A 287,070-nucleotide genomic window follows, 5' to 3' on the forward strand; every position below is an offset into this window, starting at 1 on the left:
TGTTATTTCATGCGGAATAAGTATGATGTATGCAGCCCATTACGGGCAAGTTTGTCCCGAGGAAATTGCGGGACAACTCCGTAAAAAGTATCCCTCTCTGTACGATGGAACTCGTCCGGGTAGCTCGCTGCGAGAAATGGACTTTTTTTCCATCGCGGAGAACGCCCATCGCGCGTTCCTCTCGTCTCTCGACGATGTAAATTTTCTTTGCGGTTCGAACCGCGAAGAAAAAGCGCGTTGCTTAACGACACTCGGCTGCGACCGAGACCTGTAATTTCGACTTCTGGCGAACAGTTTTGCGCGACGACTTCTCGTTAACGTTTGACTAGTTCCGCTCGGTTCGAGTCGTTCCTTTTTCTTTCGAATATCGTGTTTCGAAGCCGAAAGAATCTCCGAACGAAACTTTCGACGCGCGTCGAGACGCAACTCGCATCGCGTCCTCGGTATCGCTCGAAGGGAAGGGACGTCGATCGTGCAACGTTCCCGTGAATTTTTTAAAAAGGCTCACCCGGAAAAGACGGAAGAAGGCTGCGTGCCATCCAGCCACAGAATATAAAACGAGTCGCGCGGCGTAGCTCGTGGACGCCCCCGTGTCCAGGCTACTCGACCCTGCATAAATTTTCGTCGGACCAATTTCTCCCGACTGCTTTTTCCCGAGAAGACGGTTCCTCTAAAGCGCCGGTGCCTTATTTCGTGTCACGCGGGCTCGTCGAGGTTTCTCCGCGTTTCCGCGTATATACCGTGTCTCGTCGCTTCCACGGAGGAGATAAAAATGCAAATTTTTATCGCTTAAGCTGCCGTTTAAATTCACCGTCGAATGTACCTTTGATTATCCGAGGTTGTACACCCTCGGAGAAGCGAGAATTCGACTCGGCAAAGCGGAGTAGAATTAAATTGAATTTCATGGAAGTAACGCGGTACGCTTTTTTTTTTTTAAATTCTAGTTCGCTTATTTCTCCCGTTCGTGGCCGCGGTGTTTACGTTCGATCGTAATTCACACGGAGAAGCGGCAGCGAAGAAGAAGAGAACGATTTCGAATCGGGCCGTCGTCCCCTTTTTAAAGGGGGAGTCGGCGGGTAGTTTCGATCGCGCGATACGCGCTTTACGGTGTCGGACATCTTCACCAGATGGAGATCTCCCTCCTTAGTCAGACACGCGTTATTGCACCCAAGGAGGAGAAGCATCTTCCAGTCCCCCTTTCTCCTTCTTCTTCGTCGCGGATCTTCGATCGCGTACATCCCCTCGGTTCTCGGGACTCCTGCGGGGAACAGGCTTCATTACGCTCCCATAAATCACGGCCAATGTACCTTATACGCATCGGACCACCGGTAGGCATCGCGCCGTTATTAATTACCACCACGCGATGCCAATAAAAACGAGGCCCGTGTGGAAGACGTACCGTACTACTTGGCGAGTCGCCGTGGGTGGAGATAAAGGGGCGTAGTGAAAGATTACAGGGGGGCAGTTACGATATACAGGGTGTTCGCGAACGTTACCGGCGTAGTTTCTCCGGTGAACGACCGAACGAACTTGAATTTTCTTCCCTCCTGTACGCGAATCGAAACCGGCCGAGAGAAGTTCACGGGTCAAACGTCGATCGCCCGAAAAAAAAAATACCCGATCGACCCCGAACCAACGAATATATTATACTTATTTTGGAAAAAATTTGCCTCGAACGACCCGAGGGCATTGAATCGCGTCGAATTACGTCGGTACACTCGTCGTCGTGCATAAATCAGCGAGCGCGTTTGACCGTGCACACAGTTCTCTGTTACTTCGCCGCTTTGACACAGGGTTTACAACGGTGAAACCCGATCGAAACGCGTCGAGAGGGCGGCCACGATCAAAATATCATTATTCCCCGTTTTACACCCTTCGAAACTCGATAATGCTCTGCCGTAATTGACTCGCCTCAATGAATGACCGCGGCATGGGTGCTATCGTCATTGTGGGTAATGACAGGATTAAAACAACGTTCGAACCAATCCGGCCGGCATTTAATTATTAGCGACGTCCCCCTCCCCTGGCTTGGCTGACACCGGCCCGGTTGCCGCGATATATATTCAGAATGCAGCATTTTATTGACCGACCGGACAATCGAGTCGCGTATTTACACGTACGAGCGACGTGGCTCGCGCGCGCTTACCCCCCTCGGTCTATAATTGAAATTTAAAACGTCCCGACATCCGGGGATCGAATCGCGTTCGCGCCGCGTTTCATCGAACTCTTCTCCTTCGTCGAGTCTTCGCTCCGAATCGGGTCGTGTAAACTGGCAGCGAACGCAACGAAAGCTACTCCCAGTCGGGACAAATTTAATTGGTTCGCCGAAGGGCGGTACCTCCGTTTGGATAGCTCCTCTCCAACGTTCCAACGTTTCTCCCTTTACGCGTAAGTGCAGGCGGTAAAGGTAATCGTCGTGTATTTATTTGCCTCGAGTGGTTCTACGTTTAATCGCTCTTTAAATTCGAATCTCGATCCTTGTCGCTAGATTGCTCGATGAACGTCTCTACGTATCTTGGTACACGACGGAGCAACCGTACGTCGAGGTTGCGTCGGAATTGCGTTCGATGTAAATTAAAGGATTACGAGCAAAGAGGACAGTCCGTGTTCTCGTCTGGTTGGTTCGGGGACGAGGGCTCCCCGGAGTAGTGATTATCGCGGGAAAATGTACGAAAGCTTCATTATACCGGCGGTTACATTATGTACGCCACTTGAAACGGCCGGAACGAGCACACTGGGCCGCAAGGTGGACCGTAAGCGTCCGGCTGTGCCGTCACCTTCCTTTTCAACCCGCTCCTTAGAACGCGAAAAAGCCTCTTCGAAGGGCCGAGGTCCACTCGTCCATTGCGCAATTAGTGTCGCCGCCGGGTTTTCTTTCTCCTCGGGTCTCGGCATTCGTCTTGGCCCGCTTTTACCGGCGGCCACGCGCTGGAACGCGCGCATTCACCGCGTGTACACACCGCGAGGGAGGAGCGCGCGTTAATTGCGGACCAACCCTCGTGACTGCGGACCGACGTCTCTAATCTTCCGAGCGGGCGAAGACCGGACCGGGCGAAAAATACAAAAAGAACTAGGCCACGGTGTGATCGCGGCTCTCAAAAATGTAGTAGCTTTGCATACGAAAAGTTGTCCCAACGCGCCACTCCGATCCGCGACCGGGGAAATCGGGGCTTCTGCCCCCTGAAAGCCGCGAAAGATACGGTTGAACCCCGAGATTTCCCTCTTTCATCCTTTATCTTGCTCCTCGTCCAGGAGGATCGCGACCTTTTTAATTTCACCCCTACGCTCAACGCGGTTGGTAACGTTTCTCTTTTCCGCTCTCCTTTATCTTACGTCGTTTCCATATACCCGATGTTCTCTTCCGTCTTGTCGCAGCCAACTCCCTTCGTCGACGACCTGTTTCGAACGCTTTCCGTTCCGTTTCCTCGGAGAAGTTATTTCCGCTCGGCTAGTTCGACGAGTGAACATCGAAATCTCGAGTGAATTCAATTTCAGGATGGTCTCGAATTCGAAGGGCGCGCTATCGTTTTAAAGTTCCCGAATCCATCGCGCGCGAAATAATAGCCGATATCCGAACGACGCGCGGGCACGCAAATTTTTTCACGGATAGTACATCTCCCTCTACGAGGAGCAAATTTTATCAGAGGTAAGGAAGTGCGGGAGACGAGAGTCGAGAAACGAAGCAGGCCGCGTGCTGTTTGTACGACGTCAAGCTCCAAAAGTTGCTCGCGTCGTTTTGTATACCGCGTTTAATTTAAATAGAAACATTTCGCAAGGAACTACAAACTATTTAATTAAACGGCGACTTAGGACTCGACGGAACGGCCTGGTGTCGTTCGCGAAATTTAATTTAAGCCGAAATATTGCGGGGTTACGGTTAATCCTGGCGCTGAAAGAAGGCAACAGAGGCGGCAGTTTATGCGCGAGCAGCCCCGCCTCGCTCTACCGTTTCGCGTCTGATTTTCATTAATATTGATCATCGCGGGCTGCTCAGTCATGCGGTTCTTGTTTGCATCCAGCTGGCCGTTTTCTCGCACCTCTTCGCTCGGGACTTTCATTCCCGCGCGAAGCTTTCTCGCCGTTCGCGTTGTCTTAAGGAACGATAATTAATTTCTTTTCCTCTTACCTTAATTAATAATGTTCCGTTGCTTCCGAGTCGACGGTCTGGACTCGTAATGGAAGCTCGCAGCGAATATACATCCTGCCTTTCGAGGCTTAAACGACTCCCCGCCTCCCGAGAAGATGAAAAGCTTCTTAAAAATCATCGGAATTAACGAGTCGAATCGGTTGACTCGATTATAAATTTTACGATCAGCCTGTTGACGGAGAGTACTCGCAACTAGTTTCTATCTTCGGGTAATTACAAGTTCCCCTTTCTCTTTCCGTTCAATTCCGTTGCTCGATTACATGGTCCTTATCATTGACTTACATTTCGAGCAGCACGAAAAAATATTCGACGGCAAAGCGTGTACAGCAGTTTGTGGTTCAGTCCTATTTTCTCATATATTTCTGTGAATACCAGTCGCCAAACTATGATGTACTTCATAATCAGTTTTGATTAACAGATATTTCATTGATATAATATTCTAAATTCGCAGCCAATTAGCTCGGTACCAATCGCGACGAAGAATTATTGTTCGTCGCGAGTAGTACCGATTACCAGGTCTCACCACGTGGAGGTTGCTGCGAGCGGAGACCCGGAGAGAGATAGATGGAATCAAAGTTCCATCGATCTCCCTCGACGCGCGATACAAACGAAGTTACTAAACTAAGGAGATGGAAGGAATCAAAGTTCCTTCGATCTCCTGGTTTAATTCTGCCGAGCGATTACATTTTGGACAAAATTAGGCAAAATTGGGAAAGACGCGACGCGTACCGTGTAGTTGGTCCTACTAGGTCTATCCCGTTTCCCCTCGGTGGGCCCGATTGTCGAGGAAATGCGCGACGCCGTCCACTCCACTAGAGGAGTGCCCCGTTTCTCCCAACTCCGCGATCAGGAGCACGAGCAAAGCCCGGACCTGACCCACGGAGGATGACGAAGAGAGGGTCTTATGCTGGATCAAGGGCTTCCGCAGGGACCGGCAAAAATACCAGCCCCTGTGTTCGCAGCATGTTCTCTCTCTAAGCTGACCCACCAGAAGAGACGGCGATAGACCGTTCGGACCACCTACACGGCCGGTCACTTGCTTATGCAACAAGCAGTGGTGACCGGACTGAGAAACGGGGAAGCGAGAAAAAATAAGCTAAAGATTGGATAATTGCTCGGCAGATCACAGATATTCGTACATGGTGGCCTTAAAACTAACTTAGTCTTAGATTAACTAAAGATCCCACGGCGGATGCGACGAGGAAGTCCACTTGTACCTACCCGAGAGAAACCTAAAGTCAAGGCATGATAGAGAATAGAAATGAAGTTGGTTAGTGGTTAAATACAGTCATGCGGTAACAAAGAAAATAAACAAAGCAGTGACAAAAAAATAAACATGGAAAAACAAGTACAAAGTAAAATCAGAGAAGAAATAAATTAAATTAAACAAAGATGAAGGAGTACTGGCCACCGCCTACCAACGGTCAGTACCAAGTGGTCCGTGAAGGGTCCAGAAACCTAAAATGGAGTCATCCGTCCACCTCGGAGGCGCCCCGTGGAATGAAACTTTTGGCAACCGGGGGCCCCGTATATACCCACAACAAGGTCACTTACCCCTACTTCGATTGTCTTTGTTCGATCTAACCGAATATTTCAAGAAATTGATCGCTTTTAGGCCATTATTTATACTAGGACATTCTTAATAATTGTTTAAACTATGTTCCTACGACGGTTGTTAATAATTATGATAAATAAACATCAAGATATAGCGAAATCTGCAAAGGGAAACGGTTTCGGTGAATGTTTGTCCATCCACGCGATTGTTATTAACATTTACGCATATTCCCAATATTAATCGAACAATGTGCATCTTATTTAGGCATTAGAAATGATTAAGTAACTTGTAGAAATTGATTTTGATCGAGATTCGAAGGAAAAACGTGTTTCGTAAAGATTTAAAGCATGGAAAGTAATAATTGTCAATTTGCTACATTAGTTTAACATTTTTTTCATTCTTATAATTTACACAATACGCGTAGAAGTTGTATTTTTTACTGAAAAGCGGCGAAATTCAATTAATCGCTCTTTTAGATAGAAAAATCATCGTGATGAACACTTGGGAATCGATAATCGATATGTGTAGCCTTGAAAATTTCGGTTGAACCTCAATAACAATAATTCCACCGCGAACCAAAATTACCTGAACGAAATGATATTTTAAGCGTTTATTTATACTAGGACATTGTTAATAATTGTTTAAACTATGTTCCTACGACGGTTGTTAATAATTATGATAAATAAACATCAAGATATAGCGAAATCTGCAAAGGGAAACGGTTTCGGTGAATGTTTGTCCATCCACGCGATTGTTATTAACATTTACGCATATTCCCAATATTAATCGAACAATGTGCATCTTATTTAGGCATTAGAAATGATTAAGTAACTTGTAGAAATTGATTTTGATCGAGATTCAAAGTAAAAACGTGTTTCGTAAAGATTTAAAGCATGGAAAGTAATAATTGTCAATTTGCTACATTAGTTTAACATTTTTTTCATTCTTATAATTTACACAATACGCGTAGAAGTTGTATTTTTTACTGAAAAGCAGCGAAATTCAATTAATCGCTTTTTTAAATAGAAAATCATCGTGATGAACACTTGGGAATCGATAATCGATATGTGTAGCCTTGAAAATTTCGGTTGGACCTCAATAACAATAATTCCATCGCGAACCAAAATTATTTCAGCGAAATGTTATTTTAAGCGTTTATTTATACTAGGACATTGTTAATAATTGTTTAAACTATGGCCCTTCGATAGTTGTTAATAATTATGATCAATAAACATCAAGATACAGCAAAATCTGCGAAGGGAAACGGTTTCGATGAATGTTTGTTCATCCACGGGATTGTTATTAACATTTACGCATATTCCCAATATTAATCGAACAATGTGCACCTTATTTATGCATTACAAATGATTAAGTAACTTGTAGAAATTGATTTTGATCGAGATTCGAAGTAAAAACGTGTTTCGTAAAGATTTAAAGCATGGAAAGTAATAATTGTCAATTTGCTACATTAGTTTAACATTTTTTTCATTCTTATAATTTACACAATACGCGTAGAAGTTGTATTTTTTACTGAAAAGCAGCGAAATTCAATTAATCGCTTTTTTAAATAGAAAATCATCGTGATGAACACTTGGGAATCGATAATCGATATGTGTAGCCTTGAAAATTTCGGTTGGACCTCAATAACAATAATTCCATCGCGAACCAAAATTATTTCAGCGAAATGTTATTTTAAACGTTTATTTATACTAGGACATTGTTAATAATTGTTTAAACTATGGCCCTACGATAGTTGTTAATAATTATGATAAATAAACATCAAGATATAGCGAAATCTGCAAAGGGAAACGGTTTCGGTGAATGTTTGTCCATCCACGCGATTGTTATTAACATTTACGCATATTCCCAATATTAATCGAACAATGTGCATCTTATTTATGCATTATAAATGATTAAGTAACTTGTAGAAATTGATTTTGATCGAGATTCGAAGTAAAAACGTGTTTCGTAAAGATTTAAAGCATGGAAAGTAATAATTGTCAATTTGCTACATTAGTTTAACATTTTTTTCATTCTTATAATTTACACAATACGCGTAGAAGTTGTATTTTTTACTGAAAAGCGGCGAAATTCAATTAATCGCTTTTTTAGATAGAAAAATCATCGTGATGAACACTTGGGAATCGATAATCGATATGTGTAGCCTTGAAAATTTCGGTTGGACCTCAATAACAATAATTCCATCGCGAACCAAAATTACTTCAACGAAATGTTATTTTAAGCGTTTATTTATACTAGGACATTCTTAATAATTATTTAAACTATGGCCCTACGATAGTTGTTAATAATTATGATAAATAAACATCAAGATATAGCGAAATCTGCAAAGGGAAACGGTTTCGGTGAATGTTTGTTCATTTACGTGATTGTTATTAACATTTACGCACGTTCCGAATATTAACATTACAATGTGCATCTTGTGTGTGCATTACAAATCATTAATTACTTTACAAATATTAATTTCGATCGAAAATCGAGAAACATATGAATACCACGTTTTACATTAATTTTCGATCAAATTTAATTTCTATAGGCAAATCAATCATTTACAATGCATAACTAAGATGCATTCTCTAACATAAATGTTCGGAACATGAGTAAATGTTAATAACAATCGCGTGGATGGACATTTAAACAATTATTAACAATGTCCTAGTATAAATAAACGCTTAAAATATCATTTCGTTCAGGTAATTTTGGTTCGCGGTGGAATTATTGTTATTGAGGTTCAACCGAAATTTTCAAGGCTACACATATCGATTATCGATTCCCAAGTGTTCATCCCGATGATTTTTCTATCTAAAAAAGCGATTAATTGAATTTCGCCGCTTTTCAGTAAAAAATACAACTTCTACGCGTATTGTGTAAATTATAAGAATGAAAAAAATGTTAAACTAATGTAGCAAATTGACAATTATTACTTTCCATGCTTTAAATCTTTACGAAACACGTTTTTACTTCGAATCTCGATCAAAATCAATTTCTACAAGTTACTTAATCATTTATAATGCATAAATAAGATGCACATTGTTCGATTAATATTGGGAATATGCGTAAATGTTAATAACAATCGCGTGGATGGACAAACATTCACCGAAACCGTTTCCCTTTGCAGATTTCGCTATATCTTGATGTTTATTTATCATAATTATTAACAACTATCGTAGGGCCATAGTTTAAACAATTATTAACAATGTCCTAGTATAAATAAACGTTTAAAATAACATTTCGCTGAAATAATTTTGGTTCGCGATGGAATTATTGTTATTGAGGTCCAACCGAAATTTTCAAGGCTACACATATCGATTATCGATTCCCAAGTGTTCATCACGATGATTTTCTATTTAAAAAAGCGATTAATTGAATTTCGCTGCTTTTCAGTAAAAAATACAACTTCTACGCGTATTGTGTAAATTATAAGAATGAAAAAAATGTTAAACTAATGTAGCAAATTGACAATTATTACTTTCCATGCTTTAAATCTTTACGAAACACGTTTTTACTTCGAATCTCGATCAAAATCAATTTCTACAAGTTACTTAATCATTTGTAATGCATAAATAAGGTGCACATTGTTCGATTAATATTGGGAATATGCGTAAATGTTAATAACAATCCCGTGGATGAACAAACATTCATCGAAACCGTTTCCCTTCGCAGATTTTGCTATATCTTGATGTTTATTGATCATAATTATTAACAACTATCGAAGGGCCATAGTTTAAACAATTATTAACAATGTCCTAGTATAAATAAACGCTTAAAATAACATTTCGCTGAAATAATTTTGGTTCGCGATGGAATTATTGTTATTGAGGTCCAACCGAAATTTTCAAGGCTACACATATCGATTATCGATTCCCAAGTGTTCATCACGATGATTTTCTATTTAAAAAAGCGATTAATTGAATTTCGCTGCTTTTCAGTAAAAAATACAACTTCTACGCGTATTGTGTAAATTATAAGAATGAAAAAAATGTTAAACTAATGTAGCAAATTGACAATTATTACTTTCCATGCTTTAAATCTTTACGAAACACGTTTTTACTTTGAATCTCGATCAAAATCAATTTCTACAAGTTACTTAATCATTTATAATGCCTAAATAAGATGCACATTGTTCGATTAATATTGGGAATATGCGTAAATGTTAATAACAATCGCGTGGATGGACAAACATTCACCGAAACCGTTTCTCTTTGCAGATTTCGCTATATCTTGATGTTTATTTATCATAATTATTAACAACCGTCATACGACCATAGTTTAAACAATTATTAACAATGTCCTAGTATAAATAAACGCTTAAAATATCATTTCGTTCAGGTAATTTTGGTTCGCGGTGGAATTATTGTTATTGAGGTTCAACCGAAATTTTCAAGGCTACACATATCGATTATCGATTCCCAAGTGTTCATCACGATGATTTTTCTATCTAAAAGAGCGATTAATTGAATTTCGCCGCTTTTCAGTAAAAAATACAACTTCTACGCGTATTGTGTAAATTATAAGAATGAAAAAAATGTTAAACTAATGTAGCAAATTGACAATTATTACTTTCCATGCTTTAAATCTTTACGAAACACGTTTTTCCTTCGAATCTCGATCAAAATCAATTTCTACAAGTTACTTAATCATTTCTAATGCCTAAATAAGATGCACATTGTTCGATTAATATTGGGAATATGCGTAAATGTTAATAACAATCGCGTGGATGGACAAACATTCACCGAAACCGTTTCCCTTTGCAGATTTCGCTATATCTTGATGTTTATTTATCATAATTATTAACAACCGTCGTAGGAACATAGTTTAAACAATTATTAAGAATGTCCTAGTATAAATAATGGCCTAAAAGCGATCAATTTCTTGAAATATTCGGTTAGATCGAACAAAGACAATCGAAGTAGGGGTAAGTGACCTTGTTGTGGGTATATACGGGGCCCCCGGTTGCCAAAAGTTTCATTCCACGGGGCGCCTCCGAGGTGGACGGATGACTCCATTTTAGGTTTCTGGACCCTTCACGGACCACTTGGTACTGACCGTTGGTAGGCGGTGGCCAGTACTCCTTCATCTTTGTTTAATTTAATTTATTTCTTCTCTGATTTTACTTTGTACTTGTTTTTCCATGTTTATTTTTTTGTCACTGCTTTGTTTATTTTCTTTGTTACCGCATGACTGTATTTAACCACTAACCAACTTCATTTCTATTCTCTATCATGCCTTGACTTTAGGTTTCTCTCGGGTAGGTACAAGTGGACTTCCTCGTCGCATCCGCCGTGGGATCTTTAGTTAATCTAAGACTAAGTTAGTTTTAAGGCCACCATGTACGAATATCTGTGATCTGCCGAGCAATTATCCAATCTTTAGCTTATTTTTTCTCGCTTCCCCGTTTCTCAGTCCGGTCACCACTGCTTGTTGCATAAGCAAGTGACCGGCCGTGTAGGTGGTCCGAACGGTCTATCGCCGTCTCTTCTGGTGGGTCAGCTTAGAGAGAGAACATGCTGCGAACACAGGGGCTGGTATTTTTGCCGGTCCCTGCGGAAGCCCTTGATCCAGCATAAGACCCTCTCTTCGTCATCCTCCGTGGGTCAGGTCCGGGCTTTGCTCGTGCTCCTGATCGCGGAGTTGGGAGAAACGGGGCACTCCTCTAGTGGAGTGGACGGCGTCGCGCATTTCCTCGACAATCGGGCCCACCGAGGGGAAACGGGATAGACCTAGTAGGACCAACTACACGGTACGCGTCGCGTCTTTCCCAATTTTGCCTAATTTTGTCCAAAATGTAATCGCTCGGCAGAATTAAACCAGGAGATCGAAGGAACTTTGATTCCTTCCATCTCCTTAGTTTAGTAACTTCGTTTGTATCGCGCGTCGAGGGAGATCGATGGAACTTTGATTCCATCTATCTCTCTCCGGGTCTCCGCTCGCAGCAACCTCCACGTGGTGAGACCTGGTAATCGGTACTACTCGCGACGAACAATAATTCTTCGTCGCGATTGGTACCGAGCTAATTGGCTGCGAATTTAGAATATTATATCAATGAAATATCTGTTAATCAAAACTGATTATGAAGTACATCATAGTTTGGCGATTGGTATCCACAGAAATATATGAGAAAATAGGACAGAACCGCAAACTGCTGTACACGCTTTGCCGTCGAATATTTTTTCGTGCTGCTCAAAATGTAAGTCGTTTCAATTCTTCTTTCGAGCAGTTTCTTCTTTAGAACTGTCTACTGAATCCGATCTTGAGTAGAGCTTTCGTCTTAGGTAAAGAACTTTTTGTAAAAATATAAAAATAACGCACAGAACGAAAACAGATTGGCACTTTTTTAAAGTTTGACGTTAATTTATAACTATTTGTGATTAAAAAGAATAAATTATTTATCATTATATTCGAGAAACTTTCCTGCATTTTCGAAGACCAATTAGAACTTTGCAACGTTTTTACTTTTCAAGTGATACCTCGTTATTTTCGAAAATTCAGAGTTTTTATAGAAACTCGTGTTTTTTCGGAAATCGGGTTGAAAAAATGATACAGGAATTTGACTTTCGCATTCTTGTTTAGGAGTGGGGCTCTACAAGGATCGCCCATTGGTTATTGGAAAGCAAAATGTGTGTTGGACAGTGTTGTCTTTCTCTCGCTTCCTTTTGACCAAACGGACGAACCAACGGACGAACGGTTGCAATCGAAGTCGCCTGTGAGTACATAATTAGATTGGCACTTTTTTTTTCTTCTTGCCGTGGAAAATCGTAGCTGTGATTTTTGGTACCGTTCCGCGATCGAAACCCTATCTCCTGTTGTTAACGATGCAATTTCGATCGGACCTCGGGAGCGGTACCATTTCCCGAGCGCTGTCGGAATTTCGTAAACGCGCGCGGAACGATGAAAAGTTTATTCCGCGACGAACGATTTCGTGATTTGCATTCGTGCTAACCGATGCGCGGCTAATGAAAAACATGCGCGCAAAATTGGACTCGCGGTCGAGTTATCCCTCGTCGTTCGGCGTTGTTACACATTACTCGTGCTCGTCTCGTCTCTACCGATTAACGAATGTTTAACTATCGGGGCGTTCGGCGCGTCATATTTTTCAATTTAACCACGATGAAATTGTTCCGCTTGATTTCGGGAACAAAATTGCGCGGAATGTCGTTAATTGGTCGGCGAAATGTTGTTCGTTACGTTCAACCCGGTTTTGGTAGGAGGGGAACGAAATGACATAGACGTTCGATGAAATTGAATAGTAAATCGTTTATTAGTACGAAGGTGTGATAGTGTCTCGAGTTAGCCTTGGCCGACATTCGTGATTAGAGTGAACCTGTGGTACCATAAGGTGAACGAGTGTGATAGAGTCTTTTTTTTTTTCTTTCTTAAGTGATGTAAGAGATAGATGTTAGAGCTAGTTACCCTGTTCTGCGAGCTGGTGTTCTCCCCATCGATCGGGCCGATTTCACGTGCTCTTTCACGATCCCGCTACGATTCACCGGGCTTTCTTTCCTCCCCTTCGAACGATCGATTTTAACCCTTTTCTATTTACCCTTTGATTCATTTTTCCTCGATTATCCACGGTTTCGTTACAACGCGGCACGATGGAAAAGGAGAACGCCCGTGCAAGCTAACTTTCAAGAGTGCTACTTGTTATTCTTCCGAGGTACTCTAGTGCCTATGTTTTTTCTCTGTCCTCTGCATTTTTCTGCCTATATTGCTAAATCGCAGCTAAAATTAGCGAGACTAATGGGGAGGAACGCGATACCCCCGTTCTCCCATTCGAACGGAACAATAAATAAGAAATTTCGCGACTCGTATACGCGTTCCGAAATGGAAAGGAAACCTCTCGTTCGTTCTTCGCGTCTTGTTAAGATTACGCGCTCCTCTGTCTTCGCTTTCCGCGAAAACTCTGAAAGAAGGAGAAACGAAAGGCAAAATCAAACTCTTCGATTTCGACTCTGGTCGCAATGCGTAGCAATAATAATGACAATAATAATGTAATAAAAGGAATAGTAATAATAATAATAATGATAATAAAATAATAATAATAATCATTAATACACTATACGCATTCCGCATCAGTGTCGATATAACGATTCTTCGATTGCGATAAAGTACTTGGTAGCGAATACAGATTGCAGGCTGCCGGGGGATACAACGATGTCCCCGCTTCTTTAAATAAGAACAATGATAATAAATTAGATTTCGTCGTACCTACTGTACACGCGTATCTGTGTGTATATATCTATTTATATACCGCATATATTTATATATATATAAAAAACGATCTTGAAAAACGTGTTTGACTAACATGGACGTAAAATCGTACAAAAAGCGTTTGTCCCTCGTCTAATTCCGTCGTGCGTTTCCCTCGACACCGTTTCGCGCAAGAGCGTTTACCACGTCGTGAACGCGTTTCTTTTCTCTCGCACTCTTTGATTGTACGCATCTTTGATCATACGTGACTGGTCGTGCGATTTCGTTCCCCGCGATATAAGTACGTGTTACACCACCTACGGTTCACTTTTATTTTCGCTCGCGTACTTCGTTTCCCCTTTCGTGCACCCCTGAATCAAGGACTTTTGAATTCTCGGATACGAAATTGTTTACCTCGCTCTTATTCCGCGACGAAAATGTTCAATTACGAGATATACACGAAATCTCCAATTACGACGAACGCTACTTGTCTATTAGGGGGAAACCGATCTTTGAATTAGGGGGAGGTGCTCGATAGGGGTTGGTCTTCCGCGTGCGACTATTTGGTAGCGTGTTCGCTACTACACACACCTAATTCTTCGGGTCGTACATATAAAATTATATTTACAACAGAGTGATCTTTTCTTTGTCGCGAGGTATTCGCTCTAAATGCACCTAAAGAGTGTACAGTACCAAGAAGCGGAAGGGGAGGTGCACGGGAATCCGAAAGAATCGTTTCCGGACGACCCGTTTGAATAATTCAATATCCACTCTATGCCATTTTTTCGATCGTTCTTCCTCTCTCTCGCACTCCGTGTCGTTTCACTCTCGTGTCAACTCGTACACGCGTAGTCGCTGTTCGCGACGTACAATGCGCTGCTCGTTATAAATAATTTAAAAATTATACACTTTTATTTATCCATGTATACATACACGTGTGTATGTAAATGTATGCGCATACACATATATTAAATTCGATCTCCGTTTTCCCGTTTATTCATGGCACACGTCACACGTCATACGTCACACACGCACGCACACGAAAACGTTTGACAAGGATATGATACAGCTATGCTACACCGGAGGAATACGGCCACTTTTCCCACACCCTCTCCCTTCGCTTCCTGCTTCGTATTTACACGGGGTCGCTCGCGAATAGTTGTCTACTTTCTTACACTTAAAGTATGTATAGGTATGGTTGCTTCTGTATATTGTATGTATATGTACCGGTGTGTGCCTGTACAGTCTGTGGTCGAGACGAAATCAACCGACCGCTCGAGGCCGCTATCCCCGCCACACCGTTTCGCTTCTCCCATCGGTTTCCCATCTTCGCGAAAACGTGTCCGAACACACCCTCCGTGACTCCAGTGGCCGAGGAATTTTGTTTCGACCGCAGTAAGAATACCGTCCCTCGATTATCCTACCTCTCGTCTTGGTCTGTCTCTCTGGCAGCGTGATAGAGGCGTCTCGCGAGCGGAAAATCGTGCGACTACCAAAAATTAGAAATCCAGGGTCGTGCGCGACAACGTCGATAATATCGACGGCTAAAATTCTGCGAGAGTATTATTAAGGTCGTTCGGCGCGCGCGCGCGCGTCCTTCCTTCCGCGAACGCACATTTCGAAAGACGATCCCGTATCAAAGGAGCCGTTTCGCGTATTCAAAGAAACGACAGGCTATCGTTGCTTGATCCGTCGCGAAAGGAAACGTCGCGACACGCGGGCGAACCGTTGTCTGGAGGTTCTGGGGTAACCCATCTGCCGAGGAGGAGCTTTGAGAATGTCGGACGAGCGGGAGAGGGCTCGCAGAACGAACACTATGTATTCTCTTTGGACACGCAGACTTTGCAAAAGTAAGTCTTTCGCGAAAGCGCCCCGTCTATACTCCCTTTCTTGATGGTTTTTCTTATTCAAACGCGCCGTGACCTCGCGCGAGATTGCAAATACAGCTAGCTACCCTCCGAGCGTTCGCGTTCGAGAGCTTGCGCCTGCACGTTACGCTATCCGTGCTACGATAATTACCGTTTGTAATTGACGAAGGAAAATACTGCAACTCGACGAGTGCGCTTATTATACTGGGGTGAAACTACCGCGTGTGTGCGTCTGTGCGCGCGTATGGCTACTACGGTTTCGCTGTGAGTCGCTAGGTGCACGAGAAAGTATTTAGATCCTATTTTACAGTCTGATCGATGGCGTATGGGAACGTGCGCGCGAGACCATTCGTCTCTTCTCGCGTGGTCGTGTCAAATTATTTTGTACGAAACCAGTTGGCAGATATCTCTCAGTCGTGGGCAGTCTTTGCGGATTATTATTTAGGATTATTTGGCAGTGGATCGGTTAATCTCTTCCGACTGTTTCCCCTTTTCGCTTCTCTCTTCTTTTTTTTTTTATATATTTTTCGTTTTCTACTTTGCTTCTCGGTGAAACGCGTGGCAGCTTTACGAAAGGTAGTCGCACGTCTCGCACGAAACTCGTTAGCGTTTAAAATCGTCTCGCGAGTAGCTCTACTTGTATAAATTACAAACTAGAAGGCTAAAAAGTCGAAGTACTTGTTAGCGTCCTTTGGTACCAGCCTGAGTCTCATTGGATTACAAATAATTTGTTAAATAGTCTTGCTAAATCACTAAGAGATCACTGTTTGCGTGACTGTTCTTATCCCCCCTCCCTCCTCTCCTTTGTAGTCCGACCATCACGTTTACAGTCTTTTTATTGCTCTGTGTGGGATATTCCTCCGAACCGTCGTCATCCTGTTTCGAAGGTCTCTTCCGTCGAGTACCGTTCTTCCGTCGTTCCCGATACAATTATCGAGCTCCGAATACGTCTCGAAATACTAAAATACATCGCTACGTTACGCGCAACGATTAAAAAAAAAAAAAACAAAAAACATCGCTAGCACTCTGCCGCTTCGCGTACGAAAATAAAATACTCTTCTTCGCGGTAAGAAACAAAAAAGAAAAAACAATAAAGAAACGATCTCTGAAATAAATACGCGAAAGGAAACGCGGAATCGATACTTTTTAAAAAAGTATTACAAGCTTCTCGTTCATTTTCCTCCCGCCGTTCTCGGACTCGATCTTTCTCCGCGAACCTTCTCCGCGACCGAGCATTAGGACACGATGTAATCCGCGGAATGATGGGAATGATGCGAGTTTCGATGCTTGTCCTTTCTATGATTCGTCCTCGAGTTGCTGCTACGCGTCCCGGTGGTACCTGTGGTACCGGATGTGTGATGACTGTACCCGCTATCGCTGCCGAAACTACTGTCCGGTTGACCTTGGTACAATCTACCGGAAGTGATTTGTTCGCCGTCTCTGGGCCCGTAGTACACCGGTTGCGTGTACTTGTCCTCGTTGTAGAGACGATCGGTAGGCTGGGAATAGGTGTCCGAGTATTCGGCCCCTACTTGCGTGTAGACCGGAGCGGTGTCTTGATTCTGGAGCCCGTAATAGTCCGCTCCGTACTGCGAGGCGTACTTGTACTTCTCGCTCGACTTGCGAGACCTGTCCTTGTTGCTTCTGCCTTGGCTGGAATAGTGGTGCAAGGGTCCGAGCACCGGCACGCTCTCGTAGGGGTTCTCCTCGACTCTGAGGGCCTTGGTCGCTGGCATCGGGGGCACGAAATAGGGTAACCTGTGGGCCACCGACGGGACGGACTGTTGTCGTTGATTGCTATTCGTTCGTGTGCCAGCTACGCCTGAAAACCGAGTCCCCGCGTTAATCGAAACATTCGATCGTTACTCGCGAATCGAAGGAGTGTCCGATTTCGAATTGAAACTGACCAGCGACGCTAGGATAGAGCTGAAGCAACGCGTCCAGCAGCATCCCCTCGTGGAACTCCCCCACATCGTGATTCTTGTCTCTTCTACGTCGGTCGAGGCTCCTAGGGCTTCTACCGCGTCTTTCTCGCGGTGGCCTGCCACCGGCCGGACACGTGCCCCAGGTTGGTCCGCTCGAAGTGAGCATCCTGGCCTCGGACGGCTCGCCGACCGAGAGCTCGTCCTCGGCGAACTCGTCCTCGCTCGCCGGTTTCGACGAGGACGACGGCCGGTGATGATGCCGATGATGATGGTGCAGCCGGTTCCGAGCGTTCAGCTCGCTCTCTTCGTCCGTTTCCGGATGGTCCCCTGGAACGGATGAATAATTTATGAGCACCCGTGGCATTCGTCGCTCGGTTCGATAACGATAATTAATTGGACGGTACGTTAATTAATTAACCGGCAATCTCATCCTCGTGTCAAAGTTACGATCGCGCGGTGGATGAAACCGAATCGAATCGAAACGAAACGAGTCGAGTCGAGTCGAGTCGGTTACCGTGCTTTCAATTTTCAACGGGGAATCGATGTCAGGATCGATTTAGTCGAGGAGATCGACCGTCGTGTTATTTGGAAACTAGAGCAACGGGGACAGAGGTAGGGTATTATCGGGGGAAAGTATCCACGGGAAGCAAAGCGTGTTATCGTCGTTAGTCGTGGAACGAAATCCAGGAACGGGCGAGCGTATCGCGCGTACAGCTCGTGCTTTTAATCGACTCTGCCGATTTTTCCCACCTTTTTATCATCGCTTTTATTAACGCCACTTCTCCCTTTCCCTACTTCGATCCGGCACGGTTTTCAGCATTTAATCCCGATAATTGACCGGCGCGACTCCTGCGTGCCGGTCTATCGACGTCGCGCGATCGTTAACCGATCGTATTGTTGCGCGTATCAATTCGGCACTAACGAGAGCTGTGTTCGTTTACGTCGGCATCATTAAAGTAGCACGACGGGTTCGCGGTCGAAATCAAAATACGAACGTTCGATGTTGCGCGATTTGGCCGCGTTCTTTCGCGGTTCCAATTATCTCGTTGGTTCGGCGATGGCCGAGGGCAAAAACGGACCAAGACGAGAACGAGTAGCGCGTCCAGAGTATGCTTCCGTGGCTCGTACAGAGGGATACGAGGAACAAGGACCTATCGTCGGATACGAGCCTCGTAAAAGCGAGAGGCGAACGAAAACCGGTAAAACGAAGGAAAAATGGCGTTTAACGGTGAAACAATATCTTTACGGAACGGAACGGAACGGAACGGAAGTTTATCGATTATAATCGACGTTAAAGTTCGTTCTTTGACGATCCCTCGAATGCTACCGATCGGCGTTCCATCTTCGCTTCGTTGTACGTGTAGGTTCTTATCTACAAAAGGAAGTAGAAAAGAAGGAATACTCGTCCGTTTACCGTGGTTGCACTTTTAATCTCCGTCATTGTGTACCTTTCCTTGTTTGTCGCTCGGCGCTCGAAGCGATGGCGAGCGAGCCAGGATTTCCCCGGGGACGCTAAATTCCACGGAACGAGGAGGAATTCGTTACCGCGCGAAATAATTCAAAAACCGCAAAATACACGTTCCCTTTGCGCGACAGCCGACGGCCGCATTGTATTTCATGGTCGACTCGGTCGCGCGAGCGTCGAGTTCGACTCTCCTGGACGCCATCGTCGGGTCCTTTTCGAGTAAAAAGTTGCAAGGTTTTCGACGAGTTCGGCCAAACTTTTTTCTACGAAAAGGTACCCAACGGGACAAGAGCAGCCCACGGTGACGTTAACCAAGATAAATTATCGCCCCGAAGAACCGGGAATACAATCTCGCGTAACACCGTATCGCCGCGCGTACATCGAGTTACACGGTTTCGTTTCGCTCAAAGGGCGAACGGATCGCCGAAGCTAGCCCTTCTCGTCGTCGATACGCTTTCCGCGATCGAGAGGCGCGAGTGAGCCTAGATACGTACACCTGTACAAGCACAACGGGTTAGGGAGCGGCACGGCATGTATATTCGATTACCGTCTCTCCTCGTCAAACGTCGAAAGTCTCATCACCATGCTAATTAGCCATCCGACTAATGGGAAGTATAAGTCAGAGGTCGTGTCGCGCTTATCTCCTTCCACCAAAGGTTACGGTGGGAGGAGTGCCGTGGATGGATACCTCGGGAGAGGGAGGCTATCGAGATACTCACCGCGGGAAAGGAACAAGATACACGGGGAAGAAGATGAACAGCTTCCGATTCCGTTCCGACGGAGATTAGACACGGAACTTCGTTGTCGAGAGTTCGTCGAATTAATACGGAGATAAGCGCGGAAGAAAGAATCGCTTTCGAGGGTTTCTCGTTTTGGAAAGCGTATCGCTCCCTGGACTCGGCGAAAGCGTTGCTTCTCCTCGATCTACGAAGGGAGACGATCGCCCGAGTCTCGGAGAAAGTAGAAAGGGACCGACCGTCCGCGCGGAGGTGTACGATTAATTCAAGCCAGAGGATCCGAAACACAAGAAACTCGCAAGCCAGTGTTAGCTCTTGGTTAACATCAAAGTACATCCAGATTCAATTTAACCACACGTTAATCGCAAGTTAAGCCGGAGCCGACCGGCGGCAGTCCTCGAAAGCGCGTACTCGAATCCTACCTATGTTCTCTCTTGGCAGGATTGCGCGCGAGGATCGCGCTCGAGGATTGCGCGCGAGGGTCGCGCGTTACTCCTCAGAGTCCTCAGAGGCAAGTCTCATCTAGAAGGAGAGCGTGTAATTTGCGTTTGTGCGTGTGCTCGAAAGGTCGAAACGTCGAAACGTTCACCGTGTTCCGTGGAAACTCGCGCGGAATGGTCGGGCGAACGCAAAAATCCGGAAACACCCGCGTGAGCGTACGTACACGGATTCTCGATTAAATTACTCACCGTTGCTGAGCTCCTCGTAGACGGGATTGTACAGATCCTGCGACGTGTAAGGATCGGGACCCGGACTGCTGCAGACGAACACGCCTCTGCCCGTGTCCTTGACGTCCAGCATCTGTCGCGAGAAGGAAAAATCGTTAGTCGGTGTCGGGGTACGGTGGTATCTCGGAGATGATCGCGCGGGGGTGTCGAACGGGCGATACTGTTCGCGTCGAGGACCGTGCGGTTCCAGCGAAAGGAACCGTAACCGCTCGGTGCCGAGCGAGATGCAACCAGGAACAAAAGGAAAGCCCCTTAACGCTGTAAACTCCTGGCTTACGCTCGAGAAGCCTTCGAGCCGTCCGTAAACGTTCCTACCTTAAAGCGGAACGAGTCGTTCTCGCGCGACACTTTTCCCGCCTCGCGACTCTACTTTCGACGTATCGAAAACTTCCCAGCGTACGGCACAGTTTAAGATCGTAATTTCTTCTCGAACGGGTTCGCGTCGATGTCCTCGTCGATTCACCGGCTCGCTCCGCGTTCCATCGAAAGAACTTTATCGTTCTTCGAGACTCGTTTCGCGCAACCGATACGGATTAAAGTAGACATCAAAGGGGGACGGTGCTAACGGCGCCTTCGTTGCGTTCCCGAGCGACGATTGACTCGTTCTTGGCCCTCGAGACCCTCGCGAACCTTCGATTTCTCTCACCTCCGGGCGAGTCCCGAACCGAGAAACGCTGACTCGGCTGCGAATCGCGCGAAAACGAGGGGTAACTCGTCGGTCGATCCTCGAATCATCCGAGATCGTCATCGTCGCGAACAACAAGGAACGATTTTCGACGCTAATTTTATTTCTCCGGCCACGAAACGCGCCAACCCCTACCGAACCGTCGAGCGAACGGGGCGAGAAGTCGCCTCTCAAGACGTCCCGGCAACCCCGGATGAATTCTAAAAACTCCGGGACTCGTAATTAATTCCCGGGACATCCTGTTCCGCGAACTCGCTAAAAAATTCAACGAGGCGACAGCGACGGCAGCAATGACCTGGGAAGGAGCGAAGCGCCGAGATCGTCCGGATGATCGATACGATACAGCACGATTTAACCCCCGGGGTTCCGGTTAACCCAGTTTCGCGCGCGTCTACTCTCGCGACAACCCGTTTCCGGATTTCTCGTGTCCTCGCTCCTCGCTCCTCGCGCAGGAACTCGTCTAATGGGTCTCGTCATATCGCGTAACGGGTACAAATGGCGTGTCGTGGTTCGCGGAGCTTCTTGCCCGGGGTATCCGTCGCGGCGAACGTCTCCGTGCTCGCTCGTTCGATTATTTATTTACGGTAATCAGACCCTCGAAAGGTCTCAGGGAAGGACGTTCGTCTTCGAATCGGAGTCGATGGAATTCGATCGATGCGCGCGCGTAATTCGGGACGAGGAACGAACAAACGACAACGATAAATAATCGGGGATAGTTCCCTCTCGGAAAGTTTGCGCTCGCGCGCCTCCGTTTCGACACTTTCATCGAGAAAGGAGAATCGCTTCGGGGTACGAGAGGAACGCTAAGTGAACGAAGGGTCCGAGTTACAGCTTTGCAACAACGATGGCGGAAGGGAACAATAGCGAGGGAGAGGTTCGAGTACTTTCCAAGTACTTCCTAATAAAATTTGATGGGGTTGATTTTCCGGTGGCGTACACTCTCGTCGCTCGTCGACGTTGCAACAGGATGTACGTAGAGCCCGAAACGACTACGCGATGGCAAGTTACCGGCCGTTGACGTCGACGCAAACTTTTTAGCCCTCGTTAGCTCGAAATTACCCGCGACGGAAGACGAAGACGTAATTTCGAAACGCGATCGGGTATCCGGCGAACGATCCGTGACTCCCGTGACCTCGAATCGACGAAATCGAGTTAGCCCGATAATTCGGGTGAATCGCGAGGGAGTCGAGAGGAACGAAACCGACGGCTTTTCCCCCGAATCGAAGTCCCGTGGGCGGCTCCGTCGGCCACAAAGGAGGATCACTCGATTACTTTTGCTTCGCTTTTGCCGAACATCGAACCGAGGGTTCTCTTCCGGCCCTTCTGCTTGTCTTCTCGCATCTCGTCTAATCGGCCGTCTCGCCCTTCGCGTTTCGGCCGCTGCCAACTTTTCTTCGATCGCCGGGAGTCTTCCGACGAGTGGGTAACCGAATTATCGGGCCTCCCGAGAGAGCATCGGGCTCGAACCTCCTTAATCTCGGAGAAGAGCGATCAATTTCTAACGGGACGATTGTTAAACTCGCGTCGGTGCCAAAGAAGGACCGCGTCGCGTCGCGTCGCGTCGAGTCGAGTCGAGTCGAGTCTCTCGGGTCCTGTGCACCATGGAAACAATACCCTTTCGTTTCTTTTCGCTGGTGAAACGAATTCAATTCGGGCGCCACGCTCGTTTCGTTAATTTTAAGAAAATAATCGACGGAAAGACTCGAAGCAACCTCCGCGCGAACATCGATGGAATCTTCTCGGTAGTCTGGGAAATCGCGAGAAGAGGAATGTAAAGGATCGACGCGCTATCTCCCCGAGAATCGCGATTCCGTTTAACTACCAAAATCGAGATGCGCCTCGATGATAGACGCCTGAGCAAACGCCCGGAGCTCTTTGCTCTGAATACAGATTCCGAGAGCGATATTATCACTCTCGAAAGAGGATCACTCGATTACCGGCGTCTCGTTTGGACGGACGGGCCCCGGACGAAGGTAATTGTCGCCCTTAGCGGGCGTAGCCCGGGCAACGTATACCTCGAGGGTTCTTTCTAATAAGAGCGCATCGCGAACCGAGCGTTTTCTTCTCGAGTAACGGGTCCGCGTCGTCTGGTGAATTTCGAGTCCCGTGGAACTCGACGTCTCTCGGCCCGAGCGAACAAACCCACTCGAAGCGTGTTCCACGATCCGAGATTCGCGCCGAGCGAGAAACCCGGGGAATCCGCGAAAGCGATGGGATAATCGATCCTCCCTCCGGACGCCTTTCAATTTCCCGCCCAGGGATAGCCTATCGTTATCTCGAGAGTGGGAAACGATTTTTGATATTTCACGGATATCGAAGCGAGCGAACGAGCGAGCTAGCGAACGCGCGAGCGAGCCAACGCTTTCTCGGAACGGCGGCCGTAAATTTGCTTTCAGCGTGATTCGCGTAATAGAGGAAATCTCCGCGCGCGTTTATTATATCCCGTTTATAGAAACGCATCGGAGAACTAGGCGGATGGAGACAGAAGGATAGAGAGAGAAAGAGAGAGAGCGGAGCGAAACACGGACACCGAGAGAAGATAAAGCGACGGATAAAGAAGCGAAACCGGGAAAGCTCGGCTCGAGCTGCGAGAACGAGAAAGAACCCCGAGGAGCCGGAGAGAGCGAGATTGAGATAGAGCCTTGAGCCATCGTACCCAACAGCAGGAAGCAATATGTCCGTGGCGTAATAGCGTGGAGCACGGAGGTTAATGGGTTGTCCCTAACGCGCCTAACCTGCCCCACGTTCGCCGTATGTCTGTCCGTCCGCAGAGCGCGCCGTGCGTCCGATCCACCTAGCTGGACCGTCACATTGTATCGCGATAACGCGCCGTCCTAATCGACTAATTTACTACGTCTCTTCCAATTACCGGATGCTCGAAGAATACGACGCTATCGGCGAGGCTGCTAATTCTCCGACGGGCCGTCCATTCCCCGACTCTCGCGTTACGATAAACGTAACGAATCGAATAATTCAAAGACCTCTCGACCATTAATTCCGAACCGCTCGAACGATCGAGGATACGCCGAGAGAGAGAGACGGAGAGAGACAGAGGGAAAGAGACCTTAATACTCGAGAAATCCAATCATCGATTATAACGCTTTCCGAAGCAAACACCGACTCGTTCCACGAGCTACGCTCGTATCTCGTTCGTCTCGAGAAACGTGGCTCGAGAGTCTCGATTCGTTCGACCGTTTGCGAATAACGGATCTCCGGTTACGTTTCAATTTTTTAAGCCCGCTCCTTCGGCCTTTTGCGTCGTGGAATCTCCTCGTTCGAGTACGACGTTCCGGTTGTTCCGTGGATGGGTTTTTTTTTCCACCCGCGAAGAATCGTTCGAAATGCATCGAGAAGATTCGTTACACGACGAGCAAACGTTGTTTGAGCGAGTCGATGTTTCGGATATCCGAGGGACGTACGACGTCACGGTGTTCCGATGGATCGAGGTACCGTGCACCTCGATCGCGCAGGCGCGTTCCTCGAAACGAAGATCGACCACCCTTCCGGCCATGTCGGTGCATCGTGCGCTGCTAGATGCCGTGGCCACAGCGCGTTACCGTAACCTGCTAATTGTTAGTTACGAGCGGCAATTGCATTAGGTTCCTAAGTCCGATCCCTCCTCCTTGCCCCGCTGGCCATCGATGTTGCGTCGCTATTGCTGCGAAGCTACCGCGGTTTCGTGGCCTAACGACGTGCCAGGATACGGATTAGAGGCCCGTAATCGAGCCAACAACAGGTGGGACAGGGAATCGATGGTCGACCAACGGACAAGATTGGATGTTTATTGGCTTATTTTGCGCCGGAGAACGCAAGAACGCTTCCTCGTTCGAGCTCGAACGGACCATCGAGAAAATTGAAAACGCGACGAGCGTCGACGAGCGTCGACGAGATCGAGACCCGCCCGTTCGATGAGAACACGCTCCTCGAAGACCCGGGTTTTCGTCGCGTAGCGTCGTCATCGGTGGTTCGCGGCAATCAATGGCCCGATTGTTCAACGACGTGTCGCGACATCGATCGAACCGCGCAACGGAGTCGACAACAGGTGGATATTAAATCGCCAGACTTCCGGTGGCACGGATCGTCAATTTATTTGGTTATCCGACACCGGATGCGCGCCCGAAGCGGTGTCGTCGAAACCGACACGATCGACGCGCGAACAACGGGACGAGGACCGACCGATCGTCGATCTTCCCGCGATCTTTCCAGGAGATTCGAAGAAGAACGGTCGAAAGGATCGACCGCGACAACGCGCGAATCCTCCACCGGTGGCCAAACTCGGATACCACTGGGAGAAATAGAAAGGTGTTTCGAGCAATTAAATTACGTTCGAGGTAGATGGTCGCACCGGTCCCATTTGCGAAATTAGAGAGCTTTTTCGTTGGTGCGGCAGCTCGCCGAGGCAAACGGCGCCGGTGCACAATGGTGCGGCTGGTCGATCTTTTCCTCGATTTTTCCTAACCTCTCCTCCGGTTCTTCCCTTCGTTTCTCTCTACGTGGTCGTTTTCGCTTACGTACGCCTTTATTTGCGCGGGAAAGCCTTTCACGTTTGCCGGAGGATCTCCGAAAAACGGGCAACCGGACGTTCATTTTTCATTCCCTCAGAGAAAGTTTGAACACAGAAGTGGTTATTCCGCGGCCACGTGTATTGTGTCGGGGGACGATTGGTCCACGCGCGTCCGATACGATTTCGCGCGACTCCATCGTTATCGTTTTCTCTCTTCGTCGAGCGCGCGCAACTCCATTTTCACGAGTCCGTCATCGATCTTCCGCCCGATTCCGTTCTATCCGGCGGAGTGTTCGCTCGATCGAAATTCCGCGCGTTCGCGAAGGATACGAGGGATGCGAAGGATGGGATTGTGGACCGGGTCAATAACCACTCCTCGTCAAATTTTTCAGTAAAGTAATTTTATTTTCTCAAACTTTCCTCCCTCTTTCCTCGGTACTTCAATATACACAGGACTTTCTCTGCTTTCCCTTCTTTCTCTCGCCTCTCTTCCGTCTCGAATCTACGCGCGTTTATCTCAAACCCATCCGGGGTTTATTTACAAGACACAGGCTACCGTACCGGCTACGGTATGAGACACGATAACGACAATAAATAATAATTAATCTGCTCGATGATAATAATAATAATCATAATAATAATAATAATAATGATCGTTACCATCGTAACGATAATTACTCGAGCGTCTATATAAACGAGAAACTTAGGTCTGGTAATTCACCGTTCACGCGGGTGCACAGCTAATCTCTGACTGTCTTTTAATACTTTTATATTAATATATATTTATATGTATATATTCTCTCTCGTTCTCTCGTTCTCTCTCGTTCTCTCGTTCTCTCTCTCTCTCTCTCTCTCTCTCTCTCTCTCTCTCTCTCTCTCTCTCTCTCTCTCTCTCGCTCACCTTGCTTCTTCGCCTCGCTCTGTGTATATTATTTACAAATTTTTGCGAGTCTAATCTATTTACAACCATGGAGTGCATCTAGCTCTCGCCGTGCTCACACAATCGAAATTAATAAGGCCCCTCGCCCTCTTTTCTCGCTCCACTGGCACGCGGCCGGTTCGTCGAGCCAGTTCTCTCGCCTCTTCCCTCGTGAACGCGAGATTGTGCAAGCACGGCCGCGTAACAAAATAAATACTGACTAGTCCGCGCTAGTGTCTTCGCCTCGTCACCGATAGCGAGCAAGAGGAACTGAACCGAAAATCGTCGGGACTGATCTCGTCCGTAAGCAACGAGTAAACGAATGATCGAGATGATCGAGGTAATCGTGTCGGTTGGCACTCGATCGTGGAATGCAACGTAAAGAGCAACGAAACGCGTCGCGAGCTGCGGAGACGCTCGGAACGAAATCGAACGAACGGAACCCGAAGGAGACGATCCTCCGAGAAGAAACACCCGAGGAGCGCTGTCGCCTCGGTTTGCTCGCTGACCAACTGGAAAAGACACTAGACTACCCTACGACCTTACGATGGAACGTAACTACGACGACGAGTTTACACCGAAACGCGAGGGTCGCGAGCTCGAACGACCTTGAAACGATCGTGGCCGACGATATCACGGGATATGTGAACCGTCTCCTGTCCCCCGAACGGCTCCGAGGGTCCCGAGGACACCTGGAACCACCGGCCGGGTACAGACATCCGAGACAGGGCAGTCTCTACAAGAATATGTCGCTGGCGAACGACATGTGTCACGTGGTCTGGACGTTCAGATAGATGTCCTCGGGCTTGCTGAGGAGGCTGTGTATCTGTTGCATCGTGCAGAGCGGACACACCTCCTCCTCGGTGCCCTCGGCAACGATTCTTCTGGCCGTGCCCGGGGCCCTCCTGGAGTCCACGATGTACGAGTAACCGTCCGAGTCGAGGGAGTTCGACCTGATCGAGGACGAACGGAACAACCTCAGCGAGGAGATTCTCGTCCCGATCGCGTTATCCGGTTGACGACGATAACTCGGATCGTATCTCGCGGACTCCAGTTCCGTGTCCTTGAAGTCTATGTACGAGTACCCCTCGGAATCGACCGACGGCCTCCTGCCGTACGCTACCTCCTCCCTATGCGGAACTCTTTGGGCGGGTTGTTGGAGCTGACCGGACGAACCGACGGAACCGTGACGTTTGTCCAGGGACGATTGGAGGAGTCTGGGTCGATGGATCGGCGTGATCGGTAGCCGGGAGTCTATCGAGTAGCCGTCGCTGGGATACTTGTCGTTGGTCGGAACGATCTCCGCGTCCGGACGGCTCGGGATGCAAGGAACACCGGTCGAAGGGGTCGGAGGCAAGGGTTGTCGAGTGGTGATCAGGGCGTTCTGACTGGCCAGCAGCAGGTGACTGTTACGAAGAACGTTCCCGCCGTTCCTTAAGAGCGGACTGGACGCGGCGGTGCATCGAGGAGGCGCGTGAGTTGCTATCGAGAGCGGGACTTCCTGGGACTTGGCGAGAAGGGCTCGCGGCGTTCGATAGCCGCCTAAGACCGCCCTCGAGGGCTTGTCCTGGACGCGCAGTATCGCCCTCGGATCCCGGTAGTCGAGATAGTCGAGATGATGTGGCACGGGAGGCCGCGCACGCTGCAACTGTTGCGGCTGTCGTTCCCGCAGGTTGTGTCGCTGATCGGGATTTCGTACCTCGATCGTCGGCGCCTGGCCAGGGTGGTGGCTCGGCAGGTGATTGTGCAGCTGCGAGTGCGTCACCGCTTCCGGCAGGTCCTCGTAGAGCACACCGCCACCCCCGCTCCCGGTACCCCCGTGCGATTGTCCATCGGCCAACATTCGACTTCGGCCACCAGCCGCGGCTGCGGCCGCCGCTGCCGCCGCTCCCGCTGCGCTCTTGCACGGTAACAGGTTCTGCACTTTCCGCTTGTGTCTGCAACAAAAAGTCCAACGTCCTCGTTTAACCAACGGATATTCCTACAGGAGTACCGAGACGCGAGAAAAATCGATTCGCGTAACGGCGAACGATCGCAAATACGCGCTAATTCCGAAGAAAGCCGGAATCGGTCGATCGCATTGCGACGCTCGGAACTGGGCCGAATAAACGGAAAGAAATTGTTTACGATTTCGTTACGGCCGCGCAACGAAACTACCATCGAAAATTCCACCGGTAGCTGGACACCAGAGTTCGAGAAGCTATGTTGATATTTTACTTCGTTCCGCGCTTCGCTTTCCAGTGACTGGGAATCCCCCTGCCCGGCCCGGCCCGGTCTCTCTTTTCCGTTTTCGCTCCACCCTTGGCCTACGCTTGGTTGCCGCTCGTCGGCACACCAGATTAGTTGGGAGCTCGTTGCAATTGTTTGTTCAGACCGGCTTTGCCATAGCTGCACCCGGGAGCTTTTCTCAATGTAAACTTTAACAAATGGAGACCTGCCTTTGCCTATCGCTTCTGTGCCGGTACGACCGCGCACATATTCGCACCTTTCTCGGCCGGGATGTAGATTTCCGTAACGTTCTCGGAGTTTTGGTCAAAGTTCTCCGCGCACGGGAAACGATCCTCGGATCGAAATTCGTACCGGGATATACGCCTGGCTCGTCCCGGTTCTTCGAAACGAAACGCGAGAACACGTTTAAATTCAACCGGAGTCGTCTCTTGGAGCGAGGCGGACGCTGACGCAAATATCAATCGAACCGGTGCCCGAGCAGAGATTTCTCTCCGTGGAAACATCTACCTCTACCTCTAGCTTTTCTACGGAAAGAAAGCTCTGCTCGGACCGCGCGACGGAGGGCAAAGTTTGGACGACCCGAGGGAAGGTGGCGATAAAATGTCCCCGATGAACGATACAGAAACCTTCGGCGGCACGATAATTCACTCGGTGGGTCGGAGGAAGACCGGACAAATTTTCCTCGCCGTTAAAAAGACAAGACGGAGGAATTTCTCGTTAAGGATAGCTCTATTACAGTGGGAACAGGTAGATCTCGGTTCCATCCACGTCCCCGCGGAAAGTTCTCGGTGGAAGGTAGAACGTGGAAGAAGCACGATTTGCGGTACGCCGTCAATCTCGCCTTCCATCTTTCGAGGTGTACCCGTGTACACGAGCAGAGAGCCGGCTCACGGACGAACCGCGGCTACGTCTACGCCTTCCCTCGGTACGCCGCTCGGCAAAGTAGTTTACCCTTCAAGTTTTAATTATCTAATTAACTCCGGCAGTTCGATAATATTTGCCTGTGTAATTAAACCGCCAACTAAGGTTAACAACTTGCGGTGCACTTCCAATAGTAGGTCGTCGAGGTGAATGGCTGAGGGGAACGAGAACTCGATATCTGTGTGTATTATGCGAACGGATCGGGGATCTCGCGAATATAACGAGGGAATTAATTTGCCGCAACCGAGTCGGCGCTCGGTTCGTAGCGATTTTTCGGCAAACACGGCCAGATTGAAACAATATCTTCGATTAGCTCCGAGCGTTCGTTCGCTCGAGACGTCCATGGTACGGGAATGCCGCGTCCAAGTATCGAGGTTCCCTTAATTTCCCGTCTCGCCAATTAGTCGCTTCCCCCGACGTCTGAAATTTCGGTCTCGATACGAGCCGCGATGGTTACCCCGTCCCGTGTAATGAAACGCAAAGACGAAGGGAAACGAGATTAGTTCGAGAGGTGGTCGGTCTCGGAAAGATTATCCCGGTAGCGGGCAAAGAGCCAGTTACATCGTAAAACAGGAAGCAAAAGCTGTTAAACGGGGAGCAGCCGCAGAGACACGAGCTCTGGTTTCGAGGAACTCGCGGACGTTACCCCCGATATAGGTTCCTCGGGTTTCACGGGCCACGGTCAGAGCACCGAAACCATCGCGTCGGATTCGCGCCGAGCGGAGTTTCGCCCGAGACGCGAACGCAAACTGGACACGTGCCTCCTCTACCAGCAAGATTTCAATTTGCCTAATGCTCGTCGTCCGTCGAGCGTAGCGCGCGACCACACTTAGCGGTGCTCTTAGCGCACGGCGAGCCTCGACGCGCTCTCTTCTCGCTGCACGCGAAAATCCGATTCGGAGCGAAACGCAAAGACGACGATCCTTATCGTTTCCCCTCTCTCCCGCGCCCGCCTCTCGAATTGAATCTTCGAGATTTACGCGACCCTCGAGAAACGAGGAGATCGTTGAAACGGTTGTCAACGGTATCGCGTGCGGTTTCAACGTTACACCGGGTATCAAAGGAACGCGTAAACTCTGCCGTTCGACGAATCGTAGCGAGCCCTGGGAAAGCTCGTAAAGCGCGCATCGCGGGAGAAACACTGGGCCGCCGAATGCACCTGGAACGGGCTAGTCGCGTTCGCGTTCGCGTTCGCGTTCGCGATCGCGCACCCGTGCTAAACACGGTATCGCGAGCTTGCGGTCGTATAACGGATCGTAAAGCGCTTTGTGGACCGGCGACCCTTCGAGCACCGGTACGCGCTTTCGTCGAAGGGTTTCTCTGTCCCCCGGCGAGCGCGTTCGTTCGTTATTGTTTCGCGGATCGCGGGAAAATAGGTCGGAAAAATGTTAAAAGAAAGGCTCGCTCGTCCCGATCTCTCTCGGCTGGAGAATTCGCGATCGCGAATCGCGCGTCGCGTTGGATCGGTTCCAGGTCTTCCGGCTCGCATTCAAGGACTCAGCGCGATTCACGAGGTTCGTTATGGCGTGCGATCCGCTGATGGAAATTCACGATGGCGCAGCAATTAGTAGTCGGGATTGAATATCAGGACGTCGGGGCTATACAAGACGGGCCAAGTTCTCGTCGGTTTCTCCCTCCGGGGGCATCGAAAGCCCGTGCCGGGATTGCTCGTGATGGATTTCGACCAGTCGTGCGCTCGCCGCCTAACAGCCTCCGCGGAAACAGACGGAAACTTCCGGTCGCTCCTAATCAAACCCATTCCGGGCAGCAACCACGCGCCTAGAACGGACAGCTCCTGGCTTTTGTCCCCTCTGGGTTGTTCTCTGCTCTATATTCGTCCACGGATATCGTAATGATTTTTCATTAAGGTCGACGTCTGTCCCCCTCCAACGTTCGCTCTCCTCGTTGGTCCCTCCTTCCACGGCGCTGTGCAGCCTCTCGCAGCGAGACGTTCCATCTCCTGTCTCCTAATGGATTTCATTTAGTCACGACGGGAACCCGGCCGGAGAGGAGTTCTCCGGGCGAGAAAACTCCGTCGTCGTCGTCGTCGTCGTCGTCGTCGTCGTCGGCCGCGACGAAGAAAGAATCGATGCGGCAGGAAATTGTCGGTGGCAGCGACGCGGACCCGCGATGACGATAGCTCGTCGACGGGTAACGAAGACGCGTGCAATGGCCTCTTTCCGTCCCTACCCCGGCTCGATCCATTCTTCGGACGAGCGAGGCGAAGCGAATTCGCTCTCGCTAAACTCTGAATAGGTCATTTAAGCCGAGCTTTTAACTCGAGCCGAATTAACTGCCTTTTCTGTTTCTATCTGGGCTCGGCGCGTGCAGCCACTCGCCCCCCGCCACCCGGATTCGGTCGCTTTCACGACCCGACTGCTGCTCGTCCGGATTATGCGCCCCGTGTACCTACTCTGGAACACGCCGAGCGCCCTCGTGCATCATCGCGAGTCCTAGTCACCCGCAGACCTTCTCGACGATCGCGAAACGAACAAGGGGAGAGGCAGGCGTTCTCCGGGCGAACCATATCGACGATTCACGTTACCGTTCTTTGCAAGCTTTCGGTTCCGTCCACCCTCGATCGAAGCTCGGGATACGTTCTCGGAATTTCGAAGCGCTTTTAATCGCGACGGACGCATCGCGGCCCGTTAAGAACCCCCGAAAACTGCCGTCGGAATATTTAGAAGCGTATTAAGGGTGTTCTAGCCCGCGAGTCGACCGAAACGCCCAAGTTCGCGTACACGGAACCCGGCACCGGAAGCACGAACCGGTTACAGCCGCCTCCGTACCCGGTATATAACCTCGCGCCGACAAGCGCATCGGATTTTGAAGTTTACTTGCCGCTGGAGTTTCTCGTAAGCTTCTCGAAACTACAAATTTTGCATATCAATGCGCGTGGGTACACCCAGCCTGTCGACTCGATAAACGACTTTCCACCCTTACCTCCCCGCTCCGGCCCCTTTCACCTACCGTAACCCGTGGGATTCTCTATTCCTCCACCCCGTCGGTAATATCGTCGCATTTCCACCCTTGTATTCGCGGATATACAGCCAGTCCCGCCTCTTGCTCGAACCGAAGAGGGAGCGTGTATTTGTTCGGACGAGACTGTGCAGGAAAGATGTCGCTTCCTGGGTAGGAAATCGAGCCAAAGCGACCGAGTCGAGTACCCACGTATTTAAAGCACGCAGCCCTCCGGTCGTAAAAGGTGTCTTCGAAGCCCTCGGAACCCTGCTCGGCTGCTACTTAAAATTTTCATAACCCGAGCGAGTCGCTCGAGTTTTCAAACTCGGTCGATCTTGCACGGATCGTTGAAAGACGGTCACACCGTATCGTTCGATACCGAGCCGAACGGTGATCCATCTTTCCGAGTAACGCGCATGCATCCCGCTGCTCGTTTATCTCGGTCCGCGAGTAGTCGCGCGCAACCAAATCCATCCCCCGCGTCCAAGTCGTACGAGCAGGGGGATATTGTTTTGCCGCTATCGCCACGCTCGTAGGTGGGTGGTACACGCTTATCGGGAAGGGTTACCACGGTCGAGGCATTATTCCTATCCGGTCAAGTGACCTCCCACGCGGTGGTTATCGGCGAGGAACCGACCCGGGCGCCGTTCGTCGCTCGCCCTCGCTCGCCTCGTAGTTATCCATGCATGGTCGACCCCTTGTAGATACAGGACGCGTCGAGCAACGACCCGAGCCGTGTTTTCTTCCGCGATTTCGGGGATAACGGGGGAATAAAGGTCCCCGCGAAATCGCGAGTACAATTACGCCGGCCGCTATCCACCGTGAGCCCGAACAACCGCGTTTCGATTCGCAAACGCGTCCTACCTCCTCGGTGGACGAACGCGAGTTTTTCTCGGTGGTTTCCGAGTTCTCGAGGGGCGTGGCGGATGCTACTTAATATTTAACGGCGCGACGCGTCGACACGAAAATCCGTGGTCGTCGATACTCGGGGCACGCGGGAACAAGGGGGACGCGAAACCGATGAAAGTCTAAAGAGAGGAAAGTAATCTCGACCCGGTGTACACAGATGCGTACCTAGGTGTGCGCACGTGCCACCGCCACCGCCACCACCACCGCCACCACCGCCGCCGCGGCGCCGGCGCCGCTTGATTGAAACACCGCGGATATTTAAATTGCGAAAGTTTACGAATAAATTTGTGGCGTCGGGCCGCTTCTCGCCAGAGTTCGCCCTTCTTTTTTGGGATTTACCTAATGAGCTGCCGCGGCTACCCGAACAAACACAGCCGGCGCGGTTTCCGGTTCGCGCCGTTGAGAAACGCAGATCGTTCTTTTATCGCTTCGCGTTGCGATCGAGCACCGATGGTCGCTCGTTCGTGACTTTAATTTTCGCGGCGAGCTCGGAGCTCCGCCGACGAATCGCGTTTCTCGACGCGAACTCGCGCAGCCTCCTCCCGAACGGGTATCGGGCGATCGGTTTTATCGGCGATTCGATCGGCGGCCGGAGAGACACCGAATCCGAATCCCCGAGCGACGCGAGCAAGAAACTTGGTCGTCTACGACTAATCCGATACCGGGCCCGTGGATACGCGGATTCGAGGACTATCGGAGATCTGGCGCGGAACAGCGGTAGAAGTCGGCAGAGGCGGGAAGCGAGATAGTTCGGGGAGAACCGAACGTTTGGGGACGGCACTAAGAGAGCTACGAGACGGAGGGCTCGGGGTTGGTAAGTGAAACGGAGCTTGATTAACCAGCCATCCGACCGAGCCTCCGCCTCGAGTGGAGGTCGAAACACGATGGAAGCGAGCGCCGTAATGACCTCAAAGGTGCTTGGATTCGCGTGGAAGGTGTGCAGTCGCGTCAGACGTCGTCTCTGGAGTTGCACAGTGTCCCTCGAGTGGTGCCCACTTGGCGCAACGGAGCGTATTGTGCATTACCGGAGGATAGGCACGTAGACGAACCGGAGGATCCTTTGACGTAGGGTATTAACGTCGTTTCGAGAGCCACTGGGCTCCTTCGGATAGTTACGCTCGACCAGAAGGACGCGGCCGAATCCTCTGGTTGTTCTTCCCTTCGAGTAACCGATCCTTTGAGAGCCGTACCTGCGGGGGTGTTGCGAACCGTTTCGTCGATCGCGAATCGTTCGTCGAGGAGACGCTTAAAAAATTCGAACCTCCTCTCGAGGAGGAGCACCGAACGGGATGTCGGTGTTTGTCGCGGCTAAAAGCATCGCCAATATCGCGCGGATACACGGTATCGGATATCGTTGCGTCCTCCGGTGTCCGATTACCGTTTACGTCTCGAAGGAGCATCGTCCTCCGATTTCGAAGGATAACACGGATCTTCCGTAGCTTCGGACGAAGATTGCCGTCCGTAGGTACGGACCGTTTCCCCTTTGGCTTTCCGTCTCTCGTGCTCTCTTCTCCCCGTTCGGCGATCGACGCGAGTCGCTCGACGGGGGAGAGCTCGGTCGCAAATAGAAGGATTTCCACGGAATAGCCGCAATTTCAAGGACAGTCGGTTCGCGAGATGGAATCGCGTCGGGAAGATCGATCCGGGCCTCGATTCCTCCCCGTTCGTTTTTCGATCTCTGGGCGGAGTCCGGTGGCACCGATGGTGCCGTTGACGCGGACCATCGTCGAGGGCCTCGGAATCGCGAACGCGGGAAAGGAAATTAATAAAAATCCAGCTATCGCGTATCGACGAGCGGCCGTCGATTTTCATTCCGGTGACTTCCGTGGATTTTCACCGGGAGCGATTCAATCCCCGTGTCTGCTCGGATGTGGGTCAAGGGTCGAGCGGTTCGCTGGAAGGGAATTCGCATTTCAGGAGCATCACGTTGACGTCCTGGCAGACTTTAATCGCATCCGCAGCGTACGTTCAGCGGGCTGTCACTCGTCAGGCTCGAGCCTCGAATTCGATTTGCTCGGCCATCGGTCTCGCTCTCTCCGCCCGGGGATCGCCGATCTCCGTCTTTGTCTCTCCCCGGCCCTCTGGCCCGTTTCTCCGCTGAATATTCAGAAGGCGTCCCGTTCGATAGATGGCACGGCAGCCCGATAAAAAGGGGAAAAATCGGAAAGGAGAAAGGACGAGGAAACCGGAGGCGGCTCGAGGAGCGGGTATTATGCTCGGGAGGACGAGGAAATTAGCTCTCGCCAGTTTTAATATCCGTTTTATTTTATTTCGCGCGAGGGGACGGTCCAACGGAGCCGTTCCTCGACGCCTCGCGTATACGCGGAGACGGCAAGGATCGCGCGAGAGGGGATACAAGATCGACCGACCAATTTCCTACGCAACGATTATTTTCCGCGGCGGAGAAATTTAATTTTCGCATTTTCCGAACTCCGGGGCTCACCTCGCCGGCATCGTAATTCGAGACGGTATCGGTCGAGCTCGAAAGACCGGCGCCCGTTTTATCGGGGCTTATCGCTTAATTAGAATTTTTCGTCGCGCGCGCAACGTAAATCCTCTCCGACGTTCGCAGCCGTGAACTTGCTCTCTTCGATTCGAGAGCAAAGGAGCCGGAGGGTCCCGAGGCCAGCGAGATGGAAATTCTCCGAGCGGATGCCGGTTCGCGGAGCCGCCCTTGCTCTTTATCCCCGGACGTAAATTCGTTAAATGAATTTAACAGACGTCGAGGAGGACCCCGCTGTCTGCCTGGCTGGCTCTCGACGTCGTTTCGGTCGCTTGTATTTCTTGAGATTACTAAATAGACCGTAACGGAGGGGTGGGAGAGGGTGTTAGACGCGCAGCAAGAGGGAACTAAATCACCTCTAAACGATCCTCCCTCTTCGTCACTCGCGCGTCCTCCGTCCCGGCCGCTCCGAATGACGATCTCCTTCGAAACGGGGTCAGGTACGCTGCCCGTATTCTCATTATTGCTACGCGAGGGAATAATTAAGCCGAGAAGAGATTAAGAGGTTCGCGAGCGTCGGCCATCGTCGCCTCCCCCGACTCGTCCCTCCAATTTTTCCCTCCGCGACTCTCTCCAAGGAATCGATCTCGCGCGGTACCTTCGAAAATCATCGGAGAACGATCTCGCGCGTACCGGAAACTTCTCGTGATTCCCAGTTTTTCCGAGAGAGGCTGCGCGAAACTCGACGAACGGTGCATCGACGAGAAGCAACCTTCGCCTCGCGGAGAACGTTCAACCGAGTCTGTATTCGATTTTCCTTCCTATCTCGCCTCGGTGCCACGAGTAGTTAGCATAATTCTGTTTACGAAACTCCGCGAACTCTCCGACGTTGCCTTTGCTATTTTTTTCACCGTGCCCGGTTGTTCTCTCCGTTTGGTCGTTCCTCGCGGTAACTCCTCTCCTCTTTCTCCTCTGTCCGTTTCCTCCGTGAAACGCACCGGCAGGAGCTACGAACGCGACCAACGGGGACTATTTCTATTCCGCGATCACCGCCAATGAGCCGTAATTATCGGTGTAATCGAATTCCGTTCGAAACAGCGGGCGTCGAATATTAATTCGACCAACGACTCGCCGAAGAGTCGGTGCCGTCGAATTTCCATTTGTCGCGTTGCCGCGGTCACCGCGGATGCAGGCGCGCGCGACAAATGGAAATTTTCCTATGGTTTCTGCGACCGATAATTGCCGTTAACCGACGTTCTCCGCAGCGAATCGAAATTAAACGAATCGGTCGTCGACGGTACCGAAACTACTGCTTTGCGGATTATCAACGTTCGAGGTGCAATTTCCTACGAGGGCGGACGATCGCTTTCGAACGAATTTCGCGAGCCGTTCGTTCGGGCTGTAGGATCGCCGCGTAGGGTTCGATAACCGAAGGAATTCGACGCTTCCGGAAGACGGTCGCGCCGCGATGCGGGCCGACAGACGTCCGGCGCATCGCGTCGGCAGCCATGAATTCACCGCGGCCCGCAGAGAGAACAGAGCCGAAATTGCCGGCGATACGCCAATAATTCGCGAAATGCAATTGCGCAGCGAAGGGGGGCCGATATGCAGGTGGTCCTTGTCCGCAGGATGGACTCTGCGGTCCGGGAAGATCCGCTCTCGGATCCGCCTCGGTTGCATCGTTCCCCCGAGTGCGGTTCGCATACTCGACATAACATAACCGACGTAACGTCGCATTAGCTCGCGCGCGCACGGCCGCCCGCTACGCCCGCTCGCCCGCTCGCCCGCTCGCCCGCGCGAGCGCGACGTCGGCTCCTATTAACGCGCGGGAGAACCTCGGGTGCATTAACCGTGCTACGCGAACCGAGCGTGCACTCCGCCAGATACGCGTACAGAGAAATACCATCGAGTCTCGCAGGTGCATCGATGCGCTTACAGTTTCCTCGCCGCGCGTACCCCATCCACTTGGCTCGGGTATCCCTGGACCCTGCGTATGAATATGGATACCCGCCGGGACTGATCGCGGCGCGCCAATCCACCCGTGTATCTTCCCGTTGTTCGTATTTGTCGCTCGCTTCGGCAACGCTACGGCGGAGGATACCCGGCGTTAATTACTTTCCGACGTTACCGAGAGACGAGCACTCGAACGGAATTGTCTCGCCCGCGCGACGTTTCTCGTTTCTGATTGGAGGGGCTCTACGCGGTCGTTGGAATTTCAATGAACGCCGCGCCGCGCCACACCGCGCCACACCGCGCCGCGACGCGACGCGCCGTACCGCTGCTGCGGCTCGAATGGAAAATGGTACACACTCGGCGCAGGATTGCGCGTTCAACCGGAACGTTCGTTTTCGCAAGAAACCAGAGACATCCTTCTCGCGCGAAATCGCGATACCGATGTAGACACCGAGACGATAATTCCGGTTTTTGTCGCGGCGCGGTATGTGGGTCGGTCGGCAACTTTCTCGCAGGAAGAGTTCCTCCTCGGTGCGGCTCTGGAGGTTTTTCCGCGGGTTGTACCGCGCGGGCGCGGGAGCGGGAGCGGGCGGCCGTTGACGCGATATTCTTTCCCCAATTACGAGCCGCGAAACCCGGGGACAAAAAGCCCGGCGGGTGAACGACCGTCCGCGCGCGAAAGCGTCGAGTACACGAATGAAAACGTAACGAGGCGGGTGTGCACAGCCAGCGGTGAATGGGAGAGGGAGCGCGCGTCTAACGGGCCCGCGAGAATCACAGGTGCGCGGAATAAACGAGACACCGGAGAGAGAGAGAGACGACGACGGCGACGACGACGACGACGACGCCGTGCACACACGCGCGAGCGCGTCAATTTTGGCCCGACGAGCCAACGACGACGAATCCGCGCACGCGGACACGACCGTTTATGCACGTGCAGTCGCCTCGATGCCCTTTGCAAACGAGAAACGCCGAGAATCGGAAAGCAGGGATCGCGTTGCGTGCCGGGAGTTGCGAAACCCGAGGGTTGCTGCGCCTCCGTACCCGTGCTACGGGCTTGCGCGGGAGGAGACAATGACGATGACGTAATTATAGCCAGTTAGGGTAATATTCCCGGCTGCGAAACTGCAATGGAACGGGATTAGAACGACCCTGTCGTCCGGCGCGCGCTTTGTGCCCTCAGGGATTCTCAAACGGATCCGCGAGCCTCGAGCTCGCGCACCGCGGCTCGAAAACGCGCGCGAACCTTACCGAATCTGGCTCTTCGAGAGCCACTCGTTTCCCCCTCGAGATCGATGCGTTCGTCGGCTCTCGTTCGACCGCGTTTCCGACTCTCTCGATCCGATCGGCGGCTTTCCTCGTTTGAGAAGCACTGCTCGTTCGGATGTATCGCCGCTAGAGCGGAATTACGTCTACGCGCGGTACCACCGTGGAGAAGCATCCGACCGGTAGACCAGAGCTACGGTTACAGAGGGACGGGAATGCACGGTGCACCGCGGCTCGAGCAGCCGGCGTAAGGTGCATCGTTCCGGGGAACGGGATCCGGCCGTGGTGCACCGTCATAGGTGGCCCGCAAAACCAGCTTCGCGCGAATTAGGCCGACACCGTCGTAATTGAATCGAACCGCACACTTCCACCGAGCTGGTCCTGTCCCTCGATTCCCCTGGAACGAGCGGTGAACGTCGCGCGCTCTCGCCAACGGATGTCGAACGATTCCGCGATACCGATATCGTCTTATCGCGCGAGGGAGGTCCGATGGTAGCGCATCTGTTGCGCAACGACCCAATCTCGGTTTACGAGGTTTCGCGGACCGAACCGCGAGACTTGTTTCATCGCGACGCTGCGCGGTACGACGCGGAACGTTGGCCCGCGACGCGCGTTTCGGTCGAGGTTACGATCCGTAGATAGGCCCGGGGAAGAGTCTCGACGGTCCGATCGCGGCGATGAACGAAACGAGCGGAGACGTTTATTCGCGGACGATCGATTCGCGTCGTAAACTCGTCGATTCCCCTCGAATCGATGGACGTCCGCGAACCGGGTGGAAGGAACGCCGGAAAGGAGTCACGGAGCACCCGAAAGCGATTATACCGCTCGCAGCTCGCGTCTGGAGACCGACGAGCCATTCAAGGGATCGCAACTTTCCACGACAACCGGTTGAATCCGCGTCACCCACACGCGCGGACGGAAATCTGGCGGGTGTCTCCGACGTCTGGGACGACCCGAAGCGCCCATCCTCGAGAGCGACACTCTCGCCGCGTTGAATGCTGCCTCTCCTGACGGCCTGTCATCACCAATTATAACCCATTCAGGGCTGCCACGGGTTAAATTACCCATAGACCAGCGCTTCCCCTCTCGGTATCTGCCGCTACGTATACAGAAACAACGAGCACGATTCACCGCCGCGTACCCCCCCTTGTGCCGTGCCGTCTCTCCCCGAACGGTGCGCCTCGCTCGGCGAACACCCCCCCGTACGAAATTATCCCGTGACGGATGCGCGAGGTGCAACTGCACGTATGCGCTTCCGGTGGCTACCGTCCACGGTGTCTAATGGCCCCGGAGAACGGGTCACAATGGGCCCTTGATTACGCCCGACTCCGGGGACGCGCGGTTTAAAACAAACGTAAGTGAAAAAGCCGACTCCTCCCGTAGGAGGCCGGGACCGCGCCACGGGGGATCGGGGCTGTGTTTGAAGTGCGATCGGAAAGCGCCGCGACGCTAATTCCCGGGTAAATACCGGGAAAAACGAGACCGTCGACCGTTTCGAGGCCGACCGGAGGATTTTCGTCTTCCCTCGATCACCGAGCGTCCTTCCATCGAACGCCGACCGTCCAGCCTCTACGGGGCTTCGTCCGGGGCTCGACCGGCTTTCCGCTCGCTCGAGGAGGATCCTCGCGAAACGACCCTCGCGCGAATAAATCGTTTCCGCTCCTCTTCCGACCCTCTCGCGCCGGATTTTAATCCCCGTGGTCTCGCTGCTCGATTTTTCCTTTCCCCTCGTCGCGATGGAAAAATAATTCGGATCTCGTAGCAAATTATCGGCGAACGGTCGCCCGACCCTGCAACGCGATTTACACCGCGAGGAGGGTGCACGTACACGCGCGCGCGCCACAGATTTAATTCTTACCGCTCCGGGGGTCCTTTAACAACGGCTCCTGCGACTTTCTCTCCGTTTCTCGCGTCGGCTGTATTCCCCGGTAATATCCGTAAGTGCATCCCGCGATTTTCTTGCACGTGCACTTCTTACCAATGACTCTGCCGCGGAACGGAAACGGGCTACGAAAAGAGAGCGAGAAACAGAGACGACGGTACATTTTCCGAGACACCCGAGGCGCAGCGTTAACAAGCAATGACTGCAACGACGCCATCGTCGACCGAGACGACGACGACGACGACGACGACGACGAAGACGACGAAGACGAGCACACAGCGGCGAGATCCAGCGCCCGAGTACACCGAGTAAGGCCAGACGCCGGCCACTCTACATAATTGCTAGCTATTGTACGGTGTGTGCGCCTCCCAACCCCCGTACACCGCTCGTTCCGCGAACCCCGTGGCGTTTCCCGAGGCGCGGATACTTTTTACCGCAGCTCGCGACACCCCTGCCGAGCACCGACGCCCAACGTCCTTCATCGAAATCGGACCTCCGCTCCAACCAGCCCGAACCGATTCTCCGATTTCTTCCCAAAGAAATTTCTCACGATTCGCGAAACAATTTCGATCGTCTCGAGATCCGGTCGACGAGAGGTTCGACGACCTCGTAATCGGATTTTCGCGAAAGAAACGCGCGTCGGCGGGAGCGAGAGGCGGAAAGAGCGATCGGTCGTTTGCCAAACGAAATAATCAAAGTTCGTTCGTCGGTCGTTCGCGTACGATCTCGGAGCGCGTCGAGGCCGCGGGGGGCGGAGGTGCGAGAAGACGAGACGCGGGAACAGTCTCGTCGGCGGGTGAACGCAAGGAGGACGAGACAGAGGGGGTGGGTGTGGGTGGGGGTGGAAGCGAAGTGCTCGTGCAATGCAGATCGTTAAAGCATCCCCCGTTGCGCCGGTGACCCGAATGTGGCTTACGGAGACAAAGTGCGGGCCAGAAAGGTGGCGGGAAATACAGAAAGGAAAAAGGAAGAGGAAACGGACTGGGAGAGGCAACGGCGAGTGGCTCGTTCGCTTCCTCCCTCTCGCAATTCCCTGTTTCCCGTTTACATCGTCTCGAATCTGTGCCGCGGCAAGTGGAACGTAAGTAATGCCACCCCCTGGCCCTCCGGTGGAACTGGAAAATATCGTCGAACGGGGCATTTCCCCGAGTCCTCTCGTTCTTTCTTTTTCCCAAGCTTTCGTTTCGTTTATTTCCGTCCGCGCGCGGCAATTCTTCGGAATATCCCCGCGACGTTTATCGTTATTGCACCCGCGACCGGGCGCGCGCCTTTTCCGGCCCCGGGAAATCAAAGACTCGAATTAACGAGTACCCTCCTCCGCCCCGCTCCCCCTCTCTCTCGCCTACGCGCGAGAAACTCCCACGGTTCCCCGAGTGCTTTTTCCCCTTGCCGCGAACCAGCTCCCGTTAAATCCGATTCCCGACACCGTTATCCTCGCGGCTCGATGCCTCCTCGGTGACGATCGTTCCGACGATTCTACGCGGACCGCGGACGGGCCGCGAGAGTTACCGCGTTCTCGAGCTCGAACGGAGAAAACTCGAAAGAAAATGGTAAAAAGAGAGTCGTCTCCGTTCTCGAGCCCGCTCCGACCAACTTCTCGAGAGGCTCGGCTAAACGGAACGCGACGTACGTCTCGTTCGAGAAGAATTCGATCCGAGCCGCGCAAAGTGTCGGATCGGCGTTTAAAGCGGTCGATATTGCGCCTGCTGGCCGGCGTGTTTTCATCCACGAGCTTTTACGCGCACACACACGCGCGGGCATACCCGTTACGCGCGGTTTCGCGAAATTCCGAGTCCATTCAGCGCACCGGCGCGTCTACGCGGAACAGTGGGAACTCAAACGCTTCTGTCTAGACGTAGTTTCGACTCGTGAGGGGATAGTTGCCATGGAGAGGAGCGAAAGAACGGCCGATAGCCGGGTTCCAGGTGAAATGGAGAAAAATATAGGTTAGATTAGGCGAAGAGCTATTGCAGGGAACCGTGTAGCATCGAGGGTGCCGGTTAAATAAGGGCTGCGGGATCGCTTTACCTCGTCCCCCCCGCCTGCCCTGGTGTTTCCAGCACCTTTGGCTACGGCGCGAGGGAGCTCTGGTTCGTCGGAGGCGTTTCTCTGAGATTTTAAAGCTCGCTCGGCCGTTTCTCTTCCCGGCCGGGATAAGGAAAATAAACGGCGGAAAGAGGAACCGACGCGACGCGAACCGACGCACCAAGGTGGCTCCCAGTATCGATATCCTCGAACGATGGTCCTTCGGCGGACGTCGTCGATGTTTCGTTGAACGGGATCGTCGTACCTTTTCGGGCGTTGCGCGGGCTTCGAGGGATCGAAAGTGGCACCGGGTACTTCGACACGGGCCCGATTAGCACGTTAAACCTTTCCCCGAATCGCTGATTCCGCGAAATCGCCGCATTGCGTTTCAACGACGCTCCGACTCGGTGACCCACTAACGACTCAGCGGATTATTCGTTAACGATCGATTGTCCTCCTTTCGGTACTCGGTAACGACTCTGGCCACCGTATCGAAAGTGCAAACACGTAGCTGCCGAGCGAGATCGTCTTTCGCGAGGACTCCGCGACACCGCGATCGTCGAAAAAAAGAACACGGTCGATCGCGGTAACGTTCGAAACGAACGACGAGGTTCGAGCGCGCGTCCAAGTTTTCCGGGGCGGCCGTGGCTCGCGTTTCCGCGGTCGTAAATAAGAACGAGCCGCGGTCGTTTAATCGCGGGGAGATACGAGACTCCGGAACGAGCGCGAGGGTAGTGCGCTCGTAGGGCTGACGAGCGAGGCCGGACGATAGCGCGGCGCGTTACATCCACTTACAATTTGTCGCGGCGCTCGATTACGCTCGCCGCGATCCCCGTGGTTCGCGAGCGAAGGGCCGAGGATCCGGTCTCGCGTACCGTTCGCGTGGCAGTTTCGAACAACGCCGGCGAATTATCGCGAATTGCCTGGAACGGCCGCGACGACGGGGCATCGAGTCGAGCAGGAAATAGCATCGAGTCGGAGAGAAAGAGGAACCGAACGGACCGAGAGAGAAAGACCGCCGTGTATCGCCGCGATGGAACGAGGACGAGAGAACGCGGAGATGGGAGAACACGGCTCTGATTAGCATACAAACTACGCGCGGCCGTGTTGGTTCTCCGCGTTTGCTCGGGACACGAACGAGCCTCGCGCGTCTACGTGCCCGTATACACTCGTACGGGGTGTCCAAGATCCTGATTAAAGCTACGAATGGATTTCGATCCGCGCGACCACTCAGCGAAAAATTTACTCGGCGCCGACGCGACCAACGAACCAACCAACGAACAAACGGCCGATTCGAGTCGTCGTTTCCCGATTCGGAACACTTTTTCGCGAAACTGGAACCGCCGACCGTCGAGACACCCGTTACAACGAAACGTACGCGTGTTCTCGCGCGTTAAGAGATTCGAGATCGAGGAAGGCGACAGGACACGCCGTTTACCGCCGCGGAGAACGACCGAGAGCTCGAGAAGAAGAACAAGCACGAGGAGGAGGAGGAGGATGCCACCCACAAAGTCCGGGAACTCGGAGAGAAGAGTCGGAACATCGCGAAGCCGTAACGCTCGAGATACCGTGCTTGTGGGTCACGATAATGGCCGGCTATTACGATAAACTGAAAAAGCGACGCGCAACAGTGACGCGGTTGTACAAACGGACGGAGCTTTCGAGCCGCGTTCCTCGTTCGAATCGAGTTACTCGACGCGAGAGTCCCGTCGATGAACGTCGGAACGATCACCGATTGGTCGATTCCCGCTCGGAAAGTGTCGTCGACGAGGAGGGTTCTCGAGCGTCCCGTAATTTCGCTCGTCGAGAAAAAAAAGAGGAGATTAAAAATCGCGAGGCGTCGGTACACGGACCGACGACGCTCGAGATATTGCCGAGCGCCAGCGATAATGACCACCTATTACGATAAGCGCGCGAAAAGAGGGCCAGACAGGACCGGCATTGTCGCGGCGAGTGGACCTTCGAGAGGTTTGCCCCGATAAAAATACGAGGCGCTCGTGGTATCCTGAATACGGGCCTCTGTACGATCCAAAATCGTCTTGGCCCGGTGCCGATCCCTCGGTCCGAGTTCGTCGATCGCCGCTCCTCGTTCCTCTTTTTCTCCACGACTCTCGGCGTGCGCGTGAAATTACTCGTCGTCGTCGTCTCGTCGGACCACGCGGTAACAAAAAAGTTACCAACGCGTCCTCTACGTCCGAAACGCGCGCGAGAGCTTCCTTCCTCCTCGGTGGATTCGATTCGCGGGACGTTCGTCGAACCGTGACTCGTATCGCGGTGAACCGCGTCCGTTGCTCGCGAAACGTTACGTAAACGGCGATGTAGCGAACATCGATCGCAACGAGAGCAAAGGGAACGGTAATGCATTATATCGGGACACGTGCGCGGAGAAAATTTCCCCGACGAAAGAGCGAGATCGGCGCGGCGATGTCGAACCGGTCCGAGCGAAACAAAATACGAGCGGAGCTTTGATCTCGATTCGTCGATCGAAAGTTCTCCGAAAGGAAAACACCGTGGTCGGGGACCGTGCCAAAGAAACGTCTCGCGTCTCGTACGTTCTTCGACGAATGGAAATTATTTTCAGAATGGAAAAGTTATTTTCCCATTCGACGCGGTGAAAAGAAGCTCGCGGAGAGGGTCGGCTCCGGCTCCGGCTCCGGCTCCGGCTCCGGCTCCGGCGACGTTTCTTTTCTCCATTGTATTTCATTTTTTATTACGACGTCGGGCATAAAGCAGCGCGAGACAATGCCCGAACGAGGCGAGCCCGAGGCCGCGTAAATCTTCGGTCCGCGTACCGCGGTGGATGCATATTTCTTCCTCGTACGAGGCTCGATCTCGCGCGGATCCACGGCCAAGTTGCTCGCGCGAGCATGGAACGAGAGAGCCCGGTGCGCTCACCGTGTCGGAGATTATCAGTCCAGCGTTGTTCCGTCGTTGCCGGCGCGTAACACCCTCTCGACGCACGCCCACTTATTCGATGCCCTATTTTTGGCTAATTTGGGATCCGCCGAACGGTACCCTCTCGGCCCTTACCGACGGACAAAAGAGTCCGCGCGTTCTCGATTACGAATAAACTTCGTTACGATCCGTTTCGGAAATTTACGGCCCCCGTGTCTCCCGGTATGCATACATTACCTTCTCCCGGAGGATTCCGACGCGTCTCTATAGATTACGGGGAACAACCAAAACCACTACTGCCCGGAGCACGGACAGATACCGAGACAGGCTCTGGCTTCCGCAACGGCCTATTCTCGGTTAATTTACCGTTCACCGGAACGACAATGACGTCCGCTTCCCGTCCTCGTCTACAATTCTTTCTTCCTATTCGCGGTACTCGGTGAACCGATACTTTTCCGAGACGGAGACGCCGGATGACGCACGACCGAGAGACGAGGTACACCTAGCCCTCGTAAAACGGGCAAACGGTGTCGGTAGCAGGCTCGCGCGGCACACCGAAATGCCCTATTTTTGGCTAATTTAGTGGCCACTAGAATGCCAATGACGCGTCCACCGCGCGTTTATCCGGCCCATTCGACCGCCCTTTTTCCTCCTATCCTCCTTCGAGAGACCCTCTCCTCGTGGACGTCTACTTCGGGGCTTGAAATACGGTTAGAACCCGAGCGACCTCCAGCCACGAGCACCTTACGACGTCCAGCCGGAACGAAACCCGGCTCTTTATCGCCGAGAGGGATACCTCGGCGCACCTCGCTCGATCACGAACGATTTTACGCGCGGCGACGCGTCGCCGCGCCTACTTTCGTCTAAACGAACCGAATCAAGATCGTACTCACTTCCAGAAGACGACGGAGACGATCGCTGCCATCAGGAGCAGCACCACCGCGCAGGTGATGATCAGGGCGGTGCTCTGCAGCGATGGGTTCGTGTGGTACGATGCATCGATCATCTGGAAAGAAGGAAGAGGTTAGCGGCGCCGATCTCGAATTCCGTTGCATCTTTCTCTGCCCTCTTCCGCCGCGGCGGATGCTGATAAGTGCCTCGACGAATACAAATGAACGAGCACCCGGTGCACGGACTGCGCGACCGAGTACGCGCGAGTCGTGCATCGAGTTTCGAAACCGCGGCAACGGGATTAATCAACGTTTCCACGGCTCGTTATTATTAGCGGTTTCGAGAGTTGTCGGTAGACGGCCAATATACATCGATGGTAAGCTCGCGGCAATATTTGATACGCGCTCGTTTAAACTTACCGGTAAATTCAACGCGCAGCTTTCCAGAGTTGCGCAACGTTGACGCACGTTCGAAACAACGTACGCGCGACACTCGATATCGTTATATTTTCCGTTGCCTCGTCGATTCGCGAGAAATCCATTCGATTGCGGCCGATCGAATCGAAACGAACGGTACGGGTAGAAAAGGTCGGAAGGATTTCGGAAGACGCGAGTCGCGATCGGCGAGACTCGTCGTTCGATATTCGCGTCGGTATTCAAGGGTTCCTCTCGCGTCGCGTACGATTCGTCGGGAGGGGTCGCGTAGACGCAAACATCCCTCGGAGAAGGAGCGCGACGCGTGCCCGGTGGGAAGACGAGGGCTCGCAGGGCGTCGGCTGGTGCCCGTTACGTGGCGCGCCTGCCAAAAGGGAAAGTGATTTTTGCGCGAAAGGATCTCCGCGACGGGGAAACTTCCCGGCGGGTTCGTTCCGTCGTCTACCTAGGTTCGTGCCCATTGTCGCGAGCCCCGCCGATCGATCGACGCGCATTGTGAACGCGAGGAGACCAAACTCATTTTACCCGCGAGGTGCGAGCCGCGAGACGCGGCTGAAAAGGACCGACGACGCGCTTTAGACTCACGATTTAATGCGTATCGATAAGCTCGGCTCCTCGCCCGCTCCTTCGCTATTATACTCGCTCGATGGGATATTCCGGCGATTTGGCGACGCGCCAGGGAAACCGTTCGATCGCGAGACAGTACGATCTCGAGCGCGGCGATGCTTTCTCGCGAGTCTTTCGTCGACGGTCTTCGACCGCGTCGAATTGGAAATTTATGGCGGATAACCAGAATATTTACTTTAAATCTTACACGGAGGAACCATTTCGCGTCGAAGACGGAGTTTCCCCGGCCCGGATCCTCGGCGAGCCTCGCGTTCCGGAAACCAATTGTTTCCGACCGATTACTCGTCGATGCGAACGTTGACAACGATCGTCCCCTCTCGAACAATTTTGTTAAAAGATAACACGGGGAGGAACGTTGCGAATACCGCCCGATGGCCAAATAATTTAATAACAACATTGTAAATCCATGGTAATTGAAAATTAATGCAGCCCCGGTTGTGCGAATTTATGGAGCTCGGTAGTTGTTGGTCGTCGATCGGACAACCGTAAACATTTTCCCTGGAAATTGCCATCGATCTCGAACGGTTACCGCGATCAAGTACGGTCATTTTTACGATGTACGATTGGTTTCCGTTTCGAACATTGTTCGCCGAAACGGCGTTGTTCGACGTATAATCTCGCGACGCGGGAGTCGAGTAGGACGAAAATCGGGCCCCGCGATCACTTATCGGCGAACATTGGTCGTTCGATGCGTTCTATCCGTCGACGAGTCGGCTCCTCCTTTCGCGGGAGGAGTACACGCGCTACGGAATATTGTGGTACGCGTTGTTTGGCGGTGGGCCAAGGGAAACAGCATTTATCAAACGTTCGCGAACGGTTGTGTGCGTCTCGATACGATCGCCGCACGCGCGCGAGCGCGAGCGAGCGAGCGAGTCCCTCTTTGCCGAGAATCATCCCCTTCCCGGACGCACTCAGACGCGACTCGTCTTCCTCCTCGCGGTGGCTCATCGCTCATCATTACGGGGATATTAATGGCGTCGGCTAATGGATTCGGCCGAGAGCCCAGCCGCCGGAGAGAAAATTCCTTTCTCTCCGCGGCCTTTTGCCCCTTCCTTCCCCCGAACCTCGCATTTTTCCCCACCCGGGAAGGAATTTGTAAAATAAAGGCAACCGCGGCGGAGTCTCACCGTGAGATTCCGATGGCGCGCGATCGAATCGACGAGGACACGTTGCGCGGGATGAGAAACTCGAGCGGTTCGGGACACGTTCAACCCTCGAACACGAATCCGTCGCGGTCGTCGGGTAACGAACGAACATCGTATTTCGAAGAGGTCGCGAAGAACGAGGTTACGAATCTCTTCTTATCCGTGGAAGTTTCCGTCTACTTCCACTACGGAGAAACCGACGCAACTCCGCAGGGAAGCGACGCTCTGTTCGATAAAACCGCGAATCTGCGGCGAACCTTCGGACGGCGCAAAGGTCGCGGTCTCTCTCTCTCTCTCTCTTTGTTCCCCCAAAACGGAGAATCGGTGGACCACGCGGTGCACCAGGGACGAGAAGGAAACTGCGCGAGAACGACACACCTCTCGTTTCCCACGATCGACGGATTCGACGAGTCGGTAGGAAAAAATGGTACGCGTTGAAAGGGTTTTTCGTCCGCGACACGGCTTCCGATGTAATTAAAGGGGAAACGATACAACGGAGGTATCCAATTAGCGCGTAAAAAAGAGTAATTACGAGCTTCTAAGAACAACGGCCGAGAAAAACGAAGAGAGAAATCGAACCGCGAACAAAGCCGACGTATCCCCTTGTTTCGCGTTGTTATACCTACGTAGCCAGCCAGCCAGCCAGCCAGCCAGCCAGCCACCGCGCGGTGCAACTTTAGCCGATATCGACTCGAGGGCAGCGCGATATTCCCCATGCGAGAAACCATACGTTCCAGCGGCGCTATACGCGGTACTTACGACTGCTCCGATTCGGCATCAGCGGAACAGAAACCCGTAACCCGAGCCGGGATCCAATTAACGGAATCCTAGAGGATAGCCGAACGCGCGTGGCTCTACGAACGCAATAACGATCGTAAATTCCGAATGGAATTGTGGATGGAAACGCGCGCTACCTCGATCGGGCCATTGGGGCGAGGGTGGTCTCTCGTCGATGATCTCGTTCGGTTTTCGATTTCTTGCGAAAATGAGTCACGATCCCGGGGCTCGTCCTGGACGATATCGTCGAGTTTCCCATCCCGACGATTCGCGTAAAACCGACGCTCTCGATTCTCGAACGGTAAGTCACGGCTTTGGTAATTAGCGAAGCTTCGAGAGCCTCGATCGATCGGTAAACTCGCCAATACCTTCCCCGCGTAATCTACTTAAACGCGATAGCTGCGCCGTAGTTGGATCCTAGAGCAAAGGGCTTCCGGCCGTAATTCGCGAGTCCACGGCTCACCGTCCTGCGCAAAATCCATTCGTCCGGTCGATCTCGCTCCGATCGAGTTCGGTCTTTGCGGGTAACGTTTTCGCGAGCTGGAAATTTTTCGTGGGAGGACGCTCGTCCTCGTCCGGGCGCCTCTACCGTATTCTCGTAACGAAAACTCGATAGCTCGGGGGCGCGGTTCGGGACGTGCCCCCGATGACGGGATTGCGACAGAGAATAACAAACCGGCCGCGTTTACGGTACAGGATCCGCTCGATGCGCGTTCCGTTCGAGGGACGCACGTGTCCCGTGTATCTAAATGCGTCACCGTTCGCGTCTAAACGCGTCTCAGCGTTTCTACCTTGCGTCCAATTTCGACGCAAAGAACGTTGTCGAACGCGACGCGTCGCGTGGTTCTCGATCGGTTCGCTCGTCGTCGAGACAACGTCTACCTTCGATAAAAGGGATTTCGAAGGGAACGGGGTAGGTTGTCTGCGCGTTCGATTCGCGTCCGTGGGAATCTCGTAACGTTTTCGGTCCGGAGCGGCGCTCGGTGGATAATCGATGCCGATTAGCGCAAAGAGGGAACTGTGGGAGGATCGGCTCGCGAGCCGAAATCGAAGCGAGGAGGACTCTCGTTGGTCGCAGCGTGCATCGCAGGTACGCGTATCAGATCGTTCGGCGACGCAAAGGCGCCTCTCGGTGGTTTCGCTTCCGTCGAGTTTCGGCCCGAGCGGACACAAACGGTTACGCGGCATCTTGATTCCGCGGCAGCGTCTCTCGATTAATTAGCGCTCCGTGGTTAACGAAGTCCGGCCGAACGAGGCGCACCGGGCCAATGGGCCGAGGAGTTACGAGAAAAGGAGAAAAGGAGGAGAAGAGGAAGAGAAGAGGACCGTTCGTCTCCGTTCTCCCGACCCCGTGGAATCGATATCGCGTAATGCGATCTCGCCGGACCGGAGAGCGCGGATATTATGTTCGTCGGGTCGGTGGGCGCACGGGGGATGAAAAGCTGGGGGAGAGGGGGTACGGGGGCGCTACCAGAGATTCGAAAAGCGCGGTCCATTTCGGGTATAAATAACCGTTCGCGGCACCGGTGTAACGTATATTTTAATGTCACCCCACGGCGCTACGTATTCTCTCGCCGCTTAAAACGCTCGCCGCCGCTTTCCAAAAAGCTTCTCCTCGTTTATCATGCGAGTGATTCAGCGCCCGGAACGCGGCCAGTCCGAATTTCACTTGATTCCGGTTATTAATGGATTCGCGTTGCCCCGTATAATTTCCCCGTTCGACGCTGCGGCGACGAGCTGCTACGCGCCCGCCGCGAAATATCCTCCACGAGAACACGCGATAGACCGTTATCCCAGGAACGGTCGATACACCGCGAGGCTGGTTTCCCGGAAGGCGAACTCGATCGGGGGCAGCGACCAAAAGTCCCCCCTGGTTCGAGAGACAGGGGACTCGCGAAATCGTACGCGATCCCGGACGCGTGCAACGTGGATCGTCCACGCGCGCGAAAAAATACGCGAGCAGGAAAGTCGACGCGCGGCTCTGCGAAACGTTCGATTCGTCGGGGAAACGTTAACACGAGCGGCACGTCCGCGACAATAGCGACGGGACGAAACGAGGCACCGTTCGGTGGGCCCCGCTCGGATACCTCGATCGAAAATCGTCTCGTTGATTTAACAACTCTATCCGCGGCGTATACACCCTCGACGCTCGGCTTTGTCTTCTCGTCCGTGTCGCCGGTCACCGGAACACGTCTCCGCCCGGCCGGGACACGCTAATTACGCATTTGTTCAGGAATTTGCATGCGTTACGCCATCGCGTTGCCGAGAGTTTACGTGTCCGCGTCGTAACGAATCGTTACGAGCCGGAACGACCCCCCACCGTGGCAACGCGCAGACCTGGCCCCGGCTCGCGCCCCCGATTTTACCGTCCCGGAGGGTCGCGATCGGCACGTTTGCCCCGCGTTTGTACCGTCGACGACGGGACCAAATTGTCCCATTGAAAATCGTCTCGTTAGACCCTCGATTCTACCCGCCGTAACCCCGTTGAATCCGTGATGCGTCGTTATTATTTTTTCTTTCTTTCGTCGCTCGCGCTCGCGAACCCTCCTCGAAACGTTGCCGCCGATTCTTCGAAGTCGACGCCTCGACGTCGATCGGCCGTTTCGCGACACCACCGTCCCGCGGAGAGTCGCACCGTTGTTTCGGAACCACCTACCCGGCCATTTATCGAGCAAATATTTCCCGGTTATTCTACCGTTTCGTTTCTTCTTTATTGTTTTCCAATCAACGTCCGACATCGATCGTTTCTTTCGTCCGGTGGAAAACGCGGCAGGTTTCCATTGTTCGCGTTCGGTCTTCGCTTTGTTCCCCTCTCACCCTTCCGTGAGCAATTTGCAGAGAAAATTGGCCGCGAGACACTTTCGAGCGCGGAAGAAACGAAAGGAAGAAAAAAAGTGGCGCGAATCTCGAAGAATTCCTCGGCGATCGATCTTTCCGCGCGGGTACTCGGCCGCGGTCGATCCACAAGTACTTACGGTCGTTCCCGAAAGGCTTGTTTATTATGGATAATATCGGAATTGGATTCGACGAGACGTCTGGAAAACGCTCGGATTAGCCGGGAGCGAGAGGGTGGAAAAAAGTAGCGACCGGAGGACGAAAGTCGCGAACGGCTTCTCGTCGCTCGGACCGATCGTAGAGAACCCTTTTTATCCCGGGAACGGGTCGAAAGGACGAGGTCCCGGCGCTCTTGTTTGTTCGTCGGGCCAGCTTTTTATCTTCGCGGATTCCCCGCGACGGGAAAAAGTCGAGAAGCCAACGGACGCGTTCCACCCGCCCCGCCATCGCCAACGCCAACGCCAACGCCAACGCCAACGCCGTTTTCTTTTCCTCGCATCTCGATAAAACAACGCGCCTTTTATTGCCGCTGTTTTCTCGGCCACCGACGGAAGTAGTTCATAAATATTTGATGCGTCTAATGGAATCTCGTAGAGACGCGCGCAAGCTCGCCGCTCTTTACGCTTCGATCGCGTTCGAACACCGAGGCAGCAACCCCCGGCCGAACGGATCGTTGTTTTCGTCCATCGACGCGCCAACCTGGCTCGGATTCGTCGAATCGAACACCCCGGCCGAACCAACGGCCCGAGGAAAAAGAACATTTTCGCAAAACGATCGACGGATACCCGAGGACGATCGTTTCTCGCCACCCTCGTCTCGATTTCGGTGCGGTGCAACGAAGAGTTGGAAAATCGCTAGGGTGGCAAACGATAGAGATTACGTCGGAGGAGCGTTTAACGACGCGGACATCGACATTCCGGACGCGCTTTAATATCGACGCGTCGACGAGTCTCGTAAATCGTTCCCCGGCTAATGGAATTCGAGGCTTTTACCGATCGAGTCGGCTCGGTAACGCCGCCGGCGGGGTAACGACTCGTTGGATCGAAATAAAAATTCTTCGAGCGTCGCGGTCGCGGGCAACGCTCGGGAAAATTGCGCGCGACGCCGAGCCGGGTCTCGCGATCGCGAAGATACGTCCACGGTCTCGGAAGGTCTCGAGAAAAAGTTTGCCCGAACGCGAGAACTTGTTGCCCCGGCGCCCTTCGTTCGATCGAAACGCGCCGATTAACATCGAACCGCCCCAATTGTCCTCGACGTTATCGCCGGAATCGCTGGACCATTAGGCGGCACATTATTGCGAGGAGCTCGCGAAATGGCAATTCGAAGCGTATAATATCTGGTTCCCCCCTCCGGTGCTACGAAACGGCGTAATATCGCAGGGGATAACGGCGACGGCCGAGTGCCCGAGAGACGGAGGGACGTACACGGGGATGGAAGACACAAGGATGCTATGTAGGAGTGTTTAACGACACGGAGAGCAACATTCCGGACGTGCTTTAATATCGCCTACCGTTTCATTCGGGACGCGGCCGTGCCCGCGCCCGCGCGCGACGTTTCTCGTCATTCCCGTCGGGTATTTCGCCTAAAATCCACTCACCCTATCTCGTCGGTGGGGAACCGTCAACCCTTCTTCCTGGCCACGTGGCGCCGCGGGCCGAATTGTTTTTGATATTCGGAACGGAACGAACGCGGTGCCGCTTCGGTGAACGAGCGAACCGAGCCCACCCCTTTTGTATCTCTTTTCCGGTTTTATCTCCAACCCCTTCGCACTCTCTCTCTCTCTCTCTCTCTCGGACGCGGTCCACTCGAATCCGAGCATCGCGGTATTACGGCGCTCCCGAGTTTCGCTTTTCACGGTGTTATCGCGACAAAAATGATAATTTGCCCCTCGAGGAGGGAGCCGGCGCGGGAAAGGGAAACGGAAAGGGAAAGAAAGAGAAAGAGGGATCGTCTCGCGTCTCGCGTCGAGAGGCAAGGAGCCGGGCTCTTCTTATAATTAAACGACCGACGATGAGATCGAATCTCGGTTCGAACAAGTGCTGTCTGGTAAACGAAGCCACCGAATTTCTGGTCGGGTGACCGAGCAACGGGGAACCAGCGGAAGAACGCTCCTGAAATTGGATACATTCTTTTTCTGGCTTTTCGTCCGGTCGAGAAACGAAAAGCTCGACGAGTTATCGAACGGTGGTCCTCGAGGGGCCCTTTTTCTTCCCCGTATCGGTTACATCTCGCCCTTTCGCGCGCTCTTTTTGCGAGGATCGTTCCACCTCGTAAATTTCGCACGGTAGAGCGGACAAAGACGAGGAATCGATGAACTTTGACGTTCCACGGCGTAGACGTCGACGCGAGTTTTCGGGAGGGCGAGGAGAACCCTCGAAGGTTTTCGCGAGGACGGTAACCCCCGTTCGGCGCGCGGAGGTACCGCGGAGGTACCGCGGAGGACGAAAAGGAAGCCACGAATCCGGCTCGTCGTCGGGGGAAAATATTATTCGACCGAGATTCCGGGGCAGCTTGAAAAATGCTCCGAAAGATTGAATCCTGCGTCAGCGAAGCTCCCGGCGCGGAAGACACGAGGATGGAATTTTCGCTCCGAAAAAACTCGTTATCCCGTACGTCAGCCGCGACTGAGAATCAACCGGCGCGGCATTAATATTCCTCCCCGGTTTATTTCGAGTAATATCTGCGCCAGTGCAAACGGAAGTCCGCCACCGAACGAATTAACTTATTTCGCTCCGTCGTTCACCGTGCTCGCGCCCGCGCCCGCAGTTGCGCGGTTTTTCCAACGACTCGACTAAATCTCGCGTCGTATCGTTCCATTTTTCCACGTTTTTCCTCCTTCCGTCCGCGGCGCCTATAAAAATAACCGTAACGCGGAACCCCGGTAAATATCGGTAACGGAGGGCTGGTAGCGTTCGTTGGTCGAATTTCGATCGTCGCGTCTTCGTCAAAGGGTGCGCGGTGTCCGAGTTACCGAAAACGCGGACGGTACCGCGCGTCGCTGGGTTTCCGTATCGGTAAGCCCCGTAACGAGCGGTAAGCCCCTATTCCCAGGTGTGTTCCAGGAATCGAAGACAAATGAACCTTCTCGATGCAAAGTCTCCCTCTCGGTTCTCCGTGGAGCTCGGGACCGGCAGAGCCCCACCGCCCCGCGTTGCGTCTTCTCTCTGTCTGGCGCAAACACGGTTACGGGAGAGGCGGAGGGAGAAGAATGCCTCGCAGTCCGTAAATTGAACCATATTATTTGCCAGGAAATGGAAATCTTCGCGCGAACACGCGCTCCGGCAATTTCTCCCCTCCGTTAATTTCTCGTTTGTTGCAGGCGAGGGAACAAGGCGCGGAGCTGCTGACTTACAAATTCGAGTTTCGAGCGACCGGCAACTGGAAGCCTTTTGCAAATAGGAACGCGTTTACGAGCGTTCGCGTTCACGGTAAAAAATCCTCCGGTGAATCCGATGCTCGTTCGCGAATATTCCGATATTTTCGCGGTAAAGCGGCGTTTCAGGGTTCTCGGGCCTCTTTTTGATCGATTTCGCGGCAACTCTTTCGCGTAATGCTTTTGCCGGTTTCCCGGTCGGCACAAAGGGACGGCAAAAGGACGAGCGCGCTATTACGAGCGGGTTTCCACGGGGCTGGGGCTGGAGCCGGGGCTGGGGGTTCTTTACGGAAGATCGACGCCCATCGGCCGCGGCGCTCGCTTCCAACGCCGGGAGAAGTTCCAATTTCCCTTTTATCGGTACTCCTGTTCGATTTCGGGCGACGCGCGCGATATTCCGTCGAACCTTTGGATCAAAGAACGAACCCGACGCGCCCCTCCCGTCCCGTCCGTCCTTCTTTCTTTCTTTCTTCATCGCGAGGCTTTCGACGATCGAACGTCGCCCGATCGCGCGAGTTTACGAAAGATCCTTCGCGATCCGTCACGATACGAAAAGCGTCGCGGTCTCGCGAGAGTTTCCGACCAGTCGCGCTTCCGACACCGTTCACCGTGATCCGGCACGCACGATCATCGTTTTCTCCCCCTTCCTCGTGCTCCTTGTCTCGTCACTCGGCTGCAGAGGTGGCCATTATTTAAATTTCGTCCCCGCTGATTCATCGTTTCAACGTCAATCTCTGCTGGCTCCGTTCGCCGTGGAAATTTATCTGCCGCGAGACGGGAGGCGGGAGTCGGGAAACGGGGGAGTCGGGGGTGACGGGGGATACGGGGGAGACGGGAGACTGGAGGCGGGTAGGCGAGAGGAGGGACCGAAAGACCTCACCCCCCACGGAAATCGATCCGCCGGTCCATTTCGAGGAAGGAAACCGGGACGCGGTGGTTCGCGAAGAAGCGGAGAAACAGCCGCAATGGCGTCGTCCCTGGGAAAGGGGATCCCGCGGTTTTAGCTTTAATCCCCCGTGAACAATGTTACCGGCTTTAACGTTCGTTACACGCAACACGTAATTTTCTTTCTCCCTTCGGTCGCCTTCGAAACCCTTTCGCGCGACCGCCGGCAAATACGCAACCCCCGAGCCACGGAACCGAGGTATCGCGAGGGGCTTTGTTCGTTCGTTCCTCGAGCACCGAAACACCGAAACGCCGGCTTCGATCGCGAGCCACTGACCCGATAAACGCCGCGTTACCCCTATCGATATCGTCTCGTTATCGATTACGCAACGATCCCGCGAGTCCACGCGTCCGTGATTTCGAAACACCGTGTCAACGCCAGGTGTTTGGCCAACCGTCGGAAAATACCTCGCCCTCTTACCGCCCTTTCGGGGTTCGATCGCCCGCGGTGGAGAAGAATCGAATATCGGGGATCGGAAATTCCAGCAGCCGACGACGGGATTAGAAACTTTTTTTTTCCAACGTCGGGGACGAGGGTGGGCGGCACCCGATAATGAAGTAATCCGAGGAAAGAGAGGAGGTAGCTCCGTCCTCGGATCTTCCTTTTTCACGGGTGGCGGCGAATCGAGGGGCGTATTCGACGTCGTTCGGCGCGAGGCCTTCCGTGTGATATTCGAGCAGCCGCCAAAGGGATCGTTAGGCCGACCAGAGAGACGATTCTCCTCGAACGTATACATTCTCCCTTTAATCCGGCTCCGGGGGAGCTTGGAACGGGAGGTTCGCGGACCGGTACCGAGGGGACGAATCTCCTCGGTTCGATTTTTGTTCCATTCTTTTCGGAAATCGCGGTCGTTCCGCTGACGATCGAATTCTTTCACGTCTTCTCGCGCGACGAGCACGCTGGTAAAGAACGAGCCCTCGTTCGTAAAAATTTGTCACGGCGAAACGACGGTCGACGGAAATCTCCAACCGATCTCCGCGTCGCGTTCCTCGCGACGATCGGTCCTTCGGTTAACCGTGGAACCGTCTCGTCCGTGTATTTTAAAACCGTTCTTCTCATTCCGGTCCGAATAAATGCATATTTCTTTCAGCGGTGAACCGCGGACGCGGTTCTTCCTCGCTTCTTCTTCCGGAGGACGATTTGCGCGAAACATTGCCCGTCCTCGTTTATTCCCGCGCGATGGAAACGAAACGGAGCGAGGCTGCCCTCGAGGAGACTCGGAGGATTTATCGGTCGGTCGATGCGCGTCCGAAGACGTCTCGAGAACTCGGAGGAAACGATTTAAGTTCAAGGACGATCCCCGAGTCGAAATTCCCGTGAAACAGGATTCACGAGCCCTGTTGCGGTGATGGAGTTTCCCCTTGGAAAAGCTCGGAACGAGGGAGCTCTCCCCGCTAATCGCGCGCGCATCGTCTTCTTCCGCTACACCGAAACTCCGTTACTCGGAACCCCTTGCCCGAAGGAACTCTCGCTTTTCCCGAAGGAATCGCGTCGAGCCGAGAATGGATGTCGCGGTCTCGGGCTCGGCCTGCCGGAACGGCGCCGGAGTTCCAAAGTAGCCTCGTTTGCGGGAGTTCGACGCGGCATTAATTCCGCGCTAACCGCGAACGCCCTTGCGCGACCCCGCGCGCTTGCGATTTTTCGCCCGGAAACTACCGGAGAGGATCGACCGCGAGTCGAGGGATCCGTGCCGGTGACACGGAGAACGAAACGAAAACGGAGCGGGTGGAATATCACCGGTATGAAAGTTTAAGCCGCGCGGTAGCCTCCATCGTTCGATGCTCCGTCCGTCGGCCGCCGGCTACGCCGAGATTAAAACGCGCGGCCTCGCGAGAATCGCTCGACCGAAATCACCACCGTCTCTCGTCGGTCCGTTCCGCCCGCGACCAACCACGGGACAAAGCTCCCGCTTCTCCTCACTTTTCGTCGTCGGCCTCGCGCGCTTGTTTTCGCCGCAACCCCCGACGAATTGGATATTAGCTAGCGACAGCCGGCGCCCTACGAGGGGTGTTTCCTCGCGCGTGCTTCCGGTCGGAAAATTAAGACGAACCTCGCCTTCGTAGACACGACGCCGGTATTGTTTCGCGCGGCACCCTCCGCCAAGGGCCAATCGCGCCGGGTTTCTCGGAGCCAATATCGAATCTCGTCGCTGGGACCCCACCCGGACCTTTCGGTTCGGTTCGCGATTTCGTAGTCGAAGCTCGGCCAGGTTATCCGGGAAGCAAAAAGGACGCGGTGCCGGCTCGTTGATCGTTAAAGTTTGCGCGAGTGTTCGTTAAGAGTTAACGATGCCGTTAGATTTTAGCCGGAGGTTCGGGATCGTTAACGGCGTGCTCGAAATACCGCGAGAAAGGGCGCGTATAGTCCAGGGCCTCGAACGCGATCCAGGCATCGAGGAAGGGGAGGATCGATTCTCCGTGAGGATCCAGGGCTCGCGTTTCGCGAACACATTCGTTTCTCGATGGTTCCCCCGAGGAGAGGAGGACAATTCGTCGAGGAAACTGTCGCTCTCGCTTTCACGGCCTCGTTTTTGACGACACGCGTCGAGACCTCGAAATCCAGATCGCGAAAACTTTCCACCGACTTGATTGTTTTCCTTCCCCCGGCCCTCCTCCTCCTCCTTCTTCCCTCTTGCAGCTCTTGCTCATTATCATTCGACTTCTTGCCCGGCTCGCTCCGTGTTCTTCCGGCGTCCTTCGTTTCCTGCCGCGGACGCAATCTGTGTTTTTGCGCGGACGCGAGTTATCAGAGAACGGGTTATTAATTACGCCGAGGTTAATTGGCTTCCGCGAGGCGACCACCGAAAGCCGTCGATCCTCCCGAACCCGGTTCGAGTTCTCCTTTTGCGTCCCGGGTCTGGCTCTCTTCGGCTTCCTTGCTCCCGTTTCGCTTCTCCAAGGTCGTCCTCGAACGCCGGGCGGTTCGTCGAAGCTTCGAATTCCGCTCGCGCGTTTTTGCGCGCATTTTTCCTTCCGAGTTCGTAACTTAATTTCGAACGGTTGGGAGCTACGAAGGTAACAAACCGAGGGTCGCTCGTCCGCGAACGCTCCCGAGTTATCTCGAAGCGCGAAATTTCCACGAATTTTCCAACGCTTTCCTCGAATTCCCAGGATCGAGGAAGCGCAGTCTCCGAGCGGAAACACCGGGGCGATATCGTAACGAGGTTCTCCGCGTGTACGGGGAATCGGCTCGAAGGGCGAGCTCGAGCGATTTATACGCGCCGAAGATTTCAGCGTAGCGGGAAATTTTTCCGCGCGAGGAACTCCCGGAGCGACGACTAACGACGCTCACGGGGAGGAGGAAAGTGTCGGTGGTCGTTTCGTTCGCGCCGAACGCGAGCTCTCGGTCCGAGAGCGTACGGCTTAGCGGCGCGGCGGCGGCGGCGGTAGCGGCAGCGGCGGTAGCGGCGGCTGCGGTTTCGCTACACCCTCGTTACGATCCCCGGGCCAGCCCTTGATTATTCCGGATACGCGTAAACACCGCCGCCGCTCGTCTGGTCCGCGTAACTCGTCGCGCGGAACGAGAGAAACCGTAAACCCCGTCAACATTTCGACGACCAACGATCCTCTCCGAGGGCTCGCATACCCCGTTGGCGACGGAATTCCCTCCGTGACCGCAAATTCTCTCGCCCGACGTCCGATGTTTCGGCCAGCTCGGTTATTTTCACGAAAATTATGCATTCGTGGAACCCGCTCGGCGATAATTTCCGCGCCAAATCCCACCGATAACGGGGGGATTCGGGGAACGAGACGCGGCGGGAGTTATCGTCGATCGTTCGAACGTCGCGAGAGTTTCTCCGATCGATGGTTCGTCGCGGTAACGAGGACCTCGGTACAAGAACGACAAGGTCGAGAAAGTTTTCGCGCGTCGGTTTCCACGGAAGCGAACGCCGCGTAAACACGAGGAGGACCGAGGCAGCAGCATCGTCGACTCGGGTGACGTCTGGTTTCTGTACGACGACGAGGACGCGTCGCTACTCGTATCTAATTATAATTGTTCGCCGCTGGTCGAGCACCGAAAGTCTCACGGAACGTCTCGGTGTCTCCCCAGGACGTCGGCCGAGAGCCGCCGCTCCAGACTAAATATTTCCACAAGAACCGGCCACTTGGGAATCCGGTCCTTAAACTCGCGTCCTTTCGAACCGCAAAATGGGAAACTTGCCTCGTGCCGCGTATTTATTCGTCCAAAGTGGCCACCGACGCTCTCTTTCCTCGAGAAAGGGAACGACGCCCGCGTCGATGCGCTCGCGGTCGATTCACCGCGTTCTTCCAACGGGCGGACGAAACGGTTATCGGTCGTTTTTACGTTCGAGTAAAATCCGCGAGGATCGCCGGGATCGAGAGCGAGGCGAGCACAATAACGGCGCTAACGACGCTAAGGGATACCCAGCCGCGAGAAGAATCTCGACCAAGGGTTCTCCTCGATCGGCCCTTCCGCTGCCCGGAAGAGCCCGGAGGTCCCGAGCGGGCCCCGCGATGTACACCGGATTAGACGGCTACTTGCGCCGAGCCTCGGCTAAAACCCTACACGGATCCTCGGGGATCAAAGAGCATCGTAGAATTTTATATTCGCGCTCAAGGGTTTCAGCGGCGAAGATGGCCCTGCTTTAAAGTCTTTGTCGGGGAAGCAGCCGAGTAACGAGCGGTTGGAAGCTAGAAATTGCAACCTCTCTCGGAGCGCGAGTAAATCCCCTTTCGTATCGCGCCTTGTCCGTACAAACGCGCGGCGAGCGTTTATCGTTTCGTTGGCCGGGTGCTCGATGGTGTCGAGGAATCCGCCGTTTGTAATTCTGGCTACGAAACGACGCCGGATCCGTGGATCGATCGCCGTTTTCCCGCGAGCACCTGTCGTTCGCGTCGCGGTACACTCGCCGCTTTATTACGGACGCGTTGTTACCGTTTGCCGCCACTTCGAAGCGGCTCGCGAGCAAGAAAACCGATAACGGTAGGCCGCGAAAGCGTCGGATTAGTCGTTGATTTATGCGCGCCGATAAACCACCGGTTCTACGGCATAGACGCGCGGCATGCGCCCGTTACGCGCGACGCGAATGATTTACCGCGTTTTGCCGGGGAAAGTTAACGCGTTTCGCCGGACCGTGCCGCGATACGCGGCCCAGAAGAGAAACCTACCTAAACGCGCGTTCCGGACCTTTCGCCCGACGCTCCGCAACGATCGTTCGCGCGACCGATTAATAGCGAATTCGAGCCCCGATGCCACCGACGCTTTTGTCGCGACGAAACGGAATTCATTGGTCGCGCATCGACCGAGCGGTACCTCGAGCACCGTTGCGCCTTCGTCGACGATCGACTTTGTTTTCGATCCGTACACCGATTCGCCTTCGAAAAGAGGAAAACGCGAAGCACCTACGATACGCCGCGGTGCTCGAAAAGCGGAGAAATATTACGCGCGGAATAAATCGGTGGCTCGTACGCGGGAACGTGGCGCGCGACAGTCTTCCAGAGTTCTTTCCCGTTTTATTCCGCGTACGACGAAGTCTCGCGGCCGGAAAAAGAGGAAGAGACACCGTAGACCTTTAGCGGGATCAAAGGATTCCGCGTCCTGCTCGAGCGCTCGAGTGCGCGCGTCTCGCTCGTCCCGGAATAATTTCGCGATTCTTCAACGGCTATTTTCGCGCGACGAGGCGCGCTGCGCGAATTTCCGAAGCCCGTGCAGATCCGATTGGCTCGATACCTTTCGAACGAGTGCCCGAAGACGGATTCCTTCTTCTTCGGTCCGACGAGGGCTTCTCGCGAGAAAAACGCGCGCGTCTCCCTCGCCTCCTCGAATTCGCTAAATAATCGCGGATCGGGCGGAGCTTCGACCAGCAGGCATCGGTTATCGCGATAGGCAAACCGGGAGCCGCGCGCCGGTCCCCGGACAGACTGGCAGGAAATCCGGGCTATCGACGAAAGAGAAGAGACACAATCGGTTCGAGATAATCCGGACGAGGGTCCTCTGTCGATATCCAAGAGGAGGACGTCGACGTCTGGCATCGATTTGCTATCTGGACGCTCGAAATGACGATACGTTCCATCGAGCCGCGCCGATAAACGAAACCAATTCCACTCGTGCTGTAATTAACCGTAGCTGCAGCGATACAACCCCTCGCCGCCCACCTCGGCCGACCACCGCGAGAGACCGGGAATAACTACCCCTTTTTCTTCCCATTTTCCAGCCCGGTTCGCTTTTTAGTCCTCCGGCCGGCGGGAGCGGGAGCGGTACGCGCCGCGGCGAACTTCTGCCTAGGGGAACGGCATTCTTTTCCCTCCGCTCGTCTTTCTTCGCGTCCTTTTCCTCGCTTTTTCACCGCCGTATCCCGCTCGGAGTACCACCGCGCGTTTCTCCCTCTCCCTTCGTTTCGCGCTCTCTACGCGGCAGAAACAAAGCGGATTCCCAGGCGTAATAAAGAGACTCGCCCGGCGCAAAAACTCTATCGAGACTTCTTCTCGGGGTCTCCTCCCTCCGGTTCCCGGTCCGGGTGTCCGTTCTTCGATCGAAGTTTACGGTCGGTGTTCGATTTCGCCGCGGTTCCCTCTTTCGGTCTCTGTTCGCGGCGGAATTAGGCTGGCCGTACCGCGCCGCGTGATTTCGATCGTTAAACGTCGCCGAAGAAACGAACTCCGAGGAGACGCGCGCCGAAAACGATCGCGACGACGACGGAGCGCACTCGGCTGGTAGGACGGTCCCGGGGGTAGGGCCGAGACCGGGGAAACGGGGAGAAACGCGGCTTAATAAATACCGCGCGGCCGTATCGTCCTATAATAAACTCGGGACAACTTACGCGAACTGTATTCTCCTGCTGCTTTTTAATTACTATCATCCGGCTCGGTCCTCCCTTCCATCCCGACCCACCCTCTTTATAATTCTTCCGCTCTCTTGGCCTCTCTCTCTCTCTCTCTCTCTCTCTCTCTCTCTCTCTCTCTCGCCTGGTCCGTCCCTCGCTCCCCCTGCTTTTTTTCACGTCGGAGCTGAAACGATTCTTTGCTCGGCGACTTCCTCGCCGCCTTTTTTCCCCGGTGCTTCCTTCGGCGGAGGAAGTTCTCTCGGGCGCTCCAACCCCCGTCCTCGGTAGCCATCGTTTCCGTAAACTCCGCTGGCGCGGAACGACGCGGCCCGACGCAGCCAATCCATCCAACGAGTCGGACGCGACGAAGGTAACGCCTTCGAAAATAAACGATACCGAACCGGCTCGAACCGAAGGAGATCGTCTCGGTCCGCGAACATCGGGACGGACAAAATGTTTACCGCAATTTCGGTGGTTACCGCTCGGCCCGGTACAACGCTGCGCGACGGGGGCAGGGACGGAGAGCCAGAGAGAGAGAGAGAGAGAATTCAATTAAGGACGCCCGATGCGTTTAACGCCCCGTAAAGCCAGACGAGAGGGCGCAAAAACCAGCGGGGCTTTCCTTCGAAACTCGCGGGATTTGCATGTGCACGGCGAAATGTTCGCGCCGCAGACGCGGGCGAATGTGTGCACACGAGGGTGGGGGTGTGGGGGTGTGGGCGTCTCGTTCGGTGTAACCGGCTAGCCGACTCGCTCGAAGAGCGCCTCGCGAGCTAAATAATTATTTTAGATTAAACTCTCGCTCGCTGCAAGACACTGCTCGATATTAAAGTGATTTAATATAACGCGCAGCGGCTCGAAATTAGAAATTATAAACGGGGGTGGCTGTAAATAATACGGAAATTTTACGGGAAATCGCGAGATCGTTCGTTCCTTTGGAAAACACCGACTCGTTTCGCGGTTCGCGGAGGAACAAATGCGTTCGATCGTCGCGTTGTCGTTTTCGGGGAACGCCCTCGAGCGTCGCGTCTAACCGTTCGCGGCTCGGTGGTCGTCGAATCGTCGTCAGGGATACGGTCCGCGCGATACCTTCCGTGCGGGGGTTGTTCCCTCCGCGGGGCGAAGGGACGGAGGTTCTCGCGAAACGGCCGGCCGTTTAATCGAAACGAAACGGAAGATAAATTTCGAGTCACGGACCGCGTCCGGGAGGATTGTCCAATTACGCGTAATGATGTAAAATCGTCGGGCGATAATGGGTCCCTCGGTTACACGGTACGGTAGCGAGACACGTGTTCTCTATTAATAGGCCCGCGCCGTTTTTACCCGGGTCGGCTCGCGTCGCGGCGCGGCGCGGCGCAGAGGGAAGCGCGAGAGGACCGGAGTACGATGAAAAAGGGGAGGCGTCGGCAGACCGATGGCGCCTGTCAGGGGTAAATACGGTTTTTTAACGGGCAGCCTAAAGACAATAACAGAAACAGAGCCGTTCCGTGTCCCTCGTACGAGCGATGCCCTCTCTCGATTTACCCCGAGCGCCGCGAGCCGAACCGATTACTCTTCGCGGCCCGGGTTCTCGGTTTTAACCTCGCTCCCGATCGCCCCGCTCCTCCGCCGTTCGTTTCTCGCGCCGCTTCGTCGATTCGCTCGACGATCGAGCGTAACGGCCGAAACCACCGGACAGAATTATCGCCGCGGGAACTTTCGAGCGGTCTCGTCGAACCGTCTCCGGTGCGAGAAACGCCGAGCGATACGTTCGATCACCGGACGAGTAACAATTTTCGTCGAACGGTCGAAACCCTCGTCTCGCGAGGGACTCGTCCCGGCCGGTCGCGCTCCAACGAGGCGACGAGGCGTCGGGGATCGATCGACGTCCGAGATTTATCGGACCGTGGATGGACGCGAAGCCTCTCGACGTCACGGAATCCGCGGAGAATTTCATCGGTTCGTCGCCACCGCTGTCCGCGATTCGTTGGAAAGTTGGAGCGCGCGAGACGTCCGCCGCGGCCCGCTCCGGGCCGGAAAGAGTTCCGATCGGCCAACGGCCGGCAAAAAGTTACGAAACTCGCGCATCCGTGTCCGTGGCTGGCCACGTACACCCTCTCCTTCGGAGATTTCGAAGATCGAGCCAAGATTTCGAGGAACGGCTTTGTCGAGCAACCGTTTCCAACGGGGAAAAAGTAACGCGAAGATTAACGGAAACGCGGCAACGTTTTTGTCCGGCGAGGCTCCCGATTCAATTCGCTCGCGCCGGATAAGGAGCTCCCCGGGATTTATCCCGCACCGAAATCCCGTCCTTCCGATACGAATCGAGTAACCGTGGAACCGCCCGCGAGGTTCTTTCTTACGAGCTTTCCGTTCTTCCTCGCCACCTGTTCCGCTACCATCGAGCCGGCCAACCGCGCGGATTCCGTTTCTCCGGTCCGCGAACACCTCGAAGACATTTCTCGAGGACGAGCAAACGGGCCGTGTACCCGTGTAAACGCGAGTGCGTCGATTCGGGCCGCTCAATTTCGATCGAGGAAGAAAAGTTCGTTCCAAAGGGCGGATGGGAACTCTCCTTTCCCCGCGGTATCGCGATAAGGGGAACGATCGGGAACCGAACTCACCGGAATGGCGACGCAGTCTTCGATCTCGGTGAGGGGTTCCTCCGAGCAGAAGGTGCCGTCGGTGAGGAACGGCGGCCGAGGGGGTGGCGGCAACCGGAACTCGGGCGGTGGGCCGGGGCACTCGGGGCACTCCGTGCTCTCCAACGTCTCCAGCTCCTCCATCCTCCACCTCAGCGTGCTGAAAACCACAGGCGAAAATCAACGCCCGATCGATCTTATCGACGGAACTATTAATCGCCGCGCGAAAGAAACTTTATCTCCGCGAGCACGCGAGCCGTCTTGTGCCCGACCGGCCTCGAAACGGACAAATAGGATCGAACGTCGAGAAACCGAGGCGAAAAGAACAACCGGAGAGTACGCGATACGGTAGCTACGAAGCGACGAGAGCCTTGCTCGCTCGGACCAACTGGTTGGCAAAGGGTATCGTCCAGGGAGCTCGCGAACCGCGGAAAAAAATGCAACGTGGACCGACAAAGTTCGCGGCCTCGGGTGAAATTGATAACCGGACCGCGCTACCCGCTGCGCGCGCGACCCCTCCGAGAGTGGATTTCGTCGGCTAATTAAGAGATACGCGTCTGGTAGCCGAGCATTAGGGCCGGACCCAACCCGACGCCGCTTCGCGAGCAGTGGTAAACGCTCGATTCGTCGACGACGCCGCACACCGCGGAGGGTGCGTATCCGGGTGCCTCGTTAGCATAGGAAGCACCTTCGGGTCAAGTCGTTCCGCTCGGTGCCGACTGTCGGCAACGGCCTACCCGCTCGGTATGCTAATATTCGGGGACTCGATTACGCTCTCGTAACGAGTCGGTCGCGGGACCGGGGCCCTACCGGCCCGACGGGGTTCGATCGATCCTTTTGGTCTCTCCGCGCTTCCGGCCGAGAACGAGACGCTCGTATCCTCGGAACCGATACGACTTGATTTCTGTTCCGTCGTCGAGGCTTTCTTCGTCCCCGTTACGACCAGGGACGCGTCGTCCATTGTTCCGGATCGAAGGGGAGGCCTTTCGCGTCCCCCGGAACGGACAATGGATTTCAAGATCCGATCGGCGACAGGGCTACTCCGAGATCGCAACGAAGCCGCGAGAGGAGGAACGCGGCGAGAAACTTGGAACGATATCGAACGGCCGAAAACGTCCTCGGGTAACTCCCATCCAATGGAATTTTTCCACAGCGGAATCGGGAACACCGCGCGCAACAAGAAAGGAGAGCCTTCCTCGGTGACGAAGGGGATATCGAGCTACTATTTTACGCTAAGCGGCGCAATCGCGAAGGCTGAATCGTGAGAAGAGCGAGGTCCGCGTAGGTGGACAAAGTCGAGGAAGAAGAAGAAGAACGCGTCCGCGCTCGGTTTAATAAATGCAGCGTTCCTTCCTGTTCCGTTTCTTGGCTCGCGCGATGTTCCACCTCGACGCCCGACGACGCTGGAACCCCGCGGAGATACTCCGTTTCCTTTCCACCCCCTGCGAGCGGCTCTTCCCCCGCGCTGCTCTCATTCGCATGCGGAGCGGAACGCGGACCAGCAACCGTTCAAACTCCCCGAAGCGCTCCTCTCGTTTCTGGCTCGGCTTCGCGCGGACCGAATCTCCGTTTCGCTTGATTTTTATTTAATTCTCCCCGCGACGCGGGCACCGTGTTCCGTTTTCCCCGTATCCTCGCGAACGCGCCTCGAACGGACATCCTCCAGTGGCTCGTACGCGGAACGAGGTATTTCAATCGCGAGCGCGGGTTTTAAAAGGACTGCGATCGACTTCCGGAAAAGCCCAAAGTCCGTCGTCCATTGTTTCGAGCCGCGTTTGGACTCGCTTTGGAATCGCTCGCGAGTCGATCGAAGCCGCGACGTACGATTTCGCGCGATAAATCTCGCGGTAGCCGCGTCCGGGAGCCTCGACCAGCAGCTCCCGTTGGCTCGAAACGCGCGGCAAACTCGGCCGAATTCGGGAATTAGGAGCGACGCGACGCGTCGCGAACGAGGTACGCGGAAAATGTCGGCTCTGATAAAATTGTGCGTTCCGGAACGAGGACTCGGTGTAAAAAATCGCGGCGCCTCGTTCGCATCCGGTCGCGAAATGCCCGCGGTCGGCAATAAATACTCGCGTACCCGCGCGAGCGGCTCGCCCGGCGGACAGTTTCGGCTCGGTTTCGGAGCGTCCGTCGCGAGATGGAATTTTCCCTAATCAGCTATTTTATGCCGCGATTCGCGTCGACGGGGATGAATAATGGAAAACACGTCCAGAAGAATTCTCGCAGAAGGGAAAATGTATAGCCGTGTCCGCGGTGAACGCACTCGCGTATTACGCGCTCGTTATTATTGCATTAATTAAGCGTCGTTATAAACCACTGCATCGCGACGATAAGAGGATTACGTCTCGCGGAAAAATTCGAAGCGGCGCGGTGCTCGTTGAAAAATAGACTCGAGAAAGTTTCGTCGGATAGATTACGGCGAGCGCGGGTCCGAATCCGTAATGCGGTTCGCGAGCGCGCAAAGGACCGCGGATTCGGGCTCGAGTCTCGCTCGTAAATTCCGCGTTCCCGAATACGTTGATCTTGGACATCGCGAAACGAGAAGCGCGAGTCTTCGGGCGAAGATAGGTGGGTGTCGAGGACGACGCACGATGCGCGTAAAGTCGCGTGGGACGCCGACCGAGCGCGTTCTCGCGCACGCGACGCATCCGGTAATTTCGTTACGAAAATCCGGACGAGCGTACGCGTCGTTGACAGTTGCGAGCGCGTCCAACAGCAGCTTGGAAAAAGAACAAAGTCGAACGGGTCGGGGTTTCGCGAACCGCGTTGCGCGAAATTTCGTAACATCTCCTGCGTCGCGACGCCCGTCGCGCGGTACATCTTCCGAAAGGAACGCGGCCGTGGCGGTCGTGTTTTACGAGCGGCCGAATTCGTTGGACGCGCGCGATCGAACGACGCGAACGAGATCACCGGGACGATACCAACGCCACGACGAACGCCGCCCGGTTATTCCGGTAACAATGAATTCTAAGATTAGGCGACCCGCGGTGAAGTCGAGCAACAACCGAGACGCGTTCGGGACGCGGCCGGCTGAAAAATGTCCATCGAGTGGATCTTCGCGCGACGCCACCCCCAACGGAGGGGGAGGGAAAGTTTAAATTAACTCGTTTTAATCCCGCGGGAAACTCGGACGTTCCGCGAATCGCTCTTGTCGAGTTCCGACGTTAAGTAATCGGATTAGCGCGAACCAGCCTCGAAACGTCGCGGAAATTGCGTTAATCCACTTTCGAGGCCGTCGACGCCCGAAACGTTCGGATAATCGTTTTAAAAAAGCAAATTTTTTTCCGCCCGCTCGTCGGTCCTGCTCCGCTTCCCAAGGATCCCGGGCGAGCCTCGCGAGGGACGGATACCGGAAGTGGACCGGATCGATCGGGAAGGTCTCGACGCGCGATTCGTGCTCGGTAACTCGGAGCATCGATTATCGTCGTCGGGCATCCGACTTTTTAACGCGTTCGAGGTTCCTTCGAAAGAAATTACACCGCGAAACGAGCTCGAGTAGCCGTCTTCGGCGCGTTGGTTCGCTCTGGCCCCGTTCCCCTTTTCGACGAATAATTACGGGACTTTCGACGGCGAGTCGAAAAAGAAGTCCGGCACGGAGAACGAGACGGTAGGAAACGGCGTTAATCTCGTTCGCAGTTTTCCACGGAAACAGCGACTCCGGGTGCGCCCGGTCGCCGCGGTAATTGCGCAAATACGGTCATTAGCGAGCGTCGGCCACGAAAGAGAAAAGAGACGAAACGCGCCTAACGTTTGCCGCGTCCGAAACGACGTATGAATAATTTCCTCGGTAACGACGCGGAGAGCTTTTCTCTCCGGTTCGACAACGCGACCGACGAACCGAACGCTCGCGTACGCGCGAGCTTTCCTCGACGATTCGCCGCCGCGGAGTATCGCGATAGGCGTTTCGTCGTGAACGGTGCGGCATTATTTCGACGTTAGTCTCCCGCATCGAGTCCCCTATCAACCGGTTAAGCGATACAAACTCGACCGACGCACGCGTCGGTGGGTTATCGTTCCCGCGCTCGATACACCCGGCCAACGCGATTATTGCTATTTGCGAACAACCGGCGCGGCGCGGTAAACACCGTCGACCGCGCGCCGTTTTCACCGTTTCGTCGACACCCTCGCGTTTTTATCGTTTTTTTTTTTTCTCTCCCCCCGTTTTTCTCCGTTTCGTCGAGGGTAGCGAAAAAACAACTCGATTCGCGAAAGTCGGTCATCGAAACGCAATCCGAAATATCGTCGATGCGCGAGGAACTCCGCGAGCGCGGCTCTGCTCGTTTTCGAACAATATTTTCCTCCCACGCTGTGCTCAATTTGTCCGCTTTCTCCGAGCCGACAGCGTCGTCCACCGACGGTCGTCAATTCTCGTCCCCGCCCGCCCGTCCGCTCGCTCGCGACGCGCGCGCCGCGCCGCGCCGCACCTCGCCGCGCTCGACCCACGCCGAGGGGATCCATTTTCGTCGTTTTCGAGGCACGCCGCGCCGGTTTACCATTACCGGGGACTCTTTCGAACCTCCTCGACCACGGGAAACGTCTTTTCGATTTTCCTCTCGGGAACTCGCGACTCGCGTTGCTCCCGCAGCCGTGAAATCGCTCGAGGAGAGCTCGTCCGCTCCAGTTGCGGTTCGAGCGCCCTCCCATCGGAACGATTCTTTTCTCCGTTGGCGATATGTCTAATCAAAAGAACCAATTATCTCGAATCAAAGAAAAGAAGATAAAAGGGGAAAAAAAAGAGGAAAGGGGGAAAGATAGGACGAGGAGCGGAGAACAAAAAGCGATAACGAAATTACGATGCCGCGTTCTCCGCGAGAAACGAGCGAAACGTATACAGAGGAGCGCGCGCTTTGGTCGACGAGGGCGATAAAGGGAGCTACGAGGTCCGCTTTACGACGCGATGCTCGATGCAACGTAATTCGGCCGCGTCGCTCGCGGAACCGAGTCGAGCCGTTCTCCTCTACTTTCGTCGAAGCGCGGCGAACGCGGTGTCGAAGACCTACCCTCTTTGCGCTCGACCTCGAGAGCCAATAGTTCCACGTGCCTTTATCGTATCGATGTACTCGCGAACGAAGCCCCGCGGTCCTATCGTCCACCGATTTTCGATAAATTTACGCTCGGTCGCGTCCCGTCGCCTCGCGTTCGACGACCTCGACCGGTTGGACGACGAGTGCTCCGTTAGGATCGAAAACGGGATAATTCCGGTGGAGGAATTACGAAGGAAAGGACGAAACTAATTTGGAATCAATGGTGCAAACGGGCCGCGAACGCGGCAACTCGCGGTGGAGCTCGATCCGAGAGGAAGACGTTAATTATAGCCCGCGGCGAGGTAGCTCCGCGAGGTGGCAAAATCCGACCTAGAGACCGCGCAACGTTTATTTTACGTTCCATTAGAGTTACCCCTTGAACCGTGTCCATCGCGCCGCACCGCAAACACAATATTTGCCGCGTACCGAGGATCGCGGACTGTGGATATTTCCTCGATTCGATTTTCCCGTACCGACGAGATCGATTTCGAGGGAGATCGATCGGCGAAGGTTCGCGGTGACCCGCGACCGGTTCGAACCAGGGCGAGCGAGTTCCGGCGGTATTATTTCGATGGAATTTTCGTCGACGGCGGCGGCGCCGGCGCCGGCGACTGGTTACGATTACGCGGCCAGCCAGGATCGTTTCCGGCGGTATCTCCGCGAGAAAATTGCCCCAACGTGCGTAAGAGACGTTATTTATAGGTGGACACGGACGGCGGAAAGGGTGGTCGCGCGGTTACGAAACGAAGGGTCGCGCAAAGGGCGCGGCCACGCGCTCCTAGCTCTCGATTATTTCCGCAACAGCGGCGGTCCACCCTACCCGCTGCCGTGCCCGTAACTTTCGTTTGATTTCGAATCGACCCGCGACTCGGTTTTAATTAAGGACACCGACGAGTTCCATAATTTCGGCACGGAATGGACGCGTCGCAGGGTGCGCGCTACCGACGCGACGCGACGCGACGCACGTGCTCGAAATGAACCCCACCGGGTCTCGCGGTCGAGCCACCGATGGTCCGATGGTCCGATGGTCCGATCCGCGGACCAGCTTCTTTATTAAATTCGAAAACAGTATTTCGACGAGATTGCGTCGCCTTTAAAGCGAGGAACCGTCGTTTGGACGATCGCCAGAAAGAGCGAGCTTCGAAACCGAGAATTTTCTGGCCGGAAGCCTGGGAGACATCGATGATTCCTTTCCTACGAACGAATAATCGTTGTACCTTTTTCTATCTCTTTCCTCGGTTCGTCCGCGCTCGAAAAAATGTATCGAAGACGTCGATTTCCAGTCTCGTTCCTCCCGAGGCGATAGGCTCGGCCGTACGAACGCACGGAGCGCCGCGACGCTTCGCCGTTTTCCCGCAATGCGATTCGTTCCCGCGTCGTTGCGCTCGCGCACCGCGGCGAGTACTCTTCTCCGCCGATAAATAATAACGGGAATGATTTCGCCCGGACGGAAGAAAGTTTCGCGTCCCTCTCGCGTTCCAGGTTCGAGAGGTTCGCGAGGGAGAGACGCGCGCGACACCGCGCGCAATGCACGGGGGAGAAGAAGAGGGAGAATAGACGATTCGACGGGACGACGCGAGATACGAAATTATTTATAAGGCCGGCCAATAAGCTATCGGAAAGCTATTAAAAGTTTTCGCGATCCAGAAATAACCTCTGCGCCCGGCGATGTTCCCCGGAGGGTGATCTCCCGCTCGTAACGTTTCCCAAGATCCCCCGGAGCTGCGCGTCCCTACGAACCTGGATGCGTGCCGTCCGACGCACTCTTTTTACACTTTTTACACTTTTTACACTTTTTACACTTTTTACGCTCCGACGTTTTCTCCGACGGTCCCTTTTCGACGTCGCTTCGTTTCCCACCGGCGAAGAAAAAGAACGTTTCCGGACCTCCGTCCCGTCCCGTGCCACCGAACGCGGAGAAACTCCCATTTCCAACCAGACCCGGCGATTCTTTACCGGACTCGTTCGAAGCATCGAGCCGCTCGAGACTTCCGAGCTTCCTCCTCGACCTCGAAAATCCTCTTGGAATTTCCACCGCGACTACCCTCCGTTCCCTCCCTCTCGGTTGGCTTTCCATCGACCGACGAAACAAAGTCCCTTCGATTCCCTCGGCCGGGTTTCGCGCGTAGCCGAAGCAGCTCGCGGCGGAAGTAAACCGCCACCGTGTCCTCGATCGAGACGCATCGTTGCGTTTTCGCGTAGCTCGAAACGCGCTCCGTCGACGAGGCAACGAATCGATCGAATCCAGCTCTCTCTCTTCCTCGATCCCACGGGATCGTTGAATCGATCTCGATCGTTCGCGTCCGAAGATAAATTTATAAAACGCGTTAAGCGCGATCGCGGCCATGCAGCCGAGTGCTCCCTAAATATTTGTACTGCGACGAGTCGGCATCGATCTCCCGACGATACAACGACGGAGTGTTTGTAGCGCGCGGAGACACAGGAACGATCGGGGTTAGAACGGCACAGCCGGCAATCTCGCAGGATCATCCCCCTCGGGCAACATCGATACTCTCGTCACGAGTGTCACAATTGTCGGACGCCGCGACCGGCCCCCGCAAAAGTTGAACGCGATCGAGGGACGACCAACGGCAGGGGGAGATTCGAAACTGTCGCGAAACTCTCCTCCCCGCGAGCCTTGGAAACAAACTTCGTACCCACCCCGTTCTACCTCGCCTTCTCTCGCCTACTCTCGCCCTCCATCGCCGCGGCCAGGTTACGAAGGAGCGAAATTTCACGAGGGTCGTTCTCGCTCCCTCGTTTCGTTTTCTCGATCCCGGGGGTCCTCGGCCGTCGGTGTTCTCGCCTATCGCGGGGATCGTTTAATTCGACGCCCCGCGTCGGTGTTTCGCGTCGGCGTTTCGCGTCCGAGAAACGGAATTTAGGGGCGCCCGGTTGAAAAGCTCGGACCGTTCTCGGTAACGGGATTCGAGCGTTCCATTTCGACGTAAGTTCCCTCTATTTTCCAATATCCGAGTTTGCCGGGAATAACGGTACACCGGGCCACTTTCGAGGTATTTCGTCGTTAACCTCCGTTAGCCCCGTTACCGATATTGCGCGCGAGCCCGCTCTTTCGATTTCCCGCGGATCCCTCCTCCCGGTCCGACGGCTGGCCCGTTTCGTTTCTCGAAAATTCGAGATTCCACGGGAACGCCCCTCGAGGAACAACCTACCGCGATAAAAACGCGTTCCCGAGCCGTAGGGTGCGAGCCCGCACCGAAACGGAATATTACGCGTACGCGACCGAAAGGTAACGGGACATCTAAAACTACTCTCCCGGCACGACGTAACCACCCTCGTAACTTTCTTCCTCCTCCTTCGTTTCGTCCGTAGAACGCCGTTACACCCTACACCGTGCTCCGTGGGGAGAACTTTTGCACGCACGTGTGCCACGTTTCTCACCGGTGCTTTATTAAACCGAGGCCCTCGAGCACGGAAACGACTTCGAGAGTCGGGTTATTCGGCGACCGGTGCCGGAGAGGGCACGGAGGGCACAGAGGGCAGGTGTCGGGGGTTGCTGAATCTCGAGGGCGCCGAACGTACGCACGCACGCACGCACGCCCACCCGCGCGATTCCGTTACGAGGGAGTTTACGATCTCGTCGTCGCGTACGGTAGCCGGAACCTCGGTTTATCGGCCGTTAACTCGCTCCCGATTAGCGTCTCTCCTTCGACCGTCGCTTCTTCCTTCGATTCGAAACGAGACGAGAGGAAACGGTGCTCGGTTCCCGAGGGAAACGGTTTTATTTCGGGTCGAGAAACGAGCGGTCGGTGCGAGGTAACGATTTCGAAGTCGACGCGTTAACGACGTCCGTGCAACGCGATCCTTCGGCTCTCCCTCGCGCGGAGAAGGTCGCACGGGCGCCGAACGGTTCTCGTTGTCTCGACGATTCGCGAAATTACAGGAAAATACCGTACGACCTTCGAAGGGTTCGACGACCTACGCGTACCTCCCTTTCGAATCCCGGGCAACTTTGTTTTCCACGAGATTCTCGTATTTTCAACGGCAACTCTGCATCCTGCGCATTTTCGAGCACAGTTTGGCACGCGTTGCCGCGAAACTGGAACGACGGAATCGAATATGCGGAAGTTTGGAATTTTTAAGAGAATTCGCTCGGAAAGTTTCCTCGTCGACGGCTACGAAACGATGGAACGTCGCTGGTCCCGGTTCGGAAACGATTCCAGCGACGCAAAGTGGCGCTCGACGTTGGAAAAGCCGGGGTCTCGGCCGCAATTAGCGTTATCGACCCCGAGTATCGTTCGTACGCCGTTAGAGCGCCTACGCGATAGGTAACGCGATAATCGTTATCGCAGCGAATATTTTCGAAAACGGTCGCGACGAACGCGCGTCATCGGGAATTGGTCGCTCGAGGCGGAAAGTCGATCCGCGTGGTCCGCGTACCCGTGATCCGTCACGTGCCTCCATCTGCCGCCGTTTCCGGGGACTGTGCACCGCCAAGGGCGCGATCGGGATACCGAAACTTTCCGCCCGAAATATTTACCAACCAGGCGGTTTTTCGAACTGGTCGCGTTTCCGTGGAGCTTGGCGACTTTCGAAAAAGAAAATCGGTCCGAGGAGACGAACGAGGTGCTCGCGAAAAACAAAACTCTCCGTTTGAATTTCTCGTTTAACCGGATCTGGAAGTTACTCTTTCAATCGGACGGCTGCGAACGAGGTGTCGTTCTCCGAATCCCGAACGCGTTTTGAAATCCGAGGCTCTTGTTGCTCCGTCCGCAACAGAGGGCCATCGGGCACGGTTTTTTGCCCTTTGAACGTCGTATTTCATCGACGACGACGCGCACCAAAGTTCTTCCGACGAACACCGTTCCCCGATGCTTGGAAAATCCTCGCGAAACATTTTTTCCAGGGGAAATCGACCACCTTGAATTTTCAAATTCGATCACGGGCCACGAGATCGTTTCTAATCGTCCGGTATCCGGCCGGCATCGAGGGACGCGGCGACGAAGAACGCGGCTTCCAACCCCTCGTAATTTCGCAAATGGAACACAACAGGGCGCTGCACTTTCACGGCGGTCAAGGATTCGCTTAATTACCGCGATGAAAATTCTCCATTACGGCGAGCAATCGAGAGTAAACATCCCCGTGATTCGATGGAAATTAACCAACAGGTGAACGAGCGCGAACGTCGACGATAATTCGCGGAAGGAACGACGAAAAAGCTCCAACCACCCCTCTACGCGCGCACCACCGCCAATTTATACGCGGACATTCGATTATCGCCGGTAGCGACAGCAATTTCGTTTCCGCGAAAATACATTTTTCCCCCATTGATTTCGAGACAATCGACCTTTTTTCACCGACGAACCTAAACGCGTATTCTTCGTATCCGTGGATCCTTTTTCGGCGTAGAAAAGCGCGAGCCGAAGATGCTCGGGAAACGCGCGTTTCGCGAGATACTTGGAAGGAAAAGTACAAGGAAGCGTTTCGGAAAATGCTTACCGGACGATAAAACGTTCGAATACCTATGCGAATAAAGCGCACGCCTTATTAGGGAATTTCAAATGTCTCGCGCGGAATGCATTTTTCCGATACCTTACTTCGACGCTCGCAACGACGGTTTCGTACGCGGAACGACGAACAATCGATAGCGAGGTGGAACGCGCGCGGTTACGTCTGAGAAAAAATCGGGCAAAAGTTTGCGAAATATCGTGACGTTTCGGTCGCAACGGTTCACCGTGTAGATTCCGGTGCGTTAATCTCGCGACGGTTCGCGGCGAGTCGCGAATATCGATTTCCGCGGCGCGTCGGCTCTTTTCAATTCCCGTCGGAGATGCTTTATTTGTTTGCTCGCCGCGTTAAGTTCTGCCTTTCTCCGGCACCCCCGACACACGCGGAATTCCTCTCCCGACTCGACTCGTTTCGTCTCGTCTCGTCTCGTTTCGTTTCCACCGTCGGTCTGGATCGGTGAATTGGATCCGGACGCAGCAGCGGAGCTATCGCGTTACGTTAACCGCGGAAAAATGTCTGCACCGCGAATTCTCGCGGTAACGAGGAATCCGCTCGCGCGCGAGAGGAGCGAAAAGATTTCCGCGACGCTCGAAAGCGGGGCTCGGCCCCGTGGCCGAGGCGAACCATCGTCGCGTGACCGTCGTTCGATCCGGGAACGATTTAATTCCGTTTTTAATCGGATTTCGCCTTCGAGAACGAAACTCGTTCCCGGAGTTTCCAAAGGATCGCGGGGAGGGGAACCGACTGCTTCGCGCGAGCAGATTTTCGGAGCGGATCGAGTCGCCGGCGGCCGCTGTCGCAAATCCAAAATCGATGGGACGCGAACGGCCAGGGTCCGGTCTCCGCGTTCGCGATGGGAATCGTATTCTGCGGAACATCCGGTTTTCGGAATCGTATCCCGGATAATCCTCTTTACGGGTGGGGGAAAAAAAAAAATCTCGCGAAACGGCACTGTGCTGAAAGTTCAGGTGGGATATCGCGAGGACGGCCACGTGCCGAGAGAACGCGCACCGGTGGACGTTGTTTGCACGCTTCGGAGAGCTGCGTTTCCCGGCAAAACGAGCTTTCAACGTCCGCGACACGGCCCATTTCCCAGCGCAATTACCGTGCCGCTAACGCCCCGTTTTCACGTACGCGGTAGATACGCGGGGAACCGTGTCCGTCCGACGCCTCGACGCCTCGACGCCTCGACGCTCGGACCGAACTCGGAATCGGTGAGACGCCTACCTCAAAAATTCGGGCGACACCTTGCCGGTTTGTTAGCAGCGCATTTCCTTCGAGAACACGACCGCCCGTCCTCGTGGCTCGGAGCTCCGCTACTCGAACCGAGCACCGATCACTTTGCTACGATGCGCGCGTTCCTCGCGTTCACTGTTCTCGGGAGCCGACCGCTTCCGTCGCTCGATCGTCGAAACGATCCAGACGGGAATCTTCCCGGCGGACCGGACGACGAGATCGAGCGATCGTTGGCCACGCGTCCTCAACGAGCACGATAATCCAGACTGGTTGGGTGGAACGACTCACTTTTCGTCGCACTTTCGATCATTCTTGTTTTCTCTCACTGCGCACGAACGAGATCTCACTCCGTAACACGAATTCGACGATTCGCGACTACCGTCGTCGTCTTGTCGGTCGTTTCGCACTCGCGCACCGAAACCACGCGTTAGCCGTAAGGATTTGCGCGTTCGCGCGAGCCAACGTAAACGCAAGGTTCTCTTCGGTGTTTTCTCGCACCGTCGTACTCCTGCGAAGCACGCGCTCCTGCGAGCTCGATTATCCAAGTGACAACGCTCCGTTGTCGGCGGCGCGCGGCACACTGTTGCTCGCTGCTTTCGCTCGACGGCTCGGAGGCTTCGGTTCGCTCGGTGCCTATCCCCACCACTCTCGCTCTCTATCCGCTATCACGTTGCCAGCTTCCCCCACCGTCGAGCCTCTCCCCTCTCCTGGCGCTGCGCTAGCGATCCCCACTCCTAGCCTTGATCGACTCTTCTTTCTTCGGGTGCGTGGCAGACTCCTTTCACGCGAGCGCGAGAGAGCCGGCCGAGCTCCCGAGAGGGAGGGAAACAGAGGGAGAAGGAGGAGCAGGAGAACGGAGGGGGAGGGGAACCGAGTACGGTGTCGTCCTTTTGAGAGCGCGAACACGGTGACTCGGTGGAAAAAAAGAATCACCGGGCCGGAGGAGGAGGGTGTGCGCGCAGAGTCCAGCTCCGAAGGCTGCGTTGCCCTTTGCGACGAGTCTGCACCGTGGTGCCCTCCACCGTTCCGACGAGGGTTCAGAGGGGTGTTTCGCGTCGCCGGGCTGGGCACAATGCGTCGACGAGTCCGTGACGAGGCCGAACGACAGGACTCTCCGCGGGGGCTGCAACCAGACAAAGTCCTCGCGTAAAGTGACGCGCGTCGCTGTTGTTGTTCGCGCTGAAAGCGTTTAACGACCCCGCCGGCGAACTCGCGGCTCGCGGGGGATTCGTTTCTCTCGTTTTTCCTTCCGTGCTCGGACGCGATCGAAATCGAACTACGCGCCCGCGAGCGATCGATACCCACGAACGCTCGTGGAAGCGGTCGCGCGACGAGAAGGTTTTCCTTCCGCCGCGAAACGACCCGGTTGCTCGTTCGAGTCTCGTTCGGTCTCGTTTCGCGGCTTCGGGAAACTGGATTGGACCGTGGCATCCGTCCTCTTATCGTCGAGACGAGATCGCGAACGTTGCGCAACGCGAAGAGGAACGGAACTGGCGAGACCGAGATCGAATCGACGCGAGATTCGACCACCGGTACGATCGAGAAGGAGGGCCGACTCTCTCCCTCGTGTCCGCTCGGACGAGCGTTCATCGTCGCGGACACGACCGTTTCCGCTTTTTCCGGCGGTTCGGTTCGAAGCGACCGAAGTAAACGCTCGACCGACCGCGTGCTCCTACGCGCGTAAACGCAACCAGGCTATGTTCTACAGCTGTAGCGGCGCACTGGACGGAATTAATTAAACGGTCCTTCGGCTGCCTACCGGCGTGGGCGCGCGTATTCGCCCGATGGACTTTGAGGATCCGATTGCAGGCGCCCCGTGAGAGAACCTCCCGTCGTTTGTTCCCTCCTGGTTTACGCGCGATCTCTCTCCCTCTCGCGCGCTTCCTCGTCGCAACCCCGGTCCTCGCGTCCTCTCGGCCTCCCTTCTTCCTCCGGTGACCGGTGGCCGGCGCGTCGTTGCTTTCCAGCCGGGTGTTTCGAGATTCTGGCGGACGACTACCGTCGGATATCCGGAAATATCGCGAACGAGAGATCCTTTTCGTTCGGAGGACGCGATCGCGAAGGGAAATTATCCGCGGCCGCTTTCCCGATGGAAAATCGTGTCGCGCGCAACAACGTCCGAGTTTCGTTCGTAGACGGGACGGGCCCGAGGACCGTATCGAAATCGAGGGTTTAAAAGGAAGGTATTTGCGAGCAAATACGGTCCCTGGACGCGCGAAGGCCCTGGCCCGCAGCGGTGGATTCCATCGCGAAGGAGGATTGCGCAGTCTGTTTGCGAGGGACGATGCATCGTTCGACAAACACGGGTAATCTTCGTTGGTTTTCGGGCGTCGGGAGTTTGTTTAACCTTCTTCGAAAACACGCGAGATAGCCGGTGTATCTAGCCGGGTAAATAGACCGAGGAACTTGTCGTATCTCCGAAGAGGCGCGCTCGCGACAAAAACACGCGATAACCACTATGGGAACGGAAAGTTCGTTGCACTCGAGGGACCGATGCGCCCGATCGACCTTCTACGCGCCAATTTTTCCCGCTCTCTCCTCTCGAACGACTCCCGAAATTCCTCGAGGAGGTTATCGACGTCTCGAACGGACGAACGGAGCTTTCGTACGAACACCAGACGCGTCGCGTCGCGTCGTCGACGAAAGTCACGACTCTCGTCCGTGGAGTTCGACCGCGATCGTCTACGGTGATGGCGTCGTACCGGAGATCGTGTAAAGACGATAACGGGGGACATCGATAAGATTAAACGCCGCGGGTACAAAGAGCCGAGTTGTCCCGCGAGCCGTGTCGTCGCTGGAACGATTTTCCTCGACGGTGTTCGATCTTCAAAGGCGGTATCGCGCGAACGGGATCGGGGACCGAGGACCGAGGACCGGGGACCGGGGACCGAGAGGCGACCGCGGCGATCGGGTCGAGACGAGGAGAACCATCAAAGTATCGCGACCATCAACGCCGTGACTCACGCCGCGCCGACCTGCGCACGCGCTCCCCCGATCGCGACGATAAAATTGATATTAATGGACCTACGAGCCGGGACCGCTCGCGTTAATTCCTCGCGGTAATTTTCGGCTCGGCCCGTTTAACCCTTTGAGAACGTCGGCCACCGACTCGAGGTTCTTCGAGTGCGCCAGCTGGCGACCACGGGATACCCTCGCTACGGATTCCTATGGATTTTTCGAGCTGCGCGTCTCGTCGAGCGAGTGGCGTCGATCGCGCGCGAACCACCGAACGAACGACGATGAGATCGAGCCGCGATTCTTCGTTCCTGCCGCGTATTCGAGACCGCCGATAAAATCGATGCGTCGAGCGATCGTCCGGGTCCTTTCCCGCGACACCGGCACGGATGCACGCATCCTTCCGACGCGCGTGTCCGCGTTGGGTGCCGAGCCTCCGCTGATTTACGATCCAAAAAGGAATTACGAACGTAGGTGGACGATGATTTATCGTTCGGGTATAAATTGCTCATACCTATGCCCGGCAGGGGTCGTCGATCCGCGGAGGACGGCGCGAAGCTAGCCGAGACGAACGGACAGCCCTGGACGAAAAGCGATAAACTCGCCGGGAAAAACGTTCGGGTTCGAATTCGAGTCCGGTGCGCCCGCTCGCTCCTCCAGGATTCGAGTCGACGGGACGCGGTCCTTTGGCAACGAACGTTTTTCGCTCTCGGTCGATTACCGCGGTTAGAACCAGGCGTAATCCGGTACGTTTGCCGTATTTTGACAGCGCAATTTGCCAGCGGACATCCGTCGAAAATCCGCCCCCCTCGTTTTCGTTCCTCGAGAGCGTTCGTTTCCTCGGATAACAATTTCGACTCGGTATTCGGGGACAATGAAACGCACTCTCTCGTAATGAAAATTTCTCATTTCCCGTCCATTACCGTATCTATTTTACCGCAGCTGCGACGAAATGTAAATACGCCGGTACCATCCGCAATATCGTTATTCGTGTTTGTACTCGGGCTCGCAGTCGCGTCAGGATTGCCCGTGGATTTCTCAGACGCGGGAGGAACGCTGCTCGGCCGCTGTATCCACCAGCTGGTGTACGAGCCGCACCGAGCATCCGATCGTTAACCGACGTCTCCGACTCGGAACGACCCGAGGGATTCCTTTAAATCGGCCTTTCCTCCGGAATCGAGAACGAAACCCGGTTAATAATTCGCTCGCGTTACGATCGCGAATCGAACGAGTCCGGACCTTTGAGATTATTTCGCGAGGAAACGCTTCCGCGGTCGCGTACCTACTCGGAACCTAGTCGCGAATTTGAACCTCGCGCGGGCGGGATTGCGGCCGAGAAGAACCAACATACGGATCGGAAATGCAGCGAGACGCGATTCGTTCCGAGGTGTTGCGCGAAATAGATCTTGCGACGAATTTAAAAAGCTTAAACGCGCGCGAGAGGGACCGGGATGCCCAAAGGGTTCGAAAACCCTCGAAAGAGCGCGATCGGAGCGAGTCCGGTACTCGGATTCTTCCCGACGACTTTCAACGACTCCGAGTTTCCTCTGGGCGTTTAAGAAAGGCGTTTCGTTCTTTGCAAACAATAAGCTCGAATTTAAAAACCGCCCCGGGACGAACGAACGCGGAAAAACGGGCAAGAACGAGCGATAACGTCGGTTTTCGACGAGCGTCGCTATCGCCGCTCGAACGGCCGAGAGTTTCGTGAAACGGAGACTTCTGGCGCGGTTCGGTTCTAACCGTTAGAGACGTCTCGTTAGCTTATCTCGACGTGTAAATTCTCGAGGTTGCGAGCTAGGGAAAGGTCCGACGGTGTTCTCTCTTTCCTTTTTCTCGTCTCTTTCCCTCGGCGCGTTTTCCGTGCTCGGGAGGAAACGCGTCGGATACCGGTTCGTTCGAGTCCGCTCGGTCGCGGACGACGAAACGCGTCGACGCGGCCTTTGCCCACGGTTTTATCGCGCCGGCGTTGAAACCGGCAAAGTCCGGTCATCGGACCGACAAGATGTACGCGACTCGTTATCGATCCTCGGAACACGAACGACGCTCAACGGTTTCCAACTGGACGCATAAATTAAGGCCGAAAACGATTCCATCGAGAGGTTTCCGATCGATCGTCCGGTTAGCCCGATACGCGGTTCGAGTAGCTTTTATTTCGCGCGGCGATCGATCGGAGGTTGCTCGTACCGCAAAGGTTGGCCCGGGCAATTATAAATCCGTCTAATCCGCGGAGAGGCCACTCGCTCGGAACGAAATACTCGAGGAATCGCGATCCTCGAAGGGTTACGAGGATCCCGGCGTAAGGTCTCGGTCTTAGCGAAGCGGACGCGAAATCGCGGCTCGCCTTTGGAAATTGCGGCAATTATCGCGGTGAAGGATTTTTCGCGAGCTCGAACGGGCGCACTTTGCTCGAGAATCCGCTTTCTCGTCCCGTTCCGTCTCGACTTGTCCGCCGGTCCGTTTCGCGCTACCACCGATTAGCCCCCCGTGGATCGGGGCGACCGTAAATTCGTAAATCCGTCGACAGCGGGCCAGAAGACGTCTCGCGATGAGTACCGCGGCGGGGCGTCTTTGGTGGGAGAACAATGGCCCCGGATTTCGGTACGGGAGGAAATCGCGAGTCGGCCACGCTCGTCGCTCGACGTTTCGTCACGGGTGTTGTCCGTTCGGGGGCCCGATCGAGGCTCGACCGTGCGGGGTTCGGTCGCGAGGCCGCGGGAAACTCTCCGGTCGAAAGCATCGAGGCTGCGTTACGCTCGGTGAAAATATTCTCGTCGGGTACGCGCGAAAGACCGAGGTAATTCTTCGGTTCGGCGCCGAGAGAAACGAAAGAGTTTTCACCGGAGCGATGAAACTCGCGAGTTTTCCGAAAGTTAAGAGTTCCGGGGCTTCGCGGAGGGAGATCCCTCTCCCCGCGGATTAACCGAAAGTAACCGGCGGCACATCCTTAATTGGACCATCGTTCTTGGCCGCTTACAGCGCGCGCACCGAGCCGAGTTACCCGCTCGAACGTCTGGCGCGCGCGGTGCTCGGAAAGTTCCCGAACCGGTAAATTCTCGCCGGAACGTGCCCCGGCTCGATCGGCGTTTACGCAGTGCGGACTTTTTGCCACCGGTCCGGGCGATTTTATCGCGCTTCGCTCGAGAACGAGAATCACGGAGGAGGGAAGACCCGAGAAGCCGGGTCGCGCGGATCGTCGTCGAAAATCTCGGGGTTGCTCGATCGGCCGTGAAGAAGCCCGTCCGTCCGTCCGTCCGCTCGTAGATCCGGCTCGAACGCGTTCCCTTGGATCGAGGACATCGCTCGGTACCGCGCGAGAGAAATCCCTGAAGATCGATCCCGATATTGGCGCGAGGCTTCGCGCCTCGTCGCGAGCGGAATCGGCGCTCTTAACGCTTTAATCCCTCGGCGAGGCTCCGGTGTTCGAGTCACCGAGGCTCTCGAAAGGAAAAAGACCCGGCGACCGCTTCTCTTTCTCTCGGTTCGATCCGTCCCTCTGTCCCGGACTACTACGAATTCCCTGTTTCGCCTCGAAAAGCTCACCGTCCCTCGCCTCTCCTACCCTACCTTTCTCCCGGGATTGCTCCGCAATCGGCAGTTTATAATCTGGACCGCTTTGGGAGACGTCAGTTGGCACGCGAGCCCCCGAGGCACCCCCTCGTTCGGAACGTCGACGGGTCGATCCTCGTTCACCGGGATTGCCGTGGAATCGAAGGGACGATATCTGAATTATCCGGGCCGGTGTTTTGCCGCGGAGGTCCGTTAAAACGGGCCGAAAAACGGCGCTGGGTGGCGAGCAGTTGGCCGAGATGCGGGGATAATTGGAGGTCAGGTATGCCGGCACGGTCCGCTCCGACAGCTTCGCCCGTATTCGCTTCGACCCGACTCCCTTCGCTCGGCTGTTTACCCTCTCGGACCGTATTAAGCCGTTCCATAAACAACGCGGGTTTCTTCGCCCGGCGTTCGAGGCGCGGCCAAACAACTTTCCGTCGACGATCGTTCGACCGGAGCTTTCGCCGTTTTTTACCGATCTCTCTCGCCGTTTCGTCGCCTCGCCGATGCGTCCCCGCCCTCCTCTCGGACGATCCCGTTCGACACGGTTTTCCGAGCTTTTCGGAGCGAAATCCGAGCACGGTGCGAGTAACGCGACGAGACGCGACGCGACGCGACCTATTTTTCCGATCGAAGGGCATCGACGCTCGTACGCTCCGAGCTCCGTTACGACGGCCCGGTCGACTCTTCGGGTTTACCGTTTCGTCGCGTCCACCTCGTATTTGCATTTCGATAACCGAGTGTTTTAAAACCGAGAACCCGATCCGTTCGAAGCGATCGTTATCGCGGTTCAACGCACACGGGAGAGTTACGGTTTCGCGTCGATAATAAACGGTTCACCGGGGAGGTTCCGGTGGAGTCGGGTATCTCGCGGCCCGTCCTATTTGCATACACAGAAATTCATCGTAAGAGACCGCTACAAGGTCTGCGCAAACACTACGGAATGCATTTAGGTAGGGTCCCTGGGTCCACAAACGCGTCCCGATACACCGAGGTCGGTGTAAACGCGTCTACGCGCGGATGAAGTCGTCTCTTTCGAAAATCCTCTGTAAACTGTGGGACGGCGCACGGCTTCCTGGGACGGTCGGGACTCCATTAAATTCCCTTTCGCGCGGCAGAGAGCGTCGAAAACACCTGGATCCGAAAACTCGGACCCGGGGTGCTCGTCGCCGTGTTCGTCTCGCGGTTTCGCGCTCGTGGAACCGCGGCTCGGGAGTCGTCGAAGCGTCACGGTCGTTAATTATCTCCGTACGAAACGGATCGGCGGCTCGGGTCGGAGTCGAGGGAACGAGGATATGCCCTTTGGGGAGAGTGCGCGTTCCGAGAGGAGATTGAGCGGTCTTCGTTACCCGGCGGTCGCTCGTTACGCTCTCAGCGTGAATCCCGGTACCTCTCCGGTCGGTTGGCGTGCCGCCGGTATCGTCACCTTTCGCGGAGTTCTCCGCCGAGATCCCTTCTCGGCTTCTCGAGCGACTCTCGACGTCCAGGCGAGCTCCACGCTCCGCCGAACGAGCTTTTAATCCACCGCCCAGTTACCGTTTACAGGACCATCGATCTCCCTTCCCGTGGAAATTCCCTTCGATTCCAACGCCCCGACAACCTCCGCCGGACGTTTACGAACCGATTCGTTTATCTCGCTCGCTCGAGGGCGAACCTTCCGCGTCGAAGACCGAAGAGGTCCACGGTATCCGGTACCTGTCCTCGACGATTCGAACGCTGCGAGAGTTTCGATCGTTCCGAGCCAAAGTCCCTCCTACCGACGGATATCGGTGAGTATCCGCTATCGTACTTTGCGATCAGTCCGCGATTGTCGGTTACCGAGAAAGTGGGAGACGACGTTGGCAAATGGGGCAAAACTTTGCCGAACCCGGATGCTTCGACGTCGAATTATCGTCGTTACGGCCCACGAATACGTAGATCCCCGTATTCGGAGGTTCTCCGAAAATCTCGGGATATCCGACTAATCCCTGCCAATTTCGAGGATGTACGGCCGCGGCTTACGAGCCGTTCCGCTTCTCCGTCTGCGCGTCGTTCCGGAGAACTAGCTCGCGGAGATCTCGAGACCGATCGTCGAGGCCTCCTCGGAATACCGCGACCACGGCGAAGACTCGACAACCAATGGAACCGAGTTACGGAAACAAAACGAGGAGAACGGACGCGCACCTGACCAAAGAGAAGCGACGGACGAACTCGAGTACCTGCCGCCGACGACAAAGCCTCTCGTTCTTCCCCGTCTGGAAGCTGAAACGTACGCGCGCCTAATCGTTCGATCGCTTTCTCCGCTCGGTGTCTCCGTTGGCGTCGCGACGACCCAGTTCGCGACCGATACGATTCGTCGCTAATTTTCCTTACCTCGTTCCGCAAACGCGAGGCGATCGTTTCACCGTGAATACGACCTTGACGAGCGCGAGGAACGTTACTTTCGGGGCGTTGTCGCGCCGATCGTCCACGGTGGGAAGCGCGTGGGCGATCTCGCCCGTACACACGTGGACAACAAAGTCTCCCGGGCGAAGCGTTCCGCTCGAACGCGTCGCGCCGCGCGAAACCCCGTAAAAGGTTCCCGGATCGGACGCGTTTGCGCGTACGCCTTATAAGCGGAGGAGAAGCTCGCGACAAGGTCGAAGGTCGACCGGGGACGACCAGCCCGAAGGGTAGGAAGCGGAAAACACGAGGAGGTATTGTCGCGACCGTGGAAGACCGTGGCTGGCCATAATCCGAAACGCGCTTCGCTGCTCCGTTCGCCTTTACCCGGAAACCTCGCGTAAACACTTTGTTATTTACGAAAGGATTAGTCGAGACGGTCTCGTTTCTCCTCGCGATAAATGCAACTTTCTCGATTTTCCTCTTCTTTTTTTCTTCCGTTTCTCGTTCGCGCTGGTTCGAAGCTGCAGCTGGCCGACGAGAGCAACGAACGTATTTAGGAAGAGTCGCGCGCATTCGGGGCCAACTCGAACACCTTGGTTCGCGCGAACGTCGCGGCGGATCGCGTCGCGGCACACCTGGCTCGTAAATTCTGTGTCGTTGAATCCTCGGAATATTATCCAGGTTCGTTCGGGGATTCACCTCGAACCCCATTATTTTTTACGACCGTTATTATCCCGAGTAACCTCGACCGTTTCTTCGCGAGGGAGGGTCGGCGATCCCCGAAATCACGGTGCCGCGAAGATCCGCTCTTGTTTACGGTCTCCTGCCTCGTATCTCCGCGTCGCGCGGTGGGGGATAGCGACCTCGATCCGCGAGCTAATTTCGTTCCGACTATAGGTTTCTCGGTGGTTCGTTTTTCGAATTTCCGCGGAACGAGGCTGGCGTTTCTCGTCAACGGCACCGCGCCGGCGAAAGTTCCCTCGGTTTTGTTGTATCTGCCGCGCGCCTAGCGCTCTCGCGAACTCATCGCGAACAATGGATCCGTCATTTCCAGGTCGGGGAATCCTACTCGTCCTACTCATTACCCGGCGCAGCTCGAAAACCCGAGTGGCGGCTTTGTTCGCGCTTAAAATAATGCCGCGCCCTAACCCGCGACGGTTCGCGTTTGACGAGTAATTATAAATTTTCCTCGAGACACGGCCGAGCCGTTTCTTCCGGCCGCGAGATCGCGACTCGAGTCGAAGAATCGACCGTTTTCTCGTCGAAGGGCACCCGACCCACGACGATTCGGATTCGTACGAATCTCGCGGTCTGCGGCGCCGGTAATTGTTAATTTCCCCGGCACCGACGCGTTTAATCGAATCGTAGCGGGGCGTCGAGCCGCCCGGACCGATCGTCGAACGCCTCGAGTCCGCGAACGAACGCCGGGTGGAAAAAAAAAAAAATATAGTAATGAAAGGAATCGTCGAGGTCGATTCTGTCGCACGTGCGAGCTCGAATATACATAGCCGGTCCCGCGCTTGGTCCCGGTGTTTCTCCGTTGTCTCTCCGCGAAACGTGCGGACCGTTGCGACCGGGCGAGTACACACGCGGGGGAACGATAATGCCGCGAGTCGAGCGGGAGGCACGTTCCCGAGTTCCTGCTGGCCAGATATTTCTAATTTTCTTCCCGGTCGTTGGCGACCGAGGACGACCGGTCGAGCGCGCACGTGCGATCACGTCCTCCTCCGAGAAAGAATCCTACGACGAGGACGACTCGCTCCCTCGACCCTCGACGAATCGGCCCGATGGAATACCCGGCCGTAAACCGATGCAAAGTCGAGACACGGACCATCGGACGTGTCGGATCCCGGGAACCGCCTTACCTCGACTGCTACCGGTCTCGAGTATCCCGTAACGCCGTCTTTTTTCAAAAAGTGCCGATTTCGCGCCCTATCCGACGCCCTCGACGGTTCCTTCTCGTAGTAAGAACAGTACCGGCTGCGAGAAATTTCGAATTTCGAGTTCGGATAACAATGGACCGAATCGCGCTTTCGATCTTTGGACGAGGTTCGAGGGACCCCCGGAAAAGCCTCGTAATCCGCAACAGTCCCCCCCACGAGTTCCATCCAGGCTCGAGATCGTACAATCCGTCTCGAATCCTCCTAACCGGTTCCGGGCCAGGAGTCGACCGCGTAGCTACGGTTATCCCGCTCCGATCGGCGTCCGCTTCTTCGCGATTCCGCTTTCGTTAATAACGGGAAGCGCGATCCGAGCTTTTTTTCGTTCTTCTCGTTAGACGGATAGACGTACCGTGTCCCTCGAGGACGCGAAACGACGTCGGAATATCGATCGCAACGCCGGTAGGAAAAATTTAATACGCGGTGTCGTAGCAACCGTGTAAAAAAGAAAACCACGCCGAGATCGGCGATCGCCTCTCCTACGAGGTATCCGCGTCGAGGAATATCCGAGCGAGGAAGAATTCCTCGGGAATTCTCGCGGTAAGAGGCGCGCTCGAGATTCCCCGCGGGTCGATTTTTGCCTTTCCCGGAGCGTGGTCGCGACGGGAGGAGGAAGTTCGGTGGAACCGGTCCGTATTTTGTTTCGGGTGCGTTCGTCTTTCGCTCGGCTTACGCTCGCGGCCATAAGCGGAAGATAAGACGCGTCCGGGCCAGCTAGGCAAGGACCCCGTGACATATGGCGGGCGTACCGGCTCGGCCCTCTCTCGGTTTCCTTTTGACGCGCACTCTCTCCTCGTGGTCGATCTCTCGGTTCTCGGGTCTCCTTTCGTCGAGCGCGAGCTGCTCCGATCGGAAGGAAGTTCGCGCCGCTGGCTCGATCCCTTTCAGGAAGGATATTCCGCGTTGCGAACGAACGCACTCGGTCGATTAACGACCACCGAGTTCGATCGATCGGATTTGCCGTTTTCGGGTCGTTCCGGGGGTTTCGCGTTTCCACCTGTCGGTAGGTACGTCGTTTTCGATCGTCCTGTCCTCGTCCGATTTCCCGCGCGCGAGCTCCGTGACGAGATTATCCTACGTTTCCCGAGTAGGCAATTTTAGCGCGGGGCCGGTTCTCGAATTCCGAGGGTACGCGCTCGAGGGATCGTCGTCGAAAGACGTTCTTCCGCGCGAATTCGATCTCCGAGCGTATTCCGGAAAGTACGTCGAATCGAAGAGGAGAACGAGGACGCGGGTTCTTAAAGGACTCGGAGGAGATAGAGAGCTCCGCGAGAGATCGCGTTTCCATCGAAACGCGCCGCCCGAAAAACTTGTTCTCTTTAGCGAGCGAGGAGGCTGCGCGCGTATCGCGAGATCGAGCGCTCCGTTGCACGGAAACGCGACGCCGCCTCGAAATCGAATTTCCTCGCGGTCGTGTTATCGCGCCGTGTAAAATCGCGCGACGCCCCCGTCTCTCGGAAACTCGCTTCGCGCGATTTCGAGCGTGCCGAGCGTCAAAGGAAGCGCGCATTTCCGTGCGGGTAGTTCCCGGGGCTCGAGTTCGTTTTTCACCGCGTCGCGTATCGTCGTTAAAATCTGCTTCGCGGAAACGCGTCTACCGAGTCTCTTCGAGAGAGGACGGAGTCCGAGGGACCGAGGGGCGACGCGAAACGTCGAGTTTTCTCGAGCGACGCCGCTGCGATTTCTCGAAGCGTGGCTTCGATCCTCGGGGCGCCGGTCACCGGTGCCCGAACCTCGCTCTCGTCGATGTTGCGAACACCTGCGAACGAGGTTCCGGTCGACCGAGCGAACCGAACGGTACGGGCTCGGTGCTCCGAGCGGTTTCGAAACCCGCGCGGACCGAGTGACCCACCATCGCCGAGGAAACTCCTTTCTACCCGGAGAAACCGATCGATCGACGTCGGAGCCCGGAGCGCCGCTTCCGAGGTCGAAATCGGCGAATCGATCCTGGAAAAAAATCGAGCTCGCGCGGGCTCGATCGTCGGGTAACGAGGTTTCCGGGGGCAGTTAATTTCGCGGTATTAGACGTTCCCGTGGCGGGCGAGCTGGCGAGCGGGCGAGAGAGCGTCGCGTCCGAAACGCTCGCGATAGCTCCGACGAAATAACAACGGGAGGGCCGGTAATTGGAATTCCGGCGCGGACGTATTCCGCGGCAGAAATAATATTTCTTTCCCCCGGTTTTGATCCGTTAGAGGGCACGCCGGGACCGGTGCGGGGGTCGGCGTTATCTTCCCTCGACGGCGAGGCACGTGAAAAAGGAATTAGAATCCGCGGAGAGGTCTAGGTCGGAAGGAACGCGGGGAGGGTGGAAAATGGAAGGGACGAGCGGGAGGAGGAAAGAAGCGGGAAAAGAAACGAGGGCCGGCTACCAGCGTCGCGTAGCTCGATAACGCGGGACGAACTGGGAACTGGGAACTGGGAACGGCCGTGAACAAAAACGGCGGCTTTTATCGGCCTCTGTCCGCAATTGGAACGCGATGCGCAACGACCGATGCGTCTACTCCGGACGAGATAATCGCTTAATTACTCTCCGATGCCGGTACTCGCTCGCTCGCACGCACGCGATCCGTTCGCCGCGCCGCGATAAAAAGAGAAGAAGACGAAAGGACGCGACCGGTTCTCGAGGCACGAACCACGCTCGTTTCGGACCGTGGGTATCGAGAATCGTTTGCATTTCGAGGAAAACGCCCGAGAGTGGAAACACGCCCTTAATAAATACGCGTTTGCGTGAGCGGCGATAATGGACACACCCCTGCCGTGTCCGTGGGACACGCGAACGCCGAGTGCCGAGCGCCGAGGACGGTTTTATCGGGGCGTTTGCGGCGGGGTGTCGCGCCCGTTCTTTCGGCCGTCTCTTTCTCCGACACGATCCTCCGCTCGACTCGGTAATTACCGGTTTCGCGCGTTAATGTCTTTATGGGGAACGACCGAGGGGGCGAGCCGACCAGCGGAGCGCCGCCGATCGGCAAAGGGGGGCTTTACCGAGCCGACCGGTTTACCGCGTGGCACCGTTTCCCGAAATAAGACGTTTCCCGCGGCAGGGTCGAAGGGAGCGCGCGTCGACTCGCGTCCTCTCGCGTCTTTATCGGAGCATCGGTGCCGGGAGCGGGCCCGCGAATCGTCGATCGGAATAATTACACGCTCCGTTTCCCCGTATCGGGCGGCCGATCGCTTTCTACCGGGCGTCCGCTCCCTCGATTAATAACCCGGTGCCCGTGTTACGTACACCGGTAGACGAGCGATCGTCCGCGCCGAATTTAACGCTCTCTCGGTACCTTTTGTTTACCCGTTTCTCGGTCACGAGGAACCTCGTTCGCGGACCGTTACTCACGGGACGCGACGACTTTATCGCGATCCTTGCCCCCGGACGGAGAGGAACGCGCGTCGTTCGAAAACCGTCGAACGCTTACTCGTAACAGCGAATCGAACAAAGAAGAACAGACTCGCGCGCGAAATGTATCGTTGCGCTCGTTCTTCTTCGCGATCGCGCAATTTTCCGCCCGTCCGTCGAGATCGCGATCATTTGCCGCGTCCGCGCGGAATTTCTCCTCGAATTGATACTCGACGCGCTCGTTCGAAAAATACTTTTCCATTTACGATACTTTCCGAGTATCTACTCCCTGGACGCCCGACGTCTTCGAAGCTGCGAAAATTCCTCGTTTTCGAACGCGAAAATTTCCACGGAGAAGAATCGGTCGGTTGGTTTTTCAACCCGGTGAACTCTGTCCCGTGGTTCCGTCCAAGTGCGCGCGGAGAAGCGACGCGTTTAGGTGATTTTCGTCTACGGAAAATCGTCGTTCGGACGGTCCTAGTTTCCAACGGAGTGCTCGAAAGTTGTCGGTAACTCGCGGCTCTGGAATATTAGAGGGAAGGTTGTTCGAAGCTCCGCAGTCTGCGGGCTGTTCGCGATCCACGCTCGACAGGAGCGTGCGATAGTCGGGCGCACGGTAAACACGAGCCGGGTAGCTACGGTTGTGTCGCGTGGCTTCGGGCCACGTCTATCTTTCGGTCGGTGACCCCGACCGGCCGAGCAACTTCGTCTTCTTCGAGAACAAGCGATACCGCCGCGAGGACGGCTACCGTGGATCGCGACGTCCTTCGATCGAGACGATCGATGCCCTTTGCTAGTCGTCCGCCTCGTCCTCGATGCGATACCGTGTCGCGGATCGATGTTCTCTCGCCCGGGGAGTCGACTGGTTAATTCTTCGAACGAGGAGGACTCGTCCTCCGGAGATCCCTTTACGCGCGCGAAAAGTTGGTCGGCTCGAGGTCCGTCGATTCCGAGCAAACGTTTCTCGGTACGTCAAAGGCGCCTCGTATCGGAAGAAGCGGTCTTTGCCGATGAGGGATCCTTTCACGGTCGACGGGACGCCACGGGAGATTTAAAGATGCGCGGGGTAGACCCTGCTTTGTCCTCGAGACTCTTCTTTCCCCCCGATCGCGTCCTCTTTCGAGATTCGACTCTCGAAGGTGCTCCTCGCGAAGAACGGTCCCGGAAAAGTCCGCTCGGTGCGACCAGAGACGAACGATTCGCGAAGGGAGCTTCCACCTCGCGACTTCTTTTCCAGGTTCGAGCGTTTCGAAACCGTCGCGCGAAAAGCCGAAGACGAGCGACTCGAAAAGTTAACGCGCGTCGACGCTCGTAACGGATAGCTTCGACTTCTCCTCGCGGCGTTTTTCAACGGACGTGTCCGATTTTTAATCCGGCGCGCGCGATATTTTCCGCGGCGAAACTCCGAAGCAAAATTTCCACCGCGAATTACTCGTCGTCGCGTTCGATTTTACCATCGTTCTTCGTTCGGGGCCGGAAAAAGTTGGCGAGAGCGAAGCACGGACGGAACGCGTCGAGGATTTTCCGAGCGTCGCTCCTCTATTTTTCTTTTCGTTTCTTCGTTCGCTCCCCCCGTACCTACCCCGGTTACGGACCGTTCCATCGCGTCGTCGAAATAAATCAAGATATTATTCTTGCGTTCCCGGAATATGCACCTACATTTTGGAAGTAAATTTTTCTATAAATAACGCGAGCGACGTTCCCATCGCGAAACCTTGGAAACTTCTCTCCCGCGTTCCGTGCGCGAGAAACTTTCAATTTCCCGTCTAATCGTTTTCTTTTTTCTCTCGACCGACTCCCGCTCGCGATAAACGGACAACGAGTTCCCTCTTCCCTTGTTCCTCTTCTCCGAATCGAGCGCGCTACTTTTACCGTTCCGCGTCACCTTTCCCATCCCGGATCGAAAATCTCGCGAACGAGTGCATCGCCGCGCGTCCTTCGAGATTCTTCGAGAAACTTTTCCCTTCGGAAGAAACGGTTCTCTTACGGGAGAAAAGGTATCGGGATTTCCCGGCGGCCGGCCCGTGTCGACGAATCGACGAATCGACGATCCACGAGTCGCGTTGAGAGCTCGAAATCGAGGAGCGGACCGACTCGGTCTCGAAACTCTCCCGAGGCGCGGAAGAGAACATTAATCCCGTTGCCTCGAGCGGCGAGAACGCCGCGGGTCTTCTTTCCGCGAGACGAAGACGTACTCGCGCGTCGTGGCGAATATACGCGCGGTACGTTCGGACAGGTAGCCGGGAACGTAAGCGCGGCGGTGCGCTCGTAGGATATTCGCATTCCTCGCGCGTGCAACGGTATCGGACCGCTAGCTCGAGTTTCCGGTCCGGGAAAACGCGAGAGACGTCGGGAGAGCCGGAGGTGCGAAGCTGCCAGAGTCGTGTTTAAAATATTAGATCCGGTGGAAAGTTCCGTCCTTTTGTACCGCTGGCGTTCACCCTTCTTCCTTCGGGAAAGCCTCGGTTCGCTGCGTTGCTCGTCGCGCGAACGCGAGAAACGAGCGGAGAAGGGTCGACCGGCGTTTCCCGGTCCCTCGAAATCGAGACGCGAATATTCCTCCGGCGCGTCCAACGGACACGGAACGCGGATATCGAGCGGATTTCGCGGAGGGCCACAGCAGCTGCTGGGACTGGAAATTTGCGAGCCGTTTTCCTCGAGCACGGACGAAACTTGGACAGACTTATCGCGGTCGAAGAACGCCCGGAAGACGTACGCGGCCGCGGAACGACCGCTGGCTCGTATTTTCACGGGCGACGGCTTCGAGCCACGTTTACCCCGCCAAGAACGAAAAGAGGCGTCCGGCACTCTTCCGTCGGAACTCGTCTACGAAAGCTACGGTTTCTCGCTCCGAATTTTGTCCTCGCCGATAACTCTTTGCTCGCGGAAGACGCACCTCGGACGGAGCTCCGAGGCGGTTCGCGTTTCCGCTCGGATCGAGGAGAGCGAACGGACCGATCGATACGACGAGAGAAAACACCAGGGTGTCCCACCGCCGTGAAAAAAGCCGAAACGCTTCCCTTGCGTCGAACAAGGGGACGGAGAACGGCTCGGAGGAAGAGAAAGTGCTATTCCGGATAAGCAGGGACCGTGTGTGTTCCAGTTAGCCGCAAAAGTGCATTAGCAGTGGACGTCTGGTTGGGCTCGCGGAAGCAACGGGTCGCGATAACGTTTCCGAGGGGACGGGAAAGTTACGACGAATCCGATGCACTCCGGATCGAAGCGGGACGCTGTCCGAGCACCGAGAAACCAAACCGATCCTCCGCTCGACGTTTGACTTTTTTTCCCGCGCACTTCGGCCCGTATCGCCTCCCGGGTTTTTTTTTCCGCGTTTCGTCGGTCGGTTTCAGACTCGATCGGAAGTTTGGAAAATCGAGCTGCGCGAAAAGAACGATGGGAGGAAGACGAGGACGACGAAACCGCGCGTCGAAAGGCAAACGGAGACGGTGGCCGGGGAATCGAACGAGGGAAGAACGAAGGAGGAAGCCGCACCGGCGGAAGAAGAAGCAGAAACGTTCGCGGATAAGCAGAGAGCAACCTTGCTGCCGGACAGAGTGAATTATGGGACAATTAGTTCCGGCAGATATATAAGCCTCGGACGCAGAACCGGCCGGTTCGTCTTCTTCCCCCTTTTCTCGTCGTCGTTCTCTCGGCCCGCTCGCCGCACGGAGGGGGAGGTTTCTGCTCTTAAGGGACGCGGCCGAGCAACCGGAGCGGAGCCGAGCGGAGCTTTCGCTCGGTGTCCGCGCGGACCGAAAGCCAAGGAGACCGACCGGACGACTCATTAACCACCGTGCTCCCGCGTTCTTTGTGCACGGTCAACGTTCCGACGACCGTTCCCCCGTTTTCCACCCTTTTTCCCTCCCTCGCGTTCCCCGGATTCCGCTCGAATCCACTCGAGTTTTTCGCCTCCGCGATCTTCCTCCCGTTTCGCGCACCGACCGGGAATTCTTTTTACGGACGCGAACGCGAGCAGGCGGAGACGCGCTCGCGAACCACCGCGGGACCGAAATAACGCGATAAACCGAACCTTCGATGCGAGAGGAACCTTTTCTCCCGTGGCTCGTTAATGGAACGCACCTCCGCTACGGGCTGGCTACGGACTTTCTGATTAATGGCCGCGCTAATCGAACAAACAAACCTACATCTGTCGACCGAATGTGTTGCCAAGCTGCGGGTAGGTCCCCGCTCGTCCGATCCCCCTCTTCGCGAACAGTCGAGACCGAGCCACCGCGGGTCGTCACGGGTCGCGTCGTTACGCTCCGGACAACCGGACCGAAAGAAGCCGATCGCGCGACCGACCGGCACGGAACAGCGAGGAAAAACACGCGTTGACTCTCGAGTGGCAATTAGAACGATTAATGATTCCGCCTCGAGGGGCCGCGTCGCTTCGCGCGATGTCTTCCTCGGCGGTGTTGGTCGTCTCGCGACCGAGTCGGGCCACGAGGAGAACCGGTATTTTCTTCGCTCTTCGAAGAGACCAGCGCGCGTCGCGAACTTCCTTCCGTTCAACCTCGCGGCGTTACATCGTTTCACGGCCGCGTTTCTTCGTCGAATAGGCGGAACGAGAGACGCGCGACGAAATTCGAGGAATCGATCGGAAAGGAGACGCGTCCCGTTGTCCAAGGGCTCGAGGTAAACGGCCCGTTATCGCGTCCGCGCGTTATCGCGAATCGTAAACCGTGTCAACGGCGAAAGCGACCGGACGGGACGGTACGTCGATCCCGATGATTCATCGTTTTTCCGTCGATCGATCGACGAACCGGGGATCCGGATTCGAATCTCGATCGCCCCTCGAAAGTAACGAGTTTCGTCGTCGAGAATCCCCGCGAGTGGGAAAATTCCGTTCGGGCGTAAAACGGAGCGAGAGGCGGCGGGCGTAGTTACGCGGCTCGCAAAAAGAGACGAGTCCCGCGAGCGCGGTCGTAAACGCGGCAATTTTCACGGTCCCAACAACCGTATCGAGACGTCTCTGTTAGCGCGGAAGTTCTCTTTCCGCGGAAAGCTCGCCGACTCGCCGACTCGGCGGCGAGGCGCGGCGCGACGCGAGACGTCTCGGTTCGCGACGACGTTCCCGGAACGAAATTACCGCGAGGCACGTTCCTGCGCGACGCCGAGACGTTCGTCGAGCTCAAAGTAGATTTACGAACACGGAGATCAACGCGGAACGATATATGGGTAATCTCGAGAGCCGTTGCAAACTCGTTCGAAAGTGAATACTCGCGACAGCCGGCCGCCAAACTCCTGGAAACTCCCTCGTTTTATCCTCGCGCCGCGAGGACGCTTTTCGTCTTTTAACGCGATATTTTCAACGATTTCGCCTCGCCCCGTCTCGTCGCGGCGCTCGCTTCCTCGCCGAGGAAACGTTACGGCCGCGCCGTACCCACTAACGTCGGATTTCTCCCGAGGAACGAAAAAGAGACGATCGTTTCCTTCGCGCGACGTCTTTATCGTCATCGGTCGAAATATTTCTTCCGAGCAGCGACAACATCGTTCCCCGTGCTATTTTCGGTCTCTGGCAAATCCTCGTCGTGTCGCGCGCCGACGCGTCGTACGATTTGGTAACGAGCGTTGCAACGACTTAACCGACCGCGCTACTATTTGCGCGTGCGCCGCGGGATCGGTAACAACGCGACGTTAAAGTAAGGTCGTCCATTTTTTCGATTTACGAACCGCTTCTCGCGCGCTCGAGAACCGAGATTCGGCGTCTCGAGGCGCAGCGGACGTCGACGAGAATCGGACGCCTTCGCGAACGACGTCGCGAGTCGTCTCCCAAAGCGGGACCGTGCGCGCACCGTCGTTTGCCGGTGACACCGTCGGCTAAATATACGCCTCCGAGGCGGTTAAAACCGGAGGGAAACGTTTCGCGCGTCCATCTCGTCTCCCCGCTAGCTCGAGTTTCCGTCTCTCGTACTCCCGATTCCGCGCGAGTCGCGATTCGCGAGCCTCGTGTACGCTCGCTACCGGATTCCTCGCGATCGACCCGTTCCTCGAGGGTCTCCGCGACCGAGTTTTCGCGTTCGTCTAGACGGTCGGAGGGTTTTGGAAAATCGCGTTCGCGAACAACCGTTAAAATTACTCGGCGATATCGATCTCCCCGTGGTCTCCGTTCACTGAAAAGTTAACTCGGCGAAAAGGATCGACGTTCGAGGCCGGTCCGGGCGTCGAGGATCTTTTCTTACGGCCGTAACCTTGGAACGCAGCATGGCTGCGGTTGGGTCCGGGTTAGGCAAAAAAATCCCGCGAGTCCGCGAACCGTCGCGCTCCGCCCTCGTGGGCGGATCGATCCCTCGACGAGTCTCGCTCGTCGCTTCGAAAACGGGGAACCGATCGATTCGTCCACCGTGCTTCCTAATGATCGTAATAATAATAAGCATTTTGACGGCAGGGTTCGAGAGGGGAGGCGATGCTCATCGCGAGAGCCGTCGCGTCAATCGCAGATCGACGCTCCGAGCCGACGAGAGCCGCGTGTCGCGCGACGGAACAACGCTCGTCCGCGGTACCCGCCTATAATTAAGCTGACAAGCTTTGACGACGTACGAGGGCAGGAACAATACCGGTAGGCTCCGGTGTGACCGCAGAACGCGACGAGTAAAGCGCGTCACGCGACGCGAACCGACGCGACGCGACGCGACGCGACGGACGCGACAGGACGCGGTCGTGTCGCGGGCAAATGTACTCCGCGCGGAGACCGTCCGCGACACCATTATTTCGAATATCCGTCAACGATGGTACGCTCCGGCTTCAAAAATACCGGCACCGGACTCGGTTTACGGAATTTCGGCACCGTCGACGTCGACTCCGAGCCGCGCCCTCGTACAATCGAGAACCGAAACACCGTTTCTACGATTTCGTCGAGGACAGATTCGATACGAATCGGACACCGCGGTGTCTCGGAGAGCCTACCGCGAATTCCTCGCGACTGGAGTTTTTCGGTCGGTCGATCGTCGAACCGCGAGCCTCGGAGAATCGATCGTCCCGAGAACGGTCGGTGTCGCTTCGAGCCGCCGCGAGGTCGGACTTAAATAAACGATGAGACGTCGATGCATCGGTCTTTGGCATCTCGCGTAGGCGGTCCCCGAGATGCCGGAACGCCCGACCCGGATGTACTCCCGCGGGTCGCGGCTCGCGGATCGATCGTACGCGAATTCCGAAATAGCGTAGCTCGCGACTGCCGTCGTACCTTCGACTCCGTTTCGGGAAACCTCGCCTCGACTTCTCGACCGACCTACGGTCGAATTCGTTCCACGGGACCGGGGAACAACGCTCGATACGGAACTTTTCTTCGACGCGGGACGATTTCTCGGAAATTCGCGTCCGTTCGGGAAAGAACTCGGAAAAATTCCAGCAGGGCCGGCTTACCGACTTCCTCGAGCGCTCGTGAATCTTCGCGCGGAGAAATCTCGGTCGCTTTCGACTCCGTCGAGATTCGCGCGAATCGCAGCGTCCGGAGACGATGAATCTTTCGAGAGCTCAAATATCGAGCATTGTCCATCCGGGCGGAAAATTCACCTCCTCCTACTTCTACTCCTCTTCCACCTCCTCCTCCTTCTTCGGGCTCGGCTTTCGTCGAGTCGCGAGCGTCCGGGAGGCGGTTTTATCGGGAGGTCGCGATCGAAGCGCTCGTTTCTCCTCGGGTTTTCCACAGTGTCGAACCTCGAAGCCGCCTCGCGGAAACGAGAACTCTCGATTTCTCGCGGGCGAGAATAATTCGTCGAGCCGCGACACCGTCTCGACGGGAAACAATCGCGCCTCGGAAACCGTCGATCGGATACGCGGCCGAACCGAATCGAAAAACTCGCGAAACGTCGAAGGGAAGGACCGCGTAACCGTGGAACCCGATACCGATGATTAATCGCCGTTTCGTTTACGCAAACTGGTTTCCGCGAAAATTAAAAAGCGAGCAAACCCCGTGGTCGGTGGTGCGTTTCTCGCTCGTCCGGAAGTCGTTCGTCTCGGAAATAATCGACGAGAAATTCCGTCGCGCGGATTCGCTCGGGCGTTTGATTTATCGCCGCGGTGCGATATTCGCCGCCTATCTCGATCGATTCGACGGCTCGTTCGTTTCCGAGGTTCCTCGAAGGGAGCCGACGACGCCTCGCGGACCGTACCTATCCGAACGACCGTCGTCGATTTCGAAACTACGATCTCGAACGTTGTTCCGAATTTTCGTTCCGGTATCGTCGGAAGAGATCCACCATCTTCGTCGGCCGAGAGAGCCGAAAGAAGCCTCGAGGACGCGGAACGAACGAGGAGGAAACGATCGCGTCGAGGGAACCGGGGGTTTCTCGCTACGGCGAACGGAGACGGGCCGAAACAAAGCCCGAAGGAGAAGAAAGGAGGCGGAGGGTGGTTTCGCGAGGAAACGGGGGCAGATTTTGAAAGGCGCCGCGGAACGAGGAGGTCGAAGAGAGAGGCCCTGCGCGACCTCGTACAATTTCTATTGTCGAAAACGTCGGGGACTGCTGGAAAAAGAATCTCTCCGGGTACGGGGAACAAAAGGGGCGACGGACGAGGGCTGGAGCTCCGAGAGACCGAGGAAGCGCGGACCGACTCTCCCCGGTTAAGACGAGCCAACTTTTCCGCGGCTACCGATTGTTTTTCCGTCACGAACGCGCCGCTCTCGGGCCAATAAAACTCCCTCCCAACGGGAGCGACGGGGACGACTCCTCCCGCAGGAAGCGTAAAACCGTAAGAAAGAACCGCTAATCCCCGACGAACCGCACGAACGGACGAACGTTGCGTCGATCCTCCGAGACGAGTTTTCCTTTCGAAACCTCGCCTCCTTTCGCCGATTTCGCTCGACGAGTTCGAAAACTCTACCCCTCGATGGCGACGAGGAAACGAGGAAACCGTTATCGACTCGAAAACCCCCGACTCGTGTTTGCGCGGCATCCTTTCGTCCTCGAGAACGCGCTTAGAAATTTCCCTCTTTCGCGGAACCTGGATTCGACGAGGATGCTCCGAGATTTCCTGCAAGATTTTCTCGATGATTTCGGGAAACGGGAACGAACGGGCCGAGGCGCGAACAAAAGAGATTCCGTCGAATCTACCTGCCGAGCGTCGACCGCTCGGTGGATCGTGGAAGCCAGTGTGCCGGTTCTCGGCCGATCGGGCCACCTACGTGGATCTTGGAACTGGTCCCGGCAACTTGTTCCAACGATATCTAAATACGGCGCGCGACGTGTCGCGCGAAACTATCGCTGCTCGTAGCTTCCTGTTCCTCGGCCCGAGTACCGCGCGAATAAACGATCCGCGGAGTTAACGGTTTCGAACCTTCTCCTCTTCGTCCCGGCCACGATTCTCGCCGATCGGTCGGCAAAGGAACTCGCGACGACGAACGCGCCGTTCGGAGAAAAGAAATCCTCGATCGGCCTCCTAGCCGAGTCGTTTCGTTCGCGGTGAGACGTTCTCCCGGTTCGTTCGACGCGGTTTTCGTCGAGGAATCGACGGAACCGACTTCGCGGCGGATGCTCGAGGAACGCGAGAGCCCGCGCGAAAGAAGTCTTTGAAATCTCGTTAGCTCGTCATCGGGGAAGCCTCCCTTTGATCTCGAGGACATTAAAATCGCTCGCTCCGGCGAGCCCGTATCCTCGTGCGTCGCGATTACCGCTTCGGGCTGCGGCCGTCCGACCTTTCGTCCGCGTTTCCAGTTCGCTGATTGGAAACGCGAGCCCGGATCCTCCGCGAAATTGATATTTCTGGCTTCCGCCTCGGTCGAACGAGGCGACGTTCCTCCTCCGAGCGTCGAGGTACCCGTGAAACGTTTCACGGATCGCGGACGAAAACTCGAGACGGTCGATCTCGTTGACCGCGAACGACCGATCGGACGAGAACGGCTCGAGAGCTCGGCCGAGTACTTCCGAGGTCGTCTCCTCGCGATTAAATATTAGACGTTCGCGAACAAATACGGAGTCGGTCGGATAGACGCGAGTTTATTTACCGTTCCGTCTCACCGCGGCGGTGGTAAATCGCATCGATTCTCCTCGAAAACGCGCAAACGCGATTAGTGCCGCGTTCCGCTCAAAGACGAGGACGGTAATCCGGAATCGCTCGGAGGTACGCTTTGGAAATTAACGGTTGCTCCTTTCCTTCGTTTTCCGAGCTAAACGACCGGAGACCGACGACGCGTCTCGGATCTCTCGGATCTCTTCTCGGATGTCTCGGCGGGAGAACGACGAGATTTCGACGAGACGAAAATATTCCTCGGACGGTTCGCTTTTGTTCGAGTAGCGGGGCGAGATATCGATCCGGTGCGTCGCGAGTCGTGACGAACGCGTCGTTGGTGACGTTTACGGACCGATCGAATATTCTACTCGGCGAAGGAACTACGTCGCGATGCATCGGTCATCGGAGACCTTCGTCGAGCCGGTTATTCCTGGACGCGGACCTTTCGAGTTCGTCCCGCTTTCCGACCGCGAATCGAACTTTTCGCTTCGGTGACGCGTCCGACGTAACTTACCGGAAATTGTATCTCCGCGATGCAGCGACAGCGCGACTCGAACGAGGTCGCGACTCACCGCCAATTACCGGCGAACGGTGCGGCTCGCTTCCGGCCCGATCTCTTTCTCGACGCTTCTCGAATCGCGCGAGGGAACAATTACCGAGATCGTACTCCCTCGGATCGCGCGAACCAACCACCGCGCCGAGATTCCTTCCGAGGGAGCCTTCTTTGCGACGCGGTCCTCTGCCGCGATTCGCCCGAAAACTTTCCTACCGCGACCGCAATGCGGACTCTCGCGTTACTATTAATATTCCGCTCATCGATTCCTCGTCCATTCGTCATTGTCTTCGCGCCGTTACCTACGATCCAACTTTTCCCCGGTGGCGCTCGTTAAAAATTTCGCAAGACCGTGTAACTCGCCGCCACCGCCTCGTTTCCTTTATTTTCGTCCTTTCTCGCGAACCGCGTTCGTGAAATATGCACGCGTCGGAAAAAAGGAGGAAGCGGATGGACCAACGGGGCAACGATAATGTATTAATAACGAGATCGTTCCTCGAGAACCGCTTCTCTCTCTCCCCTCTACCGGACCGCGTTTCGCCGCTTCTCGAGGATCGATTTTCTCGATAGGAGATTCGCGCGGTGTACGGTAATACGAGAATGCGCGATTAAATTCTCGCACCGCGTTTTTCGTCCGCGAAAATTTCAGCGGCAGGTGGCACGAAGTATCGGTCACGCGAGAAGAGGACACGATTATCCAAACGATATTCCTCTTTACGACACCGGAACGTTCCTCGTCGATCGAGAGAGACTTTGAAGCGACCTACGTCCAAGTTTTCAGAGAAGAAATTTTCGCGCCGTTCGGTGCGCTCGTTTCCCGGAAGCGTCGCGGTCACCCTGGTCGCCGCGTTTCGTCGAAGAAGGGGGTAGCTTTCTTTTTCTCCGTATCCCTCCCCGGAGGATCCCCTCTCTCGTTCCGGCCGACGCGATTCTTTGAAATGTCTCGCGGTCGTTTCCTCGGCGATAAGAATCGATTCCCCTCTCCTCGAGGTAGAATTAGCCCGTTCCCTTAAGTGGGTTACCTTCGTTCGAGCTCGAACGATCGGCGTCCGTTCGGATTTCGTGCCGACTCTCGGCCCCGCGGCAGCCGGCAATTAATTATGCCAATTGATCGAGCGGCGTATCGGTCCGGCACGGCCATGCATGTTAATGTGCGAAAGGACATCTGTTTCCCCTTTCCGCGCACGCATATAGCGGCGCGGTGCGACGCGACGCGACGCGGCGTTCCCGTCGGGGCGTAGTAAAATCGAAACTGCGTCTACTCGTAACGCGACAACGCGGAGGTAATTAAAATTGCCGGTCGGAGTACCGCGTCTCGTACAATACCGGTCGATCCGTTTCAACGTTTTCCCCGCGTTTCGAGGAAATATTTTCCAACGCTCTCCCGTCGGAGCCAAAGGAGAAACCGTGGTAGCGATCTCCCGGACGAGAAAAAAAATAATCAATGCCCGATTCGCTCGATCGCGTTCCGCTTTTGATCGTTGGCTCGTCGAGCCGTCCTCCGTCGGTTATTTTACCCGGTTTAATCGCGGCCGAGGAAAACGAAATTTTCACCGTTGCTCCCAATTGATTTCCCAATTGTCGTCTCCGTGCCGGTAATTGGAAAATCGAAATCTCGTCGCTCGGCTGTCCGCTCGGCGTTCGTCCCGACAACGTCGAGAGAGCGGTTAGGGTCGACGCACGGTCGGTGCTACGGGCAGATCAGGTGGATCCGCATTGGTTTTACGGGGGATCGAGACGGGAGGTCCTCGAGCCCGGGGACATATGCCGCCAATTTTTGCGGGGGTCGCGCACCCTTCGAGCCCAGTCCCCCTGCGAACGAACCGACGTCGCGTCCATTGTGTACGGACAATTCGCGTTTCGACGCGAATGGGATCGCGGCGCTCGTTGTCGACGACCGATCGAATCTGGCACCGAGCGAATCGTCCACGGGGATCCCACGGACGCGTTCCTAAACCGCGTTACGACGCACCCTCCGGTTCGACGGCGCAAAACGACGCGTGGTACGGCCAATTTTTTCCAAATTTTTTTCCGCCAAAACGAGAAAAAATTTCTCTCGGTATTTCTCGGTTCGACGGTCCACCCTATCGGCGCGGTGTTCGGCTCGGTTGGCCACGGAGGCGCGCGTACACGGTCCTCGTGCCGGCATTCTTAATGCGAAAGGCCGGCGTATCCCGCGCGGCCCTTCTCGCATAATGCGCAACAACGGTGTATAATACGCTTCCGCGTGCAGTAGCTATTAAACGACCGGTTACACGGCCCGATAGGCGTGCCGCGGCTACTTCCTGGAGAGTAAGAGGACTCGGGGATTCGCGGCGCGCGTTCCGTTTCGATGAACGACGACGATCGGCATCCGCGGGGAAACTTTCTCCGTCGGAGGGAATCCGAAATAATCGTAACCGCGGTCTCGGTTTATCTCAGGATCGGTTGCGCGAACGCCGCGCGAGGATCGGAGAGGTTCCCGGGGGAGCGGAAAGCGGTAACGGTAACGGTAACTCGGGGCGCGAGTGTGTTCGGCCGGTTTCTCGTTCCCCCGGCGCGTATCCGAGCGTAGGATCTCCGTTCGAAGAAGCGTTTCCGAATCTCGAGAGCGAGAGCCGTCCCTTTCGGTGGCGAGATCCTCGAGCTCCTTCGTCCCGGGCGTGGAACGTGCCGATTTTATCCGAGAGGCTCCTTTCATCCCCTTCGTCCGGCGATTCGGATCACGTATATTCGTCGGCCGTCTCCCCGGTTAACGGCCCACCCTTTTCGGCCTTTCGAGCTCTCGCTATTTACTCCCGGAGTCGGAGATCCTCTAGATTCCGCTCCCCGATTATATTCGAGGAGCGAAGCGTCGACCGACGTACGCCCGAGCTCGGGGGCGTGGAACATTGACCGGGGAACACCTTTGCCGGGGGTCGACTGGAAATTACCTCGAGTAATTTTAACGGCCGGGACGCTCGAAATCCTCGACTCGATTCGCACCGATATCGTTGTCCCCGGAGAAAAGTCGGTAGCCGGTGCGCGCGTCGAGGAATCGTTCGAGGATCGATCGCTCTTCCTTCCAGCGGTAGTCGGATCTCCGTCGGCTACCTACACGGTTGCGGTTTCCAGCCGCGTAGGGTAACCCGAGGCGGAATCGGCCTCCGACACCGACCCGCGCCGGATCATTTTGTCCTCGATATCTAATTTCCTTCGCTCTCACCCGCCCTCCACCTTCTCGAACCCCATCCTTCTTCGGCCGTTTCCTATTTCCCGGGAATTTTCACCCGTTTGTACCCGGTTCCCGACCCCTCCCCGTTTTGCGACTCGCCGCGAATCATCGTCTCCCGTTCCCTGGAAACTCTCCTACGATTCCGTTACCTTCACGAAAAGTTTGCGCCTCCGCGTAAAATTTGCCGAACCTCGAGAACCTCGTCAGCCGCGAACGAACGACAATTATCGTCCTCGTCGTCGTCGTCGTCGTCGTCGTCGCAACGAGCTCGGTGTCGTTCGACGTTTCTCGAGAAGCTCGCGTTCGGTACTCGTCGTTGCTCGGTCCGCCCCCGGCCATCCGAGCGCACAATACCCAACTGCGGCGGCTCTCTCCTTTCCAACGTCATCGAATTATGGAAATGCACTCGGCGTCCGTTCTAATTCTTTTTTATTATTTCCCAACAGAGTTTTCCCGCCATCTCTATGGTAATGCCCGACCAAGAAATTTCCCATGCTCGCCGCGAGCACCGGAATCCGTGTCTCCGAGTCGCCGAATCGTTGCATTATTCTCCCTTCGCTCGACGGCCGACTCTCCGCGTCCGGTATCCTCGACGTTCCGCGTCGCGGATGCACGCGCGAACGAACGTACTTCGAAAAACGACGTACCTCCGAGGAATCGTTCCGTCCGCGACTGGTAACGCCGAGTCGAGCGACCCTTTTATCCGCGCGCGGACCAGCGAGTATCGCGAAACAATTTTCCAACTGCGGTGTTCGTCGATGCGCCGCGATCGGGTAATTTCGCGCGCGATCGAGTGCTTTATTAATCGGCGGATAAATTCGGCAACTGTCGGAGCAGCCCGTTTGCGCGTAACATCGATGCCGCGACGATCGATATCGGGCAATCCCGTCGAGCGTCCGTTAGCGGTTCGAAGGGACGACGCCGCGTAGAATCGGAAGCTCTCGTCCCTCGTTCCCGATGGGACTCGCCAACGGTGATGCATCGAATTATCGTCAAACCGGTAATCTCGTTGCCGCGCTAACGGTAATCGATGGATTCCCAAGGACCGTTATCGCGGTGGAAAATCGAGCGAGATGTCCGCCGGAAACGGGTTCCCGAAGTCTTCGCGCGCCGATCGCGAATCCGTCGACGACGTCCGCACCGAGCGGTGCGCAAACGCTACGAGAAGAGTCCGCGTTCGAGGGTCCACCGGTACGCACGGTGCACACGGTCGTTCGTGCTTCGAAAAGTTGGAAAATTTCGGGACACGGTCGAAGACTCGGAAATTAATCGAGAGAGTCCAAATACGGGCGAACCGCGAAAACGAGACGCCGCCGAACTAACACGGAGAGAAACGTAGCGAAACCGGTTCGCGGTTTACTCCGGATCGATCATAATGCGCGACCAAGAGCCACGGGACATCGATCGAGCAGCGAGAAGCTCGTACCGCGCGAGGAACGAACGCGCGGGTTGCTTCTTTTCCCGTAGGTAGCGCGGACCGCTTCTAGGGAACAATTTATGCGAAGAACTTCCGAAACGACGTGCAGTTTCAGCGGGAACGCGAGAATATTGGATTCTCTCGCGAGTTACCTTACGATTTGGCCAATAACGGGCCAAGAACCGAAAGCCCGACGCGATCCGGATGCACTCTCCGGTTATTCGGAACGTCGTCGAAGCACTTTGGAAAGCGGGCCGAGACGCGAAGCGCGAAGGGAATCGAACTCTACCGCGTCGACGTTCGAGAAAGATGTACCAACCAGAGACGGAAAGCGCGTATTCGCGTCGATCGAACGGGCAACGATCGACCGAAATAAAACGAACGAAGGAACGAGCCGTAGCGCTGGTCGCTTCGTCGGACGGAAGGAGCGCGCGTTCGTCGGCGACGGTGCTGATTTATCCGCGGGAATTAAACGAGCCGGCTTTCTAATAGCCCGCGTGCCTCCGGGAGAGCCCGTAATTGCGCGGAAGAAAGACGAATTCTCCGTAACTAACGAGGGCCACGTCGCGCGCCGCCTCTACCGCTAAACGATCGGATCGAGCGTCGCGACGCTTTCGGAACCAAAGGCCCCTCGAATATTTTCCCCTATCGGTGGCCTCTCGTACCCCGAGATCGCTCGGCCAATTTGCGCGCTTCCTTCGTCTGCGTCGGCACAGAGGGGGAAAGACGCGCGAGCCTTCGAGACGTCGGCAAACTTTCGCCGAATGCCGAGCGTACGGAGCCAAGCGCTCGGCTAATGGCCCGCGACCAGACGACGCGACGCGCCTCGCCGCGAGTACCAACGAAACGTTCGCCCCGTTCGGGCAACCTCGAGACCCTTCCGGAGGAAAATAATTATTTGGATGTTTCTCGTCGACGATCGGCCCCTATCGAGGATCCCCGTTTTCCCTGTCACCGCGCGGTGACACCCTCGAGGTTTCGCGCCACACACGATGCGCGACGATGCTCGACGATATCTCGAGGCCGCACTCGAGGATCTGCAACGCGGTAGATTCGAGCCGGCGGATGTGCACCGCGCGCTCTCGGGGCGGATGCTGGCTCAGCAGGGAGCGCGTCGCGAGCTTCTTCCGGGCTCCTCGAGGACGGCTCTGCCTCTTCGTCGAAAGAGAGCGAGGAGGACGGGATCGGGTCGCGCGTCCACCGCGAAACAATGCGGACGTCGATCGATCCCCCTCGAGACGCGTGGTTCGTTTTCTTCCCCAGCGTCGACGCGCTAGGTTCGAACGCACCCTGGGACGCGTCGCGGCCGATCGCGGTGGCTCGACCGGTTTCCGTTTCGAGGATCGATCGCTCCGAGGGACTCGATTTACGGAACGAACCTTCACCTCGCGACGGACGCGAGAGAATCGACGAGACGTTGCCCGAACGAAGAAACGAAAAGACTTCTCGATTTCTCGAATCGAGGAGCGTCGGTGCATCGACGCGATCCATCCGGAGAACTCGGTTTCTCCGTTTTGGCTTCGGTGAATTCCTCGAAGCGCGGTAGGTGTCGACGATGGATCGCTGGTTTCTCGAGCGGTCGACTCGCTCGCTCCCACGAGCGTCTAGACGGCCCCGAGCAATCGGAAAGGCGAGGCGAGAGGGGCTTTGGATAATCCGCGTTTCGCTTCGGCTATGCGTCCCTCGCTTATCGGACTCGTATCTCGGCTCCTTCCGTGGACACCGGATCTCTTCGGACGCTCGTCGAATCTTTCGACGCGAACGCTTTCGCGAATAATTATCGTCGCTGACTTTTGCGTCCGATTATCGCGTTCCACGGCGAAACGTTTCGACGAGCGGCCAGACGCGCTCGAAAGGGACGGCAGCTGGTCGTTTTCCTCGGTCTACTATCGCCGTTGCCCGTCGCCCGTGTAAACTCGTCTCGACCGAGATTAGGCGTGTTTACCGTCGGACGGGAACGTAACGGGGTGTCGCGCCCTTTGGGCGCGAACGACCACGAGGGGGACATCGCGATAAGGCCGTGCAATCTTCCGTCGGAGGCTACGTTCCGGGAACGCAAAGGTTCCTCGCGAACGAGAACCGCGTTCGAGTGACGAGCCTCGGTGTTCTCGACCGGTGTCTTCTTTCGAGGCTTGGAGCCGCGCGAGGAAAACGAAACCTCCAGTCGCAAAAAGTCACTGTTCCTCGGACGATTCGGACAAATTTTTTCGGATCGTTCGTCGAGAATCGAGGGCCGACCGTCTCGACGAGATACGATCTCGGGAAGAAATTTCGGAAAACGGACTCTCGAGAGGAACGAAGAGCGAGCGGACGATCTTCGCGAACGATTTCACGAGCGCGAGCTCGCGTCTCTGAGCTGTCGTTCGGCGGGTCGTTCGAGAACCGAGGTCGACCTTCGTAGAGGAGAGACCCTCCGTCCCTGCGTCTCCTCCAACGAGGAACGAACGCGATCGCGCGTATACGCAGCAGGTACGCGAGACGTTTCGTTATCGGGACGTCTCGAGATCTCGAGTAATCTACCCGTCGGAGGAGGATTCGCCTTATCGGCCGGGCGGAAAACGTCCGAGCCGGAGGCCAAAAGTCCCTTATCGATACGGGGGAGAGTGGATCTCGCACCGGGCCGATAAGTTAAAAAAAAAAAGACCAGTTTCGTTTTCCATCGTGGAACCTTTTCATTGGATTTTTCGAGCGGGTCGAACGTGGGCGAATCGCGCGAGAGAACGCACCCGTGGCCGGTATCTCGCGTTACACGGTGGCTCAGAGTTATTAGCGGCACCGAGGCGCTAACCGCGTTACGAGCGTCGCCGTCGGATCGCGTTACACTCGTTCGAGATGGTATCGAACCGCGAGACGCGGCCGTTCGTCTTTCGTCGGGGGACCGAAGCGTTTCGATTCGAGGAGAAAGAATCGCGAGATCGACGACCGGAAGAACGGAGAGGGTTCCACGGCTTCGTCTCGACGATTCCTTTCCCGAGCTCGAGAGAATCGCTTTTTCTCCCGCGGATCGAAATTTTCGCGCTCTCGACCGGGATCCGATTAATTTTTCCTCCTCTCCGACGCTGGCTCGCAATTAGCCCGCTTCTCGAGGCTCGCTCGACGACGGGATTTCGGGGAAATCGGAGAGCGAAACGCGACCTTCGGCCGTCAAAGGTTCCCTGCCGAGGGTTTTCGAGGCTCGTTGCCTCTCGAAATCGGTCCGTTACACCTTATCGATCGAATTACCTTGGACACGGATACCGTAACCTCCGGCTTAGACGCGCGCCAATCGGCCCGCTCGAAGCGACGAAACGGATTAAAGCGAACGGGGTTCTCGAAGGTTCGGGTTCGGTACCGAGAGAGCTCGAGGGCCCGAACAACGGAATTCCAAGCCACCGAGAGCAACCGGGATACACCCTCCGAAATTACCTTCTCCGCGCTTCTCCACGAATCCGTAAACTTTCGCGAGAGATTCTTCGAACGGAAGAAACGCTCGCGACGGATACTCGGCGCGGAAACGCGCCCCGTTAAAATTGCGATTCTCGGAAACGCGAGTTACGGAGGTTTAATTTCGGCGTTCCCTCGAGGGGCACGGGTACGAGCAGCGGCCGTGGCTCTTGTACTCGTTAACGCGGATCCTCCCTGCGGAGGATTCTCACCGTCCCGCGGAACCTACTCGTTTCGCGCTCGTCTCGCGTTTCCGTCGGTTACTTTGAGTCTCTACGTACGCAACGAGGAGGAGCACCGAGTCCGCGTCGTAGCGCTCACCTGGAAAAAGAAAGAAGACCAGGGGATAGAAAAATAAGGTAGGAACGTCGCGCGAGTGAGGCACAAAGCGCGTTCGCGGAAAGGCTCGCGTTGCGCTCCTTTCGGGAACGTCCGACGAGTTTCGCGCGAGCGGCGAGCTCCCGGTCGACGCTCCGAAACGCTTTGTATTTAAACGCTCCCCGAGTAACAAAAGGCACGTCCGCATCGGCACGCCGCGCTGGCGTTTCGCTCCCCGGAGTCGTCTCCGCGTCGACGGTTTCGAGTAAACGTAATCGTTCGTATTTCGGCGCGGAGCGCGCGTCGCATCGGAGCCGAGACGGTCCCGATTTACCTCGATCGGAGTGGAATTGAATTTTCTCGGCGGGGTTCCGTGGTTCTCGCAAACGTTTACGGAGCTCGCGAGCCGATCGTCGCGCCGGCCGGCTTCGTTTTAATTAATAAAAACAAACAAAGCGCGTCCGGACGTTTCCGGCGGGTCGCGCGACGATCCCGGGACTAATGGAATTTTTGAGCCAACGAGCGGAAATTCCTCGAAGCGTTCGTTTCTCGGATATCGTCGCGCGAGCCTCGTGCAAACACGTCCGCGAATTAGCCCGCGTATTTGCCTCTCCGGTCGGTCGCTCGAGCGGACGAAGCTCGCGCCGCTTTCTCGGTTTCCGTTCTTTCTCGAAACGAGCCGAGGAAAACCCTCCGAGGACACCTCGATCCAATTTTCACCGTCGCCTCCGCCGACGATGAAAACGTAACCGTTGCGCGACGCGAGTCACCGCGAACCGGTTCCCGGATCCCTGTCGAGCGTACGCCGCTCGTTCCGGACGACGGAACGTACCGCGAAAACGGCCGACCGTGCTCGGACTCGAGATTTTATCTCGCGCGAGTCGCGAGGAACGCCGTCGCGTCGGCTTGTAAATTCCTCGGCGTCCGTCCGCTAGCCAGCGAGCGCGAAAGTCGCCTACTTTTCCATGCGCATACGCTGCATAGCTTATCGGGCCGTGCAACGGTACCGGTGGCGGCGGACGATCTCGGACGACGGCCGCGCAAAGCCGCGGAACGCGTTCCTTCGAACGAGCTTTTCCCTCGCAATCGTGAATCGGAACGACGCGTTTCGCGATCGACCGGATATCGTTGGAAAATCGCGCGAGAACCGTCCCACCTTCGAGAAAGGGATTTCTCACCCTTTTCGATGGAAACTCGACCGAACGATTTTATTCCTCTCGAGGAGTCTCGAGAGCTACGAGCGAGGTGTCGTCGCAACGATCGCGGGAAACTTTTTTCCACGAGCAACGACGAAGCATCGAGAACGGGACCGACGAGTTCGTCGATCCTTCCGCACGAGTACGGCTAGTCGGACCACCGACGAGAACACCAAGGGCCGATAACCTCTCGACGAACCGGAGGACCGGATGCACCGGTGTATCGCACCGAAGCGACCGAGGAGCGCGCTTCCGACGATTGGAATTCCAATAGACTCGAATACGTTCGACGATAGAGGCAAACAGTTAGCGAAATGGAATTACGCGGACGAACGCGGACGAACGCGACGAGATCAATTTCGATGGACAAACCAAAGTCGCGGGAGAACTCGAGCAAACGCGAAGAGGGCTTTCCATCGGGAAAGACCTTCGAAATCGAGCAGAACGAAATTTCGCCCGAGACGCGCTCGTCCGCTCGCGAGCACGGAGAGAGAAATTTTTCGAGCACACTCGTGGAAAGAGTACGAACTCGACTCGTCCTCGGGGAGGTTCGTTCGCGGATCGGCCGATTCGAGGGAGAACGGTACCGAGAACGATCGTGCGCGGTTCGGCCTCGATATCGAGCGTTCGACCATCCGGGGGAAACCGAACGAAAGTTTATTCCTCGTCGGCGGGGGAGGGGGCGGCGCCGCATACGCGATTTTGACGAACGTACCGCGATTCGGACGTACGTGTATCGCGAACGAAACGAGCGGGCTCGGAATAAAAATTTCCCGCGTAACTTTATTTTCCCGAACGGACGATATAATTCTTCGGACGCGGAGTACGCGGCTCGAGGTACGCGTAATTCCGTTCCGCGTACGTATCGCGGCGGCTATCGCGAAATTATTTGCCCGCGGACGAGGAGGGCGGCGCGTAAAACGTCGATGTCCCGTAAAGCGTCGTAAACCCCGACGTCGAAAAATACACGGCGAATTCTATTTCGTAAGAACCTTACGAGCCGATACCGACGCGCCGCGCGATTTCCAGCCGACCAATATGCGCGCACCCTCCCGAATCCTATAAGTCGCGATATTTATTTACGACGTCCCGAATATTTTCCGGAGAGATACAGCCGTAACGGGCCACTTTATCGTGGTTCTCGCTCGCACTCGTCGAAACGATTATTGCGCCGCGATCGAAATTACTCGCGCGGTATTTTGCTCTCGGCTTCGCGGGAAATTTTCCACCGAGCGAGAGTAAAAGAAATTTGCGGTGTCTCGCAGCGGAGGGTGCTCGGCCGCTTCCGGTTGGACTCGGGGCGACGGGGCCATCGCCGGTCACGAGAACGTCGTTACTTAGTCGGACGAGACACGAGGCGCCGTGTTTCGCGGTATCACCGTGTTCGTGACGACGCGCTGACCTCTCTACGAGGTGCTGACAGACGGACGCGACGATTAGAGCTGCCCGGTTAAAATACCGACGGCCCCGGAACGCCCGGAATAAGAAAGAAAGAGGACCTCGTGCGCGAGATACCCGCTCTTCCGAGAACCGAGCCCGGATCGCAAACTTGGCGAACTTTCCCAGACTTTTAGCGACGCCTTTGCACCGTCGAAACAACGCTAACGGAGACGTCCACCGCCTTTTCGAAGTATCCTCTCTTTTCCCGAGTCGTTGGAAATCGTTGGAACGTATCGCGAGCAGTCCGCGGCTCGCAGCGATTTCACGAGTATCGTCCTCTTTACGACCTCGCGCCGCCTATCACAGCGGAGAAGGAGAGCAGCGTCCAGGAAGAAGCCACTCGGAGTACGTTGCGATACATCGAGGAGGGTTACGATCCACCAGGGACTCCTTCGAGTCGAAGGACACCGCGTTGATCGCGAGACGACGGTGTTCGAAGCTCGGTTTCTCGCGAAAGGCTCGGCGAACCGGATCGATGTCTCGGCCGCGGTCTAGACCGTGGAAAACGCCGAGAAAGTTTCGCTTCCTTCTGAACGGCGAAACGTTCCTCGAGGAGCGTCGCTCGCGGTTTCGCGGGTAAACGGAGCGACTCGCGGCGCCAGTTTTCACGGTCGTGCTACGGAGACCGCGGAAGACCGGCCGCTCGTTACCGGTCCGCGCTCCATAACCGGATAACCGGATTACGACGCCGACTCGCGTCACCGGAGAAAGATACTCGCTTCGCGTTGATAATAACGGCCGATGTAACAGATACTGCTACGGTCCCCGTTCGTTGTAACTATCCCGAATGGATCTCGTACAATGCCGGTCGGGTCGCGGTGGCGGTGGCGGTGGCTCTCACCGATACCGCTCGGTTACCGTAAACCGTAATAACTCGTAACGGCGCGGCGCGGAGCATCGAAAGGGAAGGACGCGAAACGTAGAGGCTCGCGATCGGCCAAAGACGAGGCAACTTCTACCAAGGGAGATCGAGAGAGCGCACCGAAACGAGATACGTTCCCCAGGTCGGGAAGAAGAGGGGTCGCGCGCGGTTTTTTCTCTTTTCGGAAATTTGCATGCGACCTGGACGCCCCCGCCGGCGGAGGACGGAGACGTCGTGAATAAGGGATCCGGGTTGTTCCTCGCGATAGAAAAAAGTTGGAGATCTTCTTTCCGGGCGGACGCGTTCGCCACGGGGCGAGGGTTACCAAACGATGAAATATTCAGGAAATTTTTTCCACCGAGCACGCCGGGGTTACGCGTGCCGACCGATCGATCGGAGAGCCGAGCAGCGGGCAGCTCGCGTTTCGCCGAACCGACGCGTCTTTTTCTTCTTTCGCGACCGCGTTTACCAATTTTCGGCGGACAACCTCGGACCCCGTATTTCCCTCCTCCCGTCGCGAAAAAATAACACGGAAAAACCGGATACGAGCGCGGCGCGCGATTTTGCTCGTTTACCCGTGCAACATCGACGCGTCGAATTTACGTAAACCGCGGGAATCCCTTTAATTCGGGATACGGATATCGCGGACCGAGCTCGCCGAAATTGCTCGCGATCGCCGAAACGAACGGTCTCGAGCGGGAATTCGGTAGAAAACGAGTAGAACGCGGCCAACACCGGTTACCCCGAAGATCCTGGAATCTCGTCGCCTCGTTTCTCGCGTTTCCGCGACCATCCTCCCGAAAAAAAATCCATAAACGTCCCGTTTGTAATTTCGTCCGCGCGCGTCGTTGAAATTGGTCACCGCTCGACGCTCGGACGGGAAGCGGTAAACCGGAATCGTATATTTTTCGGAAAACCCACCGGCCGGAAATCGCGAGACTCGTCGACGCGACCGGAACAACCCCGGGAAAAAGCATCGTCGAAATTTTCCCGGCCTTAATTTACGGGGCGAAACGCGTACCCTTTCGTCGCCAGCCCCCGGCCGTCACGGTTTCCCGTTGGAATAATTTCCTCGCCGGGGGATTAAAATATCGCGGCGCGTGCCGAATCCGGGCCAGGGGACCACGCGGACGGGGGGAAAAAACGGCGATGGAATTAAAAATTAACGATCCACCGTGAGTCACGAGTCGGAGGATTTCGCAGGATCGAATCTCACCCTTCCCCCGACCGAAATAAATCCTGGTCCCCTTCCAACGAGCGCTCCTTCCCCGAGCAACGAGAAAACGCTCGCTTTCGAGCCTCGAGACCCGTGCACCTACGAGCGGCCAATTAAGACGGCCAATTTACCGAGCTTCCTTAAAAGGGTATTCCTCGGAACGGTTTCGGGAAACGTACGATCGTCCTCGGCGAAAAAAGCGCGAACCGACTCGCGAACTCCTCGGAAACGGTGCTCCCGGGGGAGCTGCTCGAATTCGGCTAGCATCCACGCGTTGTTTCCCGGCGTCGGTTCGCGCGCGCCTCGGAGAGAGATTCGGCGACGAACGCGGCGACGAAGAAACTCGCGAGGAGAGAGGAGGTATTCGAGGACTCGAGGACGGAAGCCACGGAACGAAGGTCCTCCGCAGCTCGTAACGCGCGAGAAAGTCGATCGAGTCCCGCGGGATCGAGGGATTTACGGGAGAGACGAGCAGCGGCAGCCTCGTAAAAGAGCCGAGGCGAGGCGAGGCGAGGCGAGGCGAGGCGCGACGATGTCGTAAAAGAAAAAAGCTTAATATCTTTCATGGTTCCCGTAGGCTCGACTATCGCGCTAAATCTCGCGGCGTGCGCGGTGCCAGGGAATTCGCCTCGACGAGAGGGAACGCGACACACCCGAAGAAATCAATTTCCCGCGGCTCGGTCGAAACGCGGGCGGAAAACCGTAAAGGCCGCTCGTCACCGTAAAATCGGCGAGGCGAGCTACGTCCGAAGACGTTCTCGGCCCTCGATTCCGACCCTATACATATTTATACACCGCGCTAAGTAGGTTCCCGGATTATATGCACGTGCGAGCGCTTCGTACGGATCGGAAAGATCACGCCGGGACGATAATTTCCGTCGATCGAGGAACCCGATCGCGGCGCCGGTAAGTGCGTTCCCGCCTTTGAACTTCATGCATATGCACGAGCACCTTCTTCGCCGGAGAGCGCGTTATCGCGCCGTAAAAATGCTAATACCGGAATGGAAAATGCGAAGGGATCCCGAACGCGGCGCGGTTCGCCGTCGACGTAAATCCGTGAGAGATTCCGAGGGGGGTTCGAGGGGGGTAGAAAGGAACGGGATCCGGGAAGCTTCGGCCCATCGGAGAACTCGGTAGATCTTTCCGTAGCGGGAACCGCGTTGGCTCGATCGAGCGATTACAGCGCCGTTCGAGGCCGTACTCGCGATCGAGCTCACCGTTCGTTCTCGACTTTCGAGCGGACGCGAAACCTCCCGAGGAAGGAAGAGAAGAGACCTCCAGAGAGGAAAGTTTCCGCCGCGGGGAAGTTCCTTTCGTCGAAGGAATCGAGAGAGCTCGTTACCGAGATGCACCGCGGAACGATGGAACTCGCTGCGCGGGGAATCGGTCCTCGGTTCGCGACAATGGAGTCGGGACGAGTTTCTTCCTCGCGAGTCCTCGAACAACGGACTGCCTCTCGATTTGCCTTTACCGCGATTCCGTGTACGCCAACTTCGTTACCGCGGTGACTCCGCCTCGCTCGAGGTTCCACCGAGCCCGCCGCGAATACGGCGATCGTTCGATCTTATTTGCCCCGAATCGAGTTTCCGCGAGGATCCTCGGAAAACTTTCCGAGCGCCTCCTCGTCGACGGACGACGAATCGCCGACGCGGCGAAAAACGTTCTCCTCTTCCTCCGGCAGGGATCCGTGGCTCGACGCGCGGAACGGGACCGAGGAAGACGAGCTCAACCTTCGCAACGGAGAGAATTTCGAGAAGAGAGAGCTCGGGTTTGCTTCACCCGCGCGGGAAACGCGTCGCGAGGAATGTGCGCGGCGCGTTAAATTCGCGAACGAACCGAGCGTCCTTCTCGTTGTACTTGTCCTCGACGTCGTCGTCGTCGTGGTCGTGGTGGTGGTTGTTTCGACGGTACACAATGCTCACCGTCCGGAGAGGAGCGTTCGCCGCCCGATCCCGCCGGACGTTTCGTCCGATGAAAACGTTTACCCCGAGCGTCCGTAATTTCCGTCGACGGTCGCGCAACGCGCGGGCTCGGTCGTTGTCTCGATCCTTTGCGACGCGGTTCTCGGAGTTTCCCGTTTGTTCGTTCCCCGTTCGTTGGGAAACGGAACGACGTTTTGGCGCGCGACAACGACGAGACCGTAGCCTCGTTTCGCGACGTTCGTGTTCGAAAACCCGACGCTCGAAAACTCGCCTCGGAGGAGCAAGACACGCGCGCCACACCGGATCGATTTACGGGATCCAGTTTTTTAAATCCGGATCGGCAATTTGTCACGCTATCTCGTACTTTGCATCGGAATATTTCAATGCGGCGAGCGTTTCGGGCGTCGTGTTTTGCCACTCGTAAATCGGTCCCGGCGAGCATCGAGCGCCGCTATCTCGATTCCGCCGGGAGCGTAGCAACGACCGGGTGACCCGGCCGCGTCGCCGGGATTTTCATCGAAAAATCAACTCCGAAGAAACGACCTTTGCTCGCGGAATTAATTCCACGCCCTCGTTTCGCAACGTTTTCCCGCCTCGTCGTCGAATCGAGCGACGAACTTTTTTTCGCCCGTCGTCGCGTCCTCGTGCCGCGAAACCCCGTCTTTCGCGTTCGGTTTCGATCGCAACTGTTGCTTCGGCCGCGAACCAAAATTTATCGCTCCTGGCGGCGTTCGAGGGAAACTTTTATTCCGGCACGCGAATTCGAAACGCGCGACTTTTCGCGGCCGTCGTCCGTCTCCGCTCGAGAAACGACGAGAATCGTAAAACCGGCGATTCGAACCTCGTCCGCGTCGCGGATCCTACGGAAAAAGAGAAAGAACCGTCGACGTCGTATCGCTTTCGCGATCTTAAAATCGCGAGTCTTTCAACGTCGGGCCGAGCGCGAACTCGAACGTTTTCGCTAAATATCGCTGAATTTCCGAGGAGATCCTCGACGGAAGGGAAAACGCGAACGCTCGGATTTCGTCGACCGAGATCGAGGAAAGAACGAAACCGTGCCGGGGTGCATTAACGACGACCGTATGAAAAAACGATAAACGCGTTTCCATTCCGCGGCCGTTTCCATTGTTTTCTCGACTGGTGGACGCGAACCCCGCGCATCGAGGATCCACGGTACCGTGGAAAACAAAGGGCGGCCTGGTAACGTTATTCGGGGCTTGTTTATCGACAGACACTGCGCGCGGATGGTGATGGATGCGTTTTATTTCGGGCCGCGAGCGACTCTTCTCCCCCGTCGTGGAGAAGGAAGGAAAGAAAGCAGGAAGGATGGAAGCGGGAAAGACGAACCGAGAGGGAACAAAGCGCTACGGTGGCCGCCAAGGGGAAAAAGTTGAGCGGAACGAGGAGCCGCGCGCGCGGTGATGGATCGGCCGGGGCCAATCGCCTCGTTTGTATCCATTTGCACCGAATATTGTTCCCAAGATCTCTCGGCTCGTGCCCCTTTTTCCGTGCGTAGCCTAGCGCGATTCATCTTGGCGCGAGCGGATAGGAAAAAAGGAAAATCATCGCGAACGACCGGCCGTCCGGCCGTCCGCCCACCCGCCGGAACAATCGACGATGACATCGGCGAAAAGAATCCGCGACGTCACGACGCCGACCCGTGTTACCCCTTAATCGCGATTAATCGCCGCGATCGAGGGATTTTCTCGTTTCTCGTTTCTCGTTTCCGGCGGAGGCGGTAGGATCGCGGAGACGGGCCGAGGCGTCGAATGGAATTTTTCACCGGGTCCGAAGCGCGCAGCTCTCGCGGTATGGTAATTTCGGCGGGCATTAGCATAGTCGAGAAGGTCGCGGGGGTCGGACGGAGTGGATCGGAGAGGGTCGCGTCCCCGCGGGACACGGGGAGGCGCGAAATAGGTCGAAAATGGGCCGTCTAAGGTCTGCGAGTGGAGGAGGAGGAGGAGGAGCGAGAACCGAATGGAAATAACACGGTGGAACGCGGCCGGGAAGGGGTCTCGTAGTTACCGGTTAACGAGTCGACCGATTGTCTATAAAACTTGCTAACAAACTCTCCCCTCCGTGCCCCCTCGTTCTCGCTTTCTCTTCGCGCCTCTAACTGCCGTTCCCGGTGCGACCCTTATCGAGAGCAACGCGCGGGGAAGGGCGGCCCGTCTTCTCCGACGACTCCGACGACTCGCGGCAAATTGGAAAATATAAAATGCAAAATCATCCCCGCCTCCCGATTACCGCTCCACCGAGAATGCCTTTTCGAGCGTCTTCCGCGAGGCGGACCGTTACTTCCGACCGTATTATCCTCGGGTTCGCGCGAGAGAGAACGTGCGAATCGCGCGGCGAGGTTTCTCGATTCGAGGACGGGATAGGACGCGAGGGGCCCTTCGACCGCGCTGTTTCGCCAAAGACTCGAGCGGCTGCGAGCGCCGGAGTAAACATCGACGAGCGGCGCGAACAATCGCGGGGAAAACGTTCGCGTCGTGGAACGGGGCCGAAGAACGTAAGAACGTCCGATCTTCGAGGGAAGCAACGTCGGCCTCGATTGGTAAAAAAGTCCGAGCCGCGTGGAAATTCGGTGGTTCGAGGGCAAAGGAGCTCGGAGGAGCGAGCCGAGGGAGTTCGGAAATCGATGGTCCTTCGTCGCGTCCCTGCTCCCAGGAGCTTCCCCTTGGTCCGCGTCCTCTTCTTTCCAGCCGCGCGACTTTGCGCAAAGCACTGCTTTCACGCCGCGGTAATTTCATTCTCCCAACCGACTTACGACCGCCCTCCTGGCCCTACCTCCGCTCTTTCTTTTCTTCTCGAGTCTCGGCGGTCGTCGAGTCGCGTCGAGCGCGATCTTCGAGGGAAGACCGATCGCGGAATCGACGCGCCGGAGGAAACCCGTTCCCGGCTCGAATCGATCGATCGAATTAACGCAAATTCGCGTAATCGCGCGGCACGGGGTTTCGTTCCGCGGACGATTCCGCGTATCGATCCCGCGCAGCGTGGATAATCGATTTCGCGCGATTCGACGCCGCCGAGACGAAAAATATGATCCGCCTCTTGCGGTATTCTCGACGCGTTTTTCGGTAAATCGTGTTCGTGCCGCGCCGACGATGCAAAACTGCTCGAACGCCTTCGATGGATAACCCGAAACGAAACGAAACGAAACGAAACGATCGACGGAGGAGTATCGCGATACGTGCTTCCCCTCGCGGTTAATTCGTTGTTCCGGGTCCGCGTTCGCGGCGAGGGTGTCCTCGGAAACGCCGATATCTTCGCATCCAGGTTGCTTCGAAATCGCCGCGCGACCGCGTACTCGACAGTTGCCCGATCTACGGATCGAGTCGCGGTCTCGCGTCGGTTTCTTTTGTAATCGTTTCGCGTTTCGACGGTCTCGAAACGCGCGCAAAAACGACCGAATGCGGCCTGCGGGCGCAATCGCGACGCAACGCCAGCTCCCGTCGAACGAGCCGCGAAACGCGGAGACTCGGGCTCGAGAAAATTGGTCGGTAGCGAGAGGGGAAAGGGTCCACGGGAAAGGGAGAAAAATCGTGGAAAGAAGAACGAGAATCCAAAGGGCCGCGGCTTCAAAGGCTCGGCTCCGGCGAGTCGAGGGGTTGTTTTACAGGGTAATTGTTTGCCTCTCGGTCGAGATAACTTCCACCGCGTTACGCCGCGATCGGGAAGATGCACCGGCCGTGATCCGCGTAAATCGAAAGCGATCGATCGCGCGTACGGGAATCACCGTTTCCGATCGACAACGTCTTCGGAGTACGCGAAAAATCGAGAATCCCTCGCGACCTTCGATTTGCCGCGAAACGGTCTTTGTAAATAATTCCTCAGGTTTCGCGCGTTCCGAGCGCACCGTTCCACGGGTTTCGCTCCCACCGATAAGAGCGAGGCGGAAGTTTTCGAGGAGCATGACTTATGTACACGGTGATTTTCGAAGTCGAGGAAGGAACGGGGAAGAAGACGACGGCGCCAAAGTTTACGCGCGACGATGCCGCGTAAAGTCTCGTTCGCGACGTCGGCTCCATCGACGAGGACTTAACGCGCGTCGATTAAGTAGTTCCCGAACGAGAGCGCGCCTACACCCGTTAAGGAGACGGCCCAGACGAACGGGGAAACGAACGAAAGACGGAAGAAGCTCGTTTTACGACGACAATTTTCGACGCGGCGAGCAATTAAATCGACTCGCGAGCAACGACGGGCAGATTTATTCGCGCGCGTAGTCGTCGCCCGAAAATACCGCTCGGGCGAACGCGACATCGATTATTCGATAAGAGGAAAAAAGGCGCCACGGTTTACGAGATAATCCTATCGAGCCGGCTCGGTGGAAGGAGGGCAGGAGACGAGAGACGACGACCAACGAGAACGAGAAACGAAGCAAAAGTTCGAGGCCGGAGGAACAATATCGTGAGCGATTCGAGGCACGCTCTCCCCTCTCGTTCCCAGCGACTCGCCCCTTGCCACCTCTTGCCACCTCTTGCCACCTCTTGCCACCTCTTGCCACCTCTTGCCACCTCTTGCCACCTTTCCACCTTTCCGTCTCTTCGCCGCGAGACTTTCGTTCCTCGTGCGACCTCTCTTAATTCCTCGAACGCTCGTCGCGGACACCTCGGTTTCCGCGACCTTTAACGGAGATCCGAGCCGGGCCCTCGGAATCGACTTCCAGCTACTTTCCCGATCGTTTCGATCCCTCCGCGAGGACGGTGCTTCAAAGGGTACGGGGATCTCGTTCCGATCACCGTCCACTCCTCTTCGAAGATCGAAAATCGAATACGCAAAGGTACCAAGATCGCGAGAAAGGGAACGTTCGCTTCTAGATTCGAAATTAATATTTTCCAATTTCGCGCAGCTCGGAAACGTCGAGCGCGTGTACTCTTCTCCTTTGGTACCCGCGAAAGAGGAACGCGTCTTCGATATTGCCCGTTTCCATTGTATCGAGACGTCCGAGAGGTAATCCCGCGAGAAACGTATCCGCGTTCCCTCCAAGGATACCGAGAATCCGTAACCCGTGACTCTTGGTTGGCTCGCATCCGCGCGCGAGTAATTTCGAGAGGAAGTCGCGAAAGAGGCGTTTGCGATCCCCGTCGTCGGAAGAGGAATAGGAACGCGGTGACACCGCGTTTGAAAATGTTTTCGCGAACGCGACGGGCTAAATCGCGTTTCCTTTGTGCCGCGATTCCCGAGCCGTGGTCCCGCAACAGCTCGCGCGCATCGAAAATACGAAATTACCAGTCGTCGAGATCGTCGGGCGCGCTACGCTACGAGGGAGGACCGTGACTCGATAAGCCGGATGAGATTCGGGCAACTACTTTGCTCGGGAACGGTGGGAAGGGCGCGAGGAAAGCCCGTGGGAAGGGCCGCGCGTTTCGCGCGCGTAAAACCGAGACGGTCGGGGCGTTGGCGTCGAAAAAATATACGTCGAGGAGGTACGAGGTCGTTTCGCGTTCGTGGAAAGACGGAGCGAGTACCCGGTTCGCGAACCGGCTGAAAAAAGTACGGAAAAACGAACAAAGGATCTATCCGGGCTACGATACAGCCGGAGCGGAAAGCCTCCGACTCGGACTACGACGTCGTCGGGGTGGCGCGTAAGAAGATGCAAGCGCGAAGGGATAGGGAGAAGGGCGATAATAGCATCGGAGGCGAGGCGAGGCGAGGCGAGGCTAGGTGCGGTGGAGGCTTTGGGCGAGCGAGGAGCGAGGAGCTAGGGTGCGAACGACCAACGTGCACGGGCGAGCGAAGAATCCTGAAAGAGCAGGCCGGGGATCCGGAACCCGGTATCTATCGGGATACGGTAGTCGATCGATATTCTAGCCGTCGGTCCGTACACCCCGCTGGAGACGGAGTAGGTACACCTAGGTATGCCACCTCGGTGCCCTCCGTCTCGGTTCTCCGCCCTTTTCCACCACCCTCCTCGCTCTCCTCGCGCCAGCTGTCTTCACGGTATCCGAGCGCGTTCCGCGTACCCGCGTAATATCGGTCCGAAAGTCGATAATACGGTATTATTAAATTTGCATCGATTCTCGGCCGAGAACTCGACGAAACGAAAGCGAGCCGCGATCGCGCAATCGCGCAATCGCGAGCCATTTTTCTCCGCGCGGCCGTTCAACGAACGCTGTCCGTCTACTCGCGGGAGAGACTCGCGCTCGTTTCGACGAGAACGCGAACGCCTCGACGCCCTCCACCGCGCGAGTTCGAACGCGGTGATTAATCGCCGCGTTAATTACCTCGCGTCGACTCGCTGCGTTGCTCGTTTCACGAGGTTCCGCGAGGTTCACGGTGTCGCTCGAGCACGGTTCCTCGAAGCCAGCTGCGCGGACAAGATCTTCGAGGAACAACGACACGGCCGGTCCGTAGCGTCGAAAAATACCGACGAAATTTATACACCGACGACTCGTGTTTCTACTCCGTTCGTTCCTTTCGTTCGCGGAGGGTGGGTTTTTTTGCCATCGGGACGCGACCGAGTATTTTTCGCGTTCGCGGAGCAACCGAGCTCTCGGAACGAAGCGAGGACCGTGGCGCACCGTTTTACGGTACCCGCGCGGAATCTCGGTTGTTGGAAGACGCGGCTCGTCGCTCGACCGGGAGGGTGGTCTTAAAAATCGGGGTTTACGTCGCCGCGGTTGGCAACCCCCTCGCTACGAACCGAGCCACGAGGAGTCGCGCTCGAGTATCGTCTTTAAACATCGAAGCGTATCGCCGGCATAATCCGGCGAGACAAAGGGATCGAGCATTCGTGCTCCCGCGGGAGACGAGGGAACGCGGAACGAGACGGGGAAAGAACGCGAGGAGCAAAGACCAGGGTGAAAAAGAGGGCACGAAAAGTGGGAGAAGACAAACGGGGGGGGAGGCGAAGAACCAAGGTGGTTGTAGTCGTTCGAGGGGCGAGATGGGGGAAGGGGGGAGAGAGAGTTTCCCGTGGGTCGTCGACGAAGCGGGGAGTACTCGTAAAACCTGGAAGCATGTGATTTCCCCCAGGAGGGGCAGGGGCGGTGGCGGTGGCGGTGGCGGTGGCGGTGGCGGTAGCGGTGGCGGAGGAGGAATGCCGTCTTGTTCTTGCTCCCTTATTCTTCTTTCCCTTTCTTCCGCTGTTCGCGGCGTCCTTTCGTAGTTCTGCTGGCACACACGGCTCGCGGCTCGGTTCACGGTTTTCCGTTTCCTCGAATAAGCCGCTCGAGCCAGGGACAAAAACACCGAGCTTCCGCCGCTATTTGCCCGGTGAAAATCTCTTTCTTGCGTTTCCGCCGACAAAGTCCAAGTTTCTCATTTGGCTCCCTTGTCCGACGCGTTCCCCGGCTCCGTGGTACAAGATCGGAGAATTTAAATATTTTCCGAGAGAGACGGAGCGAGGAGCTTCGGGAGCTCGCCACGCCCTCCCCGCGGTCCGATTTTCTTTCGAGAGCGTCCTTGAGATATTCGGAACGGATTTCGCTCGGGGTTGCTTTCCGCTCCCGTCGACGATCCCCCTCGTTTCGTTACCGTTGCCGTTGCCGCCGTTTCAACGGCGACGAAACCCTCGCGACTCCGATCGACGCTCGTTCCCTCCGCGGAGCTTTCGAGGCGCGCGCGGACGTATCGCGTCGTCGAGCTCGCCTCGTAAAATTTCACCGGAATCGTTGTTTTCGATTTCCTCCGCTGGCGAGGAGGCTCGTCGCCCGGTAGAAAACGAAGCGCCGAAAGAACAAAGGAGCGTCGCGCGAGGGTAGGCCGAAGCGGCGAGCAACGACTCGGAACCGTGAAATGCTCGCGGGAACCCGAAGCGCCGCGATGTTTGCAATTAAAGCCGATTAAGCGCTCCCTCTTTTCTACTCGATTCCCCGAACAGTCTCCCCTTAAAAGGCGGGAGGTTTCGCGCGCTATCCGGCACCACCGCCGGCACCGCCGCCACCGCCCCCTCTGACCCTTTCAGGCCGACGGACCGACACGTATTTCGAAATGGATGCAAATTTACCGTTGCGTACCTCTTGCTCTCCCGAGGGCGAAAGCTTTACGCTTTAACGATCCTTCGCCCCTCCGGCCCGCCGCGCACCTGCGGAACGCATTAATTGTCCGTTGGTTTCGAGTCCCTGGGATTTTCGTCTCGCATTAAATGTAAATCGGATTTCCGACTAACCGTCGCAAATTACTTTCCTCGACCCGCTCTCCGATGCGCTTAAACCGCGACGTTTATCTTTATGTAAATATCCGACCTCCTCCTCCTCCACCTCCACCTCCGCCTCGCCGCGGCCGTTCCCCCGGCGAATCGAGCCGCGGAACGCGAAAAATCTCCTCGCGAGGAAACCCCGGTTCGCGCTCGAATCGAATCGAACCGGGCGTCCGCCGAGAGAAAAAGCTTCGAACGGTCGAAACCGGCGCGCGGAACGGGATGAAACTTTCCGCACGATATCCGTGGAGAACTCGTTTCGTTTTCGAGCTCGCGAACCCGCGAAGAGCCGGAAAGTTCGATCGGTTCCGCGACTTTGATCGCGCGGCGGGCGCGTATCCGGCGACAACGGTTCGCCCCGAACGCCGATGAAATACTTTTAAAGAGCAGGGACCGAGTACAATGGCGCGAACGCGAAAACTCCTAGCACCGGTACTTGGACCGGCCCGATCGAGGAATCGACCAAGAATCGTCCTTCTTCTTCTCGTTCTCTCGCGTTCGGCGTACAGGGGACACGAAATTATCGTCGTTCGAGGCTTCCGCGTGCTCGTTTGTTCTTCGTTCCGCTCGTCGTCGGTAGTCGACCGTCGGCAAATACTCGAAAATATAGACCACCCGACGGGTATCGATAAAACCCTCGAAACCCAAGTTGACTCGATTTCCCCGAAACTCGTCGCAGTTTCGCTACGCTTCCTTCGCTCGATCTACAATTTATCGTCTTCCTAATACACTTGCGCGTGCACTTAGCAAGTTCGCAGACAGGATTTGCATACATCGGCGCGAAGCGAGAGGGAGCCGAAGGAAGCCGGAGGGAGAGGGAGAAGCCGCGGAGGGACACTTGCACAGAGGAACGCGGTTTCGCGCGCGCGCGCGCGCCAGCACCGTTTCGACGCTCAGCGTTCAAAGTTCTCAGCGACGGAAATCATCGACCGAGAGAAACGACTCTCGCGGAAAATCGGAACGGTCGTTCCCTCGATTCTCGAAACAAAGTCGCGACGTCGCCCCCGAAACGGTAATCGCGACGTCGCCCCCGACGAGGACTCGAAAAATCCCGGCCGAATTTACGACAAGCGGAGAATCGGAACAGGTAGGCGCGCGACCGCGGTAATTTATAAGCGGCGCGAGCCACCGCATCGTCGCGAGCATTAACGCGTCTCGTCCGTTATTTAGGGACACCGATAGAATTAATAGAAACGTTAACCGCGCGCGTCCCAACGTGCTACGTTTACGCCGTGATTCCACGTTACTCGACACTTTGTATTTCTCGCGTAAATAACGAGCGTTACAATTTTACGATTATTTACGCGCGTCGGTGTTAATCGGTCGGTGGTCACCGGCTCGGAGGATCGATAAACCGGCGAACGAGCAGCGACCTTCGACGCGTAGCTCTCGAAGGGAAGGATCGCGTCGACGCGTCGACGCTTCGTTATTTTATCTTCCTCGGTTTCGAGGGAAACGCTCCTCGAATCACGAGGACCTCTTCGCTGGTTCGGTCGAGAGCCGCGGCGCGCCTTTGTGCCGGCCACTCGGGCAACTCGATTCTTTCGCTGTAACTTTCTCGAGGAGGGCTCGCCACCTTCACGGTTACCGAGACCCCCGAAATCGCATAGTTACCCATTCCCGAGTTTCCCGGTGCCGCGCGCGGTCGATCCGACACCGGTACTCGGCTCCTCGCGTTAAACGCGAATCGTGTCGAGCGCGTCGAAAAGAATCGACGTTGGAGAATTTTCACCGACGAAATTCCCGTATTCGATCCTTGCTCTCTGCGCGCTGCAGTAAATTTTCCACGCGCGTCGGACGAGCACAGCGATATCGGAATGCCGGGAACGGTATCGCGCGTACAGGGACCTATCGATAACGCGAGAGCGAATAAATATGCCGCGTCTCCCGATACCAGCGGCGGTATTTCGACGCGCGTCCGAACGCGAGCGACGCGTACGTTTACGCGGCATCGTATCGGTCGTTGGTCGTTCCCGGCGCTCGTCCAGCCTCGGCTACCCGCGAAGAAACGTCCGCCGTGTCTCGCGGACGCTTCCACGGGATAAACAACCGAGAGGACGTTCGTCGTTTCTCGCGCGATAAGCCAGGAGCACGTCGGAGGAAGATAATTTCCTTAAATTCGCGCGGGTTAACGGCAGCGTAACCGTTTTACGATCCACCGACGGGATTTAGGGGCTCGATTAAAACGCGATATCTCAGCCTCGCCAACGAAACTGGTTAAGAACGCGATAAAGGGGTTTACGTTCGCCGGAAGTCGAGTTCCTTGGCGAAACGGCCGATCGATTCGCGTCGAAAATTACGAGCAACGCGACGATCGTTGCGACTTCGGGAGCCAAGGAAAACGGGCCGAGTTACCGATCGACGTCGACGGTGTCCCGCCACTTACCGCGTGGTTGAATATTTACGCCAACGTGACCGAGGTGAACGCGAGTCGGTGCGTACGCGCGCGAACGGCTTTTCAATGATTCTCCGGTGAGGCTACTCGTCGATTTCATCGATCCGCCTGTCCGTCCCCGAGTCGCGAAACGCGTTAAATTACCCCTTATCGGCGATTCTTCGGGCGGTAAAATGAAATTCAACCCCGACGAAGATCGACGGCGATTGTTCGATGTCGCGAGCGATCCGGTGTCACGGGCATTCGGACGCGATTAATATTGCGCGCGTTATCTTCCCGAGGATGGTATTTTATCGGGAGCGGACGGTACGACGACTCGTCGACAACGATCGCAATAATCGAAGCCGCTCCGTCGAGACGGTTCGGAGGGAATCGTTGCCATTTCGACGCAAGAGCGACAGCGATCGAAACGTACTCGATCGAGACGACGCTCGAAGCGGAAGATGAAATCGCGTCGAAGGAATCGGTGGCTCGAACGATCGCCGAGTAATCGGTCACGTTGCGGAATAATCCCGCTCGAACCTCCGACCTCTCCCTCTCGGTACGACAAGTTACCAGCCGCGTATTACCGGAGCATCGGAAGGTCGTAATGTACCTCTCGAGGTGAAACGAGCGGCTCCGCGGAAGGCGGCGAGGCTCGACTCGTAGCCGGACGACTATTATTCGCAGCCGCGATTTACCGGCCAGAAATCGGGACTCGAGGAGATGCCTCTCGGATTACGGCCGAGACCGTAAGACGCTTTCGATGAAAAAGTAAGCCGCGGATCGATTCGAGTCGACACCGTCGAGCGTTTTCGGATATCGGAGCGCGAAACGCGAGTCGAGGCGACGCGGACCACGGGTCCGCGAAGACGTTCGCGGAGGACCGGTCGAATCGAGACGAGGGGGAACACCGGAACTCCGATTCCCGATCGTAAAACCGGAGGATGCGAGTCGAGCCGTTCCGAGGGGAATCTATTCCGAGCCTACCGGAGCGAGAGAAGTAGGTGCACCGTGTAGCTGCAGGAACGAACCAGAAGCCGTCGAGCGGGCTCGCCAGATGCCAAATTTTACGAGTTCCGTCGGTCGGTGGGTCGGTCGGTCGGTCGCGCGGTCCTCTCCGTGGTTCGTTTCCCTCCTTTTTTCTCTCCTCCATTTTCCGCGGTCGAGCGGAGCTTCGATCGTAAATCCCGAGGTAGTCTGGCCCTGTACGTCGCTCGCTAATCCCGATGCGTGCGATGCCAGGACGCCAGGATGCGAGGACGCCGGGATGCCAGAAGGGCAGAGGCCGAGAGAGCCCGAGAGAGCCCGACTCTTGGCAGAGAGTCAAAATCCACCCCCGCTGGTCCGCGACACCACCGTCGCCCCTTCGGGCTAGACGGGACGAGGACCCGGGTTCGCGCGCCAGGAAATCCTCGTCCCAAGAGCACCAGGGGTCATCTTTCACGAGGATTTATCGTCAGGGCCGCGACACCTCGCCGAAATTCCCATTCTCTTTCGCGCGCGGTTCTCGGGAAAAATTTGTAACCCATCGGGAGGGAAACGGCGGTTCGCGTTGCCCCGGTTGTTTCGTCGGGGTACGCGAGTCTCTCTCGGGAAATCGAGGAACGTCGAAACGTTCCCGGGAGGATCGCGGGAGGTCTCCGAACGGAGTTTCGTTCTTTCGGTTGGGAGGTGTGGTGGTCGCGGTCGCGAGAGAGTCGATGGAACGCGCGTACCCTGTCGAGCGCAGGTACGAGGAACGCGTGGCGACGCGGTGCCCGATGCGTGCACGTGACGCGTTACGGAGAGACGAGAGGCGCAACGATACAGCCGTGATCGCTGCCACGGCCAACGCCGAAACCGTCGCGTCGAGCCCCGCGGATCGAAAGTCCTCCGCTCGATGTTAATTCCGAATTAATTTCCCGGAAGGAACGTTCCCGGCTGCCAATCCGCTCCGCTGGCTCGCAACGAGAGCCGTTTCCATCGCATCGGGTCCGCGTTTAGCTAGGTAATTCCGTGTACCGCTTTTACGGAGTGCTCCTTTGAGTCGGACGCGATCGTTACCCCCGACGAAAAACGAGGTTAAAGCGCGTACCGATGCGAACGCGCGCGTGTAATCGCGGAAAGTAACTACGTACTTAACCAAATTACCAGGGTAATTTTAATTTTCGTTTCGCTGCCCGATGAACGTATCCGGCCGGTGAACGCGATCCATCGGATCGGGCGCAGCAGCGCGCGCCTCGCTCCTCGACGTTTTTCAGCGCGCGCTTTAATCGACGGTAATCGTTGCGGATCGAAAGGGGAAACGGCAAAGCGCGCCACGCCGCGCCGCGCCGCGCCGCGCGGAAACCAGACCCGCGAGGATATTTCGTTTTCCGGTGCGTCGGTCGAACGATTACCAGGACGCGTGTCAATACCGCCAACCCCGACGCCAACGCCAACGCCGACGCGCAGACTCGTAATATCGTTTATCGCTGCAACGAGAATTTACAAATACCGTTCTACCCGGCGTAATAACAATAATAACCAACCGGACGATGAAAGGTCAACGCGACGCGAGGATAAGCGGAACGTCGAACGACAATACGGTTCGCGTTGCTCGAAATTTCTTCTCTCCGCGAAGAGAAACACGGCTCCGTCCAATTTCCGAGCGAGGGAATTTTCTTCGAGCGGTAGGTTCGAGTCGCGACGGACGCTCGTTTCGAGTCGCGCGAAACTCGAGCGGAAGTCGAGCCGCGCGAGCTCCCGGCGCTGAATTATCGGTACAAGTTTCGCTCGCCGCGAGAACCTCCGGTTCTCGTTGGACGCCGACGGCACCGATTCCCCGGGAAGGTGCCGCGCGTCGCGAGGGGGCGTCGCGACGATCGATCGAACGACAAAATACCGAGCGAGGCAATCGGTCCGCTGACACACCTGACAGGTAATACCGGCTGGCGAAACTTATTGCCAAGTCCGATCGAATTGTAAATCGGGTCTCGTACCGGGAAACGTCTCCATTAGATCGTCGCGAGCGACGCCCCCGAGACGCGAGGAGCTCGCGCCTTCGAGCCCGATTCGCCTACGCGATTTCTACCTCCGGAGAGACGCTCTCGGTCACTTTTTTTTTTTTTTTTCTTTTTTCTTTACCGCCCGTTAACTCGACGCGTATCGAACCGTCCTCCCTGCCCGGAATCCCGCTCTCGCGTTCGATTCTCGTGTTTGGAAAATCCCGGTAAACGGAACGCCGAGTCGCGAGCAAACGTGGACCGCGCGCGGTACTTTGCGATCTCGCGGTGTATCGCGGAAACTTGTTCCTCGAAATTCCACGGGATCGACGCGTTATTGTAATCGTCGCTCGACACAAATTAACGTAACTCGAGCGCAACTTTGGCGTAATCTAAACTTCGCCGACAACCTACTTCTCCGTTAATCCGGCGAGCCACGAGCCGCACCGCGTCGTTGCGCGCGGATGCGTGCGCCATTCACCGTGGTAAAATGGATTTCGGCTAACGGACGACCGTCCCGATCGACGAGACGGAACGGAACCGTAATCGAATAGAGAGAGGGAGGCGGAGGAGGCGGAGGAGGAGGAGGTGGTGGAGAGACTGCCGTAGCTTCGAGCACGCGAACTAATAATAATTCGGGATAATTTCGATTATCGATAACCGCTTTAATACACACACCCTTCCTATTGGTTTCCATAAAGCCACCGCGCGTTCCAATCTGCCCCGACCGATCCGTGTTCCCCTTTCCGCTCCGGACCTCGACGAACGGGCTGGCTTCCCGTTTCTCCTCGTCGCGAACCAGCTCGTTCTCTCTCGTTCCTGCATTCGGAAATATTTCCATCGTCTTTCGACGCTCGTTCGCGACCGAAGAACCGACCGGGACTCGATCGAATTCGTTCGAGGAAACTTTCGAAACACGTTCGGTCAACGACTCGTTACCGCGAGGGGAACGATCGAACGAGCACTCTTCGAACATCGCGCGATCCGGTTATCCGCTCCGGTAAATTGTATCGCCGAACGTTCGCCAAGTTTCGCGCGGATGCAGTTCCGGGCGCAATTCCGGCGATTAAACCGCGTAAAATAACGCGGACGCGTGTGCTCTCTCTCCGGTAACGGGGCCTCCGAGCGAATTACCGTTGTTCGTTGAACGCGAGTCGAGTCGACGAATAAAGGCCCCGGAGCGAGCGAAACTGCACCCGGCGCTCGAACGAGAGGGACCTTGTCCAAACATCCTCGGAATTCTACGGGCCTCGCTGTCTCTCGGATGTCTGCTCGCCGATGTACCTGCCGCCCGTGTCCCAAAGGATACGCGCGGCTTCTAACTCTGTTTCGCGCGGCGTTTCGCAACTCGGCAAACAATGTTCCTCCGATTATCCGGAAGTAAAGTGCATTAACCGTCGAAACACGAGCGGACGCGCGGCCGAAACTCGAACTCCCCTGCGCGATCGAACTCGCTTTCGGAAAACTCGAACGCGAGCGTCTTCGGGAACGGACCTAGCCAGCTTCCGTCTCCCGTTCTCGGTTCCTCGGTTCCTCGGTTCCTCGGTTTCTCACCGAACGATCGTTGGAATTTTCCTCGATAACTCGCAACCGGGTCGCGTATCCGCTCGGAGATACCGCGATCTCGCGAGATCGCGTATATCGATTCGCCGAGACGTCGTCCGTTACGCAAGCCCGATTTCTATCGGGCGCGTGCTCGATGTTCCGAGTTTCGTCGTTCCCCTGCCCTCGTCCATCGAGGAATGCATAATTTAAACGGCTCGCGTCCCAGTTTCCCTCCTTTTCCGAGAGAATCGGTGATCGCTGTGCCGGTCCTTCTTCGGGAATTACGGACGGAGGGTGGTATTCGCGCTCTCCGTTTACCGCGTCGGTTTCCGCAACGGGGGAAACTTTTGAGAAGCTTCGCGCCGAATTGCGCATTGTCCGGTGCACGGACGGTGATTCGCGAGAAATGAAACCTATCGCGGATACGGTTGCAATTTATTTTCCGGGTTGCCTCCGGGGATCCGAGCCCGTCGAGGCGACGAGCTGCGCGAGGAATCCGACGCGCGTCTCTGGAATTAACGGGAGAAAGATTTTCTTTGCTCCCGAATACCGTCGACGATGCCTCGGAGTTGCTCGCTCGTAACGCGAAATTAACCGGTTGCCCCGTAACGCGAAAAGATCGCGCGATTCCACGTAACGAGTAGCGAGCGCGGACCGAGACGGTTTCGAGCCGTGCGAAACTTTCCTGCGAACCGACATCGTAAAAACGTAACGAGAGCAGCGGCCGACGATAGTTATCGACGATGAATCGTTTCGGGACACCTTGCGCACATGTGCCTCGGGAGGACAGCCCGGATTCACCCCGAAAGTACGGTCAACCGTAAAGTCGGTTGGGTAAGCCGCGCCCTTAACAATGGGAAGCCACGCGCCATATGCGGCCCCACATGCCGCGCGTGTCCTCCTCCTCGGTTGCGCTTCCAGGACGCATGCACCCTACCGAGTAGGGTTGCGTTCCTCGAGGGTGTCTGCTTTCTTTTTCCCTTTTTTTTTTTTGTTCCTGACGTCGACCGAGAAGGGTAAGGGCGCGCAACGAAGACCGTGGCAGTGGGTCGCCGCGTTGCTCGCCGCGCGATTCGTGACTTATCGGCGACGATCGTCGACTACGTGACTCGAAATCGAATACGGGGCTTTTCTCTCGGTAGGTGAGCGCGCTGCTACCCTTTCGCGAGGACGAGGCACCGCGATTCGAGAATCCGTTCCGCGCCACCGAATCGGTTCCGATTCGACCGGATAACGCGTACACCGTGAATATCTCGGCGGCGAAACCCTTATCGAGGACGCGTTTACGGGCGCGTGTTCGCCAAGCGCTGGTAGATCCTCGGGGGAAGGGGAGGGTAGATTTACGAACGGAAGGTCTATCGTTGGAGATCGCTCGGTATCGGTCCCTTCCCTCCGTTCCCTCGGTTCCCTCGGTTCCCTTCGTTCGTTGGAAAGACTCCGAAACAGCATCCGGCGCAAGGAAGGGTCGTCGGATCGGGTAACGCGGCCGCTCGAATCTCCGCGTCGCGGTGCTACCGAAATCGCGTTCGAACCGAGCTAACCCCGACGATGTATTCATGGGCAAAGAGAACGCGCCGAGTACGGGGATGCTGGGAGCGAGTGTCGCGGGAGGGTTCGAGAGTCGTAGGGGTGGGCGCCGCGGCGGTGTCGCCTCGCAGCCGCTACACACAACGGTATCTCTCGCGCGTGATAAATCTCCCGTCGCGGTTCGAGCCTCTATCGTATCGCCGTAGCTATTTTAATATTTTAAAGTTCTACCCTAAACGCGCAGTATATCAAAACTTCCACCATAAATTACTCCTCGTCTCCCTTCCGTGACCCCTCCTCGACGTTCACCCTCGCCGCTTCTGTTCTTTTCGCCCTCTCGGCAACGCGCGCGTTTCGCACTTGCCCTTTCGGTCCGCGCTCCGGGAAATTAACGGCCAATGGCGTCGACGACGTTCAACCCCCCCCCCCCCCACCCCCCGCCGGCATCCCAGCGAAATATTCACCGCGAACCGCGTCCGCCTTCTCGATTGATACCAGAGGATCTCCGCTTTCCGCGAAATTCCATCGAGATTTCTAGCGTCCATTACGACACCGTGGTGACTCTTTGCGCTTTCGATGAATCGATTCTCTCGGTTCTCGTTTCTCGTCGTACCGTACCGTGGGCCGCGCGGAACGAGCGATGGGAATCGCGCGACGTTAATTAGCGACGTAACCTTTAACTGGCTCTTCGTTCGGAAGTGAACAAGGTCTGGGAACTCGCGACCGAACCGATTCCACGATCGTGCGCCTCGGACGACGCGACGCGACTCGACGCGACCCGACGCTCGGGGAAATTGGTACGCGAACGATAGCTCGGCGAGTGGCTCGAAGTTCGTCTTAAAAATCGTCCGGTTAGCGGAGCAATCGGGAGGCACGGTTCGGGTTTTACGAGCCTCGAAATTAAGGGAGCCCGGGTCCGCTTTCGTGCATACGAAATCACTTATCGTTAAGCACCGCCATGAAAAGAGGCGAAAGGGGTGTGGCGAACCGGCAACCCGGAAGAGGAGAGGGAGGTACGGGGAACGGGGAACGGGAAAGTCGAACGAAGCGGCGGGCACTCCGCATTACCCGGGGGAGGGAGAGCTTAGGGGGTGTGGGGGGCTTGGGTATTAAAGGCGATAAAACAATACTCGAAGTTTCGGGGGCGGCAGCGTCCATTATTGCCGCCAAAACTTTGGTGTAACCGGAGCTCTTCGGTTCGGGGCGAGGTCTAGCCTCGGGAGAGCAGCGGTTCGAGATCCGCGTTGCATTAAGGCATCCTCGAATCGCTCCTACTTTTATTGGGAACTTAATACCCGTCTATTTACCTCGACGGACGAATGGAGTGGGCCGAAATGGATGATCGATCCGTCGGGTTAGCCGGATCGCTAAGCACGCGCCGGTTTACAAACTCCGCCGACGGCTCGAGAATTCCGAGCGTACGAAACCGAGTCTGTACAACGTTCGCCTCTACGACGGACGTTGGAAAATCGATCGTACGAATCGACGCGCGACCGGTACCGCGCCAACGAGATTCAAAGAGCTCCCGAAGATCGATCCGGGCCCTATGTGTACCGTTCGAGCGTAATATCGGCCGCTACCAAAGCCCTTCTTGGATCAAGGATGCGCGATACGCGAAACATCGCGACGCGCTCGAGGAGAATGGAATTTTGCGCAAGGGCTAACGATCGCCATCGTTTCGGAAGTATACGCCGCTCGAAGAAGCCCAAAGGGAGTTATTCTCGGCCGTTCGGAGGATCGAAGCGGGAATCGAGATACCGAGGACGAGGCGTCGTTCCAAAGGGCGGACCACCCTCTTCCGGCGTCGAGCTCCAAGGGGTGGCTGGCTCCTTTGCGTATTCGAGGCCGTTAAAAGGGGGGCAGAAACACCTTTTAATTCCCTGGGCCGAGACGCGCGTTATATTTTATCCGGGAGTGTTGTCGCTATCGATACCGTCGGGGTTCCCTCTCTCGGCTTCTCTCTCCGCGATCGACCCTTATCTCGTCCTCCATATTTCCGTCCTCTTATCCCTTTTTTTCCCCCGTGACCGGTTCCCCCCGGTCCCTTCCTCTACCCGGCAGTCTATTTAATTTAAATAACTTTGAAAAGTTCTCCGACCCCGCGGATATCAGATCTCCGTCGCGCGTTTCCCTTCCCATTTTTTTCCCTCGATGTTTCGTCTTTCGTTCCACCTGTCTCGAGGACGCTCGGATCGCGGCCGACGCTTTATTCGTCCTGCCTCCGTCTCGGACTCTTTGTTTTCTTTCTCGTTGTCTCCTTTCCGCGTTTCCAGAGTTTCCTGTCCTCCGTTTTCTCCTTCGTCCACCGAGAGAGAGAGAGAGAGCCAGGGGACGAGGGAAACGAACCTTTTTGTTCCCTTACCTCGCCGAGAAATAATTCTACGGACAACGAGACTCGGTCTCACCGACGCGTCTTTTCGCGTCGATCTTGGCAAGAGGCCACGGAGAAAACCGATCGATGTTCGTCGCGTTTCGTCGTTCGGTGTTTTCGAACGACGATAAAATCTTCTCGGGATTTCGAACCGTTTCCCGGATCGTTTACGGTCACTGGCGCGAGCGCGATCCCGAGCGCGAATCTCGCCTAACGAACAGACTCGACGAAAGACTCGTCTCGGTCGCTCGAACGCCGAACACCGGCTCGATCGATCCTCGAAATTGACCGTGCAAGAATGCGAACGGTGTCGTCGATGCGATATCGATCGCGGGCCCTCGATACCTTCGCGATCGGCCTTGACGAGAAAGTTCATCGTCGAAGCGACGGAAAGCACAAAGTGCATCCGAGGAAAATTGCATTCCTTCGAGTTCCCTTCCTGACCCACTCGAGAATCCGGTGAACGCCGGGCATCGTTGAAACGCTTTCCGCGCGCTCCGTTGCTCGCGCTTTTCCGCCAAGAGACCGACCAAAGATTCGAAGGGCCACCTCGAAGAGGAGGCCTCGAGCTCCTCCCTCGTGAAACGCTTCTTCCTCCGCGACGAAGCGCGCGAAAACATCGGGTCACGGACGATCCGTTCGATCGGTCCACCGTTATTTGGTAAACGCGAACTCGCGTCGGAGAACCTCGTTTTCGTTACCGGGAGGCGGGAATAATTTTCCGAGATACTTTGCGCCGTATGGCCGAGTTGGATCCACCCTTCCAGTGCGCAAAAACTTTCCGATCGCGTTTACGCTCCTCCGATACGAAAGCTGCACGTTCGCGAATTTCCTTGTACTCTTCGCTAAACTCGACTACCGTCCGAAATCTCGCAAATTTTCATCCGTTCTCGACGCCCTTTAAGTGAAATTATTTCGCGAAACGTGTTTTCAACGTTGGAATCCCGACTCGCTCGGGCGCGCCAGACGCTCGAAAGGAACTGTTCGCGAATTTAATTAAACGCAGCGAAATAAACCGCGTTGGAAAAAGCGAGGGCGGGAGGTGGGGCCTTGTACGTATCCGGAAGTGGAAAACGAACGAATCGTCCGTAAGTCTCGAGCGATCTCGAACCGTGTTATCCGTTTCGGTGTGGTTCGATCCGGAACGATTCCGGTGGGAAAGCGAACGATCCCGAGCGTACCGCGGCGGCCTTTTTTTACGCGCAACGACGCGCAACCGCGAGAAGAGAACGGAAGACGCGAGTTTCGGCGTATTGCTGACAAAGTTTGCGGCGGGGTTTCCGGCTCGCCGCAGATTCGGTCGGTTTCACCGTTTCGCGGACACCGCGCGAACCCGAAGAACTCTGTTGCGCCATTCGCGTTCCGTTTGTTTTTCGAACGAGCGCCGCGCGATTTTCCCGTTCCATCCGTTTACGCGGTTCTCCGTCGGCTACGGGCAACGATCGTTTACCGTTCTCGTGAAAATTTCCCTCCCTGATCGAACCGAGCCAACGTCGAATTTAACCCGACCTCGAAAATTCCCTCGGCCGAGGATGGGACGGGTTCTCGTTCTCCCTTCACGAATCACCGCAGGGTTCAAAGAACAAGCCGGTTCGGATGTTTGAGACCTCGCGCGGAAGGATCGATCACACGCGGCCGTGAAACAAATAAAGCCGACGCCGCGCCAAAGGGTGGCCTTGCCCTTTGGCTCCCGTATCGAAGAGAAACATCGAGAAGACGTCCTCTGTGATCCAGCGCAGAGGCGAACCTCGATGAACGAACGGAGCCGTTCCCCGCGTCGGAGTATCGCGAAACTCGAGAAGAGGGAAGCGAGAGACATCCGGATCGCGTTACCTTTTCGAACGAGCTGTACCCGGTAGCCGTAATTACACCGCGCTCGCGAAAATCATTCCGGACGACCGACCCCTCGCGAATATTTAATATTTCCGCGTTTACCACTCGTTCGACGAACAACCGACGAACGAACACGCGCACCGGTTGCGCCGCTGCGGTTTCGCGAAATCCCCGGAGAAATTCCGATAATGTTTCCACTTAGGTTCGGTTAACGAAAAAGCTCCGCGGAACCGAGCGGGCGAAGCAACAACGAACCGAACCGAACCGACGAAACCGTGGCCAGAAATTCGCGACAGAGTTCGACGAATCGAAAGAGGCGGACGAACGGAAAGACGGGAGGTGGAGGAATGGCCAAGGACGCGGAGGTACAACGGCAGTTAGCCTACTATCTAGCGTGTTTATGGTAATTCGAGCCATCCCGCTGACCCAGGAGTAGCATGCATATACATCAGCCTCCCTCGCTTTGACGCCGATCCATCCAGTCACTCTCCGGCGACCAGACCCTCTTGCACCCTCTATATTCTCTCTCCGGAGACCAAACACCGACCGGCACGCCCATGTCTACCCCGTGCTACCTTTACCCTTCCTTCCTTCCTTTTCTCCGTTACTCCCCCCACCCCCGGCCGTCGCTCTTCTCGATTCTCTCGAACGCGACAAGCCGGAGAGCCGCGCAATTTGGTTGGCGGCCAATACCTCCCGTTGCTCGAATAAAAACACTTCTCGGAACAAAGGGCCTCCTGCGGAATTTTCCCGAGATTTTCGACGTTTCCGCGCGACGAGTCTCCCCACCGTGGATAACGCTCGAAAAATGTCCAAGGATTCGCTCGAGCGGTTCGCGCGAGACTCGTAGGGAAGGAGAGGGCCGTGGATCGGTAAAAATTCAAGACCGTTCGAGGATCGACGAGTCACGGTCTTTACGGAAGAATACGAAATGCCGTGTATTTTCTTGTTCGAAGGACAGGACGCGACCACACCCCCGTTGGGCGGAGGAGGGTACGGGTATTTCGAACGGAGGGTGGAACGGCCGTAGGAAGCGATTCCGACGTTCGTTTTGCCGGCGGGTTTATCGATGCGTTATTTCGCAAATGGCTCGCCATTTGTCGTGTGACGCTCGGACCTCGTCGTCGCGTTGTATCACGCATGGCTTGGGCCGGCCGACCGACTATTCAACGCGCGTGTTTTCCCTTTTTCGTTGCCATTCCGCACGCGTTTCCTCTTTAGCGCACACGCTACTCCGATTGCACAAGCTTACGCCGCGATTTTACGCGACGAATTGCGCCCGAGAGCGCGTTGGTTCGGCCGCATAGATAATGCCGAAATATTCCCGATCGTTTTCGGGACGATTCACCGCGCGCCCGTTGTCCATTGATTTTTAACGAAACAAAAATTCCGAAATTTTCCTACCGCGTTCATGGAACGGTAATTGGTTGCGCATAAAATTCGATTATTCCGTTCTATTGTTCCATTCTTGAATTACGAGCAACGAAACGCGACCACCGAAATCGTTCTCGCCAAGGTATGTATAGTATTTCTTTTCGCTCTCTCGCTGCTCGGGTACATTTACGCGTGCTCGGTGCTCGGTGGTTTACGCCTCGTGCTTTTAACACACCCTTGGGCGCGTCGTCTCATCAACCATGAAAATTTGTTACACCGTCGAGTACCGCTCGTCGTCGTCCCCGTCGTCCCCGTCGTCCTCCTCCTCGTCCTCGTGCAGTTTATTGTCCACTTTATCGTCCCTGATTAAAGAGAACCGTACGAAAAATTCGACGTCGCGAGTTCCCTTGGTTCGTCTCCGCTCGTTTCGTTCGAACAACGCCGTTCCTTCCGCGTAATTTTACTCGTTTTATCGCGATAAAAACACGCCGTGTCTTTCGCGGGCGCGAAACGAACGAACCTCGATTTCGCAGAGTAAATTTCGCGAACCGAATTTTTCAACGATACATTGTTCGCGGCCGAAAGACCCGCGCCGGCCAAGTACCGCCGAACTGCGGGAGAACGGCGAAAAAAATGTTCGCTTCGTGGGTCCGCGAACGGCGTAACGCGAGTCTCGCTTCCGCCGGGAAAGAGCTAAAACAAACGGCAGAAACACGCGCAGGTGTTTACAAATTTTTCAGCATACCGGAGAGCTCGCGCCGAACACGGAACACCTCGACCCGTGGAAATTGCCGGGTCAAAGGGTATTACGGCGAGGCGTGATCGATGTCGGAGGTTACGTTGGAAAAACTTTGAGCTTCAAAGTGGCCACCGTGGAGATGCTGGCTGGAGTCGTTTCGCGCGTACCGCACGGACGTTCCTCGTTAACGAGAAAATTAGACGTTTGCGACGTTTTATCGAGTACGCGCCGCGCCGCGTCGCGCGGCGTTGCATCGCCGGTGGAAAACGACCCGATCCTGCCGGATCTGCCCGGTAATTGCGGTTCCCCCTGACGGAATTCGTTCGAGCAATGGCGAAATCGCGTGTACCTCGGTGTTTCGTTCGCGAACTCTTGACGAGAAACGTTACCGGATCGATCTCGATCCTCGGCCGCGCGGTACAGGGCCGAAAACGAGCTCGAAAAACTCGCATCTTCGAAGGTAAAGTATCCACGTGGATCGTTAACCACCGGTCGTGCGCCACGCGAGAACCCGACACGGAAACACGGAAGGAATCGAAAAATTGGGGGCGACGTTGACCTTCGCGGCTACCATTGGTCGTTTATCGTTTCCAGAGATCGCGAGGGTCGAACCGAGATCCAGGTATACGTCGCGCGTCTCCGGTCCTTATCCGGATAAGCCGATTGGAGAACGGAACAAAGGTGCGTCCACCTCCCCCCGATCGAAGAGGCGTTAGCGAGATCGAGCCGCGCGACAACGAGCTCGAGAGCCTACGAATTCGAGGAATCTTTCGGTTCGTCGAGGCGGAGCGAACAATTAAACGATAGCCTCTTGAATAATTCATCGTTTTGATAATCGCGTTTGAGAGCGGTGAGACTATTCGCGCGTCGACGAGTCGCGAGAGGCCGAAGCGCCGCGCGGTGGTTCCTCTTCTTGCATAATTGCGCGGCTGTAAAATTCACGTCCTTCGAGGCACTCGACAGGTGAAAAAGCGACGTGGCCCTGTCGGGATCGAGCCACTTCCATATACACGCGGCGGTGGCGGCGGTGGTTTTAATTGCTCCCTCTTCCGGCGGCGAAGTCGCAAAAAGCTACCGGCACTTTGTCACTGGCGCGCCAAGGGGAAGAGAGACGCACGATTCGGATAGAAAATGCGCGAGGTAAGAGGCGAACGCGAGCGGACCGAATGAACGCGCAACGAGGGGCGGGAGGGCGACGGAGAGGAGGGCTCGTGGTCCGTGGTGGTCGTGACCGAGGTCGAGCCAAAATGCAAAGCCGGTAATCTGATTTGGCGGCTCGCAGAAGGCAGTGTAGCCTCTAGCTCGGTAGCTTTACCCCGATGGTATGCGGATTCCCGTCAATTATACATTATAAACAGTCATAAATATGCAAATTCCACGACGGCGGGGAGACCACGGGAGGGAAGCATTCTCGCGCGGGCGAGTTAAAGCACGGGTTCCGCGATTGCGGGACTCGCGAGCCTCTCCCACGCGGATTTGCACCTTCCCCTTACGACGGACAAACGCAATCTCTGCCTATTTTACGGCGCAATTGCGCGCGGGATAAATTCCGCCCGCTGCGCTACCGCTTCGCTTCGCGGTTGTTCGATTTCTCTCGGCCGAGAACGTTTCGTTCAATTTTATAACTGGCTCGTTCCTACGACGGTACGGGCGTACGACGGTGGAAACCAACCTTCGAACGTACAGCCGGATCCCTTTCGATTTACGACGCGATCTACAAAGCCAGCGGAGGAATTTAGGCTCGCACGGTGTTCGTAAAAATTGATAAAATACCTTTGCGTATTAAACGGGGTTTTCTTTTTTTTCGAATTCCGGTAACTCGAGGCGATTCGAGAAAACGTTGCAACTTTGGAGGAACGAAGAACGACGTTAAAATATGCGCCCATTGCGAAGAAAAGTTGACGAGCGAAGCCAAGGAGAATCAAGGTCGGCGCGCGGATCGGGGTAAACGGTGCGTTCAGCGGAGAGGATTCTAGGCGTTGCACGCTTTCACTTAGCCGAGGATCCGAGCACCTCGGACGACCTCTGCGCGTTCCGCGTACTCTCGCGATCTCTTCTCTCCACGGAGTAATTACAACGGATATTAGTTGCTCGTGGCTGCTTTCTACGAAGAATAATTGCGACCGCCCTCTGCGTACCCGCGCAACTTTTGAACGTCTCTGATCGAGTTCTGGGAAATTACCACGTTAGAAAAATAAACCATAATTGTACCGCTATTACGCGAACCTGGTTCGCTCCGATCGATGCAGTCGGAATACGTCGCGATTACACGGAACGGCGAAGGACGTTGAGCCGGTTCGAAAAACGAGAAATATCGTGCGTAAAATTATCGAGCTGTGCGGTCCGTGACGTATATTTTTTCGTTCGCTCGCTTTCTTCCTATCGTCGAGGAACAATGGTCGCGGAATTACCGAGAGGAGAATATTTCCGCGCGTATCGAGCTCCTCGCGCTCCCCGGTGTTTAGCCGTGGCTCGCGAGCGCGGAAATTTCACGACGAACGACCGTTAGCCGGCGAAAACAATTTCTACGTACGATAAAACGTATCGACGCGAATCGTGGGAATTCATGGCCAGTTCCAGCCAGTTTACCGATTCAAGATCAGCGCATCGGTGCAGGCTGTGTTGCGCGTCGCGGCCCATTGCACCGAATGCAGTTCGTGCTGACGTACACGAACACGGATTTCCAGTGGGTAATGGCGAAACACTCGAATTACATGCCACGAATGGATCCATTATCCGCGCTCGTTTTCGTGTACATCGAACAGAGGATGAAAGTCTAGTGGCAGATACCACGGCGATCACGCGATCGTTGACTTTCCACCTAGTATTTACCCTCGGAATTACGGTTCAACGGAATACCGGTATTACTTTTATCGGACGAGGAGTCGGTGTCGCGTCCGCGTGCTCGTTCTTTCCGTTCTAATCTTCGATTTCCGATCGCGAGGAGAGCTCTCGTTCGAGGGTAACGCGCTCGCGACGACGCGAGGCTTTTTGGAAAATACGAATCGCGGAAAGACTCGCCGCCCGATATCCATTGTCCCGGTATCCCTTCGCAACGATCGTTGTCGTTCAACGGTCGACGTCTTTTCCGGTAGGAGATCCGAACGATCGATCCGGAAGGAGAGCCGCAACGCGAGTCGAAGAGAGTAATCGGACCGGTCTCGGGGACTTCGGTCGGATCGCGTATTCGGGAAGAAACGGGGCTCGCGCGTAATTGAGACATCGGAGTGTACGCAAACCGTGCGCTTAGGACGTGTCCCGGTGAATCGAACCGCGAAACATTAGGCAGCGAGCGTGTATATAAACAAACCCGGATGAACGGTTGCGCGAGCACGCGTCGGCACAAATGTGTTTACGATCCATCGTAGCCTTTGTGATCGGTTAGACGCGACAGGAAACACGAGGTCCGCGCTCGCATTGCTGCCAATCCCCCTCCAACCTCGCTCGCAGGTGTGTCGTTCGACCCGTCGTCCGTGTGTGCGCGCCCACGCGTATCGAGCTTGGTGGCCATTTTGCGATTGTTCGCGGTTACGTCACCGAGGGATAAATCATAATTTCCAGCCGTCCCGCTGTCCTCGAGACGAGTAAACGATAATTACGCGTAATACCGATGCGTCGTTTCTCGAACGATCGTCCGGCTCGTGGAAATTCGATCGCGAGCGCAACTTTGATTCGAGAGGCACCACGGTTGTTTTTCCGTAAACGCGATCGAATGTACCGGAAGCGAACGGTCGAGGAACGCGTTCCGAACGCGAACCTTAACCTCTCGCGGATAATATCCGATACGTTTCGTTCGATATTTCGTTCCGTCGCGCGTACCAACCGCCGGGATACGGTTTCGTGTTTCCTTTCTCGCGATATCGGTGAATAAATTCGGCCGGCGGAGACCACCGAGCGAAGAAAACGTCGGAGAATCCAGCGTTAAAAGCGCGCCGGTGAATCGGGAAAATTCGTTACTCTTTCGAGGGGTTTTCCATCCATCGCGCCGGTACGACTCGATTAATTTCGACAGGTGTCGGATCCTCTCCGGCGCGTCCTCACCGACAGATATCAAAATAGTCCAAGTTCGTGCCGTAACGTATCTATCGTTGTCAATGGCGCGACATCGGTCGTTCATATCCGGCGCGAAACCACGTTGGAACATCCCCATAGGCGTCGGCCTTGGTTCAGGATATTGAGTCCGGCGATAACGCGTGCCCTCTCGAAAACCCTTTGGCCTCCCTCGAGCGAGCTCGACTCGAACACACGGTGGAAAAATTCGTGACGCGTCGAACGATCGGCCGTTGGCTAGAAAATTGCTACGACTGGAACGGAGCCAATGTACCCGGTCCTCCTCCTTCGGTGCGCACTGTATCTAGCTACAGACGGGCGAAAAGTAACAACCTCCTACCGATCGAAAACCACGAGAGGGCACGTTCGAGGGCAATTATCGTAATTATCCACGGGCGAGAGATCTCTCGGTCGTCGGTGTATCTTCCGAAATTAGTCGGGCCCGTACCCTCGATGAATCATCGTGTCTCTCGGCGGCGCGGGACACGCGTGCAAATCACGATGTTCCACGATTTTCCGGCGCAGTGGGCCTCTCTGTCTCCACCCTCGACGTCTCTGTCGGGTTACACGCACTCCCGCGGTGCTTCGCTCCAAGAGAGACATCGCTGCGTGGCATGCGTGTCGACCGATCTAAGCGGATTACTCTCTCTCCGCGTTTCCCTCGCGTCTCTTCTTCCATCCTCGATCGCTGTCCCGGTCTCTCCGGCGTACTCGTGGGAAACGAGGCGTCGGTGTGCGCCGTAGACGCGCGTAGCGGGCGTCGCGTCGTTCGCGCGCTGTCGTCGATCGGCTCGATGCGGGCCAATTTCGTTGCTCCGCTTCGTCGAACGGACACACCGAATCGGGAATCCTGTTCTCGAGACCGATCCACCGAACCCGGTCCCGGTTTGGGTCCCCTTCGAGAACGGTTGCGAGAAAGACGATCCAATTTGCGTACGTACGAAGCGTAAATAAAACTGGAAACGATCGATCTCGGGGTTCTCTTTTACGGCCCGACGAGTGATTCGTTTCCGAAAAGCGGGCTACCTCCGCTCGCGGTCGCGCGGAAGGATCGCGTCGCGATTCGGAGCGGAGATAGCGGCGATCGTCGAACCCGGCGGTACGGAAAACACGATTCTGGCTTTCGAGGTCCACGGATACAAAATGCGACACGTTCGTGCACGAATACGGATACGCGCGTACACACCTGGACAACGTATACATCGGAGTATCAACCTAGCCGCACCTAGCCATCCCGGTGTAAGACGTTTCCTTAATTAAAGCCATCGATTCGCCGGCTGATTAAACTCTGCGCCGGCAGGAGGGAACTCGAAGGGTTCGGCCTTCTCGATGGCCTTGGCGTCCCTTGGCGAGCGAGTTCCTCGTCGCACGGGTGCGCCTCCGAACGTACGCGTTCGAAAAACGATACCGCCGACGGCGGATACGCGCAGGTAGATAACGATAAACGTTGCCGCGACTCGAAGCGAAAGTGCAAAGGGAAAGGGAAAGGGAAAAGGAAAGGGAAAGGGGACCGGTACGGGAGGTTGCTCGCGAAACGAATGGCCCTGGGAAGTTGGTCTCCGTCGAGTACTAATTAATGCCGAAAACTGCAATAAGCAAGGCTCGTTTGCCTCGGCCGAAATATCTTAATGAAACCCTCGGGACCCGGCGAGTTTCTTGGTACGGCCGAGAGAGAAGTTCCAGCCACTTGTTCGAGTTTAGTGGAATATTAATTTAGAGCCCTGGCAGACACACGCAGACGTTTTTAATCGCGGCCACTGTTATTGCGCGGATCGGCTCCGTAGCGACGATTGCCTCGTACGAGTGGCCCGAGGCGCTCGAACGTATCCCAGCGTCTTACGCTTTTCGAGAGTTCGCGCGGAACTCGGTTCCGTCGAAACGGAAACGCAACGGCGACGGGAGCACGGATTTTTCAGCGAACGAGTCGGGGACTCGGTGGATCTCGACGGGGCACTCGGCTCCCCGGAACGCGGCACACGGAGAACGAGGAACGAGACCAAAATATTATATATCTCGGTCTCGCGGCGATGCGCCGGTACGGCGATTCGAGTGCCGCGAAGTATGCCATTACGGCGATCTCTCGAGCTAATAACCGCGATGCAGCCCTCTTTACGGTATTACCATCGATTAATTTTATCGACGAGTTTCCCGATAATATCGATCCCGAAACTTGGCACATGCGGCAAACTTGCCCGGTTACCTAAGTACCGTAAGTACGTATCGCGGCTGCTCGCAGCTCTTTTGCGTTGCGCGATCAAAAGTTATTAGATCGAACGTCTTATCGAACTATGGGAACGGCGCTCGGCGTTCGACGCACGGACCTCGATGAGAGGTTGGCGGTTTTCGAGCCGGGACCCGGCGAGGGTTGCGCCCGATTAAAAGTAACGGCAAAGTTCCCCGAACCTCGAACGAAACGACGAGCAGACGCACCGAATCGAATATAGCCGGTCTTCTCCGACCGAGCGCAAATTCTCCCGTGTTCTCGCGCGTAATTGTTCCTTTTGGCGAAAAAGGTGACGATCTATTCCGGACGCCGCAGGAGCAATTATTAACGCTCGTAAGTAATACCGAGCCACCGCGGCGACTTAAATTAGATATCGCGAACGTACAGAGGTTCCTTCTCGCTTCTGCTACCCGACGCGCGCCCTTTGATAAATTTCGCGCAAACGCTTAAACGGTGGCGCTAAAAGGGTAAAGATCCGCGCGGCGAGCCGCACCCCTTGAAATTGGATCAAAGCGTTCCGTCTTCGTAAATTACTCGACCCGGTAGATTTAAACGGCTGGCCGGTTACGAGCGAAGACACCGATCTCGACCACCGTATTCTCGGTGTCTGGCGCCGGCCAGTCAACGAGTCAAGGTTACGTCGACGGAGAAGAGGAAAGGTTTCGGCTCCGCCACGGTCGGAGGATATCCGGGACCAACGGATACGGAGCTGTCCCGGGATTTGCGGATCAGCTCGAGCATCGACGAAGGAAGGACTTTGGGTACGCGTTTGGCTCCAACTCCGAACCGGATAACGCTGCCGAACGATCCACGGAGCCGGATAGTTACGGGCTCGCGTCTTCTCTCCGAGCGCTCGCGTCGCTTCGAAAGTGACCGAACGCTCGCGAGACGGAACGACCGATTTGCAAACTTCCGAGAGGAGTTGCTCGCGTACCGTGTCGTTTTCCGGGTACTCTCGTCGCACTCACGGCGCACTCTCGGCTCGCTCTCGGGCCACCGGAAGCCTCGCCCGATCTCGATACGCGGACAATACACCCTGATTCTTCGAATTCGATTCGGAAGCATTGTTCGGCACCCTCGGTGGAAGGAGACTCTGGGAAATCACCGCGGAGCGAGGAGTATTCAGATCGCAGAGTCACCGTCGCGCTTAAAATTCTAAATTCGTCATCTCGTTCTAGATTTGGTTCGTCGTCGGGGCGGTCGCGTCGCTCCGAACGGGATCGACCCTTAAATCGAATCGCGGGAGCTCGTTCGGGCGTGACGAAAGAAGTTGGAGGTTTCTTCGTTCCGGCACGGGAACGTCGCGAGCTTCCGCTCGAACGGCGAATAGACCGGCTTGTTACACTGATTTACTTACGGGACAAGTACTTGGTTCGTTACCCGTCCTCGAGATTCCATAATATCGTAAAGAAAGTCGAACGTGTGCGCGCAGCCAGCCGCGCGCCGCCTCTTCTTCGCCGAACTCCGCGCCACCGAGGAGAAGATTTTTACATCGAGCGTTGTTCGTGTGGCCGTTGAAACGGGAGGAGAGCGCAACGACCGAGGACGAACGTATCGATAAATCGAAACGTCAAATTTATTTTATCGTCGACTCGTTATCGCTTCGAATTCGATATACCCTCTGGCCCGAGAACCGATACGGCTTTTGCCCCGGTGAAATTCTATTTTCCGAGGAACGAGCGATTCTTCTTATTCTTGCGACACGACCTACTTTCTCGGACGATATTTAACGACTCGAGATCGAGGAACGGTGTAAGTCCATTTCTCGGATTTCCGCTCGTCGACAGGGAGTAAGAAGTTGGAAGGAAGGTGTTTATACTTTTCACCGTCGGACTTTGCGAAAAATCAGCTCGACGATTTTATCGCGAACGAGACGAGGAGGAAGCGAGGAGGAAGCGAGGAGGTACGTAAGCCGATTAAATGGAAATGCTCGATCGCCGTTTCATCGAGGCGACCGGCGAGCGTCCTCCTCGCGTCGAACGAGACGTCCGAGACCCGCGACTCTTTCCTCGTTTACCTTTTTCGCGCAACGTCGATTTATCCGGGGTGGTCTTCCATCCGGCCCGAACAAAAAGATCTCTCGAATACCGGGTAAGGAGCCAAAGCATAGCGGATATTACTCGAACATAAATCCGAAAGCAGCCATCGGCCGGATGGATTTTGGCTCGTTGCCAGGCTGCTTCTTACGAGTCGAAATACGCATGGGTTTTACACGGCGTGCGTGCTCGGTCAACGGTTAACGATGTGTCAAAACTATTTTTGTTTCCCGTATTCGCGATACATTTACGACGACGCGTACATTCGGGACCCTATTGCCGTCGCAAAATCGCAAGATATACGACTCGTTATCGCGAGCGGGATTCAAAGTTTCGGGTAAAACGCGAGCAAAACGTTCGAAGCGGTCCGGCGTTCTCCGCTACGGATTATTTCTCGTCCTCGCGATCGTTTCGCCTGGCCGGCGAAACGGTGGCTCCCGAGCGTACGCGAATCTCGGAAAAGTTGTCGCCTCTCGGTGGCGTTTCATTCCCCTCGAAATACGCGCCGCGAAGGGAGCGACTCGGTCGCGCGAAACGAAACGAAGAAAAAAAGATAAACGAACGCGTTCAGCGGTTGGCCAACGACGTCCGCGTATCCCCGCGATCCTTCGGGGAGGACTCTCTTGCGCGAGATCGGAGACCAAACGGGCTCGTCGCAAATTCGATCGATCGGAGCCGGGTGCTCGCGGCAACTCCTTCGTTCGCTCCTTCTTTTCGAGAGTCCGCGAGTGCCGCGCGTTTCGAGATTTTCGTAACGAACGTCCTCGAGAGAGACGAAAACCGGGCAGAGCTCGGGGGTGATACGCGATTCGCGAGGTCGATGCACCCTCGCGACTCTTCGCGGCGCGATGCTCCGGATATGGAAACGGACCGAGGGAAGAACTCGCGCGGAGGACCCTCGAAGATGGTATCGAAGCCGAGAAGGAACGCGAAGGAACCCGCTGGCTCTACCACCCTGTACGGATTTTTGCGAGTTCGAGTGTGGCGTACGAGTTTCCTACGGGAGCGAAGCTGGGAAGCTTCGAGAGCGAAATAGCGGGAAAGGAGGTCTTTTCGCGCGAAGCTAGCAACCGACCGACGGAATCCAACCGTTCCGGTAACCTCTCGCATAACTTTCCAGCCGTTGAAAAGGAAAACGTCCAAAGCAGCTGCACCGGCTTCCTTTTTACGGCGTCTATTTCGATATCGCGCGCGATTCGATGGCCGTATTTAAAGGGAGATACGGCCGCCGGGTGAATTATCGGGTCAATTTATAAATCTCCGCTAGGGGATTTACGAGCGACGATCGGGCGCAGCGGCGTGTTGCGCGAGCCCCGAGTCGATCGAAATTAATATCGGGAACGGGAGAGGAACGAAATTGCGAGCGACGCGTAAAAATCGGGACCCGAGTCCTGTGTACCTTTTGTACGATCGCGCGTTCGGGTTCCCGTTCGCGTTCCCGTTCGCGTTCCCGTTCGCGTTCGCGTTCGTCAACTCGTGCCGCGTTAAGAGAGAAATAGAGATGGAAATTCGCGAGCGCCGGTGTTGCGCTTAAGCCGCCGGCTGTGTGTGTACGTACGTACATTTGCCATCCAATCTCGTTGCGCAACCCTTTGCTTGCTTACGAAATATCACAAACTCCTGGGGTTGTTAATCAAACAATAATAAGCCTCTACCCGCATGCCGCGGAGCGATATGCGGCTAACGGTGCCAATCTCTCTCGTATCATCGCCGTGCCGCGTCTTCGACGACGATTCAATTACGATCGCGCGTCTTGTTATTTTCCCGGTATTTTCCTCGCCGAGGGGATTATCGCGGGACGGCTGTCGGCCGCGCGCGACCAAAAATATTGGACAGAGGGTGTTTATACCCCCATCCCGCCCCACCCCGCACCGCCCCACCGCGAGCGGTACTCGGAAGCGAAACACGATCGATGAAATCGTTCGGCTCGGTTCGTCGCGACTCGAAAATTACGTCGGTAAGTCGCAAAGGGGGCGAGAAGGGCCCGGCCTGGGGGACGAATGCGCGTACACGGGCTTCGAAATCGGGAGAACATCGATTCGACGGGGAAGCTCGGAGCTCGGAGCTCGGAGCTTCCCGGAGGCGAGCCTCGCTCCGACGAAAGTAACCAAAGTACCGCTACCGACTTTGGATCTCTCGTTCTCTCGAGGAAACGCTTTTGCCTTCGTCGCGACGAGAAATTGGACGCGCGATCCCCTTCTAATTACCGACGGAGGTTTCAATTTCGTTGGATGCGTTTCGCCCGGCTCCACAGCCCCTCTCGCGAAAAATAATTCCCTCTCCGACGCGACGCGACGCGACGCGACGCGGTAATTGGCCGGCGTGTACCGTAATGCCTCGGTTATCGATAAAATTTGTCGCTCGGTTCGGCGAACGTCCCCGAACGTCGACTCGAGCGGACGGCAGCCGCTGAAACGAAACTCGATCGGCCGAATTCGTCGACGTCGCTCGGTCGATGTCGCCTCGAGAAACTCCCCGACGATAAACCCCACCGCCGCCGCCACCGCCGCCGCCGTCGTCGTCGTCGTCTCGAGCTCTTTTTCCGCGAGCCGTCGATAAATCGACGCGGAATTTCCGACACCGAGCAATTATCGGCAGCAGTCGCGTGTCCACTCGGTCTCCCTCCCGGTCCAGGATCGGTCCATTACTTTCGAATGGGCCGTCAGTGCGGCCGGACCTATCCCCGCTCCCTTTCGAACGTATTGCCGGCGACGAAACGGCCTATAATTCAATCTTGTCAAATCCATTAACGCCGCCAGCCGCGGTCGGCTCCCATCGCCACGAGAGACGTCCTGACTCAGCGTGCTCGACGCGCCATGCCGCGCCGCGTCCTTCGACGCTCGCAAAACGCGCGTGCCGGCGCGCTTTTATTTTCCCAAACTCGATCCCGCTTTCGTCGCGACGACCAAACGATCACGATCCTCCTTTTTTTCCTTCCTTTTTTTTCTTTTTTCATTAATTTAACACAGGAACAACCTGTAGCTCGCGCGGCGTCGTTGCCAGGATGCCGCGATATCGATTTTTCCTCCCATTCTTCGGAATTCTTTCGTTATTTTCGAGTTCCGAAAAGCTTTCGTTCGAAGGAAAAATATTTTCAAAGTAGCGGGTGTCCCGGTATTCCGCGTCCAAGAACGCGTTCGCGTCCGATCGAAAGTGTCGCGCGACGGGAGAATTAGCGTTCCATTCTTCCCGGGGAATTTTAGATCGAACGAGCGCAACGTCGTTATCCGGCCCGCTCGCCGTGTCATCCGATTTACACGCGTCGCGATCCTCCGCCGTAGGATAAAACGGGGAGCTGGGTTCTCGGAAAAAGCAGCCGCGTTTTAATCGAGAACGACGGGGGTTGCGTCGTTCACCTTCTATCCGGTTGAATAATAGAGCGGTCGTAAAATCTGTTCTACGTTTCCGCTCGGTCTTTATGGGGTACACGTTGGCCGCATCGTTCTTTCTGGACTCGGTCGCGTTTAATTCGTCGAAAAAGCAGCATTTTCGCAGGTGCGGTACCAACGAATGCCGTGTAATTGTCTCCGGGCAGCGGGCTCCGGGCGCACTTCGTTCGGACAATTACGGGTCGGTCGTTTCGCGGTAGCAACTTCGCATTAAGATTAATTGCGCAAAGAAGCCCAAGGGCGCGGTCTAATTAATAGAATCGAGCGGCCGGTCGGTCGGTCGGGCGGGCACGTTGCGCTTGGGTTAGGGCCGATGGGAGGCAACGGTCGCGCGGTTGCGTTTTCGTTTCCCCTCGTGTTTCGTTCTTTCCCATGGTAGGAATACCGGTCGATTCGTTCGCGAGACCGTTTACTCGGTACCGGTTCGATCGGGAACACCTGTCGCGAGTTTCCGCGTACGGCGTCGATCGCGAAACGAGGATTACGCGTTGGTCGATCGCGCGGTCGATCGCGGCAAGAAGTAACGTCGGTGCAAGGTTTGCGTTATTTATCGAGGAAGGGGGCCGCCAAGGTGATATCGATTATCGTTACCGGGGCAACCGGTCGTATCCCCTTTGATTTAATACAGGGAATCTCCGGGGGGTGTTTATCAACGCGGACGAGCCTCACCGACGACGACGACGACGACGACGACGACGACGACGTCCGCCATCGTTCGCAATTACAGGGATCCGCTCGCGTTCCCTGAACGCAACGAGGACCGAAGAAACGTTGCATTCACCGCGCACCTCCCATTAACGCTAGCAGAGATCCACTTCTGGCTGGCGCACGATACAAGTAGATCCATCATCATTGAGAGTAACGCGGCAGCTAGTTCGCTCTCTGCGCCCATTACGAGAAGGTTGTTCGCGCGACGCGCCACTCCGCGATTCACCCGTTCCGCTTTGCGGAAACGGTCCGAAACGTCTGGAAAACGTCGGTTGCCGTGCCGTGCCGTGGCATGCCTTGCCGTGTCGTGCGTTGCCTCTCGCCTCGTTCGCCTCGCTCGCCACGGGATTTACCCGACGAGGTACGCGTTTAAAGGGAAAACTCGACGCGAGTCCGGATCGGCGAGGACGACCGAAGCTGTGCAAATGCGGGCCGAACCGATGCACGGGTACGGTATACCTTTAATTCGACGTTGCTCCGGCGCGGCACACAGCGCGTCAACAGTGGGGTAAACAGAGAAAATTACCGCTTGCCACGAGCAACCAGGCTCTCTCCTACGTCCCTGGCGGAGGTCATTTGGTTGGCGTGACAACCCTTCCACGCCCTTCCCCCTCCATTGCTCCTTTTCGACGTTCACCTCCGACCCCTGCGTGACGAGCCATCCCCACCGAGCGTACAATGCGCTTAATGAAACTCGATATAGCTCGACCGATAACCCTACCCCGCTCCGCACGGAGATCCCCGGCTGAAAGCCCGTCCACGGCCACCCCTTTGACGGACGTTTCGACGGGGGTGTCTAGGAAAAAGGCAAATTAAATCCGCAAGTAAAATCGCGCGCAACCCCGAGAGACGGCCGAGAGAAACCGGTGGAAGACAGCGGAGGGTTTGGGCGACAATGGCCTTGTTAAGGCACCCACTAATTGCAGCCAGCTCCTTAATGGATCCTTGCGAAAATTGCATCGACCTAAGCCGGTTACGGGGAGAACGCGCTCGACGCCCGACGCCCGACGCCCGACGCTCGACGCCCGACGCTCGACGCTCGACGCTTTCTTCTTCGCGCTCCTCCCTCGATCTCCTCCGTCCTTTGGCTTTCTCTCGGAACCGGATTCGTTTCTCCGGTTCGCGAAACAAAACGTCCGTCCCCCGCGTATCGGGAAACGGGTGAACGATTTCTCTCGATTCCGTTTGCGCGGCGGACCACCACCGCGGTGCCGAGTACCGTAGACGTCGTCGAAAGTCGATCAAATTCCCGAGGCAACGCGGCCCGAAAGAATTCCGAGAAGCTCGAAGGTTTCTTCGTTCGCGAACGGCTCGCTCGGGCTCTCTTTAACTCCCCGTTCGTCTTTCGAGCGCGTCCCGTCCTCCTCGTTCCCCGTTCTTTTTTCTCCCGTTTTCCGAGGTACGCGCTCGCGCACGAGTTTAATCGGCCGAATCCACGTCGACCCCGTGCTCGCCGCGTTAAACCTCTGCCAACGGCTCGGGCTATTTTAGCAGATCAAAGACAGCGGCCGGGAGATTGATACGCGGCTCGCGGGCCACGCCTGGCGAGATTCTCGCCGGCTACGTTCGCCCGAGCCGATAAATAAAGTTAGGCCGGGCGCATTCCCCGCGGAATTGTTTTGTCGTCGACGTCGTCCGGGTGCTCGTTAACGCGGCCAGAATTTTCGGCATTCTGGTTCACCTTCGAACGCTCGCGGTTCGCGCAGCTGTTGCGAGCTTCGGGCATTCAAATTTTTCGGTTTCCCCTCGCGCTCTGTGTCGTTCGAACGACGACGACGACGACGACGACCGTATCGTTTTCCAGCGCTCCGATTCGTCGAAACTCGGCCGGAAGAAGTACAGAGAGGTCGTAAAGCGGACGGGAGGAAAGCCGAATTCCGTGTATCGTTTCGACGGTATCTACCGCGTCGAGGCTGGGCAAACGAGGCGAGAAGGGGCCGCGTTCCAAAGGTAGTTAGTTCGGGTCGCGTGACGCGACGCGACAACTTCTCGACCGCGTATTTATCGCGATAACGCGTATTTACATTCCGTAGGAGACCGAGGCCGCGAGGCCGCGTTCTTCGCGATCGCGATTCGTCGCGTGAATTACGTCGCGGGAAAGTATCGCGGGTACGTTCGATCGGTTTCCGAATGGCAATCGTCGTAGCGAGGGCGGCCGGTCCGCCGGTCGGCCGATGGGAATCGGAGACGCGTGGCGTCGCGGTTCGCCGAGCCCGCGCTCGACGCGTTCCGTCGCCTCGAAAATATATGTCCCGCGGAGATCAGAGGCCGCCATTCGTTCTCTCCAGCGGCGCTAAAATTAAGCGACATTCCAAAGCCCGGCCCACTCGTCGGAGCGGAAAACGACGGAGAATTCGCGGGGGAAACGAGCCTCCTCGAAAGAAACCGAGACGGACGATGCTGCGCGCTCGAATCGACGGGCATCGATCACCGCGACCGCTATCGCGCTACCTCGCGGTGCCACCCGGAGAACCCGCTACTTCCGTTTTTTAATCGAAACTTCTTTCTCCTCTTAATCCCGATGGTATTTGTTCGTTCCGTCCGCGGGCCTCGGAAATTCGCCTCCTCTCCTCTTTTCGCGATCGGGGGCGTCGCGTTGTTCGGTCGTGCATCAACGCCGAATCTGGCGATTATTGTCGAAGCAGGGTCGCGTTAATCGCGTGAACCGAAATTGCGTTAATATTTCACGGTAATCCCGCGGATTAACGCCGCGCTCGAACTCGGGATAATGGGTTTTCGTCTTCTAAATAATCGACGAGAGAATTAAGCCGCTCGTTTCCGGTGAACTCCGGACGGAGCGTTCTTCCTCGAGTCGCGGAAAGGAACGCGAGAACGCGAGAACGCGAGAAAGCGGTTGCTCTTCCGCGTCCGGGCGATTCGAAAAACGGGCCGGGGAATCGCGGATCGACCGAGTCTTTCGTACCGGCGAGATTGGAAACGTTTCTCTCGCGGCTTCGCGAAACGAGATGCGATCAAAGGAGAAAAAAGCGCGTAATTAGGGTGCGCCGCGATACCTTTCCCTCGTTTTTCGAGCAACCTTCCCCGCGTTTTCTCCCGCGATTTCGCGGCGCCTCGCCTCGACCGCCGCTGTATCGTAGCTTACCTCCGCGAGGACCTGCTCCACGAGCGATACGATCTTCTCTCTCCGTGGGCCGCACGTGCCGAGGAAACCTTTGTTCCGTATCGAACGGAACCGCGTAACTCTTTCGACGGTGTCGCGTGACCGTGTCCAAAACCGAAACCGGTTCCCTCTCGCCTTCCATCTACGGACCCGAACACGCTAACGCCCCGTTCCCGATAAATCCACGGACTCGTGTTCCGCGCGAACGCGAATTTTCACCCGAGCACGAATCTCGACCTCGCGTTTCTCCTCGAATCGACCCTTCGAAACGACAACGACCTCGCGGTCTCGTTGTCTCGGCTAGTCGTTTCGTCTCGGCGACTGGACGATCGACAAATCGGATCGTCGAACGAAACGTCGACGCGTTGTTCGTAGTAAATTTTCCAAAGGAAACGCGGCGCTCGATTTCAAAGGAGTCGAGTCCAATTGGTGCCGGGGGAGAATTTCGGTCGCAATTTGGATTATCGCGGGTGATCGCGAGTAACGAGTAATTTATTATTCGCGACCGCGAACCGACGTCGAAGCGGAAATTTCCACGATCGTTGCAATTATAATCGCGGACGCGCGGCATCGGACGGCTTCCCTTTAAGGTCGGAAAGTTCGATCGACGTAGACGCCGTACCAGGGCTCCCCGTTTCCATTCGTCGGAACGTATCGCGTCGGGATTTCCGAACGTTTCGAACGTTCGTTCGATCGATCGATCGATCCGTACGTTACGAACGGGAATCCTGTTTACGATCGGTAGGAAAACCACGCGCGGTCGCGATCGCGTTCGAATCGTAACTAACCGTTCGTTTCGCCGTGTGTACGAAAAACACCGCGCCACCGATGGAATCGGGTAAACGGATTTAGTTTTCGGTCGACGAACGTTTCGATAATCGAATTTTAAACACGGCATAATATCGGCTCGCGTATCGTTCCCCCGTTGTAATCCCGCTGGTCGTTTATTCTTTTTCCGATTTTATTCGCAGCGATGGCGTCGACCTCGAATTTGGAAATTCGAGGTTTCGACGATCGTCCCGAATTGGCTCGAGCCAGTGCCGAGGAACGAGTCGAGGGATCTTCGAAGCGGACGGAGAGAGCGGGACGGTTGCGCGGAGTTTTCGCACCATTACTCTCCCGAGGTCTGCGACAGTCGATAATTGGACGTGTCCTTTGATCCTCGACTCTCGGAGGCTGCCACGCTCCGCGTAGGTTTTTGGTAGCTCGCGTCGGATCGTCGATAGATCGGTGGCACGCGCCCTCTGTGCCGCGCGATCCGATCGATCGGTCGTTTCCTCTCGCCTCTCCCCGCTTCCCTCTTCTTTCCTCCGCATTCCCGTCGTTGCGATCTTTCCGACGAGAAGATCAACGAGTGCGCCGAGAGACCCTCGCGCGCCCATCGCCCGAGTTCCTCTTTCGCCGCGGGAAGAAAAACGGAGCGGCGCGTTTCCATTTGTCGGTAAATCGGCGAGAAAAAAAATGCTCCTTCTTTCCCGCGGACGGAACAACGGAGCCGAGATCGAGGGAGGACGGGTATCGATCGCGCCGTTTCGATTGATTCGTTAACGTCCCTTCGACGTCGCCAGTCACGGAAAGAAGATCAGAGATCTACTCGATCTCCGTTCGATCGAGTCTTCCCGGTAGGTTTTTTCCGTTCCTTTGTCAACGTCGGAGGAGGGTGGCGTCTGGGAGGCGGGATTCGCGCGTCTGTGCGCCGCGGATAGAACGAAACGAGAAATTTTCCAGTAATCTTCGACGGCCAGAGATCGAGTCGAGACGAACTGAATGGCCGTCGAAGATTCTCGGATTTGACCGGTTCTCTCTCGAGAAAAGTCGACCGTTTCTCGCTCTCGACGACGAAGGAGACGGGAAAGCGAACCGAGAGACCGGGAGGGCCGCGAAACCCAGACGAGGAAACGAGAGAGGAGCAAAGGCGAGACAGAGGCGGACGAAGACGAAGGGGCGCCATTGTCGCGTGGATTTCCAATTAAAGAGGTTCGACGAGAGGGTGAGAAGGACGGATCAGAAATCCATTGGATCTCCTCGCGGAAGTCTTCGAGCCTCCTTCGACTTACCCCGCGTTCGAAATATCCGTCGATTCGGACAGCGAGCGGGAGGAGCGCGCAGCGCCGGCCTCGGTAGCGTTCTCGCCGACGACGACGACGGCGGTGCCGTTGCGTTTAGTTTTATAATTGAATCCGGTTGTTACCGCTGATGGGCGACCGATTGCTTTCGTTTGGTAAACACCAACTTTTAATTATTTCCTCCCCCGTCGGTGAAAGCCGCCGGAAGGGGAACGGGGAGGTGGGGGAGGCGGGAGGGGACGAAGAGGCGTCGGTGGAGCCACGTGCCGCCGGGAGATCGATTCGGCTAAACAGCCCGTAACGGTAGAATAAACGGCGCCCGGCCAAACTGGAACGATACGAGGAGAGAAAGAGCGTCGCGTCGCGTCGCCTCGCCTCGCCCCGACTCGCGACGTGCGTGTTTGTACGCGCAGCTTGCTCGCGGATAGATAGAAAAAGAAGAACGTCGCCGGCGGTGGGGCGAACGAGACAGGAAACGCGAAAACAATGCGCACGGTCGGCCTAACTGCGCAAACATTGTCGGTCGGTGATTGCTTCGATTGCACGGGGCTTTTGCATTCGAAATCGACGGGCCGAGCGCGGTGGAAAAAAAGTTGCGCACAAAGGGTGAATTAATTCGAGTCGAACCGAGGCAACCAAAGTCGGCCCGCTCGCCGGAACAAAAACAGCGGTTTTGCGGTGCGCGGCGCGCGGCGCGCGGCGTCCTGCGCTCGGAGCGTTTCGACGTCGGTTCTCCGCGGGGACGGTCCAAGGGTTTTCTCCGCGGAAGAAAAACGCGTCCGATCGAAACCGTCCGCGGTAAACGTCCCCACGAGGTTTCGATTCGTCTCGCGGGAAGGCATCGCGATGGCCGGCTCGAACGTCGACAAATTTTCCGGGGCGCTTCCGTCGGTTCCGTCGGTGACTAATTAAACGGTCGAATTAGCGACGATTACTGTAATTTTCGGGCGCTATAGGAGCGCCGTTTCCGCGTTTACGGTGCCACTAACGGTAACGTCGGCGTATATTTCGCTCCCGGCCGGGCCTGTTTCGCGAAGCGTCTCGTAATTCGCGCCGCTGCGGACGCTAAAGGCCGATTGAAATTTAAATTATAACCCGCGGGTGTCGCGCGACCGGTAAAAACGACGATAAAGTCTGGCTCTCCCCGCGGCTCTTTCCGCAGTGCGGCGCGCGATTAAAAGACCGCATTAGTCGCAATTCCCCTAATTTCCAGGACAATAAAGCTCGCCGTTTATTGGCACGCGTGCCGGCGGCGGTGTTCACGCGCGTTCCGGTGCGCGAGCCAAACGGGTCAGCGTTATTTTTAATTCGCTCCCGTTAACGGGGGTCGTCCGGCGCGCGTTAATTCCCATCGTCGTTTCCTCGACAAACACCGGCCCCGGGGTTTCGGCGCGGCTCGCGGGTACCCGCCGACGTCCGCGCGTCACCGCGCCTCACCGCGCCTCACCGCGTCGACGGACCCCGACGCTGATTGCGCCGATTCAATTTCCCAGCCCCGTACGAAAAATCCATCGTCTGCAAAAAGCCAACCGCGTCCGAGCCCCGAGCCTCGAGCCTCGAGCCTCGAGCCTCGTCGAACGCGCGCCCGAATTAATGCGAATCGAACTGCGGCCTCGCGGTGCCATTAGGCAAATTGAAACGGCAGGTGTTGCGCGCGGGCTTCTCGCACTCGCGGAACGAACGAAACACCGGCTGGACGCGCCAATTTCGAATTTCGTCTTCCTCGATCGTTTAGCAACCGATTCTCCTTTCGAACCTTTCCCGCCGAAGCTTCCGAACCATCGAAAAAAAAGTCCAGCTACGCGAACCGAGGTCCTCCCGAGCGTACGACGATTAACGAGCCCAGCGTTTAGCATAGATAATCACTCCCGGGAACCAGGACCGTAGCCCGAACGCCATTCAAGCTCTCCGCATCCGCGATCCCCGATGCAATTATCAATCGAGAGTCCGCTGTGCATTAACATAATCAGATCAGCCAGCCGTTCGAAACCGTTCCTCCCCATTGCCGCCACCCGTTCTCCCTCCTCTGGTCAGCATCGTCATCAGCATCGGTACCAAAACCAACATGGCTCTGGTCCGCGTGTGCGCGCCACGCGCAACGATGCAATTATTCCTAAGTGCAGCGCCGAAAGACCGCCTAAAACCGAGCGCCTCGGTTATCGAACAATTATCCGGATTACCGGATCCGATCGCCGATAACCTTCCGGCCCTCTCGTCGACCCTCGCGTTCCGTTTTTCCGATCGATCCCCGATGCTTTCTCAAAGATTAAAACGGGGGAAGGATGCGCGACGACGATAACGTCCACCGGCAAGTCCCAGGTATCCGGCCTTCGTCGTTCCATCGGTCATCGACCAGCGACGTTCCCGATTCCTCGAAACGAGGAGCGCCGATTCCTTCCTGGATCGGCTTTTCCGATAAACGATCCGCGCGATACCGTCGAGGTGTCCGTACACGCCCACCGTCCACCCAGACGGTACCATCGAAAAGTATTTCCAGTCCCGCGTTGGCAAATTCGCTACTGGCCGATCGTTGCGACCGATACCGATCCGGTACCAACGGACGACCGGGTTCTCTTCGGATTACGCACGTTTGCGTACACCCGGAGCTCCTTTTTTCCAGTTTCGACGCTCGAAATACAAACTCGCCGGTATAATCTATTTACCGGAGAACAACCGAGTAAATCACCTTCGACAGGGAGCGCGTCGAACGAAATAATCGTCCCGAGCGTTCGGGTCACGGTCGAAACTCGTTCGCGCAGCATCGCTCGGAACCGATCGAATTTAGAAAGCTGCGCGTTCCGGTCGTCGACCATCGAGATCACGGGGGTTGTTGCGCGGAGATTATCGTTGCGGCGATTCGAAGCGCGTACCGAGACGCGCCGCGTCGCGTCGGTTCTGTAAACGAATTTCAAAATAGAACGTTACGAGGACTCGGGGCGTCCAGAAACGCGGCCAGCTAACGAGGCGACTAATTAAGCTCCGTCGAGCGAAGAAATTCCTCGAGTGGCGCGGCCGATACTTTAACGGTTTCCACTTCCAGCGACTAATTAGCGTTACGTAAAATGTTGCCGCGATCGAGGAGAGTTTGACGGGCCACGCTCGTTTCGAGTAGCCCGATATTAATTGGGGCGTACCGCTAAAAATACCGCGGTTCGGTTCCCCTCGTAACGAGTACGGTTCGACCATCGATTATCGTCCGAATCGGGACCGTCGGGAAACTCGCGTCCTTCTCCTCGTTCGCGACGAACGACGTTGCAACGAATCCCGGTGTTCGAAATTCCACCGAGATAGTTCTCGGTTCGCGAGAACGAGCTGCCCCGAAATACGCGGAAACATCTTTCGCCGCCTCGAAACTTTCCCACGGAGCCACCGGCTCGCGAATCCGCGTTCCCGACGATTCGCGTCGCGTCTTTTCCAAACGTTTCCGACGGAACGGGCAAATTGCTTCGCGCTTCCAGAATCGTCGATGAAACAATTTCCTCGGGAAGTTTTCTCGAGAAAGAAAGAGAGAGAGAGAGGGAGGGGTGGCTGGAGGTGGTAGGTCGTGCGCGCGATTTTGGGTCAAGACGTCGACTTTGACGGAGAATGAAAAATGAGCGTGGGCATGGATACGGACACGGTCGAGACAAAAGGGGCACTCCGTCCGCAAAGACGCGAAGCATATTCGTATTTGTTGCCGCGCAATATTTCCATGGTTTCCTTTCCGCTCGAAGGGGAAAGGATTCGCGAGGGAATTGCGTCTGCTCGTCGGGCGGCACCGAGATGGGTTTCGCGACCGTGGCTGCTCGCTCCTTCGACCGTGCGATAAGCGACCCTTGTCGCTCCCGAGATCTCGGGGAAGCGCGGAAACCGGAAAGATAGATAGACGGAGAAAGAGAGGGAGAGAGAGAGAGAGAGAGAGAGATCGGTGGAAGAAAGCGGCAGCTCTCCCGGAGGAATCTCGACTTGTTCTCCCATCTTTCGGTAAATTGGAACAAGCCTGGCTTCCGTTTACGCGACTGTTTCTTTCCTGTCGCGGCGAACACGGTTCCTCGCCGCGATGGAAACCTTTCCGGTAGACCGAAGGGGGGGAACGAAGAAAGGAAAAGAGAGAGTGTCGCGCGTTTTAAAGATATTTGATTCCCGAGCGATGAAAACTTTCCAACGGCGAGTTCCAATCTCGCGAAGACAAAGAGACCGGGACCGGTGCGGTGCTCCCAATATTCGGAGATATTAGTCGCGAACGGTCGGAAGTTGCAGACGCAACGAGCTTTGCCGACAATTCCGAATTCGGTGGAAAATAAAGGAACACGGCGGAGCGAGGAGGATGCCTGGAAGGAAATCCATCGCGACGGAGGTGCGAGCCAGCCTCGGGCTTCCGATTACGTTGGTTTCGCGAATCGTGAAATACCGGTCGACGCTCGGTGCCCGATATCCCACGGGGACGAAACGCGTTGGTTTCGCGAGCGGGTTCTCGAGGTTCCGTGGACGGAGTTTGCGACCGAGTGCCGATGTTTCGCGCGTTCGATGACACGGAAGCAGCTCGGTGTCCTTTCCGGCCGCGGGACACGGAGCGAATATCCTTGTTCGTACCGAGTAATCCGATTTCGCGGACCGAGCTCTCCGTCCGTTCTCGTTTCGCGAGTTGCCCCCGGAAGACCTCCGCGAAGAAACTACCGCGCACCCTCCTCCGCACAAGTCCAACCTTTTCCACCTCTCGATCGAAATTACCCGCCGCGGATTCACCGGTCGCCCGACCCTCGAACCTTGTCCGGTTACCGTACGCGTAATTTACAGAAGCAACGCTGCTCGTAGGAAGTTGCGGCGGCTGCATCCAGCCACTCGAGACGATCCGTCGAGGCAAAGGTCGGCCCCCCTTGTGGCGATCCGTAAACGACCTCCGATAGCTCGTCTCGCGAGTCCTGGAATACCGATACCGCCACCGGCACCGACACCGTCCCCGTGGATGAAACTCTATCCGTGTTCAACGCACACGCTTTACCGCTAAACGCTAATGCCCCGTGAACCGTGAGTTACGAGGGATAACTTCTCTCTATGAACGACGCGGGGCTACCGCGCGGCACCACCCGGCCCGTACGTGCCGCCCGAATTACACCTACGATCCCGATTCACCGGCTCTCCCCGCGACTGAAACTCGCTGAAATTCCTCGCCGCGCTCAGTTTTCGTTCGAAAATTGAACGCGACGAGGAAACGGGAAGAGATCTCTTCTCGCGCGTATGCACGGTTCTTAGAAACCTAAACCTTTCCGAATCGTTGGTCTGTGGCTTTGACCGTGGCGCGCCGAAACGGTCGCGAGCTCGCGATCGCGGCTCGTGCAACCGGAAGGGTATCGAGGAGGAAGAGAGATCATCTCGGAAGGGGAATTACGTCCGGTTGTCCGCGACGTAAACGCGAGCCGCGTCTTCGAAGCGCGGAGATCCGTTCGAATCGAACGATCGCGGAGAACGACTCGTTCGGTGACTCGGAGAGAGATTTATTTCGCGCGCGAGTTTTCGCTGGTCGGTAAAATGACGAGCTCGCGATAAAAATTAAAACGCGGAGGGGGATCGACGGTGACTTTTCCGAAAGCTTTCCCCCTCGTGAATGTTACAGTACGGTCGACCGCCGCCGTAAAAACCCGCGGTCTTTTCCCCGCCGAGATTTTAATATTTGATCCGCGCGACGCAGCGAGTTTTCCAACGACCGCGGGCCAAACGGCTGGGAGAAGAAAGACCCGCGAGAACCGGTGTTAAAAATCACGAGGTCCGTCTTTTCAACTATTCATTCGTTCGAGTTCGAGGCACCGTTGGCCCTGGGTAAACCGCGTCTGTTTACCCGGAAACGGCCACTTTTACGGTCGAACCGATTTTACGCCGCTCGTTCGAGGGAAGTTTTCGTTCGACTTCTGGCAATTACCCCGTCGGCGGTGATTCCGTGAGTCGCGGTTAACGCCCGAGCGAAAAGATAACGCGCCGAGGGTGTATCCGCGGGCGTCGTCTCCCCGTTCCCGGCGTTATTTTCCCGCGTCGGTTCCGTCGGTTCCGTCGGTTCCGTCGATTGGCCCGATCGAAACGGGCTCGACTCGCCGCGAAGGAACGCGTCGGCGTTATCGGCTCGACGCAACGCCGGTGTTCCCTCGCGCGCGACCTTCGCCGACCGGCTAATGCGGATCCGAATTCGATTTTCCACGTAGCCTGCCCGATAATGCGGATACGCAGCCGTTAAACCAGAAGTGTTCGCGTTCCGTGTACCACGGCCCGATGGCCCAGCCTTCCGTACCTAACGCAATTAAAATGTGCATTACCGAGCCCGCTGCATTATGCGAGACTCGAATTCCCTCGGCGCGCGCCTCTTCCAACGCCGCGTCTCTCTTCCTTTTTCCGAAAATCGCCCAGCTCTCGATCCTCGGCGTCGCCTCGCGTCCCTCGTACACCTACGCCGTCTCCGCGTTCGCTCGACGCCGTGAATTAAATTTTTTTCCCTCCCTCGGTAATACCGCGTTACGCCCCGGGGTAGCGTTTAAGCGCGAAAGATACGCTCGCGTCGGGAAGCTCGAAGCGCGCGAAATTTATCGCCGCGAAACTAACCCTTCGTTGTCGTTACGGAGCAAGAAGCTCGCCAAAAGGGGAGAAGCCGTTCACGCTCGAAATCCCACGAATCGGCGTATCTTATCATCGGCACGCACACTTTGGTCCCCGTTCGATAGACTCGAAGCATCCGAGAGACGGGTCTCGGCCGAGTCTAACGCCGGTAGACGCGGTTAATGTTTCGCGAAAGAGGCATTAATTAAGACCCACCGGTCTAATCGCTTTTAATAAGGGCGAACGAGGCGAAAGCGGCTACGGGCGGAACCCGCGCGTCTTTATTATTCCCAGCCTCTGCGATAAGGACGGAGTTCGGATAACCGGGCTTTGTAACGGACCCCACCGTTCGAGACTCGTAACTTTCCTTATCGCGCGTAACCGTGACGCGTCGCGACGCAACCTTTACAGCGGAACGGTACGCCGCGTCGCGGCGTTATCCGCGTTTGATCGTCGGCCGGCCGCTCTCGTTCGAAAACGCGAACAACATCCAGTTTCGAGTAAGGATCGCTTCGATCCGGGTAGCTTTCGTCGCTAGGTGGATACCGGTTAGCGTAATTGCCACGGTGGGCGCGCTTTCTCGATCGAACGTTCGTTTGGCCTCACTCGAGGCGATTTCCGTTCGAATAACAAGGGTTTGCTCTCCAATAGCGACGACTATTGTCGTTTCTTATTTATTTTTTTTCCGTCTACTTCGCTTCGTTTCCCCGCTTGCTCCGTCGGTAGTTTTTAAGTCAACTTTGCGCAAACTTTTGCATGCCCCGTGGACGTCTCTTGGCCCGGTTCTCTCGGTCCTCGTCCGGTGCCTCGTTGTCCGAGCCTCGTTTCTCGAGCGTCCCGTGTGTCCCGGGGACACGTTTCTCGCTGCGCGAAAAAGGGGAAGACCCGGCTCGCCTCGTGCTCTTCCGAGGGCTGGCAATCCATCGTGCGAGTTCGCGCGCGGCCGCGGGACGCGTTCGTTCCAGATTTTCGATTCTTCGCCTCGTTTTCGCGCGGCGTTCCTCGCGAGACGAGGAAAATACGCTCGCTTGATTTCCGTTCGGCGCGTTCGGTGCAACGGCAACGTGCGCGCGCAAAAGGGAGATCGCGCGAGCGGCAGCTCGTTCGGGAAAAGTTCCGCGAAACTCGCTTCCGCGTCGTTCTCGCGCGATCTAACGGGACTTTGAGTACCTCCTCCGTGGGAAGGAAAAAGTTTCGCGGCAGATTTTTCGCCCGAATAACGTCACCTGCGCGACGAACCAACGAACCGACAAACTTCCACCTCGAGGAAATTCGCAACGGGAGAAACGCGCGAAACCCCGGCGAGTTTCCCTTTGTACGGTTTCCGCTCGAATCCGGGGAGAACCGCGAAAGGAAAAGAAACCGGTTCACCCCCGTCCGAGGATCCGAAAATAATTATTCTCGCTGGGAGAAATCGGGTAACGGCGAACGCGTCGTTATCTCGGCTTCTTTATCCCCGCCTTAACGGCTCTCGGCGAGGGAAACAAAGCGTTCGGAGGATTTAAAGAAGAGTTTACACTCCCGATACGCTTCGCCGGCCCTCGGGTTTTCGCTTTCGCGACCGGAGGCGCGCGGCCGACTTTGTCGGGGGAGTCGTCGAAAGAGGGTAAAGAGGAAACGAGAAAAACCTTTCCTCGCTGGTTGGGAAACAATTACGACGGTGAACGAGACGGTGCGCTTCTTTCCACGGATACGATGGAAGCTTTCAATTAGCGGGTTGCGGCGAAATCCCTTCGAGGGTATGGAACGGGCGAACGCGATCCCCGGCCTGGCCGGAACCTTCGAGAGAGCGTCGCACGGTTCCTCGTGTACGACGACCGTTAACTCTTCGCTGCTCGGACGTTATCTCCGTGTACACAGAGATGCCCGACGATACTCTTCTTCGGAACTCGCGAGCGGTACGATCGACCCTTTCCGAGCGAACGCATATTTGCGCGCGCACGTTTTCAATCCTCCTCGAAAGTTTGCGTTCGCGCGACCGTGACCGCGCAACGCTCCTTTCGTCCTCGAGAACGAAAACAATCGCGGAACGCGACTCGAGAGGCGTTACGCGGACCAACCTACAAAGGGAGGCGAATAAAATCTACCGGGCGCAATATCGCGACGCATCGATCGCTGGCCCGGGAGTAGATCCAATAAACCGCGCGACTGGATCGCCGCCAATCCAAAGTCTGCCCGGTCCTCCGCACCGGAGGACGCGGCTTCGATTTCTTCCGCGAACGATGCACTCCGAGAGATCGTATCGCTTCGGGAAAGAATCGGCCTCGTCGACGAGTTCGAAAAACGGTTCCCTTTCGGCGAGTAGACGGGATCGAATCAACGATTTCGCGCGACCCTCGTGGCGACAGCTGCGCGACCAATCGTTATCTCGCGGCGAGTCGAACGGGGCGCGCGAGGACGTACCCTTCCGTGTTTAAGTTGCCCGATTCGGCGTCCCCCTGTGCAAACACGCTTCTCCGTGGTAATCGGCATCGAAAACGTGAAAACCCGAGATAAGGATCCTCCTCGGCCGTGAATCATCGGTTCGACGGCTCCGTTCGTTCGATGCTTTCGTCCGTTGTCGCGATAACCGAAATTCGGGAGAGTAAATTTGAAAGCGGAACGACGGGTCGGCCCCGAGTACGCGCGTTCGCTCGCCAAAGTGGCAAAGTCCCGAAGCGAGTTCGCGGCGCGGTTTGCATAGCGCGCATACCCGTTTTCGCCGATAGGCTCCCGCTCGTAACCGACGCGTAACCGTTCTCGATACGCGAGCGTCTCTCCCGTGGGCGAAGCTATTGTTTCAAAGTCGATAAGTTAGCCCCCAGGGCCGGAAAGAAAGTACCGCCGCCGCGGCCGGAGGTAGGAGAGAGGGAGCGCCGCCGCATGGAAGCTTTCCAGAAACCACGATGCCACCTAAGGGATGACGGTCGGAGGAGGAAACGCGGTGTCGCAGGGACGCGCGAGGTTAGTCCGAGCTCGTACCGGGCTGTGTAGAAACATACGCCGGGGTATACAGCCGGAAGGTGTATCGCGTACCGCAACTATTTAGACGCTGCGCGGAACGCCGAGGTCGCGTACGCGCCGCACGGGAAAACGGTCCGCGCGTTATTGGGACGGTCGCGAGTTTAAAAGAAACTCGAACGGAGAAGAAGGTATCGAAAGGTAGCGGTGAGTTTTTTCGTTCGTTCGCGTAAAGAAGGTCGGAGAAGGTAGACGGGGTGAGTTTCGGCCGCGGCGAGGGTCGCGCGCGCGCGCGCGTGGCCGACATCGTCGTAGATCGAGCCAGACGGTGGCAAAGAAACCGAGGGCAGCGCGAGAAGGAAGGAAACCAGGGGCCTAGCGAGCCGCGAGACGATTTACGGCCTTTGGAAACAATGCGCCGCCGGCCGACAAAGGGTGCCACCGAAGCCTCCTTCTCCCCGAGGACGACGGCGAACTTGGCTCCAACCCTGGCCAACTTCGCGGTCGTTCCGACCCCTTCCCCTCGAGTCGTTGATTTTCCGTTTCCGTCCTCGCGTTTTGCCCGTCGGCTCGACCGGATCGAGGCCGAGAAGCTCTCTCGCCGCGAACCTCAACCCGTTCGACGCACGGTACCGCCGAGAACGGTCCAGCATCGGTTTCTCGATATCACGGAGAGGAAGCGGATCGCTGAATCGAATCGCGACCACGGATATCCCCCACGCGACGAGTTTTAAGGACCTCAAAGGACAGGATATTAAAATCTCTCGGTCGCGGAGCCGAGAAACGCAGTTTCGCGCGCAAAGTATCGTTACGAGGGCCTCGTGTTTCACGGAACAAGGTCTCGCGGTCCTCGAGACTCACGGTATCGCTCGATCCTTCCATCCTCGGTTTAATTTCGCCCCGCGGATCCGAGTCGCCTCGGACCGAGTTTCGCGTCAAATCGAGCGCAAAAATTTCGATTCGAAAGGAAGCTCGGCCTTCGTCTGCTCCTCGATCGCGTTTAATTCTCGACGGTGGACGATCGTCGACTCGTCGAAGGTCGAGAGAAATTCGATTCCGCGTTACGCTTTATCCCGGAGTCGAGAAGCTCCGGGTGATCGAGCTTCGCGGGAGTTTCTTCGTCGATTTCCAGGAAGATCGAGACCCGGTACGATAACGAAGCTACTTCGACGTTCGAGAATCTCTTTTTCCTACGGCGGTCGACGCCGGGTCCGAGAACCCGGAGCGAGGAAACCAGAGGGAGAAGATTATTCGAGAGGCGAACGGTTCCCCGATATCGTCTTAACGAGCGGTATATTTATAAAATAATTACTCGGTCGCTAAACGCTGTAGGCTATTTCTGAGCGAAACGAGGAAATCGCGGGGCTCTCTCTCTTCGTCGCGAGACCTTCTTCGAGACCGAGACAACGGGCATCGCGAAAGTACACCGGCGAAAGAACCGTTCGAAGGGAATACGCACGCTCCTAATTGCTCCTCCGGGGAGCCTCGAAAACGCGGTCGCGAATCGTCAACGTTCGAACCTGCCCGCGTCGATCGAATCGCCGCGACGTTCCGCGTTCGTAATTTCTCCGAGTAGCGGCAAGTCGTTTCCGAGTCGAGGAGCACCGCGGCGATCTAAATTCGTCGAGGCGAACGTCGAAACCGTCGGAAAGTTCGGCGTCGCGCGGAGAACGTAATTCGGAACGATTTAGCGGCCGGCGGTATCGTTCGACCGAGGAAGCCAGTCGAGCCGGAAACGAAAGATTTGCGAGCGACACCGATTCCTATCGCGAGCGTGGGCGTCGAGCTCGACGACGTCGACGAAGTCGACGACGAAGGTCGACCAGACACAGCCGCTGGAATCGATTATCGTTGCTCGCGGTAATCCGCGACGAGGACAGCCAACGAAATAACGCGAGCCACCGGCGTGACGCGACGACGCCTCCAGCCGGATACGAATTTAGCCGGACCGAAGAGGAATTCGAACGAAAACTCTCCTTCGAAGCGGCCCGCGTTTTCCCTTCTTCGCCGGTCGACGATTGCAGAGTCTCGAAAATATCGCGCGCAAATACCCCACCGTCGTTGTTCATTTACCGGCGTTAATTTCGCGGATTTTGCGGTCCGGTAAATCGTTTCGTCGTTGCGTTCGTATACCGTCGGGTAAGCGGGTCGAGGGTAGGTTTTCCGCGTCGTCTTCCGGGTATCGAGAAGATGGAAAGGCGGCCGATTATCGTCTCGGTTGCGAGCGTCGGAGCGTCGGAGCGTCGGAGCGTCTCGGAAGGCTCGCGACCGCAACGATAAACGGACGTCCGAGGGTGGCGGGTGGTGAAAACGCCGCGAACCCGGCCTGGAATTCCGAGAAGATAATTTTCCACGAGGCAACAATAGCGGGCCGAGAATTTCGCGGTTCGTCGGCAACGAGAGAAACGCCCGCGAACGGAGAGCCACCGAGCGAGCGACCGACCGAAAACATAACTCCGCCATTACGCGGCCGTATTAAGACAGACGCGTAAACAAAGGGTCGGAGTCGGTCGGGATGAATCGCGGCGGGATCCAAAAGGCTGTCGGTGCTCCCTCGGGAGACAGTGCCGAGTCATTAGGGAAGCCCGCGGAAACTCCCGCTCCGCACAATGCGCTCCTGCGAGGCGATATACGCGCCGCGACAGGATTCGTTCCGGGACGCGATCCTCGAGCGAGGAGCTCGCTCTCGAGAGCCCGAACCGAATACGTCGAAATTGGAACGCGGCTGCGGCTCGGAATTCGGCTCGTCTTCCGCTCGTTCCGCTCCGCTCCGCGAAAACGTTTCGTTCGCGATGGAGGTTCTCCTCGCGTCCGGCAAACGGAGAACTCTCGGCCGCGCGGCGAGAATCCTGATCGAATTATCGTTCTCCGTTATCGACTTTCGTCGACTGGCTCGATACGCCCGAACGAGATCTCCTCGGCGTTCGTTCGTTGCTCCGTTTCCCACCTCCGGCTCTCGTCCGACGACGGGCGGTCCTTCTTAGAGACAAGATCGCCCGTAACGAGAGAAAAGTGGCCGTAAGTGGTTTTCCTCGGTGAAACGACGGGGGTGTTTACGGCGAGGATCGAATCGAACCACCGGAGAAATTTTCGGTCGAGCCGAAGGCCCGCGTCGTCGACGAAACGGCGAGTTTCGCGGGCGACGCGTACCGAGGGAGGGAGAAATAAAGAGCGTCCTCGGTAAAGAGACGGGGCGAGCGAGCCAGAAACGGAAAAGCTCTTCGTACCTTTGTCGACGCGGCGCTTTGTCGGAAATGGTCGTTTCGCGTTGTTAACCGTGCCGAACGGGAGCAAAGACGAGAGAGAGGAACGAACCTCCGGCCTACGATCCGGACGGACGCGAGAGAAACGGAAACGGACCAACGGTGGAAGAAGGTGGGAAAAAGGGCCGAGACGGAAGACGGATAGAGCGAAAGCAAAAATGCCCGTTGGCCGTCGTACGCGTTCGGGCATTGAGTTTGCCCAACGGACTCTGCGCAAACATTACCCGTCGGAGTCTTTGTTCCAAACCGGAGATTTACGCCTGTTTCGCGTCGTTGCCCGGATTTATTCGCGCGCCCCCTTCGCCCTTTTCCCCTCTTCTCTCGCGTCGCGATATCCGCGCGAGCAACGCCGCGAACAAAGTAGACGCGAGCTCCGCGATAATCGAGCCGGGAGGGACGGAACGGACGAGGTTTCGCGATAGGCCAACTCGGCTCTCCACCGAAACTACCCTCGTAAACTACCCTTCGCGTCGCTCGCGAGTTTCGACCGTGGGAGCCGCTCGCGCGAAAACCCCTGCAACTCGAGAATCACGTCGTCTTCGAAACGCGCGAAAAATTTCCATCGAGCGACGAACGAACGACCGACCCAGCGAACGAGCGAACGAACGAACGTACGCATCGAGGCTTTTCGGTAGCACCGTGTATCGACCGTGCCGTCTCGGCCTCTAATTTTCGTTTATTACTACAGCCGGACCGTCCTCTATGTACATAGCTGCAAACTAGTTACCCACCGCGGCCCCGACGAAATTAATTTCTATTTTCGGGGACGGATCGAGGCCGAAATGAGCCGAATTTGCGGAGCGCGGCCCCGGGCGGTGCGTCGGAGCGTCGGTGCGACCGTCCGTCGGTTCGTCGGTTCGTCGGTTCGTCGGTTCGCCGGTTCGCCGAGCAGCGGGAGTTTGATTTTTGTCAAGTGCACCGACTGCGAACGGGAAGCCGGTGCCCGCGGGCGCCGGTGCACCGCGTAGGCGGAAAAATCGCCTCGAAACTGCGATCGTACGCGAACCGTCGAGCTCGACGAGGGCCTTTCGTGCGCCGTTACTCGCCATCCGAGCCGCTGGCAACGCGGATTAAAAAAAATACGCGTACACGCGCGCTCGATACGCGGAAAAAGAAGGACCGGTGGAAATAGCTTTGGAAGCGGCTCGGGTTTCCACCTCGATCCTTCTGTTTTTGTTTCCCCGTTGGTACGGGAAATTTAACGCGACGCGCTCCAACGCATCGGACTCTGCCGCGCGAAGTACCGATCCTCGTGATCGGAAATGATGGCCCGGCGAGTCTCTTTCGGTTTCGGGAGATCGCGTTTCCGCGTTATTTTCTCTACGAAAAACGGGAAACGCGCATCGAGCCTATTCAACCGGTGCCGAGGAAGGCTCGCTCGGGACGTCTTAAAATCTTGGTGGTTCGTCTGGAGTAATCGCGATCGCGTTCGCGACTCGTTTTCGTGGTGTTTTTGTCCGCGTGGTTGCCATGGTCGCGCACGCGTCTCGCAAAAGCTAAACTCGGTGAGCAACGACGCGACGCTAACACGGATATTAACGCAACCGTGCTCGCGGTGGCCGCGGTCGCGCGGGATATTCGAGCCCGAGCTCGTCGTCGTTTCCTCGAGAGCCGCGCGGTTTCTCCGTTCCTTCCGCTCTTTCGCGATCGCGAAAAGAGGATTCGCTCCCGGCGGTAGCCAATTTCGCCTCGTAATCGTCCTCGGCTCACCCGTTACGCTTCGCGGCCGCGCGAATTCCATTCTTCCGCGTACGCTTACCGCGTCGACGCTTCGAAACGAGTGGCACTCGTCCGCATGGTCGTGTCGCGAGCCCGGTGTAATTAGCCGTCTCTTTCGAGCGCTCTCCTCTTCTCGAGCGACCGAAACGCGCGCAGCGCCTCGTTTAATTTTACGTATTTTCGAGCATCGCGCGCGACGCCCGACACCGCGAAATCGAGCAATTTTGATTATTCGTTCGCGTCCGGACTCGCGGAGAAATCCGAACGGTGCGCGACGCCCGATTCCCGCCGGAAACGATCTAATTTTTGCGCAATCGCCATTCGAAATACGTTTCTCGCGATCGTTGGAAATTCGCGAACGCGGTTGCCCTCTTGTCCCCGTAACGGGCTTCGAATCGTCGTACTCGAGTTTTTACGCGCGAGGAGCCGATTCAAAGAGGAGACAGACGAATAGATGGGACGAACGTTGCGATCCGTTTGCCGGGCCCTCGATTCCGGATCCGGTGAACGCAAACCGAGCAACGACGCGACCAAACTGCTCGAAATAACGGGAAATCCCTGGACAAAAATCGTTACGGTTCTCCGCGCGAGAGGAGCCGATTAAACGGTTCGGCGGGCGAAGGGTCGCGACGCGGTGCGTTTTCCGCATAGATTTCGCGGAAAAAAAATCACGAGTCGATGATTCGGTGTTCGCGAAACGACGAATCGGTGGTTGTTGCCGGTATCGTCGACCGGCAACGCCGATATTCGTTCGCGCATTAGATTAATTGGCTCGGGGCGCCCCGTCCGAGGGGCACTATCAATTCGCGCCACCTTTCTGCGGATAATTCGCGGACGAGAATTTCGCGGCTGGCCAAACGAGTCGATAATTCGGACGTCGACGATCCGGGAATGCGGGATTAAACGCGCGGTGAAACGCGTGCGGGCCGCCTAGCCGCGGGCAAAGTAAAACGAAACCCGATACCGGCCCTGTGTCGTTCGCCATTGTTTCCATCCGTTCATTATCTTACATTTATTCATCGCCACCGCCGCATTATTATTGTTGTTATTGTTATTATTACGCGACGAATTGTTCGTCATTGCGCAAACGTTACGATAAATCCGCCATTGTGCCGCGCTCCCCCGCCGAGGCGATACAATGGCGCGAAATTTCTGGCGAAACGAAAATCGCGGGACGCGCGAACGCGATCGCTCGCGTTTCGCTCGATGAAAGCGGAACGGAACGGAACGCTCCGCGGAGAATTTTTCCGATCGGTGGTGTTTTTCGTAGGGTCGAACGCTTTCACCGTTTAACCGCGACGCCGAGCTCGGTTTCCAGCGAACCTCGCCGCCGCGGAATCACTTTCGTCCGTTCGCGGTCCGTGGCAACTGCCCTCGTCCGAGACCGATCGAACTCGTTCGAAGCCCCGTCTAATAGCGAACACCGATCCTCGTTCTCCTCCGCAGCTTCGAAAAACCGAGGACGACGAGCAACGGGACGTTGGAGAGGACCGTCGACGCGTTTTCGAGAGAAACGCGAGTCCTCGAGGCGTCTCGCGATCGTTCCGCGTAAACGGCGAGATTAAACCGTGCTCGAGATCCGGTAATGGCTCGGGGATGAAAAGTTGGAGGGTCCGAGCGCGAGTCGTCCGCGTCCGCGTCCGCGTCCGCGTTCGCAAAGTCGAAATTTAAAGTCTCCGAAGGCTCGGCCATCTCCGACTCCGGCGAGGAGAAAACTTCCCTGGCCGCTGCCCGGGATTAAGTTCGAACAAAAAGGATTCTTACGCTCGAACTTTGCCGGCGGAGGCGGCGAGGAAAAAAATTGAAGAAAATCGCGGGGAATTATTCCGTCGGGCATTAATTCCGTCCGATCGTCGTCCCGACTCGGATTCTCGCGGATTTACGATCGAGGCGCTCGAGAAGGTTCGAGCTCGCGCGAGCAATTTTTGCCCCGAAAGGGCAAGATTGGTCGCGGTTCGATCGCGTTGTTTCTCGTCAACGCGCGAGAATCACCCGGCGGTAATTATCGGGAGGCTCCCGATCGAAAAGCGGTCCCGAAAGAGCGAGCGAATTGGCCGGGAATCGAGGTCTCGTTAGTCCGCAATCGCGAGGTTCTCCGAGCTCCGGGTCGCGCGCGCCTTAATTTTCACCGAGCGAATCGCGAGTTTTCGTCGCGCCGCCCTCGCTTATCGATTACGGGGAAAGCCCGGTTCGAGGAGCCCGAACAAACGCTTCGGTCGCGTTTTCCGCGGTTGCACACGAGCGAGCGAGCGTAGCTCGCGATATCGAAGTCACCGGGCGGCGACCGAGGGGAAACGAAAGAATCAGCGTTCCCTCGTTCACCGGGGGAAACGCGTTACAAATGCAAACGCCGCTAAAAGGCATCTCGAAACGGTGCCGTTGGTTGAAACCGGCGCGCGGGAGGAGACCGAGTTAATTCGACCTCGTTACTGGCTAACCTAGCCGCGCGAGTTCGCGTTCGTTCACCCTCTTCGGTTTCGTTTCTCTCGACGACGCTCGCGTTTATCGAGCACCGTCCGAATTAAAATAAATTCTCGGGCTCGCGCGTTCGCAAACAATTCCTTCCGAGCGGAACCCGCTCGGTTTCCGTTCCCGGGGAAAAATCCCTCGTTTCGATGCGCTCGAGAGCGACGAAAGACGCGAGACGGACGATCGATAACGGATCGAGTCGTTTCGCGCGGAAACGTCGACGCGGTCGCCGCCGGTGGTTCGTCGGAAGGGGCGAAAAAGTTTCACCGTGAAAAGAAGAAAAAAGAATTCCCGAAGCGGCGAGAGCGCGGGCCTCGACGTTCCGAAACGAAGTACGCCGGAGCTATCCGCGTTCGAGCGGAAAGTATTTCTCGAATTCTTCCCCCGGTCGCCGAACGGAAGGGACGCCGGAAAATCTGGTCGAAAGTTACGGAGCTGGGTTTCGAGTGGCCGGTTCGAATTATCGCGAAATTCGCGCGACGCTCCCGACGCGGATCGGAAAAATGACGAAACTCTGGTACGAAATTCGCGTGCACCGATGCTCCGGCATTCGCGCGGCTAAAGTCGGGACGGAACGCGGTACGTCCGGTACGCGTCACGGTTGCTCGAACGTAAATTATTAACGGGTACGCGCGGCCGCGATAAAACCGGCGACCAAAGTCCGGTATCGGTTCGCGTCGGAGGAGGTTCACCGCCAACGAAAACAATTCCGGGCGTTTTTCGATCGGTCGGCGCTCGAGAATTCCTCGGGGTTCTTCGGCGACGTTTAATCCGCTCGATGGTCGTCGCGTGGTTTACGCGTCCGTTCGCGAGCGAAACGGAGCGAGCGTATCGAGTACGAAAAACGCGCAACCGAGATGTCCAGTGCCGCGATCGAAGCCAGCCACCATCTGCCGGCACTATTTTATAAATATTTATACGCGCGTCGTCCGATATATTTAGTCTCCTACCGAGCGGTTCCCGTAAAATCCCGGAACGAAGAGGCCCGATAGTTTTCCCCGCTCGCTCGCGGAGAAGATCCTCGCTATTTTTAGCGACGTTTCGACTTTTTTCCTCGAGACCCCCCCTCTTTCTCACGGTTCTTCGATCGCGGTTCGTCCCGGCGAAACGATCGAAACGAATTTTGGCGGACGGTCGACTCGATCGCCCTCACCCGATAAAAAGCGTGCTCTCGAGGGAGGGACGATCGCGGGACAGAGTCCGCGATTTCGAGTTTCGAAAGTTTCCCCGTTCCTCGGTTGACCCGATTCGGGCGTACGCGGAGTTTAACGAACGATCGCGGGAAAAAGCAAACACCTCCGTATCTCCGACGACGCGGTCGTAGAAAAGAACGATCTCGGAAGAGGAACGGAGCCATTAGGAGCCGTCGAGGGCCGTAAGAAACTCGCGGTAGCTCGGCTCCCGCGACTAGGAGACGCTCGAAAGGCTCGCGCGAACCCACACCCTCGCTCGGGAACCGACTCCATCCACGAGACCCGGGCCGAAGTTACCGCCGAGTTAGCGCGCGGCGGTTGCAACGATGAACTTGACTAAACTCCGGCCGCCGGAGTTGAACGCGATGCGAACGAACTCGATTAATTGCTCGGTCGAGTCACGAATTAGCGTGCGAACGAGAGACCCGGCACGGGGATGGACGCGAACCGAGCGGGCCGAGGGGAACGCCGACCCGACGGACCGGACGCCGAACCGACCGGGGGGGAACGACGATCGAATTGCCGAGAGAAGCCTCGCGGGAACTTTCGAACGGCCGCGTCGACGAACAAATCGATCGGGACGATTCTTCGCGGAAAGTTCGACGCGATTCGTTTCCTCGGGGAAACCGGGCCTCGAGAGCCGTTATTTTACCGAAGAGGGTAAATATTCGAGCGGCCGTAAGGCGCGGCTCGAGCGGTGCCCGGGGGAGGGAGGAGGAGACCCGACGCCCGACGAAAAACTCCATCTTCTCCGACGCGATATTATCGGCCGAAACTATTTTTTATCCGAACCGGCGGGGGGTCCAACGAGGGGGAAATCGTTCTCGTCTCGCGTTGATTGGTTCCGTTGCGATATCTCTCGACCCTACCTTTCGGTCCCCGGAGAAAACCGGATCGAGGAACGCGCGCCGTGCTCCCCTTCCGCGCCCTTTACCGCCGACTCTCGCCCGGTGACCAAACCTGCGCGGAAAACGCGAACGAGCGAGCTTCTCTCGCTCCTTTCGTTTCGAGTTCGTGAATTCCGTCCGAGGAATCGCGCGCGAGGGGACGGACGACTGGTCGTACTCCCGGCAACTTTGGCCCACCGCCTGTAAATTATTCGAGGCGTTGTTTTCCGGCAAAGATCGTTTTCCCTTTTCCGAGGCGCGTCGCTCGTCGCGGCGCAGGGAAGAAGGAGGCCGGCCGCGCTGCGGGGGAGAGAGAGCCCGAGCCGAAGAGGGTGTAAAAACCGTAGGGCTGACGGCGGGACGTCGACGACGGGGGGTGGGTAATCCAATGTTATTCTGCCTTTCAGTCAACGACACACTCCACCCCTCCGCGCGGGGCTCGAGTCGCGGAAAAGAGAGACGAGTTTACGCCCTGAAAAGCAACGTTCCGCCTGGCCGCCGCCACCGCCGCCACCGCGCGACGCTGAAATTCTAAGCGATATTAAAAACGGCCAAGCCGAGCTTCCGAGCGATCGATCCGCGTTCGGGAAAGCAACCTCGAAGTCGCCCTCGAGAAGAGGACCGGGAGAAGACGGAAGATTTCGGCGGTAGCGAGGAATCGCGCCGCGAACTAGACGGATTCTCGGTACTCGCGCGGAAACAGAGGGGTTGCGTCGCTCGCTCGACGAGGGACGGGTAATCCGATGCGATCGCGCGACGGCTGTTTTCGAAGGGGGACGCCGAGAGTCGTCGGGACGCTGACTGAATTTGCGCGCGGGAAAAGCCGCGTGCTTCCGAGTGGCCTACTCGAGATCGCTCCGAGGGAACGCCCGGAAAAAAGAGAAACGGGACGCGCTTCGACGAAAAAGAGACGACAGCGCGGGAGTCTCCCGGTGTGTTTGGTAGCCAGATGCGCGTACGTCGGATCCGAGCGGTTTGCTCGTCGTCCCGGAAGAAAACCGCCTCGAACGCGAAGCGTATCGTTTACCAACGACTCCGCGGGAACGCGGCTTCGAGGAACGAATCGCGCACCGATAAAGCGGCCGAGATCTCGTTCGAGCTCGAGGGACGCGATACCGCGCGATCGGAACGCACCGAGGATCCAACGCGCCTCGAGGAACGATCGGTTATCGCGCCACGCGACCGCGCGAACGGGCGAACACGCGCTCCTGCGCGATACCCGATAAACGATCGGACTACCGGGAATTCTCGCGTCGAGACGGCGATGGTCGACACCGCGATCAGCCCTAACCGATAACTCGCGATCGCTCGGCACGGGAACAACCTTTACGAAACGTCGATTCGTTGGCTATCGATTTTTACCGCGAATTTCGCGGTCGCGTTCGACCGGCAAAAAGAGCATCGAAAGTGAACGAAAGGACGCGGAGCAACGGAATTATTCGGCGGCTTTGATACCTCTTAATGCTTCCGAAAGGACCACCCGGCGAGATTAAAAAGAGGAGGAGGGCCACGCCGGCGTCGCTTATGTCGCTTAATTGCGCGTACCACCGCGTTAAAGAGAGTCTTTGACGAGGTCGATAATTACCGTCTGGGTGAGCGCGCGTACACCGTCGACGACGACGACGACGAGGACGAGGACGAGGACGACGACGACGACGCGAATTCGAGCATTTCAGCGTCGTTACTTTGATTATTTCCCAGGTTGGTGGATGCCCGCGGTTAATTTCACGTTCGTTAGTTCCCCAAGCACCGAGAGTAACGGGAAAGTTATTTACCGATTCGACGGGAAAGGCACGGGAACGTACGCGATACGTTACGTCCGCTCGATTTACGAAATTGTTTCGGCTTTTTCGGACGGTCGTCGGACGGTCCGCGGCCCGCGCCCCGCTCTCCGCTCTCCGCTCTCCGCTCTCCGCTCGCCGCGCACCGCGTCGCGCGCGATCGATTTTTTCCACCGCTCCGAAAAAGCGCGCGCTCCCGAAAATTGGAGCACAGGGTTTTCCTGGGACGCCGCGATTACTTTTTGCGCGGACGGGGAGCAAATCGCGTTATCCTTTTTCTCGCGAGCGAACGAAACTCTCGACCGCTGCGTTCCTCGGCCGATTCCGTCGGTCATCGACGATGCACCGCGAACATCGATATTCGAATTCTCGCGCGTTCTAGAAGCCGTTTTATCGCGTTATCCGCGCTCCTGGAATTCGTTCGACTCGGCGAGTAAGCGGATTCCTTCGGTTACCGGATCGCGATCGGGCGGGACGCGCGCCTCCTCCGGAAATCGCGCACCGTGAACAAACGGCCCGCGTTTCGATCGCGTCGAATCGAGGAATAAACGCCGAGGAGCGAAAACGTGGCGCAGGGTCGCGCCGGAAATAATCGGCTCGCGATTTACGGGGGTCCCCGAAGCGAACTCGCGAAAACGAGACTCGCGTCCCGTTTACGCGGCAACGAGTAAAACGCGGGCAGAAATCGAGCGGATCGTCCGCGGACAAAAGATCCGTCACGGCCCCCGGAACGGTTAATGGGCGTACGCTCGCGCGGCTTCGCTCGCGACGTTTACGGGTGATTTGCGCGCGATTGTTCGGTTACCGACCCGCGGCCGCGCTGCCGGTCTAATCGATGCGCCGAGCCAGACCTCGAATTTGCTCGACAAATATTTTCGAGCCGAGGAACGCACGCCCGATGGAAAAAGTCCCGCGAGCGGCGACTGCCTCCTTCGAAGTCTCGCGTCGATTCCGTCGATCGATCGCAGCCCGTGTAAACATATAAAATCGCGTATTATATACGGTAACGCAACGTTTCCGGGCTCATACATAGAGATGCGAGCGATTTCCATAGATATCGGTTTCGTATCGTCGTAGCGTGGTCTCGCGATATCGCGAAGCCATCGGGGGAGACGCGCGAGACGCGCGAGAGACGCGCGAGGATCTCGAAGTTGACCGGGACCCCCGTCGAGCGACAGATGTCGCGTCGGGGACCTTGTCGACCAACGCGGGAAACGTTATTATTTCCTTTTGATTCGATCGCGTCCCCGCGGAGAGGGTCGCGAGCTACTCGCCCCTCCGAGGGGAAGTATTTCGAAAAAACGACCGTCTCCCCTTTACCAGGGACGCGGACGTTTCCGACTCGTAAAAGCTCGACTCCGGGACGGGGACGGAGTTAACCGAGTTCGCGTCGAGCGAAGAATTCCGTCGGTAACGCGATTCGGGGAAGGAAACGGCCCCCTCGTTCCCGACTAAATCCTCGCGGAAGCAGAAGCCGGATGTTCTTCGGGCGAAGCCAGAAAATCGAGAACGTATATCGAGATAACAGGGCCGCGCCGAGTAATTTTCGGAAGTGGCGAGGATAGCGGAGAGGAAGGTAGTAGTTGGATAATACGATCGCGCGGACAATTTCCATAACTACCATTGTCTTTGCGCAATCGCGTTCGACGACGATGTCCCGCCTCCGTGCCGAGTTTCCGCCGCGATTCACCCTTCGACGAAGACGTCTCGAGGAGAGGCGTACCTCGACTCGAATCTCCGCAAAGTAAATAACTCCGTCACCCACCCCCTACCGCCCCGTGAGACGAAACGTCCTTATAAAATCGCGTCGAGCCGCGTAGCGCGGAATTACGCGCGACGCGATCGATCGCTCGGTAATCGCGACGAGGATCCCCGAAGCCTCGCGTGGTTAGACCTCGCCGATGGAAATTTCAGCCGCGAGGCCGAGACGAGTTGCGGTATAATTGTCCAAGGGGGTGTCGGCGAGCTAGGGCCGCGAAACACGGAGACGAGGGGGTGTCGTTCGCAGCTGCCGCGAACCAAGGATCGCTAAGGTACTCGCTCGTTCGTCAAGCTCGCGATCGCCGCGTTACTTTTGCCCGCGCTTCGACCGATAATCGATTACCAGCGATTACCAGGGAAACGAGCATCCGTCTTCCGGTAAAAACCGATACCGTAAACGCGAGATTCCGATCGGTGCCGATCGTCGAACCCGCCGACCGTGCGGAACACCTCCTCGAGGAGGAGCTCGATATCGTTTCGGACGCGCGATTTATTTTTACGCGCGGGGGCGGACAAAGTTCCCCGATCCCGCGTCGACGTTCGCGTCGCTCTGGGCGAGAAAAACGGAAAAAAGCATCGAACGTTTTGGACCGGGTCCAGAAAGTACTCGCGACGACGCGACGCGACGCGCTCGTAAACGTGGATATTTAGCGAAGCCTCGTGTATTTCTGCGAACGGCCGCCTCCGCGCGTATAAATTAAATCGACTCGTCGCCGGCCGCCGGCCGCCGGCCGCCGGCCACCGCTCGCTAAATAATACTTAGCACCGGATTAACGCGCGGTCTTTGCCCGAGAGCCGAGAGCCGAGAGCCCTCGAGCGTTCTCGTCGCGGACGGGCTCCTATTTCACGCGGGACGACCGACCGTCGCGAAGACGTACGCGCGAATTTCGCCACCCGCTCGAGAAAGAAACGCCGGATTTACGGGCTCGACGCCCGCTGGGAAAATAAACACGGGAGTATTTCATCGCGGAGACTCTCGCGAACGAGCGTACTCGCGTTCGGTCGCGCGGATCGGGTTTACTCGGGAGAGATGCTTCGACGCCTCGGCCCTCCGACTTTGGCCCCGATCGACGGATCGCGCGCGGAACTCTCGAGCGCGAGTCGCCCGATGGAACGTAGGAAATAATTTCGAAGCGAGACGACTCGAGAGGAGCCGGGCCGTCGGGCTCGACGCCAAGAGGCCAGGACACGAGTGCAGAAAGGACCAAAGGCGAGAAAAGTCGACTCGCGGCAAGGAAAGGGGCCGGACGAACCCGTTTCGGGCCACGGAGAGTCAAAGTTTCCTCGGTGACGATCGGGCCGTCGCGGCTCCCTCGATGGAACCGGGGAAGGAGCATTTTACGATAAAACTGCTCGGATCCAATTTATCCGACGCGAGCCGCTGGAAGAACTGGGTCGTTTCCGGGCTATCGTTCCCTCCCAGTTTTCCATCGAGGTTTCCTCTCGTAGCTACGCTCCGGCACCCGGCGCGTTTCCATCGCCGCTTCCGAGCGGACGGACGGATATATTCCGCGACCGGTTTTCGGCTAATGGTAGACACCGCGCCGCGCCGGTTTCCAGCTTCCATCACGGGACATTTACCCCGTTGCCGTCCAAACAACTCTCCCGTCGGATCGAACCCGTAACCGAAGCGAAAGCTTTCGCTCTTCGGTCCCTCTTCCTTCCACCGCCATTCCTTTACCCAGTAGCTGTCCTCGGACCTCGCAGGACTTTCGCGATCGCCGAACCGTCGACGCTCGGACGATTATCTATCGTCGCAACGTGCACTCCGAGATATCTCGTGGTCCCGATCTCTCGAGACGCCTCTTTAAAGATACGCGCGACTCGGTTCCGCGAATGGAACTTCTTTCGCGACGATCCGGGTGGAAGCGTTCCGCCGAGAGCGGACGTCGTTCCCGATAGAAGAAATCTAATTAATTCTTTTCTCTTCCCGGAGCGTTAAAAAGCCTCGCGGGTGCCTTAACGAGAAGGATCGGCGATAAAGCGATGATTTATGCGGCAAGTTGGCGGCGCTGCTCGATCCGCGTCCGCAAAGTCCGCGCGGCCGTATTAAATAACGACGCCAACGGTAGGAAGCGACCGTGACGTTGACTAATATCGGCCGCGGGAAGCTTTTGATTAAGGGCTCCTTTACACCTTCGCGCGACCTCCGGGAGGATCAACGGCCCCGCGAACGGAACGACCGGCCGACGAGAGTCAGAGACCGCGAGGATAACCGACCGGGAAACGATTACTTCGTAGATCTCGCGCGAGATCGAAGATACTTTTACGCTCGGCGATCACCCTCTTCGGCGAGGGTATCGTTTCGACGGCACGCGCGTCCTCGGACCACCGCTGATCAATCGTCTTCCCGGTTACCGAGGGAACGCGTCGTCGACAGGGGATAAACAATTATCGAGCGGTCTAACGAGCAAACGACGCCCGGGATACGCTTTCGCGCGTATTTCCGTCGTCGTTCCCGTCGGAGAGACGCGAATCGATTCGAAGCGCGTCGAATCGATACGCGTTCGAAGATGGCTCCAATTTTCGCGGGTCTCGGATACGCGGGAGCTGCGCAATTCCGGTTCGCCGAACGGAGATAAGCCGAAACGTACGAGGCGGTTTTCTCGGCCGGCGTAACGAGCGAGGACACGGGCTCCTTGATAACCCGCTCGAACCGTCCCCCTCGTTCCTCCGCTCCGTCTCGGTTTCTCCGCGGTCGGGTCTCTTCTTCCGTCCTCGCCGGTCCCCGTCGCGCGATGGACGCAGGTGCACCGGAATTGCTCGACCGAGTGGCACAATCTGAGCCTCCCCGAGGCTTTACGAGCGGCTAAAGCCCGGCTTCCGACGCCGGGAGCGTAAGGTTACCCGACCACTCGGGGGAGATTCGATAACCTCTTTCGAGCGACATCGGTGACGAAATAATTAATCGCCTCGACCCGAACGAGGAGAAGGAGGTTCGAGCTTCTCCCTTATTTTACGAAGCGCGATTCGCGATAGGATTCCTGCATCCTCGCGCGGCCCGACGCGACCTTGAACGATCTCGGAGGAAGAAATTTTCGGAAAAATTCGTCCAAGTTCGAGGGAAAGAACGACGCAGAGTTATCGCGCGTTAAACGATGAACCGAGAAATTCCACCGAGACGGGTGGAACCGTCCCTGTCACCGGTTTCTTATCTTCGAGTCGGTTAACGAAGCTACGATCTGGCGACGGCACTCACCTTTCGATCCTGAACGGAAGCTCCGTTTGTCACGAGTGCGCAGCCAGCATTCTTCGTCCCGTGGTCGCGCGTCCACTTTTCCTCTCGGTCGGTCCCGTCCGCTCGAACGCGAAGCTTCGAGTTCGGGATCCCTGTTTTCGCGGAAAGCCAGCGTTCTTCTCCCCCGGCGCGAGCTCTTCCTCGTTCGAGTCTTCTCGATGTCTGACTAGTCTCGTCCCGCGATTTTCGTCCACCGTTGCGGCGCGAATGGGCACCGTCGACTCGATACCGTATCGGCGAGCATGCTTCGTTCCGAGGTCCTCGTCCGCTCGACGATCTCGCCGGCCGATCGCTCGCGAGCGTACGAATCGGCGAACTCGGCGCAAGAAGGATCGGGCTCGAGCGACGCGTTCTCTCGGCTAGGTCGTCGATCGATCCTCGTTACGCGCCACCTCGATCCTCGTTCTCGTTCTCGTCTCGACTTCGTTGCTCGAAGCCGGAATCGTCCAACCTTTCGCGTATCTTTCCCTCTCTCCGGCTCTCGGACGATTACGGCGATTTTATTGTCCGGACGAGCTCGAATCGAAGCACCGTGGTCGGACGATCGGCCGATGTCCGATAAGGCGCTAATGCGCTAATTGGCAAACGGAGCCCGCGTATCCTATCCCGCGAGTTAATTATATTTAATCGTCGGGCCATTAATCGCGTCTTTAATTACCGCCGCGAGATACGTAGGCCGCGGATACTCGGGCGTCGAGAGCTCGATCGGGGGTCGATTATCGGCGAGCACGTTTCGTCGAACCTTTCGAACGCACTCGACGATGTACAGTTTCGTTAACGTCGGGGTTACTCCCGACGCTATTTCGAACGCTCTTCGATGCTTCCCTCTCTCTCTTTCTCGCTCTTTCTCTTCGTCGATCGTTCGTTGCGCTCCGCCGGTTTCCCGAGAGGATCGTTCTTTCTCCGCGAGAAAGAGTTTCGCGCGAAGGGTCGTCCAGTCTCTTCTTCTCGGGGCGATGGGCGATGGGCGATGGGCGATGGGCGATGGGCGGTGGACGAGACCCTTTTTCCACGGATTCGCCGCGTCCCTACGGAACGCACCGGTTCCCGACGCAAAGTTCCCTTATTACGGGGATCGATCGGTCACTCCGCCGCTTCGTCTCGCTCCCCTCGCGAGACTCTCGGGGAAGAAAGTCGCGGAAACGAGCCCGCGGGAGCTTCGGGGACGAGCTCGCGGAAGGTTTATTTACTCGGGCGGAGGTTCGGTTCCGCGAGTACGCCGCGAGGGTGGCGGGGGCGGGATATCGTCGAAATCGCGGCGAGCGAGTTCCTCTTTCGGGAATTCCAGGAGGAGGCGATCGGTGGCTCGCGTAGGCAAGGCGCGAGGGGTGACCACCGGGCAGCACAATCTCTAGTTCGATTCCGTTCGGTGGTCCCGATCGATCGTCGGCATCTCGATCGGCGAGGCTCGGTCTTTACGGCGCTCACGCGAACGCGAACGCGACCTCGAGAGCGAGGAGGATAAACTCTCGGCCGCGTACTCTCCGAGGGCACGATACACGGTAGGCGGTTCACCGAGGGAGGAGGTCACCCCGCAACGAAGCGGGTTCTCGGCACGACTGAGAGCCTCGAACCTCGACGACGAGAGCCACCCCCGCGGGAGGCCGCCGGAGCGAGACGCGGAGACCGAGAGGGAGCCGGTACGCGGGAGGGAGCGAGAGGAGTCGCGCGCAGTCGCAAATTCGAACCCCGAGCGACGATATTAATTACATCCTTTCGAGCGACGGAAACGAATCGAGCGCGGCACGCCGGAATACAGCGGAGCTACGCCGCGCGTTTAAAACCCATACCCCGAGAAGAGGCTTCGATTCCTTTCGATCCTCCTCGTCCGCCTTCGCGCCCCGAAATAATGGACGGATAATCCGTTCCGGCGCGGCCCGCACCCGCACCCGCGCCCGCGCCCGCACCCGCACCCGCGCCGACACCCGCGCTAAAAGCTTCCTACGAATTCGTCGCTCGCTACCCTCCCCCGCTCTCGATCCCACCGAAAACGCTCGGACGGGCTGGCCGCGTAACGCCAACGAATCGGAGAGGATCAGACGGAATCGAAGCGAAGTAAACAAACGGGAGCAACAAAATTCAAAATTGGCGAGACAACGCTCCGAGCGATCCGAGGTAATACGAGCGACAAAAATACCGCGTTAGTTTTAGGTGAAAAACGAAACGGGACGCGCGGTATCGGCGATTAAAAACGGTCGGTCGTTGGGAAGGTCGGAATCGAGGGCCGTTTCGACGATTTCGCAACGTTCCGAGCGTCGCGCGGTCTAAAAATCTCGTTCTCGTATCGGTGCTCGAAAAATTCGGTACGCGACGGTGAAAGAGGACGGCAGGCGGGGAGGGCCGCTCGCGCCCGATTACCACGAATTTGCATACCGTCCTAACTCGGTTCTTGCGCGGCGAATAAACGCGGGGGAACGAAGCGCGCCGATACGACGCCTTTAGTGGCACGTTGCGCGTGTCGTTTGCATAGAAAGTACGTTTTACGGGGCCCTCCGCCGACGTTCGACGCAACGACCTCCGCTCTACGGATCTTATTGGCGGTTTTGGTAGCGAGCCCCGCAATTAGAAGCGTACCGACCGCTCCCACGCCGTAAACGTAAAACCCGTCGCGCTTCGCGCCCACGTGCCCGAAACTCGAGAAATCCCGCGACCGCGAGCGAAACGCTGCAAAAACGCCTCCGGGCCGAACAATTTACGACGAGAACGCGCCGATCCGAGCGTCTCGCTCGATCGATCGAACGTATCTTCCGAAGCCAAACTGCGATCGTTCGGACGAACACGTCACCGCTCGCGGGAAACGAACGCGCGGCCCGTAGAAAAAACGGCGAACCTCGAAAATATCGCCTCGCGAGTAAACGGAGAGGCCACCGAGGGAGACCCCGAGACTCTTCGAAGCAATCGGGAGACCGGTAACGAGGATTTATACCGTCGATGGGATTTCTCGTTCGCCTCCGCCCAAGACCCCGCGGACACTCGTCGACTCGATCGGGACTTTAAAACAATTTTGACGTCTCGTCTACCGTCGAGTCGGCCCCAGAGCGTTCGACGTCGCGACTCGCACGAAACCGGATCTCTTCCGGCGAGGGAAAGAAACTTTTCAATCTCCGCGGTAAAAACCGCGTTACCGAGCCGATCGACGATTTTCGGCGATACGCCTCGCCGACGGGGTAGCGAGCGAACGTTTGTCACGGGTCGGTTTATCAACGGGCTTATCTCGCGAAACCGAAACAATAATTCAGCGAGGTTGCACGGCCGCGCGTATCGGTTCGTTCAAAAGCGCGCGTGCAAACTTTGGCCGCAGTATTTGGAAAAGTTATTGCGCGTCGGTTCGCGAACCGGCCTCGCGCCCCGGCTCCTCCCTCCTTCGTCCGACTAAAAATCTCTCGTCGTTCGACGGCTTTCGTCGTGACATTGTTGTTCGACTCTGGCGAGATTCCTTTTCGGATCTCTCGACATCCGGCGCGCGTTCTCCGAAATTCGTCGGAGAACGAAGACCGCGGATCATCGGCCGTCGAATTCGACTTCCCCTCGAGACAGGATTACGCGCGTCGAAAATATTTCTCCGCGTGGAGAGGAGGACGCGTATTTACCTCGTCCGCGGTAATTGTTCTCGGAGGCCGTCGCGACCGACCGGTTCGCGCGGGAACTCGCCACCCCCGGATCGGGCGGAGAAGAAGAGCAACGAACGAGGAAACGAAAACGACGAAGGGTTCGCCGGAGCGAAATCCGGAAGAGCGCTCGATCGATTCCTCGCGGGGCGAGCGTTCTCTCGGCCAGGTCCGCCTCTCGATCCGGTCGATCCGGGTCTCCCACCCTCGGATCCTTTCTCTCGCGGCCGAATAAATTAGTCGCCGCGAAGGAGCAGAAGCCGGTCGGCCGACGCGGTTCCCGGCCCTCGGTCGAAAGATCGGCCGAGAACTCGCAAAGACCGGATCGAGTTTCGAAAATGGAAGAGGATCGTCGAGCCGAGAACGTCCGAATTGATATTCCGGGTGGTTGCGGTCTCGATAATTTTGCTTCCGGGGAACGGAAGCCGCTCGAGACGAGCTCTCCCGGCCCTCGCGAGGTCTACTCTCGGGGACGCGCGGTCGGAGCTGCGACTCGCCCGAATCTCGACGACCTCGTTTCCCTCGGAACCGAAGGCCCTCGATTCCGCGAGACCGAAAACTCCTCGAAAGCCCGGGAGGAAACGCATCGAAACGAGAGACAAGAGCGGACCGACGACCCTCCTCGATCGCCGCGAAACGTTTCGCCGAACGCGACCTTGCCGAGTCCAGCCTCGATCGCCGGTAATTGGAACCGTTCGGAGCCAACTCGACCGACGCGTAATTAAAAATTGGAACTGGGTCGCGCGAACTTGAAAGGTTACGAGCACCCCGATTCTCGACGTCGAACGAAACTCGATTCCACGCGCCTTTCGAACAAAGTCGAAATCGCGTTGCCTCCGAACCGGGAAATATCGACGGGGGAGCGTCGTGGTAAGAATTCGAACGAACGGACGGAGGCGGCCGCGAAAGTACGCTCTCGGAGGAGGGTCGAACCTACGGGAGAGGGTGCGGTGGCGGCCCGTAGAGGGGGGAGAGGGGCGAAGCGACGGAACTACTAACCGGGATTGGATGCTCGCTGGAATCCGGGAATTCGCGAGAAGCCGCGGAGAATCGAGCCAAGAAGACGCGCGCACGCGGGACACCCGGAATCGGCATAGAAGCGACATTAATATCCATTATATTCCCAACGACCGACCGTTTCTCCTCCCCGTCCCTCGGCCTCCCTTCCATCCTCCGTTCGTCTTCTTCCGTCCGTTTCCGCGGAAACGGTGGATCCGCGAACCGTTTCGTGATTTATAGAGAAAGTTTAGCACCGTGATTACGCGACGGGGGCCCCGTGCACCCCGTATGCCGACGGTTGGCACAACCCGTCCTTCGACCCTTCGCCGGCATCCCCCTCGCGACCATCCGGTACCGTTATCTCGGTTTCCGTCGTTCGCTCGATTCGGTCGAAACGTCGCGTCGTTATCTTCGCCGAACGGACGACGAAAAGGGCCGAGGAGCTCGGATTTGCTCCGAAGGAGCCGAAATTGAACACGTACCGATACGCGCGGGACAATCGTCGCGGCGCGGCGCGGCATGGAGCGTCGCTTGGCGTCGCGGTGCCAACTCGGCTCGATTCGAAGGCACGAAGAACGGGGAACGGGGAACGGGGAACGGGGAACGGGAACGGGAACGAACGTTTCCGTGACACGTTCGGGACGCGGGGCGATACGCTCGAACCCCGTTCCTCGATAAAAACGGTCACGGAGCAGATGACATTATTCGAGAGATAAGCGGAATCCCCTGTTCATTTCGCATTCTTTCGGTCTCCGGAGGCGGGCCGGGGGCCGGGGGCCGCGGGCCGCGGGACGCGGCGTATCTGGCCCGGCCAGCACGGTATTCCGAACGCGCGGACGACGGAATTGCCGCTGTCGGACCGTGCGCCGCGAGACCGCGGAAAAAGAAAACGGACGTCGTAATCCGCGCATAAGCGATCGAGATATTTTTCCGGGGGAGATTAAACGTCGAGGGACCGGGGCGTTGTCGCGCGGGATAACGCAATCTCACCGCGGCGGGAATCCCGTTCCCCGTTTCTTGCCGGAAAACCGCCCTCGCGTTTCACCGGCTGCTCGCTGCCTCGGCGAGGAAGAAAAAAAAAAAAGAAAAAAAACACCTCTCGCCTTTGACGAATTCGCCGCGTCGCGTCTTTCGCCGGCGTCGATGACAAGAACCTCTCGCGACGCGATTACCTTCTCGTCCCGGGAACGATAAACGAATCGTGGAACGGGGAGCGCGAATATTGCGCTCACCGTGGACAAGAAACGCGGAAAATGGTCCAACGGGAGACGGGACCGGTTGCTCGCTCCCGGCCGCGAACCACCGCCGAGAGCGTAATGTCTTGCACGCTGGATAATGCGGTCTCGGTGTCGGCGGTGCTCTCCGCGTCTTCTCGCGACAAAACCGCCTCGTGCTCCGGCACGGATGCACCAAAAACTACACCGTTCCGTCGAGGAGATCTCCAGAGAGAGAGAGAGAGAGAGAGAAACGGAGCGAGAGTCTCTCGCTTCCGTTTCCCTCGCGTCGTCTTCGTCTTCTCTCGCCCCTCCGGGCCGACTCGGTTGCTCGAATCTCGCTCGTTCCAAACAGATGTCGCGTTACGACTCTCGCGCGACCAACCATTGCCTGCGATTCTCCCCGCGGGCGTCTACGTTCGCCAGATGTCGCGTAAAAAGTTCCGCTCGAGTCGTCGCCGAACGAGACTTGCACGATTCGTTGCCGAGAGACGCGCGGGGTAGTATTTGCATCGCGCGGCGAGGTTCCTGCACGTTCGAACGACCGGCTCGATCGCTACCGAGAAAGAACCCCGTTTCCGTCTCGGAGGATACCTCGGGCCCGAGGCGAGCGCGATAAACGGCTCGTCGTTGCGCGCGTCGCGACGCGAGACCTCTATTTCTCGAACGTCCACCGGGAGAGACGAGAAAGAAATTAGCCGCGATCGACGCCCTTTCGACGATCGAGCGCCGCCTCTCTCGGCCCCCCGAGTGCCCGGTGACGCGATCCGCGTCGCGAAAGTGGAGGGACGCGCGCGGCAAACGGTATCCCGTGGCGTCGTCGCGACACGTGCCGCGGGAATGTCTTCCCGTCGCGCACCGGGGGAGCTCTCTTCGGAATTCTGACGTTCAATTTTAATATAGGGGACAAACTCGACGACGGTCCTTTATTCTCCCGCGCGGAGGCTCGCTCGAACGATTAATTTCCTCGGTTAATATCGCGTCGGCCCCCTCCGGGGCTGAACGATCGAAGATCCGATCGCTCGACGTCCCCGTAATCGCGACGACGCCTCCGCTAGGAATTTCGAGAGGAGCGGACGCGGCGTTTCGCGCGCGATCCAACTTTCGGGAGAAATTCGGTTACGGCGTCGGTGCAACGCCCGTACCGCGAAACGGTAACGAAGAGTTTCGCAACGGTTACCGCCGCACCGGGCGGAACCGCAGGCCCCCGGTTTGCTCGAAACAAGACCGATTCGAACCGAGTAAAAAAATGGCCGACCGAGGGAGAGATCGGAACGAACGGGGGAGAAAGCCGGAAAAGTGCTCGGACGGCCGAGACCGAGCATCGACGGGATACTTTTCCCTCCGGGTGCTCGTCACCGAATTCGATGAAGCCGTACACCTATATACGCTACCTCTATATACGTATATACGTATATACGTATACACGTACGCGTACTCGGGGACCGAGTTAACGCGGTTCGGTGCTGCCGGGCGATAAAGTTTTTAGCGTCGGCGTCGCGCGCGCCGGCAATTCCCTCCGCCCGATTTAAACTCCGCCGTAAAACGAGGTTCGAGCGTCGCGCGATTAATTTCGTGGATGTTCTCCCGTGTACCGTCGCGTCCCTTCCCCCCCGGAGGCTCTCCGCCGAACGAAAAATTCGAGGGGCCGCGTTCCAATTGTTTCTCGCGTCCGCCTCGCGCGGATTCGGTCCGCCTCGGGGCCGAAGGGAGCGTACCGCGCGATCGTTGCCGTTGCCTACGCGCGCGCGTTCTCGCGAGAAAAAGAAGACGGCGATTCGATTCGTTCTCGGTCGAAGGAGACGACGATATCGGACTCGTTGCACGCGCGACCGACCCGGTTACTCGGGACACGTACGAGAAGTTGGCGGTACACCGAAACTCGCGATAAACGCGAGCGCGCGGTGGCTCCGGGGACGAACGCCAGCCGGGCCGAGATCGAGAAGGAACTTTCGCGACAAACGGTAACAGCAACACCACCACCACCAACAACAAGAACAACAACATCAACAACAACAACAACAACACCGACAACACCGACAACACCGACAACACCGGCAACTGCCACGCTGGAACTGCACGCGTCGACGATAATTACAACAATAACTGTAACTACGTAGGCGGAGACCGAGGACCGCGGCCGGTTTAATTAGACCGGTCTCGGTAGCTCGGCTTAAACGCGGCCGCGTTTCGAACCGCGCGTTAAACGCCCCGGACGCGAGACCGCTCCGAGTGCGCCCTCGAGATCCTCGAAAGGGGTCCGTATCGCGCGGAAGAAAACCCGTCTCTTCCGGTTGTTACCTCGTCGCCTCGATCGCTCCCGTATCCACCGTCCTCGTCCCGTTGCGTCCCGAAACGACGCGATTAATCAAATTTCCTAATTAAGCGCGTAATTAATTTCGAATTCGAAACAGCGACGCGGGAGAGCGCTCGCCGCGTCTTCTCCGCGGGTTCGTGCGTGGAAAATAAATCACCGGAACGGGCCGTTATTAATTTCCGAGGAAAGTCGTCGTTGCAAAAACTACCGAGCCGAAGGCGATCGATCGCATCGACGGCGACTGCGCGCGAACGAACGGCCAGCCACGGACGAGGGAAGGGCCCATCGACGCGGACCCGTGATATTTCGTTTCTCGTTCGAGCGATCTTCTCGCGCCGAACTCGTGGAACAAGAGCGTCTCTTTGCGCGCGCGCTCGGTCCCTCGCGCCGTCGCGATCCACGCGCGACGTCTCGATCGCGTCCCGAGGGATCTCCGGACGAACGCAGCCGAGCGGAATCTTCGAGCTTATCCGCCAGCTCGGAAACGACCCCTCGCCTCGCGAAAAAAATCCCTCTCCGCGGAGAAGAGAGGGTTCGACGCGTGTACGCGAATCCGGTCTTCTCGCTCCTCTCCTCTCCTCTCCGCTCCGTAATTGATTCCCGAGCTCGGACGTCCCTTTCTTCCGCGAGTTTTTCAGTGTCTACCGGAGCGGAAGCAACGCAAACTCGACAGAGGCGATATCGGTCTCGTCCGCGCGGCTCGCGCCTCTCCGACCCTGGTCTCTTCTCGGTCCCTCGGCTTCCTCTCGTTTCTTCCGCTCCCTTTTTTATCGGCGTCTCGAGACACCCTCGTTTCGCGCGGTACATTTGCTAATAACGAACGATAAACTCGGCGGTTCGCGACTGCGCCGTCGAGATACGAAGGAAAGGAATCGCGGGGACGAGAAGACCGCGGGACGCGACGAAGCTGTTTACAAACCGCTCGCAACGAAACGTACGACGAGCTCCTTTATTCGAGGAGCTTTATGGACGGGAAGACCGTATAATTGTGCCACCGCGGCGGCCGGCTGCTCTCCACTCCGCGCGAAAATACTCGAGGAAAAGTTGCTCGTGGCTCCTCCGGCGAAACTTTCTCGGGAAAATATCGCGCGGTTAAAGACCGCGAAGAAGCCGCACCGCGGACGGGAGAGTTCAGACCCCGCGGAGGCTCGTTGACGTCGCGCGACGCTTCCGAGACACGGAGCTCACTCGTAGTCGGTTTTATCCTAGCCGAAAACCGCGACGGATACTCGCGCACCGAACGGTTGCGCGTCCAACCGGCGAAACTTTCCTCCGCGAGAATGGAAAATATTTTTCGATCGATCCGGCGTACGGGTGGCTTTCCAGGGAGAAAAAGAAGAAGCGTCTCGGCGATCGAGCGAGCGATACCCTCTCCCGACGAGCGAAGAGAGAGCTGGCACGATGACAAGCCCACCGGCTGGAATAATAGCGGCTCCCCGTTGCGTTAACACCTTTCGCTTTATTTTCTCGTCGGCGCGGCTCTCGCCCCGCGTACGCGTCCCTCAAAAATTCCCTTCTTTGTTTCGCGAACGTTTTAACCGCGCGGCTCGCGCGTACTCGGACCGGTCCCCGCTTCCACCGAGAGAGAGAACCTTTGAATTCGAATCGCCGCCGCGTCCGAGCTGCCACGGATCGAGACCGACGGAGAAATTCCGAGTCGCAGTTTCTTGTAAATCACCGCGCGAACACGGAGAGGAGAGAACGGAAGGGTGGAAAAGGGACTCGAGTCGGGACCAAATTGAAATAAACTCGCGAGACTTCCGGGAGGACCGGCATAATTCGGAGCGGCTGCGAGGAGTTACAAGTTGGCCGATAAACGTCGGCCTCGTAACTTTCCTCGCGTAATTGATACAAGTGGCGCTCTCGCGCGCCCCCGCTCCTCGACCGGCGTCATCGCTCGACTCGCTCCGCGCGAAACGAACAAAGAACCTTCCCAACCGGCACCGACCGAACGAACGAGACGGCTTCGCGAAACTATCGACGAAATTCGCGATCCCCGATCCACCGCGTTCCTCCACGGCTGGCCGCACTTCCGTTCCACTTCCGCGGAGTCGCGTAATCTTGGCCGAGTCTCCTCGAACGACTCGGTAACCGCCGGGCGAACCAAACTCTTTCGCCGCAACGCGACGCGTGCCGCGTTTCAACGTTTTTACGCGATGAAATTAAAGTAATCGCCGCTCGCGTATCCCGCGGGAAACATCGATCTCGTTCGTATCTCCCGACATTTAATTCCACCGTTTCACAGCGTCGCCCGCCAGAGTCGTAAATCACGAACGACGCGTTTTCCGCGTCGGTAACGCGCACCTCGCGATCCTCCTCGCGCGGAAAGGGACTCTCCGTTGCCCGGAGGATTATTGGCTCTTATCGTAGTCCGTCGCGAGCCAAGACGCGAACTCTCTTACCCTGGTTGCATTTGCGTCCCATTTGGCAGCGTGGTTTCAATTCGATGCGCGGCGCATTTCGCGGATACTCGTTCCCGGTATCCGGAGCTTATTGTCTTTCTCGATGTTCCTTCCCGGTTGAGTCGATTTCGGGTTACGCTCGCGGCCAGGAAACTCCCGCGTTCCCGACGTATCTCGAAGCTACGAGTTCGTAGCTTTCGATCCGACGATCCTCCTCGGCTCCCGCAGCTTTCGCCCAAAATTTTCGTAGCTGGCCGAGCTGCGATACCGCTCCCGAAGCCTCCTAGGTTTTCCCTTGCGCGAGAATTTCCGGGAATCGAAAGGTTCTCTTACCGATTGAACGAGGCGCGCCGGCCTAGGCAGCGATCGAACGAAAGAAAGAGGAGGTTTCGATCGAAACGCTTCGCGTAATTGCGCGATGCATAGACGCGCGTCCGTTAGCGTCGGCCCTCTTTGAAAGTGTTTCGCAGCCAGACGCTCCGAAGCCATTTAGCTTTCCAAAGGTTTACGGCCGCGTCGAAGCTCGAATAGGCTCTCGTGCGCCGAGCCGCTCGTCGTTCGTACATCGACTCGCGATCCGCGTGGTTGTCGGCCGTGGGACGATTCGCTTATCGCGAAACGAGTCGCGGTCCGCTCGCAGCGACGACGATCGATTCCGTTCGATTGGAATTTTCCGAGACGTCGAGAGGGTTCGCTCGACGATCGTTTTTCCATAGAAATCAATTATACCCGCGGTCGCGATTCCGAGGAACGATCGATCGATCACGGTTTCGCGCTCTCTCTCTTTCGCGCCGGTCCGGCAAGGTACGATCTCGGTTGGAAAAATAGCGGCGCGGGTCTCGCGCGCGTTCCTGGTGAAAAAAAATTAACCCGGCAGCGCGGTTGTAGCGTCGAGAGAGGGAAAAAATGTTGCGGCTCCCGGCGGGACGGGGCCCTGCTCGGAATTAATGGAGATTCGATCCGCGAACGGTACCGAGCCGGCGGTGTATTCGCGCGCGAGAAACGGAAACGTCGAAAGCAACGCGTTCGACGTTATCGAGCGCGGCGGTCGCGCGCCCGGAGAACGGGACGCGACGTAATTAATAGAGTTATTATTTACCACCCGACGATGCTTTGTTAACGCTAATTAAATCCCCTTACTTTCCTCGTGCTTTCCCCCCGTTCTCTCCCCGCCCCCTCTCTCTCTCCCTCTTCGCTCTCGCCGCAACCCGATTCGATCTGTTTTCGTTGTATCGCGTTCGCGCGAACGAACAACGCGACCAACGAGCGCGAAATCCTGGCGCAAAGTTCCCTATTTATCGCGTAAACATTTACTCGCGAAATTATTAATAATCCAAACCCGGACGGTCAACAACGGCCGAGTCGAGTTTTTCGGATCCATCCCCGAGGGCGTTGCGTAACGCGATACCTTCGATAATTGGAGTTTACGCAACGACGACGAACGGCAGCCAGCGCGGCCAATTCGTTCTCTGGTCGAGCTCCGGAAAAGGGCCGACCGTGAACTCTTCGCGACCTCTCGCGACGGTCGTCCGTTGCTTTCGAGCCAAAGGGGACGACCGGTGATCCGCGTCGTTCGAGCAACCCGTACGCGCACCCTCGAGTGCATAAACGGTCGTTGATGCCAAATCGATCCCTGTTCGCGGTACGGAGCCACGGCGGCTCTCGTAGCCGTTTCAGCGGTGCCGTTTCTACCTCTGGAACAATTTTGGCGACCCTCTCCGCATCGCCTCGATTCCGCGCGATAAAACCCTCGTAACGCGAATACGATCCGTTTTCGTTCCACCGATCTTGCGTTCGGCCGTAATCTTGGCCTCGGTAGCAAGAAACCGATCGCTGCGATACCGGTGCCGAGTACCGCGTTACAGTTGTCCGCGGGGGTGGGCCTCGATCGACGCGTAAAACTTCGAGATCCGAGGGAGAGGGTTTCGTTCGCTCGACCCAGTTCCGCGAAAGCGATGAAAAATCGGAAACTTGGACGGGTTGTATTTTCGAAACGAATCCGAAACCGGGGAAACGATGACTTACGCCCCTCGTAATTTCTCACGGAGTACAATGGGAACGACGCGTACGCAATTTAGAGCGCTATTGAGGCGGCCGCGATGATATACGGGACGGTCCGCGTATCGCGACGAAACGATTTCGTCGAACGCGAACGCTCGTCGGTGGTGCACGCGCAGGTACGCGTACTCGCGAGAAAGCCGGTGTTACCCGCGAGTGTCCCTTAACGTCGATCGATACGGCCGCGAGCGCGGCGAGCTTCGGGCGATTCGTCGGACTCGTCGAATCCCGGAAGAGGAACGCGTGCCGATAAAAGTAACCGCTGTTCGAAAAAACCGGGCTCGATTAATCGCGCCGGGGAATAACGACGCGGCGTCGAGGAAACGAGAGAGAGGAAAATATTGTTGCGACGTCGACGGTGGCAGCTGCGTTGACGCGATAAGTCGAATCTCGGTAGGCAAGGAAAGGTCTGGTGGACGTTCGTGGGTGGATCGATCGACGGGCATCGATATTTCGGGAAGGGAAGATCGCCTTATCGGGACATCGGGTAATTTACAAGGGCGCGTAACGGAGATTCCGGAGGCACGGCGGATCGGGGGATCGGGGGATCGGGGGATCGGGGGATCGACCGCGGCGATAAATTGCCATAAGGCGTACAAAGGAGCGAGGAACGATCGGGGGCAGGGCGGAGGGCGACGAAGGGCTGTTAACGAAGAGCGGAATGGGTTCGCGCGACGCGTCCTTAATAACGCCCGAACACGGTTACCGCCGCGTTCTCGCGACCCCCCGAAACTGCCTCGGAAGAATGCGTGCGACGCGACGGGGGCAAGGGGAATCCATCGGGGGTTCGACCCGGAAGGTTCGCCCTCCTGTCGCGCGACTAACGCACGATCCATACGGTTCGCTCCGGTGCGAGATCGTCGATCGACGGAGACCTTCCGCCCGCTCCTGCCCCGTCCAGCTCTCGGTCGAGCCTTTCGCGCCGGTTCTTTCCGCGCGTTCCAAGATTTATTCCCGAGAAGCCGCCGTACCGGGAACAAATATTTACGCGGAGCATCGATCGCCGCGTTCTCGTGTTTCGCGCGCGAGCCGTCGATTGCCGTTCGTCGCGAATTCGGTCCCTTCTCGCTCGGTCCGAACTCTGCCATTGTGCGCGTCGCTCGGACGGGCACAAAGGCGCGCCGAGTATTAATATAATCTTGTCAGGGACGACAAATCGCGCCCACAATTTCCGGAGTTTGCAAAAGCACAGTTTCACGACCGAACGATTCGAAACACAATAAGGAGATCGCGTTCCCCGCGTGCCCCGGCGAGAATTTTCGACGTTGGTGCCACACCCCCGTGGGGTTCGGGCTCGCTCGGGCCCCATTATGCTCGCGACACAATCGCTAAATTGTCAGAATTAGCGAAAGCGGAGGGTTCGGTGAGGGTAGGAGGGGCGTTTGGAACCACGGGGACATCTGTCGCGGAGTCGGCTCACGAATTCCTCGTGATCCACGCTCGCGGGAAAACTCGTCTCGCAGTTCCGTAATTAACTGGATGTCTCGCGCACCGGGCTCGTCCTCGGAGTTCTGGCGCGAGTCGTTCGCCGCCTCGTATTATCTCGCTCGCGTATAGCCCGTTATCGATGCCATTGTTCCGCGAGACGGCGACGAGGACGGCGACGGGGACGACGTAGACGACGACGACGACGAAGCGCTCCTCGCGTTGTCGAGACAATACCGAGACTCCCCGTCCGCGTCCTCGCGAACTCGATCTTCCGGGAATTCTCGCCTCGACGATTTCCGTCGGCCGAATCGAACGAGGAGGGAAAAAATTACCAATCGCGAGAGCCGCGCAGCGATTCGTGTCGGGTAAATTCGCGATCGTCGGGTGAAAATGTTTGGAAAAGCGACGGTTGTCGGGAGCGTTAACGAGGGAATACGAAACGGGAGGCGCGTGGAAATAGCGGTGCAACAGGGGGAGAAATTACGAGACGGCGGGGTAAGAGCATCCTTTTTCCCCCTCGGAGGATTATAATATTCCCGGGAAGACACGAGACGAGCGCGCGGAACGGCGATACCGAGAGCGTTGACGACGGTTCACGGGGACCGCGTCGGACGGACTTTACGAGGGTCAAGCATTTTCTAATTAAGCCGGTCCTCGCGCGTAAAACGTTCCGGCACCGCTCGAGCGGCGCCCTCGCCGCTTCGAGGACCGCCCTTGCCACCGCCGCGACGGTTAATTTACTCAGCCTCCCTCCGGCGATAAACACGCGTCGGAATAGCCGTCCGTGGAGACTCCGCGACTACCGAAAACTGCGAAATCGCCGCGAAAATCTTCTTCCTCGATTCCGTCTTTCTCGCGCGTTCGAGCGAACGACCAGCTACGCGCAAAGACGCGTGCGCGTATCGCACCCGCCCCCGGCGATAAACATTTACCACGCGCAAACACCCTCGAACAAACAGAATATTTCGGTTTACTTTCTCGCTCGGAGCGTTCGGAAATATTCGTCGGCGGGGAAAGCGGCCGTCCGGTGGTCGGCAAAGCGGAGGCGAAATATTTACTTACAGGCGGTCGACGAATTATTTTACAAGCCGGGGATAGGGAAGCGGGCAGCCGGGTGCCCCCCGCGATCGTACAAATTCGCGGAACGAGCGGCCGGTAGGACGAGCTCGAATCGTCTATTACCCGCGCTCTCGTTAGTGTCCGTTTCATCCGCAAACTTTATTCGCGCCGCTCTAAAATCGAATTACGCTCGTCGGGGACCCGCGTCCGTATCGATGGCGCACGGATTCTCGCGCCGGTTGAAATGTTAATGAACGATGGAAATATAACGACGGGTGCGAGACCGGTGGTCGGTTCGACGGGGGGTTGGGGGAACGCGAACGCAACTCGCTCGAGAGAATGGAAACGAGCGTCGAGGCAGCGTTAGTTAGTCGGATCGGTAAATTACGCGCGAGCGGTAGAACGCGCGCGCGACGGATGAGAATGTAAAATTAGCGGCGGGATTCGCGCGGTTCGTCCATTCGTTCGTTCGTTCGTTCGTTCGTTCGTTCGTTCGTTCGTTCGTTCGTTGATTATTTATAGGGAAATATTTCGGGGAACCGAGCGCGCGAGCTCGCGTTCGGCACGCACGAAGACGTTCGGTGGAACGGTCACCCGACGATTCGTGGAAACGAAAAATGGGGAAAAAAAGGAAAAAAAAAATTGTAATTATCGGTCGCCGTTGGCGATACGCCCGCGGCGTTTCATTACGCGTTTTAATTAACTTTTACCCGACCTCTGAATCGTATATCGTCCGGGAAAGAGCGACCGCTCGCATATTCGTACGTTTATGCATCGCTTCCCCGCGTCCATTTGTTTTCTTTCGCGGTCGCTATTTATTTTTTCGCGTTGTAACGGCTCACGGCGAACGAGCGACCGAAACGTTTTCGTTTCGTAGCAATTTCGGGAAGCGAGCCGCTCTCGATGACTCGTATGGAAATTTAATCGATTCGTTCCCCGCCGAATTACTTCCACCGTCGAGTTTCCGCGTTTTCGCGTTTCCGCGTAAAAAATTCCCTCCGCGTTCTCCTCGATGGCTTCTTTCGTCGCCGCGATCGGAGAGGGGACCGGTTCTTCGTTAGAGGAGGAACTCGGTAAAATCGCGTAACGTCGGTCGGTAAACACGAGCGAAAAATGCGACGGGGGCAAACACGAGCGGCAAAAGCGACCGAGAGACGCAAAGTACAAAGGGGTCGTTCGATAAAGGATCATCGAGAGGTCCTTCTCGGCCGGAGAATCGAGAAGGAACGGGGATCGGGCGAGCACCCGTGACCTTTGCGCATCCTCGATTCTCGATTAAACGCAAACCATCGATTCGAGTAGCTCGGAGAAGTCGTGGTATCTTTGCCGTCAAAGGTGCGCGAAACCCTCGATACGTATCCGTGTTTTCGCGAACGAAGCGACGAATTTTCCGTTTCGCTCGCCGCGGTTCGATAATGCGCAACCTATTTTAATCGGAGAGGCTTTCCAATTTCCCCTCTTCTCTTTTCCGATAACGATTCGTTCGCCTCCGTGGTGCGCGAATTAATAGCATCCTATCCGTCGTTTCGTCGTGCACCTTCCACGGGCGCGCAATTACGAACACCGTGGCTCCCTCGTAAACAATTTTTTCAACGTCCCGATTAAAACGAACCCGAACGAAACGACGCCGTTCCAGGTGTTCCCGCGCGACGGTTCAACTCGTAACGCGAAAATCCGAAAATCCGAAAATCCGCAAAGCGCAGGTACTCGGCCGATCGCGTTAAAAGGCGACGCGGATCGGTCAAAGGACGAGCACAGCGTCGATCGCCCTGTACACCGAGCGTTCGCCGATCGAAGAACCTCGGAGCCACTCGACGAGAATCCATTGTCGGTTTCCACCGCTCGCGACGAGTTCGGTACCCGCGCGAAAGTGGCCGCGAGTTTTCATATTTTCACGCTAAATTTGTCCCGTCGCTCGACCGCACAATGGACCGCCTCTAAACGGTCGCTTTTCGTCCGCGGATTTCGGCCATTAAGGCCATTGACGGATCACCGTCGTCTCGCAAGTTCCCTCGACCCCTCTTTCCGAGTTCTTAACCGAGGGTCTGTCCTCCCGAGGACGTCGGACACCCGGGGGACGATTTTTTTGAATATTCCCTCGTGAAACGGCAATGGGAACCGTTTACGGTGGCCATTGTTCACCGACGAAGACCGACGACCGACGAACGACCGTTCTTCCCCACACCCGTGGACTTTAATCGCTATTTTCGCTTTCTTCCCTTCACGGCCATTGTACTCGCGCGCTAACTCGATCGACGCGTTCGCGCTTTCTTCCCGGAATTCCTCGAAAGGGGCGGACAAAGTGGTAAACTTTCGTCGATCGAAACGCTCGACGCGTCGCGAATCCCTCCGATCCGCGAACTTTTAAATCCCGACGCGATCCCGAAAAGCGTTCCGCGCGTTTTCCGAGCTTCGCGGAACACGGTCCGACGATACGGAAAGCGAGCGAGGGAAAACGGCTACGACCTCCCTCTCGAAGGGCGGGAGGACCCGCGGAAAGGATCGCCGTTCGCTCGGCAAGAACGCTCGACCACTGAAAGTTCAACGAAGACGGAAAAGAACTCTTCGAACTCTCTCGCTCGGAATTCCGCGAAAGTCGTAGGTTTCGCGAGCTCGTCGTCCCCCGCGTTGTCCACGGACTCGGCGCGGTTTCTTCGATCGGTGGTGTAAATCGGCAGCGTCGCGTAGTCGACTGGCAAACGAACGTTTCGCGGCACGTAATACGCTCGACGCGAAACGCAATAACGTTCGAAATATTTAATCTTCGTAATCCGTAAAATGGCGCGTCAACCGGGTCCGCGCGGCCCGGCGAAAGCACTTTACGATTATCTGCATACGTTTCGGTGCACGTTATCGCGATGCGCGTCCGGCGTAGCTGCCGTTGCCGGGGGGTATCGTGAAAAATTCCACGCGTGATTCGCAGATTAAATCGGAACATAATCCGAATGCATTCCATTTTGCGCGCCAAGTATTAAATATCTCTTCGGGGAGGCCCGGTCTCTATTTCAACGGTAGGCGGAAGCGCAAACACCGGCGCGGATAATAAACCAAATAAAGTTCCCGGTGGTTCGTCCGCTCGTTCGGTCGTTCGCTCGCTCGCTCGCTCGCTCGCTCGCTCGCGCGGGCGGTAATTCCGCGACAGCGAGAACGCGTCCGAGGGAGAGAGAACGGGATTTTCGAACGGGTTCCGAACCAATTTTCACCTGGACACTCTCGCGTCCGCCGAGTGCGATTCTTTTTTCCACTCCCGACCGCTCGCGGCACCGTGAAAATATAAATTATTTGGGAATCGAGTTAATCGAACGACCGGCAACGGACCCGGGGAAAACCAAGGTCGGGACAAAAGTCACCGACGAAACGGGGAAAATCGTCGCAGGACGATCGTCGCGTACCGATCGTCCTTCGAGCGGTTCGAGCGGTTCGCGCGAACGTCCGGGACGTCCCCGTTGTCGGGTTCCCCCTCCGAATCGTCGCACAAAGGACGGCCACGATGATAATAATGTATCAACGCGTGCTTTACGAGCGAGCAATTTCGCCGGGAGGCTTATTTGCCCGCGTACGATCCCGAAAGCCCTAACGCTCGAATCCCATCAAACGCGTCTCCCGTACGATTCCCGTCGGACAGGGTATCGAGCGGGGTATCGGGTCGATAAAATCCGCCCAAAGTGTAACTTATTACCCTCCGTGTAGCCGGGATAGCGACCAAATATAACCGTATAATACGCGTCCGGCAAAGAGCGCGGATCAACCGGGATTTCGAAAGAACGAAGCCCCCGGCTCTCCCTCGTTTCTTCCCGTTCCGTGAGCGTCCGCGTGCACATCCGCGTCAGCGTCACCGTCAACGCCGGTCACGAACCAACGGACCGAAGATTACCGGGGAGATTCGATCGGTCGACGCGAGCCAAGGATCGATCGCGAACCGCGAGAAATAGAGAGGCGAGGGGAGGCGAGGCGCCGGTCGAGTTAACAGCGACGCGAATTCGATCCCCACCGACGAGAAAGTACAAAGGTCCCGCTTTGCCGGCCGTTCTCCCGGAAAAATTTCCCCCGCGGAGGACGCAAAAGGAAAAAACTCGAACGAACTCGCTCGAAAAGCAATCCGTCCGTGGCTCTTTTCCATTTTTTCCACCTTTTTTTCGACCGCCCGGAGTAGCGAGCGGAGGAACGAGCGGAGGAACGAGCGGAGGAACGAGCGCTTTGTAAGCTCGCCGTTGGACCCCGGAAATTAGGATTCATCGCGCCGGCTGAATTAAAGTCGAGAAATTTTTTAATTTCGTAATATGCAGATTAGCCCCTCCGAGTCGTATAATTAATTCCGGGCGCATATTACGCGCGTCTAAGTTTTTGCTGATACCGCGCGCCGCTCCCGGCGTCGGCGTCGGCGTCGGCGTCCGTGCGTCGTTTTTTCGCCGTACCCGAACCTCGCCCGTTGATGAAATTTTTGACGCCGGTGTCCGAGGAACGGGCTTCCCCTATCCGCGAGAACGCGCTCGCATCGTCTTCGATCGCGGGCGATTCCTACCTCGATTGTCCGGGAGAAGCGAAATTACGAATCGAAGGACGAACCGAGCGCGAACCGTATCGTCGGGCTCGGGAAGCGTTCGAGAGCGCGGATCCTTCCGTCGAAGAATTCAACAAGTACGAGAAATTTTATCGGCCAAGTTACAAACTCTGGCAATGGAGTCGGAATTATCCGGATCTCCTCTGCACGATCGAGTGCACCGGGAAGCGGTCCAGAGCCCGCGTTAAAACTAATTAACGTCGGGACGGAAAGACCCGTTAGCGAAGTCGTTGATAACTTTAACAAGAAAAACCGAAACTGCTCGCGGGAAACGACGTTCAACGCTCCGGACGTACCGCGTTCGCGAGAGGAACGCGTGTTTCGGGCAAGAGGGAACAAGACCGATCCGTGGGGTAATTTTTCGTCGATTTCGTCGGTACGATTGCACGCGCGCGCGGTTCCTCCGCGTTCCCGTCGAGGGGAAAACGCCGGAGGAAGCGACGCTCTCGTCCCGGCAAAAATAATATTTCACGGTCCCGTTCGGCCTCGTCGGCAGCCCCTGGCATCGATCGGTCCTCGGCGTCGAAATGCTCGTTCGCGCGTCACGGCGACGAGGGCCGGGGGTGTCCTCGTCGCCCCGGCTACGATTTCGATTCCGGCTCTTAACGGTACGCGCGTCGAGGGTGAAAGGTTTCTTTCTCGCGAGGAACGGTCGCGAAGGAACGCGTCCGGGCGCGCGCGATCTCTCGTCTCCGAATCGCGGTACGGGATCGGGAGGGATCGAAAAGCCGGACGGGAAGATTTTCGTATCCGGGGAGGAAGGTCGTCTCGACGCGAAAGCCCCGAATCTCCCGTCGACGTTCGCATTAGTTTCGAGCGCGTCGGCTCGAGCCGTTACGTCCGGAGTGCGTAGATAATGCGGAGTAAGGCTTTGGAAGGGCTCTCCGGCGACGGAAGAGCGACGGGATGCCGGGTGGCTCGACGGTGGCCGAAACGAGCGAGCGAGAACCCCTCGTTGGCGACACCTTGCGCCGATGTCTCGATACACCGTAAATAATCGTACTCGTATCGCGGGTACTCCGACCGAGCTCCCTCCGGCGCCCTTTCCGTCTCGCGGAGCTCGTGCGCGCGTTACCGCGATTCTATCTCCGCGGTCCGCGAGCAGGCTGCGACATTGGGAAAACTGCGCCGTTTTTGTTTTCCTCGGACGATTTATCGCCGGTGCGGTGCGACGGTGCGACGGTACGATGGCTCGCGCCCGCCGAAACTGATCGCGGTTACGTGCCAGCGCGGCCGCGTCGCGTCCCTTTCTTTTTTACCATTTTCCTCGAACCGGGAAACGAGGAATCGGCTCAAACTCCGGGAGGAAAGGTTCCGGCGAGCGCGCGTTTCGAGACGGTCGGTGTCGTTGGCTCTCCGACGCGAACTTTCGACCGCTTCGTCGAATTTTAAGAACGATCGATCAACGTCCCGTTCGACGGAAAAGTGCTCGCGTCTCGACGGAGGGAACGCGCCGCGGTGTCCGGAGAGTCGGCGGAAACGCTCGAAAAACAACCGGCCCTCCCTCGCTCCGCACGGAAAACGCGAAAACACTCGTCGAACCGCTCGACGAGTATTTATCGAGTCCGATGCTCGTTCCGGCCCTCGGCACCGTTCTCGCTCGCGATAAAACGAGACGTTTTCGAACCGTCCCGAATCGCCCGCTCGGCACCTTTTTATCGACCCTCGCCGCCTCCTAACGAACTTTCCCAGTCCCGGAGATCGTCCTCCGACTCGAAACTTTGAAACGTTTCGCGCAAACGAGATCGATGTCGCGCAAATACGTCCCTCCGAACGATCCGATCGAGTTTACGAACAAACGAACGAACGAACGAATCTTCTCGGAACGGTAGCGCGCTCTCTCGGTCGTCTCGGAAGGATCGGCGCGATTCTTGGAGCGTAAATAAAAAAGAAGCTCTTTGAGCCCGGTTCGTGCTTGGAGGACTCCGGAGGTAGAAAAGTCACGCGACGGTCGGTCGCGCGGCAAAAAAGGGGAGTAATAAACGGCAGGACGTCTCGGCGGGTTCCTTTCATCCGAAGATCTCATATTCCTTTGCCGAAAAGTTGCTCGCGTCGCGAGGGCCCGAACTCCGCCGCGGAGGGGGGAAGAAAATTAGGCAGCGCCGTCGAGAGCTCACCCTCACGGTGATGCCAGCTTTTCCTCAAAGAGCAGGACCGCCGCAACGAGGGAGACGCGTCTGATAATCCACCGACGGAGGACTGTCGCGCAACTTCCCCGCAGGAAGTCGCTCTGTTTACCATTCTAAAGACGTCTTTAATATATAACGGGCAATTTTCCTCGCTCTATGCCCGTAAACTTCTTCGAGAAATTGGATGTTCTCGAAGAGGGTCGCCGGTGTCGTCGTCGTCGACGTCGTCCTCGTCTCTCTTTCTCCCTCCGTCTCCGTTCTCTCGTTCGATCCGGGGGAACGTCCAACGTCGACGACGCGACTGGGACGGGTAGACGGTTTCGAAGAGATCGCAACGACCGGGAGCTCCGATTCGACGAGCCACCGTCTCCTCGAAAGAACCGCGAACGAGCGAGGACCGTTTTCGGCGCGCTTCTTTCGAACACGGTCGCCGTTACCTCGAGAAACGTTGCAGCCGCGTTTCGACTCGGCGCGGGTGTCGGAAACGACGGAAACGTAACGTCCGCGCGTCTCGATATCGAGCGCCGCTACCCGTCCCGTTCTCGTAGTCGTTATCGTTATCGCGAGATGTTGTCGCGAAACGACGAACTCGAGGCCATTGTTTCGCAAAGGAGGACACCGAGCGCGTCGTTGGCGGCCGATCGGTGGCCGACTTCTCCTCCCGGGTTTCCAATTTCTTCCGTTTCGAGAGGGTTTCGTCCTCGAACGGCCCATTCCCGACGAGCGACGATCCTTTTTCGCGGCGAACGACCCGTTCGAAAGACGAGCGAACGAACGCGCGGAAAATCGGGCTCGTGGTAAGGTTCGTGCGCGCGCGGGCGCGCCGAGAGAGAGAATTTAACGAGACTATTTCGTCGAAGCACCTCTCCGGGAGAGACGCGCGCGCGTTCGAGAGGGTGTATCGTCGCCGGCGGAACACTCCCTTCGCATAGTTTGCATACTTTCGCCGGTTCTCCCGTCGATCCACCGCCCCGGATACCCGAGACTCGGCCCGGGAGACGCGCCGCAGCCTCATTAAGGACTCTTAGGAACGCGCGTAAAACAAACGAGATTATCCCGACGGAGAGACATCGATACCTTCGCTGCCAAATCGCCGGACGCATTCTCGGAGAAACCGCGCGAGATCCTCGAGACCCGAGGAAACGGGGAATTTCGAACGAGTCGTTCTCGGTGTACCGACCTTTGCGCGACGTTTTCGCGATCGTTTGCGACGAGAAGTTTCGCCTCGACGCACACCGATCGAGGATTCGCGCTCGCGCGGTTCGACTTTTTTTTCGACGAAACTTTCGATCGCGTCGCGAATTCCAAGGTTCGGTGTCCGCTTCGCGAATATTCTTCCCTTCGGCGTCCGTCCGACGGATCACCCTTCCGACTGGCCTCTCCCGGGTCGTCTTTGTTCGTCGGTCGATTTTTTCCCGTTATTCTTCCCCGTGTGGCGTCCACGGCCTCCGACGTTTACCGTCTCTGGTCTCGGTGACCCGGTTTCCGCCTCCGTCCCTTCCTTTCGCCCCGGACGCGAATTATCGCCAAGTAACGCCGGCGCACCGGTCTTTTTATCTCGCCGTAGGATTATAACGTCTCCGTCATCCCCCCGGGATAATTTATCGAAGTCTCGGTAGGGGTAGGGGGCGCGGGGCGCGGCGAGGGACTCCGACGCCTCCGCGAGAATTTATCGACGGGTGTCCTTATAAAACATCCGAGCGGCGAGTACGGCGAACCGCAAGGGTCGAAGGAACGCGCGCGTCGCTATTTACGGGATTCGAGAAAGAATTTCGATCCGGCGTCCCGTTCCCCCTTTCGGGATTCGCCGAAAGAAAGGAAAGAGGTCCGAGAACGGCGCTCGGTATTTGTCCCGTGGAAGGCTCGAACGCGTTCGTAGTTTCCGTTCGCGCGGCAAAGCGGACGAGGATCGGCGCACGGGGTTCGTCGTAACGGGATTCCCGATCGCGGCAGATTTTCTCCGGTTTGTAAATTTCCGAGTGCCGCGGGCTCGGTTCGCTCGTCCTCGGGGAGTTCGCGACAGGTGGCAGGGCCCGATGTCTCGAGCGTCGCGAGACGACTTCCTCCGTAGCTCGCGCGAGCGGTCCTCGTAAAGCGAGGATCGTCCCTCGGGAAACGGGCCGGATAAACGCGACGCGACGCGGCGCGGCACCGGCGACGAACGGTGGCTTCGTTAATTCGATTCCTCCCGATCGAAGCTCGCGCCGGCGTCCGTTGAAAACTTTCCGATCGAGTTACAGTCGCGTCGGAATTCTCCGCGAACGAGAGAAACCCGGCCAAAGGGTGGGAATTCGTTGCGCTCGAATTTGCGAAAAATAACGAGGAGGAGAGTCGCGCGAGACTCGAAGCCACGCGGTGAACGTCGACCGCGGCAAACGGAGTTTACCCCCGATTCGAGTTCGACCGACGGAATCGCGTCCCGCGACCGAGCGATCGATTCGGCCGCGATCTCACCGAGTTTCCCTCCGACTCCCCGTATCGACGTCGCGGCCGCTAATAACCAACAACGAGGAGCACGATCGAGAGAAATTTGCTCCGTTCGACTTTCGAGTCGACGAGTTCGATCGTTCGGTTTTTGGTCGCCGGCCGATTCGTCGACGATGCGTAACGGCTCTAATGGTTTTATCGACCGTACGGGGCGGGGTACGGTGCGATTTTAAAAACGCGGGGAGAATGCATTTGCGTCGCCAATTTCCAATCACCGCGACCGTGCGGTAATCGAAAACAACAGAGACGCGTCGCGCACGAACGAGCCACCGGAGACAACGAAATTGATTCGTTTATAAGAGCCGGAGGCTTTATTTTAATAGAACCGGCCCGGTTAATTGCGCGCGGATTTTAGGCAACGCCGCATCCTCGACGCAACGCGCTCGCGACCGGGAGAGCCGAGTTTCCGCGCTACGAGCGGAAAGTTCCCCTCGATCGTCTCTGTTTCGTCGAATTAACGTTTATTAGTTTTCTCTTAAGCGGAACGTAAATTCCGTCGGTTATCGTTCGGCTTCTACCGCGCTAATCCGAACGCGGCAACGCAACGCGACGCGCGCCAACTATTCCGGAATTTCGCGGGGCTTCCTTTAATCTACCGTTTCGTTCGATGCTCGAAAGTCGTTTCCGTGCGCGCTTCGACGACTTTGCGTTCGAACGGCGCGGAATACCGCGGAGAGGCTCGCCGAAAACTGTCCGATTCCGAAAACAGTGGCAGCGCAGCGCTTGGAAAAAATAATACGGCCGGTCGGAAACGGGTCCGGGTCCGGGTCCGGGTCCGAGTCCCCCTCGGCATGTGCACGGTTTTCCACCACGTGTTCCTCCCGAGCAGCACGTGGCGAGCTTTCCTCCGACTGTCCCCGACCACGTGTTACGAGACTCCTCCAGGAAATTAACGGCTATTAGCGTTTCCCGGAGTGCCTTCGACACCGTCTCGAATTACGACCTGGGCGACGAATCGATCCGTGCCACCCGCTGCCCGAAACCTGGACGAATCGCTCTCGGCCTCGCGTTCCTCTCGCGATTCGAGCACACCGCGGAAAAATTTCCTCCGCTCCCGTAGAATTCCTCGAGAAGGCGAGGGGAAACTGTTCGATCGCGCGGTATCGTTTCGCGAGGTTGCGTTATCGTTGGCCGATCGTCGCTAAAGCGGGTTTCGAGCGCGGTTTACGGGACGAGGGGAACCGCGCGTATCGGTTCCGGGCGCGAAGGTAAACCGACGGGAGGCAGCGTTAACGCAAATTACCGGAACGGTTTCGGCCGCGTACGATCGGGAGGAACGCCGTTCGCCGTCGGATCGATCCGCGGGCTCGAAAGTTTGCGGCGATGGTTTTCCGCGGGATCGTTCGGAAGGTTTACTCGCGGCGGAACGCGCTTCGGCGTTCGTTTCGTTCCCGGTCGTAAACGACGACCCATCGCCGGTGATTAAAACGGACGTTTTCTTCGTTTCGAAGAACGACCGTCGAGGTTCGGTTTCGGTTCAGGTTTTCCCTTCGGGGTCCGAGCCGCGTTATTAAACGTTAACGAGACCGTTCGAGTTTCGGTAATAGCGGTCGAAAGAAGCGCGCCGTAAAATCGACGCTTCCACCTGCCGGTGATCGTCGACCGAGGCTCGTTTCTTTCGGTGCCACGAGAGAGGATTTTACGAGGGCCCGGAGGCGCGCGCGATCCGACCGAGGGCGAGTAGACGGGTCCCACCCTCGCGGTCCGGTCCGGGCCCTTTGCCTCGGAGCCGATCTCCAATTTCGTGATTTACAACGGTTCCGTCGTTAACGGCCGCGCGATCGCCCGGCCGCAAATCGACGCCGAACGCGATAAATAGCGCGGGAGGAGGTGTTAAGCCGTATTTAAATTTAAATCGCTATCTCTCGCAACGAGACCCGTGTTCCGACCGTTACCGACCGACCCTAATGTCCCTGTCTAATCGCCGCTAATACCGCTCGCGGTTTCTCTCGGTCGGAGTCTCCGCGTCGCTCGTCCTCTCCGTCCGTTTCGATCGACTCGCGCCGGTGGGTGTCTTTGCCGAGCTTGCGACTCCCAGCGTTAAACGTCATTGCCTCGCGGCGGGGACTCGTTTCGCGCGAATCGCGGCCAACGATCGTCGAGAACGAGTCCCGGTCGGCGGTCGCGGGTCCGAAGATCTCGACGAACGAGAGAGCCTCGATCGTTGGAATCTACCAGCTCCTCTTCCGATCGAAGAAGCACGGCTTTCGCCGACGACGCGACCGTAAATTTTCGACAGAGTTGGCCCGAACCGTCGATCGACGCGATAAATCCGAAAATCAGCGCGGAGGCGCCGTTAACGAGTTCGCGTCGCGAGCTCGCGCGCGTTCGGCAATGATATCGGCGGCGTGCTTACGGGAATCTGGGGAGCCGCGCGTTAACCGGGGATTTATATCTGTATAAAGGCGTGACTAAAAATCGCCATATATCACGTTGCACCGTGTTGCATGCTGGTTACGGCCCTACCGGGGTTGGCCGACGAGGCTAAGCCGGGGTAAACCACGAGTCGTTTGTCATGCTTTTTACTAATAAGCCGTTCTCCTGCCGTTCCGTGCTCCAACGCGGCCACGGTATTGCCAAGCTCGCGTCCGCTCGGAAAATTGGCAACGCGTCTACCGGCGAAACCTTCGACGCCGAGAGCGGATCGTTGCTCCTCTCCGGTCCTGTGAAAAACGGTGACGACGGGTCCGTTCGATTGTTTTTTCCCGGGGCCGTTCTCCCCGGGCGAGAATCGGCGATACGTCGACGGGAAAGACGCATCGCCGAGCACCGCGATATCCGCCGCGGATCCGTGGAGCCGGAGCGCGAATCTCGCGGCACCGTTTTCGGGTAAATCTTCGAAACGGGGAAAGATATCTTCCGCGAACGAGACTCGAGACGGGGAATGGAGGAAAAATTGAGCGGTAAATAATTCGGAGCGTCGGGGACGAGGCCGCGTCCGCGTCCGCGTAACGGATACGCTCGAATTTCGTCCGGACGTGCGCGCTTTGCGGGTAAACAAACGGCACTTCATAAACCGGCGGCCGCGATACGATCTGGCCGTTATTTATCGACCTTTCGGATTTACCATCGTGCATGCGCACTCGTGAAATTAGTTTGCCTCGAATTATCTTTCGACGCAGCCGACCGATCGCGCGCCGATAACCGCGCGTCGAAATTATTGCGCCATTGAAATCCATTTTTCGTTGGCAGCGCGCGGACCGCCCGACGATCCGTTCGAAAAGTTTCGCTCAACTTGGCGATCGACGTTCGAAGATCTCTTTGCCTCGAGGAATCCGAGCGAATCGCGAAGAAGGTTTTCGCGGGGTTGCGCGTTCGCTCGATCGGCCGAACGGCGAGAGCCACCTTCGAACGCGAAATTTAAATATTCCTCGGGCCTTCCATCTAGCCGGCAGCAACCGGTGCAACCCTCCGAAATTCGTTCCGCTCCGTGTCCGCGTTGCCGGACGTGAAATATAAGGCAATTTCATGAACCATTAAGAATGGAAGTTCATAAGTCGGTAGCACGTGTTTTCGGTGTTAACCCGTGTAGAAGGCGAAATGAGATTTTTCGAAGGGTGGGCCCCGGCTCGCGCCCCTCGCGCCCCTCAACGCCCGTATGCGTCCCTCGCGTCCCTCGCGTCCCTCGCGACCCCCGGAACGGCATTGACGTATAACGGGTGTCCTGCGGGGGCGATGCAGCCGGCGTACGATCGAGCATCCGTCTTACTCCGGCGTACGCGTCGCGGCTGGGATTTATCCGGCCGAAGAATGCGACCGTCCCGTCGCGTTCGCGGGGATGGAAGCGATTTTTTACGAGCGAGCTCGACACGGGAACTCGATTCTTGTCTTCCTCCTCCGGCCGCTGTACCGACCCTCGCGTGCCCGATACGTCCGACGGCGCGGCGCGGCGAGCGTTCGCGAACGCCCCGACCGACGAGGGAGGAACCTCCTCTATAATTTTACCCCTCTGTAATTTATCTCGCGACGCGGCTGATAAAAAAGCCGACAGCCGCGACGCGTTCGCCGGCAGCGTAGCGCGCGAGAACGACCAACCGGCTGAAATTTCCTCGATCCGATTTTCGTTCCCGACGTCGATGCGCGCTAACCCTCGTTCGATTTTTCCTCTGGAAACGCGCCGCGTTTAATAATTACTTTGTATGCCGGTTCAAAGGGATTCGGATAAATTAATCGAATCGGCTTTCAAAGTTACTGTGCCGCGCGCGCGCGTGGACTCGTTCCCCGCGAAACTTTAACGTTTTTCGACGTCGAAACCGCCCCCGGCAGGATTCTTCCGTTATCGCGTTATTCAATTAGTCCGTCGTTTCGGGCAAACAGAGCTCGTTCGAATGCCAAAAGGTTCGAGCTTTCTCGATTGTTCGGGATCGCGCTTCGCCGATCGGCGGACCGCGCTCCGGTGCAGTTTTATTATAATGCGAGCAATACCGCGGCGGGAACGTAAAATGAACGCGGTCGTGTTTGTACAACGGAGAATTCCGATCGTTCCCGCGTACGTACACGCGCGATAAAAATTAATTAACACGGCATCGGTGAACTTGCGCGCCTCTGCCCCGCCCGTCCGACACAGTTGGCTCCGATGCGCCGCGAATATTTCGCGAATAATAAAACAGCCCGGACACGATCGTTAACGGAAACTGCGCGATAACACCTGCGGCACGTTGTTCCCCCGGAGAAACTCCGAACACCGCGGACGCGGACGCGGACGCGGACGCGTTACGTGTCCTTTTTACCGGTTCCGCTCGACCGACGACCGGGATAATTCCGCGCGAGCACTCAAAGGATTTGCCGAATCGTCGACGAGCGATCGCGTCTTTCCTCCGTCGACTCGAACCGATCCGGCTCGGAGGAGAGAAATTTCAGGGGGCGCGGACGAGACGTTGACGAACGCGAAATTAAGCGGAAAAATATTGCTCCCCCGGAGCCTCGGGTCTCGCCGAGTGCGCGCAAACAACTCGGGAGAAGGAGAGAAAAAAAAGAAATCCATTTCCGTCGATCGGCGAGAGCTCGATAAACGGGCAGGAAACTCTGGTACGCGACCTGGAAGCTGTCCAAGCTGGACACCTCTCGAAGAATACGCGCCACGGTTCGATATTCGGCCGTCGTGTAACCAACGTTTACGCTTCCGCGGAAACAACGCTGTCTCTCTCTCGTTGTCGCTCTCGCTTCGCTCGTTCGGCTCCAAGTGGCCCCGTTAATTTATTCTATTCTCCGGCGTGGAATATCCAGGCAGCGCCGCTACCGGGCAGCGTAGCGCGGCAAAAAGGGTGAGGGGTATGAATGTCTTTAATAGTAGCGGCGTCGGTTGACGCTGCGAGTTTTGACAGACAGCTCCTCGGGGCACAATGGGGGCCGGGCGGCGCACAATGCGGCCCGGGTACAATCGCACCAAATTATACATGCGCGTACGAGTTCGCTTAGGTAGGTACGCGGAGCATTCAGCGCGTTAACAGAATAGGAATACGAAATTCGAATACAATATACGCGGTTTAACCTGCCGTCTCTCTCCTCCCTCTCGGCCCGCGTCACGATGAACGCACCGAAGGTTCTAACGAAGATAGACGCGGGCACCCCCTCGGTTGCCGCGCTTTCGTCTCTTCTTCCCCCTGCCTCGGGTTCGTTCTTTTCTTCGCGGCTCCTCGTTTCCATCCCTCGAGCATACCTGTCCCGAGCGCGTCTCCGGTCTACCGTCTACCGTCTACCGTCTACCGTCTCCTGTCGCCCGTCGAGCTCTCGTCTCTCGATTCCCGCGACACTCGACCGAAGAGTTTCGGTCCCGTCGTTTAACTTCGTTTCGCGAGCACGGCGGAGGGCGAAAGGGGGCCGCGCAGGTACAAGGAAAGGGCAAAGGGAACTCGACTCGACTCCCGACGGGCCGGAGGTTCCTATTAGCGCGGAACCTCGTTATTATTAGCCGCATCGATCGAAGGGTGCGGATAATTCGTTCGGAGCGCCGAAATCGTTCTTCTCCTGCTCGCGTTCGACTTTTCCCGATCTCGAGCTTCGAAATTCGGGGAAACGAAGAACTCGAGATCCCTTCTCGCTTCTCGTCGTCTTTATTCCCGTTCGGACGCGCCGGTATTTCGATGGACCTCTCCGAGACGGTCGAAGGGTGTCGGATACCCGGCAGGGTGATCGACCGGTTTATTTCTAGCGACCTTTCGCGACTGTTCGACTCCGCCGCGTTCGAGACCAAAGGCGGTCCATCGCCGCTTCTCCGTAAATTTCTCTCGGCAAACTGGATCGAAACGGTCGATCGCGAGAACGAATCGTAGAAACGGAACGCAACGTAGGATCGCTGTTGAGCTCGAAACTCGGTGGAAGCGGACGCAGCGACCGGGACTCTTTAAAGATGGAGCGGGGAAATATCGAAGGACCGGTCGCGGAAGCTCCGGTTCGCGTTCACGGGAGCGTAAATCGAGCAAGAGCGTAGAAAATCGCGCGCGGGACGATCGGTGCTCGGGTATGCACCGGGGAGCAGTCGCGCGCGTTTACCCGTATACGTCCGGAGGAAACGTATTCACCGACCGCGTAGCCTTCCTCCGTGACGGCAGCTGGTTCATTTATCTTGCACGGACACTCTTGTCTCCGTGTCCCTTTATTTTTCACTCGATACGAGGATCTCCGACGCGCGCGGCCTTTATTCCCGTAGGACGCGAGCCGTCCAGTTTCCTCCGCTATCGAGGCGACACCGATCGCCCGGAAGAAGCCGCTTCCGTTTATCGAGATCGAGCCCGGCGCACGGTCTTTCCTCGACTCGACCGTGAGAACTCGCTGGATTTTCCGAGGCTGGGAAAATTGTTTCCACCTTGCCGCGGAGAAACCCTCGATCCTTCGGAGACTCGAAGGTTCGCGAGAACTCGACCCTCTCGTCCCGAATCGATCCGCGAACCGGCGCAGGATCGACTTTCCAGCTTCTCGGAACTCTCTCGGTCGCCGCGGATCGATGCCGGCCGAATTCGCGTTCGAGGCATCGCGGCGCATCGACCGACGAATATTCGTAATTTACCGCACCCGCTTCGACCGGGTCCGTTCCTCGATCCCTCGTCTCCCAATTTCGTTTCTTTCTCCGCTTTTCTCGCTTTTCCCAGCGTCCTCCCGACCCGGCCCGCCCCCGGTCCGCGGCGCCACTCCTCTCCTCGCGCGGTCTATCCTTTCATTTTCTCCGCTCGCTTTTTCGCCCGTTTGTCAATTTTCTGCACCAACGGGAGAAGTCGATCCGTTCTCCCTCCCTCCCTCCCTCTATTCCTCCCGTTCTCCGTGCCGCCTCTCCCTCGACATTCCGCCGGATGAGAATTTGACGAGGTAAACACACGGGCGTCTCTTTTCTCCTCTTTTCCTTTTTTTCTTCGGCACGACGGTCGTAAACGCTCGTCGGCCCGACGCTGATTTATGCGCACGGATCGCAAATTAATGTTGACTCCGCCGCGACGCTTCGTCTCCGCCGCGACGCCGGCTCCTCTTTCTCCCGTCGTCCTCGTTCGATCCTCCCGATCGTCCCGATCGTCCCCGACTCGGCGTTCCTCGGGCCCCCATCCCCGATCGACGTTTTAATTTCTTCCTCCGTGAAATTCGAGGCTCGCGAGTACTTTCCGAGTGTTCGATTTGGCAAACACCGCGATTAATGAGCCTCGATGTTCGAGGGTTTTTCAACGGTCGGTTCGGTCGAACGATAATAATCGTCGAATCCTCTTACGTCGAAGGAGGAGGACGCGATGTTTTGCTCGGCGGGTCGTTCGATCTTGCGGGAGCTTCCTCGCTCGGACGGTCCGCGCTTAATTATTCCGCGTAAGAGGCTTACCGTTGGACGCGTGGTTCGGAACCGAAGCCGGCTCGGCACCGCTCGAGCGCGCGATAACTTCCTCGTACCGTACCCGGTATCGCGCGAGCCTCGATGCGAGGGAAAACGACCTTCGGGAGGATCGCGGAACCCGGCCGCGAGCCCTCTCGAGAACGAGGACCGAGAACCTCTTCGCGCGGGAAAATCTCTGTCCACGCGAACTCGAGAAACGAAAATTTCCATCGCGAGAAGTAACCACGGCCGTGCGTCGACGAGGAACGAAGGCAAGGTGCGTCCGGCGAATCGATTTCCGCGCGCGCTGGTTTCGTTTTTCTCCCGATCGCGACGGACGACTCGCGAGTACCCGGGAATCTCGCCGCGAGAAAAAAAAGAGGAACGAGGCGTCCCCCGTGCCGTGGTATCGTTCGACGGAACCTCGATCGAATTCGAAGGGTAATTAACGGAACGTCGTCGCGCGATGCCCGATAAAGTTCAAAGGATTTAATCCGGTCGAGCGATCTTCCCGATCCAAAGGGAGCGGAGGAAACGAGATCGACGAGCCGAGGGTTCCGGGGTGGAAAATAACCTCGAGTTTGTTTTCTTTCGCCGTGGAACGTCGATTCTCGAGCCCGACGTCGAAACGGACAATCGTGGGGGTAGTTTTTGCCCAAGGATCCGGCGATTAGGTGCCGCTTACTCCGCGAGCGTTAACGTACGATCGCCGGTACGTTTTCCCGGCATCGCGTTGCGCGCCGGGAAACCTCGCAACGAATCTTTTTCGTCCGATCGATCCCCCACCTCGGCGCAACTAACGAATGGAAAGTTCTCGGCCGAGAAGACCTTCGGGGTTCGAACGAAATTTTACGACCGGTCGTTACTCGTGCCGCGATTTTTCAACGTGACTAACGCCGACGAAGAAAGTAATAAGGGAAGTAAAGTTTCGCGCGCGCACCTCTCCCGTCTCGATGCTTTCTTTCGCTTCCCCCTGTACCGCGCCGCACTCCCCGGCACCGTCTCGACTAATTGTTTCCGATAAATACGTTCGAGACTCGACTCGAGCGCGGAAACTGGATCGTTCCCCGGTCGTTCCGCATCGACGATACACGATTTTTTCAATCGATCCCGACTCGAACCGCGAGTCTCGCGTCGCCGTTCGTCCGACGGATTACGAAGTTAACGTTCGATCGTCGTCCCGAGAACCTTTCGCGAAACTTTCCGCCTCGAGGTGGCCACGACCGGCCCTTCGAAGCGGGCTCGGTTTTTCGAAGCGAGGGTGGGTCGCGTCGCGTCGCGTCGTCTTCGGCGTTTCGACGATGGAAAATTGCGAGCCACTTTTTCCCGAGCGATACCGCCCCCTCGTTCTTGCCCCTTGCGCCCCGTCTCGTATTTTTTCAGCCCGGCGAGGGTAGTAATCTTCGAAATTAAATTTTCCGCCGCCCGGACGCTCGAGGGAAAAGACGCGATACCTCGTCGTCGCGTTGCCGGGAAAATTCAGTTATTCGTAAGAACAAAGGGACTCGCCGGGAATCCCGTCCATTGTTTCCGGGGGACGGATCTTCGCCCCTCGTTCGCGCGTCGCTAAAGGTGACTCGAGTACGAGCAACGAGATTATTCTTCCCCTTTTAACGTACTTCCGACGAGTCTTCCGTTTCCGTTTCCGCGCTCGTTTCGTCGATCGACCCGCGAAAATTCCGTTCGGCCGCGAACGTTACCAACGCGGCCACTTTTTCTTTCCTAACGATCCTCGAAGGGACGTTATCCTCCACGGACGGGGAAAAACCCGCGATGGCTTCGCTCCGGTAACCGAAGAATAAAAAACAAAGGCGGACGCGGTGGGAAGAATTTCTCGTTGCGAGAGCAACGGTGGAAAAAAGTTACGACGGTTCTCGAATAAAATAAAACGTATCCCTCGAAGAGCAAACGAACTCGTCCGGTATCGAGTTTCGGAGGGCCGTCCTCGTATTTTCCCGCAACTTTTCTTTCGGGGAACGTTTCCTTCGGAGCGACGTACGCGAACGCATCGGTGCCCGCCGAACGCCACCTTCCGCCCCTTTAAAATTTTCACCCCCGTCGTCTTAACGCCGTTGCTAATTGGACCGCCAGCTTCGAGCAGCTTCCACGGTTGTTTTTCCCGTCCTCGAAGCTCGCGTTCCTTCTCGGAGTCGGTGATTCGGTCCTCTTCGTTTCGTTCTCGTTGATTATTTTTAACGTCGAGAGCGTGTCGCGAATCGCTACCGCGGGAACTCGAAATCTGGTTAATTCGCGCGTTCGTTCCGATCGCTCGGTAGAGGCGCGCGGCAATAATAATAATAATAATAATAATAATAATAATAATAATAATAATAATAATAACAATAATAATAGGAAAGGCGAGGCGTTAAAGGGAATCGCGCGTACGAAGCAAAGTACCGGTTCGAATCGTTCGCGAATGAAAAATGATAGGAAAGCTCGGCGAGCGGGCGAGTGGCCCAGTATCGACGAATCGGTCCGCGCGTTCCCGACGTTTCCCCGTTAAAACGATTCGAAACGCGTTCATTGCCGTGCCGGCGTCGTTCCACCCGACGACTTAATTTCACGAAACGAATACGTTGTTTCGAGGAAACGAGGGGCTCGATTAATATTTATCGGACGCGAATCCCTTGTTTACATTGGAAAACGAAATTCGAAACGAAAGTCGATCGTCCGGGTATTCGACGAACGTTCTCGTCGCGCGCCGGTATCGCAAAAATTTCGGGGCGCAGGAGGGTAGACGCGGCGCGTTCCATCGGAGCTTTTCGAGGAATTGTTTCGATCGCGAACGGTTCGAATATTTGCCCGATGCTCGCTTTGCGCGCTCGAAACCGTCCGTTTCGATCGGCGTTCGCTCCTTCGGCGAGCCGGTTCTCCGGCGCTCGCTCTTGCGAGCGGTGCGTTCGTAATTGCGGCCGGCCGAATCGCGAACCCTCGGAACGATCCGGCTCGGAGAAAGATTTCGAATCGATCCGCGACGGCCGGGAATTCGAGGCCGAATATTTTCATCGTCGTATCCGTTCGCGCGGTCGATCGGCAAAGTCCCGCCGCTACGGCGTATAATTCCACGGGAGCGTATCGTTCGCGAGCGATCGAACGCCGAATCCTCGAGCGTCCGCTCGAGCGGGATTTAGCGAACGGTGAGCGCGCTAGTTAAACCCGATAGTGGGAGCGAAGGCTTCGAAACGAGAGATTTTGTACGTTTATTTGTCGTATCGATATCCTCGACGGGGCGTAATGCACGAGCACAGGAAGCGTGGATTCGCACTGGATTCCGCGCCGTCTCCCTCTCTCGCGGTCCTCTATAAATCTCGCGGCGCAATATTGCGGGAGCGACGCGAGCGCGACGAAAAAAAACCAGAGGGGGAAGGAAACAAAAACGAGCCAACAAGAAACGAAAAACGAAAAACGAAAAACGAGAAACGAGAAACGAGAAACGAAAAAAAGGTACGCGTTATATATAGCCGCGGTAACGACCGTCGCGTCGCTAGCTGCGATTTACATCGCACGACCGGCGATCGTAGCTCGAAACGGAGGAGGGCCTAAATTTTTGATCGCGCGCGCGACTCGCCGATCACCCGCCGATGATCAGGTTCGAAGAACCGGGTGATTCGCCGCGTCGCGCTCCGTTTCCGCGGTCTTGGAGGAAAACCGGCGATCGCTCCTCGTCGGAATATTTCAAGAGAGATCGCGACGTCGGCTAGACGAGCGAACGCGTACGTCCTATCTCTCTGTCTCTGTTGGAGATTTTCCATTACGGGCCGCAAGATTTCCCGCATCCTCGGCGGTCCCTTCGAGCGAGCGTCCCGTAGCTGCTCTCGGCGCGCGTGTAAATTGGCGGCTTTCGTTGCGACAACGGCTGCCGCTGCCCCCGCCCTCCCGAGCGTCTGGTTTAATGGCGCGTCTACCAGAGGGGGGTTCAATTTTCTCGCCCGAACTCTCTTTGACGCAAAGAACCAAAGGGTGCGAGGGCACGTATCGCTCGACGCTCTCTTTTCGCCCCGCTTTGCCGCGAAACCCTTCCGAAAGTCTCCCATTTTCTACGCGCCCCTCGCCCAACGAGGTTAACAATAATTACGAATTTAAGTAGGAGTTTATTAAATTTGCGAGGCTCGCGCTTCAAACGAAACGCTCGTCGACCGGCGAAGGAGGCGGAGAGCTCGTCGCGCTGTTCGTCGCTCGACGACGACGACGACGACGATGACGGTTACCGCAAAGCGCGCTTCGACGCGTAAAAATCTGGTCGCGCGGATGCACAAGGCGTCCGGGCATCGGGCGGAAGGGCCACCGCAAAGGGAATTTGTTTTCGGCGTGCCGGTTCGACCGATCGAGCGAGTTCTCGCTCGTTAGCGAGCGCGACAAGGGGTTATCGTCCATCGTTGGTCGTTTTCGCGCTCGGGGCCTCCGAAGAGTCCGCGGAAACGATTCGTCCGTGTAAAAGGGCTCGATCACCGGTACGGGCGGTCGTCGAGGTTTTTTCCTCTTTTCCCGATCGAAGGTGCGAACCGCGGACGGTCTCGTTTCCTTCTCGGCTCGGATTTTCTTCGCGTTCCGCTTTGTCCGTACGGAGCGCGACGAACTCGTAAAGCGATTATCCCGATCCGCGCGGGCCGCGAGCAAACGAGCTCGCAACGAAGGGTCCCGGTCCCTTTGATCGACGCCTTAATGAAAGGATCGTCGTCGACGTCTCCGTCGAGCGACCGAAATGGAAGGGAAGCGGCGGCCGCGCGGAGGTGCGAAAGACCGGCCCTTCGTAAAATAACACCGCCGGCGTAACGACCTTTCCGGCTCTCCTTTTTTCCCGGGAACCCGCTCCCCGTATCGCCCTTTCGAGGAGCCAAGTACCGAGTCAAAGGGGCGTACCTACCGGCTAATTCGACGATGCGCCCGAGGAGAGAGCGAGCCAGAGCTCGAGCTCGAGCTCCAGAGAGGGAGAGAATGTCGCGAAACGAGCTTTGATTCGTTCGGTCCGAGATTACAGAGAGGAGAATCTGATACCGAATTCCAACGTCGTCCGCGAAATTACAAGTCCGGCCGACCGGTTTCCACCGCGTCGAGGAAATTCTGCCTCGGAGAATCGTTTTATCGCCGACGGGGCCGCCGCGTGGAATTCTTGGACCTCCACCCCCCGGTGGGTCCGTCGGTGTCGAAACGAGACGACCTCTCGTCGTTTTCGAGTCGTCGAGAACGGCTTCGCGGGACTCGCGAATTCTCGGACGTCGCGGTGTTTCCGCTCGGCGTTGACCGGGCGTTTTTCTCGCGTCGTTTCCCACCGTCGCTCTCCGAACGCGCGACGGTTCCTTCGACGTTCGGCGAAACCCTCGCGGCGAGCCGATTCCGGCTGTTTCGAACGGTCGATCGAGCGCGCTCGTCCGGCCAACGAATTTTATAAATTTAATTTTCCGGTTGGCTCGTTCCCGCGACCGTTACCGCGATTAGGAATCGCGCCGTTAAATTTCAGGGGAGCGTCGAACGGAACCCGGAACCGGTCTCGAAAACGTTCGTTCGGCTCTGTCGGAGTTCATCGCGCACCGATTTTTCGCGCAAAGAAAAAACGAACGTTTACCCGCGGCTCTCTTCGATTCCGGAACATCGCGTCTTCCTTCGCGCGAGCGTAATTCGCATCGATTTCGACGACGAGCGTTCTCGAAACCTCGGTCCGACGAAAGACTCTCGCGTAAATTCGTCGGGAGGCGTTCCCCGAACGGACGAGCGAGAATTCTCGTACGCTCGCGACGATCGCGCGATATCCTCAACAGGTTGCTTCTAAAGGCGACATCGAGGAGGAGGACGACGACGAAAGAGAACCGTCTCCCGACGAACGTTCTTTCGATCGATCCCGATTCGAACGGAAAATCTGTCCCGGTTTTTGTCGCGCGGCGCGATTCGGTGACTCGCGAGAGTACGTTCCTTCGAAGAAAGCTCGATCGCGACGAGGGTTAATCGGACGAATCGCAAATTGTAGCGCGGCAATTTCTCTCGATATCGATTCGGAGGGTTCTCGAGGGTCGCGCGCACGCGATTCCCGAGTTTCTCGTTCCGTTTCACCGGTTCTTCGTAGCCGGCGGGTTCCGCGGTAAATGGAGCAATTTCGTCGCAAGGTCTCGGGAACCTCGCGCATCGAAAGACCGCGAGTTCGACGCGACGTCCTCTCGACGTCTCGGTCTCGCCGTTCGAACCCGGGTCTCGTCGAAACACGTTTCCCGAGTCTCTCGAGAGTCTCGAGTTTCTTTCGCGGGTTTCGGGCGTATCGGATTCGCGTGGCCCGGCGCGTTGCGCGATTAGGGAACTCGACGAGAACCCGGCGTTCGTTTTACGAGCCGCGAGAGGCAACCGAGAAAAGATGCGGCCATAGAAACATCGCGCTCTCGAGGACGATCTCGATCGCGTTTAAAAGTTATTCGGGAACCCGACCGTGGCAGGATCCGCGCGGGCCCGAGTCTCTCGGTTGCCGCTGGTTTGGGTCGTTCTCGAAAGGAAATTAATTCGTCGAGGGAAGGTGCTGCCCTGCGCGAGGTTACGCGGTGTCGTTTCTTTCGTAATTGGGAGCGCGTGCGGTGGTCACGGGGAAGGTTCTCGCACGGGTCAGGGTTCGAAAAGGCCGATATCTCGTTGCACGCTCGTCGATATCGAGAATCGCGGTCGCACGGTGCGGGACCCGCGTAGGCAGATGGGACGGAGTCGGGACAGCGTGAGATGCGCGTTAGTCTCACCTGGCTCGTCCCATAGTCCGCGTTCGTCGGTGTGCGCTAGGTACGATGCCGGCGTACCCCGCAAACCCCTCGACGTCTCCTCGCCGGTCCTTGGAGCGTAGCCGGTTCGTCCTCTGTCGTCGAGGATCGCGGATGCTTCCTCGGGGAACCGCAGCCACGTTATTGCGTAATTGGATTCTCGCGGTGGATTCCCTCCCTTTAAAGGGCCGAGCCGAAGGTTCCATCGACGCGGCCGATACGAGGATAATTCGAAGAGGTTCGAGTGGCTTCGGATGCCGCTCCGCGACTCCGAGGACCTTCCGCGGAGGACGCACAAAGGACGAGAGGACGGCCCTTGTCGGAGAGTCGCGGGAAGGGCTCGCCGTACCCTGCCGCGAATTAAACGGAGCTCGATTCGTGGATTAATAACGAGGACCGGGAGACGCACTCGACTCGGAGCGTTCGTTCGGTCCGATTAGCCGGCGTTCCTGATTCGATTTACCGATTCGGGGGAACGTTCTCTTTGGCGTTTGTCGTCGGTTCGGAGGATCGATCGGTCGTCAGAGCGGAACGTTTCCGCGCGGTCTCGAGCGAGGCAAAAGCCGAGTCGAGAAATTAGCGTCGGAGCGGCGGCCGGTGTTCGGGCCGTCGTCGCGTCCGGCCGACAAAGTCTCGATAAAACCGTCACCGCGCTGCTCCTCCCCGAAGAGCATTGTGCCGGTAACCGCTTTTGGAAAAGCTCGCGAACGGGCAAAGGGACCGCGGTGAAATTCCTCCCGGTTCTCGGTCGGTCGCCGAGACGTCTCGCTCCGCGACGATTATGTCGTCCAGAAGAGCTCCGCCCAGGACTCGGGACGAAGAGAGTCCCGCGACCGAACGGGGAGAGAGAGAGAGAGAAACTAGGCGGGGAAGGATGCGCGCTCGAGCGGAAGCTTATAATTGTACGGTGGACGCGGGTTTACGGACGGAACTGGATCCGAGTCCCGCGAGGACCGACGGAGCCTGCGGGACGCCATTATCGAACCGACCAGGTGTCCCGTCGACGCCTCAAAGGGCCGCTCTCCTTTCGACCGGGTCTAGTTTGTACACGTTGCACTTTAGCCGCGCGTTCTCGTCCGGATAAAAGGCATTAACTTTCTTTGGCTCCCGCTCGACAAAGGCGTCCTCCCCTTTGTGCGGTTGCGCGGAGACCGGATCGCGTATAGGTTGCACTTGCGCGAACTCTAATGCGTCGGAAAACCCGAGTCCGGGACCTATCCGCTCGACCGAACTTGCGAGTTAAACGGTTTCTCGTGGGAGACGACGTTTGCGCCTTTCGTGGTCGCCTCGGCTTCGCTCGAGAGCCGGTGTTTCGAGTTTACGGTTCGTCTCGGTCGCCGAGATCGATCCTCGGGGTGTCGTGCGCGTACGCGTACGCGTTCGCGTTCGCGTTTCCATCGCTCCCGTCTTCCTCCTTTCGTCGTTCCCTCCTCGAGAAGAGATCGCAAAAGCGCCCGAACCGACTCCAACGGAGCGAACGACTCTCCCGACCGCTCGGAGATTGCCAGGGGAAACGTGAATTATTGCCTCCATTTCGGGGGTCGCGCTCGCGTTCTTCCCCGAGTGTATTACCGTCGACGCGATAAATAACGAGGACGACTCGATCGTCGCGGGACGCGTCGCCAACGACTCCACTCGGGAAACAACCGCCAGATTTTTATACCGTCTAATTACCGTCGAGCTCTAGGAAATCGACCGCTCTCGTTTTACGCCCGAGGTCAAGGGCGACTCGACTCGACTCGACGCGACGCGACGCGCGAAAAGAAATTTCGTCGACCGTCTCGCGACCAGACGGGCAACGTTTCCGCGACGAGTCGCGAACGCGGAAACCAACAATGGACCGAAGATCGTACCCCGTGGGGCGACGACGACCAGGCCAGCCGTAAAATACGACACCTGGGTGTCTCTAATTACCGCGACGTCCCCCGTAACTCGTAGGGTGCGCGTTGCTCGTCGGAGAAAACCGTTCGGGCACCGTGACGCGACGAAAACGAGGCACGATTGCGCGTTGCCCGCGAAACACCGCGCGGATCGAAGAAACGAACAAACGAACGAAAGAGACGAACGAGAGAGAGAGAGAGAGAGAGTTCTCGTTTTTTTTCTTCTCTCCGACGAAATATTCGAGCGAGCTCCGCCGCGAGCGCGACGTCCGACGATGCAGCCGCGTTCCATTTTCACCGACGATCCCTCCGCGTCGTTTTTCCATTTTTTCCGCGAGCTCGGTCTTTCGTCGTCCGAAATGAAACGAGAACCGACGAACCAGGAGAGAAAGCGCGCGGCGACCGGACGAAAGCGGCGAAACGGAGGACCGAGGAAAAAATTAGCCGTACGCTCGAAGCCCCGTAGGACAACGAGATCGAACGGAGCACGTATCCGGCTCGATTCGCGAACGCGATAGCGCACCCTGAAGAGCCAATCAATTTTTTCTTCCCTTTCTCTTTTTTTCGCGAAAACCCTTCGGCGAGCCGCGGTGTCACGAGCCTCGAACACAGAGGAACCGTTCGTCCATCGAAATGACCCCAGAGGCGCCGATCGAACGCCTCGCCTCACCCTGAATACTCGATGGAGCTACAGAGACACTGCACCCGGTACGTCGATATCGATACGAGCACGCGCCCTCCTCTCGATTCCTCCTCGATCCCGCTCCTCCGCTTCTCCTCTCTTCCCCCTTCCCCGATTTCCTCGCGTCTTCGAGTACGCGCGTTTCATTTTTTTCCACCGCGAAAAGAGAAAGAACCGACCGATCGACCAGTCGGACCGTTTCAAAGGTAGGTGATAACGAATCGCGCCGATGGATCGGATCTCGTCCGTCCGAACTCGACGATTTCGAATCGAAAGCGAGAATTCGATCCGAGCACCGCGATCGAGGATAATTTTAGTCGCGTTCTCGTCGCGTTCTCGTCGCGTTTTCGCCACGGCCGAGGCATCGACGCTGTTGTCGTATCGATTCGACCCTCTCGGCTCGAGGGTCGTTGCGCGAAACAAAGGGGCAGGTTTTCCGCGATACGAAACCAGCGAAATGTTAATATTTTCGGGGATTTCGTCGAACGAGCGAAAGTAACTTTGGGAAATCGAGAACGCGCGTCGAGAGGGACACGGTTCGTTTGGAGTTTTTTCACGTGAATTTTTCGACGCCACTTTCGAATTCCTCCGCGCGAAGGTACGCGCGAAACGGCGAGAAGGTCGAGATCGAGGCCGAGGCGAAACGTCATCGTGACTCCGGCGAAACGTCGATACCCGTATTAATCGAAGCTGCGTACTCCCCGGCGCTATTATGTACAGTTATGGGGCGTCGCGATGCAGACAGGCGCGTTAGCTAGAACGAGCCATAGAAAGCGATTTCCCGAGCCCCTCCGCTGATCCGGGCCGCATTATCGCGGAAGCCAGTGGCGCGCTCGTAACGAGTTATTTAACGTTATCGTCATCGTATAGAAGCAGCGTCGGCAAACAGCCCGATATAACCGGGCATCGATGCTCTCCGTGTTTCGACCCCCGAACCGTTCCGTTCTCTCGCGTTTGCACCGTCGCCCCGTGACTATTTATCGGCTAATCGCGGCCCTATTTTTCTCGATGCTTTTACCTCGGACGGAGCTAGGAACGAACGCGGCTAATGGGCCGATTCCGGCGCGATAACGAGCCATTTTTCCCCATCGTTTCCCAGTCTCTGGCTGCCCTCGGGAAGAGGCGCGGCCCTCGCTTTCTTACCCGGACCTCGAGCGTCTTCGAGCGGAGCCGTTAAATCGGACAGGGATTCGAAAACCGCGTCGCACTTGCCCGTACGCTCGACGAGTGAGAGAGAGAGAACATTTTCCGAGCGACCCTCGGAAAATCGCGACAACGGACACAATTTTCCCTCCTTCGGCGGCAGTGGCCGACTTCCTGTCCCCCGCGAGACGTTTCGTCCTCGAAAGGATAAATTTCTCGCCGTTTCGAGCGGCGTTCCTCCAAGATTCCCCGGGCGGGTGCATCGCAAAAACGTCGTTTCCGGTCCATCGAACCAATTTCCGGGCCGCGTTGCTCGGCGATGTTTACGGTACCGATCATCCGGTAGTAACGAGTGTCGGTACGTGCCGCCTCGCGAGGAGAATTCTCCACCGTAACCCGAGCCCGCGTCTCTCCGCGGATTTTCTATTCGCCTCACGACGATCGAGCCTTCTCGCCCTCGCCCTCTCCCTCGCCCTCGCCTTTCCGTCCACACACCGCCTCCCGTTCCCCGTCGACTTCCGGTTCTTCGTCGTTCGTTAAGGGATTCTTCGGCGACGTCGTCCTCGTCGTCGAGAAATTGTTACCGTTCGAGAGTCGAGCGGACTTCCAATAAGCAACGTACGCTCCTCGTCGTTGGATCTCGGCCCGGCGGGAAACTCGATCTCGGCTACGGAATTGGCGAGTCACGGTCGTTGCTCGTTGTTCGTCGTTGGTTGTTTTCAGCGGGAGCGGCGAGCGATCCGGGTCGTTCCCGATGACTCGTCGAGAGCGTCGCGGGACCGTGACGCGACGAACGAAAGAAAAGAAAAGAAAACGCGACCGCTCCCAGCGGTCTCTTCCGCCGTTTAACGCTTTGTATCCGAGCAAAGTATTTTACTCGAGAACTCGACGAGGATTCCCCGGAAGCGACGCGACGAGGAAACGAACGACCTTTCGGACGGAGCTGGAACCGAGTAACGCCGCGAGTGATCATCGATCGAGGACCGCCTCGTTTGTTCCTCGGTCTGGTTTTTGCCCAGGTGGTCGCGCGTCGACTCGAGCAACCACGCTGCGAAACGTTCTCGCCCGCTGCCGAAATCCAGCGCGGAAAATCTCGCGATCGGTGAACGATCGACCAGCGTCCGTGGGAAAAACGATCTCGGCGGACGTTCGGTCCCGAGTCCCGATGACTCCTCTCTTTTACGATACCGGCGCGTTTCCCAGGGTGCCCTTTCGAGAAGACGCAAAGATGCCGCGAGGGGCGAGAGTCGATCCTCGAGCGGATCGAGCCTCGCGAGAACGTTTTCGGGCGTTCGGGCAACGTTCCCCCGAGTTCGCTTCGAAACTGATCACCGCGATATCGGATACCGTGGACCGTATCGGTCGAGATTTTTCGACCGCTCGGTATTTACGAGGCTCGCTGGGGGAGCGAGACACCGTTGTTCGCGCGCAACGAACAAACGACCCGGTGAAATACGCGTTCGAAGTATCGTATAATAGGATCGGAAGCCCGTAACAACGCCGAGTATAATAATCGCGGTTCGTTCTCGCGGTGGGCGTTGATATCCCGTTCGGTTTTTAATCGTCGCGTTTGGCGCGGGAGGAGGCGACGTCGCGTTTCCGTCGGAAATTCGGTCACCGGTCGCAAGGGGGGCAGATGCTCGCCGGGGTTGGCTCGAGCGACGATGCGGCTTCGAAGATTGGATAATCCTTCGCGGCGTAATGGCGCGAGGTTATTAGGGAGCGAGGTCGCTTGCCAAACAAATAAGCGGCTCTCCGAACGACAAGTTTGCGCGCGGTGTACAACCGGGTCCGAAGCGCGGTGAGCGGCGAGCGGTGAGCGGCTGCTGGCTCCGCTTCGACCCGGAAGTTCCCTCATCCACGAACCCTTATCTTTCCGAGCCTCGCTGGAAGATAGTCCGACCTACGACCAACGACCGCCGGAACTTGCTAAACTTTGCATCCGTTCGCCGAGTCCTCTCCCCTACCGCGAAGCTTTTAACTCGAAAGCTCGTTCTCGCGCGTACCCGTCGAGGAGACCGTTCCGGAGAACCCTGCGGAAATCCAAAGCTCGCAGCTGGAATCGCGACTCGCGCCCGTTTCTTTCCAGCCCCGGAGGAGGATCTCGGAGACGAACGTTGCCACTTTTACGAGCAACGAGTTGCCTTTGCTTCGAAAATCCGAGTCGGGCGGTCTCCGCGAACCGTTTAACGGATACGGTCCAATTCGGTTTTAACGAAGAACCGGGATCTCTGGCAACAACCGGGGCGATTATTCGGCTAAAAACGTCGACGAGAAACGAAAAGACGGGGCGCGGTAATGGCGGTGGCGCGAGAACGCGGACAAAGAGCTCGTCGTCGGCCAATGAAATCCGTTGCCGCGGCGAGTACCGGGGACAGCGGTGTGCAGCGGGTGCACCGGGTGCATCGGGTGCAGCGGGGCCAGGTCGCGACGAGCTCGCGACAACGGTCGCTTCGATTTCGAAATAAAACGAGCGCGCGGCGCGGCATCGTGGCCCTTTTTTCTCCCGTGGCCCTGTCTCTCGCGTCGCGTTACGCCGGAGGCTCGTATTCGCGCGACGCGCGTTCCGGGAGCCCCAAAAAAGGGTCGAAGCGTAAAAGCCGGGCCGCGCGCGAAGACGAGTTTCCAGCCGAGAGATCGATTCGTAACGCGATTTCGCGAGCGGTTCGAGTCGACGAAACGGAGAGAGCGAGAGAGAGAGAGAGAAGGGCAAAAATCTCCCGCCTAATAACGCGTTAAAACCGGAAGGAAGTATTCGGGAAACTGCGCGGCAATTTTCGGCCCGGGAACCACCGCGATTCGGGGTGGAAATAACTGCGCCGTTCCGGCTCTCTCCGAGCCAACCGAAAAAAGAGGGTGCAACGTGTCCCGCTGAATGGCAAATCGAGCCAACTTTTCCGGGCTCGTTTCTAAAAAAAATTCTCCAAAAGGGGAAAGAGAACGAGAACAAAGGTCGTTCGTTCGCCTCGAATTTACCGAAATCGAGGCGACGAACGACGAATCTGTCCGAGGACTCGTCGAGACGTTTCCCCGAACGAGGAACGCGCGCGCTCGAAATCGGCGCTGAAAGGAAGAGAAACGAACCGAGTCGATTCGAGTCCGAACTCGGCCCCGTTGGGTAATCGAGTCTCGTTACCATTTTCCGAGTCTTTCCGACCGATCTCGGATCCTCTCTTCTCTGGCGCGCTTTCGCGCGTAAACCGATTACCCGTTGATTTCCGTTTTAACGAGATCGACGAGCCGCGAGCCTCGAAACGAACCGCGACGGCGCGAACGGGAACTACCCAAGGGCGAGAGAGGAAAACACTCCCTCGGAAGCTTTTCATTCGATTTCGACCGAGAACCGTGATTCGGTTGCCGCGCGATTTCGAATCTTATTCCCGTCCACGTCGAGTCCTCGAATACCGTTATCGATTCGCGTTCCCTTCCTTCGGAATCGATTCGGGATCGAACGAAACGCGCGATCCACGGCCCAGGAGGCGTTGCGCGAAAAGTAAAAATGTTGAAAAGTTGGAAAACGGAGGAGAGTTTCTCGAACGTAGCAGCGCGTAATTTGTTCATTGTTTTCTGTCGTAAAGAGTCGTAGATTATCGTCAAAGTTGAAAAAAGTCCCGATGCGCGTAACTTCCGTGGAGGGAGCGAGAACGAAGCCGGAAGACGGAGTCGGAGCACCCTGTAGCGCCGAAATCCCCGGTAGGTGGTCGCGTTTCCGGACCGGAACGGTGGTTATCGGCGATTAACGGACTCGATATCGCCGCGGAATTACTTTTTGCGGAATTCGTTTTCCTCGATTAGAAAGAGCTCCGGAACCACCGCGGCCGGCGAGGAATCCGCAACTCGGTCGAATCTCTCGAATTTTCCGCGGCGAGCCAAGCGTCGCGTTATCGGATTTCTTTCCGGGGACAATTCGTTTGGTCGCGAAACAGCCGCGATTTCTCCGTACGATGACGCGCGACCCTTGAATTTCGTTGGAGAACTATCTCCGAAACGGTGTTCGTCATCGAACGATGCGTCGGCGCTGGAGACGGACGACGAACGACGGAGACGGGGCAGAGAGAGAGAAACGGATGCAAATATTATTCGTTCGCGAGTAAAAGTCCGTTATCGATTTATTCCGGGCGGTGTTTGACCGGTTTAACGGGATTATCGATGGCGCGGGAATCTTGCTCGCAGTCCGCGCGGCTCGGATTCCGTCCCGACGGATCTCGATCTTCTCGTTTCGTCGGCGGTGGCTCGCCGCGGAAACGGAACGGAGCCCGCGGATCCGAAGGAAAGTAAAACGCTCCGTCAATATTGTTTTATCTCTCCTTGGCTAGCGTTCGGCCGGTGACTGCTCGCCGGGAGAAAGGGATTGTTTTCGTAATCGGAGACCGAGAGAGGGATTTCTTCCCGTGGAATCTCCTCGAAACGGATCTCGCTCGGAGACTTTACGCGCGGATGAAGACGTCCCGTGGATTTTTCGCGGGGCGAACCGAAACCGCGAGAGCTCGACCGCGATCGATATCGAAGCGCGAACGAACGCGGAACCGGATAACCCGCGGTCCGGTCTCGGAATGCAAAATTTCAATGGTCGAAGGAATTCTCGCGTTCCCCGGCTCCGCTCTCTCGAGATCTCTCGGTCCGTACGCCCGCTGGAAACCGATGGAACGGAACTCCGCGACCCCTCGAGGAATGCCCGGTTCGCCGATTCCTGGAACTTGCTCGGAACTAACGTTTCCAGCCTATCCCGGAAGAGGAATGCGAACGGACGCGGCCGAACGGGCGGAAACGCGCGCGCGCGCGAGCACAAGCGCAAGGAAGGGCCCTGAGGTACGCGAGAACGACCGAGCGAATAGAAACCGAATCCTCGACCGTGAACCAGCGATTCGCTCCCCCTCGAGAATCGAAAGATCGAGATTCCGACGGTGGACGAAAAGATTCCCCTCGATCGAGACGCGTCTTCGCGACGAGCCGGACCGTTCTCGAAAAAGGGCTCCTTCCTCCCCGATCTTTGCCCGATGCGCTCGTACGAGCGCGGAGAGGAAAATGGACGCGAAAGACGCACGCCGCGCAACCGTTAATTGGATTCCCGAGCGGCAATTTCCGGTATTCGAGGTCCTCCTCGATTCCTACCTCTCGGCTCGATCCTCCGCCGCGTTTCCTCCCTTTCGCTCGGCGGCCGCTCGATCGAACGGACGTTTCCGCCCCGCGAAACCGGTCGTCGATTTCTCAAACGGAAGGATCGGCGGTGGTCGAGGTCGAAGGACACACCCCGTACAGATACCGATTCAACCGTAGGGTTCGAACGATTTTTGTCCGTGACCGCGAGCGAGAGAGAGCGAGAAACGTCGAGTCGTTCCGTTGGCTGGCCACTTGACCGATTCGGCGTACGCGTTTCGTTTCGCTTAAAAATAAATCGCGATGTTTCGCGGCATGATCCATCACTGTCCGCGTTGTCGCGATCGCCGTGAGATCGACGATTCTTCCGGGTGGCCGAAACGTCCCCGTCCGAAGAGGAATACTTCTGCTCCCGGGAAATGTAATTTCGTGTCTCGGGGGATACGCGGCGTTTCTTTCTCGAGGTTATCTTCCGCGATGGTAGTAATAAAACGCGCGGCGCTTGGCCGAATCGATCGCATTCCTCTTCCCGGTCAACGGACCGGAGTATCGCGATCCGGAATTTTTCCCCGCGAACGCGGTCGGTCGGCCGGCGGTAAATCAGTTCCGCGTAGCGAGATCGGTGAACGGGTGTTCTCTCGGTAGTGCGGTCGGAGCTCGCGTCCCCCGAAATTCCACCGAGGCGATCGTTTTACTGGCTCTCGAAGGGTGGATAAAAGTTTCGAGGCGGGCCGATGGCCTCGCGTTCGAACGGTTTCCACCGCGCGACAAAGGGCGCGGGCAAATGGCTCGTGGCCCTTTCGCGGATCGGAAAAGTTACGGCTCGCGTCGCGACGTACGGGTATCGCCGGCGGTACGGGGTAGTCGGGGCTCCCGAAACGGAAGGGTCGACGATAAAAGCCGGCGGAGACTCGGGTGCGAAATTCCGGGCCGGATTCGAGGGACGGGTCGTTCGTTCGGTCGAGGGCCGTAAACCGTCCCGAGGAAGGACGCGCGAACGGAGAACGATCGGTCGTTTCGACGCCGCGCGACCACCTCGAATTCCAACGTTGGCCCCGTTCGAGTTCCTCGCGAGAGGACGCCCTCGAACGACCGACTTATCGTCGTTTAATTTTCCTTGGATTTCTTTCGCAGCTGCCGACCCCGTCACGATCCCGGAAAACGGAAGCGGAAGGACCCAGTTTCGGGCGAAAAGAGTTTTGAACCGCGGCCAAAGCCTCCCGACAAATGTAATTACGACGCTGCGGAAAGGTGTCCTTAATTGTCGAATCCGTCGAGCACGCGGCGAGCAACGCTAATTCGCGGAACCCGGTGCCTCCTCGAACTCTCGAGGTTGGGGACGGATCGCGTTCCCCTCTTTACTTTCCGCGCCGATTCCCGCGATAACTCGGCTAACGGGATCGACCGGATCCTCTTCCGAGGGAAACTCGGCCACCGTGAAATTCACGCGGGACGTATTCCTTCCCGTCGCAATTAAAGCTTTCGTCGGAGGCTCGCGGCGCGATCTTCCGTCCGGCTCGTCTCGATTTCACCGCGAGCCGGCTGGCTCGTTCGTTTCGTCGGGGATCTCGAGTCGCGACGCGACCTCCTCGAACGAGTCGTCGCCGATCGGCAAGAGGCAACGAGGGAACGAGGACTCCTCAGGAAGTTGGCACGGTAATACCTCTATTAAAATGCAATCCCGCGTCTTACCCCCGAACGAACGAACGAACGAACGAACGAACGCGGGCTTCTTCGCGACCTCGCGTTACCCCGTGTTTCTCGTCTTATTCCTTGAACAACCGCGGCGGCGTTTTCGGGCAACGTGCCGGACTAACTTCTAAACGGCTCTTTCGGCGAATGCAAATCGCGCGCCACGCTTCTGCCCGCAAATGGAACGCGGTAATTAAAAGGGCAACGCGGACACAAGCTCGAACCGGACCGTTCGACGCGAATCCCTTCCAGGCTTTTCGTTTCGCGTTCGTTCGCCTTTTTCCCTCTTTCGAAATTCCAACGAGGAATTTCGCCCCCCTCGCTCGATCAAAGGATGACGCGAGAGCGACTCCCGTTCGACGAATTCTCCTCCCGTTTACCGCTAACGAGAACCGATCGAACCCACCCCTTTTGCTTTTACAATCGCGATTCGCGCGCGCATCGTTTCTCCTCGAGACCGACGAGCGATCACGCTCCGCGTCGACGCGGAAGATGCGTTACCGGTGACGGAATACGTTCGATCCGTTGGAACGATACCTCGAACCGGAAGCCTTCCTCTCGGGGTCCGTTTAAGCGTTCGAAACCGAAGCGACGAGCATCGCGGTTCGACGCGGGAAACGATTACCGTAACAGGATCGTTACGACCGGAATATCCGTAACGCGGTAAGTTCCCGGAGAGTTTAACGCGTTTGCGGTTCCACTGACTTTGGAATCGACGTCCGCGACGCGAACACACGGACGTGGTTCGTTCTTCTCGCGAACGATGTCTCGTGCAACGAGAACCCGCCGAATCGTAAGAAGAATCGAGTCGTCGCGATTTGCTCTCCTTTGCGATTATTCCGGCGAACAATGGAGGATTTTCCAGCGTCGAAACGTCTCCTCGGTTCCCGATACAGTCGAAGGGGTCTTTGCCCGTGGCGCGGTTTTCCGTTGATCGATCATCGTTGGGAACGCCACCCCGCGACTCGAGCAAAGAACCGAACGAAACCGAAGCGGAATTTAATTCCGTTTACTTTATCAAGGTTTCCGTCCCCCCGTCTCCTCGGAGCCGCAAAGGCGGAAACGCGGGTCTCCCGTGACGATCTTCCGATCGATTTCCCGCTACTCTTTCGCACCGTGTCGAAACACTTTCTTCGCGATCGATTTTTCGGTCCGGTAGGGGTTCCCGGTCGGAGGACCACCGCGAAACCGGTAGTCGCGCGCTACGCGATTCGTAACGAGGGCCATCGGCTCTTCGAGCGTCCAATTAAGTTCGATTCGCCGTAGTCGAGCGGGCTGCTCCGACGCACCGCGCTCGGTCGATCGAACCTCTTGTTAGTTAGGGCAACGCGCGAATAAAATTATCCGAGCAAACGTTCGCCCGGAAGGACCAATTGCCCGTCGCGATAGGAATCGCGAGTAACGATTCCGTCAGCGGGGCAAACCCGAATCGATCCGTCCTCGAAGCCAATTAAAGTTTCGTCGAGCCGAGGACAACGCGACGACGGATCGAGTCGCGAAAAAGTGGCCGGACGCCGGAGACGCCCGAAGAAAGAGGACCGGCCCGACCCGAACGACTCGCGATCTTCGAATTCCGACGCAATTGTTCGCCCACCGCGACGGAGGAGATCCCGCGCGGACGCAAACTCGAATTTTCTCCCGTTCCCGAACCCCGAGAGGAGCGAGGCGACCGCGAGTCGTCGTTTCGAGATCTCTCGGAAAACGTGATCGACGGTGAGCCGCGTACCGAGTCACGGACTCGAAAGGACTCGAGTGACTCGATCGTCGGCCCGGACCGCGCACCTTTGCAGCCTGGACGCGCTTCCCGGCTCGAAGGCACAGATGCGAGAGGAGCGATTAGAGGCTAAGAGCCGTGCGAACTCGAGATACGATAGAGGAGCCGCGTGTTGTAATAACATGCCGTGCGCGTCTAACGGGCCCTTACGCGCGTACAACGCCGCGTATATCTAACCGTACAGTCTCCTCGCTATCGGCCTTTCACCTCGGCCCTCTTGTCCGCCGGCCCGCACTCCATTACGCTCGCTGATTATTCGGCATTGTCCACCTGTAAACGGCGCCGTATCGACGCGTCCTTCGTAGCGGATTCTCCCGTTAGGGACGAGTTACGAAGGGACGGTGCCTAGGTCGGTAAACGGAGAGCGGGGAACGGGGAACGGGTAAAAACGAGGGGGCGTCTTCGATCTCGGTCGTCCTTGGTCGAACGCGAGCACGGATCCCGGATCGCAGGATCCGATCGCCTCGATCCGCGTACGTCCCTTCTGTTTGCCCGGAGTATCGCTAATGAGTCGGCCGGGGCCGATGAACCGCGAGGAAGGACGGGAGGACGAGCCACGGATATAGGACGCCCTCGAATTCCGGCCATCAAAGCTAATATAATTATTGCGCGTAGGCCACGGCGAGCAAACGGCTCAGGGATACAATCAGGACAATCAGCATGATTGGCGGTCTCGAGTGTACACACGAGAATCTCCGTCGTCGAAAGCTTTTGGCCGCGAACCGTGTCACGTCGTCCGTAGCGCGCTCGTCTTCCCGGACGACCGGCCGTCTTCCCACGAGGAACTCTCCGATCCTCTCGCGCCCTTCTCGCCGCGTATTCCCTCGTCGAGGGAGCCGCCCACGCGACGAGAGGAACGATCGACGTTTTCGCGAATCGAAGCGCCGCGGCGCGCGATCGGCCCGCGGCCGGTTCTCGGGGCGACGCGTTGCGTAGAAATTCGATCTCGACGCGCGTTCCTCGCAAAGGGATTCCGGAGATTCCCTGGGAGCAAATCCGAGGCTTGTTTACGCGGCATATTTGCGCCGATCGATCCATCCGTCGTGCGCCTAATCGAAGGGACGCTTAATGGGATTTGCCGTACAAGGGAATAATTTCCTTGGCACGGGAACCGACCTTCCGCGATCGATGCCATTTGCCACCTGCGTTTGATTAACACCGCCGCGTAACACGGCCGAGCTCGTCCCGCTAAATTGCCGAATTACGCCGCCTCGCGTTATCCTCTCCGCCCGATACGAGCCCGATCTCGGATTCCGCGAGTCGCGCGGACCGATTTACCCGCGGAGAGGATCTTTCGATTCCGACGGTCCGGGGAGTCCAAGTTCGGCGGTGTCGAGCGCCGGGCGAGTTATCGGGCGTATTTATCGGACTTCTCGGGGATCGTTCGTTCCTGGACGCGAGTCGAACGCCCAACGAGGACGGATTTAAGAGGGCGCGGCTCGACGGACGCGACGGACGCGACCGGACGAGCCGTCGCGGTGGAATCCACTGGCCCGGAATCGCCGATAACCACGTACCGTGTTCAATGGACGAGCTCGAAATTTCGCGTCGCGGACGGCAATTCCGTCGGATCGCGAGACCGAGACCAGCCTCGGGGTAAGAGCGAGCTCGCCGCTACGAGTCCTCGGGATCCGATCTCTCGCGACCGGTCACGTACTCGCGGTACGTTCCGCGCGGAGTTTCTCCAACGACACGGTGTTCGCTTTTTAAGGAGGACAACGAGAAATTGCGGAGCCAATTCGCGCGGATCCTCTCCCCGTGCTATCGCTTCCGGTGTTCCTCCGACCGGAGTCGTTCACGGCGTACCGAAGCTGTCGGTGATCGAAGCTCGCCGTTGCGACACCGAGAAATACCTCACCGCGACACCGACGATCGGGGATTTATTTATCAATTTCGCGCGAGACTCGGCCATCGAGTTTCCTTCTCTCGATTTTTAAGGCGGTCCGCGTTTTTCGAGCACCCTACCGACGAACCTCGGAGCCCAGGTAGAGGGAAAAAAAACGTCTTCGTAACGAAACCGGGCGAGATCGACCTCGCGATCCCGTGATTTACGACGACGCGTCGGCATCTGCCGTTCGGAAACGGTGGAAAAAAAAAATACCGGAGAAGGATAGGAAGACACCTGCGGGAGGAACAATACCGAGGGCGGAAATCGGGTTCCGAGAGAGCTTCACGGTCGAGTTTTCCGTGAAAGCGACCAACTCGTACGCCTTTCCGCGATTTTACGGAGGATGCGAGGATCGCGGCGGGACTCGGGTTCCGTGACCGGCGGAGGAGGAGGAGCCGGACACGGGCGCGAATTTTCAATGCGATTAACGCCTTCGTTTTGCCTCCCTTGGTTGCCTTTCGCGGAGGACAATGCCGGACCCGTATTATGCACGCTCTTTTCGGCACGACGACGCGATTCGACTCGACGCGGCCTCGCGTCGCGCTCTCTCGGAAATCTTTCGCCGCGATCTACCACGATGGATCGACTACCTGCCGTCTCGCCGAGGCGCCGAACCGAACCGGCCGACGGGGACCCACCGACAAAGTCCTGCCCGCTCCACGAATTTCGATTTCGTTGGAAAGTTTCGCGAAGCGGATCGCCCTCGAACGGAGAACGAACGACTACCATAGACGGAGCAAACCGGGGAAAAACGAACGAGGTAGCGCGAACGCGAAAGCCGCGACGTGCGGCCCTGCCGTCGAGAGCGGCCAGTCACCGCCTTTAAAGGGCTGGAACCCGATGGAACGGAAACTCGAGCAAAGGGATCCGTGCGGAGGAGCGCAAGAGCCACCGATCGCCGTCCGCGTTTCCCCGTAATTGGCGACAACGTTTGCCCCGAAACTCCTTCGCGCCAACGTAAACGTTTAAACGTCACCCGGGAGAAGTAATAACGACGATCGAGGACGACTCGTACCGCGCGCTTCAAAGGGACAAAGCGGTGCGCGTCCGCTGTGTCTACTCGGCGTCGAGACGCGAATCGCTGCAAGACGTAATGAAAATACGTCTTTGCGGGAACAACCTCGAACCACGGAGAAACATCGCGCTCCGCGGGGATCCTTTGTCCCCGGTTGTCGCAGCGTTTGCGAATCCGGGAGAACGAAAACGTTCCGAAATTTTAATCAACGTCTCCGGCCAACCGGACCGATACCGGCCTCGTCGCGCTTCGTACCGCTCGTATCGGTCCACGCGCGCAGCAAACTTGGAACGAGTTCGGCGTCGTTGCTAGCTACCGAACGACTCCGATAAGGAATCGAGGCGCGAGCGGGAAACTTCGAAACCCGGCGAAGCGTCCCGCGGGGCCGCTAAAGAGTCCAACCACCGGTACGTAGCGACCTCTGGAAATTAGCGCGGGTTTCGTACCGCCTCGCGATATCACGGACCTTCCGATTCGTTCGAGACTGGACTCGCGAGGACCGGTAACGGTTCCCCCGGTTACGTTCGCGCGCTTTCGACGCGAGATCGAGAGAACACGGTCGCACCGGTCGGAGGAATCGAACGCTTCCGCCACCGGAGGAGATCGCCCGGGCGTTTCTCGAACCGCGAGTCACGATGCTATCGGTCCACGTACGTGCCCCCCGCTACACCCTCCCGACACCTGCGAGAATTCGCACGGTAGGTGGCTCCCGTATGTGTAATGCATACGCCGGGACCTCCTGCATATATGTATGTATTGCAGTTGCATAGGTGCATATCGGATCGCGTTCGCCGGCCGTTCAGCGAGGGGGGCCGCTACGGGACCGTGCCCGATAGCGATGGGAACGAGAACCCCTTCGTCTTCGGCGAATTCGCGACGAGGGAGAGCCCACGGGTAGAAACCGAGGGGCCTCGCATCGACGACGAGCTGCGCGCGAAACCCAGCTGGTTTCGTGGCCCTCGAGCTCGAAACGGAGAACCCGTTCGAAAACCCGCTCTAATTCTCCGGTACGATTTCGATACCCTCCTCTTCGTCCGTCTACGGCGCATCGAAACGCTCGACCGCAAGAACCATCGTCGATACCCATAATCGAGCGCGGCCGAGCGAAATCGGGAGGTAAACACCGTGGATTCGATCGCGGCTCCGACTACCGATCATCCTCGAGTCTCCGATCGAAATCGGTCTCGCGAAATCGCGGTTCCGTACCCTCTCCGACCCTTTGTCGTTAACTTTTTGCAGGCCCGCTGGAAATCGAGGCGCCTCGCTCGGACGAAACCGACGTTCGCGCTTCCGCGTGGAAAGTTTTTCCTTCGACCGTCCTAACCCGAGCCAGACCTTTCGAACGCGAGGTACCTCCGATCGAGATTCGAAGACGCAGATTCCAACCTCTCGGAGGCGTCCGTCGCTTCGGAGACTCGATGGAAAAGTACTTTAGAATAGAAGAAAACCGCTCGAAAGGGTCGACGTTCGAAGGAAACGTTTCGACGTCGCGGTTCCCAAAGGTTCGCGAGATCCTCCGAGACGATAGGACCGGGTCCCGTTCACCGCGTCGCGATCTCGATCGACCGAGCGGAAAAGCCAAGGAAACGGTCCACGGATCGGACGGAAGATCCGCGGTGGCTCGCACCGCGCGTTTCGCAAATCCCGGCATTGTAGGCCGGTTAAAAACGGTCGAGCGTAAGTATGCACCCTCCTCGCTCGGCCGATCACGGTGACACAATGCTCGGGAATCGGCGGAGCCTGTTTACATAACCCGGCATCTGTCGCAACTGTTTATGCCGGTGCGGACTCGGATTCGTTTCCAAGGCGGGCTTAAGCTCTCGTGGCTTTTGTAACGCGACGATCGCACAATGTCCCCGCTCCGGTCACGCTCGAGTGGCCCGGATCGGCAAACACGTATCATCGTTTGTTCCTCGGCGACGCGGGGCCCTCGACCCGCGGGGATTCCCTTCGAGGAGGACGTCTTCGGGACCGGGGACGAGTCGGGTTCGCTCCTCGGCCAATTTCCCCGTTTTCGAACTCGGACGGCAATAATATCGAGCGAACTCTCGATCGATCGGATTCGCCTCGACTCGGAAAAAGTGGAAACCGGTCGAGATCGCGCGAGGGGCGAGAAAAAAAATTTACGCGACAATCGGTACGACTTGGGACGGATGATCGTCCCGGCCCAAAGATACGATAAATCGGTCGACTCGAAATATCCTCGGAATTTCGAGAAGGTACCGGTGAATGGCGTAAATCGATCGACTCGATCGGTCTTCGCGGTTTAAGGACGCGCGAAAAGAAAACGCGAGGTTTAAAGGAAAATTCACCGTGGAAGTAATTTCTTTCCGCGAGGAAGGATTCGATCCTTCCTCCCTTTACGCTGAACGTGTTTCGCGATTCGTTGGTCGGTAGGTTCGAGGGGTGCTTCTTCGTTGTCGGAAGCGTCGAAAGTTTCGATACTCTCGGCGATATTGTTCGTCGCCCGGAGTGGCAATCGCGATTAGAAAACTGGATCGATCCATCGGCGAGCTCGTACTCGAAACGCGAACGAACCAGGACGAGCTCGTCCGAACGACTCGAGGAAGAAATCGGTTCGTTCGATCCCGACCGCGGAACTCGAGTTTCCAGAGTACTTTGGAGCCCGATGCACTCCGGGTTGCACGATCGAGAGTTCCGCCTCGACGGAAACGGCGCGCGAGTTACGCGCTCGCGGAAGCGGCAAGTTTTACCGCTCGATTCCGGAGAGCGAGCCGATGGAGCGGTGCCACTTTCCTCGAAGGATACGCTCGTGATCGATTTTCACGGTCCGCCGTGTCCTCGTTCGGCGAGTACCTACGTAACTTTCGCCGGAAACGCATAACTTCCGGTAAGTTCGCTCGCCGTGGAACCGCGGCTCGACGCGATTCGGCTCGGCTCGGCTCGGCGAGGTGCGGTCCGAACGTAGAGAGGCCCCCGGTAAATACGAGTTAGCCCGCCATCGAAACGACCGCATTAGCGTTTCTGCATCGTCTACGCGTATATCCTCTCCGGAGCCGAGGGCTCCCTGGTTCCCTTCGGACGCGGTGAGGTTCTCCCGTTAGTTTTTCGCCGCGTGGCCGTTACCCCGGGCCACGAGGAGCACCGACTACCGGCTCTTTTTATTTCGCGCGAGCGAGCCTTCCTCGCGTTCCCACGGCGAACGTAAATACCAATACGAGAAAAATAACGCGTTGCGCGGCAACTTATTACGCCGAATATTGCGCCGGCTAATAAGAACCGAGCCCGGCTGGCTCTTCCTCCTCGTTTTTTCATAATCACCGGACCTGTTTCTCCCGCGACTCTCGTTCCCGTCGGTTCTCTACGGCGCGGCCGCTCTCTCCGCGACCCATAGCCTCGAGAAGGGAAGTCCACCGTTCGAGGGAACGCGATCTCGTCGTTTGCAAGGGTAATTGCAACGGAACGAACGAACTCGGTTTCGAGTCGGCGTTATTGGATCGTCGAGGAGCCGAGCCGAATCGCGAGGTGCCGGGCGATCGACGCCCGCCGCGGTGAAGAGATCTCGATCGCGACTCGACCGCGACCATTCGCCGACGAGAAAACTTTCCTTCGTTTCGCGCGAATCGACCGAACCGGATATTTACGCGCGACGCAACTTTTTACCGTTCTCGGGGAAAGGAGATTCTTGTACTCCCGCGGGTCGCGTAAACACCGATATCGGGCTCCGAGTCCGGCCCGTTCGCGGCAACCCCGACGACGAACCTCCTTCGCGAGAACCGCGGAGTCGCGAAACACCGCGAATCGGAGCCAGAGTGCCGGTGCGGACCGATCGAAAAAAACGGGTCGAAAGATTTAGCGGTGTGTACGGGTGCTCGAGAGGGCAAATAAAGAATTTCCAGCAAACGAGCAACCGTAATGTCCGTACGGGCAGCTCGCTTTATTTGCGGAAGCCAATTGTATTCAAACGTCACGGCGCGTAGTTCGCCGGCCATTGTTTACTTACCGCGGCAATATTGTGGCAAATCGAAACCTCGACGCGCGCCGGGATTTCGCAAAAACGGCACGAGCGCACCGACCACCGAAACGGTGGAACGCGTTTCGTTTTACGCCCGGAGGAGCTCGATATTTTTAGCGGGAACGGGCCTCCCTTTCGCGTTCGCGTTCGCGTTCCCGAATCTCTCCGTCTTCCCTTCCGAAGGGTCGCGCGCGGCTCTTTAACGCCGCGTAATTTACGGGGACGAAAAAATGTGAAAAAGTTGATCGGTCGAGCGGATCCGGTGTCCATTGGTCCCCCGAGGTCGCGGTCTCCGTCTGGTCGCCGTTTCGGGAGATCCGCGGTCGTTCCGACGGCCGGTTTTTTTGCCCCGCGAATTCGCTTTCGTCTACCGGCAGGCAGGCGGGCAGGCTCCGAGTCCCTGTTAGCGGCCCTCCTCGGTCTCGTTATTTATCGGGGCGACGTCGGGACGCGTCTAATTAACGGGCCGCAGGGAGCCGAGACCGTCGCGAGATTAGGATTTACAACGCGGCGATCCCTCGCAACCGAGAAACGAACGATCGCTCCGCTCGGATCGCGGGTTCGCGCGAGTCTACGACCGAGTTCTCCGGCTCGTCGAACGCCCGCCTTAATTTTTTATCGGACGGGCATCGTCTCGCGCGCGTCGCGACCGATCGATCTCCGAGCGCGTCGTCACCGAGGAAACACGGAAAAGGCGTGGACGGGCCGGCTGGCTCGCGAAACAACATTTTTTCCACCGCGATCCGGTTCGATCGCACGCCCCGTGGTAATTCCTACGGAGAGACGTCCCCCGTCGAACGATGCACCGGCGAACCTCCTCGGTCCAACTTCCCCGCGTTCCTCGACCGAACCGAACCGCGCAGTGACTCCGACCGTTCTCAGAGGGCGGTAGCTATCCGTATCTGGAAAACTCGATGCTCGAACGCGATCCTCGTTGTTCGCGAGATGGTACTCTTTACGGACGTTTCGAGGCCAATTCGATTCGAATCGGGTCGTTCGGGCAGACTTTTGTTCCAAGATCTCCGAGACGGAAACACGAGCCGTCGTCGGCGAACGGCCAAAGCCGGATTATTAGTCGGCTTCGCGGGGGAACGCTGTAAGACGGGACGAGCACTCGGCCCTCGTCGGTCGGCTCAAAGACGGATCATCCTCGAATAAATTTTCCTTCACCGCGACCGAACGGATCCCGGGGCCGACAATTTCCTCGAGAATTACGCGACGCGAGAGGAAATTTCGGGAGCCGTAACCGACCATCGGAATCAACCCGGCCAACTTTCCTCGAAAGTTGGCCCTTTGTGCTCGCTAAATCGTTACGGAACGAACCGCGACTCGTCGTTTCTCGCGTCGTCTCGCGTCGCCTCGCGTCGCCTCGCGTCGCCTCGCGTCGCCTCGCGTCGCCTCGCGTCCTCCGAAAACCGAAGAAAAGGCTGGCGGGCGAGCAGCTCCGGCGAGAAAATTGGGGAACGGAATAGAAAGGAGAAGGACCACGGCCAATTACTTCCGCTCGGTTACACTCGACGTAATCTCCGTTAAACTGTTTGTCGAATCATATTGAATTACCTACCTCGGGGCACCGATCCTTTGTGCCAGAGGCCCGAGGGATCACCGCTGAGATTAGATTAATTCGACCGATTTTATTAGGACGTTTCCACCGGCTCTGTGCAGCATCCCCGACGGTAAAGGGGCAGCCCTCCCTCTCCCTCTCTCCCTCTCTCCCTCTCTCCGTCTCTCCTCGACGAGAGATTTCTTCTTCCTCTTGTTCGCGTTCGCTCTCGCCCTCGCCCTCGCCCTCGCCCTCGCCCTCGTCGTCTTCGCTCTCTGGCTCGTTCTCGCGTCGACCAGGTGCTCTCAGTTTGTTCTTTATCTTAAGGACACGGTGACATTCCCTCGGAGGAAATCTCGTTTCGGTCTCCATACGGGGCTCCCTTTTCGGCTCTCCCGGTCCCCGGTTCAAACCTCGAGAAATTAGTACCGCTTTACGGTCGCTTGCGCGTCACCCGGGGAGATCGTCCCCTCGTCGGTCGAACCGCGGCTGTGCCGGTGGAACGGCAGGTAGCCCGAACCACCTCCGGGGAACCGGCCCTCTTTATTCCGCGTTTATCCCCGCGACAATGCACAAAGCGTCCCCTCGTTGCATCCGTCCGCGCGTTAGTCGCGCGCCGATCGAACCGAAAGCTCCTCCCGTGGTTAGGGACGACGATGGAACCGACCGTGACGAATAATTTTTACGCCGATTTTCGAATCGCCGACAGATGTCTCCGGAGCGCATCGCGAGGCAACCGCGAACCGTTCGAAGGGTGCCTCCTTGCCAAGAATACCGACTCGCCGAGTTCCGTTTACGGAAACACGATCGACCGTTCATTTTTTAACGGTTCTCGCTCGCGCGAGAAACGCCGAGAACTATGCACTCGCGTACTCCGTTTCGGTGAACATTTTCCACGCGCCGCTTCCCTCTCCCGGGGAAACGGTTCAAAGAAGAAAAATTTGTTCGCATCGCGCGGCCGGATTTTCGATACGACCGGGAGGAACACAATTCGATCGAGGTACGCGGAGCCGTGAACTACAAAGAAGCCGGTTTTCCGCGCGCGGTGGGAAACACCCCGGTTCCGGTCCTCCTACCAAATATTTTCATATTCCATTCGCGACTGCTACTTTTTCCCGCTCCCTCCCTTTTTCTTCTCGGCCGATAGCAAAGGGTATTGGGATTTACAAGGAAGGAACGAAAACTTTGCCGACCGAGAGAGGGCCGACGAGAAGTAGGTAGGTAGGTAGGTAGGTAGGTAGGTAGGTGGAAAAGCAATTTAAATTCCGATCGTTCATAAAGCGAAAGATCTTTCTCTCTTGTTCGGTTCCTCGAGGCTCTTCGTCTCTCTCCCGGAGGTTTCTTTCCCCGTTTCCAGCTCCTCCCGGTCTCGAGCCACGGTTCGAAACCGCGTTCCATCGCGCTCAACGTTTTTCCGAAAAACGAGATTTCGAACGTAGACGTCGAACGCGCACGGCGGGTGCGTCGATGTCGCGGCAGACGTCGAAGAGTCGTTCGCTTCGAGAGTCGATGTAAATACGGCCATCGAAACAACCGAGGGACCGCCGAAAGAGGTACTCCGGACGGTTAAATATTTTATTTAGCGACACGGTCGTTCGAGCGGACGACCCTCCGATTATTTCGAGCAACGTTCGAGACTCTCGACGAATCGCGAAAGTCGTTTTTAGTTCGGTATTCCATCGCGCGCGCGCGCGCGCTCGTTTCGAAGTACGTCGTCGACCGAGAGACGATTCGGAACGGTTTCCGAGGCTTCGATCGGTGGGTCGCGCGACTCGCCTCAAAGGCGCTTCGCTCTTAAAAGTGGGAGAAAATCGGTGTTTAAAGCGGTGGACGGAAAACTAGAATCGATGGTCTCGAACGAAGCGAATTTCACGCCCGTTTCTTCGACCGAAAACTTCAACCCGCTTACGTATTCCGAGGATTCGCGCTCGAGGCGCGCTTCAAAGACCTCCCCTTATCGATAGGTGCTCCGCTCCTCGTCGAAAAGAACCGGTTCGAAACCCACTTTCAACGTCTTACTTACCGGAGTCCGGAAAGTAGCCGGCAGCTCGCGTCGTCCGTCCCCTGGAAAAACCGTCCCCCTACCCCTCCCTGAATATGGAAACGCGAAACACACCGCGCTCGAGTCATCGTTCGCGTTTCGCTCCAACGGAAACGGTCGAGGGACCGCGGGGGGTGCTCGGAGGGAAATCCTCAAAGAGGAGGGGAAATAGCGATTACGGTTATTTCTCGTGGGACGCGCGTCCCCTCGTTTCCTTGCCCGAGCCGCTGCCTCTGCCGCCTCTACCGCCGCTACCGCCGCTACCGCCGCCGCCACCGTTGTCGCTAATGGATCGCATCTCCGAATTTCCCTGACATTACGTCCCTCGTGTAAGATTTAAAGCTGAGTCCGTTACCACCCGTCGAGACTGCGGGCTAATCTCCGCAACCTCGCCGCCAAATACTCTCTCGCGCGTTTCTTTCCTCGCGGCGACACCGTGAACGGTTGATCGAGCTCGCGAGACTTCGAACGGACACGTTGCGTCGCGAGGGAGAGTCGAGGGACCGATGCACCCGATGCACCCGATGCACCCGATGCACCCGGTGCACCCGGTGCACAGGGTGCACGGCGACCGCCCGTTTAAATCGGAATCAACGTCGTCTCCGGCGACGAATAAATCGCGCGTCGGGGGCCAGCGGGAGCGAATTAAAAGGAAAAGTTTCTTCCCGGGGATCCGTCGTTCGGTCGTCCGTGGGATCGATATTCGTAAATTCGCGCGACTCTCGCGGCAATCTCGCTAATCGAGTCGAGGAGAACGGGTCGCGTTAACTTTTTGGAATCTCGCGGGGCGAGGCGGCTGCGTCTTAATATTTCAAGCGACGGGAATGAAAACGCGGGGAGAGCGGGATAACGGGAGCCGGAGGAATCGGAGAGAGGAATACGAGGGAGCGAAGAGAAGTAGAAAGAGGAGAGGGCGGAGGGGATTTCTTCTCCCGAAGGCCACACTTCGGTAGCCGGGGCGAGGGTACGCGGGTTGTCGGATTTTCGGTTCGACCGAGCGATCTCCCGAGGGAAAACGGGACTGCGTCGGGACGAGTTTCTGGCACTTTGCAGCTCAGCGGCTGTTGAATATTTGATCGCGAACCCTCCGTGGTTCCCGCGCGCTTCCGAGTCTCCGACCGACCGACGCGTGCAGCCTCGCGTCGCGCAGCTTCCCGCTCGTTAGCGAACGCGGCGATCGTCCATCGGTGCCGTTTTCGAACGATGCCCGTTCCAAATGTAACGTCGCGCCGGTACGAGAAAGAACGCCGCTCGACGAATGGATCGATCGACCGGAGCAACGAGCCCGGAAGTCGAGGCCGGTGTCGAGACGATCGGGAGCGATCTTCGAGCGCCGTTTCAATTTCAGACTCATCCCCGTCCGATCGGCTGACTCGGCGGTTTTCGCGGAACGGAGATCCCGTTCCAGTTTTCCCGGCGGCGGGCGCGCCACGCGGGATTAAGAAAATTGGCCCGGAGAGGGTGGGAGCCGGTTATTTGGTTACGTCTCGAGTTCGCGGCGAACTTCCTTACGCCGGTTCGAGGCTCCCGCGGCTCTTGTTTTATTCGACCGAGACTCGCCTCCCGAGACGCACCCCCCTCCCGTCGAACGGCAGACGCTGCTAATTTCCCGGCAAACGGACAGCTTTACCGCGCAAATTCGAGCGATTGCAAAAATTAAACGGGAATCGATCGTCCGCCGGCGTCGTCTTCCGTCCCCGAATTAAAGGGGACGTACGGGCTCCGAGCCTCGGGGAACCAACGACGAACGGAGCCTCGTTAACCACCTCGATGAAGTTCTTCCACTTTCGGAGTATCGACGCAACGGGACTTTAAAATTGTCGCGTTCGAATTTTGAAAATATCGCGTTTCGTTCGAGTTTGGTAGAAAAACGAGGGAAAAGATCGCGTTCGGAAGGGTCGCGCGGTCCAGCGTTGGCCACGGAGAATCGAGAAGAAAGGAAAACGAGCTCGTGAACGTCGGTGAAAGGGGCGAGAGGATAACCGGAGGTGAGACGGCGGACAGAGAGAATCGTTCCGTGGCTACGCCGTTAATGAGGCCCGTTGTCGCGTGTCTGCGCACTTACGGGCAACGACTACTGGGAGTCGACCCTGCCTCGCCTCGTCTCGCCTCGCCTCGCAGACTTCCCCCCGACGAGCTCCGCCGAGTAGACAAAGTACGTATGCGATCCGCCCCCCACTCCAGACGTCCACCAGACCACTTTGTAACCGTCTCGCGTACAAAGTTCCCGACCACCCGCTCGACCTATTCATCGTGCCTTTAACCTCGGAATGTCTTTCTCGAGGGCTCGCTCCGAAGGAACGCGTCGCGAGACCCGCACCGTTTTGCCCGCTTCTTTCACCGACTGTTTCTCGATTCTCCGACGATCAATTTTTACCACGAGTCGATCTTTCGTTTCTCGGCTTTTCTCGAGAGTCGATCGTTCGCGCAGCTCCCGAATCCGTGTTCCGCGGTAGGTCGAAACCGCCGTCGGGCGTCGCGAGAAACAAAGACGTCCGCGGCGAGTCGGTCGTCGTCGACCGAGGAGGGTAAACGGCGGGCGACCCTCCACGCTCGGAAAGTTCTCGCGTAAACGGTCGATAACGGAGCCGGGTTTTCGGCCCGATCGAGAACTTTTTTCATCTCGGCGTCCGGAGTCGGGGCTCGTCGGGGTAGGATTCCGAGAGGGGAGAGCCCGTTGTTCGAGAGCATCGACGGACGCGAGTGTCGACGGATGAGCGAAAGAGGTTCCCGGACCCGAACTCCCGCCGCGCGACGTTTCGATCGATCTCGTTCTCCCCTCGCGTTCCTCGCTCCTCTCGGTTTCCACGAGGGCGAAACCCGCCGCGGCTGGAACGCCGGGACGGTCGCGATTCGAAAGATCGCCGCGTAACGCGCGCGAGGTAAAATCGGCGGTGTCGGTGTATCGGGCAAGGTCGTTTGTTCGTTCGATGGCACGTTTCGCGGTACGCCGACACCTTTTGTCGCGGTCGTCTCGTGCGCGACGGTGACGCCGGAACGAGCGGAGAAAGGGAAGAAAGTAGGCGGGAAGACGAGACGGCTGGCTTTCACGGCGGATAATGGGATGTTTTATGCCGGGGGAAACGATACCCCGGTCGCGACGCGTCCACGGACGGCCGGGCCGCTGATAAATATTCAGCCTCGTCGTTCCTCCCCGGAAGAGAAACAACCGCTTCGTGTTCGCGGTCTTGATCGATCACCGTCCAAACGAACCCGGCCGGGACCCCGGAAAATGACTCGGCTCGGGGGGGGGCAATGGAAGAAACCCGTCATACCCGCGGTAATTTTTCAGTGCGCGCGAACGTGTCTGGCGACGCGCCAGAACTCCTCTCTCTCGTTAGCCGGACATCTTCCGACCCAATTTCATTTTCACCGACGATCGCGACCGACCAGCGTCCGCGATCCCCCGATCGAACTCGATGCGCTTTCGGGAATAACCTTTAAACGGGAAAAATCGTTCGATCGTTCGATCGGTATCGATTCGCTCCCGACGCCTTCCTCCGTTCGTCCGAAAGATCGTTTCGTACTCGCCGGCGGGGATAAAAACGCGAGACGTGCCCTCTTTAACATCGCCGGGGCCAAACTTCTCGAAAGCGATTAATTCGGTCTCGCGAGGAAAGAACGTCTCCGACTAATTCGAGACAACTCTCCGAGCTGCTTTACGAAACGGGTAACGAAGTTACGATTCTACCAAGTTTCCCGCGCCACGCGCGAACTCTCGTAACGCGCGACGGCCGAACTGTAACTTTGAACGTCCGGTGGGAAAATGGAAAACGGACGAGAAAAATCTTGGGGAGAAGTTCCCTCAAAGCCGCGACGCCGTTGTTCGCTAATTCGCTGGTTAAGCCGTCGCTCGTCGAGAGAATCGAGCGGTGGGTTCTGCGCGTCTTCGACGCGTCGTTTTCCTCGCGGTGCGTCCTCCGCGACGATTACCGAGCCGAGCGTATCGCGTTTCCGACGACCCGGCATTCGACGAACAATGTGTCCACGATCGGTGACGGGTTCGCCGACTGTTTCCCGAGGAAACGTTGAACGCGAATTATGGGTGTTTCGAGCCGGAGCGGAAAAGCGACGCGCTCGACAAGATCGAGCGGAAGGCTCGCCGAAGGAAACTGTACGCACGGCTGGACTATCTCCGCGGAAGATCGGGCACGGAGCGTCTCCCGGGCCGAGATCGCGAGATCGCGAGAATCGAACGGGCACGCGAGGTGTCCAGGTAAGCTCCACGGGTTTCATTTTCCCGGTCGCGTTCGCAGCTTCCCCTCGACTCGCGCTCACCACCGCGTTATCGTCGGGCACGAACCAGCGTTAGTTATCGTCGGTTTTACGCGTCCGGAGATCGTAATTCCGGCGCCACTTTTAGTCGCCGACTTTTATGCTTCTACGAGTTATCCAGCTTTGCACGGAGTCGCTTCTTCTCGACGTTAGGGTGAGTTAGCGCGCGACTCGGAGAGGACGCTCGAGGTCCGATGAACGTTTCAGGTTTCGGTTTCCCGGTTCGCGAATCGATCGCGCGACCGAATTTCGAGCGCGCGCCGAGACGAAAGTTTCAGCGATTCGTAAATTTTCCACCGCGATAGAAATCGTAGCTTCGTTCGAGCAACGTCCTTTGTCAACGGGGCGCGAGAGATCGCTCCATTTGGCGCGACTATTACTCATCGAGAGTTCGCCGCGGCAGCGCGCGAGCAGCGAAACGGCCAAGGGACGAGGAGAGAGAGACGACGGCGGAAAATGTGCTCCGACGGTGGATACATAATTTCCAGTCGCATTAGCGGCCGCGTGCGCGCTCGTTACCTCGCGCGATCGCATTATTCGAGGGCCAGGCACGAACAAGGCTCGTTCGCCCGTTCGTTTCGCGGGATGATGAATGGACGATGCGGAAAGCTTCGACTTTCCCGTAATGCGGCAACCTCGGCCAGACCGACGTTCGACGTTCTCCCCGAGAAGGTGAACGTTTCCCGAGAAGAACAACGATCTTCCGAAAGGACGTTCCGAAATTCCGATCGAGAATCTTCTCGAGGGCCGAGCCGGGCAGGAAAGTTTCGCGGAGCGGTACCGGGCCGTTTCGAGTCGAGCGAGACGCGGTTTATCTCGAAGGGGCACGCGCGACGATACGTCCCGGGCGTTGTTGCGCGTAAATCAAATTTCGCGGGCTTCGTCGGTCGGAAAAGCGTTACGGCGTTCGCGGCATCGAAAATCGATACTTTGCGTCCGCGGCTCGCGGTCGTTTCCCACCGGCTGGGAAGAATCCGCTCGTGGCTCGGTGGACCGAAAATTCGAGCTTCGAAATTTACAAACGAGCAACTTTCGCGATATCCCCGACGTTCGAGGTTGCGAAAATGACCGAACGCGGAGTCGATTCCGAGGACTTTCATCGTGGAAGAGGAACGACCGAGAGGAACTCGGTTCGCCGCGAGGGTCCGGGTTTGGCGTTTCTCGTAATAATCGGCGCAGCGGGGGGTACGGAGAGAGAGCTACCGGCGAGCTCGGTAGACATCGATCCGCGAGGAGATCTCAGACTCGTCGGTTCTCTCTACCGTTCCGAGGAGGGAAGAGGACCGTAGCCGCGTTATCGGCGATCTCGCGATACGGAGATCCCGGCGTCAATTAACTGCTCGGCGTCTCCGTATCAAACGAGCGACGCCGGCCTAACAAGGTTTTTCGTCGACCGTGTCCCGTCTACGTTTCCCGTCTCCGTCTCCCGTCTCTCGTCTCCCGTCTCCGTCGAAGCCCGCTCGGCCGATTTAAATAAACCATTACCGGGTGGTATCTTTCATCGGCGGGCCCACACCTCCGACGTCTTCCGACACTCGTCCCGCCTCGGCCAACGGTGTACGACCGGGAATAAGAATAAGTCGAGAACAAGGACGGAGAAAGGTGGACCGAGAGAAAAAAGAAACTGGAGACGGAGAGGACGCGGGCACCGGCACCTGCGGGAGAGCCAACATCCTTCGAAGCTGCTCTCAACGGGAATACGGGCTGCCAACTGCGACATAAACGCTAACGACTGATCGGCGCGACCGATAGAGCCTGTTAGCCAAACGCCATGCTCCTTATAGAAAACGAATATGTTCGCGGTTCGGGCCCCGTTAACGTTCGGCCCGCTCGCGCTCACGGAGACTCGAGCTCCCGATATCTGTGTTCGTCCCGCTACCGTGCCACCGGCCTCGCTCCTACCTGCTACGCGCCTCGCGCAACCTCGGATATTCATCTTCGCGGGGCTTTGTTCGGCCAGCATTGTTCGCGGCGCGCACCCGCGCCGAGAGTTGCGTCCGAAACCGTTCGAGCGATCACCGATACCGATAACCGTTCTCTGGCGATTTCGGAACCGTTTCGCGGGACCTCCTCGGCTCGAACGAGCGCGTATTTGTTCGCTTCGGAAAAATCTCCGGTCCGCCTCCCGAACGTTTCCGCGGCGTCGATTCTCGCGAACACCGAGGAGTCGCGAACGCGGAGCGTTTCGACGGGAACGAAGCAACGAATCGAGACGAGGCTCCGAGCCGGCCCTCGGGGCTACGGAGATTACCATTCAATGGATGATCCATCGGGCCTCGGGGCCGTCGTTGAATCACGCGACGCGCAACAACGCGCCCGGCCCGCTCGTAATATACGCGCGTGTATCTACACCCGGTACGTGCACGCCTTCCGATCTCGTCGAATCTCGTCGAATCTCGTCGAATCTCGTCGAATATCGTCGAATATCGCGCTCGCGGGATTTATACGCGGCGGCTCGGTTACGCCCAATGTTTGTTCAGCGACGCGTTCCGCTCGAGCCGGACTACCGAGCAGGGCCCCGTATTCGCGCGTCGAGGAATCGGGAATCGGGAATCGGAGACCGCGACGGAATCCACCGATCGAACGTTCCTTTCACGGGTCTTATTTATTTCCCGGGACCGCGTTCCCTCCTCCCCGTAGGCGGTTTCCAGGAAATCACGCGGCGCGCGCGGTATCTCCGTAAATATATCGGTCGATGTTCGGGGACGCGGCTTGTAATTAGGGGAATAGATCGCCCCGAGTGACGCAGCTGCTCGTAAGTCAATGGCGAAACGCGCGGACGCGAGGGGCGGAATTTCGACGTTCGAAATTTCGGAGGCGTGGAGGGACCACGAAATTTTTACTCCGAACTCGGCACCGCGGAGAACGAATCGCTCCCATCGAGGCACCGGAGGCGGATACCTATCCACGATTTCGAGACCGATCGATTCCTTCGAGCGTTGCGCGCGATCGGGTCGTCCAACTTTTTCTCGATCCACGCCCAAAGACGGATCGAACGAACGACGGACCCCTCGATTCGAGGACAGAGAAACGCCCGAGCTACGCCGAATGCTCGATACCGAGGGGACCGTGAACTCGCGAGCCGAGCTCGGCTCGCTTCGGAGCGAATCGACGCGCGCGCGAACCACCACCGCTGCCCGAGAAGGTGGCGACGCGGAGGGCGAACGGAGGACGGGCCGGAATGCGATTCGCGAAATTGCAGGGCTCTCAAAATTCATGACGATTTATACGCATTGTGCGTCGAACGCAGTGGGCGTGCGCGTTGCCCGTTGCCCGTTGCGCGTTGCGCTCGCGGGCTTTCGTTCGACGCACCGTCGTATATTAATTGCCTCCACGTTCCCCTCCGCTCTCACTGCTCTTTGGGCGCGCGTACGCGTCACCGAACGCTCGTCGACGTCTTCGAGAGCGTTGCGCGCGTTCGATCGTTCGTACCGAGACCAAACGGACGAAAAGTATCGGCGCCCGTCTTTCGAAAGAGGAATCTCGAAGGAACGTTGGTCCGGCTACTCATTGCGATGGACGGTGCTGGTATAAATCCGCGTCGACCGACGCGGAACGCCCGAGTCGATACTTTGGAGGAGAATTTGGATTCGGAGGACCGCAGCGAGCCACGCTCTGTCTCGATTCCCCGTTCGATCGTTTCGACTTACACGGTTCCGTTCGACTCTCTCGTCGCTTTTTTCCGTACACGATTTACCCAGTTTTAGCGTCGTTCGGTCCCTCATATTCCGGCACGAGCGTTCTACCCGTTCTCCCTCTCCCGTTCCTCTCCCTGTTCTCGCTCGGACACCGGGAAACGATTACGGTTCCCGTGACCGCATTTCGCGTCGCCTGTTTCGGGAAATAAGGAGAATTTCTTCCGCGAACGTCGGTCGAATCGTTAACCCGGGTCGGCGGTAGACGTTCTTTTCATCGGAGCCGCGTAAATTCCGCGTGTTTTCGGAGGGAGGTCGAAGTTGCCGCAGTTCCGCTTCTTCGACGGGCCAGGACTCCGTGCGATAAATAAGGGAACTTTCGGGCGCCGCGCGCGCGCCTTCGTTCGCTTCGATTTACAAGTTCTTAGCGGGGCACGGCTAACGGCGCCGAAGACGAAACGAACGGAAACATCGCGGCCGAGTGAAATTTTGCGGAAACTCCCGAGGGAGGAGGACCGTAGACGTCTTGCCCGCGACCCCGTTCCGTCGCCAATCCGCATCGAGAAGGTAAATTCGCAAAGACGCCGGACAGGGAACTCGAACCGTTGCTCGATGCGACGGAAAGATGCCCAGAGTCCGTCGCTTTTCCTCCATCTGCGTAATCGCGTAAATACGCATAGCGTTCTCCTACCGAAACCTGGCGATAAATCGCCGCGGTTCCGGGAACCCTCTGGAACGGATCGAGGATTCGACCCACAGGTGGCTATATCCGCGATTTTATTTACCGTAAACGGGCGTATGGTCTTCGAAATACGAAGGAGCGCGCGTAGGACGACGGTTCACCGAGTCGAGAAAAAAATGAACACGGGAGGGACCGGGGGTTGGCGACGCGCGATACGCCGGTATCGCGGGGAAAACACGATACACGAGCGCCTCGACGACGCTCGGAGGTCGTTTATAATTTTGCCGCTGAAAGTCGGACCGTCTCGGAATTGTCGAGAGCCGGCGACGGTTAGGAAAATCGAGCTCGGAGTTCGGCGATCTCTTTCATCGCGGACACCGCGTCGAGAACGTTGCGCGATCGCCGTTAAAGGGAGACGGATACGGTCGCGAGGTTACAAAAACCTCCCCCGCGAGCTCCCCACTGTCCAAAGAACCCGGCCGCTATTCGTTTCGCCGGCTATCGTCTCGGCCACGCGATACGGATTAAAACGAAACACCCCGTACGTAGGTGTACATAACGCGCACAGCCAACCGTATAATACAGTCGAGCCATCCGCGCGAACGAGAGACTCCATCTATCATCCTGATCTCATCCGGCGGCTTAGGCGACCCCGATACGTCATTTTCCAAATCTCGAGCCAGAATGCCTCGAGATTCTTGGATCGACGTGCCCGCGCGGAACCGAGGGGCGAAAAACCCACCGAGCGAAAGAGGAAAGTCGGGAACCACGGAGCCGCCAAGAAAATAGACCCCCGACGCAGCGAGCTCCACCTCCGCTCTACCATCCCGCGCGCAAACGCTCCACGGAGATCGCGACGCGTAAAAATATTTTCCTCGGAGAGAATCTCGTTCGATCTCGACTCGATTCCTCCGAAGACGAGCGGACCGACGAAACGTGCGGGGACGAATCGAACCTATCGGTATCGGCGAAGAACGCGCGTCTCGAGGCAGCGCGCTCGGTTTATCGCGCCATCTGGTCCTTCGCGTTGTTCGAATCGATCGGCTTCGAAACGACGTTGCTCCCGCGGGTGCTCGCTCCCGGTAAACGTCCGCTTTTTATGCGAGCCGAGTCTAAATCTGCAGGAAAAAACGCGAAAAAGAGTGTTGCGCCAACGTAGACTCCGCGCACTTTACCCATCGAGCCGCGACGAGTCAAAGAGGAACGCGCGCAACCCCGACGCGCCGTGTCTCGAGCGCGCGACGCCTCGACCTACCCTCCTCGATTCCTCGCGACCCGACAAACTACAATTCAGAACGAAAAAGAAACTTACATCGACGCAGAATACGCGAGCTTTACCCACCGAGGTGGAGTGAAAGAGGAGCGGCCGCGACCTCGACGGCGTTTTCTTCGTCGTTCGAGAGGAACCGCGAAGAAAGACCGTGGCCGTGTCCGGGCAAGGGCGAGAGTTCGGCGCGAGGCGTTCAAAGACGAGGAGGAGGAAGGTCGTCGGCTCGAGTTTGTTTTCGAGTCGCGCGCTCCGTCCCCGCCGAGTACACCTCGAGATTCCAACGGAGTCGTCCGTGTTTCTCTCGCGTAGAGGTCGGTAATTACACGGCGGACAGGTTAGAGGAACGAGTTATGGGGCTCGAACGAGCACGGTGTCTTATGGGAGTGGGTAGTAACTCGAGCGAGGCATTAAGGGGATCTCCCGCGGCGAGCGTGCATACATTACGAGGTTCGTTCTCCTCTTTTTTCCGAGGACGCGCGCACGTCCGAGGGAAAACGGTCCCGCCTCGATTAGCCGTGCCGTCGATGATGCACGACACACTCGTCTTCGACGGGGAAGGAATACGCGACCGGGCAGAGTCGAGCCCGAGCCCGAGCCAACCGGAGTCAGCAGCTTTTCCTATTTTCGATAAAAGTAATAACGTTCTCGCGATGATATTCGGTGTTCGGTGTTTCGCTCGATCGTGTACCGTTCGCGTCCCGATGCTTCGCTCTCGATCCGACGACGATCGAAATTAATTGGAAAATAAAACAACCGTCGAGCGCTCGGAGCTTCGAAGCTGACAAATACGGGGAAGCGTCGGGGAAGAATTTTCATCGACGAGGTACGAATAATAAATCGAATCGAGGAACGCGATGAGAGAGCGCGATCGAACGAGACGCGTCTCGACCGTTCGGCGGCTACGGCGATGATCCGTCGTCGTTTAAAAACCTTCTCCGGTTCGGCGGAGATTGCGAGCGGTCCCGATTACTCGTTCCGCGTATTCCGATCGTCCTGGGAGAACGTCGAGGATCGTACGGATGCCGAGGTAAGTGCGCGATTACCCCGCCGTCGGGGGTTACGCGCCACGGCGAACGGTGACCGTCGCGCGAGTCGCTCGGTAAATAAAAACAAGTCTCTTTCCCGGGGAATCGCTTCGCCGTCGTTTCGCGTCCTTCTCTCGATACCTCGTCGTCTCGAATTCCACGGAACGGAACACCGAGACGCCAGTTTTTCTCCGCACCGAGATTTTTTCTTTCCCTCGGACGGTTCCGCTCCGTCGAGGAGCAGCTTCCGCGCCGCTGGACTCGCGTCGCGGCTCGTTGATAATTCGATCGTTCGTCGAGACTCTTTTCGCGCGACGTCTCGACGGCGAGTCGAATCTTTCTTTCCGTTCTCCCGTCGTAACTTTCGACGGAAAGAAAGCGACGAATTTCATCGACGGACGCGTCCGCGGCGAAACTTTCTCGAGAGAGACGGACCCGAACCGAACCGTTCTCCGCTCGGACCCGGTATCGCAATTTTCACCGAAACAACGGCTCTCTTCGACGCGATACGAATTCTTCGTTTCGCCGCTCGAGTTCTCAAAGAGCACCAAAGTATCGGTATCCTATATTTATCCCCGGCTTTGAAAATAAAGCAGTGGAGGACGCTCGGCGACGCTCGAGGACGCTCGGCGACGCTCGACGAGGAAGCGATAATTGGTCGGCCTGGTTTCGCTGGAAGGTACGGGGTACGTTAATCGGTGGAATCGATCGGGCTCGAAACGGCGCGATGCACGGTCCGGCCGGTGATTCGCGATCAAAGGAAAAAGTGTCGGGCTGGCAGCGTTGCGTATCGACCGCCGGAAAAAAGTCGACGACGACGACGGCGGCGGCGGCGGCGTCGGTTCGCCTTCTCGGCGACTGGACGATCCGCGCGCTCGTAGATCGATCGAGTCGCGCTCATAAATCGCGATTAAATCGGCCGGAGCTCGTAAATATCGTTCCGCGAGGATCGACGACCGACCGACCGAATACGAAGCTCGAGAACGCGTTGGTAGCGATCGCGTCGAAAATCTTTGCGCGATTTTCCAGCGCGACGATCTCGAGCGCGATCGTGTCTTCGGTCCGGCACGGATCCGTGTAAATTTACGAGATCGGAGCCTCGGTTTTTCCCCGTTGTCGAAAGGCGAGACCGTAGGATTTTCGCGCGGTCGTCGTTACCCGCGATAACCGCGAACGTCGACGCCGCGGTAATTCAAAACCGGCCTCGTAACGCGGAACGACGGGAAGACAAAGAGGGCTCGCGGTCGACGCGAGCGGCGAAACAAAGGACGCGGGCAGAGAAGGGACCGGGAAAAAAGAGAGGAGAGGCAAAAAGGCGTTCGCGCGTCCGCGCTGTGGAACGCCGCTAGCAGGAGGCTGTCACGTGCAATTATCCCGTCTTGGAGGGTTCAAAGGCAGCGCGAGAGACCCTCCGGGGTATAAAAGTGTTACAAAGGTGGTAAACGCCGATGAGGGAGTACGACGTCGACCCAGATCGAACCATCGCGGAGAAACACCGAGATCGCGTATCTCGACGTTACGACGGGACTCGGATTCGGAAAAGTTCCCGGTCACGGTCCGTCTCGAGCCGACTTTCCTTTCCCTCGGCTTCGAGGACCGCGAACGAGAGAAACGGCGCGCCCCGTTCCGTACGATCCACGGTTCGTCGTCGCGAGGAACGCGCCGAACGAAAGGAAAAGCCTCGAGAGACCGACGAATCGTAATTCAAATTCGAAAGAAACGGAGAAAGGCTTTCGAGCGTGTAGAAAGAAACACGGGTACGGAAAGACCAATGGAACGGCTCGTTGGCCGAGCCGAGGATAAAACGAGACGCTCGAGAGCCGTTCGCGCGATCCAAAGGCGAACCGTTCGGGCACCGGCCGAGATCAAACACGATCTCGGCAGAGAGGAAGGCTCGCCCGGAGGCGTGCCCGTTGACCCGCGAAATCCACAACGAATAACTCTTGGCAGGTTGTCGATGTCGCGGAGGCCTCCGGGAAGCAGGCTTTTATTCCGAAGGAGTCGCGAGATATCGAAGACTCGACGGAGATTGCGCGCTTCGTACCGCGGCGCGGCGCGGCGCGTTCGCGGTCCAAGGCCCCCCGATCGACAGCCCGGCTACGCGCCGACGATACGCCCGGCGAAGTCTGAGCTCCGACTTCCATTTCACGCCACTCTGCCCTCGGCCGTCGTACCTCCGTTCCGGCCCGGGTTTCGCCCGTCGCGAACTCACCGACATCCCCTTTCTTTCGAAACGGTGTCCGTCCTAAATACGCACCGAACTCGAACACCTCCAACGAAAACTACCTCGCGAACCGATCGAAAACTTTGACAACGAATCCTTTCCCGGTCGTTTCGCGACGCGCAAAGCTAACCGCGATATCGCGCGACGAACCGAAAGAAGGAAAAAAACGACGGGACGATACATCGTACAATCCCCGAGAGCGCAATTTCAGAAACGCCGAAGAACCGCGAATAATAAATTTCCAAGCACGGACTTCCCGGGTAGAAGGCTCGAATCGCGACGGGCGAAACGCATTTTCCACCGGAAAGGGTTTTATCTCGGGACATCGGAGCTATTCGAGGCTTTCGATTTATTCCTCGTCTAGGAAAAACGCGGATCGAACGCGAGTCGAGCGCCCACCTTCGTTTCCCGATACGATTCGTCGAACGTCGATCGGTTCGAGTCCGCTGTCGAACTTGCGTCGACGTTCGCGCGACATTTCGTTAAGCGTTTCAGCATCTCCGGCCCCGTGACGCATCGGCCTCGCGGTTCGCGGCGGATTAATATCGAATTTACGACCGAACTCGGTCGTTGTCGAACACCGAGTCGAGAAACTTCTCCCTCGCCTGGTTACAGCTGCACCGCGAACGCCGCGACGTGGCTCGAAAACTCCCTCGAATTTTTCTACGGAAAAAACAACGTTCCTCCTCGTTCGGAGAAATTGGAGCGTTCCGTTGCGCGACGCTCGGAAGCGGGACGAGGAGCGAGCGAAACGCGCGTAGCCTCTCGTATCTTCGAGGCGTTGCCTCGTAAACGAAACCGAACGGAAAGACGTTCAGCTGCGTTGGCCGATCGCGCCGGGCAACAAAACGAACTTTCGCGTTTTATTCATTTTCACGGAAAGTACGCGTTCGGTACTTTTCGTCGGGCGCGGAGTACGCGTGGTTGTTTATCGTTACGTTGCATCCACGTTTCGACGCGGGCTCCCGTCCACCGGGAATACCCCCGAGTAACTCGAGGAAGGTTCCGTCGGTCCAACGAGTTTTCGTGGCCCAAGTAAATTCGTTCGAGAACAATACGATTCGTGGAAATACTCGCGTACGTACGACGATTCCGGCGCGATTGTAAACTCCGAAGGCCCGTTAAAGAGCACGAATAACGTCGTTCGATCGGCGAGGATCGTTTCCGGCGAAGCGGAAGTGCTCGCCGAGTAGACAAAAATATCGATTCCGACGTTATATCCGTCATCGGTCGGTCGAGGAAAATTTCACCGGAGCTCTCGACTGGATACGTCGTAGAAATTGAATCCTAGAAAAGGAAGGATCAAGAGGCGCGGTGGCGGGGGCGGGGACGGACGCGGGCGGCCAAAGGGAGCAATTTCTCAAATGATTACCTTAAAGAAGCTGCGAGATATTCGAGCTATCGCGGTAGCTCGTGGCGCTGGCAACCGCCGGAGTGACATCGAGCCTCGTCGCCGAGACGAGAGCCAAAGGGAACGAGCGACGAGGAGAAAGCGGGGGCCGAATGCTGCACCACGGCCGCGAATAAGGCGGCGCGCCAAGCCCACGAGAAAACGAGAAGAAGAAGAGTAAGAGGAGGAGAAGGAGGACGAAGACCAAGAAGAAGAAGAAGAAGAAGCCCCGGTTCCCGGAGGAAATTGAAAAATCCAAGTTAAAGGATGGGTCGATGCACCGCGTGTCTGCGCCCGCCACCGACTGCGGAGTATTTAATTTAACTTTTTCCTCGTTTTAGCCGCATTTCCAATTTTTCCTCGCCCCGTCCCGTCCCGCGGTACCACGAATCGCGCCATCGCGCCATCGCGCCATCGCGCCATCGCGCCATCGCGCCATCGCGTCCGCGGTCGAGACACCCTCGCGGAAAACCGGAACATCGAGGATCGAATCGATGTTGCGTTTTATCCGCGTTCCTCGTTTGCTCGTCGTCGCAATTTTTTTCGCGCTCAACTTACGAACCGTTGTCCGATTCCGCCCGAAAGAACGAAAGAGCGAACGAACGGTTGTACAAGTTTCGAAGAAAGACGTCTTCACCGGAAGGGGGAGCGAGTTTCGGACGAATCGGGCTAGACAGGTGTCGAGGTACCGCGAACCGGGGGCCGGGCTCCACTCGATAGAGCCATTATCGAGCAGGTGAATCCGTAACGCTGGCGGAACTCGCGTAATTTCTCGGCCACACGGAGAGGGAAGAGATTCCACGCGCAGCTGCGCGAACAGACGGACGATTAGACCGAGCCGTTCCCACTAATAAGAGAAACCGAATCCGAGCGCGTTTCGATGGGAACGTAAAACGAACCCGTGGCTCGTTAACGAGCATCGCGGAGGGAAATGTTTGGGAAACGAATCGGTCTTGTCGCGATTCGATCGAGCCGGTGGTTTCGAATTTTTCCACGTTTCGAGGCGAACGACGAAGCTGGAAGAGTAAATCTTCTCGTTGGAAAAAGTGGCGCGCGAAGAAATTCCAGTGGATCGAGTATTTCGGAACGAGGTCGTAGCCGGTGCGACGCCAACGTTAACGTTTGTCAGAATTTGCCCGGGAACGAGCGCCTCGTTGTTGCGCCGTTTTCGTTCTAATTAACGAGTCGGCCGATTCGTCGGTTCCGACGTAAGCGCGGGGCAGGTTTTTTCCCTCCGTCGACGGGGAAAAATTGTTGCGATCGTTTCGCCGGGGGCGTCGGCGGCTGCGTTTCGCGTCGATTGCACGCTGGAACGGCGCGGGTCTGTCTCGGAAATTTGTCGATGGGAAAAAAAAATTGAAACGACCGCAGCGAGCCGTTGTTTCGAGCGTTGTTTCGCGGGCCGTATCGTTCGGCCGCGGTTCCCAATTACGTTCAAAGTAAATCTGTCGTAATTGACGGGAACGGCTCGCGGACAGAAAAACTCGTTGTTCTCGGGGGCAATACGGTAATTACCGGGGAAAATAGGCAGGCGGACTTTAATCATCGGCTTCATTACCGAGCGCAACCTTTTATTCAACAGGTAACACAGATTTTCGCGTTAAAATTAACAAGGTTGGCGAGCTCATTAACCGGAAACGAACAAACGAACGAACGAACGAACGAACGAACGAACGAACGAACGCACGAGGGAACGAACGCGAGCCGAACGAACCTTGTTCGCGTATGTTTCCGCGCTCGTCGGGAATAAAGCTTCGCCCCGTTAACGGCTCGATGGTCGTTGTTGCGTTGCGGTTGTTCCTCGGCGGACGTTAACGAGTTCGCGCGCCACGGTGGCGTTGTTTTCCGAAACGGTGCCCGCGATCCTCGAGGGACACCGAAAAGATCGATCGGCGAAGAAAGTTCCAACCGGGATACCGTGGCTCCGAAGATTCGTTGCCCAAAACCGATCGGTTCCGCTAACCTGGACGCAACCACCTGTCGTAACCCAATTTCTCGCGAGCAAAAACGAGGGATCGGAAATTAGGGAGATCGCTGCCGTAATTTACGGTATCCTTCGGCCTCGAACGAACAAAGACCGGATCCTACCTGGCGCCCCACGGTGATTATGCCCTAACTGCGAGATAATAATGGCATATATCACCTGGCGCGCGGAACGAAGAAGAAAAAAAAAAAACTTCTCCACTACCTGGTTCGCGGTCCCCTTGCGCGAGCACTGGCTCTCCAACACGGTAATTAACCCCTTCGTTGCTGGCGATAAATCCGTTCGAGAGCGGCCGTTTCTGAGTTGGAAATGGAAGAACGAGGGGCTTTCTTCGCCCGGAAGGGAGACGGAACGCGTCGGTTCTCTCCTTCTCGCGGTCCTCTGTTATCCGAGAGATCGAGAGGGTCGTCGGTCGAAGGTCCGTTGCGTAGATCGACGTTAAACGGAATCTCGTTTTTCCAGCACCGACGACAGCTCGGTAGCGAAACGATCTCTCTCGTATCTCGTGCTTCGTATTTCCTCGTTTCTTCGGGGAAGAGTTCCCGCGCGAGGAGGAGAACGACGGGCCCCTTTCTCGGATCTCCTCCCAGGGTCGTTTGTTCGCGACTCGGACGTTCCGTTCGGCCGGCTGCGGGACCGTCGCCGGTAATAAAGACATTAACGGACCCTACCGGGGAACGACGACGGCCGTCCGTTCCGGGAGCCCGACGGCACCGGGCCAGCGCGCTTTCGCCGAAGTGATTTACGCCCCGCGTACTATAATTATCGAAGCGCCGCACGAAATCGCTTCCACGTATCCACTCGGCCGACGCGGTCGCGCGACTCTTCCCTCGGCTCAGGGACGACCTTGCGTCGCGAGTTTCGACCCATCCTGAACGAAACGATGCCCTAAAATCGCCGGTAAAAGTTCTCGCGCGGTACACCGCCGACTCTCGGACGACTCGTATTCCCCGATTACGAGGGACCCCCGCGATCGAACCGCACTTACTCCGAGAGCGAGCCGATCCTTTGGATTTACGTCCCCGAGACGATCATCGAGCGCTCTTGTTCCCGCGTAAAGATTTCCATCGGAATTCATTTTCGAGCTTTACGCTACGGAAAGGGGAGAAAAATGAGGCCGGGAACGGGACGATAAAGCCGAGAACGAGACCCGCTGCGTGAACGAAGGCGTCGAATTTCCGACGCGTTACGTTCCTCGTAACCTGGATTTAGAAGATACCGGTAACGAACAAACGACACTCCCGGGGAAGTAACCGGCCCGGTTTATTTCCGTTCGTTTCGTTTCCCGTATCTCCGGAGGGTCGTCGACGCATCGACCGCGCGAGACCCGCGGAAAACCAGACGGAGAGCGTCGTTCCCCGCGAACCTTGACCGCGTCGGCTCGCGAAACGTTGCCTCTCGAACGAAATTTTGCTCGATCGTCGTCCGGGGACTGGTAACGACGAACGAGGTTGCGAGCGGTCGCGCAAAGTGCTCGAGAGGGGAAACGAGCTCGCGACTCGCTCGTATCGACAAAGTCTTACGGACCGTCGCCGGCTTTATCGATAATTAAACGAAGTTTCGCCGGGTCGATCGCAAGTTCCTTCGAGCCCGACGCTAACCGTCGCGGGCTCGAGCGAGCCGTCCAAAGACGGCCCTGGGTTTAACTCGTCTTCGCAGGTTCGTCGATCGTCCGAGCGGTACGAAAATAAAAGTTCCGAGGAAGAAGCTTCGTCGCTCGCCGGATGCTCCGATCCCCGCCTTCCGACGACATTGTCGGTAATTAAATCATCGCGGGGTCTCCGTTGCTCCGGACGACAAAGCCTCGACTTTCTCGTTCGAGGAACGTCCCGTCGGGACGCGAGCGACGGGATTCGAGAGACAGAGAGACAGAGAGAGAGGGTATTTTCGACCCCGATCGATGTCTCGAAGACGGAAGCATCGAAGCTACCGATGCGATCGCGAGACAACGAGTAGGCGGTAGATTTCGGTTCGCTCCGAGACGAAACGACGAGATCCTCGCGATCGACGCGCTTCCTCGTCTGGCCCGAAGCTACCATGCCGCGACGGACGAACGAGTTTGTTCGGTACGCTGCTGCCGGACCCCCGCGAGAAGCGTTTCTCGATAAACGGTCCCGCGGGAACGGGATCCTCGGGCTCGCGGTTTCCTACCTTTTTACCCGAGTGGAAGACCAAAGACGCGACGGAAGCGAACGGGCGCAAGAACGCGCTGACCGAGCGGAACACGCGACCGCGGAGAAAGAAACGGGACGAACGTCTCGAGAACTTACCGCCGCGAGCTACGATCGCTCGAGAACGGATTCCGCGATCTCGCCGCGAGAAAAATTACGCGCCGTTGCGCCTTTTCGCGATCGCTTCGCTCCGAATTTTCGAGAGACGTCCGAGGATCGTCGACGCGGACAGCGCGGTCTCGATTCGCCCCGTAATGGTCACCGTTATTAAATTCCATCGAGCGATATCTACGAGCCGTCGGGCTACTGTTTCGTATTACGGTAATATTTACCGTAGACGGGCGACGTGCCCGGTCCGAGAATTCGTACCCCGATAAACCAATAATCTCGCGAGAAAGCCGGAGAATCCGGCGAACGACGCTCGGAGTTAGCCCGAAGAGACCTCCGAGTCGTTCGAGGCCGCATAGGCAGACGGTTTCCAACATAGGGCAGCCTCGTAGTATTAAGTCATTACGTTCGGCCCCGGTCCTAATAATACCCTTCGCTCGCTCGGAGCGAGCGAGCCGACCAAAGTCCCGTCCATCCATCCAGTTGTCCGCCACGACGACGTGCCGCATCCTCGGCCTCCTGCAGAGGTTCTCACGCGGATCTTTCCGCTCCCCTTGGGTGCGCTCGACGACGGTCGAGGTGACTCTTTACGCCCCGTTGTAAACACGGTTTCGCTCCGATGCGCGGTGCGGCGCAGCCACGAGGACGGTAGCCGACCGCTGACTCTCCCCCGATGACTCCTCGAACCGAGCGACGAAGGTCGAGTCGTCGACGACGAAACGATGCACGGGGAACGTCGGGAGAACGGAGCGATCGAAGAGGACGAACGGCGATGTTTTCACGGGCACGGGGAGGGCCGTGGAATCGGCAGGGACCACCGTGTTCGCTCCTCGGTTATGCCCGTCGGGCTCTCGTGGCTTTGCTCTCGTAATATCTTATTACACGATCGCTGCATGCCCGGCCGGTGCACGCCGGTGCGCGCCGACGTGCACCTACACGCGCGATCGGTCTCGTATGTTAACCCACGAGGTGGGTGCATTACCCGTCCGGTGATACTCGCGATCGTATCTTTTCCAGGGAAATTTGTGCCCGATCGTAAACTCGCGGAGAAAATTCGAGCCGCGTTATTATTCTGTAACCAGCGGTACGTTGTTTCTCGTAATGATCGGGCTGCGTCCCGTTAACGATCGCGCGCGCAATTTCGCGGCGACTTGGCTGCCGTTTATCACGGGACGCGCAACCTCTCCGTTCGAGAAACGCCGCCGCGGCGAGACCTTCTCTCCGACGGTGCTCCTCTCGAAGAAATCCCCTCGAACTTTCACGACGAAACCGACGAGAGAACGAACTTCCTCGGGAGCTTTCGGGGACCGTCGTACCGGGAGAGAGCCGGTTCGTTCGTTCGTAATTTTCGATATCGCGATGGTGCGCAACGTTCGGGCAGTTTCGACGGAACCGTCCGAATCCGCGCATCGAGTATCGAGTATCGGGAAACGCTTCCACGGAACGCGAGAGCAACGAGTGCTCCGAACGGCTGGAACAAAGGGCAAGGGTCCGTGAAACGCGGACCACTGGTTCCGGAGAAAGAATCGGGGAAGCTTCCTAGGAAGACGGACCGATGATTCCGAGAAGACGGAGATAGCGCTCCCAGGGAACGCGGATCGGCGTTCGTTCCGTCGGAACCCAGAACTCCGAAGAGGCGCCGTTTCGAAGAGGAGCGAACCGTCAACGGTTCCTATGGAGTTCGTCGCGCGTCCCGATCGTTAAAATATTTTCCAAGCTCTCGACGGATCCCGAAACGATTTCGTCGACGTCGAGACGAACCTCCGTAGCAGCCGGAACCTCCGTAGCGGCGATCGCGGGTAAATTTCAAAGGCAACGCGGCCGAGCGCGCTCGCCGTAAATCTTGTCGCAGTTCCCGCGGAATCGATACGGCCTGGTTTCTCGGTCAAAGCTCGTTAGCGATTCTCTCCGCGGTGAAGTTGCTCTAATTGGAGATCCCGCGCTGGATCGTCCTCCTCCGTAAGGAACCGGCGCGCGGCTCGGTGCACGCGTTGCATTCGATGCCCGTTATTGTTCCTCGCGGAGGGACGGACGGGGGAAGAGAGAATTCCGCGAAACGCTCGTTGTCGCGAGATCCGGTCTACGGGAAAGACGAGGTGCCGACCGGAAGGGAGTCCCCGGTTCGTCGACCGTCTCGAGATCCTTCGATCGACTTCCGTTCGCGATCTCCCGCGTGAAACGCAGCCTCCGTGGAAACGTCAAAGACGCTGGCCGAAAACGTATCTCGGCGACTCGGTTCCGGGAGCCAGGAAGGCGGAACGTTCTCCTGCTCCCGTTTCCGATCCACTCGCGGGTAGTTAAAGTCTGCCACCGTGAACTCCGCAGACCGTAATGTACCGAGATCCGATTACCTCGAGATTGCTCGATTTGCATCCGGTCGCGGTTCGATGACGCGCCGCCGAGCAGTTTCCCCTCGGCATCTTGCCGCGAGTTCGAGGAGAGGAGAGGCGGAGCAGAGGGGAAGGTTTCGAGTCTCGTCCGTTATCCGAGAGAGGACCGATTCGTTTTTCGCGTCCGCGCTAAAGTCGAGATCGGCCCGTAGGAAACGACCAAGAGAATGGACGTTACGACTTCCGTCGTTCGCCGAAGCGCGAAACCTCTCGACGTTATCGCGGTCCCGTCGAGTCGATTTTACGCGGGATCGTCCGCGTCCCCCGTTTTTCGGGAGTCGAGTCGGAGCGCAGCCTCCGCGCGGAAAACGTCCACGAAGTAGAATCTCGAGAGCGACGAACCGGCGCGAGAGCGGCAGACTGAAACCGGCGGTAAACAGAGCCCAGTGTCGCTTTCCTGATCCATTTAAGCGCCGAATCCTCTCCCGTTATGAACGATCTTATCGCTAAGTGGCTGGCGCTCGCGTTCGAGCATCGGGGGGAGACGGTCTAGGCATGCATCTTTCATCTTCGGCGAGGCAAAGGGTTTAAACGGGGACGGAGAAACGGGCTCCGAGGTACTTCGCCGTAAGGGTTGCGCCCACAGATGGTGGCTCTTCTTTTGTTCGAGAGAGACCGCTCGGGAGAGGCTGCTCATTTACCTAGTCAAAGGCTGCCTTCCCGCGAACCCCACCGTCGCCTCGCGTACCATCGCGTAGCGTCGTTTCCTTCTCCCACGTCCTGGACATCTTCGTTTCGAGGGGCGCTATTACCGTTCCCTGCGATCCCGCGTCTCGTTCGCGGCGTTATTTACATACGTATCCTGTGTTTTTGCATCGAAGGGAGGAGGAAGCCAATTACCGGACGATTAAACGGAATTCTCCGGTCGTCGCGCGCGAACGCCTCCGTTTTTCTTTCGGCTCGCGACCAGAGTCCGATTTTTCGATTCCCAAAGGGAGGAGGAGGGTGGCGTTTCGTCTCGCGTTTAACGCACTCCTCGGGCCGGGTTACCGGGTAAAGTTTCTTTCGGACGCTGGGAGGAGGTTCGAAAGAATCGGAAAACGATCGAGAACGGGGATCGGAAGCCCTCCGTTGGGTAAGGTCTCGCGTTCGGAGGCTCTTCGGCTCTATCTTTTCCTCCGTAAAGTTCGACTCGGACCTGTCCGTCGTTCGCCGCTCGCCCCGCGAGCCTCGGATCGCGGCCGCGTCTTTATCGGATGGCATCGGAAAAGCGCCAGCTGCGGTCCAAAGTCGTCCAATCTTTCAAACAGTCGCTCGATCCGGCTCCTCGGTCTCGTAAACGCTCCTCGTACCGGCGTAAGCTCGGAAACAAATTCCAGAGATCGAGCCGTGGCTCCGTCGCCGCGATGATCAATTTTTGATAGACGATCGAAGCGACTTTCTTCTCGCGCGATTTCACCCTTCGCGTTCGTCAAAGAACGATGCCGAGTAATCGCTCGGAACCGCGCGCTTTGCTATTCCGCTTCGACGATGAGATTCGAACGTCGGCGTCGTCCTCGTCGACGTCGTCTCTGGCGAGCGCGGAGAGGCTGCTAAATTAAACGCAGTCAACCGTGATCCTGTAAACAGACCATTTCCATGCCAGGAGGTTCGCCAGGCTGCGCGACTAATGGGCTTGATGATCCACCGGGGGTTGACGTCGTGAATTAACATCGACTACGACGTTTTCCTGTGCAAACGATCTTGGAAATGGATACATCCGGCCCTCGACGCGGCGGCGCTTATACATCGCGCCGGTCCGAGTCGCGTTAACGCCAACGAGGAGAACGGCCGGAGCCCTTCGACGTTTCCCTCGCTTCGGAAGAACCCTCGCGCGTTTCCCTTTCCGTCGATCGTTCTCGCGAGACGTCCGCGAAAGAACGAATCGTCCGGTATCGAGTCGATTCCCGCGCCGGACGCTCGACCCGTCTTAAAACAATGGAGGAACGGAACACCGTTCCTCGAGAAAAGATAATTTACGATCCTCCGTACCGCTGCGACTAATTTGCATAGCCATAATTCTCGAGAAACTCCGCTCGGAATGTGAAATTCACCGCAATATCCGCGCATCGCGGTGCATCGTGCTCCGTCCGATGAACCTTGCGTCGAAAATTTCGACTCGGACGCGACTCGATCGGCCCGCGATCCTCCTCGAAACCTTTCGGTCTTCCCGCGAGGCCGGAAACTTTTCCACCCGCGAACGAAGGTGGACAAAGGTTTCGAGTATGAGCCGCTTTTAAGGTCGTTTTTAACGGCAACGCGGCGCGATCGTCGAGGAACGACGCTTCGTTCGATTCAATCTCGTCGTTTCCGCGCGCTAAATTCCGACAAACCCCGGACCGGGACGCAACGGCCCCTACCCCTGTCCAGTAGGCATATTTACCGATCCCACGCGGATTTACGATCCCGAGTTAGCCGCGACGTTCGCTCGTATCGCGGCCGTTACGAGCCTCCAGCCATTTATCGAGACCCGAACGAACGGTTCGCGTTTCCGCGTTACCTTCCGCCATCTTTGGGTTTTTTCGGCCTATCGTCCCTTCCGACGGGGACGCGAACGAAAGGATCGACGACCAACCCTCTCTCGGTGCGAGAAATTCCCGAGGCTGGACCAGAGTTTCCCGTTTACCGTTCGGTGAATTTCAATTTCTGACGCATCGTTGATCCGTTCCGGTTTCCATTCTACCAGTTGCCGGTTCGATTTACGGCTGGAAGGCGAATCTACGGAGTCGACTTATCGCGGTAGAACGAGGGCCGCGATTAATTTCCGCAGGCTCGCGTTCGCCGGGGCGCTAAATCAGCCGCGGGGCACGCGCGCGCCTTCCAAATTGTCTACGGTAATGCATCTGCAATTTCCGTTGGTTCGAGGAGCTCCGCTCACCTGGACGAAACTTCGCCCGGGTGGTAATAACGCCGCGGAGGAACCCGATATTCGGACGCAGACGCCGTCCGACCAGCGCGGCAACTTTCTACTCGCGGCGCGATATTGCCCGCCGAAATTGTTGCGGCCCGTAATTTATGGAAATTCGTCGCCGTCGCTCGCGATTACGGAAATCTCGCGACGGGAGCCGGAGAACTCGCGTTGCGAATCTCGTGGCCGATCGAGGAACCGAACTCTAAAGTTTCGTCGTCGACTCGGAACGAATCCTCGCGCGTCGGTAATCGCGCTTCGATGAACAACTCGGACGAATAAATAGAAAACGAACGGGAGAACGTCTCGAGAGGGCTCTCGGAGGGAGAGGGCGGTCGAAGAAGAGGTCGCGGGAGGGGGGGAGAGGGAGAGAATGTAAATCGGTGCACGCGGCTATCCGTCGGGGAGGGAAACCGTGGAATGCAAATTGACGAGAGGGACTCGAAGCCGAGCAGGAGCGACTGGTGCATTGCAGTGGCCGGCTAAACGGATAATCAATATATACAAGGCGTCAACTCGACTTCCACGTCGAATTTACAACAACGTGCCGGCCCCGGCCGTTTTCACATAATTGACCCCGTTTTTCGCCGCTCGTCCCCCGGCCTCGCGCGCTCAAGATGCCCACTCGAGCACGTCTCGATCGGAGGATTTACGATAAAGGAAGATCGCGACGTTCCTTTTTTTCAACCGGGGGCCCGGTTGTCGTCGACCTTTCTCCTTCCTCGTTTCGTCCTTTTCCTCCTCTTGGTTCGATCGCGACTCGAATTCGAGCGTCGTTCGTCGAGCGGTTTCGCCCGTTGAACGCGCGAGTTTATCAGCCCGCGTTCCGGGTTTCCCGAGTCGACGGATTCCCTCCAAGGAGAGGAGCGTCCTCTCGAGGGCAGAGTTTCCCAGAGAGAAGGGAATCACCGAAACCCTCGGCCCTCGCCGAGACGAGGAGAAAGAATCTTCGGAGGTAAGGAGGTACGAAGCCTCGACCGGAGGAAACGCGGCCGGGTATCTAATTCCGGTATCGCGAGACTCTAACGCGCCGAAGGTTCGCCGTAAGATGACTTTCGAGACTCGGTTCGGTCCTTCCTCATCATCGTAAAGTTTATGCCGCGGCGCGTTGTATACGCTCGGCTGCGCTATTACACCCGAAGGGTGAGCCGACCTGGCCACCGAGGGGCTGAAAAGGGTGGTCGGTCTGAGCGCGAGGGGGCGGGAAGGAGCGGAGGAGAGTCCGACGGTGGTACGGGACGCAATTTCAGCCGGCTCTTTATGGACCATCGCAGACGACGACTAAACTTCGGAGGTGGCCGTCTTCTTCCTACGATGTTAACTATATTCCCCCGTCGCAGAGGGAGGGTGCTCGAGCGCGGAAGAAAAATTACCAGCGACGTTCGAGGACGGGATGAAACGCGAAACGCAATATCCGCGTGCCCGCGAATGGGAAAACAATAGCTAGCCCCGAGCTGGAAATGGTATAATCTTATTACTCGGTGAAATTACACGGAAATCCTCGTTGCTCGAAGCGAAGAAACCGACCCGAGCCGACCCGACTCCCGGACGAACCGCCTCTCCTCGGCTCCGGACCCGCTTCGTTTCGTTCGCCACTGTTTCCGCTCGTCTTCTCGCCCCCTTCGTCGCGCCGGAAACGTTTACGTCCGTGAACGTCGAGCCGCGCGCGGTACGCTCTCGCGTTAATCCGCGCAATTTCGACGCGCGACTCGCCCGAAAACGAATTCGACCGCCATTGTTCCGCGTCCCTGGCTACGAGCCGGGAAAAAAGCCATTCGCATTTGCATGAAAATATCCGCGTCCGGCGCGAACCTCCTGTCCCTGGGATTTCGAGCCCGGTATACGAACCGACCGATACCACTCGCGGATCGCGGATCGCGGATCACCGATCGACCCTCTCCAACTTTTCGCGATCGATTCGAGAACGAGCGCGCCTTCCTCCTCCTCCGTGAAGATCGCGGAAAGAAACGTTCGCCGGAGCGGCCCGGTGGAATCCACGACGCGGGTAAATAATTAAACGCGAGGAGCATCGAGAGCTCGCGTACGAAGCCGCGTTTGCGACGATCGTGGGGTCTCGGGGCTCGCGATAAACGGCTGGAAACCGAAGACGCGTCTCGAGCGACGGCCGACCGATCGTAAAACCGATCGTACGACGGTTAAGTTGCGCCTTCGTTTCGCCAAATTGATTACACGAATTATGGATAACCCCGTATCGGCTACGGCCGTACGTGGTTATCCTTTCGGAGCTGTTAACGTCCGGTTGCGAAGAATTAGAGTCCGGCTCGCCTTTAACCACTGTTCGCCGCCACGGGTCTCGTAACTCACGCCTCCGGAAAAATACGAGATTCGTGACGAGCACGAACGCGACCACGGCCGACGTTGCATCGCGAGCAGAACCGCGGCTGGGGAAAAAAAGAAAAAAAAAAGAAAAAAAACGAGAGGAGAGAAAAAAAATTGGGGGAGGAAACGTCACCGATCCCCGACGGTCGTTATTGCGATTTCCAGTTCAGTGGTATCTACATAATACGCGTGCGGGGGCATCGCGTATGCGCGACGCGACGCGTCGCGTCGGCTCGCAATATTTCACTCGGGAAACACTTGGAAAGGACGCTTTACGTTCCGCGCGAATATTTGTATCGGACGGCAGCCCGAACCAAGCGCTGACCAATTTTGTTTCCATCAAAAGTGGGATTAGCGACAGAGAAGGATCCGATTGAATACGCCGGATCGAATCCGGGTGGGATCACCGTTTTTCAAGAAGCCATCCGGATAGACCGGGATGGCGCGGATTTTTCCTTTTTTTTTTCCCCCTCTCCCCTCCCCCCTCGTCGCAGCGTCCCGAGGTCGTCGCGGTGAATTTATTGGGAACGCGGCGCCCGGAAACGAATAGAGGTAACGACGGCGTTTCGAATTTGTTCGAGCGAAAGGCTGGTTTCCAACGATATTAGCCTTCGAAGCTCGAGGATCGATAGACCGGTCGCGAATTACATCCGATACGGATCCGTCCTTAGCCTCGATCACCGACGACGCTTCCGACGCCGAGCTACGGCTGATCGAATTTTACATTTCGAAGATCGAACCCGCGTTTCTCTTTTCGGAAAATAGATCCGAGGGACCGGCGGAGGGCGCGATGCCCTCGCGACGCGACGACGACGTTGAAAATTAAACGGAGGAATATCGAGGACCGATAGACTCCGTTGTTCCTTCGTCCGTTTTATACTCTCCCCTTTACGGTCGGGGCGAGTTACTATTAAAAGCGAAACGCCCCGCCGACGCTCCCGTTTTATTTTCTCGCCAAGACCGGCGCGGAAGGGCTGCCCGTAAAAGCGAGAACGTAAGCTACCACCGATTTCGCTAATGACCGAGCGTAAAACGCCCCGTGAAATTTTCGTCCTTTACGAGCGGGGAGAACGAAGGGCGGCAGCTCGTTTCCACGCTGGAAAACCGAGTCCGCTGCTCGGCCGCGATCATTCGAGCCACGTTTCCCGATACATCCTCGAACCGGCCTCTTTCGCCAACTCGTTCAATTTCCGGCGAAACGTTCCGCGTTAATCGACGGTCTCGCTTCCAGTCCGCTCGAGGTGAGTATCGTCGCGATCTTGGACCGGGCGGTCTCGCGCGAGAACGTATCGCGACGAGGAGAGCCCACTCGAAGGATCTCCGTAAGATTCCGTGGACGGCGTATCCCCGAGCTCGCGCGGCTTCGATGGAATTAACCAGAGCCGGGCAAGGGACGGGGGCAGCCGGATCGAGAGATTTACCGGCTACGGGCGGTCAGGTGGGCGGTTATTTATGAAAAAATCGATGCTCGGTGCTCGAAAGTATATTTCAGAGGGATGACGCGGTGGCATGTGTGTGCGCGCGCGAGAGACGGAAGGAGGACCGGAGAGGAAGAGGGCTCGGTACGGGCGAGAGGGAGACGGAGCGCGGAGGGTCCATAAAATAGTTCCCTGGCCGAGTAGAACGGACTCGGCGTTAACTTAGTCCTATGATTGACGGTTTCCGGTTCCGGCTTGCCTCGGCCCGGACTGATATATCGCGACTCGCCGGAAGTCTGCGCAAAAGCATCGCCGCAGAATTATTGGCCGGTCACGCGGACCGACCCTTATCGAATTTCCACGCTCGAAACCGAGCCTAATGTTTCCCCGGAACGCGAAACTTGGCCCACCTTGCGCTCGCTCGCAGCTTCCTCGTCCCTTTCGTCCTCCTCGACGAACGATGGCCCGAGCACCGCTCGAAACCGCGCGCGACTTTAAAAATCCTCTTCGTCGAGATCCGAACCGCCGGCTCGTAAAAGTCGCCGACAGGACAGTAACGCGGGCGTATCGTTGCACTTAACGCGGCACCGGGAATTGTGCCGTAAACCCGTGGGGGATCGAGGGGGGCGCCCGCGCGACGGAAGCCACGAACAACAATGTCGCCCGGCGCGTTTCCTCCTCGACCAAGTATTCAATTACTAACGAGTGTCGGCTATAAAGCACCCCCTTCCTCCTCCTCCTCCTCCTCCGTCGCCGGCGGTGGTAACACGCGACCAAGTCGCGTCGCGTAAAGGACCTTGTCACGCGTATATTTTTAACGAGACTTCGCTTACCCCCATCCGCGAGCTCGCACGACCCTCCTGCGAGCTCAACGTCGCGCGTTCGCTCCCACCTCCAGCCCGCTCGCAGACTACGCACCTGCGACGCTCCGTCCGCCCCTTACCGGTGAACCGGTGAACCGGTTAACGGATCGAATCGGAGCCGGGGTAGCTCTCGCGAGGATCGATCCGAATGTTCGCGGTGGGAAATGACCTCGGAGGTATTCTCCTCTCGGAGCGATTTTCCCCACCGAGGTTAAAATCGCAACGACATCGGTCCTCGATCGCGAGAACCAGCGGAAACGATTCGTTCGTTCCCCGTTCACCGAGGCGGCCGCGCGCGGATACCCCGCGAGTCTCGCTCCCGTTTTTTTCCCCCGGTTCGTTATTGCCAGCGACGTCGAGAGCGGCAGACTGTGCGTCGGAAGTAACGTCGGTGCCTCTTACCTACCCTCCACGGTCGCGGGGTGAGTACGTCCTTCAGAGCGTCTGAGCAGCGCGTTGCACCTGGTTACGTACCGGCGCGTACAGTCGGCGAAACTAGTCGTTCAACTTCCGAAGTTCAATGTCCGTGTCGTTCGATCCGCGGCGGGAAACAGGGAGCTCGAAATTTCCCGGGAGATTCGTCCTCGTCGGGATTCGATGTTTTATCAACGGACGAGGAGATGTTTCGCTAAACTGATTCCGCGCCGTGTTTCCGTGCATGAAATTTTCAACCCGAACCCATCGAACTTGTCCAACTTTCCGCATCCGTTCGAACCACGCGTACGCGTCGCCGTTGTTACGTACACGTTCTAATTCCGCGTCCAGCGCCGACGATTTTCGCTCGTTCGACCCAGCGAATTTCCCGATACCCTCCTCCGCTCTTCACGTTGGAATTTTCCGTCTCCTCGTCGCTCTCGCCGTAACGAAGTATTTCTCGAAAGGAACGGTCGCCCGTCCGCGATTTCTCCGCGAGCGTGGAAAAACTCCCGAGCGGAGAACTGTTTCTCTCGACTGTACCGCGCAAGGTGATCGCAATCGTCATCGTAACAGATGCACGCGCGACGTCGACGAGTCTCGAGAAGTCGCGCCGTTTGATCGAACTTCCATCCAATCAACGTTCCGATTCTACTCGAGACCACTTCGATAACCGTTCGTAAAAGATAGTCGAGCGTCGTCTTTCCCTCTCGGTCCCGTTCACGGGAACACGGGCGAGACGCGCCGTCTCAATTTCGCCCCGTCAATTTGCGACCGAACTCTCGTTCGCGGTTACGCTCGACTTTTAATTTCGTTCGCCCGAGCGAAAACGCGAGAATTTTCTCGCCAGCTTCCGAAACGATCGAAACTCGCGATGTCTGGTAAATTCCAGACGCTTTCGTTGGTCGGTCGGTCGGTTCGTTCGCTCGTTCGGCCGTCGGTCCGTTCGTTCGAGACCGTTGGATCGGAAAAATCGCGTTATTCGACGTGCACCGCTACCCTTTATCGCTACCTGCTAACTCTAGAAAATCCAGAGGATCGAGATCGTACACCGCGAACCGAATCATCGTCGCATCGTGTTCGACGATAATCGCATCGATTCGCCCGATCGTCGACTCGAATTCCTTCGCGATCTTCGTGCACGCGTTCCTCGTCTTGTCCCGGTTTCGATCCCCCGAACTCGTTCGATGCGTTCGTAAAGAGCGAGTATCGTTTCGGGCGTGGAACTCTCTCGGGTACGGTTTCCATCGCGGGCAACTTTCGACGAGCTCTCGGCACTTTCGCGCAACGATCGTTAGATCGATCCAGAGTTTCGTTCAGTTTCTACGATTCTCCGCGAAACAACGGTACGCGCGACGAGTGAAAATTCGTGGCGGTAATTTCGGCGCTGAACGTCCGCTGGACGTCTCAGCCGGGCGAACAGGGACGCCAGGCACAGGGCCAGGGAAACGATCGGCCCCCCGTGACCATCGGCAACCAAGCGGCGCCGAACTCCGCGGAAATCAACTTGCGCGCGAACCTAGCTGACAGATATTCCTAAGCACGCCGATACCGGGTCACCATTAATCACCCGAACCGGCCAGGTATCCGTATTTATTGTGCGGATCAGCCGGATGCTGGCGCGATTATCAGCCGTCGGAATTACCTCCCATCGGCAGTAAATTGCACCGGGCCGGACGACATCGCGTCGGTCGGCCGGTTCCGAATCGCGGGACGACAGCTCGTTGCGAGTTACAACGACAGAAACGACGAACGCGGACGCGGACGCGAACCGAGCCGAACCAAATCCTGAGACGAGATACGACTCGACCAAGGTTTAGCCCTTCGATCGACGAGCGGTAAATTTTGTCATTCGGCGTGCCGTTTCCTCGTCCTTCGCGCGGAGAGAGACGGAAACACCTACGATGATTACCCGATAACGAACGCGAACGATTCGAATCGCGTAAATTCCTGCTCGAAAGTAAACTGGCTCGACGCGTAAACCGATGTTTCCAACTTGACGCTTTCGATCCGTCCAAACACGCGGACCGAAACGACGCGTAACTCTCGATACAAATTTTGTCCGATACGCTAGAAAAATTCCCTTTGCGATTTATACTTGTCGACGTATCTCGCAGTATCGACGAAATTTACGCTCATCGAGCATCATAAAGACTCGTACGGGATTGCTGTGTAACTAGTTCGTCGCAGTTATCGATCGTTCGAATTTATTCTCCATCTTCGTCACCGTTTTCCAAGCGTAATCCGCGGAGCGCTGGACCAATGCTCGTTTTTCCCAGTGGATGCTCCTCTGCTACCGTTTCCGCCGCTTCCGCTGCTCTCGCTGCGACGATAATTATCAATATCGTCCGAAAAACGTTCGAAACGTTTGAAACGTCTATCGTTGATCGTCGCGAACGTCCCGCGGATGTTTCGACGGTTCGGTCGGTCGGACGTTGCTTCGTCCCGATCGGTTTCGAAACGATTCGTTTCTCGCGGCGAAAGATTTTACGTCGGTCCGGAAATCTATCGCGGGATCGACGGGTCGTTACTCGAAGAAACGGAGCGAGCGGAGGGGTTTTCGGTTGTCTTCGTTTTCAGGTCGCGTTCGCGGCAAACGTCATCTTTGAAAGAACGTGTAGCGCTCGCGGATTATTTGTTCGCGCGTTCGACGTTACCGTCGGGGAGCGACGTTCCGACGACGTTAAGAAGGGATTTCCCGTTACGAACGAACGACTTCTGGCGTCTTTGCGTCTCGCGTCTCGCGTCTCGCATCTCGAACGCGCGCCCCTCCCCCGAGTATTACCGTTTCCTCGCCGGTTGCGCGTTTACGATTTTTCCTTCGTTCGTAAATTATTTCCACCTCGATATCGCGGACGAAGAAAATCGAGTAAATTCGTTTCTCGCGATAAGAATAATACATTTACCGTAACGCGGGAAACTCCGGATAGAGGGCGTAGCTGTCCGACCGCGCGTAATGCGGGCTGGCGCGTTTATTCCGTCACGTAGGGACGGGAAACGAGCCACGGATTTCCCAATCTGTCTACTCGCGTATACGGGCGACGTCTTTTGTCGCCGCGAAGAGCGCCGTTTCTCCGGGATTGAATCGTAACAAACCGAAACGTGACGAAATTTTACCAAAGAGACACGCGCGCCGTGTTCCCCGTTCCCCGTTCCCCGTTCCCCGTTCCCCGTTCCCCGTTCCCCGTTCCGTTGCATCGCGACCGCGTAATAACCGCCTTTCAAAGGAATCCGCGAAACGAGCAATTAAATCTTCGACGACGTTAACGACGTTCTTGCTCGACGAAAGAGAAACCGACGCCCGACGAAAAATATACGACGCGTCTCTCCTCCGTCTTCGGGTCGCCGCCGATCGAAATACGTCCCGAAAAAGAAACGAGCGATCGCCTACCCGGGTTGATTTACTCGCTACCGCGGTGCCTTCGATTTGTTCCCGGTCTCGTCGAACACGGAGAAAGAAGAATCGTCCCTCGGAAACGATCCAGATGCGACAAAGTTGCCGCGACTCCATCGGAGAGAAACTCCGTGCCTTTGATCGTGCCGCGAAACAGACGCGACGAACCCGTCGTTAATCGAACGAATCAGCGCCGCGGTGACACGACGATTCACCGACCGACGGACCGACCGCTCGCGTCGCAGACGGAACGTTTAACGTTCGAGTAACCAGCGGACCTCGAGGATCCAGAAATAAACGACCGAAAGGGACGAGGGACCGAGAGAGACGCGGAGAGAGACCGAGAACGAGAACGAGCCGGTGTCGACGGTTCCTCGTTCACCGTCGCGCGCCACGTCGTAACTGAATCGCGTACCGATTCCTTTGGACGGACAACCCGCCGGATTACGTCTTCCTGCGACTCCCTGCGAACAGCTCGAGCTCTTTGCGTTTCGTGGAAAGTTCGCGCTTTGGCAACCACCAGCCCCGCTTCGACCCGTTACTTAAACCCGGTAGTCGTTTACGCGCTACCGCGGTCGTATATTTGTCTTCCCGGCCGTTTCCGATAAACTCCCACCGCACGAGAAGACGAATTCCGAATTGAAGAAACGCGGACAACGAACGACCGAGCGGATCGTCTTTTGCGAACGTCGCAGCCTCCTTTGAAACCTAACGCGGAACGAGAGGAGCCCGGTGTCGAAAATAATTCGCGTGTAATTCGGTTCTTTGGGTTGTCACGATTTCGTCGAGGAACGAACAAAGGGCCGGAACTCCGAGCCCGCTCGGAAGGATTTTCCTCGACGTTTCGCGTCCCGGTGTACATCGAACGACGCGAAGACAAATAGACGTCCCCGGTCCGTGTCTACCGCGGCAAGTGTAAAAAGATCGAATCTCACGAGTCGCTGAACGCGTCGAAAGACACGCAGCTGTCTTTTTTCCCGGGCGGGAGCTAATGGACCAACTAAAAATCGCGGTCGCGTCGGAATCCGCGAATCCGTTCCCCCGGTTTCTTCCCCCGCTGTCAGCGTCGTCGCGTCGCTCCTACGCTCGCTATTTTGCTACCCGTTTCGAACGGCTGTCAGAACGGCGAACGAATCGAAGCCGAGAGCGAAATAAAAGAAACGGGAGTTAGGAGAGGTAAGAAGCATTAGTCGAGAAACAGTGGCGGCGCTCTATCGTCTGGCGTGTAGCGCGGCGCAGTTAAATAAACCCAGGAAAATGCATTTCTCCGCGTGTCCCGGATAGTACCGGATGCGGCTGTCATCCCCACGAGCTCGTGCATCATCTTCCAGAGACTGCTGGATCACGTCCTCCTTTCCTCGCCGTCCTTGCCGCCCTTCTTCGTTCCTCGGTCGGTTCGGCTTCGGGTTCGCCCTCTTCCCACCGGCTTCTTGCCGTTCCCTCGATTCCCCCGGTTCTCCCCCTTCCGGTCAAACGACAGCGTTATCAATCCTCCGTTCCGAGGCGGATATTTTCGTTCTTTCGCGACGAACCGCGTAACGTTAATTTATTTATTTTCGCGACTCGCCGGGGTTGCGCGGTATCCGAGGGGTAAGACGCGGCACGGTGATCGATTTCTCGTTACTTCGTTCCGCGTTTATCTCCCGTTGCGAACGAAAAATAATACGACGAGGCGCGAGGCGAGTGCCCGAACCAACGGGTTAAAAATATTTTTGCCGGCCGAGTAAATAATATTTTTAACTCTCCTCCCTCCCGCTCTCCCGCTCCCCTCCCTCCGCAGCTCCGCAGAAGCGAGCGTCTAGCGTCGTTCGTTGCGAGGACTCTATCTACGCGTGACATTTATTAATAGCCTTTCTATCTTTAAAAGGAAAGATGACACGTCGTCGTGTCACCTCGACGCGCGAACTAACGAGACTAAAAGCTCGTAATTGATTCTCTTCCGGGCGCCCCTCGCCCTCTTCGCGGCTCCGGACAAAAAAGAAACTACCTATTAGCGGCGTTCATCGGCTGCCATTAAATTACGGCCCGCTACTGTCCGCCGGATAACGATGGCGTCGCTTCAAAGCTGCCCCCGTAATTTTTTCATCCACCGGCCGGCCTCGTGGCCGTCGTTCGCGTTTTTTTCGAATCCTCGCCCGCGATTCGCGAGCTCGAAACCGATTCCGTCGCGCGTCGATGTTCCCGCGCCGTTGATACTATATCTCGAAACGGGTCAAAGACCGTTTCATCGAAGGCGAAATTTTTTAAATAGCGAAAACATCCACGCGGCCTTCCCTTCGTTGAAAGCGCGACGAAACGAAGACGGCGAATCGTTCGTCGAGTTTCGTGGAGTCGTCGCAAAGGGGATATTTCGGTCGTCGAAACGCTATTCTTTCGACGTCTCGAGGCGCAAAGATACGAACGCGTCGAAGACGTCGAAGGTCCAAATTGTTTCCACGGCGCATTACCGAGTCCAAAGAGGGCAAAACTATCGTGGACCGTGACGATCGATCCCGGTTGCTGGGAAACTTCTCGCCATCGATTTCGCATTACGGTTCGCGCGAGGATTCCCATCCGAACCGCGAGACGTTCGTTCCTCGTCGTCGTTGCCGCGCGCCCGCTGTCTCCGGTGATTAAATCTCATTCAATGACAGAAACTGACGAAACTCGACGAAACTTACGGTTCCCCGTGGTGGATTCAGCGAGGAGTAAACCCGGTTCCGTAGGTGTCGCCGATCGCGTCTCGCCGAATCCACGGTGCACCGCGTCCCTCGCGCCGGAAGCGGCCGACGTAACCGGCTCTCGGGGGGACGTTAACGTCATCTCCATAATCACCGTAGAGCCGAGTGACAGGAACGTGATGCGGAAGCTCGAAACCCGGTCGTTCGGTCGGGCCATTACTAGTCGCGCCATCAATCCCTGCGATTAGGCTAATAATTTCTCCGCGTCCCTCCAGGTAGGAGGACGCGTCCCGTTTGCGGGACAGACCGCGGCGCTAACCACGGAAAGGACACGGTGAATTATAACGCGTCCGTGTCCCACCGTGTTCGATCCGCGTCGAATTACCTCCGTATTAGGGATGCTCGATCGATGAACCGAGCGTTCGGTGTTCGCTCTTAGCCGGGAACGGGTTACCCGGGTGTCGTCGTTCGAACGACCTACCGGTCCTATCCGAAATCGATCGGTATCTCGGACCGTCGAGCCCCTTCGCGAGCGAGATCACCGAGGATCTTTCGACGCGTCGCTCGTTGCCGATTCCTACCAGGAACGCGGACGCGCGTCGTTGCAATATGCAAAAATGTTGGCGATTCCCAGCCACTCGGAAGGGAATGTCTCCTCGCGTCGTTTCCGCGAGGATTCCGCGTTCGGGTCCGAGGGTACCGAGGGAATGCGCGAACGGTCCGCGTCGCGGGTGCCGTTCGAGTTGCCAAATGACCGATGCAATCGACATCGCGAACGGCAACGATAGCCATCCAATCTCGGTCGGCGCTCTCGAGGGCCGAAGGACATCCCTCGTATAGGTTTCCGGCGAGCCTCGATTGTTTCGAGCGAGCTCGAGCTACTTTCTTCGAGTGGTCGTTGCTCGGTACTCGAGGAGCTCGAGGAGCTCGAGTCCTCCCGGGGGTCCGGCGTTCCGCTTCGACGTCGTTCCGCCGGCCGAGACGTTCCTACGATTGTTCGCGAGTGCTCGCGTTCCACTCGTTACACGGAACCTTCGACGACCGACACCTGGCGCTCGCGAGTCGATTACAACCGCGACTGCCGTGTCTTTTTCCTAACCCAGCCTCTGTGCGCGGTTCTCTCGTTCCTCGACCACCCTTCGAGTATGATTTCGCGCTCGCGCTCGCGTACGCAACCAGTTTTCGACGCTCGATGGTCTCGCAAGGACAGCGTGCGAAACGGCTGCGTACAGCCTCGAGGGACGAGACGACAGCAGGCCCCGCGGACCGGCCGATTGTTCAACGAACCAGTTCGCGAAGACTGTATCTCACCGTTCGCCGTAAGACAACCCGCGATCCTAATTAAGAGGAATGCCAGTCTCGCGATCCGTTCTTACGTCTTCGTGCGAGCGCAGTCCTCGGTCCGGGAGGCATTATCTTTAACGAGAAATTACGTTCGGAGCGGCTCTACACCGTGGAATCTTCGCAGTCGGACGGCTAACGATGCCCGCGATCGCTAACCGCGCTATTAGTCAACGCGAAATCTCGATCCTCGCTAATTAGAGCGCGCGTTATTTTCGTTCGAGAAAGAAAACCCGTCGAACGGTCCGCTCCCGGCGCGCGGATACACCCGAGACGCGAGACGCGAGACGCGAGACGCGAGACGCGCCGATACTCTCCCCCGCGATATTTCCACTCGAGCGTCGCTCGAGCTGGCCCTCCGGTCCTCTTCGGGTGCCTCCTCCTCGTGTTTTTCTTCCACGCTCGAATAAATTATTTCGAAATAAAATCGTACACCGCTTCGAGCGAAATTTATCCAACCGCAAAAACTCGCTCCCGCTCTCCACCCGGTAACCGTAGCAGCGCGTTCTCGCGAATTATTTTCCACGATATCGTGCGAGGACCGCTCCCTGTTACGCTGCGCAACAACCGTCCAAGGTCGAACCACGCCGAACGATACACAGTGCTTTCGTAAACTCGACTTTGCGCCCGCGCAACAGAAATCCCTTCGTGGAAACGATTTTCCGGTTACGTTTCGAGGTCGACCGGTCCAACCGTGTCGCGATCGGTTTCCGGGAATCGTTCGACCTCGATCGCGGTATAAACACCTGGATAACGCTGCTCGTTAGCGGATGCCGCGTACTCCGGTTCGTGTCTCGAACCGGACCGATCCCTGCGGTAATCGTTCCTGGATGGAAAAATTCTTGAAAATTCCAATCCCCTTTCGAACGCAAAAACTTCACCGCGTTCCCGATACCTCGTGGCTGCGCGATCTCTCGACCTCGAGATCGAAACTACGCGCTGAAAATTCGAGCACCGCTCGCACCGAGAACCCGGTCTCGCGACTCCGCGAAAGAAAGGTCCGGGCATCTGGAGCTCGTTAAACGGGTTACCTCCATCCTCGTCCGAGACCAAGGACACGGGGCGGCGGTTGGAATCGTCTCGCGTATCATTTATTTATTCCGGAGCAACGGCGCAAAAGAGCAGACACGATTTTCCGCGAGTCGCTCTTTAAACGAAGTGGAAACAACGGCTGGGAAAAATATAAAAACGCGAAACTCGAGGGATCGAGAGAGACGGAAGTTTCTTACCGGGAAACTTTTTGCCCGATGTCTCTGCTCGAATTCTGAGCGCTCCGCGCGTGTATTCCGTCGTGCTTTTTCTTTTCGAACGGCAACGTCGCTTTACATCGTGTTCCGTTCGAAAATGCACGTCGCCGATGTACTTCCACGCTTTGCGAACTTTTTTACCGCGGAGCGCAATTTTCCGAGATGCCATTGACAAAAGTCGATGCTCGTCGGACGAGCGCGTACCTCCGGTGACCTAGTCCGCGTTTTTCGATCGAAACTTTCGCCCCCTACCGCCCCTTGCCACCTTCTAGCTGGCTTCCCATCCGTCGAGGAGTTCGTCTTGTTACGTTACCAGACGTCGACCGGTGAAAAGCAAAAATGAAACCCTTTGAGAATCTGCTTCCATCGAGCTCGACTCCCGACCTGTGATTTCCCTCCTTTCGCGTTCTGCCGTCCTTTCGAGATCGAGAATCACCGTTTCGTTCTTTTTCCCCTGTTCCACGACGCGGACGTCGAAACGTACGCGCGTTCAACGTTCTCTCTCTGTTCTCCCGCCGGAAAACCGAGACCAATTTTTTTCCTCCGCGAAACGGGCCCTCCGAGTCGACGCGCGAATAAACCGAACCAAGACGCGAGCTTCGCTTACCCGCGGAAAACTCCGTGAAAACCGGAAGTTGTCCTTGTCCGTGGGCAATTTCGAGCTACGAGTTTTTCCGAATTTCGACAAGGTTCCCTTGTTCGTTGCGCGTCCGCGGTACCAAAAAAATCTCCGGTAACACGGTGGAACGCATAGGCGCACGAGGTATGGCTGTCCATCGCAGCCAGAGTGTCGAAAGTAAACGACGCCGGTGTAGCGCCGCCGGGACGCGGTGTGACTGTCGAGCGCATTAGAATAACGTCCCCTGTACCCAGTCTGCTACTAATTACGCAGAGTTTGTATTAATGCGGACGTTAGCATTCCGCCATGGCCATCCGGCTTTCCGCATCCCGCGGCTGCCGCAGACGCTGGTTACGTGTCGACGTATCCCGCCCTCTACATCGTCGTCGTCCTGGTCGTCGTCCTCGTCGTCGTCGTCGTCGTCGTCGTCGTGGTCGTCGTCATTGTCATTGTTGTTGTTGTTGTTGTTACCGCTCCGCGTCGAGCGTGGTGTCGTCGACACCGACGCGACCACCCGCGCCCGCGCCCGCTCGAGGCCTGTCAAGGGATACGCGGCGCCGGGTGGGTTTAACTGCTCGCAGGTGGCCAAATTCGACGGGAATATCGTCGCGAGTTAAATTTTTTTCGACATCGCGCGACTCGACGGGAGCAGAACGATAAAGGGAACGGGCTCCCCTCGTTTCGGGATACCGACGATCATCCGCGAACACAATTTTGCGTACGAGAACCCGGCGCGAAGCGTTTCGAGCAAGACGCGCTCGAAACTCGTGTTTCGTTGTTCCGCGGATTGTTCACCGACACCGATCGCGCCGCGAACGGAGCAACGTTTTAAAAATGCAAAAATTGTACGTCGATTCCTCGAAATCGGAAAGGCGATGTGCCACCGTCGAGGAGGGAGGAAGTTTCGCGCCGGGAACGAGAAACCGGAAAGTGCTCCGGTGATCCCGACGAAAGCAATTTCCGCGAAGCGTTAATACGTCGCGGATAAGATTGGCAATACCTTGGATCTCGGTGGCAGCCATTACGGAACCGGTGCGATATCATAAAACAGAAGCGATTTTCAATAACGACTGGCGATAATATCGGCGGACAACGAGTCCCGGTGTCTCCCGGCATTCTACCTTTTTTCTTTCCCGTTTCTCCCGTTCCCCTTCTCCGTATAATTTTCAACACCCTCTCGATCGACGCCCTCTCCGCCCCGGCCCGCCCCGGCCCGGCTCGTCGAGGATTCCCGACGATTCCTCGCGCTCCGCCCGCTCTCAAAGAGAACCTGGAATCGAGTAAATAATATCGTGTAAATGCAAATCGGTAGTCGTCTTTGTCTCGCCGTCGTTTCGTCCTCCGGCTGGAATCCCCTCTCGGAGCGGTCGGTCGATTCGAGCCCGAACGAGCCGGCCGTTAACCTTGAAAAAAGTCACCTTCGTGCCGTAATTAGGGAAGATCGATCGCGGTCCGCTCGAAAATTTAATCTCGGCGAGTTGATCAACGCTCGGCCGGGCGTTAAAAGAACTTACTTACTAATTATGCCGCGTCTAAACCCGGCTCCCCTGGCACGGGGATGAACGAAGATTTAAGGCAGACGGGGCGAGCGGTAACAAACTAGGAGCAGACCTTCCTTCAACGTTGCGGAGTCTACTTTACTCGACGAATTTCGCAGAGGGCGAGAAGCGAGAGCTAGGCGTTCCAAATAACGCGCGCGATCCTACGCGAGGATCGTTCTTTCTTCGTTTCCACGGTACGATTTATAACGGTTGCGAACGCGCGATCCCATCGGTCGCCCATTATCCGTTTCTTTGTTCGTTACTCCGTGGAAATTTTCATCGCAGCGGCGCCCCTGTTCCGAACGATATCGTTTCGACGTCCCGATTAAAGCGCACCGTTTCGAATGAGTGGACGTTTCGTTGGGAATCCCGACGTCGTTGGTCCGCCGCGAAGATCGATACGCGAAACGCGCGGATACGTGCCACGCGGTGACGAGCGCGTTAAACGCGATCGAGGATCTTTCTCGAGGAGAGCTCTCCTTCCGACCTCCGAAACTGCTCGTCGTCGAACGAGCGTTCGAACGCTCCCTCGACTCTCCTACGTGTTATTTACTCGAGGAAAGGTCTCTGGAATTCGAGCCAAGTTCGAGCATTCTCGTTGTTGCGCGCAGCCGCGTCGCTCGTAGCTCGTCGCTCGCCCCTCGCGCGGCATTCCCGAAACACGTCGAGGAAAAAAGGCGGAGAAAAATGCAAACACCGAACGAACAAGTGGAAAAAACGCGTACCTTATCTGCCGGGCGGTCCGTTCCGAGCATTGTTTCAACGGAAGAGAAGGCGAAAGGGGTTGGTAACGGACAGAGTTACACGGTCGGTGTGTGCGTGCGCTTTTAACGAGCAAACTTTCTACAAATAAATTTCGCAAATCAGCGAGGCAGTTCCTCCTGAGAAGGAGTCGACCCGTTGCTACGTATTCGCGCGTATCTAGCGGCAAGTTGGACCGTCGTATCTCGCCGTTCGCTTTAATCTGGAAGAATAAAGCGAGCAACGTGGACGGGTCTAGAACGAGGCAAATACCTGCCTTTACGCGGGAATGGACTCCGCCGGCGTTTCTCTTTGAAACGACGATTGGGAACGGTGGAAGCCTGGAAATAATTTCTGCGGGCTGAAAGCGGTCCTACCGTGCGATTACGCGCGCAAAGGTTGCTCCTCGATTCCTGATACTGTCAAAGGGGCGGCTGTTCGCCGTTGAAACGCGAACCGAAATATTTTCACGCGGGGGCTCGTTCTCCCGAAGAAAGGGCTCGTTCTGGTCTCGCTCGTAACCGTGATCGAAGCGAACGCGTTGTTTCGGTGGTCTGCTCGATCGACGGCACGCTCGACGGTACTGCGAGCGTTCTCTTTCGCCGGTCGAAACTTCTCCCCGTGAAATTGAGCACCGTCGAGTTTCAAC

General features: G+C 56.6%; 1 protein-coding gene across 3 annotated transcripts; it reads right to left on the minus strand.

Moving 5' to 3' along the window:
• Nucleotides 1-12,954: 12,954 nt before the first annotated feature.
• On the minus strand, nt 12,955-184,364 carry Pxb (putative Hedgehog signaling attenuator pxb). Of its 3 annotated transcripts, XM_076309644.1 has the most exons (8): nt 184,254-184,352; nt 78,379-79,510; nt 66,638-66,815; nt 47,116-47,228; nt 28,438-28,675; nt 20,592-20,703; nt 17,683-18,027; nt 12,955-17,597 (listed from the first exon to the last, which is right to left on the minus strand). In XM_076309644.1, the coding sequence occupies exons 3-8, from the start codon at nt 66,797-66,799 to the stop codon at nt 17,011-17,013; spliced, it is 1,557 nt and encodes a 518-aa protein (XP_076165759.1). In that variant the 5' UTR covers nt 66,800-66,815; nt 78,379-79,510; nt 184,254-184,352; the 3' UTR covers nt 12,955-17,010. The 3 variants fall into 3 exon arrangements, with proteins under 3 accessions (XP_076165759.1, XP_076165760.1, XP_076165761.1); XM_076309645.1 differs by lacking the exon at nt 78,379-79,510 and having other exon boundaries at nt 184,254-184,364; XM_076309646.1 differs by lacking the exon at nt 66,638-66,815.
• Nucleotides 184,365-287,070: the final 102,706 nt, after the last annotated feature.

The sequence above is a fragment of the Ptiloglossa arizonensis genome, chromosome 4 (assembly GCF_051014685.1).
Source record: "Ptiloglossa arizonensis isolate GNS036 chromosome 4, iyPtiAriz1_principal, whole genome shotgun sequence".
NCBI classification, from domain to species: domain Eukaryota; kingdom Metazoa; phylum Arthropoda; class Insecta; order Hymenoptera; family Colletidae; genus Ptiloglossa; species Ptiloglossa arizonensis.

What these genes read in the sequence shown, in the direction of transcription:
- Pxb (XM_076309645.1), bottom strand. Translation starts at nt 66,799, where the DNA reads ATGGAGGAGCTGGAGACGTTGGAGAGCACGGAGTGCCCCGAGTGCCCC. An exon ending in AAGACTGCGTCGCCATTCCG is followed by an intron (nt 47,229 to 66,637) that starts GTGAGTTCGGTT and finishes CCTTCTTTCCAG; the next exon opens with ATGATCGATGCATCGTACCA. An exon ending in GCCAGGCGCCGACGATCGAG is followed by an intron (nt 20,704 to 28,437) that starts GTACGAAATCCC and finishes TTCTCGCGACAG; the next exon opens with ATGCTGGACGTCAAGGACAC.